Consider the following 288,358-nt stretch of genomic DNA (forward strand, 5'->3'; position numbering starts at 1 on the left):
AACTCCTGTGGGAATGACATTTGTAACAGTGAAATAAAACAAACTGACAAGCCACATTGAGTTTGTATGTGGTAAAAACAGGAAGGCCAGCATTGTGGGGCCATGACATGATTGGCTGAGACAACTACAGTACTTGATTGGAGATTCATCCACCATTTGCATGCCTCATCCCCTGTAACAGAGTCAACTTAAGGTGAATTAAGAAAGGACTATGATGTCATAGCAGTGTTCAAGAAAGGTATTGTAAAACTCAAATATATAGATACATAGAAACATAGAAAACCTACAGCACAATACAAGCACTTCAGCCTTCAAAGCTGTGCAAAACATGTCCTTACCTTAGAACTGCCTAGGCTTACCCATAGCCCTATATTTTTTGAATTTTTCTATTTTTTATGGGTAAAATTCTGTTAAATGAGAATGTCACACTCAAGTTTTACAGATCCTGTCCACCATGATAAAGTGATCAGTGAGCTAGGTAGCATGGAGGCTGAAGGAATTTTTTCCAAGGTTGAGTGGAGCACATGGGCAATGCCAGTGATCCCAGTAGCCAAGAAAATGTGTCTGTCAGGATCTGTGATAATTTTAAGGTCACCATCAAACCTGTACTGAAAGTAGATCATTATCTCTGCCCAGGACAGAGGATATCTTTGCAAACCTTTCTGGAGGGAAACACTTCAACAAAGTGAACATAGCTGAAGCCTACCTACAGAATGAGATGGAAGAAGAGTCCAAAGTGTTTTTCACCATAAACACTCACAAAGGGCTTTAACACTAAAATAGACTTATTTTTGGATTAGCATCTGCTCTCTGGCATAAAGTTATGGACTAGGTGCTTCAAGGTTGCCCAGGCATTTGATGTTGCCTCGATGACATCATTGTTATCCGTGAGGATGACAAGAAACATCTGCAAATTGCCAAGACAGTGTTAAAAGGATTAGAAGATTATGGGTGCAAAGCAGAACACGATAAGTCTGAATTCTATAAACCAAGTTTCACTGACTGTGGTCACAACATTGTTGCACAAGCATTACAGAAGTGTGCTGAGAAAATTCAAGCAGTGGTAGGTTCCCCAAGACCAAAGGACGAGTCACAGCTGTGGTCCTTTTTAAGATTTTCATTTACTACAACAGGTTCCTGCCAAACCTGGCTACTGTACCCCATGCCTTGAACTCACTACAGCAGATCAGGAAGAAATGGCAATGGATAAAAGCAGTGTGAGATACTTTCCGAAAGACATCGACACTGTGCTCACGCATTATGATCCATATCATCCAGTGAACTGTGTTGCCTGTGACGCCTCACCTTGGTACAGGGGCAGTTATGTCACATGTTATGAATGGTGGGAGTGAATGCCCCATAGATTTGCATCACATTCCCTTACCACTGCGGAGAAATATTATGCACAGGTTGACAGAGAGGCCTTGAATCTGGTTTGGGGTATAAACCATTTCAACCAGTACTTCTCTGAAAGAGCGTTTACCCTTATTACTGATCATCAACCACTGGTGTCCATTTTCGATCCACGGAAGGGTGTTCCACCAACAGCAGTAGCACAAATGCAGAGATGGGCTCTGTTTCTTGGAGAACACAATCACAAGGATGACGAATGATGATGGATTGTCCTGTTTACCCTTGGAAAAAGAAATACCTCAAAAATTTACAAAAGAGGACACTCCTTTGAGGTTTTCTCCCTAATGCAAATTGGAAGTCCCCCTATTATGGCAGAGATGATCCAAAGGGAAATCAGTAAAGACCCCACACTGCCTTAGGTCCTCATGGCAAACTAAAGAGCCGAAATGTGCAGCAGGAATTCCAGTTCCTCTATTTTTACCAGCACTGGGATGAAGTAACACTTAACAGAGGATGCCTTTTGTGAGGATTGAGGGTTTTTGTACCATCCAAGCTGAGAGCTTCTGGTTTAAGTAGGTGCTGGTGAAACACAGCGACAACTTGCTGCCAACAAACAAAACTATTAAATTCTCAATTAATCACACTTTTTATGGAAAATGATCACTGAAATCAATAACCTGAAACTTCCTTTTCAGAGTTGAGCTTTTGAACTGCCTGTACCAGGTTTTTGGCCTGGTATTTTTGTAGTGTGAACTGAAATCTCAAAGGAGCAGGACAGTTGCGGTGTGGCATATACTGGCGAAATCGAGTTTGTGGGGCCTGGGCCCAAGAGTGAGGAACAAGATGATATTTGAACAACTTAAGCACTGGGCCAGATTAGAAAGCCTCGGGTAGAGGCTTGGGAGTGTTTTGAAGTGACAGAGCCTGGATCTAAGTGCAAGGAATGAGCTGAGACTTGGTCAATTTAAGCACCAGGATAGATTCAAAAAGTCATGGGGTTCGTGCCAGAGGCAAGGGATGGACAGGCCAGTGTTCAGCTTGCTGCTTGGTAACATTTACTCATCTCTGTACTAAACTGAGGCTGCGGCCTGCCACGAACAGGCTCCTGGACTGGCAGCAGCAATGAATTGACCTCATGGCTGTGAACTCATTTTTGTGAACTTTAATTCTGAATGTTATTTACTTACTGTCTATTGTTTGCACTGTTTGTTCTTTTTTTTTGCCCTTTGGGTGTTTGACAGTCTTTTTTAATGGGTTCTATTGGGTTTCTTTGTTTTGTGGCTGCCTGTATATAGGATACATACTTTGATAATAAATGAACTTGGAACAATGAACATTTGGAACATTGAGAGCTAATGTGTTGGGGAAGCTACATGTTGGTCATCTCAGCATGATCAAAATAAATGAGATGGCTTAAAGCTTTGTCTGGTGGCTTGCGTAGATCAGCAGATCAGTATCCTCTGGGGGATGTGGCTTATTCTGATTGTCAAAAGCCACTTTGTCGTGATTGGTTAGTTTAGAAACTGCTTGTCCCATTGGTTAGCCAGATGATGTCCAGTTACAAATATTCTAAGCATATGGAGAGCACATGTAGGAGGTACTTCCTCTCTTTCTTTGTTTAAAGCTGGCGGTGCACATAGCCTCATAGGTATATGCTCAGCATACGCTTTTAACTAAGTATGGTTATTGAATGTACATATATTTGTTGAATATTCAGCTTTGTAGTGTTTGTTACTTGGGGAACATGGATGTTTGGTTGAATTTTTGCTCTTTGTAGATAAATGATTAATATATCTATTTGCAGTAGGTGTTTTCTGTCTCACTTGCCAGACCCGCCAACCTGATTCAACATTACAATTGGGCAGCTTCTCTCTGTTTGGGATGCCAGCATGTCCAGAAGAGGCAATGAGCAGTGCCTCTCCATCCCTGGGTATGACCTGCACTGCCATGGCAAAGGACTCATGTGGATTTTCCCAGACCGTTCATGGACACAAATTTCTTGGAGGTACAAGATGCAGCTATAAAGTGGCCGGAAGTGTTCCCAATAGCCTCCACTTCAGTCTCACACACTGTAGACGTGTTGCAAAGTCTCTTCCCAAGGCTTGGTATTTCAGAACTTCTCATCAGTGATATTGGACCACAGTTGGTTGGGGAAAAGTTTCAGTCATTCCTGAAAAAGAATGCACTGTCCTACCCAGCTACAAATAGCTTGGTGGTAAGGCTTGTCCAGAGTCTAAAGAATGCATCGCAAGCAATGTCAGCAAAATACAGTACACTGATACTGAACCAGAAGCTCACCAAATTCCTCCTTGCAGCACAGTGCAAGCCAACAACTCACCAGCTATACTGTTCCAGGGTTAGCCCTTGTGCTCACACTTGGATCTCCTCAAACCCAGTCTCTGAAGGAGTGTGCAGGACAAACAGCTGAGGCAAATTCAGGGCTCTTCAAAGGAAGAGATTCAATCTTTCACTCCTGCACAAGCAGTCCTGGTGAGGGACTACAGAGGTGAGCAAAAGTGGGTACTCAGAAAGATTAAGGGCGGAACTGGACCACTCGTCTACACAGTGGAGATTGCATCTGATGTCATCTGGAGATGACACATCAATCATTTGAGAAGGGCAGAGTCAATTGTTGGAGAAGGAAGGTGTCAGAACCACTTCCTGCAGTCCTACAGCCAATCCCTACTGTACGACTACTGCAGAGGAGGCCTCAGAATCTGAGATTGTTCCTCAGCCACAGGTCTCTCCATCCAAGCAGAATGACCTACCTTGACAGGAAAGGCATTTTCCCACAAGGGTAGGAAACCCTTCACAGCAGGTAAATCTTCAGACCTGATTGGGACAATTTAGAACTTACTATGCTGTGATGTCTGTATAGTTGTCGTATTATATATACTGCAGATACAGTGCACACACACTTTACACTATATAACAGAACTATATAGACATACACAGCATAGTAAATTTTAAATTGTCCCATTCAAGCCTTAAGATTTAACCACTGTGGAAAATGTCTTACTCTGTTAGTGATTAGAGAGCAAAAAATTACATATTTGAGTTAAGATGCATTCTATACTGATTTGAGTTTACGTCTAAGCAGGGAGGAGTGTAGTTCAATATTTAAGTAATATTATAAACATGATAATGTTTAAGTAATATTGACTGCTCGGTTCCACGGATGCTGCCCGACCTTGCTGAGTTCCTCCACCTTGTGGTACCTGTTGCTTTGACCACAGCATCTGCAGTGTACTTTGTCATTATAAACATACTGTTGGATTAAGCATTCTTTGTTTACATAATTTTAATGGGTTATATGTAAGGACTAGGTGAAGGGCATACCTCATTACACCAAGTCATGTGTGAGCGCTTCACTAAATCGACGAGTTTCCCGGTTTGTGGCGATTCTGCAATGAAATAAAGTAGGAGTGATTCTGCCGCACTGGCAGGGGGCGGGGCAGTGAGTCGCCGCGCGGTGGGAGGGGCAGGGGGCGGGGCAGTGAGTCGCCGCCCGGAAGGAGGGGCAGGGGGCGGGGCAGTGTGTCGCCGCCCGGTGGGGTGGGTTCAGGGGGCGGGGCAGTGAGTCGCCGCCCGGTGGGGTGGGTTCAGGGGGCGGGGCAGTGAGTCGCCGCCCGGTGGGGTGGGTTCAGGGGGCGGGGCAGTGAGTCGCCGCCCGGTGGGAGGGGCAGGGGGGGTAGTGAGTCGCCGCCCGGTGGGGTGGGTTCAGGGGGCGGGGCAGTGAGTCACCGCCTGGTGGGGTGGGTTCAGGGGGCGGGGCAGTGAGTCGCCGCCCGGTGGGGTGGGTTCAGGGGGCGGGGCAGTGAGTCACCGCCTGGTGGGGTGGGTTCAGGGGGCGGGGCAGTGAGTCGCCGCCCGGTGGGTAAACACGGGGTTGGATGCAATGAGCGGTGGCGCAGTTCTTTCAGCTGATTGCAATGACTTTTAATGACAATGCCGCTGTTCCGCTCCTCGCACCCTTCCTAGTGTGTCTGAAGCGGTGAGAGTATCCATGCGTTCGACGGTGTCCAAACAGGGCCTTCACTTTGTGAACTATGGCTTCAGGCATGAGTTATAATGCAGCCAGCGTTGTCTTATTTTCCCGTGGTGGAAATCGCTGACTCTTCAGGTCGAGCTCTAACATGTCCTTGTAGTGGAGAATTAATACACTGGGCCGAGTCAAAATGAAATGCCAGTTGATATTAGGCAACTATGAAATTTTAATATTTAATGTTATGACCCAACATAATATTATTATTTGCGCAGCCGTTAGTCTGTCCACTCACACATTTTCCCACAGGTAATTCTAAAAAGATCTTTTCGGAGAAGCATTTGTGTTTCACTTGGCACTTTTTGCAAACCAGAACTTAGAAATATCTGATCGTTATGTGTGTGTATGTATTTGAAACAAAGACGATGATGTACTAAAGGCTGTACTCAAATTGAGACAAGGCTGCTTACATTTGTTTGAACGTTGCAGTCACGGTGGGAAAATTAAGAAAATTAATTTTTATGTCTTATTCTACAAAAACTATGTATAACATAACTCTAGAAACCTGTAACAAAAGTAAGTTTGAGTACTTATGTCAGGTACCATCTGGTAAGAACGCTGCTTTGCTTTGACTTCATGTTTTGCTTATTATTGGCTTCTTATTTTAAATATCATTGGACTCTGCCATGGTGCCAGAGGACTGGAAGATTGCAAACGTTGTTCCATTCTTTAAAAAAGGAGGAAGGCAGCAGAAAGGAAATTACAGACCAGTTAGCCTGACCTCAGTGGTTGGGAAGATGTTAGAGTCAATTGTTAAGGATGAGGTGATGGAGTACTTGGTGACACAGAACAAGGTAAATACAAAGTCAGCATGGTTTTCTTCAGGAAAGATCCTGCCTGACGAACCTACTGGAATTCTTTGAGGAGATTACAAGTAGTATAAATAAAGGGGATGTAGTGGGTGTTGTACATTGGGACTATCAGAAGGTCTTTGACCAGGTGTCACTACATGAGGCTGTTTACCAAGTTGAGAGCCATGGATGATTGGTAGGAGGCAGTGAGTGGGAATAAAAGGATCCTTGTCTGGTTGGATGCCAGAGACTAGTGGTGTTTGGCAGGGATCGGTGTTGGGACCACTTCTTATGCTGTATATAAATGATTTAGGTGATGGAATAGATGGCTTTGTTGTCAAGTTTGCAGAAGATACGAAGATTGGTGGAGGGGCAGGTAGTGTTGAGGAAACAGGTAGGATGCAGAAGGACTTGGATTAGGAGAATGGGCAAGAAAGTGGCAAATAAAGTACAATGTTGGAAAATGCATGGTCATGCACTTTGGCAGTAGAAATAAATGCGCAGAACATTTTCTAAATGGGGAGAAAATCCAGGAATCTGAAATGCAGTGGGACTTGAGAGTCCTTGTGCAGAACACCCTAAAGGTGAGCTTCCAGGTTAAGTCGGTGATGAGGAAGGCAAATGCCATGTTAGCATTCATTTCAAGAGGTGTGGAATACAAGAGCAAGGGTATGAGCCTCACCTTGAGTATTATGAACAGTTTTGGGCCTCTTGTCTTAGAAAAGATGTGCTGGCATTGGAGAGGGTCCAGAGGAGGTTCACAAGAATGATTCCAGGAATGAAAGGGTTATCATACGAGGAATGTTTGATAGCTCTAGGTCTGTGCTCGCTGGAATTCAGAAGGATGGGGGGTGGGGAGAAACTCATTGAAACCTTTCGAATGTTGAAAGGCCTAGACCGGGGGTCGGCAACCTGCGGCTCCCGAGCCATTTGTGGCTCTTTCACCTCTGTGCTGCGGCTCCCTGTGGCTTTGGGAAATAATTGGTCAGTATTTAATTAAAATGTATTTTATGTTAGTTTGTTAGCTTTTGAAATGTAATTATGGTGATCTTGTACAACCTAAGTGTAGCGACACATTTCCTGCCACATCCGAAACGGCTCACAATTAGCCAGCATTCCGGCTAAGGGAGATAGCCTACGGGGGTTTGTGAGTACGCGTCTTTTGCAGCATCTGCGTCCATGGGGGCTGGGTTGAGGGAAGCTGAAAAGCAAGGCTGTTTAGTTCGAATAAAGCTATCTTTGACTGCAGTTTACTGACACCGCTACAACGTGTTTTTATCGCTGGCTGTCCAGACGGAAGGTGCTGAAACGCTTTGTCGCGTGTCTGGAAGAAGTGAAAACTTTCCTGGGCAGCAAAGGGCTCACCTTTCCTGAGCTGGAACAGCCAGAGTGGCTGGAAAAGCTACACTTCATGGTAGACATGACAGCGCACCTGAACACGCTGAACACAGCTCTTCAGGGGAAAGGACGTACAGCCCTGCACATGTTGGAGGATGTTTTGGCATTCGAGCGCAAGTTGACAGTGCTTGCCAGAGATTTACAGAAAGGCACTTTGTCTCACTTCCCCAATTTGAGAGAGTTCAAACAAGGTCACGACATGATAATTTCGGAGTATTTACATTCTGCAATCATCGCAATGCAAACATCGTTTGGGAAACGCTTCTGTGAGTTCAGAGAGGAAAAAAACACATTATCCTTCCCGGTCACTCCCTTAAGCATCGATCCTTCCCTACTGAATACGACTGCATTGGCAGGTGTGAGTCAACCTGATCTTGAGATGGAACTGGCCGACATAGCCGACAAAGACATATGGGTGTCCAAGTTTAGACGCTTGACAGCAGACCTTGAAGATGTTGCCCGTCAGAAGGCCGTTCTTGCTCAGAAACACAAATGGAGTGATATTGAAAACCTCACAGATGACAGCTTGCGATCCTGTGTAAAGATGAAGGTGACATCATACAGCCCTGATGTGCAGACGCTGTGCGCTGAGGTCCAGGAGCAGAAATCCCATTAACCAAGTATGATAAATATTTTAATTGCCTATTATTTTACTTATATTCATATTTTTTCATAGTTCAGTGAAATAGTCCTTTCATTTTTCAGGATGACAGCTGGCTGACGTTATTTTTGGTTTGCTGCTGGCGGAAAATTTAAGTTCGGCGTTTTTCATAAATACAAGAAGGACTCAAATAGACATTGAATATTTTACTTAAAAGTAACTTTCAACCCAACGTCTTTTTTTCGGAGTTCAAAATGTTTTTGTTGCATGCAGAAATGTAATTTCGTTTTCTCTGCAGGAGTTCATCAATTTCATAAATGCAACACATTATAGTTTGTTTATACATAGCATAAAGGCAAAAAAAACGTTGTATGCAGTGTTATTTCATTTTAAATGTCAAACGGGTTTTGCGGCTCCCAGTGTTTTCTTTTCTGTGGGAAACGGGTCCAAGTGGCTCTTTCAGTGGTAAAGGTTGCTGACCCCTGGCCTAGACAATGTGGAAAGGATGTTTCCCATGGTAGGGGAGTCGAAGACAAAAGGGGACAGCTTCAGGATAGAGGGGCACCCTTTCAAAACAGTAATATGGAGAAATTTCTTTAGCCAAAGGGTGAATTTGTGGAATTTGTTGCCACATGCAGCTGTGGAGGCCAGGTCGTTAGGTGTATTTAAAGAAGAGATTGATAGGTTCTTGACTGGACATGGCATCAAAGGTTACGGAGAGAAGGCTGGAAACTGGGGTTGAGGAGGAGATAGAAAAAAGGATCAGCCATGATTGAATGGCAGAGCAGACTTGATGGGCCAGATAATCTAATTCTGCTCTTATATCTTACGGTCTTGTGGCATACAAGAAGCTTATTTGTTTTTGGGGGGAAAGACAAAAAACATGCAATTAAGTTGTCTGTGGACTGTTTTGCTGATAAATTTGTGTTGGATTTTCTCTCTCTTCTCACCCCTCACCCCAAAAAGACACATCCCTCTAACTATTGGAATTAATTGTTCCAGGCTTGGATAGTAGTTGCTGTCTTCGGTTGTCCATCGGAATCCGATAATGACGTCCACTTCTTAACGGTGAGATCTTTGACTATACAGTCCTATCCTGGACCCACAAGTTCTTCTGCGGGTGGGACATGTATATGTGGTGGTAGTGATGGCAACCATGGCTGCATTTCTCTTGGCTCTCCTGCTGTCTTCTGGATGTAGGTTGTAGTTGCTGTAGGATTGGGTTGACAGAGAGCAAGCCCCAGGAACTTCCTAGAAGAAGCAACTGAGTGAGTGTGAAGCTCTATTGTAGCCTGTACTATTTATTTTATTTTTGCTTCAGGTTGAACCTAAATACATTTGTCGTTCTTTAGTTATCACTGGGATCTTTCTTGGCTAGTTGGCAAACAAGTAGCTGTTCAATTTTTTTTTAGAAGATGTTACCTTTTGCTTTGCATCTTTCTGGTGTTTGTTTACAATATCTCATTGCACAACCGAATGCAGGATCTAGCTGGAAATTGTTTGTCAATGTGTAACATTGCTGTATCCCTAAAACTGTAAACACAAGAGATTCTGCAGTTGCTGGAAATCCAGAGCAAAACATAAAAAAGAGCTCTGCCTAACCTGAGTTCCTCCAGCATTTTGTGTTCCTTTTATATAGAACTGATGGAAGTAGTGCAATTATTAACTGTGCCTGTGGCATTCAGGTTGACTGACATCCAGTGATTCTGCTGGATATCTGTGTTTGTAGCTCATTGTTTATTGAGCTGCTGTGTCTGTGCAGTCAAAGTGAAAATGGAGGTGAGCTGAAGGTAAAATGCTTGTCCATCCGATCTCCTAAGCTAGTCTTCAACTTGCTGTTGAATAGCAAAATCTCTCATTGCAGAGAGAGCCCAGATCCATTTGCCACATGTATTATTTGAGGATAGGTGACTTGCATGGAAGTAAATTTAGAGCCACTTTATTGATGTTTTAATCATTTGTTCAAATAATAAGATTTTTGTATATCTACTTTTTGTATTTTATTTTTCTATATTATGATCATTTTAAAAAAACTTCAGTTGTAAAAATTTTTTTTACCGAGGCATTTAAATTGTGCCCCAAAGCCTTTGATTATAACAAACTGTCCAAGATCATTGAGTGATCTGGTGTTGAAGATCAAGAAGTGGGGCTTCATGTTATATTTGGATACTATTTAAAGCCTGTTGTGTCTCATAGGAAACAACTGGGATGGAGAGAGTCAACCTGTTTGATTGTCTACATCCAGAAAAACAAGTTGGCTTTGTGGATGAGATGTCCAGGTGACGGAATCGGTTGAGCATAATGTGCTTGTAACAGAATGTTGCTTTGGTTATTTTGCACCCATTTCCAAATTTCTACGAATAGTTGAACTATACAGGAAATTCTAATGTGCACAGTTCATTTATTATAATTTCTGTGAAGTGCTGATAGCTATTATTTTGACTTTGTGTAAAACAAAACAATTTAGAAATTGGGGTCAAATAACTTGGATTTCATTGAAAACCAAAGCTCTAACATCTGTTTGCAAATAGGATTAATGCAAATTGAGAAATACATAAAATTTAATTAGTCGGTAATTGACCTTTTCTGCTGATCAGTGTATAATTAGTATTAAATTAACTCCAAAGTAAACATTTTGAAAATTAATTGAATTAAATGAGATAATTGAATTAAACAAGAACACTTTTTTTCCTTATAGGAAACATGAAGCTGCCAAACAATTGATTGAAAATTACTGCTTTTAGTTAACAAATGGCTGTGGAAATGAGTTCTGTGCAAATGAAAACTCTGCTTCCTGCCCTGGTTTCAAGTAGTTGGATAATAATCAAGCTGCATTCAGAGTTCTGGAGTTGTAACGGACCAGGGCATAGTTACCTACTGGCTGGCTCACCAAGAAAGCAAAAACATTGGTTTGCCAAAATATTTCACCTGACAAGCTTAAACATAAAGATCTCCAGATGTTTCTGAAAATGACACATGTGATGAGTGGTGACAAACAGAAGTGGAACAACTTTCAAAGTATGGCTTAGTTTTTCATTGTAGAATAAATACTGAGTGTAAACTTGTCTTTTTTAAAGTAAGTTATTGTTCTGTTTATCTTAAAATATTGGTTCCAAAATGATATAAAGTTTGAAATCAATTTCAACTGTATTCTAATTCATTGAGCAATCATGAAAATCATTGCTGCTTCTTTGAGAAACATAACCTTTTGTACATTATCCTCTCTTACTGACTTTATCAAGCACCGTGGTTTGTATAGCCTCGTTCTCTATTTTGCCTTGCCTGCTATTGTTGCTTTGAATTCCAGCAAGCTGCGAATTTGATATTTAAAAACACAAAATTCAGAAAAACTTGTTTTAAAAGCTGAAATAATCGGAAATAGGAATGGCTGACCATAGTCCTTCAGAGCCATTTGCAAATGTATGGTAAAACACCCACTGTGTTATGTCCAATCATTACCTACCATTATTGGAGAAAATTTGGAAATGGAAATTTGTATCTGCATTGGGATTAACAATTTATTTGAGGTCATATTTGAAAGCTTTCATATTTTCTTAGGATTAGTAATATGAAGTAAGGTAATAAGGTACCCCCCATTTGTGCTTACTGGCAATGGCTTATTCTGATAACAGCTTGTGTGTGCAAACATTCAATTAGCTTGATTGATCCAAAATTGTATTTATTTGATGAGTGGGTAAACAAAGATGAATCCTCTAATGTGTGAATAATTTATTTCAATCGCCAGACATCAGCTATCTTACTGAAGAAAAAGTGGATGAAATTCTAAGTGTTTCCAATGAAATGCAGGATTTCTCACTACTGGTGGAAATCAATGGCCAGATATTCTCCAGTGCCGAAAAACTGGTTAAGAGCTTTAGGAAACCTGAAATGAAGGAAAAATGGGCTAATTTGGAAAAAGATCACAAAGCTGGAGCAGTCATTAGATGTGAATATTCATTACCTTGCTATTCTCAACAGAAATCATGTGATTATCTTTGGCAATCATTTAAGGCAGAAGAATTAACTATAGGTGTGAAATCTGTTCGGCAGGTATACAGAAAACACATAACCAGATTGAAACTGCACTAATTAATGCTTTGATGTATCTGTCACCAGATGTGGAATGTGATTTAAGCTCTCATGATGCATATAACAGAGATGCTACCTACCTAAACTTGTTCATAATTGTGATGGAAAATCATAACCTTCATAGTCCTGAGTATCTGGAAGGAGCCTTGCCTATGTTTTGCAAAGCAATGTGTACACTTCCTCTGTCAGCACAACCTGATCTGGTTCGACTGTAGTCAACGTACAGCGCTATTGATATCCGTAGAATGGTTGAGGTCTTTTAACAGCTTATTAAATACAAAGTTATCAGCAATAATTACAGTTGTCGAAATTTGGTGAATGACGATGTTGTAGTTGCTGCAACCAAGTATCTAAAATTGGTGTACTATGCAAATTTAATGGGTGGTGTTTTGACTTTTGAGAATGATGATGATGATGAATCTTCACAAGAAACCAGAGAGAAGAATTTGCAACAGAATTTTTTAATTGAGATGACCAATTACAAGAAAGACCACTGGGTAGACCCTTTAGAAAAAATACTCAATTTCAAGGCTATTGACTGTTGTGGACCAGCCATGCCTTATGAAGAACTTGTTAATGAATCATCAAACCATGTTCTTGCAGTGGATAAGGACTACATTTTTTTAAGTAGGTAGTGAGAAGAAATTTCTTTCTTGACATGTCCTTACCTCCTTGCTCCCTATACAAAGAGTCAGGGTCTCTATTATGACAACAGACTTTGAATGTTCAGTGAACGCCGTATAACTGTGTTGTACAATTTGGTACAAGGACAGCAAGTTCAGCTTTAACTTTAACTGAAATTTAAGGCATGATCGTATGATTGATGATCTTGTGCAGGTATGTACCATTATTTTTCTTGCAAAGCTACATTTTATACACATGTGTCAGAAGGTTTTTGTTAATAGGTTTAAGATTCAAGATTGTTTAATATAATTAGTACACAAGTATAAAGAAGGAAATACTTCTTGCTGTGGATCCAGAGCAGCACCAAGATATTAGATGAACACAATAACAAAAACACATGAAGTATAAGATAACTTGTAATCATTGTATGTACATAGTGCTGCTAGATACAGAAGGGCTTGTACATGAGGTGACTGGCATGAATTGACAAAAGTGGTGCTGCTTGGATACTAAAATGATTTTTCAACAGTCTCTAATATGTTTAAAATGAATGTTTTATTTCCAATGAAACACATCTTTGTTTTGGGTAGCATCTTGAACAATGATTGTAAAACCAAGTTGAAATATTACCCAACTTTAAATTACAAGAGAATTTGTATTTTGAATTGCACACAGTATTTAGTTCAGTTTGGTATTAGAAATGTAAATGGGGAAAGAGATTCCATTCTGCTCCTGTATAATAAAAAAAATTGCAAGATAAGAAATGCATTCACACAGTTACTTTTGGTAATCGTAAACATCACAAGCTAAATATTTCATAGACAATAGACGGTAGGTGCAGGAGGAGGCCATTCAGCCCTTCTAGCCAGCACCGCCATTCACTGATCATGGCTGATCATACACAATCAGTACCCTGTTCCTGCCCTCTCCCCATATCCCTTGACCCCGCTATCTATAAGAGCTCTATCTAACTCTCTCTTGAATGCATCCAGAGACTTGGCCTCCACTGCCTTCTGGGGCAGAGCATTCCACATATCCACCACTCTCTGGGTGAAAAATTTTTTCCGCATCTCTGTTCTAAATGGCCTACCCCTTATTGTTAAACTGTGGCCTCTAGTTCTGGACTCACCCATCAGCGGGAACATGATTCCTGCCTCCAGTGTGTCCAATCCCTTAATAATCTTATATGTTTCAATCAGATCCCCTCTCATCCTTCTAAATTCCAGTGTATACAAGCCCAGTCGCTCCAATCTTTCAACATATGACAGTCCGCCATTCCGGGAATTAACCTTGTGAACCTACGTTGCACTCCCTCAATAGCAAGAATGTCCTTCTTCAAATTTGGAGACCAAAACTGCACACAATACTCCAGGTGGGGTCTCACCAGGGCCCTGTACAGCTGCAGAAGGACCTCTTTACTCCTATACTCAATTCCTCTTGTTATAAAGGCCAGCATGCCATTAGCTTTCTTCACTGCCTGCTGTACCTGCATGCTTGCTTTCATTGACTGATGTACAAGAACACCTAGATCTCATTGTAATAGCACTGTAATTGTGAGGGATTCCATTGACCTGTTGTGCCTATAATTATAAAACTCTGTTAGATTATGATAGGTTGTATCAGTATGTGGACCACTGACTAATTTGCATTGTTGCTGTCTTCCTCCCACAATTTTTTTTCTTTTGTTCTGGATTTCAGCATCAGCAATCTGTCTCCTTTTGTTCTAAAATAGTTAATCATTTGAGTGATGCAGGTTCGGCCTGAATTTTCTGCAGTGTGTCCACTGATCATGATTCGCTGTACATTAAAATGAGTAAAGGGGAAAATCTCAAACTGGCAAGTGGGATAAATGTGACCTTCAGTCTTTAGTATTCATATTGGAATGGGCACCAGATTAGAGAGGCCAAAGAATGTTTAAAAATTTGAAATCATTTGGCAGGTGTGATGTATTCCTTTGTACCAGGAGGCCCCAAACTCTAATTTGTTTTTAATATTTTGATCCCACACGTGCAAGTCAGAGGCTGAGCATCCTACTGAGAGTGACGACTCTTCGTTCACCCCAAAGCCTTTACATCATGCATGAAACAGATTATGTACGTTACCACGAGGAAATCTGTAGGTGCTGGAAATTCAAACAACAACACACACAAAATGCTGGTGGAACACAGCAGGCCAGGCAGCATCTATAGGGAGAAACGCTGTTGACATTTCGGGCCCAGACCCTTCGTCAGGACTAACCAAAAGGAAAGATAGTAAGAGATTTGAAAGTAGTGGGGGGGAGGGGGAAATGCGAAATGATAGGAGAAGACCGGAGGGGGTGGGATGAAGCTAAGAGCTGGAAAGGTGATTATGTTTCTCTTAATCACTCTGTACTTTGTCCACTGGAAGAGTGCTTTTTATTATTCTTTTGAAATGATAATTCTACAGAATGGAACAATTTTGGGACACAGTCAAGCCTGTTGTTGCTTGGATTTGTAAGGTCCCATCATTATATTTGACCCCTCATGAGCCCATTAGGTTAGCATTATGAAGTGTATTGTGGTTTCTTATTCAATTTGCTTTGTTTACAGTTGGAAATAATTGCTACTGAGAACCCATCAGATTTGAAAAAGCAACTGTATAAAAATTTGAAGGTGAACAAGGAGTGGATGAAGGCGGTTTTTCCAAGGAATTCTTTCAGCTAGTTGTTGAAGAGATTTTTAATCCTGATACAGGTATTTTTCCAAACTTGGTACATTGAGTACTTCAGTAATCTGTTATCAAACCTTTTATTGAGTGAAATATCCAGAGATTTCTTGCCATGTAGTGGTCTTGGTGTGTGGAAAAAAATAACAATTTAAGATGGATTGCTATATTGATAGCCCTAAGCTGTTTTCACATAAAACAAAACAGTTTTTGGTCCTGATTTTGGAAGTAAAAATTTGATAATATTTGCAAAGTGTTCTGAAAATCTCCATTCAAGCATTTGCCATTCACATAGCTCAGTGTTTTGGATACAACTACTAATCTGTTGATGTATCTGTAAATTTAAATGAATGGATCACATGAAGGAAAAATCTTTATCATATTTGAGTGGATTGCTGGATGGGTATTAAATGAATATGGGTAAACTCAAAATCCATGGATATAATTAAGGTTTTATAAAACTGTAGTACAAGGATTATGTGTTTAAAAATCCCAGTGTTTAGCTTATGTGGTTGGGTAATTCAAATTTTTCTGTTCCAGTGGAAACTTGTTTGATTATTTTTCTTTCTGTAGGAATGTTTACTTATGACAGTTTTACAAAACAATTTTGGTTCAACTCTTCCTCTTTTGAGAATGATGGGCAATTCACACTCATTGGAATAGTGCTGGGTTTGGAGATTTACAATCACTGCATCCTTGATGTCCGCTTCCCTACCCTCAATACCTTGCATCACCTTGTCCAAAAAAAGATCCAATCTAGTTGGCAAGGCATGATCTGCCACCCTCAAAACCATGCTAGCTCTCCTTAGCTATGGGTTTCCAAATGCTAATGGATGTTGTCTACATGGCTTTTAGTAAGGTGTTTGACAAAGACCCTTTTGGTGTTTAATCCAGAAGATATGGTGCATGGGATCTAAGGTGAATTTGCCGTTTGGACCCAGAACTGGTTTGTGTATAGAAGTCTGGGGAGTAGTTGAAGGGACTTGTTTGAACTGGAGGTCTGTAATTAGTGATGTTCTGCAAGGAACTGCGCTGGTACCTCTGTATATAAATGCCCTGGATAAAAATGTAGATGGTTGGGCTAGTAAGTTTGTGGATGGTATTAAGGTTGGTGGAGTTGTGAATAGTGTAGAAGACTGGCAAAGAATACAGTGCAACTATAGATCAGTTGCAGATATCGGCAGTAAAATGGCAGATGGAGCTTAACCCAGTTTAACAATAGGTGTTGCATCTTACTGGGACAAATGTAAGGATGGCGTTGCTGAGCAGAGAGATCTTGGGATCCAAGTTCATAGCTTCTTGAGAGTGTGTTCAAATCGATAAGGTGTTTAAGAAGGTTTATGGAATGTTTGCTTTTATTATACAAGGCACTGAATAAGTCAGGAGATTATGTTGCAACTTTATAAAACTGATTAGGCCACATCTAGAGCATTACATACAGTTCTAGTTGCCCCACTATAGGAAAGATGTTGAGGCTTTGGAGAGGGTACAGAAGAAGTTTACCAGGATGCTGCCTGGTTTAGACGGCATGTGCTTTCATGAGGAGCTGAATAAACTTGGGTTGTTTTTTTTTTCTGGCATGCTGGAAGCTGAGGGGAGATCAGATGAAGTTTACAAGATTGAGAGGCACAGATAATGTACAGAGATCAGCTGTTTCCCCGGGGTTGAAATGTCTAATACCGGATGGCATGCATTCAAGTTGTAGTGGTTGCGTCTCTGGCACTGAGACTGGGCCTTCAGCTTAGAAAGGTAGGAGGGAAAAGAGGAGAGCGGTAGTGGTAGGGGATTTGATAGGAGGCTCTTTGGGAGAGATCAAGAATCTCGGATGGTTTATTGTCTCCCTGGTGCCAGGGTCCATGATATCTCTGATTGAGTTCTTGGTATTCTCAGGAGGGAGAATGAGCAGCCAGATGTAGTCCATGTAGGCACCAGTGATGTGGATAGGAAGGAGGAGGAGGTCCTGCAAAGAGAGTTTAGAGAGCTAGGTGCAAAGTTGAAGGACAGGACCTCCAGGGTTGCAGTCTCAGGATTGCTACCTGTGCCACATGCTAGTAAGGCTAGAAATGGGAAGAATATGCAGCTAAATACGTGGCTAACAAGGTGATGCAGGAGGGAGAGCTTCATGTTTCCAGACAATTAGGTTTGTTCCAGGGAAGGTGGGACCTGTTCTGACAGGATGGTTTGCACCTGAACTGGAGGGAGACTAACATCCTTGCATGTAGGTTTTCTAGTTCTGCTCCGGGGGTGGGGGGGGGGGGGGTTAAACTAGATTTGCAGGGGAAGGGGAACCAAAGTGTTAGAGCAGATAGTGAGGTGGTGGAGGAGGATAAAGATCATGGGAGGACTGCACGTATAGACAGAAGTCAAAGGCTTGTACATGATAGACGTGTTCTCAGGCTCACTTATTTCAATGTAAAGAGTATTATATGTAAGGCAGATGAGCTTAGGGTGTGGATTGGCACGTGGAATTATTGCTATTAGTGAGACTTGGTTGCAGGAGGGGCAGGACTGGCAGCTTAATGTCCCGGGGTTCCTTGTTGCAGACATGATAGAGGGGGAGTGATGAAAGGGGGAGAAGTGGCACTACTAGTCAGGGAAAATATCACAGTTGTGCGTAGATAGGACAGGCCGGAGGGCTCATCTACAGAGGCCATATGGGTGGAGCTGAGGAACGGGAAGTGTGTGACCACACTAATGGGGTTGTATTATAGACCGCCCAATAGTCAGAGAATTGGAGGAGCAAATAGAAAGTTGAAATAGTTGAGGATTTTAACTTTCCACATATTGACTGAGACTCCCACGCTGAAAGGACTAGATTGCTTGGAGTTTGTCAAATGTGTTCAGGAAAGTTTTCCCAATCGAAATAGAGGTACCAACGAGAGAGGATGCAATACTTGATCTCCTATTAGGAAATCAGACAGGTCAGGTGACAAAAGTGTGTGTAGGTGAACATTTTGGGTCCAGTGACTGTAATGTCATTAGTTTCAAGTTAATTATGGTTAAGGATAGGTCTGGTCTTCAAGTTGAGGTTCTAAATTGGAGAAGGGCCAATTTTGTGGAAATGAGAAAGGATCTAGAAAGTGGATTGGGATAAGTTGTTTTCTGGCAAGGATGTGTTTAGTAAGTGTAAGTCCTTCAAAGGCGAAATTTTGAGAGTGCAGCATTTGCATGTTCCTGCCAGGATTAAAGACAAAGTTAACAGTCATAGGGAACCTTGGTTTTCAAGGGATATTAGCGATCTGGTTAAGAAAAAGAAAGATGTATAGCATGTATAGGCAACAAGGAAAAAAATGAGGTACAAGGTACTTGAAAAGTATAGGAAATGTAAGAAAATACTAAAGAAGAAAATCGAAGGCGAAAAGAAGACATGAGGTTGCTTTGGCAGATAATGTGAAGGTAAACCCGAGGGTTTTTACAAGTATATTAAGAGTAAAAGGATAGTAGTGTCATACGGGGGTGTTGTATCAGGACCCAAATGCAGGACGCAGACACTGCACTGCTAGGAACAGGGCAGTACGAGGGACTGGGAACAAGGAGCCTGGGGTGGACTCTGAGCCTGAGACTGGACAAGGACCCAGAGCCTGGGTCTTGCCTCAGGCTCAGACCCCCAAAGCCAGGTGGAGATGTGAGTAGGCCTGGCTGGAGGCTTGGGGTCTCGAGGCCTGGCTAGGAACTGTACATAAACATAGAGCTAGGACTTCTCCTTCAACAAGCTGGGACTCATCTTTCACTCCACACCAAGGTGGGGCAGGACCGTCCATCGGGTTACAGCAGAACAGCCGGACTTACCCAACGGAGGCCAAGACAAGACAGATTCCCCCCACAGGGCAATGGCAGAATGTCCTGACTTACCCCACGGAGGCAAGGACCAGACAAGACAGAATCCCCCCCCCCAGGCCACGGCAGAGCGGCCTGACTTACCCCACGGGGCGAGGACAGGAAGAGACAAACACCGAAGAACAACAGACAGTTCCATCTCCACATCGGGGTAGCTCCGAGTAGCCGTTACAGCCAGCAACCTTGGCTGGCTACAGAAACAACCGGATCCCTACCTAGCTCGGAGTGGCTGACGGCCACCCAGCTGGCCCGGGAAACAGCCGAATCCATACCACAATGACAACTCTGACTACTGACAGCAAGGCTCCAAGAAGCAATGGTTCTCCAACGCAGCCTAAAGATGGCAGTTGGCCATACCAGCCATTTGCTCCCATGAAAATCTTGCCAGGGATCTTGACAAGATGACCTCCCCAACCACACTCAATCCCAGGGCCACTTATATTCCCAGCCAACAAGAGGAGCATCAGGTGTTTATGGTTTAGTCCAACCGAAACAAGGGACAGCCGGAGGACCTGGAGTCCGGAGCCCCCAGACCATGAACCGGAACGCGGACCCTGGACCGGACCATGACAAGTAGGGGACAAAATTGGTCCCCTAGAAGATTAGAGTGGTTGTCTGTGTGGAGCATCAGGAGATAGGGGAGATCTTAAACAGTTTTTTTGAATCAGTATTTACTCAGGAAACTGGCATAGTATATATGGAAGTAAGGGAAACGAGGAAGTGTCATGGAATATATAGAAGTTAAAGAGCAGAAGGTGCTTGCTGACTTACAATGAATAAAAGTAGATAAATCCCCCAGGCCTGACATGATATTTTCTCGGGCCTTGAGAGAGACTAGTGTAGAAATTGCAGGGCCCTGGCAGAAATATTTAAAATGTCCTTAGCCATGGGTGCGGTGGCAGAGGACTGGAGGGTAGCTTGTGTTGTTCTGTTGTTTATAAAAGGATCCAAAAGTAAACCAGATAACTACAGGCCGGTGAGCCTGATGTCAGTAGTACGTCAATTATTGGAAGGTGTTCTGAGAGATCAGATAGACAAGTACCTGGACAGCCAAGGGCTGATTAAGGATAGTCAGCATGGCTTTGTGTGTGGTAGATCGTGTTTAACGGATCTTGTAGAGTTTTTCAAGGAGATTACCAAGAAAGTAGATGAAGGAAAGGCTGTGGATGTTGTCTACATGGACTTTATGAGGCCTTTGACAAGGTCCCACATGGGAGGTTAATTCAGAAGGTTCAGACATGAGGTATCCATGGAGAGGTTGTAAACTGGATTTGAAAATGGCTGTGTGGGAGAAGACAGTGATAGTGGATGATTGCTTCTCAGGCTGGAGGCCTGTGACTAGTGGTGTGCCTCAGGGACTTGTGCTGGGACTATTGTTTGTTGTCTGTGTCAATGATCTAGATAATGTAGCAAATTGGATCAGCGAGTTTGCTGATGAAACTAAGATTGGAGGTGTTGTGCACAGCGAGGAAGGCTTTCAAAGCTTGCAGAGGGATTTGGACCAACTGGAAAAATGGGCCAGAAAATGGCAGATGGAATTTAATGCAGACAAATGTGACGTGATGCATTGTGGAAGGACAAGTCAAGGTAGGACATGCACAGTAAATGGTAGGGCACTGAGGAGTGCGGAGGAACAAAGGGATCTGGGAGTTCAGATACATAATTCCCTGAAAGTGGCGTCACAGGTAGACAGGGTTGTAAAGAAGGCTTTTGGCACCCTGGCATTCATCTCAAAGTGTTAAATATAGGAGTTGGGATGTTATGGTGAGATTAAGACATTGGTGAGGCCAAATTTGGAGTATCGTATACAGTTCTGGTCACCTAAATATAGGAAGGATATCAGTAAGATTGAAAGAGCGCAGAGAAGATTTTACTAGGATATTGCTGGGTCTTCAGGAGTTGAGTTACAGGGAAAGATTGAACAGGCTAGGACTTTATTCCTTGGAGCGTAGAAGAATGAGGGGTGATCTGATAGAGGTTTACAAAATTATGAGGGGTATAGACAGAGTAAATGCAAGTAGGCTCTTTCCACTTAGACTAGGAGAGATAATACGAGAGGATATGGCTTTAGGGTGAAAGGGGAAAGGTTTGGGGGAACTTTTTCACTCAGAGAGATGGGACTGTGGAATGAGCTGCCATCTGACGTGGTAAATGCGGACTCACCAGTTTTAAGAATAAATTGGATAGATACATGGATGAGAGGTCTGGAGCGTTATGGATTGGGTGCAGGTCAATGGGACTAGTGGAATAAAGTTTCGGCACAGACTAGAAGGGCTAAATGGCCTGTTCTGTGTTGTAGTGTTCTATGGAAGGTGAGGGGGGTAGGTTCAAAAGGGATGTGAACAGTACTTACTATTTTTAACTCTGTGGTGGATGCCTGTAACGGTGGTAGAAGCAATACATTGGAGGCTGTTAAGAGGCATTGGGATAGGCACAAGGATGTAAGGAAGATGGAGGGATATGGACAAGGTATAGGTAGGATGGGTTAATGTTTGGGTGTTTTTGATTAGCTTTTTAGCTGGTTTGACAGAACATTGTGGGTCAAATGGCCTGTTCCTCTGCTGTACTTTTCTATGTTCTATGAAATTATTTACCATCAATGATCTCACTGGACAACAGAGATTTTGCTTCCTGAATACCTTTAGGTGTATTTTAAGAATTTTGGGCTACTGATCATGAAATTTCCCTATCATGCACCATTTTTAATAAATTTATGTTTATTATTTCAATTCATAATTCAAGTCAATTAAAATGTTGCCTACAATCTAAGCTGGAAGGTTTCCTGTCTTGTCCAGGCATGCTTAGGCGGTGCGGCTGCTGAATGGCAGGACAGGTTTTAGTAATAATTATTGGGTTCAGGACTGTAAGGATGAAATCAGGCACAAAGATTTCTATGAAGGATTTTGATACTTGAGACAGATGCTTCCCAGAATAACTGATGCCAAGATTAAGGAAAGCATTTTTGTTGGTCTACAAATCAAACAGGTCATCAATGACAGGTAACTTGAAGAATTTCTAGTGGGACTGGAGAAAATCACAAAGAAGGCATTCAAGGAAGTTGTTGAAATTTTTTTCGGCATCTACAGCGCACCAAATTACATGCGGCTGGGAGAAAACATGCTTCAAGCATATAAAACCATGAAATTCAGCATGTCACTGAAGATTCATTTTCTGCTTTCCCATTTAGACTTCTTCCCTGCAAATCTTGGTGCTGTTAGTGACAAGCATGGTGAAAGGTTTCACCAGGACATTGTGGTCATGGAGAAAAAATACCAGGGCAACTGGAATCCATCAGTGCTGGCGAATTGTTGTTGGAGACTTAAGCGAGTATTCTCAGAAACTGAGTACAGATGAAAATCATTAACAAAATATTTTTAACTTAGTTGAACTATTGCAAAGCATTAGCACCATTATGCAATTAAACACCTTATATTCAATAAAAGTTAATTTGTTGTTTCTCCAAATTCTTACATGATACAAGTAGTCTGAAATTATATTTGTGTTCATCTTCAAGCAGTCTATCATAAACAAAAAAAAATTCTGAGGAAGCAACACTTTCGGGGGAAAAAAATTGTTGCCCAGTGTTATGTAAGTGGTAGAATTAGTCTAACTTACTTAAAGACTGTATCTGAAGGATAATCTTTGAAATATTATGCATATTGATTATTTGATATCAATTCTTTGCAGATACTATATCGAAACTTCAAAGTAATTCTGGAATATGGAGGAAATGTAGAAGAAAATATGATGATCAGGTTTAAAGTATCATATAATGACCTATTTGGAGTGCCAGTAACTCATGACCTAAAAGAAAGCAGTGATGTGATCACAGTCACAAACGAGAATAAAAAAGTTATTACAGTGATCTTAATTAGTAAGTTTGTATAATTATGTAAAATTGACACAATGCAGCAATTAAATATTGTTTCAGAAGCATGCATTAAGATACTGAGAAAATATTCAGTTTCTCTTGGTTGTTGTTAAATTTCTCTGTGGTCAGGGAGTGGAGAGATAATGTGTTGATGTGTCGGGCACATTACTTCACAATCTGTTTGAAAGGTATTTGCTGAATGAAAGTAAAATGCTGGAAGACGTAGGGGAATAAGAAACACATTTTCACTGCCTCAGCTTGAATCCATCAGATGTTTTCATTTGAATAATTTGATTTCTGCTCTGTGCATCATGAAGCATAACTCCAAAATAGTGCTTCTAGAGTAAAATGAATGGTTTCTGGAATAAAGTTAAACATGAATAGATGTAGTCTAAAGGTTCATGTTTGCTCTATACTATCTGTTGCAATGTATCTGAAATAAAACGAAGGCAAAAGTAGCTCCAAAGCCACACAGGATGCTGCAGTTTCTGTTTTGCAGTGTATTTGCGGCTTTTATGAGCAGATTGGTACATGCAATGCGGAAGCAATTGAATATTTTTTGTTTCATTTGAGGAATGAATTTTGGGCAGAGAACTGACAGTTCTTTTGCCTGATGTTCTCCTGAATGGAGTTTAATCAAAAAGATGGTATCCAAAAATATTCATGCTGTCAGATTACTGCGAAGGAAAGGTTTACAGGGATGTGGGCCAAATGCAGACAAATGGGAGTAGCTCAGGGAGCCACCTTGGTCACACACAAATTGAGGCTAAGGGCTTATTGCTGTATAACATTGAGATGCTATTTAAGTAAGATAATTATTCTTGCCATATTTTATATGCTAGGTTATCCTACTTTAAATGTTAGCTGTCTGATAAAAGCTTTTAAATTTTCTTATTCAGGAATTTGTTCAATTATATACAGATTATATTTTGAACCAGTCAGTGGAAAAACAGTTCAGAGCATTCAGTCGAGATTTCCATATGGTTACAAATGAGTCTCCCTTAAAATATCTTTTCAGACCAGAAGAAATTGAACAATTGATCTGTGGCAGCAAGGTAAGTATTGTTTAATTTATTCTCAATCTGGATTAATGAATTGTTATGAACTAATAATTGTATGTTTTCCAGTGTTTATATTTGAAAGTAGTGATATAGTCTGTTGGCTTCAAGACCCTAGAAAAGTTGGCCACTTTGAGAACTAACCTCTTGGAACTGACAGACATTATTAATTATTTGCATCACAGCTTTCAAATAATCCAGCACAACCTTTAGTCAATCAAGGAAAATGAGTCATGGTGCATATCTCCTAGTTTATTGGGCAGCACTGACACACCCTTCCATGTACTTCTGAGACCTGGACTATCTATAGCAGTTATCTTAAGGCACTGGGAAAATACCATCAATGCTGCTTTCACAAAGTCCTCCAAATTCTTTGCAAGGATAAATGAGCCAACATCCTTGTCCGTGTCCAGAACAACATCTCCAGCATTAAAGCTCCAGTTACTCTTAGTGTCATACATTGAGTGAGACAGGATATTAGCTTGCCTGGCACCAGATCTCTGAATAAACCCTTCATTCTGAATTGCGCTCAAAAACTATTCCAGAATATGCTCAAAGCATCCCTGTGCAACAATTCCCACTGACAGCTTCTCGACTGACTGCTCAAAGTTGAGATGGACTATTTGGGATAGTATTAAGAACCTCAAGGTCATGTCTTGAGCACACACAAGCCCTGTATGAGTGCCAGAGGAACACATCACTTAAACCTTGGCTACTTGCCCCATCTGCAGAAGAATGTGTTGCTATTTTCAAATTGTTAGCCGCTTCAGAACCTAAGTCAGACTGGATGCAAGTTGCCCTTGATCTTAGTGATTGGCTGAGGTGGATTTTCTGGATATCTGTGCCTTATCCTCTTAAGAACCTCAGCAGAAAAGATTAATCGGCTTTCTAACTAAATCATAATTATTGCATTTTTTTTTAGTTGGAGACCCAATTCACACTTAAAGGTTAAATGGTAATTTGAAGTTAAGTTGATATGAAATCTAAGCCATTCCAGAATCTATGACATTTTGGAACATTTCAACCAATGCTAGTATCACTTATGATGCAGGTAATCGGGTTCAGAAGATTTGTCTGCTTTCAATTACAATATTTACTAATGCTAATTTAATTCAAATCCTCTTTCTCTCCAGATTTGTTGATTCCCATAATTTCTTGGATATTTTCTTCCTTCAGTGAGGATGGTCATATTTGTTTTAATTCCCCAATATGATTTTTCTTCTTTTAAGAGACCTGTGATAACTTCAGCTAATCTCCTCATTTCTTTTGCTTATTAACTGAATCGTTTACCATCCACTTGTATTTCTCACTATTCTATCTTCATATTATGCTTTCCCTTTTCTTATCACTTCCTTGGTCCTCTTTTGCTCATTTCTAATATTTCTCCAGTCTTTTGGCTTGCCATTCTTGAACAACGTTGTAAGCCTTTGTTTGTATTTAATAAAACAATTAAAGATAAATTTGTCAATAAATGAACCACTTTACCAGCTATGAGTCTGTACCTTAAAGGTGTAAAAAAAAAGTTACTTGAAATTGTATATTAATTTTTAAACATTAACCCTTAAGATTACTTCTACAAACTTGTAATTTTTTACTTTTGCAATTTTGTTTCCTTGTTTGTGCTTGTGCTTCATATTTGTGTATTTATCGCTTTGGTTTCAGATTGGCTTTAAATTAGTTTATAAAGTAATCACTTATTACTTTCCCTTAAGACTCTTCAACTACATTACTGTAATTTTTTTTTAAATCATTGTACAGTTGTTCAGCTTTTAAGATATTAATCTGGAAATGTTTTTCTTTCACTTCCTATGTATTCTGATTTTGTTATTAACACTGAATTACTCAGTTGATTTACGCAGTCAGCATACAAAATCCTTCCATAATTGTGACATTATCCTTGTTACCTTTGCCTCCAATTTCCTTGTTTTTTATGCCATGTCTTGTATTATCACTGAACTTTCGGCTCCAAGGAACAATAATCAGCATTATTTTCTGCTCTTGTTACTTAGCACTACCAAAAGTGAATCTACCTAATTAGTTAAAGTTAAATCATTTTTCTTTGTTACCTTTTCCTTTCCTTTGTTATCAGGGCTGCTACTATTTTCCTATTTTGTTGTTTCTCTTAGACATTCATTGTCCAGGACTGTTTAATTCCCAGCATTGGTCATTTTGCCATTCCTTCATAGCTGTTGAATGGTATCCATTCATTTCTATTTGTTTTATTAATTCACTTGTTACAAATGTTGAATGCATTTAGAGAAATAGCCTTCAATTTCATCTTTGGCCTTGTTGAAAATTGGAGGTACATTTGCGTTTATATATCTCCTGCCTCTTCCCTTCAAGCTCTGGTTGTCATTCTCCATTTAGCTACCTTGTACAGTCTACTTGTCCTTTCTTTAACTTTCTAATTTGCCCCTACTTAGAGGTCTGACCCCTCTCCCTTCCTTTCCCAAATACTTCATATTAAAGCCTTTAGTATTACTTGTTAGTCAATTTGCTTCCAACTCTAGTGTCAGCCAGATTTGACTGAAGTATGTCCTCTTTGGAGCATTTTTGGGTGCTTGGCTTCTGTTTCCTGTAATAGGTTCAAATAGTAGATTTGATGCTACCTATTATTTCCAATTTAATTGCATTCCAGAATCTGGATTTCCATGCGCTTGAAGAGGCAGCTGAATATGATGGAGAATTCACAAGAAAATCTAGGATAGTAAGGTATCTACTTCTATTTTGCCCTCCCCACATAAAATGCCTAAATTGCCATCTACATTGCCCATTAAGAAATGTATCAGGTTAGTATGTTGCAGAAGTGAATTCTTGTTAATGATATGATTACAATCTCTTTCAATTGTTATGAATGTACCACAGCTCTGAGGGGCCGAAGGGGCGGGAGCAGCCCCCTCCTTCCGGAGAATCGCAAGATCACTATTAATTCGGGTCTCGGACTCAGGAAATGAGAGACAATGCAATGGTTTTGGCCATTGTTCTTAGAGACACCTGTGTGAAGTGCATGTCCCTGCTACATGACAGCCACCATGGATATGGACACCCTCGGGCAATGTGGAGGTGGGGATTGCATCACCCTACGTTGATGGACATCTACAACTCTGCAAGTCAAGATAAAAGGGGACTGCAGGAGGCGGTACCCCAGCGACGCACCAGAAGGACACCATCACTCAGTGCTTCCATGCTAGCGGGAAGCCCTACAAAGCCACGTGCGTTCCGCCTCTCCTTGGCCTGGGGAGCAGGTGGCTGATAACACCGAAAAGGACTTCGAACTCACAACGGGGAACCAACGCTCCCCTGATTCAACGGATGCTTCATAAAGACCCAGCAAGTCTTTACTTTTCTCACCAATCTCTCTCTCTCTGTCGCACCACGTGAAACCCAGCAATTCCCAAAAGTCTGAAGCCTGCAGACTTCTGAGTGACTTTTATATTTCCAATGGGCAATATATTATCCCCTAGACAACAGTGGAGCTCATTTCTTAATGATGATTATTACTATACCCGCGCTTTAGATTGAGTATTGACGACGTGCGTTATCTGAATGTTTGTATTAACCTTACTTTTGTGCCCCTTTATAAATAAAAACGTTTGAAAATAGTGACATCAGACTTCAACGGACCTCTCTATCTTTGCTGGTAAGTTATCCAGTTACGGGATACGTAACAACTTGGGTTTCTCGTCTCGGGATTTGACACCAAATTGGGAGGCCAGTGAATCGGGCTTGTAAGTCAAAAACTTGAATCTGGTTACGCGGGTAGCCAGACGGGAAACCAGCAAAGATGGACGTGGGTGAATTTATGAAAAACCCGACTGTGGGGGCGCTAGAGGCGGCCACCAAATCAGACTTGTTAAATTTGGTGAAGGGGTTGAACCTCGCAGAAGTGAGGTCGTCCATGAAAAAGCGGGAGGTGCGAAGGGCCATAACTCAGTATTACATTGGGAAGAATGTGTTTGAAGCTGAGGTATTGGAAGATATCCCTGAAAAGGTACCATCAAGTGGGAAGGTTCAGTTAGAGGTGGAGAAATTCAGGTTGGAACATGAAATTAAGTTAAAAGAGCTGGAAGCAGCTGAGAGAGAGAAAGAAAGGGAGCAGGCGTTCCAGCTAAAGGGGTTAGAGACGAAAAAGGAACAGGACCAAGCTGAGAGGCAAAGACAGCATGAAATTCAGCTAAAGGAGCTAGAAGCTGTCGAGAAAGAGAAACAGAGGAAACATGACTGGGAGATGGAGAAGAAGAGGAATGAGCGAAGAGATCAAGGGTTAGACCGAGCGGAGCGGTTTAATGTTAGTAGGGAGTTGAGATTGGTACCCCCGTTCGAGGAGACCGATGTTGATAGTTATTTCTTGCTTTTTGAAAAGGTGGCAGTAAATCAGAAGTGGCCAAAAGAGCAGTGGGTGGTGTTGTTACAAAGTGTGTTAAAGGGGAAGGCCCAATGAGAATATGCGGCGTTGTCCCTGGAGGAGGGAGAAGCGGAGAATTATGCTGAAGTAAAGGAGGCCATTCTCCGGACTTACGAATTGGTACCTGAGGCCTATAGACAAAAGTTTAGAAATTTAAGGAAAGGGTGGAATCAAACGTATACCGAGCTAGCCCATGAGAAGGGGGTGCTCTTGGACCGTTGGTGCACCGCGGAAAGGGTGGACAAGGATTATGGGCGTCTCAGGGAGTTACTTTTGATTGAGGAATTTAAACGTTGTGTTCCGGAGGAGATCCAGATGTATTTGAATGAGAAGCCGGATAAGTCCATTTCAGAATTTGCTAGGTTTGCGGACGAATATGTCCTAACTCACAAGACAAAGTCTTCCTCGAATAAAAGTTTCCAGAGAGACCGTGGGAACGATTGAGAAAGTCCGACGAGTGAGGCAGAGGTCCCACCGGGAGCTAGCAGTAAGGTTGAGGGGGAAAGGCAAGACAGCCAGAGGTTTCCGGGTTTGACCTGTTTTAATTGCGGAAAGGAGGGGCATATTGCATCTCGTTGCTTTGCTCCGAGGAAATAGATAGGAAGAGGGAAAGCCACAGTCCCTATTGGGTGTGCCATGGTAATCAGTAAATTGACCAGAGAGCCGAGGGTAGACAGAGTACGAGAGGGCTCTGGGAGTTGTCTGTCACACGGAACCGTGTCTGTGACGGAGGGAGACACACCAGTTCCCGTACGAATTTGGAGAGACACGGGGGCTGAGCTGTCGTTGATCAGCAGTAAGGTACTAGAATTTGGTCGGAAAATGGGCATGGTAAAGGTAGAAGGAATAAATAAAAGGATAGAAATGGTGTCCTTATATAAGGTCATTCTGGATTGTGAGCTGGTGTATGGATCAGTTGAAATAGGGGTGCCCTCAGAATTCCCGAGATATGACGTGGACATCCTGCTGGGAAATGACTTAGCAGGGGGTAAGGTTTGGTCAACCATGCTGCCGACCTGGCGACTGGCGAGTACGGTGGCCCCGTCCCTAGCGCCCAAGGACCATCTCGCCGGCGCGGTCACTCGCAGCCTGTTGAGAGAGGCAGCTGAGAACGAGAGCAGTTTAAATCTGGCCAGTGTTGATTTGGCCAAGACGTCTTTGCTGACCCTGTGCCATGAGGGTTTAGAGGGTGGTAAGACGAAGAGTAGTAAAGTGAGAGGGGGTAAGGGAGAGGAGGTAGATCTGCCCTTAGCAAAGAGAATGGTCCTAGAGGTAGGAAATAAAGATGAAAAGCAGATAAAGCTGTTAAAAGGTCCAGAGTTGGACATGGATGATCTGTCTGGTTTGGCAGAATTGTTTGAAGAAGTTGAGAATTTAAAAGGTGTTCCCGATAATGAGAGGAGGGCAGTCCCAGATGGAAAGGGTACCCTTGCCTCGAAGAAGTCTGCTGAAAAGGCCGAGGAGGTGAGGAGGTTGTTTCAGCTCACAGGGTTGCGCCTTCCCCGGTGGGGGGGGGGGGGGCTGCACAGAGAGTACCTGGGAGGATCGGGGGGAGTTAGAATTTGAAAAAGATATGGGTGTTGAAAGCCTGGAAGAGGCCAATGTCCCGTTTGAGTGTGTCCGAGATGGGGATGCACGTGATGCTGAACCTGGTAACGGAGCTCAGAAGAAGTCTGAGGTATCTGACCCAGTGGGACGGGGCGGCCGTCCTTGTGGGTCAGATAGACTTGGTTCAGTGGGAAAAGGGGTAACCGTGGGAAGTGTGAGTTCCCCAGTGTTTGTATTCGAAGGTGGGTTCAAAGTTAATGTAGAATTTAAGAATGGGGGGATGAGGATTATTATTGAAGGAAACGGAAAGTCTGTAGTTCCAAAATCGAAGGAAGAAATCTTAAATCTGGCAGATCGCTCACAGAGTGAGCTGGGAGATGGCGGGGCCGCCCACTCTATTGTTATGCCAGGATGAGGTGTGAAGAAATACTACTTGAACGAAGAGTTCGAATTAAAAACCCATATGCTGAAGGGTACTGACAAAAGGGCTAGCCACCTGGGTAAAATTAAAGAATTGGGTGGAAATGGTCTAAGCTTGGGTCATGGTGTTGATAAAATAACCCCGATGAACGAGGCGGGTGGGAGTTCACCACGCCAAAGTACTCAAGTTCCCCACGGGGGGACTCGCCGGAAAAGGGGCGACGGTTAATGGGGATGCCATTTTTAAACAGCAAAGCAGGTCGAACGGGGTTGTGCCAAAGCCTGTGAATAATAAAGACAGCCCCTTTGGAGACCTGCCGGTTAAGTAAAACGACCGAAATGATTAGTATTTGCATAAACTTTTGTAGATGCACCTAAGCTAAGATCACACCTCCTTAGTTATGTTACTGAAGAAGAAGAAAAAAATATAGGTGGTTATTGAATTGAAGTCTGATGCTACAAGACCTTAATACAGTACGTGATGTTAAGATATTAAAGAAAGGGACACTGTAATCGTTAACTGCTTAGATACTGACTTGAATGTATAACGGTAGTACTCTGTAGTTAAAAGAAAAAGCTTGGGTATTGTGTTAGATTAAAAATCCTGTAAGACTCTGTACAACTCCGTTTTTAACCGCTGGTAAAAAAACATTTTTAAGAGGGGAGGTGTTATGAATGTACCACAGCTCTGAGGGGCCGAAGGGGCGGGAGCAGCCCCCTCCTTCCGGAGAATCGCAAGATCACTATTAATTCGGGTCTCGGACTCAGGAAATGAGAGACAATGCAGCTGTTTTGGCCATTGTTCTTAGAGACACCTGTGTGAAGTGCATGTCCCTGCTACGTGACAGCTACCATGGATATGGTCACCCTCGGGCAATGTGGAGGTGGGGATTGCATCACCCTACGTTGATGGACATCTACAACTCTGCAAGTCACGATAAAAGGGGACTGCAGGAGGCGGTACCCCAGCGACGCACCAGAAGGACACCATCACTCAGTGCTCCCATGCTAGCGGGAAGCCCTACAAAGCCACGTGCGTTCCGCCTCTCCTTGGCCTGGGGAGCGGGTGGCTGATAACACCGAAAAGGACTTCGAACTCACAACAGGGAACCAACGCTCCCCTGATTCAACGGATGCTTCATAAAGACCTAGCAAGTCTTTACTTTTCTCACCAATCCCTCTCTCTCTTTCGCACCACGTGAAACCCAGCGACTCCCAAAAGGCTGAAGCCTGCAGACTTCTGAGTGACTTTTATATTTCCAATGGGCAATATATTAACCCCTAGACAACAGTAGAGCTCATTTCTTAATGATGGTTATTACTATACCCGCGCTTTAGATTGAGTATTGACGACGTGCATTATCTGAATGTTTGTATTAACCTTACTTTTGTGCCCCTTTATAAATAAAAACATTTGAAAATAGTGACATCAGACTTCAACAGACCTCTCTATCTTTGCTAGTAAGTTATCCAGTTATGGGATACGTAACACAATACATTCCATAACGTATGTAGGCATATATGGGCAATAATATATTTTTTACTTCTATGATTTGTGCATTGATATTTTTCTGTACTACTGGAAAGACAAGGATTTCATAGGTAGTATATCTGGAGAATTCATTATCTTCTGAAATTAACACTTCTGATATGAATCAAAATGAGCAAAGATTTGTTTTTCTATTAAATTGTTAAGTAAAACATAATCGTAATTTTATAGTGTAGACTTGATTAAAAAATATATTGATTTAAATTTTATCCCTCAATCAAGTTCACAATGAGCTCCTAATGTGATCTAAAGTGAGGGATAAGTCACAACAAATGCTGTAAATTGGCATGAAGTATTGGTTATCACTGAAAATTAATCAATTTCAACCCAATTTCGCTTTTTTTTTCTTTATTCTCCTTTCATCATGAACGTTATTCAAGAGATTTTTGGGGAATAACCCACAGTCTTCCAGAGGAACAAAAACGTCAATTCTTGCATTTTACTCCAGGTTCTGATTGGGCTCCTGTAGGTGGCCTTGGCTAATCATAACCAAGAATGGATCAGATTCAGATAGGTCTGTTGTATGAACTTTTTTGCGACCAGTTTGTTTACCTTGTTGAACTGCTCATTGGACAAGCTACACAAATCAGCGAGGAAAGCAAGTTTAATAATCTTCAGGTTGAATGCTGGCATTTGATGGAACATTGGGAGCTTCCCATCTTTCTTCATTTAACCCTGTCAACATTTCTTTATTCCTTCCTTCCTCTTGCTGAAAATGCTTTGTGTGGTAATGAATTCCATTTTTTCTTTAACAATCTTTAAGTAAAGTTTTCTCCCAATATGCAAGTACGTAAAGTATCTGAGATCCAAAATACAAATTGTATCCATTTTTAAAATCTGTGATTTATAGAGGTGCACTGTTCCTTTTCTCAATGTTGTTATGGACAGATACATCTACACCAGACTGGTTAAGAAGAAGTTGTGTAAATCTATTCTTGATGTCATTTGTTCGTTACTTGTTAGAACCCAAAATAGAGCTACTTCTCTAACCATTCCAACTGGGTCATTGGTGATCAATATTGAAATTCTTCAGCCAAACTACATTCTGTGCCCTTGATGTTTTCGGTCCTTCCCACAAATATTTAATGTTCAGGAAATTTCCTTGGCCATGTTTGACCCAATATCAAGAATTCGTAGTCTGGAGAAGACTTGGGCTCGCAGGAACTGCTCTGTCAAGCCTTGTGGGGTCAAGATGTACATATATAATATACAGGATGAGTCTGACATGTATTGTATGTTACCTGTATTGTATGTTTCTGTCAATCCGCCATCCCATGCTAGACCACTCCATGGTACAGCTTTCCCAGTTTAAACACCAGTTCATTGTTTATGATGAGTACAGTGCTGGTAATGAATTTTGCTGTGTTTGAATTCAGTGCCTTCATTAATGCCAGGTTTATTCCTGGTTTTATTCCTCCTTTGCTTTAATGTAGTAGATATGATACAAGTGAGCCATGTTGTTGTGATTTGGATATCATTTTCAGGCCAGAACATTTTAGAATGACGGATTTCCAGAGAGCTTAAGTGAACCAGAAGGGTTCTTGTAATATTTCTGGGAGTTTTGTGATCGTGAATACTGAGACTATTTGTAAGTTTTAGTTCCAGATTGCTAACTGAATATAACTTCCACAGCATGCATTTTGGAATTGAACTCTTGTCTCTGGGATCCGAGTTGTCCTATCACTGTACAAAATAGAAGTAAGCCTCTCATCATGATAAACCTACTTTACTATTCTTGCAGATCTATTGTGTGAGATGCATCTGCCATGATGACATTGGTGGAAGTGTTCACAGTAAAGATCTTGTAGAGATGAAATCCCATATTAACACCAGATGTATCCTCATGATGTTGTAGTACTTAATTAGTGGGGAAAAATGCGGTAGGCTCAAATTTGTAAGCACAAACTTGGTATACATTAAACTCCATAGACCATCAACAGAAGTATACCCTATCATAATCTTTCAACTCAAGGGTGACATTTGTCACAAATGCTATCTAACTGCCATTCAATCAGTTTCAACCATCAGCAAAGTGTTGAAAGCTGCTGTCAACAATTGCATTAATCAACAATTGCTTACTGACACCTAACATGGCTTTTGTCGAGCCTTTTGCCTCTGCTCTTCATCACATATGGTCCAAGCAGATGAATTTCAGGGCTGAGTTGTGCGTGATTGCACTTAATGTTAAGTTGGCTTTAGCATCTACTGATTAAGCTGAAATCCATATGCATCAAGCATTTAGGGTCGTAGTTTTCAGACGTCAGTGATCCCATCCCCATGAGGTCAGTTTTTCGGGGCTGTATCCTAGGTTTAGCCAGGACACTGCTTCATTGATGATTTTCCTTCCTTAGTGTTCTTTTCCTGCTTTTCTGCCGGGGCAAATAATAATTTTCCACTACTTTGTTATACCTTAGATTCTCGTTAACTTCTGTTCAATACTGTAGTGTAACAATTGAAATATATTTGCTTGGTTTATATCTTTGCTTTTGATATGCTTTAAAACATTTTTGGAAATTATGCACAATAAAATTGTTAATTTTAAGATCTTAAATTGGCAACTCCCCCATCTGCAGTCTCTTGGCATACAAAGTAGGATAAGGCAATAAAGTGAAGCATAAGTCTGATACAGAGATGCATTGCAGCAAAGCCTAGAGGAATATTGAAGTCCAGGTGGTAAATTTAAAGGGGAAATTTTGAAGGCAAAGGGAGTGTATAGTAAAATATTGTCAGGGAAAAACTCAAGTGTTTCATAAATGCATAAGGAATGAGAGGTTAACAAATGAAAGTGTTAGGGTCTTTTGGAGACCTGAAAGGAAATCATATGAACATAAGAGGCAATTGGAGTACTCCATGTAGCTGCAAATGGTCTCTCCAATATTGAAGAAGATCATTGTTGATTTGACCTTGGTTGTGGAAATAGAAGCATAAGTATGGTTCTAAATGCTTGACTTGAACAAAAGGGGCTATTAGTGCCATTGTGATTAAGGAGGAAATGTGTGGTGGATGAATCTCTTAAGCATAGGAAGTAAAATAAAAGGGGCTTAGTATCTTGCAAAGGAGTTGCATTATTAGACCCAGGAAAAAATAGTATTGCCAGGTGGTTGTGAGAGTAAGAAAGAGTGGAGAAGTGGAAGTTCTGATGACCTTTGTTCCCAGTGCTCTTTGCCCCAAGGGATAGTGTTGCTGGACTCTGTTGCAACTGGAGAGCAAACTTGGATTTGCTAAGAGGTCATAAGAGGCTAATATGTATTTAGAGGCGACCAAGAAAACTGATTCTATCAAATGTTATATTGTCAAGTAACTGACAATCTGCATTATCTGGTAATGGTAAAATCTGGTAGATTGGTCAGAAAGTTGAGTTGTATGTATCTAGTCCTGTTTAGAAATTAGTCATATTAATCAATGGGATTTTAAAACCTGAAGTGGGTTTGCACAGGGCCAGTTGCTGGGGCCATGGTTTTCATGAGATTTATCATGATTTAGTCTTGATTGTAGGGACTGCAATTAAGCAATGTTCTGGTGAAACAAAAATGGACCATTTGTTTGATAGTGATGGAAGAAAGATATGCAGGCTGGAGGAGATATCAACAGACTCTGCTACTTGATACCAAAGTGGCATTTGAAAACTGCAGTGAAGTGTAAGGTAATGTTTTTGCAATAGCGCAGAAGGAAAACAGTGTGCTGGGAAAAGCAGTGAAACAGTTTGGAGTGCATGTATGGAGTTTTCTGGCAACAGCAGGAAAATAGATGAGGTGGGGTTTTTTTAAAGAAAAGCAGTTGTGTATAATGACAGACAAATTATAAGATTAGGGAGACTAATATGAGCCATTCTTTAGAGTACTGTGTAGAGAACTGGGTGCATTGTGTTTACACCAGAGTGAAGAGGAAATCTCTGTGGATACTGCTGGAACTGGAAAATACTAATTTTGAGGATGTGTATCATTGTTAATTTCAATATTTAAGAGGAATATGAGAGAACTTCACTCGGTGGCAAGAGTGTGGAATGAGCTATCGGCAGAAGTGGTGGATACAGATTTGATAACATTTAAGAGAAATTGCTATAAATAAATGGGAGGGGTATTGTCTGGGTACGGGTCAATAGGACTAGGCCAATTAATGGTTCATCAAGGGCTAGATGGGCCAAAGGGCTTGTTTGTATGTTCTGTGACTCTATTTTACAACTAAGAGAAAGTGGCTAGACTGGGTTTACTTTTAGAATAGAGAAGCCTGGGTTGAGATTTGATCATAGTTTATGGAAATATGAAACACTAAGATAGGTTAAGCTTCACTTCTCCAGCAATGTAACCCATCTCCATATCACTCTGCATCACTGTATATTGTTCCCAACATTGCCTATTGTTGCTTTCTCAGAAATTTAAGGTAATGGTAGGAATATTATTGGAGGGTATTTCAGATTACTGTGAGCTTGGAGTAAAGGGAGTTGATGCCAGGGATGGCAGTCAATTATAAGCACTTAATAATTCAAAGGGAACTTGGATTGATGTGGATGTATCATAGACTACAGGGCCTCAGATGAAAACTACTGCTATTCTAAATAGCTTCTTTTAAGAGTATGGACAAGGTAGGTGAATAATCTCCTTTGCTAGAAATGTCAATAGTCCATGATTTTTCAGTTTTTATTTCTTGTCAGGTTACCAACAACACATACATGCTTCAATGTACTGCTGCTTCCAGACTATTCTACCAAGGACAAGCTGAAAGAAAGGCTTCTTAAGGCAATCACCTAATCAAAAGGTTTTGGCATGCTGTAACTAACTTTCACTAGGCAAGTATGTCAACTCAAACAGAAAAAACAATCACTTGTATAGGCCAACCACTTGTATAGTTCCATTTGATTTCAACTCGTCACGTTCACATTGAAATTTCCATAACAGCCTTCATCCGGTTGCAAGTTGTGCAGTTGCATAAACACTAACAATTTTGCAGCAACAAACTAGGGGAGAACCACAGCTGCTCGAGCTGCATCTGTGACGGGTGATATTGTTTTGTCTCCAAGAAGATTACTTGATTTGGCAATGAACTACTGAACTTAAGTATTTGTCTAATGTCCAATTTAAAAATCACTTGGTTTTCAAGAAGCTAGGGTATCTATTTTACCATTGCACATATAAAAATTTGTTTAATGGAAAGAGGCAGTGGTGCAAGTGTACTGAAGAAAACATTTTCTGAGTCTTTGTATCTTTGCTTTCGCCTCTTTTGCATCCAAAAAAAGTAAATAATATGAAGAACTTTTGCCCATTTGATGTGACTTAACAGATTGGGGTGCCAGAAGCGATGTGAAGAAGTTGATTAGACTAGAAGCATTACTGAAAATGCTTTCTATAAGCCAAGCACATGAAATCTTTGTTTCTTGGTTTCTCTTAGTTTCCTCTGATACACTGAGGAAAAGCGACCACCTTTTTGTACTTGGTTGTTTTTTACTATCAGCTGAATAAGAAGGGTGCCAAGACACTTTACGAGGAAATGCTCGTAATGCACGTTAATGACTCTTGTTTCAGTGACTACTATAATGTATGCACAATACAATATTAGAATATTGTAACTTGGGTTGTTAATTTTTATTTTCAAATCAAATAAAGGTATCTCAAACACAAGGTATTTAAATTCAATGTACAAATAAAATTAACAACCAGATGTAGAATTGTTATGCAGACATATTCTGTAGTGTACTTAAGACTGAGTATTAATCTGTATTGTTGGAATTAAATTGATTAAAATCTGTTCAAGTTCACGTCTTTCCTGTAACATTTCTTCCTTTTCTGGCTCATGTTGTTACATTGTTATGTTTATAGTAATCTTTTCCATGGTAAAAATAAATCTGTAGCTAAAATATTCTTTGTCTTGATTGCAACCTGTTCTGTCCATACAAGCAAAGGTTTGGTCTCCAATAGTACTGTAGACTTTGGTAACTTTAGTGAGTTTGAGTGCTTGTTTCATGATCCAGCTGACATCACCATTCCAGTGAAAAGTAAAACTTTTATTCCATTAATGGCAAATCTATAATATAGCATTGGATAGGAATTAACAATGAATATGTTTAAGTAGCTTTTCACACATAGTCCCAATCTTGAACCTGGCAGAAGACTCTAATTATCAAGAACTTTGCAATCCTAATGAAGTTAATTCTGAAGTGCCTGATATCTACCTTTATCTTGACATCTGACTCTATCTTTGCATCTTCATCTTGCTTGGTTATCTTTGCTAATATTTGAGAATTGGGGAAATCTTACAAAAATTGTATCTATCTTGGTTGCTCAATTACAGGGACTGTTCTCCATAATACTGCTTAGGGGTCTTCCCTTTGAAATAATTTTCCTTATTATGCCCATTATTGTTTTCCCAAAATGAGCATGATGCACAGTTAGGGTTGTTTTCTCTTCTAACTTGAGATGGTGGTTGGCAATCCATGAAATGGGACCTTGCCCAAGTTATTGTTTTCCTAGAGTGCAAATCACAGAGCAGACCTGACCTCCTGTGCCTACCACTTTAAAGCAAACAGGAGCCTAACTCTTAACAGTAAGACTGAGTGTTTATTTTATTATTGCGTTTAGAACAATCAATCAATATGAAACTCAGTGTGCATGATTTGAACAAAATAAGACCATAAGATATAGGAGCAGAATTAGGCCATTTGGCTCATTGAGTCTGGTTTGCCATTTTATCATGCCTGACCCAATTTTCCTCTCAGCCCCACTCTTTGCCTTGTCTCCCCCCCCCCCCCCACCATATCCCTTCATGCCCTAACCAAGCAAGACTCTATCAACCTCTGCCTTAAATATACATAAAGACTTGACCTTCACAGCCATCTGTGGCAAATAATTCCACAGATTCACCACTCTGGCTAAAGAAATTCCTCCTGATCTGTGTTCTAAAAGGACACCCCTTTATTCTGAGGCTGTGTCCTCTGGTCTTAGATTCTCCCATCATAGGAAACATCCTCTCCACATCCACTCTGTCAAGGCCTTTCACCATTCAATAGGTTTCAATGAGGTCACCCCCATACTTAATTCCAGTGAATACAGGTCCAGAACCATCAAATGCTCTTCATATGACCAGCCATTCAATCCTGGAATCATTTGTATGAACCTTCTTTGAACCTTCTCCAGTTTTAGATGAGGGGCCCAAAACTGCTCTTAATTTCCTGTGAGGCCTCGGTGCTTTGAAGTTTCAACATTGCATCTTTGCTTTTATATTCTAGTCTTCTTGAATGCTAACATTGCATTTGCCTTCCTCACTACAAACTTAACCTGCAAATTAACCTTTAGGAAATCCTGCACAAGGACTCCCAAGTCCCTTTGCACCTCAGGCTTTTGTATTTTCTCCCCATTTAGGAAACAGTTATGCCTCTTATTTCTTTTACCAAAATGCAAGACTGTACACTTCCTAACACTGTGTTCCATCTGCAATGTCTTTGCCCATTCTAATCTAAGTACTTCTGTAGCCCTTCTACTTCCTCAATGCTACCTGACCCCCCTATCTGTATATTGACTGCAAACTTTGCAACAAAACTATCAATTCCATCATCCACATCATTGACATATAACGTAAAAAGAATTGGTCCACTGGCAGCTGGCCAGAAAAGGCCCCCTTTACTTCCTACTAATCGGCTTCTGTTTTATCCATTCCTGTAATACCAAGGGCTCATGGCTTGTTAAGCAGCCTTGTGTGAGGCACCTTGTCAAAGGTCTTCTGAAAATCCATGTACACAACATCAATGGATTATATTCTTCTGGAATCATTCCAGAATCTAGTGATTCTTGAAATATATTACAAATGCCTCCACAAGCTCTTCAGCCGCCTCTTTCAGAACTCTGGGGTGTAAGCCATCTGGTTCATGTGACGTAGCCACCTTCAGATCTTTCAGTTTCTCTCTAGTTATGGTAACTTCATGCCCCCTGACACCTGGAACTTCCACCATACTGCTAGTGTCTTCACAATGAAGACTGATGGAAAATATTTATTCAGTTCATCTGCTATTTCATTCTCTCCCATTACTACTTCTCTGGCATCGTTTTCCAGTGGTCCGATATCCACTCTTGCCTCTTTTACACTTGTATCTGAAGACACTTTTAGTATCCTCTAACATGACTGGCTAATGACTTTTTAGTTACCTTCTGTTGGTTTTTATATGCTCTATTATATACCCTCTGGTTTTTATGTTGGCTTTGACTTGTTAGCTGCAGTAGTGTCATCTTTCCTTCAGAATACTTCTTCCTCTTTTGGATGTGTGCCTTCCTGTTCTTACTCCCAAAGTGGATAACCTCACACTTATTCACATTAAATGTCATCTGCCCACTCACCCAGCCTGTCCAAGTCACCCTGAATTCTCTTAACATCCTCATCACATGTCATACTGCCACCCAGCTTAGTATCATCAGCAAATTTGCTGATGTTATTTTCAATGCCTTCATCCAAATCATTGATGTAAATCATAAACAGCTGTGGTCCCAATACCGAGCCCTGTGGCACCCCACTAGTCACCACCTGCCATTCCGAGAAACACCCATTCACTGCTACCCTTTGCTTTCTATCTGCCAACTAGTTTTCTATCCATGTCAATGTCTTCCCCCCCCCCCCATGCCCTGAGCTTTGATTTTACCCACCAATCTCCTATGTGGGACCTTATCAAATGTCTTCTGAAAATCGAGGTACACTACATCCACTGGATCTCCCCCGTCTAACTTCCTGGTTACATCCTCAAAAAACTCCAACAGATTAGTCAAGCATGATTTACCCTTGGTAAATCCATGCTGGCTCGGCCCAATCCTATCACTGCTATCTAGATATGCCACTATTTCATCCTTAATAATGGACTCTAGCATCTTCCCCACCACCAATGTCAGGCTGACAGGTCGATAGTTCTCTGTTTTCTCCCTCCCTCCTTTCTTAAAAAGTGGGATAACATTAGCCATTCTCCAAGCCTCAGGAACTGATCCTGAATCTAAGGAACATTGGAAAATGATTACCAATGCATCCACAATTTCCAGGGCCACCTCCTTTAGTACCCTGGGATGCAGACCATCTGGACCTGGGGATTTGTCAGCCTTCAGTCCCATCAGTCTTCTCATCACCGTTTCCTTCCGAATGTCAATCTGTTTCATTTCCTCTGTTACCCTATGTCCTTGGCCCATCCATACATCTGGGAGATTGCTTGGGTCTTCCTTAGTGAAAACAGATCTAAAGTACTCATTAAATTCTCCTGCTATTTCTCTGTTTCCCATAACAATCAAGATACAGTCAAGATGATCATGGAAATCAGCAGGTTTATAAAAGACATTGGTTGACAGTTTTTCTCTGGAGACGGAGGTATCAGAGATGGACCAAGTGAATTTAAGGGAAGGATGGAAGTTAGAGGGAAAGTTGATGAAATAGACAAACTCAGCATTAGTGCATGAAACATCATCAATGTAGTGGAGGAAGAGTTGGTAAGTGTTACAGGGGAAAGCTTGGAACATGGTTCTACATAGCCAACAAAGAGGCCCATTGCTACTCTTGAGTCTGGAGAAAGTGGGAGGAGCCAAAGGAAAAATTGAGGGTGAGGACTAGTTCTGCTGGACAGAGGAGGGTGGTGGTGGAGGGGAACTAGCTGGTTCTTTTATTGAAAATAAGCTGAGATCTGGGACTGGATATCCATGGGGGAAAATAGTTAGGGTATTGAAAGTTACTGAGGAGATTGTGAGCATGAGAAGTGCTGTGGATGTAGGTGGGAAGGGACTGAACCAAGGGGGATAGAATGGAATTGGGGTATAAGGACACAAGTTCAGTTCGGTAGGAATAGGCAGAGACAATGGGCCTACCCAAACAGTACAGTGTAGACTAGGAATTCTCTTTCAATTTGACTCAGTGTTCAGCTAGAATCAAAACTTGTTCAATAATTGAAATGTGTGTGTTTATATTGGCTAATAAGACTAGTAATCGTTCTTGATCATTGGGTCTTGAACTACAGTATATAAATTTGAATTTTATGGTTTTCTTGTTCAAGTGATTTAATTCTCATGCTTGGTGCTTATAGCATGTCCAACTGTAAGTGTGAGAGTGAAGCCCATGCTGTAAGAAATCTGTATAAAAGTACTTCCACTTTAATAATTATCCTGGTTTCAGTTTTAGTTTGCATCTGTATCGCCTTGGTTTGTATAACCTTTGCCATTCTGCTTCACCATTTTAAAGATTCACTATTCTTAATTTAAATTATTTGCAATTCTCTACTTCTGCCTTGCTGTAAATAGGATAGGCAATTTTAACTCTGGATTCTAATCACAACTTAGCACTTAAAGTTACCTAACTTGTCAATGAGCCCAAATATTAAGTTTATATTGTTTTATTATTCTGAGGTGACTATTAGCTGGGAAGGCAAAAGTGGAAATTTTGATCTGCTGCACTATTGGATATATTAGTTTTTGCAGTCTTTGTAAGGCATCCCATCTCCATTCTGGAGCTGTGGCTATGCTTTCACCTGTAAGCTAGGCCTTCCTCATTTTCATTAAAAGAATGCTAGCCACAAAAATACAGCTATCTCTTGAGGTTTAGATTTCAACCCTTTAGTTGTTTGTTTTCCTTGATCCCAATGTTAGGACAATATTAGAGGTCACAAACTAATTTTAGAAATCAAGCTGTACAGAATTTGAAGTAAAAGCCTGATCATTTTAAACTATTTTAAAATTAATTTACAGAATATGAAATAAAGACTGAAATGTACTGTTGAGATTTAAGGTAATTTGAAATTTCACATTTAGAAATAATTTTGAAAAATTACTTTGAAAGAATGACAATCCATGTGATTTTGGAGCAGAATAAGTTAACCAGTAGTACTGACATAGGAAACCATTTAAAAAAACTTACAGAACCTGTTAGTGCGACACTATTACAGTTCTGGAGTTTAATTCTGGTGCCGTTTTGTAACAAGTTGTGGGGTTGCAGGGATGAAAGATCTGGAAGGGCCAATTCTGCACTGTATCAAAAATAAAATGTATATTGGGTAGTCTAGCAGTTCACAAAATGCTTTTACAGCTCAGGGCATCAGAGACCAGTATTCAATTCCGACACTCTCTGTAAGGAGCTTGTATGTTCTTGCAATGACCCTGGGGTTCCAGTTTCCTCTCATAGACCAAAGACATACCAGTTAGTAGGTTCATTGGTCATTGTAAATTGTCCTGCGATTGATGGTTGTCCAATCCAAGACGGGAAATCTGTGCAGGAGAGTTTTTAAAGTGGGAGAAGCCTTTGCACTGGGGCATTTCCACTCTCTTGACCTCAGAGATCCAGGCCTAGAGTTACAAATGAAATGTCACAAACTTCCTTGGTCATGGTAATCATTGATAACATTGTCTTCCTTGATTGCAGTGGATGACCATGTCAACTGTGAACAGCTGCTTGGAGCCACAGATGAGAACTTAGTACCTCGTGGGGACCAAAGTTGAGTGAGCTGCTCCAGAATGGACACAAGCCACTTCACCAGAAGTGCTACCCCTCCCTGGACATCCCATGTACCCGTCCTGTGATTAGGCTAGGGTTAAATAGATGAGTTGCTGGGTGTCATCGTTCATTAGGCCAGGAAGGCCTGCTCCATGCTGCATCTCAAATAAAGTGTTACATAATCGGGCTTCTTTACAGAGCAAAATATAACTAAAGCAAAGAATTTACAAGTTTCCATTATCAGGCTGAGACTAGGAATGTTTATTATTTTTTAATGTTCTGTCTTTTAGACAACTTTTTAGAAATACCATACTGCTTTAAAATGTATCACAATTGGGTAATTTATTACAAATTTATAGGCCACTAAATCCTATAATAGCTTAACTAGTTTCCTGTTGTGTCTCCAGCTTGATACCAGTACTTCCCAGGATACAACAGTGTTCTGTTCCTATGAACTGTTCATAACTCAGGCTGAAGTGAATTCCCAGATGGTGGAAGATGCTCGTAGTCTCGCAACAGTTGGTAAAACCATCCATCTCAACAGCTTCCCAAATGTTCAGCAATACATAAATTAAATACACACAATGATCTGTTGAGGTGGAGGTTGATGGGTTTGATTAGTAGGGGAAGGAAAGGTTATGGGGAAGAGGCAGGAGAACTGGTGCTGAGAGAGAAATGGATAAGCCGTGATGAAATGGTGCAGCAGATGCAATGGGCCAAATAACGTAGTTCTGCTTCTGTGTTTTCTATGGTCTTTTGGTCTAAATTGGGTGTATGTAGCCAGGGGAGGACCTGTACTAGGAAGTATCTATGGAGGTAAGAGTGAACCGTTCTCTTGATAATCAAGGCTGCTGGAAGTCTTTTGCTGACTTAACATAGACAGAAATCCCATGCACCACTTATGAAGTGTGAAAAGTAGCTCCCGGCAGCACTCTTATCTTTATTACTGTTCTGGTGCAAACATTTGAATGGTAACATAACCAAATGGTAATGTATGTGTGTGGGGGGGGGGGGTTATGGGGAGGCTTGCGCAAGCCACTCTGTCAAAAATTCACTAGGATTTTCTATTGCCATTCAGCTGATGAGAACTAAAGTGGAAAATGGGACTCAGCAGTTTGAATGGTTTGGCATAGACTAGATGGGCCAAAGGGCCTGTTTCTGACCTATAATTTTCTATGATTCTACCTTGCCTTGTAAGTGAGTTTCCCACATATCTTCAATGACCATGTACACTCCATGTATGGTGGCTCTGAAATATTCTATAATGCTAAGGTCTCAACTCAATAAGTTGCACAACCTCCTCCTTTACCTCCATTCAAGACCCCAAACAGTTTTTCCAGATGAGCTAATACTTCACCTGAGGATCTGCTGGAGTTGCCTATTGTGTCCAGTGCTCCTAATGTGGCCTCTTCTACGTTAGTGAGAACCATATTGTGGGTCAGCTTCATCAAGCACCTCTGCTCCATCCACCCTTCCTGGTGGCCAAACATTTTAATTCCAATTCTTATCCTCATTCCGACATGTGCAATGATAAGGCCATCCTCATGGTGGAGGAGAAACACCTTGTATTCCATCTGAGTAGCCTCCAATCTGAATATCGATTTCACCTTCTGGTTTATAAAAAAATTCCCTCGTCTTCCCCTATTCCTCTATTCCCCACTCTGGCCTCTTACCTCTTCTCACCTGCCTGTCACCTCCTCCTTCCCTTTCACCTATGGTCCACTCTCCTATCAGATGCCTTCCTCTTCTGCCCTTTTCCCACGCATCTGACTTCACCTATCACCTTCTAGCTATCCTTTTCCCCTCCTTCCACCTTTTTATTCTGGTGTCTTCCTCCTTCCTTTCATTTCCTTTTCTGAAGAAGGGTCTCAGCCTGAAATGTTGACTGTTCATTCATTTCCATAGATGTTGCCTGACCTGCTGAGTTCCTCCAGCATTTGTGTGTGTCGCTACAGTACATAAATACTGTGATTGCTCTTTGAAAGTAACCCTTGGGATATTCAGAAGACAGAATTAATTTCTATGTAAGTACAAGAATGTTGTGTGTTCATACAGATGCTGAATGGGTTACAGCAAAAATGTGTTGTTAGCATAGATACTCAACACAGCCTTGTTAATTTTGGGAGTGAAAAAGACATTCTACCATGACAGCAAAAGCTCACTATTAATATTATGTAATTAAATTCAAATTAACGTCCCAATACTGAGTTGTCATCTATATTGCATCAATACTTCTAGCATCATAGAATTCTTACAGCACAAAGGAAGCCATTCAGCCTCAGACAACCAGGTATTTACCCAGACCCTGCAAATTATTTTCATTTAAGTGCCTATCCAATCCATATTGGTGCTTATTAACGCTTTTCTTCCCCCAACATCCTTATCGGTAATGAGTTCCATTTCACAGCTTCACTCTGTGCATAAATGTTCTTCCTCACATTCTCCCTTCTATCATTTGGCCAACACTTTAAATATGTGCTGTTGCTCTTTGAAACCATCTGCTATTGTGAATAGCTTCTGTTGTAGAACTCTGTATAAAATTTATCATAAACACTTTGAAATGTTTTTCTTCATAAAGTTATTCAATCTTTATGTGGACTTTCTTCCTGAGATGTATTTCAGTTATGTAAAACTTATCCAAATTGTAATATTAATTTGCATGATAACGCTATTCTTCTTTTAACTCTCTTCAGTTTTATCCTTTGCTTCAACTTCTATCAGTCCTGAATAATCAAACTGCATTCCTGATTGTTTAATTTTGTTCTCAATCTTTGTCACTCTTTCTTTCAGCTTCTGTTGTGTAGCATTGTATTCTGCCAGAAGTCTAGCAAATTTAGTCTGTAGGTTATCAATTGCAATGTCCAGTCTAGTTATTTTCTCCTCCATATCCTTTGGGTCAGCTCCAAGCTGAGCAACATCCAGATCCAAAAGACCATCCTTCATTAGAATTTGTCTCCCCTTTTCCTCCAGCATTGCTTTTGCATCTGGATATTCTGTCAGGGCTTCCATGAGATCATCTTTTGAGAGACAGAACAAATCTGAGTAGCCTATACTCTTAATGTTTGCTGTTCTTCTATTTCCAGCTTTGCTGCCTTTGATATTTAGGATACTAATTTCACCAAAGTAGCTGCCATCGCTCAGAACCACAAATTGAGTAATTCCATCATCAGCAACGACTGCCAGCTTCCCTTCTTTGATGATGTACATCTCCCTACCGATGTCTCCTTTGCGACATATATAATCTTCAGGACTATACACTTGTGGCCTGAGCTTCAATACCAATTCAATCAGCAGACCAGCTTCACAATCTGCAAAGATGCGAACTTTCTTCAGTGTATCCAAATGGACATTGATGGCAATCTCTGCTCTTAGCTTATCAGGAAGGTATTTTAAGACCTCTCTTTCATCTACAGCTTTTTTGTTTGTCCACAAGTAGTCAAACCATTTGATAACTCTCTTCTCCAAATCCTTGCTCACTTTTCGGAAGTGCATGTACTGTTTGATGGCATCAATCCTTGACTGAAACTCTGCACGAGCTGCATTCATGTTGGAAATCATGGAACCAACGTTACCGACGATGGTAGCAAAAATCAACACTCCAACCAAGAAATCGGCCACCACGAAGAAGTATTCTGAATCCTGAACAGGAGGAGGGGTTTCACCAATGGTTGTTAGTGTCAGTGTTGACCAATAGAGACTGTATACATACTTCCTAGCAAGCCGAGAAAATTCAGGAATAGATATATTTGGATATACCCATGTATCCGCTCCAAATCCTATAACTTTTGAAATTGAATAGTATACACAAGCATTCCAATGGATGATAATTACAATGTACATGACAAGATTGGATATCCTAAAAATGTTTGGGTAGTTTGTCCTCGTTTCAGTTCTTGACACAAACTCAAACATTCGACTAATCCTGCTCAAACGATTTAATCTGATTTCGGGATATTCTAGCCCCAAGATGAAATACAGTAAGTCAGTTGGAATAAGTGAGAAAACATCTAGTTTGAACTGTAGTGTAGCAAAATATTTTTCTCTGAGTTTCTTTTCATCTCGGACTAATAGTCCTTGTTCCAAATAACCTGTTAGGAGAATAGAAAGTATTAAAGTAATTAGAAAATATTTTCTGCAAGTATCTTCAGAACAGGTGTAACAATGCTACATCTAAAATTTAACATCTATAAATAAGGGAAAGAAACCTGAAGCAAAGTATATTAAAATTATAATAATTCTCTGTTGTAATCTAAAATATCCAGTTATTAGAGGGTTGTTACTAGGCCATGCATTCATTCACATGGATCTCAGGATAGTTTCAAAACTTTTAACATATCAAACACACTTGCTTTCATTGGCCACACAAAAATGTTAAATAAAATAATGTTGTCCATTTCACTACATAATTACTTTAAGTACTATTATTTACCCAAGCAACTAGGTAGGGCCATTTAGGCCAGTTATCATCTTGAAATGAGACTTACGGTTGAAACAAGATGATAACGGGGTCTTACATGTTCTGGTACTAAGGAAGGGACAGGTTTGAGACTGGTGCAGTAACAGTGATTTTCAGACTAAGGCTTTTTGTTTTGCAGCCCAATAGAACAACTAAAATTTGTCGTCGTGCAGATAAAAAAATAACCCCACAAAATAATAAAAGATATACCCACCTGTTTTTGTCCTGAAATACATGTCAACTATGTAAAGGATATCTGACACGTAATCAAGGATGAACCATGTGAGCAAGTAATCTGCTTGAAGTTCTTCAAAACATGCTCTGAGTAGGGAATGTGGAAACACGCCTTATTTAAACTGAGAATACTGCATTCAGTAAATTAAACTGGGTCACACTTTTTCTGGTAAACTTTTAAACAAATTAACATATTCATAAGAATCAGCAGTGAATATTTTGGAATTAAATATATTCATTATTATATTTCAATAACAGATCTTTCTCCTTCAAATCTTAGCACAGACAATGGATGACTTGTCAAACTTTAAATTCTCAGATTACACCATTATCTTTCTATCATGCAGGTTAAAGTAGCTCAGCAACACAGTTATTTATTTACCCAGTAGGATATCTAAAGCAATTTGTGTGAAAAATTTTTGCTAACCATTCAACTGCCTGTGTTTATCAATCATGGCAGTCCTGTTCCATATCAACAGCAAGCTATTTATACCCATTCCAAAGATTGACCAGATGCACTAACTACAAAAGCATTCTAAGATATTCACCCTCCTTTTCAAGTATCACTGTCAAATTTAATCTCTCCTTCTCTCCCTCCCCTGAATCCAAGAGTTTGAAACACATCTTGAACCTATGACCTTTTTCTTCAAAGGTAAAAGTTTAATAAAATTTAATGCTATAAATTTCAATGATTCCCTTCAGTACCAAATTGATTAATTGAATGTATTATCTTCCCTGCTTTGTTTTCTGTTTTCTTTCTAATGTGTAATGTTATAGACAAGGAGCACAAGAAAATAGAGCTTCCAGTTGCTTTCTTCCTGCATGTTTATTGATTATTTTCTTTTATTCATAGAAACATGGAAAACCTACAGCACAATACAGTTTAGTATGTCTTTCTATCCTGAGGTGAGAGAATGATATGTGAGTTTATTTCCAGACCATGCATAGGTATGCTGTATGCTACCCTTATCCTGTTCTATAAATATTCTCATTGAGATGAGAAACAAGTAATAGATACCAATTTGCATCCAACATTTTGTTACACTCATTAAGGATTATGTATTCCATTTATCTTGGCTGTACCAAATGAAACAGCATTATTACACATACCACTATCGCCACCACTTTGCCACAACAAGTTGTTTGACAAATTTCTATGCCTCAACCTACCTTGCTATGAGCATGGTCCAGTTGTACATTACTGGCATTGTAATTATCAGGAGCCAGTAGTAATACATGTTTCCTGCCGGGTCCAGAATGGGTATCAGTTTTGCCAATCTAAACACAATTGTACATAAGTCTTTATTATGATAACATCATTATAAAAAGCTATGTTTGAAATGGGAGAATATTTGCTAAAAATGTATTTTAATTTACAGGTTTCTAGGTGAAAACTGTGCCATTGAGTCTAAAATTAATAAGTATTGACTAGAAAACATCCAAATTGATAGATGGTTTGCAGTAGCTAATCATGACATTTCCGCGGGCTTGCGGTTACTATTATTGATACCAGTTTGCATCAAAAAGATCATTCCATTACTTGAACTTATGTTTACTAATTGCCATAGATAGATTTAAACTTTTGTGACTGGATCCATGATCCAGAGCTTCAGTTTTTGAAGAGTGGGTTGCCATGGTAGCGTAGCAGTTACTGCAGCACTATTACAGCTCGGGGGGGGGGGGGGGGCGGGGGGTCAGAGTTTAAAGTTCAATTCTCATGTCATAGACTGTCATGAGTTCAAAGACATACCAGTTTGCAGTTAATTGGTCATTGTAAATTGTCCCATGATTAGGCTAAGGTTAAATTAGTGGGTTGCTGGGCAGTGCATCTTGGAGGGCCAGAAGGGCCTCTACCAGGCTGTATCATTAAATAAATAAAAATAAATAAGTTACTAATCTATTAATTTAACCACTATACAGCCATACCACTAAGCAGGGATTACAGACTTGAAGTTCTTTAGGTATTAAATGTTATCGTTTCTGTTGTGTATGTGGCCAGGTTACACAACAGAACTGTAAATAAAAACATTAGAGACTGGAGCTAAGTTAACAAGGCCTTTTACTTACGGAACCCGAACTGAACATGTATATTCAGATCAATATGTGCCTAATAGCGCATGCTCAATAACGTGTTACTATGCCATAAACTAGTCCATATTATACAGTAGGCTATATGGTACAGTTTCCCTTTAATCTCTTCATTCATAATCATAAATAAAAGCATGTTCATGAATTATAAACCCACAGATTGAGCAAGATACAACCTTAAAATTCAAGGACACTTACTCAATCTTGCCTTTCTTGTCATCTTTTTTGTCATCATTCTTGTCATCTTTTTTGACATCTTTCTTCTCTTCCTTCCCCTTTTCTTCCTCTTTTGTTTTGTTCTTCTCTTTGTCCTTTTTCTTTTCTTTGTCCCTTTTCTTTTCTTTTTTGCCATCAGATTTACTGTAAAATGAAGTGATATTAAGCACATACAATGAAAGAAATGGTTTCAACAGAAACTGTGCTAAATATTATGAGCTATTGTTCACTCACCCTTTATTTTCTTTCTTATTCTTTTTGGATTCTTTCTTCTTTCCTTTTTCTCTAAAAATAAAAAAATATTATTCTGTATGCATAATTGACATTTATAATCCAATCGCTCACCATTATTGAGTTTGTTCACAAAGTGTTACTTTTTTCCATTTTGAAGGACATTGGAAGAAACAGTAAAACAGGATTTATATAGTCCTTTTCACAAGTTCAGCATAACTCAATATGGTTAAAAAGTACTCCTGAAATGTAGTCACTGTTGTGAAGTGATAACCAATCTATATTCTCTCTGAAACACGTAAAGTTTAAATAAATAACATTATATGTAGCATGTGTTGGTTGAAGAATTAGCTGATAAACAAGAAGAAATTATCTCTATCTGAAAGGGCAGACAGTCATGACATTGCATATGAATGAGCGCTGAGGCAGCATTCCTTCAGTACTTATATGAAGCGCTAGTCCAGATTATGTTCACAAATGGGGTTTGAATCCATAATCTTCTGATACAGAGGAGAATGCCACTATTGTGTCATAAATAAAATTTGTGTAGCTTTTTAAGAATCAGATAAAACAAATGATGATGAAATGATTATTCTCTGCTATGTTCAACATTTCAGAAATCCAACCAAATACTTACTCATCATTGTTGTTACAGTTGTTTATGTTGGACATCTCCAAATCAGAAGCAATGGCTTGGTTCCTAAGGGAAAGCAAACAGGTTAGAAATTTAATTGACTTAAACAAAAAATATTAATTTATAAATGGATAATTGTGAGGATTTTTGAGTAGATGCTTTTCCAAAATAATTTTGCATGAGATGAATATTACACAGCCCACACTAACTTACTAAAATGCAAAAAAAAGGGCAAGTTAAGGATATCAATTAAATCTTATGGAACAGAGATTATACACTTTGATAAATCAGTCTGTCACTTCATCTTTCTGTTATGTTCGGGACATAGCAAATTTTCCATTGGATGCAATTGGCCTGGAATTTCTGAACATCTATTGGGTAGTGGAGTGCACAGTTGAACGATGGTGCCCATGGCTATGAATCACAAATTTAGTTAATCATATAATCATTTAGTTAATCAGCTGTTTTATTGGTCTGAGAAACAGTATTGTAAATATTAATCTATTCCCTAAGTTGATTCATATATAGATAATTGCTCTGTTGCATAATATGTGAAATAGCCTTTGTCAAAGAGTCTGATAAATTCATGATTAGGTAGATAAGGAACTCAATTTCAGATTGCTGGGGTGTGGCATTTTGAACACTGCCTGACACCTTTCAAAGTTTTTCCAACACTTGGCCCTTAAGCTCATGGCAAGTCAGTGGCTTCCAAAAACTAAGAGGTTCCACTGCACAAAGGACAGAAAATCTACAGATACAGTAGTCTGCTGATCCTGGAATCTGGAGCATAAAACAAACTCCTGTGAATCACAGAGAATGCCTGGGATGCCAGTCATGTTTTCTCATTGCTTCTGTAGACAGAAATTAGTTCAGAACCAAAATAATTAAATAATTAGGCAGATTTAATTGTAAGTCAAACAATGTATTTAATCCAAAATTTACAGGGCCTGAATTTAAATGGTTGAATCCCTAAGTGAGGGGATTGAGTCTGGGAAAGCAGCAGAACTGAAGATTTGCCTTGTGCAATATATGGGACTACATACACTTGCACCAATGATTAGGTAGTCAGGTGCATTCTAACAGCACATGGCTTTCCCACCTCTAGAGAAGCCAGTTCCGACCTGGACCTTGTCTGGGGTCCCAATAGTGAGTTCTAGTGTGCTTGATTGAAGGATGGTACTCTTGATTTTAACTCTGTACAACAACATTTAGGTGTTTACTGGATATTATTATGCTAAAGTAAAAGTAGGTTTTAGCATATAGAGTCTATGTTTTCCACAATAACAACTCCTACTGACATGCAGGCTTCACTGGTTTTCACCCCCCCCCCACCCGCCGCCAGTGAGCTTGTGGGGGTGGGGAGTGATGTTGGGTGTCACTAGGAGGTCCCCTTCTACACACCAGGCATATTCTGGTCCTGGCCATTTTATACCCTCCCTTGCTGGATTATCACTGATAGACCAGAATATCAATTAATTCTAAATACACAATACTTCAAAACAAAATAAAATTAGAAACTTAAAAAAAAAACAAGAATCAGCACCAAGAAAAGTCCAGAAGTGGCAGGGGAATTCTGAAAGAAAATGCCAATGTTTTCCCCAGGTCTGTTGAAACCATGTTTCAACCCTTCCAACAGATTTCTCACCTGATAGCCAACCAAACAGCTGGAATGAAAGTCCGACAGATTGGAGAGTGGCCAATGAGCTGATATCAGGTGAATTCAACTTTGGGTGGAGATCAAAAGTGTTGTCACCAATAATTAAATAAAATAATTGGGCCAGAACACAGGCATTCTTACAACTTAAACATATTTTATTTACATGGACCTTAGTAGAACACTAAGGCCCCTGTCACCACACTGTTCTGAAGCCAGGACTGAAAACAAATCAAAATTTTTAAATGGAATTGACATCTCAGTTCTGGATGTTGACCGCTGGTAAATTGTATATGTTTTAATTCCTTACTTGCAAGATCAATCACCATTCATAATAGAGGTGTTAAAAATCAATATAAACTGCAAGCTGATAACCAATGACACTTTGAAGTTTGTAAAGTCATTGTTCCTCAGTTATTGGGTGCGTTTCACATCCTTCTCTTATTTCCATCCCTCCTGTCTCCAGCACCCCCCTACAGTGTAAACAGAAGTTACTTTCTTGATTACACACTGCCTTCAGCTCTGCCTTGCCATGGTGTCAGAGACAGTTTTCAAATTGTCCAGAATGGGGTCCTCTTCAAGGGGTAGGTATGAGGGGGTGTCTGAGAATTGCCACTTCACCTCTGCAAGGCAGAGGTCAATCCACCACACTGCAAGAGCACCCACTTAGTCTGCTGGCTTGATGATAATGTTATCCGTGAATTGTCACCTTGTCGTGGTGGAGAAGCTTGTGTGGTCCTGAGATCCTGAGAGTGATGCCATCTGGAGCTATGCTCCTGGTAGGGTCGTCGATGGTGCTAAGGTTGAGGGTGAGGTCCCTGACAAAGAACAATCCAACCTAGACCTCAACGGTGGAACAGGCGGACAAAGTTTACTTCGAACTCAATGGCTGTGAAGGCAGATGAAGGTTGCAAGAAATCCATCAGCTCCAATCATCGTGGTTTCCATGCCACTGGAACCAGTTGGTTGATTTGTGAAGTACCGTGTGCTGCTTGGAGTGCAACATCAAATACGTGTTAAACAAATACAGATACAGGCGTCTTCACTCTGTGGATCAACAGAGTGAAGCCCATCATCCTCAACCTCGAGGGATAGCCACGACGATGAGGGGTAAGGTTGGGATTGGTGTAGAGAGAGTGGAGGGCAGTGCACTCAGGTGGAGTAAGGTTTGAGGAGGAGAAAGGAGTGCTGTCTCCTGCTTGGCATAACTCTTTCTTTTCAGGCAGGCAAACAAATCAATTGAGAATTTAACAAGAGCTACTTTTGCTGTGGTCTGTCAATCTGTGTAAGTTAACCCAATTTGTCACCAGGCTTTTGAAGGCAGCTATAGTTTTAACTTCACTGGACTCTGATCCAGGAATGCAGGTGGAACTTTCACAGGACCTTGCCATTCTAGGTGCCTTTGTTTAGGGAACTTGCAAATGCACATTAATTTCCCAAGAATGTATTTAACATTTTAATGTCGGAAAGAAAAAGAAGTAAACCTGTACTCTCAAAACATCTCCTTCATTTATGGATCTAACGCCATAATAGGCAAAATAAGAATACAAATTAGATTTTAGGCGTCCACATTCAGAATTATTCAAACAAAGTGACTTTTGGTCAATGCTGTACCTAATACTAATTTATTATCCATGAAGACATCTTAAATAAAGTTGTTCTTTCATACCTGTTTTGTCCATTCTCCATCTTTTCAACCTCATCATCAGCAGGGTGAACTGACACCCTGGGAACGTATAGGTACGTCCGATGTGTATTAACCTCAGCTGTCATTTTGATCACAAAATTAATTCCTAAACAAATCAAGGCAACAAATAATGTGAGACAGTATTTTAGTTTTATTTCCCCATGTGTCACTCAGGGTATTCAAGCTCCCTTAAATGAGATGCATTAATGAGAGTTCCTCATTATTTTCCCTTGCACTTATCTGAATCTCGGCATAAGTAGATGAATACATAGAAACCTAACAAAGCTATAATATTGGTATTTACATGTGCAGGCAGGAAAAGCAGTATGATGCTGTCAGCCATCAATTCATGCAGCCAATAGATTAGATCAGAACTCTGTAGTTTTGCCAAATCTCACAGTGTAGGGTGGTGCGTAATTAAATACGTATGGTTGGAGGAGGAAGCATGAATATTTCCGGCTTTAAAGATGTTGGAGCTCAGCACATGGATCTGAAAGGCAGGGTTAAAGAGATGACAACCATTATCTACCAGATTTATTACCCAGGAAGATACCGTAACTTGAAATAATTCTTTCCTATCATCGGTTTGATTTCATCTGCAGCATGCAATGACACTTGGAGAATCTGTAGGTTCCTCCAGTAAGAAGATTTATTCACCCTGAGCTTCCCTCTGAGCCTTTTGCTACTGTATAATTTTATTTGGGTATTCACTTCAGTCAACATCACATCAATGAGCAGATCATTTTATGATTTCAACTAATGGTAAGGGCTCCAGCAATATCCCAGCTTTCATGTCAAAGATGCAAGATCTGTTGTAACTCCAGTCACAATGTTCCTTGATAGCTACAATAATAACATTTTCCTAACAATGAAAAATGCTCAGGTATACAGTGTTCAAGACAAATCCAATCCAGTTATTTACTCAATCAGCCTACAATCAAATATCAACAGAATGTTGAAAGGTGTAATTGATAATGATGAAACTTAATTATCAATAACCTACTAATACATATTAAGTTTGGGTTCAAACAGGGATGTTCGACTGTTGCGTTCATTAACCCTTGGGTCTAAATATTGGTTTTAAAAAAGCTGAATTCCAGAGGTGAAGTGAAGGAGACTGTCCTTGACATTTTTGCAGTGTTTAACCCCAGTAAAATTAACTGGACTTAATTAAAGTTACCATATTGTAATCTGAACTCATTGTGAATTAATTGCAGTTCTCAACAATCTCTCCACTCTCTGTAACAGCTGCCGTAATACTTGACACAAAACATATCTATAATATATTTAATAAGAGAATTCTCTTATTAAAGAACAGAAGGGCCTCAGTGTACAAGTTCTAGGATTCCTGAAGATTGTGAAGTAGGCTTATAAGATACCTACCTTCACAAAAAACTAATGTATAATCAGTGAGATCCTAGATCATTATGGAAGCTCAGTTGTGATGTAGGGAGGGGATCTTGTTGCTGATTGGTTGTGTGGTGAACGCTATACGTTGTGGTGTGGAATTTTGCCTGCATTGGCTCATAAATAGTATCGAGGTTACGTGTCTGTTTACAGAATGTTGCCTGAGAAGGAACTTTTTGGTTATGAGAAGAGACTAGATAGGTAGTGTTCATTTTCTTTGGAGCAGAGGAGGCTGAGGGGAGACCTGATAAAGATATGCAAAATTATGAGGTGCATAGATAGGGTATAAAGGAGGATTTTTTCCCCATAGCAAAGGTATCTAAAATTAGAGGGCATAGATTTAGGGTAAGCGGTAGGAGATTTGGGGGGTATCTGAAGAAGAATTTCTTCAGTCAGAAATGGTTGTAATCTAGAACATAGTGCTTAGTGGGTGTTCGAGTCAGATACTCTCACATAAGGGTATTTAGACAAGCAAATGAAGTACTGATGCATAGATGTCAATGGACCAACAGTAAATGGGATTGAAATAGGTTAGCATGGACTGAAGTCTGTCTTTTATGTATCTAACAATGATGTGTTAATGTACTTTTTTTTTAAGACAGACTAGTTTTCTTGGAGGATTATTCATAAGTGGTGGTGATTCCAAGCACCTTCTGTCCTCTAGGATGGTAGTGGTCATGAGAATGGGAGGTTCTGTTGATGACAATGGGTTTTCTCATTGGAATCTGTCATTTGATGCAAGGATTGCCTTTCCAATGGCTATCAAGTCAGCAAATTATGCAGCTTGATCTCTGGGAAATAGTCATGATGCCTTCAGTCTAGGGCCATCAGCTATGTAATCGGCATTTAAACATCTGCATGAAATCATACAGTAGCTACTAGATGACATATGATTACTGCATGCTGACAATGTATTTAACAGCCCTGTTGCAAGCCCCTGTATTATGTATAAAGAAAGAAAGCCATTTTATTTTGGACCAGGACAGTGACAAGGGAGGAAGTTGAATGTGGTAGGTCTGTGAGAAAGAATGGTTGATAGGACTATTATGTGGGATTTTAATACAGATAGGAATGCTCTAAGAATTGGCATGAATTTGATGGGCTGAATTGACTACTCCTATCAAAAGAAAACTATCAAAATATTAAAATGGTCAAATCCAAGCATAATACAGCAAATGAAGGCCAACATTGCAATTTTCATTGTGGCATAAGTGGATGCTGTCCAATGTCTGAGTGAAAGTTTTTTTAAAAAGCTTCTGATTTTGGAATTCTGAAACAAAAGCAGAAAATGATAGAAGAGCAGGTCAGGGTGCTGCCAAACCTGTCGAGTGTTTCCAGCATTTATGTTTTTCTCACTCTAGTGGCAACTGCTTCTTTCATTCTGTTGTATCCTTTAAGATCTTTTTTATTCTGTGAGGGAGAGGAATGTATCAACGAGTGTTGTGCCATTATTTTCAGTGACGTAGCTGGCCTGGCTAAATTTTGTGTGTGTGTGTGTGGAGTTGTGGTTGTGAGATTTGCAGTAGTACTAAGACATATTGGCACACTGGATTGCTAGGTGTGAATTCCGATTGACTGAATTCTGATTGACAGGATGTTTAATGTCTTGAACAAAATGTGAGACCATTGTTTTTGATGGTATGAAATCTGGGAGTAAAGTACCATGTATGCTTTTAATGCACGTTAAGGATGATAAATTTCTATCCCACATTTTAGCACCATCATTTTCTCAATTGCTTAAAGATTTATGGATCCTAAATTTTATTTGACATTTTCTTGGCAATTGCTGAAATGGATTCTAGGAGAAGGGGGGGGGGGGATGGTGCACAGAAGCAGCATCATTGACACTGGTTGTGTTAATCTGCTTTTAAAATTGACTGACATAAAATCTTGCCAAAAGAACAAAAGTTTAATGCAGAGAGGACATTATAGATTGAAGCCATTCTTAACTGGATAAACAAGTAGTTCCAACTAAGGTTAAACAATGCAGGAGGATATCTTACAATTTAGCAGGAAGGTAACCACCATGGCACATGTATATAATGAGAATTGTTTTAATTCCATTTTTTTAAATTATGGAAAATTGGATGCTGGAAACACCAGAGTTTTGTAGCAGAATTTCCTGGGTACTCTGCACAGAGCATGAAGCCAGAAAACTACTTTGGAAAATTACAATAATTATGCATCATGCAAATATATTAAGAATATTTATAATGGGTTAATCAGTTTTGATGTGCAGCATTCTCTTAAGTGGCTAGGTTCATTTCCTGCAATTTTACTGTGACTTTATGCTATATTCACTTCAGGAAATACCCCTTGCAGAGAAATATTTTGTAGTCCCTATAGATCTACAGGCTTTGGAAGTTCTATCTTCAAGAGTAGAGTACATCTTTTACTTACAAAAGTCAAAAGTTAAAAATGCTGGAAATGAGTGACTGAGAGAGAGAGAGAATTAGAGGGGGGAGAGAGAGGCAGGGAGGAAAGGAGGGAGGGAGAAGGAGAAAGAGAGAGAGAGAGATACTTAACCTAATGGTTACATTCTTTAGAATAGATTATAAAATGATGATCAGTAAACTCAAATTACACAACAGAATACCTAAATATATTGTTTTGTGATCCTGTCTAGAATAGGTTTATAGGTTTTAATTGTGTCTGGCACTATATTACTGAAGTTCAGGATGCCTTTGAGTGAAATTGGCTCTTCACATCAAAGTAAATATGTCAGTGGGTTACTAAGCAATCGTGGTAGTGACTTTGTTTAGAAGGATCTGTACCATTATCTCCTTGCCAATTGTTCTTTCACATTCCTTTCTGTGAAGTGAATTGTCAGATCCTACTATGTTATGATACATTTAATAAATGCAAATAGTTAAGTCACCACCCTTACGGAAGCATATAAATTGAAAATAAATAAATAAAAGTATCTGAAATGTTTACAACCTAACTACAATCTTTTTGATCAACAGACATTACTTTTATTATATTTCTTATCTCTAGCTCTTTCCTGGAAGAATAATAAAAAAATGTGTACATCTCAAGCTTCAGTATATACAATAAAGAAGGTTTTTGAGCAATATTTGTTTGAAATATTTCAAACCAGCCAGTACAGGGCAGTTAATGAATATCATCACATCTGCCAGTATACTATCTTTATCCTGGATTGATGATTTAAGGGCAGTTTGGCAAAATAGAAATTTGCACAGCTTTACCCATCAATTAGTCATGCTTGCAAGAATGGAAGAATATACATTATTGGTTTATGTAATATCAATTTTAATGATAGACTCTCAATTGTATCAATTTTCAAATTAATTTTAGTGGGACCATTAAAGATTTTATTGTAATATGATCAATAATCACCCATCCTTTCATTAGCTTATCTGAAGCGTAGGTGAGTGATTAAATAGACCATTGTTTAAATCTATAAAGTAGTGCTTTGATATAATACCAAAATTAAAATGCTGCATTTGTTCCGAATATTGATTAAAAGAAAGGATAATATGGATTTTACAAATAGACTGTCCTTATTAAATGGCAGTTGAATAAATTGATATTCAGGGCATTGTCTGTGGGGCCAGGCAATCTATAAAAATAAGCAATGTCAGATTAGGTTATTTGGACCACTGTTTGGAACTATCACAGCTGAACAAGTGATATTTCCATCTAGTGCACTTATAAATCTAAATCCATGGATTAAAATATTTCAAAAATTCATGTTTATCTGAGGAAATAAATTCCTTCTCTTAAATAGCCAATCCTTTAATTGACTATAAAATTTCATACTAAAGTCTCTAAGTAAGGAAACAGTCTTGCAGTATTTAACTTTTCAAGCTCTCAAGAGGATATTATAAATTTCAAGACACTTTACATTCTCAAAATTCTAGAGAATTTAAGTCAATATCTCCTACAAAGGAACCTTTCAAGGGATTGTGTAATGAGCCTTATTTGCACCCCTAAGGCAACAATAAATGTCTTTACTTACAGAGAGCAAAACTGAGCACAATCTCCGAGTATGTACTCATTAAGACTCATTATAATAGCAGCAAGTTTTCCCCAATCACCAGTCCCCTTGCAGGAATGACTAGAATAGCACTTGTCTTTAAAATTGTCCTATCTGTTAATATTTTGAGAGTCGTGTATAAAGCCTGCTAACATTTGCTAGACGCTTGCCTTTAAAAATCTATTCTTTTTTATAAATTACAACAAATAATATTTTTCCATTCTTCTACATTACATACAATCTGCCACAGTTTTTTTTCCAATTGCTTACCAGTTTATGAACAGAATGAAGCCTCTCTTGGAATATGCCCACAGAATATAAGATGTTACTCCAATTTGCGATTTACCTCTCCGTGACTTTGGAGGATGCTGAGAATAGACGTCAGTATGGGAATGGGAAAGCGAGTTAAAATATCACGTAGTTGGAAATTCAAACTCACCATTGTGCACAGAGCACAAATGCTCCAATAGACAATGGCCTCATCTATGCTTTGTTTCACCATGTTGTGAGCCCTAAATGTAGTAGACCAAGTTGGCAGAGGTACAGGCAGATCTCTGCCTCACATGGAAGATCTGTTTAGATCCCAATATAGTGGTGAAGGAGAAGGTGGAGGGACATCTCCTTCAATTAAATGGGAAAGTGCCTGAGTATTGGGAGTAATGCATGGGGAGGGATGAGCAGATCATGGAGTTCCAAAGAAAGCAGAAAGGGGGTGAAGGAGATGTGCTTGGGATGTGTTGGAGTTAGTGAAAATAGCAAGAATGGTGCTGGATGCAGAGATTGGTGGGATGAAAAGTGAGGACTAATTCCTGGTCTGCCTGAGGTGAAGTGTTAGGAATTCCGAGCACCGTACAGGAAATGAAGTAAACGCATGTGAGAGTTTCAACAATGGCAGAGTAGAAACCACACTCTGGAAGGGAGTTAGTTTAGAAGCCATAGATCACAAGACTTTGTTTTGAGAACAGATGTGGCTGAGACAGAGAAATTGAGAAAAATGGATGGTATCATTAGAAGAACCAGGTTAGGAGGAGGAGTAGTTGAATGTGGGAAGCAGAGGAAGATGTCAGAGGCAAGTCTGTCTCTGGAAATGAATAGGCTTGAAATAAGGCCATTGCTATAGAGTAGCCATGTGTAACTTGGAAGAACAAATCCTCATACTTTGCTTGGGTGCCTTACAACTCAATGGTATAAATACTGAATTTTCTAATTTCAGGTAACCTGCACCTCTAGTGCTCCCCTCCCAAACCTCAACCTGTCCACCTAGTCTTCCTCTGTCTTGATCAACTTTCCCATCCCCTCTCCACACCTGAGTTCCATCTATTTAAAATTCCTTCCCCATCTGGATCCAGCTATCATCAGACAGCCTCCAAACTTACATCCCCTCCTCCCACCAACCCCTTCATTTTTCTCTGTACTACAATTTTTCTTGATCTCTCTCAATGATACAAGTCTCAACCTGAATCAGCTTCCACAGATGCTGCTTGACCTACTGATTTTTAAAAAAAAACTTTTTCCAGCATTCTTTTTTTCTTTCCTAGATTTCAATGTCTGCAGTCTTTTTTTATCTACAATGTTCAGTGTCTTTCTGAACATTGTTTACAGTACATGCCAGCTTTTAATAACTGTATCATTATGAGATGGCATTGTGTTTAGTAGGCAGTTTAAACTATTCAAAAATGTTAAGTATATTTCAAACTGCTCCATATTGTTCATTTTTTGCTTACAATGCAACATCAAATGTCAATTCTTGTAATATTTTTATCTCCATAACTTTCCAATGAACATTTCTTGATGTTGAAATTTGAAAGTAAATTAACCAGTGCAAGGCTTCCATGAGAGATGCCTTGAATGAACCATCACTATCGCCATGTCAATGCTTGCAGAACAAGATGAGCTTTATCTTTCATCAAAAGATGATTGGTGTGGCTTCTGGCTCCTGATCAAGGAAGGCTGAGCTAGCAGACCCAAGACATGTTTATCTCGGCATACCCATAATCGTTTTTATTCAAAGTGATATTCTAAGCATAATGCATCATACATTCAGTGACATTGCCGCATGGGAGTATACATGTTTATCAATGGGTGGCATTGACTAAATGGTCACATCCAACAAGTTGCCATCAGCTGTATAAGGTCAGGTCATCTTCTTGGTGATAAGGGTTTCAGATTGGCTTCATCTGATTTCATCACATGACTGCATGTGTAAGCAAAGTGATGTGTTGGACAGCAGCAGTCAGCTATGGCTTGAAACCTGATTTCATATAGTTGCATGTACTGTATATGAACCACCCCCATTTCAATTCTCAGGACTCTTTATATTTATATTGCTTTCACACAAGCCTATGGTTAGATCTTGGGGTTCCTTCCTTGTCATTTCTTTCCCTGTTGATGCTGTCCAATACTACAATGGATCCTTTATGAATTTGCCCAGATTTACTTCTTCTCTTTCTGATATCATGATTAGTTGTTTTTCATCCTTTTAAATATCACTGACTCACCAATTTTACTAGCACTATCCATTGAAAGCTTTTCTTTTAGTCCTACAACTCAATATTTGAGTTGAGGCAGAACCAGTAGTTCTGCTATCCTCCAGTTGGTAATCGTACAGACATAGGCAGGCAAGAGTTACAAGTTTAAGCAACTACATCGATACACTTTGTAGGTGGTATCATCTGTCTAATCTTCACATTGAGAAGTGGGTCACTCTATTGATGAATTAATTTGGTAACTGCCTCTGAATGTCATGTATAGCTACTAATGCAATGTGACAATAGGACCTCATTCTCATGCTCTGCTCTTAGGTATTAAAATCACAGGTTGCCCAGTGTATTAATTGGTTTGGCAGCCACATAGTTTTATCTAATCTAAATATAAACTAAGAAAATCTGGGAATGAATTAGCTGTGAACATTCTTCTAAAACATTGTAGAATGTGCATGAACATTTCAAATTAATGAAAGATTTATTAATCTATTTAGATGCTTGTTACTTCACAATATTGACTGTAACTGAATGAAGAGAAAGAGTGCTTTATAACTAAATTCTATCTTTTATAACAAAAACATTAAATAATCAGATGAACAATTAAATCACCTCCACAACTCACCAACTTCAGGATTAATAATGTGTAATGTACAAATAATTATACACGTAAAAAACTGTAAACTGTAGATGCTTTCAAAAGTAATGAAACGTTGCTAAAATCAACTAGTTTACTATAAATAGCAGTAAATAGTAAAAAAAATCAAATCAATATATGGTGTGACCACACTTTGCCTTTAAAACCATCAATTCGTTTATGCAGACTCTCATGCAGTTCTATAAGAAAATTGGCTTGTAGATTGTTCCAAGCATCTTGGAGAACTTGCCACAATTCTTCTGCAGACAATGGCTGTCTTGGTTGCTTCTGTCTCTCCAGGTCATCCCAGAGAGCATCAATGATGCTGAGATCAGGACTCTGTGGAGGCTATACCATCTAAAACCATACAAAAATCTGGGAGCCCTAAGTCTTTTACTCAGTACTATACACACAAGTTTATATGATAGAGTGAAATTATCAGTGACATTAACTCAATGTATTCAAATATTATGTTATTGCACTTGAATTGCTTTCACAATGTATACCTGATTAGTTAGTATGAAAAGGTTTTCTGAAAAATATTAGCACAGAAGAATAACTAAGAACAGAATAATATTTTGTTCTTATATTACTCAGGTTGGCGAAGCCTGATACCTTTCTAATTGTGTTTTTCTGCTTCCAACTGCTTTCTGAGATTCCTAAGAAGGTATTTGAAGAATTTCATTATCTTCAAAGTAAGTAGTAGCAGTGCTAAAACAAGCAGTATTCTTTGACAGTTTTGAATTCATATATTCCACAATTTTATGAGGGTTAGATCCAGAGTAAATTCCCCTATTCTACTCTAAAATATGTCTTCACTCTGGATTGTAAAGAACATTACACTTAATACAAAAAAATCTGCGGATGCTGGAAATCCAAAGCAGCATGCACAGAATGCTGGAGGAGCTCAGCAGACCAGGCAGCATCTATGGAAAAGAGTAAACATTTGACATTTCGACCCAAGAACCTTCATCAGGACAAGTCAACTGTTTACTCTTTTCCATAGATGCTACCTGGCCTGCTGAGTTCCTCCAGCATTCTACATGTGTTCCATCACATTTAATGTTGTGTATCAAGTTATTCTTCTGTTTCATTAATTTAAAGTTTAAATTTTATTACCTCCTCCAAGGACATACTCAGTTCTGATCTGGTATTTTTTTATTCATGGCTTGTGGACCTACGGTGATCTTTGTGTTTCACTGTTCCATTGTACCCACTTTGTTACAGTTACCTACTTTCCCTTTGTACTAATCCTTAGATGTCATTTTAGTCCTTTTTTTGCAGATTTTTAAATCAGTTTGACTGAAAATCAAAGATACAGAGTCATTCTTTTTCCTTTCTTGTTACCTAGTCTTTGTTAATTTATTGGTTAATTACATGCCTTTATTATTCATCTTCTTTATAACTACTTCCCAGATGATTTTCACTGTGTGATTGTTTTTATTGTGTCTCTTTCTTTTCTCTTCTCCACTTCTTTGTATAACCTCAAGCCAAATTCCATACAACCAAATAACCACAGTTGATAAATATTCCAAGCCTTCTTCTGGGCTGCCAATGGATATTCAATTCTCCAGATATATGTATCTCTAAGAAACCCTAGTATTCCCCCTATACATTGTGCATGGCTTGCAATATTTCATTTGTTATCTGATTATTGCTAATGCAGCCTAATCGTGGACTGTTGTCTTAACAGAAGAAGAACTAAAGCTGTCATAAAATCTAAAGCAAGTTTGAGGATACACTAACATATACTTTAACAAGCATAGTGTCCTTTCTCTAACCAACAGCCAAGCTTACAGGTATATAAATTTTATTTGCCATCTTCAGAGAACAGTGTTAGAAAATGCAGAGCTATGTTGTATGTACTAAATAGAGGAGAGATCCAAAAGTAATTGACACTGTAGTAAAATAATCTATGTAAAATTAACATTAAGTCTGTTTGGTTTTAATTTAGTTTTCTAATTATATAAGTTTGCAGTAATTATACAGCACTGTCACCCTTATTATTATAGTGTAATTATGTACTTAAATCTTGACAACAGCACTGAGCACTGAAGCAGAAAAAAGTATCATAGCTCTCCCAGCAGCACTATAACCATATTTTGCTCAGAGATGCTAGAATATATAAACCAACCAAGTAGAATTTCACATTAAAACCCAGTAACAATGATTTAACAAAAGCCAAAGAATTTTTGCAAGCTGCAATATGCTGAATTAAAAACTGGGTTACAGAAAATCTCCAATCTCATCATATACTGTAAGCTTCCAGTATACTTACAAAAAAAAAATCTAAATGTGCCTATTTATGCCATGAAGCAAAGAAAAACCTACCACAATGAGATGGACTTCTGGGCGCACACAAGGTGTCTACATTTATGTTAGATCCAAGTAAGCAGGCAAGGCTGTCAGTAGTAAACCTGAGAAACTGCCTTCATTCAACTGCAGCAACAATCCTCAAGCATGTTGAAAACAGCACAAAAATGAAGCTATCATCAGTATTTACAACAAAAGATCAATAAATCTTCTGAGCCGCATCTTCACCAACATGTTCTTCAATATACAGCCTGAGCAAGTACAACCACTTCAGCTGATTATCAGACTCTGCCCACTAACTAATACAGAACGTTATGACTTAATCTCCTGTTCTTATATTAGCATCACCAATCCATTTACATTTTGATTTTGATTTTCCACTGCAAGGATGTAAACATAGACATCAAATGCATGTTATGAGCCCAGGTAGTAGGTAAAATATGAATAGGAAAACCAATATCAAATTATTACACATCATAAAATAATGTACAAAATAGCTCTGTGAAGATTGAACTGAAGTTTGGTCATTATTACAATATAGTATAACATTGAATCTAATTTATCTACAATGTCCCGCAGTGTGAATAGGGTAGCTTATATCATATTCAATTTTTGTGACATTATTTTAGTGATAAATATTAGCCAGCAAACTTGAATTGTTGTCAGTTAATCATTGTCTAACTCACTTTTAGTTAATTGTCTAATTTATTGAGCACAACAGTGAAAGAAATTTTAGACAGAGCCTTCTACAGAGGTTTCTACAGTTTTCCTTGAAACCAACATTAAGCTGTTAACCATTGTTGAATATGTTTCCAAAGAAGATAGATTCCCATCAGTGTCAATTTGTTTACAATATATGCATGTCAATTGGTTTAAAAGATGTGAACTAGATATCAGCTTCCCTTCTTTCCAAAATGCAACATGTTAAATCTCACAGTGTTAAATTTTAGCTGATGGGTGTCTGCCCATTTAACTAGATCTTTAGCTGGAATTACTTTTTATTATTTTATTCTGTATTTTATACTGTCAATAAAAATATACATAAATTATATTTAACTTCATATATATATATAAAACAAAGTTAAATTTCACCTAGGGATTTGGAAGCTGAATTTTTATATTGAAAGTAATGACAAAATGCTGCATCCACATTTCATAAAAAGAATATCATTGAATGTACTGGTGAGAAATTAACCATCAGTAGAGTGCTAATACTGGCAAAATTTAAGAGGATAATATAAAAGGAACAATGAATGCAGGGATACAAAATTAGCTAAATAATTTTTTTAATATATTACCTTAGTTAATTCAACTAGTAACAATGAAAACTTGTAGCTGTATCTCCCAAGGAGTGATATCAACATCAGAATCAGATTTACTACCTGACTCTTGTGTTGTTTTGCTGCAGCATTACAGTACAAACTACAAAATTACTAATAATAAGTAATGCAAAACTGATTAACAAGGCAATGTTCATGGGTTCTTAGACCATTCGGAAATCTGATGTTAAACATAATTTCATACAATGCTAATGGCACAAAATACAGAGAAAAATGTCAGAAAGTAAAATGAGCATACAGCCATCAGGTAAGATTTAATGATGAGAGCTTTGTGACATGATGCATTTTGGCAAGAAGACTCAATATACACTAACTTGAACAAATCCAAAGAGAGCTCAAGAACGGACATCTCAGATCAAGTTGAAAGGATTGATAAAATAAGTCAAGTCAAGTAACTTTTTATTGTCATTTTGACCATAACTCCTGGTACAGTACACTGTAAAAACAAGACAACGTTTTTCAGGACCATGGTACTACATGAAGCAGTACAAAAACTACACTGAACTATGTAAAAACAACACAGAAAAAATTACACTAGAATACAGACCTACCCAGGACTGCATAAAGTGCACAAAACATTGCAGGCATTACAATAAATAATACAATAGGCACAGTAGAGGGCAGTAAGTTGGTGTCAGTCCAGACTCTGGGTATTGAGGAGTCTGATGGCTTGGGGGAAGAAACTGTTACACAGTTTGGTCGTGAGAGCCCGAATGGTTCAGTGCCTTTTCCCAGATGGCAGGAGGGAGAAGAGTTTATATGAGGGGTGCGTGGGGTCCTTCATAATGCTGTTTGCTTTGCGGATGCAGCGTGTAGTGTAATTGTCTGTAATGGCGGGAAGAGAGACCCTGATGATCTTCTCAGCTGACCTCACTATCTGCTGCAGGGCCTTGCGATCCAAGACAGTACAATTCCTGATCCAGGCAGTGATGCAGCTGCTCAGGATGCTCTCAGTACGACCTTTGTAGAATGTGATGTGGATGGGGGGTGGGAGATGGACTTTTCTCAGCCTTCGCAGAAAGTAGAGACGCTGCTGGGCTTTCTTTGCTATGGAGCTGGTGTTGAGGGACCAGGTGAGATTCTCTGCCAGGTGAACACCAAGAAATTTGGTGCTCTTAGCGATCTCTACCAAGGAGCCGTCAATGTTCAGCAGCGAGTGTTTGCTCCATGTCCTCCTGAAGTCCACAACCATCTCTTTTGTTTTTTTCCCATTCAGAGACAAGTTGCTGGCTCTGCACCAGTCTGTTAGCTGTTGCACCTCCTCTCATTGACTCGTCGTTCTTGCTGATGAGACCCACCACGGTTGTGTCATCGGCGAACTTGATAATGTGGTTTGAGCTGTGTGTTGCAGCATAGTCGTGGGTCAACAGAGTGAACAGCAGTGGACTGAGCACACAGCCCTGGTGGGTCCCCGTGCTCGGTGTGATGGTGTTGGAGATGCTGCTCCCGATCTGGACTGACTGAGGTCTCCCAGTCAGGAAGTCTAGGATCCAGTTGCAGAGGGAGGTGTTCAGGCCCAGTAGGCTCAGCTTTCCAATCAGTTTCTAAAGGATGATTGTGTTGAATGCTGAACTGAAGTCTATGAACAGCATTCGAAATAAGAATGGGATATCACTGTTTTTTCAAAAAGAGGCACTGAGCATAAAAATCAAGAAGAATTATGCTTCTGTTAAATAACTTAGAAGATGAGAAATTCTTCTACAATTCTTTTGATATTAAAACATTGCTGTATGTCACTCTTGTAGTATTTGTGAAAGTTGCATAAAGATCGTTAAATTTAATTGGATGGTGCACAGCATGAAGGCTTCCATAGAAATGGTGTGCCTGATGGCATTTTTCTATGCTAAGCAATGTTATGTGCAATAATTGACATTGGTGCATTGACTTTTTTTGCATTTGTTCCAATGTAATGGAGGACACCTGTGATCCTTGAAGTGTGTTCTTACGGAAAAATATGATAAAACCAGCAAGCATCTTCTCAGTGCTGCAAATTATGAGGGTATTGTGAGAGTACAGAGTGCTAAACACACTGGTGAACAACTATGTCCACATGAGGCATGATCTTTGGAGACCATTTTGCCCTCCCAGGGCTAGGACTGGGCTCTCCCAAAAAGAATTCCTCTAAAAGATCTTAAATGAAATTTCTGAATGCCCATGGAAGCCTATAATACAGGCAATTGCATTTACCAATTCTGTTCTCCAAGAAAGTCTATTCTTAAGCCAAATGCTCTTGCTAGCCCTGCCTGATTTGATGGTTTGAAGAAAAAGGCAAAGATTTTCTTCTTCTAGTGTATGAAGTTTGAATGACTTCCCCAACAGAACAGTGAACAGCAGACAGTGAGAAGTGGCAGAGATTTGCCACACAAGCAGTAAACAGGAATAATCCTGAGGCCAAGGCGTTAGAGAGTCCATAACCTGACCTCTTGGAATAACTGTTAAGACACGTGTGAAGTTATATTTGAAAGTTGTAGGAAGTCCCAGATCTTATCGAGGGCAAATAATGCAGTTGGGACGTCAACCCTTTAATTGGTAGAATCTCAGGGGAAATGAGTTTCAGTGAAGCAGAAAACCTTAATGCAGATTAATTTTGCATGTTACACCACAGCTAATGTCATTTAAGGAGGATCTATGGCAGAAAATGCAAGGAAGCACTGAAATATCATCATTGCATACATACTAGAGGAACAACACCTCATCTTGTTCTGATGAAGGGTCTTGGCCCGAAACGTCAACGGGTTACTAGTTTACATAGATGCTTCCTGGCCTGCTGAGTTCCTCCAACATTTTGTGTGTGGTCCTTGGATTTCTAGCTTCCTCAGAGTTTCTAGTGTTTGTACCTCATCTTGTGTTGGGTAGTTTACAATCCAATCAACACTGTATTTTCCACTTTCAAGTAATCCTCATTTCCATTTCCCCACCCCCTCAACTCTCCTTCAGCTTCCCATTCCCATTTTTGACCTTGTCGTCCTCTTCATGACCACTTACCATAATCTACTCATTTCACCCGGCGACTCACCAACCTCACTCCCGCATTTCTTATAGATTCTATTTCTCTTTCAGATCTTGACTAATAGTTACAATTATCACCTTCATTACTTCTCAGAAAATGTAAAAAGATAAACAATACTGTGGAATTAGAAACCTATAATGACAATTAGTGAAGGTTTTCTTTCCCTGAAAAGTTTTTACAAGATTGTGATCATTTTATGCTTATTTTTCCTGATGTCAGCCCACTAGTAGTCAACTCTATTGAATTCAGTTTTTATTTTAATTCACCATTCTTGAATTTCCAATGCAGTACAACCAGATAATCACCAATATATCTGCAACCTTTGTGCAAAGAATAGTATTAAAGAGACTAACTTCCCTGAAGGTCCTAATGCTGCCTTAAGTTCTTTGAGGCTTGCTATTGACTTATTGCAGCAACAATTAGTAAGCATAAGATTTATATGTATTTAGTCTATAATCAAAACAAAGTTTTTATAATTAACAAAAGAATTGAAGTGCTGTGATATTTCTTATTGTACTATGTGTAAACAAATAAGATTACTTGTTGTTATGGTTCACTGCATTTATATAATCTCCCAATACAAGGGACCTGCTATTAAAACTAGTCTTACAGTTGTTTATTATACCTGAAATATTTACTTATATTTCAAATGTCTGGGCTCAATTAGGTAAGCCTTGAACTTGTTACTTTTAGTTTGTTTCTTTATCAACTTCCTGACCCATGCCTGGGCACATTAAGTTCACTTGGGTAACCTTGAGCAATGGGCAATGTTGTACTGAGATTTTCCTTTTACTAGGCTAGTTTTAATCTTGTAACAAATGCTGCTTCGTCAGCTTTGTGTAATTCTTCAAAAGCCTATTAGAACCAGCCCCATCCATAAGCCCTAATCAGTGTAAAAAATAGATTGCTTGTGATCAGTGAAAGCATGTGGAATATCAGCAGATAATATAGAGGTGCTAACCTAATATTCTGAAACACATTGGGTATTATTGCATGAATGCATTAAGTGCACAATATGTTGTTGCTCAGCTAAAATCAGCTGGAAACTGGTAAATGTCAAATGACCCGGAACAGGAGGATTCTGATTTTGACACAGAAAAGCAGCCAGCCTGTAAATGCAGGAGGTGTATCCAGTGTTACAGCTGATATTGCTGAATATGTGCTGAAGAGGGAGCTGAAGTAACGTTTCAGATTGTGAAAATGGGTCAAGCTAGGTAAAGTGGTAGAACAGCTGTCTCCAGTGACCTGGGTTCAATCCTAATGACTTGTGCTACCTTGTGGAGTTTTCTTCCTACGACTGTGTGGTTTTCCCCCACATCTTAAAGACATGTGGGCTGTTAAGGTAAATGGCCAGCATAAAGTGCCCCAAGTGTGTAGGTTAGTGGCAGAATCTGGGAAAATCTAATGGGAATGTGAGAAGAATAATGTGAAATAAGTCTCTGTTGGGCAGGGTGGACCATGGAAGTTGTGTCCTAGCTGTCTAGATACTCAGAACTGGTCAGTACAATATGGAGAGCAAGCTGTTGCCCATGTAGCAAGCTCCCCAACCCCACACATCTGATGAACTCAAAGGAATGGCAGAGACTGACACAGTTTGGCACCAGCAGTGTCGCAGCAGATGCCAGTTAGTGTTGAACTCAGTGTAGGACTGCCTTAGGGACTCCAGCTCTGGATATTACCCTTGGGGTTTATTCCCAAAACCTTCCCCATGAGTGTGAGGATAAGTTTTCCTTCTCCTAAATGAGTTGCCAATCATGGCTGAGAGCCCCACTTCCCCGAAGTGACGGTGATTTTAAGGTGCAGGTAACGCACATTTGTCCCTTCTCCTGTCAGTAGAAACGTTCCGTCAGGCTTATTAGCTAAGCCTCACTTGGAAGACCAGGAGCTGGACTTGGTTGTCAGAGGCTATTTGAGGCCACATCATTGGGAACATTTAATAGGTAATGCGAGCTCATATAATGTAAGATTCATATAAATGAGTTTCGATGGTCAGCAGTTTGAAAGACCTGTTTCTGTGCTGTGTGACTCTATGATTCTACAAGTCTAATGTTTAAATATTACCAAAACATCCATCCCAGAATATTATGACAGCCAGGAGATATGGTAATAGGTTGATTTTACATTATGTAGCAAAGCTAACATTTCTGAGGATAGAAACCAGAAACATCACTAAATCATAGGACTCCTATCCTACGGATGTTGTGCTCCTTACAGTGATCTAACTTTCAGAGAGAAGTGGATGGACTACAGGAGATAGTGTGTTACCACTGGATGCTTTTTCAATACAGCCCAGTTTTTCTTCAAATCCAAAGCAAGACCATTGGGTCAAATTACTCCTATCATAAAAATAGTGATTAAAGCAAATTAAACTTATGACCCTTTTTTATCTATCATGATTGCTAATTTGATATTTTATGGTAAATCTGAAAAGCATTCTGTTCTTCAAACTGTATTGATTAATCCCTGTTTCTTTCATATGATATGCACTTGTACAACTTTGAAGCTGAGATGTGTACTCAGAATTAAATACAAAAGAATGGCCAGTGATATTGCTTAAGTTGCTAAGTAGAGCAACAGTTAATAGTGCACATTTGGGCCACTACTATTAGATCTGTTCCTTTTTTCTGTAAACCAGAGAAAGAGCTGAAGAATTAAGCAAAATCTGTTCATTTGAAGTGGGCTCTCAATCTAATGAAAAGATACTTTAAGCCACTGAGATTGAGAAGCTGAAGCATGCATGATTCAACACCATAAAACTGATCACAGAAAGAATCTGGACAAAAGATTCAAATTTGCAAAGAGATTCTACAGTGGCAAAACAATAGTGAAAAAATGGTGAGTGGCACATTTGAGGCTGATGAACATGTTGTTATTCAGTGATATCAGTCTCAGTAAATTACTAGTGTTAAAAATTTGCTCAAGTTCCACAGTCTTTAGTTGAATCTGATTCATAGTGACCAGCAGTTGCAGACTGAGGGTAAGTAGTTACTATCAACTGAGAAGCTTAACATTGTCCAAGAAAACCTTGAAAGGAGCAGCTGAAACAAAATTTCTTTTGGCCCATTGAGCCTTCTCTGCCATTCCATCGTGGACGATTTATTATCCATCTCAACCAAATTCTCCTGCTGACTTGGGTATTTTATCGTGTGTCTCCAAGTACCATAAACCCTCAATTTTAATAATGGACTCCAACATCTTCCCATCCACTGAAGTCAGGTTAACGGGCCTATAATTTCCTTGAATTTTTCTCCCTCCCTTCTTAAAGAGTGGAGTGACATTTGCAATTTTCCAGACCTCCAGAACGATTTCAGAATCTAGGGATTCTTGAAAAATCATTCCCAATGTCTCCACTTTCAGAACTTTCAGAAAGCTACCTCTTTCAGTACTCTGCAGTGTAGTCCAACTAGCTCAAGTGATTTATCTACCTTCAGACCTTTCAGCTTTCTAAGTGTCTTCTCCTTAGTAGCAGCAACATCATTCACTTCTGACCCCAGACACTCTTGAATTTCTGGCATATTGCTAGTGTCTTCCACAGTGAAAACTAATGCAAAATAGTCATTAAGTTCATCCCCCATTTCATTGTCCCCCATTACTACCTTTCCAGCGTCATTTTCCAGCATCCAATACCACCCTCACCCCTCTTTTACTCTTTATATATCTGTAAAAACTTCTAATATCTGCTTTTATATTATTCATTAGCTTACCGTCATTTTTCATCTGTTCTCTCCTTATTGCTTTTTAGTTTCTTGACAGTGGTTTTCAGAAGATTCCCAATCCTCTAACCTCCCAGTATTTTTTGCTGTATTATATGATCTCTTTTTTGCTTTTATGCTTTGACTGAAAGGGACTGTTACTCTGTGCTGTATCTCTAAATAAACAAACAAAAATAAAACTGATGGAAAACACAAGTCATTGGCGAGATCAATCTAAAACCACCATGGACTCCACAGGTGCAGGGAATTCTGGAAAAGGTATCATGAAGTCAGGAACAGGAGCAGTAAGGACTGTTCCTGAGTTCATGGTACCTTTTCCAGGAACCCTTATTCTTGAGTGAGAGTACAGTAGGAAATTAGTGGGAAAATAAGCTGAAAGCAGGAGCACCATGAATGATCAAAGGAAATGTAAACAGTGGGCTCAAATTCTATCAGAAGAATTATTCATCATTTAAGTCTTATCAGTGTTGCTTTGAAAACTTGACTGAGGAAACACAGGACCTCAGGACGTACAGTTTAGGAGTTTTATTTGTAACTAGGTCAAAAAGAGGCCTGGTTCCATACTAGGTGTGAGTCTTTGTTGCTGTCATTTGTTGCAAAGAGACAATTTTGAACAAGGTTGGAGGCAACATTGGATGCACGGCAACTCTGGCAGGATTTGCAGGACATTACTTCCTACAAAGCAAAACCCAATAGCATGAATGGCAACAATGCTTCATTATCAGATGAACTCAATGTCTTCTATGCCCACTTTGAAAGGGAGAATATAACTACAGCTGTGAAGATCCCTACTGCACATGGTGACCCTGTAATCTCTGTTTCGGAGGCTGATGTTAAGCTGTCTTTAAAGAGGATGAACCATCGAAAGGTGGAAAGTCCCCATGGAGTACCTGGTAAGGCTCTGAAACTTGTGCCCACCAATTGACAGGAGTATTCAAGGACATTTTCAACCTCACACAGCTACAGGCAGAAGTTCCCACTTGCTTCAAAAAGACAATTATACCAGTGCCTAAGAAGAATCGTGCGAGTTGCCTTAATGACTATTGTCCAGTAGCTCTCACATCAACAGTGATGAAATGCTTTGAGAGGTTAGTCATGACCAACTCCTGCCTCAGCAAAGACCTGGACCCATTGCAATTTGCCTATTGTTACAATAGGTCAATGATAGACACAATCTGAATGGTTCTTCACGCGGCCTTAGACCACCTGGACAACACAAACACCTATGTCAGGATGCTATTCATTGGCTATAGCTTGACATTTAACACCATCATTCCCACAATCCTAATTGAGAAGCTACAGAACCTGGGCCTCTGTACCTCCCTCTGCAACTGAATCCTCGGCTTCCTATCTGGAAGACCACAATTTGTGCGTATTGGTGATAACATATCCACCTCGCTGACAATCAAAACTGGCGCACCTCAGGGTTGTGTGCTTAGCCCACCACTCTACCCTCTGTATACACATGACTGTGTGGCTAGGAATAATTCAAATACCTTCTATAAATTTGCTGATGATACAACCATTGTTGGTACAATCTTAGATGGAGACGAGAGGGGGTACAGGAGCGAGATATGCCAACTAATGGAGTGATGTCGCAGCAACAACTTTGAGCTCAACGTCAGTAAGACGAAAGAGCTGATGGTGGACTTCAGGAAGGGTAATACGAAGGAACACATACCGATCCTCATAGAGGCATCAGAAGTGGAGAGAGTGAACAGTTTTAAGTTCCTAGTTGTCAAGATCTTAGAGGACCTAACCTGATCCCAACATGTTGATGCAGTTATAAAGAAGGCAAGACAGTGGCTATACTTCATTAGGGGTTTGAAGAGATTTGGTATGTCAACAAAAAACACTCAGAAACTTCTATAGATGTAGTGTGGAGTGCATTCTGACAGGCCGCATCACTATCTGGTATGGAGGGGCTACAGCACAGGACCGTAAGAAGATGCAGAGGTTGTAAATTTAGTTGGCTTAATCTTGGGTACTAGCCTACAAAGAACCCAGGATATCTTCAAGGAGTGCTGTCTCAGAAAGGCAGTGTCCATTATTAAGGACCCCCAGCACTCAGGGCATGCCCTTTTCTCACTATTACCATCAGGTAGGAGGTACAGAAGCCTGAAGGCACACACTCAGCGATTCAGGAATAGCTTCTTCCCCTCTGCCATCCAATTCCTAAATGGATATTGAACCAATGAACACGACCTCACTTTTTAAATGTATGTTATTTCTATTCTTGCACAATTTTTAATCTATTCAAAATACATATTTTGTAATTGATTTACTTGTTTACTTTTACTTTTTTTTCTTCTGTATTATGCATTGCAGTGAACTGCTGCTGCTAAGTTAATAAATTTCACGACACATGCCGTTGATAATAAACCCGATGCTGATTCTGATAACACTCAGGCAGACCTTTAAGATGTTGGTTTACAAGTAAATGCAGTATGTAGTGAGACTGTGAGGAAGGGTAGACAATTGTAATCAGTGAGATGAGTTGAAGTTTAATATTGGGGAAAAATTGAAGAGTGATGAATACAGTACTGAAGATGTTATATTTTAATGCATGCAGTATATGGAATAAGGTAGGTGATCTTGTAGCACAGTTGGAGATTGGCAGGTATGATATTGTTGGCATCTCTGAGTTGTGGCTGAAAGAAGATAATAGTTGGAAGCTTAACATCCAAGGATACATATTCCATTGAAAGGTAAGCTCTGTTGGTAAAAAATGAAATCAAATGCTTAGAAAGAGGTGACATAGGATCAGAAGATGTAGATCCTGTGCTGCCCAGTTACACCCAAGTGACTAATAAATCTACTAACTCATTTGTGTTTGGAATGTGGGAAGAAACTGGAGCACCAAACCACTCTCTCATGGGCCTTTTGTTCTTTCCTCTCAAGTAGTTCATGTTTTGGCTCACCCCCTCCCTCGGCCCTGGTGCTTTCAGTGTCCAGTGTCATATCTGCACTAATAATCCATAGCATCCTTGACCCTTACCCATTACAGATGTATGGTGTACTTCAGTGACTGGGGTGAAGATTTTGATATGACTTTGCTGCTCATGTTTGACTTGGGTGTTCCAGTATCTTACTGCTTTTTATCCATGGATTATATCTCTGCAGTCCGCCAAGTGGACAATCATCAAATGCCAAGTGGTCCATACCTATACTACTTCCACAGGTATCTCATTCTCCTGAGCTAACTCTAGGGGCAGGAATTTTATAGAAACCTTGAAGATTTGGCTAAGATTAATCAACATAACTGTTTTTATAAGATTCTTAATGAATCCTTGCTGCATTATTTTCTAGAATGTGTGCCATCAAACAGTTCCTTCCTGTTGGTAGTCCAGCTTGAATTTTCATTAAGTTTCAGGGCTCTCTTTTCATTGCAAGCCCCAAATGCAACAACTTCCTTTTAAGTTCCTGCTTTGAAGCCTTGATTTTCCTTTGGACCAAACAATGTCATTGGAAGCTTGCATAAAACAATTTTTTTTTTCCTTTTCATTCAGCTGGTGGATGCTCCTACAGTTCCAAGAGCTCAGCTTTTTAGTATTTCTAAAACCTACAGCTCCAAATGATGGAAGATTTTAATTTACTCTTTACTTGCTCTTTCTCAGCAACGTTCTTCACTATATCTCTACAGTTGCTCTTCATTCCTGTAGTTACATCTTTTTCGGGTGCTGACTCATGGTTTTGCCTCACAGTCATTTTTGCTCATATCATTGGTTCTCATGACCGTCTCTTCTTTTGTACTGAAACAAAGGCAAAGCAAATGATTTGGGTAGTAAAGATAGGCCTGCCTGTTCCGGAACCAAATCTACTTTTCCGAGTGCTTGTCTGAAAGTGGATGTGTCCTCCCAAGTGCTCTAATGTCAGCATCTTAATTTCCCTGCTATAATAGGCACCTGCATATAACATTTCCCCAGTGTCATTAATATTTGGAAAATGCAGGACTTAACTTTTGATATTTGGGAATTGTCCAAATATAAGCTTGTTGCATCTTGCCTCACTATTGAGCTATCTATTGCATCATCCACATTTACTACAATGCCTTCACTTATCTTAATGGGAGTTGTAAACTTACTGCATTTTTTTGCAATGTCACCTTCTGTGATATAGTTACCATTTGACATGCTTGCTCAATTCTCGTTGTTAACTTCTGAGGTATTCATCGTACTGCTGTCAGTGCATTCAGAGGGTGACTCAATCATACTGCAGATTGCAATCCCGAGTCAGCTTTCTGTCTTTGGCGCCAGACGTTCAGTTTGACAATTGTAACCATGAGATGACATCAATAGACAGGCAGTAACTGGGAGTTTCTCTGTTATTAGAAACAGAACGTTTTGTCCCCCCAGTCATGTGATCCATTGTTTCTCACATTTCAAATTCCTGTGGTGATCTGGTTTCTCACTGAAACCACCTTCAATTTCAGTGTGACCAGATCCTGATGGAGAAGACGTAGCTGATGCTGTGATTGCTGCTCCTGTAGTTTTGAGCAATAAACTCACATCTGATTGAAAGTCCTTCATGCTTCTGAGTGCTATTTCCAATCATAATGCATTTCTTGTCTTCTTCTCAAATATAAGATCTTAGGTGTAGTTGAAGCTGTATATGACATTGGAAGTTGTGTAGGACGACAGTAAAGCCCAATTTAGAATACTGTGTGCAGTTCTGGTCACCTATCTACAGGAAAAATATCAATAAGATTGAAAGAATACAGAGAAACTTTACAAGGATGTTGCTGGAACTTGAGGATATGAGTTATAGGGAAAGGCTGAATAGATTAGGACTTTATTCCCTGGCGTGCAGGAGAATGTGGTGGAAGGTGAAGCCTTCTGGTTTGGAGTGCTGGGGGTCAGCAATTTCTCTGTGAAGCAAAGTGTGGAATAGTCCCTGATGTCTCTCTGGTATGGCAGTCTTGCTCAGAGATCTTCAGTGTTACTTTCCAGAGACTACATTAGCCAGGAGGATGATGATGGTGGGAAGGTTAACCTTGAGGCCGCTGCTCCACCATTCAATAAGATCATGTCTGATCTGGCCACGGACTCATCTCCACCCACTTGCCTTTTCCTCATAACCATTAATTCCCCTACAATGCAAAAATCTATCCAACCTTGTCTTAAATATACTTACTGAGGTAGCCACCACTGCTTCATTGAGTAGAGAATTCCACAGATTCACCACCCTCTGGAAAGAGCATTTCCTCCTCATCTCCATCCCAAATTTTGAGGCTATGTCCCTAGTTCTAATCTCACCTACCAGTGGAAACAACTTTTCTTCCTCTATTCTTAACTATCCCATTCATAATTTTATGTTTCTATAAGATCTCCTCTCATTCTTCTGAATTCCAGCAAGTACAGTCCCAAGTAACTCAACCTCTCCTCACAGACTAACTCCCTCATCTCTGGAATCAGCCTGGTAAACCTCCTCTGCACCACCTCCAAAGCCAGTATATCCTTCCTCAAATATGGAGTCTAGAACTACATGTAGTACTCCAGGTATGACCTCATCAGTACCCTGTACAGTTGCAGTGTAACCTCTATACTCTTAAATTCACTCTAACAATGAAGGCCAACATTCCATTTGCCTTCTCAATAGCCTGCTGCACCTGCGAACCAACCTTTTGTGATTCGTGCACAAACACTCCCAAGTCGCTCTGCACAGCAGCATGTTGCAATTTTTACCATTTAAATAATAACATGCTCTTTCATTTTTCCTTCTGAAGTGGATGACCTCTCATTTAGCAACATTGTACTCCATCTTCTAGACCCTTGCCCACTCACTTAACCTGTCTATATCTCTCTGCAGACTCTCTATCTTCTGCACAATTTGCTTTTCTACTCAATTTAGCATCATCAGCAAACTTAGATACACTGCACTTGGTCGCCTCTTCCAGATAGTTAATATATATCATGAACATTGACTGAGAAGGTGCTCAGGAAGCTTAATGGTCTGAGGGTGGATAAATCTCCTGGACCTGATGGAATGCACCCTCAGGTTCTGAAGGAAGTAGATGGAGAGATAGCAGAGGCATTAACGATGATCTTTCAAGAATCGATGGAGTCTGGCATTGTACTGGATGACTGGAAATTGCAAATGTTACTCTGCTATTTAAGAAGGGTGGGAGGCAGCAGAAAGGAAACTATAGACCCATTAGCCTGACATCAGTGGTTGGGAATTTGTTGGAGTCGATTGTTAGGGATGAGATTTTGGAGTACCTGGAGGCACATGACAAGATAGGCCAAAACCAGCATGGTCTCCTGAAAGGAAAATCCTGCCTGACAAACCTATTGTAATTCTTTGAGGGAATTACAAGCAGGGTAAACAAAGAAGACGCAGTAGGCGTGATGTACTTGGATTTTCAGAAGGCCTTTGACAAGGTGCTGCACATGAGGCTGTTTAGCAAGATAAGAGCCCATGGAATTACAGGGATGTTAATAGCATGGGTGGAGCATTGGCTGGTCAGCAGAATACAGAGAGTGGGAATAAAGGGATCCTACTCTGGCTGGCTGCCGGTTACCAGTGGAATTCCACAGGGGCCAGTGTTGGGATCACTGCTTTTTATGATGTATGTCAATGATTTGGATTAATGGATTTGTGGCTAAATTTGTCGATGATACAAAGATAGGTGGAGGAGTGAGTAGTGTTGAGGAAACAGAGAGCCTGCAGAGAGGCTGAGATAGTTTGGGGAATGGGCAAAGAAGTGGCAAATGAAATACAATGTTGGAAAGTGTATGATCGTGCAATTTGGTGGAAGAAATAAACGGGCAGACTATTATTTAGATGGGGAGAGACCTCCAGGTTGAGTCAGTTGTGAAGAACGTAAATGCAATGTTGGCATTCGTTTCTAGAGGTATAGAATATAAAAGTAGGGATGTGATGTTGAGGCTCTATAAGACACTTGTGAGACCACACTTGGGAGTATTGTGTGCAGTTTTGGGCTCCTTATTTTAGAAAGGATATACTGACATTGGAGAGGGTTCAGAGACGATTCACGGAATCCAGGAATGAAAGCATTACCGTTGTTTGAGGAACATCTGGCAGCTCTTGGGCTGTACTCCCTGGAGTTCAGGAGAATGGGGGGGGGGGGGATCTCATAGAAACATTCAGAATGTTAAAAGGCCTGAACAGATTAGATATGGCAAAGTTATTTCCCATGGTAGGGGATTCTAGGACAAGAGAGCATGACTTCAGGATTGAAGGACGTCCATTTAGAACTGAGATACAGAGAAATTACTTTAGTCAGAGGGTGGCAAATCTGTGGAATTTGTTGCCATGAGCAGTTGTGAAGGCCAAGTCATTGGGTGTATTTAAGCAGAGATAGATAGATTCTTGATTAGCCGGGGCATCAAAGTGTATGGGATGAAAGCAAGGGTGTGGGGATGACTGGAAGAATTGGATCAGCCTATGATTGAATGGCAGAGCAGACTCAATGGGCTGAGTGGCCTACTTCTGCTCCTATATCTTATGGTCCTATGGTCTAATAGTTGTGGGCCCAGCACTGTCCCTGCAGCACACCATTCACCACTGATTGCCAACCAGAGTAACACCCATGTATCCCAACTCTCTGCTTTCTATTAGTTAACCAATCCTCTATCCATGCTAATACATCACCCCCAACTCTTTGCATCCTTATCTTATGGATAAGTCTTTTATGTGGCACCTTATCAAATGTCTTCTGGAAATCCAAGTAAATAACATCCATCTATTCCCCTCTATCCACTGTACTCAGTATATGCTCAAAGAACTCCAGTAAGTTTTTCAAATAGGACCTACCGTGGCTGAATCCATGCTGCGTCTGCCTGATAAATATATTTCTTTCCAGGTGCCTTGCTATTTTTTCTTTAATGATAGCTTCAAGTGTAATGAATGTACCACAGCTTTGAGGGGCCGAAGGGTGCAGGGTAGCCCCCTCCTTTGTGAGAATCGTAAGAACATTATTGGGTTGGGTCAGAGGACCCAGGAAATGAGAGAGAGACAACGTTTGTGGATTGGGGACTATGCTACGTGCAAGCCCTCGGGCAAAGTGGGCTGGTTGAGAGAGAGATTGCATCACCCCAACCTGATTGACATCTACTACCCTGCGAGTTAAGATAAAAGAAGGGCTGTAGGGACAGACCCTCAGATGCACCAGAAGAAACGCTAATGATCACGTAATAGCGGGAAGCCATTTGGAGGAAGCCACGTGCGTTCGGTTCCCTTGCCTGGGAGCTGGTGGCTGGTACCACGGAAGACGACTTGGAACTAACAACAGGGAACCAACTCCCCCGACTCAACGGATTGGCCTCATAAAAGACCCGGGCAAGTTTAATACAGTCTCTCTTAAACCCAAAGAGCTGCAGCTTGAAAGGACAGTGACTTTTATCTTTCCATCGGACAATACAATATCCCCTAGACAAACGATAGAGCTATTGCTTATTGATGATGATTATTATACCCGCATTTTTAGATTGAGTATTGACGACGTATATTATCTGTATGTTTGCATTAATCTTCTTTTTGTGCCCTTTATCAATAAATACTTTTAAAAATAGTACCATCAGACTTCAACGGACCGCTCTATCTTTGCTGGTAAGTGATCCAGTAATGGGAATTTCGTAACAAAATTGGGGTTCTCGTCTTGAGATTTGAAACCAAATTGGGGAGCCAGTGAATCGGGCTTGTAAGTCCAAACTTGGATCTGGTACGCGGGTAGCCAGACGGGAAACCAGCAAAGATGGACGTGGATGAATTTATAGAAAACCCAACTCTGGAGGTGCTAGAGGCAGCCACCAAATCAGACTTGGTAAATTTGGTGAACGGGTTAAACCTCGCAGAGGTGAGGTCGTCAATGAAAAAGCGGGAGGTGCGAAGGGCCATAACTCAGTATTACATCAAGAAGAATGTATTTGCAGCTGAGGTATTGGAAAATATCCCTGAAAAGGTACCAGCTAGTGGGACGGCTCAGTTAGAGTTGGAGAAATTAAGGTTGGAACATGAAATTAAGTTAAAGCAGCTGGAAGCAGCCGAGAAAGAGAGAGAGAGAGAAAGGGCCGACAAACAAAGGGAGCATGCGCTCCAGCTAAAGGAGTTAGAGGTGAAACAGGATCAGGAGCTCCAGCTAAGGGCGTTAGAGGTGAAAAGGGAGCAGGAAAGAGCTGAGAAGCAAAGAGAGCATGAACTTCAGTTAAAAAAGCTGGAAGCAGCTGAGAAGGAGAAGGAAAGGGCCGAGAAGGAGAGGGAGGCAGAGAGACAGAGGAAACATGACTTGGAGATGGAGAAGTTAAAGCAAGAGCAACGCGGTCAGGGGTCAGACCTAGAGGAGCACTTCAATGTTAGTCGAGAATTGAGGCTAGTACCTCCGTTGGAGGAAACAGACGTCGATAGTTACTTCTTGCTTTTTGAAAAGGTGGCAGTGAATCAGAAGTGGCCAAAAGGTCAGTGGGTGGCGCTGTTACAAAGTGTGTTAAAGGGGAAGGCACAGCGGGCATATACGGCGTTGGCCATGGAGGAGGGAGAGGAGGAGAGTTATGACAAAGTAAAGGCGGCCATTCTCTGGGGTTAGGAGCTAGTACCTGAGGATTATAGACAAAAGTTTAGAAGTTTAAAGAAAGGGTGGAATCAGACGCATACCGAGTTTGCCTATGAGAAGGGTGTGCTCTTGGACCAGTGGTGCACCACAGAGAGAGTGTGAGAAGATTATGGGCACCTCAGGGAGTTAATTCTGATTGAGGAATTTAAAGGGTGTGTTTCGGAGGATATCTGGATGCATCCGAATAAGAAGCCGGATAAGTCCATCTCAGAATTTGCTAGGTTCACAGATGAATATGCCCTAACACACGACAAAGTTTTCCTCAAATAAAAGTACCCAGAGAGACCGTGGGAACGATCGAGAAAGTCCTCCGGCTGAGGCAGAGGTCCCGCCGGGAGCTAGTGGTAAGGTCCCGGGGGAAAGGCCAGACAGCTAGAGATTTCCGGGCTTGACCTGTTTTAATTGTGGAGAAGTGGGACATATTGCATCGCGGTGCTTTGCTCCGAGGAAAGAAACAGGAAAGGGGAAAGCAGCAGTCTCTATCGGATGTACCGTGGAAATCAGTAGATCGACGAGAGAGCCTCGGGTAGACAGAGTACAAGAAGGGTTGGAGGCTTGTCTGTCACACAGAACCATGTCTGTGAAGGAGGGAGACATACCAGTTCCCATACAGATCTGGAGAGACACGGGGGCTGAGCTGTCGTTGATCAGCAGTAAGGTACTAGAGTTTGGTCGAAAGACGAGAATGGTAGCTGTAAAGGGGATAAGTAAAGGAACCGAAATGGTGTCCTTACATAAGGTCATTATGGATTGTGAGCTGGTATCTGGACCAGTTGAAATAGGGGTGCGATCAGAATTCCCGAGGAAGGACGTGGACGTCCTTCTCGGTAACGATTTAGCAGGTGGTAAGGTTTGGCCAGCCATGCCAATGGCCAGCCGACCGGTGTGTGCGGTGGCCCCGCCCCTAGATTCCAAGATCTACCCCGCATGCGCGGTCACTCGCAGCCTGTCGAGAAAGGCAGCTGAGAATGAGAGCAGTTTAAATCTGGCCAGTTTTGATTTGGCGGAGACGTTCCTACCGACCTTGTACCACGAGGGTTTAGAGGGTGGTAAAACGAAGAGTAGTAAAGTCAAAGAGGGTAAGGAAGCGGAGGTAGATCTGCCCTTAGCGAGGGGAAAGGTCCTAGACGCCAGAAATAAAGATGAGGAACCACTAGAGTGGTTAAGAGGTCCAGAGTTGGACAAGGATGATCTGTCTGGTTTGGCAGAACTGTTTGAAGAAGTTGAAAATTCTCAAGGTGTTCCCGATAATGAAATGAGGGCAGTCCTAAAGGAAAAGGATGCCATTACCTCGAAGAAGTCTGCTGGGTTAGCAGATGAGGTTGCTTCAGCCCGTGGGGTTCAGTTTACTCTGGAAGGGAGTTGCCCAAAGAGTAACTGGGAGGATCAGGGGAACTTAGAATTTGAAAAGGGTACGGGTATTGAAAGCCTGGAAGAGGCCAATGTCCCGTTTGAGTGTGTCCAAGATGAGGATGCACGTGGTACTGAACCTAGTAACGGAGCTCAGAAAAAGTCTGAGGTATTTGATTCAGTGGAACGGGACGGCCATCCTTGTGGGTCGGATAGACTTGGTTCAGTGGGAAAAGGGTTAACGTTGCTAACCGTGGGAATTGAGAGTTCCCAGGTGTTTGTGCTCGAAGGTGTGTTCAAAGTTAATGCAGAGTTTAAGAATGGGGGAGATAAGAATTATCATTGAAGGAAACGGGAAATCTGTAGTTCCCAAATCAAATGAAGAAATCTTAAGCCCTGCAGATCGCTTACAGATTAAGCCGGAATATGACAGGGCCCCCAACGCTATTGTTATTCCAGCGTGTGGTGTAAAAGGGCAGAATTTGAAATGCTGCTTGAGCAAGGAAGTCGAACTGAAACCATATAGTCTGAAGGGGCCTGGCGAGAGGGTTAGCCACCTGTGTAAAATTACAGAGGTGGGTGGAAATTCAGAAGATGGGCTAAGTTTGGGACACGGTGTTGATAAAATAATTCCTATGGAACAGGCGGGCAAGGGTTTATCTCGCCACCTTACTCAAATTCCCCAGAGCAGAGGCGACGGTTAAGGGGGACGCCATTTTTAAATAGCAAAGCCGGTTGTACGGGATTTCGACAAAGCCTGTGAATAATATAGACAACCCCTTTGGAAGCCTGTCTGTTCAGTTTGAAAACGACCGAACGACTGGTATTTACATAAACTTTTGTAGATGCACGCATGCTAAGAGCACACCTCCTTAGTTTTGTTGCTGAAAAAAAAATAGGTGGTTATTAAATTGAAGTCTGATGCTACAAGACGTTCGTACGGTACAAGATGTTAAGATATTAAAGAAAGTGACACTGAAATCGTTAACTGTTTAGATACTGAATTGAATGTATCACTATATTACTCTGTAAAAAAAAACTTCTGTATTGTGTTAGATTCTAAAACCCTGTAAGACTCTGTACTACTTCGTTTTCACTGCTGGTGAAAACGCTTTGAAGAAAGGGGGTGTTATGAATGTACCACAGCTCTGAGGGGCCAAAGGGTACGAGGTAGCCCCCTGCTTTGTGAGAATCGCAAGAACATTATTGGGTTGGGTCAGAGGACCCAGGAAATGAGAGAGAGACATGGCCATTGTCTCCTGGAGACAACGTTTGTGGATTGGGGACTATGCTACGTGCAAGCCCTCGGGCAAAGTGGGCTGGTTGAGAGAGAGATTGCATCACCCCAACCTGATTGACATCTACTACCCTGCGAGTTAAGATAAAAGAGGGGCTGTAGAGACAGCCCCTCAGATGCACCAGAAGAAACGCCAACGATCCCGTAATAGCGGGAAGCCATTTGGAGGAAGCCACATGCGTTCGGTTCCCTTGCCTGGGGACTGGTGGCTGGTACCACGGAAAATGACTTGGAACTAACAATGGGGAACCAACTCCCCCAACTCAACGGATTGGCCTCATTAAAGACCCGGGCAAGTTTCAAACCGTCTCTCTTAAACCCAAAGAGCTGCAGCTTGAAAGGCCGGTGACTTTTATCTTTCCATCGGACAATACAATATCCCCTAGACAAACGATAGAGCTATTGCTTATTGATGATTATTATTATACCTGCATTTTTAGATTGAGTATTGATGACATATATTATCTGTATGTTTGCATTAATCGTCTTTTTGTGCCCTTTATCAATAAATACTTTTAAAAATAGTACCATCAGACTTCAACAGACCTCTCTACCTTTGCTGGTAAGTGATCCAGTTACAGGAATTTCGTAACGCAAGCAATTTCCCAACTACAGATGATTGAACCTATCAAGCTATTGAACCTATCCACCATAATGTTCTTCACAAGACCCAAACCCACTTCTTGCTTGATATCAATATGCCCTAGAATATCAGCATACCATTCTCGAATCTTACTATCCTTTGTTTCCTTCTCCTTGATGAATACAGATACAAAATGCTTGTGTAAATCATTGCCCACTTCCTCTGGCTCCAATCATAAATTCCCTCCTTTTTCTTCCACTTTCCCTATCCAACCTCTTGTTTTTAATGTATGTATAAATTGTAAAGGATTTGCCTTAATAGTTCACATGAAGGACATTTTTAGCCCTTCTGATTTCTGTTTAAATTCTTTTCTGCTTCCTTTATATTCTTCAGTTACCTTGTCCAATAGCATATACTTTCTTTCTCATTGTCTGTGCAAAGCAGACATCTTAATCAAATACCCCACTCAACCTGGACATTCTCTGTTCTCATCGGCAGAAGATATGAAAGCCTGAAAGCACGCACTACCAGGCTCAAGGGAAGCTTCTACCCTGCTGTTATAGAACTACTGAATATCCCCTGATACAATAAAAGGACTCTCGATCTCATTATCTACCTCGTCATGACCTGCACTGCACTCTTTCTGTAACAGTTACACTTTACTCTGCATTCTGTCAGTGGTTTACTGTGTACTACCGCAAAGCATTGTGTTATGTCTGAATGCCGTGCTAGAAAAGCTTTTCACCGTAATTATAATTACAAATACATTTTTCTTTTTTGACTAAAATTGCAACATCTCTGATCCTCCAAGGTTTTTGAACTTTGCTATCCTTCTCTTTGTTTCTCATAAGAACATATTGGTCTTGAATTATGACAAGGTGACCTATATGTCCAATTTAGACTTACCTAATAACAATAACACCCAATCTACACTCCACAATGCCTCCCTAATACAATTGTAATCAGCCTGTTGATTACTGTTCATTGCTGTTGTAATTACTTCCTGGACCTTATTTGACACTTAATACATCCTTCTTCTCCATCTTTATGTTTTTTTTCTCTCAGTCCTTAAATCTTATTCTTTATGCAATGTAGTTGGTCTCATTGTTCACCAGGGTTTGCAGTTCCAATCTTTCGGACAAAGCTTAAGTACCTGAAAATATAACTATAGGTTTAATTAGTGAAGTATGATGCAAGGTACCCTGTACTATAAAAATCAGGCCCATTGTTAAACTTCCAAGTATTTTAACAGGGTTGTAATCAGATGTTAAAAATGTATTGAGCTGTACATTCATCATTCACGTATAAACTCTGCTTAATAAAGGCTTCATAATAACATTCTTGCAACATGTACACATGCTTTGGCATTCAGCAGGTTAATATTCTCCAACCTATTCCTTTTTGAAAGGCCAACCTAGTATTTGTGTAACTAAACAAACCAGTTTATCTTTAAAAGGCTCACTATGAGTAAGACTACACCAAATTAATTCTCTTACCCTCCCATACATACATTACTTAAAATGAAGCCACACCCAATTGTTATTGAGGTTAGATTAGATCTTTGATTAGCATTTTAACCATGATATTAATTGACAGAAATCCACAGGACTACCTGTCCAAGTTCGACTGAGGGTGAAACGAAAGCTGATTCTGACTTGGCAACATAATATTTCAAAAATGCCTGATAAATGCTGGTTGTTTATTGTTCTATGTTTCCATGGGGACTAGGTCACCCTTGGATTCATTGTTCATATGTATGAAATCAAGCATTAAGGCCTGGAGCTGCTTGAAGCTCTTGCATCAAATTAGCAATATGCTGAATGCAAAACTTCAATTTAGCCCAGAAAATGGATTTCAGCCAGTGAAGATTTGCTCATATGTGACAAGGAGATTCCCTGTATGCCTTGAGTCAATGGAGATCAGAATTAAACTGTCCTGTGTTATACCTGACATGAAGGAAGATTGTGGTTATAAAAAGCTATATTTAACAATATAGTTCTTGAAGGCAGTTTAGGCTCAACAACCTTTTAGCTGGTTTACCAGTAGCCTTATCTCATACAGATATTTAATGGGAAAAACACTCGAGTACATTTTGCAAATCTTCTAAAAATGAAACACTAGATGGAATATCACTTTCCAGTTCCCTTTTAACTGACAGGCCTCTTTGACTTGTCCTTATATCACCATTCATTTACAGGCTTGGTCATGGAACTTTCTATCTCACAAAAAGGCATTAGGACCAAATCTCTTCATGTGAAAGGCCGCACATGAATTTCCCAAGAGCAAATCTATCTTGAATATCCATACCAAAAAAAGAGCAATCAATTAAAAAAAGACTAGTCTTTTTTTGTTAATTAAAACAACTGGCTGAAGGCCAAGTAAATTGGGTCTAAAAAATCGAGGTGTTGGGGCTACTTTGAAATTGATGGATTGGTGTGTTTGGCCCGCATTAAACCACCTGAGTGGAATACTAGAGCACCAAAGTACCAGAGCCGTGTCAGCTTCCTTTCCACTACTCTAAGCGCCATTGCTCCCCATGGGACTGGTTATATTTCTATTCTATGAACAAGATTCGTCTGGTAATGTTACATTTTCCTTTTGTGAATTACTTTCCTCAGGGGTTGCGACAAAATGTCAGGTGCCAGAGAAAGCATCACTTTTGTAATGATATTATTTAAATTGCTTATATTATTCTATACTCTCTAAGTAATATTGGAACGACGGAGATGAAGTTTACAATGCCGTAAGAAAGCATAACAGCGTCAAAATTTCAGAACTAAAATCAAAGGGTATTAGGCAAATCCTCCTGGCCAACCTGTCAAGTGCTCGCCCTGTCAGACAGGTGGGGCGGTGTGTGAGTGACAGCTCGACACACCTGAGAACGGAGAGCACCTTGCGGGGCGGGGCGGGGGCGTGCCTTTTAGCGGGAGTGTAAGAGGACGTGCTGGTTAGTAGAGTCGCATGATGAGTGTTCAGCGGAAGGATGGGGGAGATCACCAGTTAAAGAACTGGTTTTTAAAGTTGTGAGCTTGAAAAGGTTTTCGGAGAGAAACTTTCAGCGCGTTCGGCATTTTGGCCAAGAGGACTTGCAGAGTTTGTTCCGAGGAAACAACACTTCCCGTTGTTTGGGGAAAGATTACGATGGATCCAGGATACAAGCATTGTGTAGAAGGTAAAGTCTTTCGGCTCCTCTAGCCTGCCATCCGTGTATTGTCTGTATTATGTTTTTATTTCAACTTCCGTTACAAAAATAATACACGGGGTGTTTACGGAAATATTTCGTGATTTGAACCAAAATACAGATGCCACATTTTGCAAGAGAATATGTTTCTCTAGTCAAACCGCAATGACGCGATATATAGACGCAGCTTCAGAACCCCAATTACCCATAGTAGTCCAACTTTGAGCTTATTCATTTTACATTGGCATAAATGTAAGGCATTCATTAAGTTTTATTACCCACTTAAAACGTTGGTAGAATTAGAAACTTAATAATGAGACTGCACTGTTTAAATCGTTATCTGATTCGAGCCAGTTGTGTGTGGTTTATAACACGTATTCATTGAGTCCAAAATGTAACCCCCACTAGCTATAAAATGTAACTAGACCCTCCAAAATAATGCGGAAATATGTTGTAAGGCAACACTCCCTTCATCAAACCAAGTTATCTTTAATTTGTGCTATTGATCTTTACAAGGAACACGAAATGCTTCTGCTGTTGTGGCGTTTCAGTCCTGTTACAATTTTTCATAGTTTTTTTTTATTTTCCTTTATTTGCATTTTAAACTTTGAATAAAAAAGTGGAAACATTTATTTCTGATGCCTTGACTGAAAATGGATAGCGTGGCGGAGGCAATGAGATAGGTGCTGTAAGATGCAGGTAATGGTAGTGGATTGGGAAAGTTATTTGCGGAACGTTTTCGACACACTTTCCAACAGTGAGGCGTTTACTCGATGTCAATACTGCACCCACAAACTGAATGCTGAGTTCTAGTTATACTAAAGGTAAATGTTTTTATTCCTAAACGAGAGTAAATCTACAGGTGTTGGAAATCAAAGTAATGCACGCAGGTGTCGTCCCAAAGGTTTTCCATATACGCTGCCAGGCCTGCTGAATTCCTCCAGCATTTTGTGTGTATTACATTTGTTTTATTCCTAAACCATTTTATACCAGTTTTTATATATGTTATGGAAGAGTTGTCAAAGGCTGAATGCAGAACATGCTGCTAGCTGTGTTTACAGCTTTTGTGTGATTCCTTTCAAGCTTTCTATTCTGACAGATAGATCTTTCAGGTGAGAATGTATTTGTATAAACCAAAGGCAAACAGGAATTGCATTCCCTTTACAAGCAAAATCTGTGTACGTTTTCAGTAGTAGTAAGACAAAATCCAGGTTCTTGGCAGAATTCTATTCACACTCGTCTAACCTCCCTCTTTATGAATCCTTGTTTAGGAATCTCAGCTGCAAATCTGATACTCTTCTAATTCATGGTATACCTATATGCATCATCTTTGACCACAAAATCTTTCTGATTTCATTTCCAGTCCAAAGTCCACTGAGATACTAAATAATGTTTTTTAGTTGTTTGTCCTTACCAATCTTAAACGTTTCATCACTTATTATGAGAGCATTCCTTTTGTTCTGGCCTTCTGACCCCACACCACTTCCCTGCTTTCCCTAATCCCTTCTCACAATATCTACTTCATCAAGGCATCTTAGAATTATCCATATAATTCTTTTAAATGGCACAGATAACTGGCCTATGCTGCCCAGTCTTTTCCCAGGAATTAATCTAATGAATCTTCACTGTAGTTCAAAGTTCACCTTTCAGCTCACTGCTTGCAAGGTTTGTTCGTCTCTGTGGTGAATTTAGGCTGTGGCCTGCAGCTGATGTTCCCTGGGTCGGCTGTGACTGGATTCGTGGCTGTGGACTCACTTTCATCAACTTCAGTTCAGTTGCTTGCTTTTATCGTTTGCATGACTTGCTTTTTTTTCTGCATGTCAGGCATTTGACAGCCTTTTTAAAGATGGGTTCTATGGGGTTTCTTTGTTTTGTGACTGCCCAGGAGGAGATGAATCTCAAGGCTGTACGGAGTATAAATAATAAATGTAATTTGAACTTTGAAACTTAAACTGACATGATTATCTGTTATTCTTGTACAAGGCTACCTGGTGGTTCATTTTGGTGGGTCAAATATGATGGCAGAATCTAGTATTAATGGTAAGACTCTTGGCAGTGTGGAGGATCAAAGGGATCTAGGGGTCTGAGTCCATTGGACACTCAGCTGCTGTGCAGGTTGACTCTGTGGTTAAGAAGGCATACGGTGCATTGACCTTTATCAACTGTGGGATTGAGTTTAGGAGCTGAGAGGTAATGTTCCAGCTATATAGGATCCTGGTCAGACCCCACCTGGAGTACTGTGCTCAGTTCTGGTCACCTCACTGCAGGAAGGATGTGGAAGCCATAGAGGAGATTTACAAGGATGTTGCCTGGATTGGGGAGCATGCCTTATGAGAATAGGTTGAGTGAACTCGGCCTTTTCTCCTTGGAGTGTCAGAAAATGAGAGGTGACCTGATAGAGGTGTATAAGATGATGAGAGGCATTGATTGTGTGGATAGTCAGAGGCTTTTTCCCAGGGCTGAAATGCCTAGCATGAGAGGGCAGAGTTTTAAGATGCTTGGAAGTAGGTACAGAGGAGATGTCAGGGGCAAGTTTTATACACAGAGAATGGTGAGTGCGTGGAATGGACTGCCGGCGGTGGTGATGGAGGCAGAAACAATAGGGTCTTTTGTTATGAGTGCTGAACAGACCTGATGGAAATGGGGTGAAGAGTTAACCATTCCCCCCCCCCCCCCGTTTGAGAACTATGCACTATTGCTATTGCTATGCTGCTAATGAGAGAGAGAGATGAAGCACAGAGACAGGAACATCTGCTACAGATAAGAGAGAGAGAGACAACTGATTTATGTATTATGGCTTCTTCACTGATGGAAAGGTAAACAATCTTTCGCTACGTTACTTTGCTCGTTAACATTCCTAAGGAGACAGCAGGAGTGGCCTGATTTGATGGACATGGTCATGTTGAGTTGATGGATGGCTGATACCCTGTCAGTGGGGATAAAAGACAGATGTGGGGAGACACCCATCAGGCACACCAGTGGACACTGACCGAGTGTTGTGCACCCACAGGAAGGTGGGGGCTTCGAGGACCGAATCAGGAGATCGGTCACAAAGCTCACAGTGTGAGGGCAGGGCCGGTGGGGGCTTGTGTGTGTGTCCACTCATGCCAGAGTGACGAGTCCACCACAGAAGAAAGGTCTGGCTGAGAACAGAGGGTCATAACCCAAGTGACCACAACAGTACAACAGGATCAGAAAACAACAGAAGGTTTGCTGGCTGCAGTCAGTCTCTCCCTCTCCCTCTCCCTCTCCCTCTCCCTCTCCCTCTCCCTCTCCCTCTCCCTCTCCCTCTCCCTCTCCCTCTCCCTCTCCCTCTCCCTCTCCCTCTCCCTCTCCCTCTCCCTCTCCCTCTCCCTCTCCCTCTCCCTCTCCCCCTCCCTCTCTCCAATACAGCAACCACAACTACCTCAGCACACATGGACTGAACTGTACATTCTCTTATGACAATTCATTTACCCCTAGACATTGATAGAGCTTGTTTATTATTGTTGATTATTATTCCTACACCTATCTTTATTATTGCTAACTTGTTTTATATGTATATTTGCATTTTTGATACTATATTGTATAGTTTACTAATAAACACTTCTAGTTTTCGATACCACCACACTCCAATGGATTCTTCTATTTCTGCTGGCCTGTAAACCCAGTAACGGGGTACGTAACACTTTTAAGAGATTCCTGGATAGGTACATGGAGCTTAGTAAAACAGAGGGCTATGGGTAAAGCCTAGGTAGTTCTAAGGTAAGGACATGTTCGGCACAACTTTGTGGGCTGAAGGGCCTGTATTGTGCTGTAGATTTTCTATGTTTCCAATACCAGTACATCCATGTGGAATAGATTAAACATCATTTAAATATTTGTCTGTTTTACTCTTGTTACGAAATCCTGTAACTGGATCACTTACCAGCAAAGATAGAGAGGTCCGTTGAAGTCTGATGGTACTATTTTTAAAAATATTTATTGATAAAGGGCACAAAAATAAGATTAATGCAAACATACAGATAATATACGTCGTCAATACTAAATCTAAAGCGCAGGTATAAGAATAACCAATAAGAAATAGCTCTATCGTTGTCTAGGGGATAATGTATTGTCTGATGGAAAGATAACAGTCACTATCAGTTCGTTCAAGCTGCAGCGTTGTTGGGTTTAAGAGTGATGCGGTTTAAACTTGCCCAGGTCTTTTATGATGCCAATCCGTTGAGTCAGGGGAGCGGATTCCCCCGTTGTTAGCTACAAGCTGTTTTCCGTGGTTCCAGCCACCAATTCCAGCCACAGAATTGAACGCACGTGACCTCATTCAGATGACTTCCTGCTGTTACGTGGTCGCTTAACGTTTCTTCTGGTGCATCTGAGGGACTGTTCCTACAGACCCTCTTTTATCCTGACTTGCAAGGTCATCGATGTCAATCAGGTTGGGGGTGTGCACTCTCTCCCTCAACCAGCCCACTTTGCCTGAGGCTGTTCACGTAGTATAGTAGCTCAATCCACAAATTGGTCTCCAAGAGACAATGGCCATGTCCCGTAGCTTTACATCACTGGGGAAACGAGCCAGCCTGCACATCTCTTTTCCCATTTCCTGGGCCCCTTGACCCAGCCCAACAGAGATCTTGCGATTCTCACAAAGGAGGGGGCTATGGACGTAACACTCTTATGATGATCTAATTTAGGCTTGTATTGCTTGATGTTTTTGTCTAGTTCTCACACAGAAGGCACTAAAGATGTCCCAATAGTAATAGAAAGTCTAAGGGCAAAAAGGAGAGGACTTGATAAACAAAAGTACTTGATAAACTAATGGAGCTAAAGGCTGATAAGCCCACTGAATCTAGGATTCCCAACAGTCCAGCGGAGATGATTACAAACCTGCATTAGTGTCTCTCAGCCAGCACTACCACCATTTGTGTCATTCGTTCCCTGCCTTGTCTTTAATATTCCTGTTTTTCTTCTTCCATCATGACCATCTTTTCTGCTACTTAAGACATGCCTGATTTCCAACATTTCTGGCTCTGATGAAAAGATCTTCACATGCAATGAAACTGCTTTTTCTCTCTGTCCAGATGCTTCCTGATCTTGTGAACATTGCTAACATTTTCTGATTTTTAGTTTAGTTTTACTAGCATTTGCAGGTTTTTGCTTTTCAATGCAACTTCTAGCAATACCTTGACATTGAGGAACTCCAGTGTATTTTGCATGTCGTTTGTCTGCAGTGTTCCTCTTGAGAACACTTGCATCCATTACTCAATGCTCCCTTGATAAATGTTTCTGGCCAATTGATAATTCAAGCATGCAATAAAAAAAAAAGCTGTAAAGTTTCATTTGGACTTTTGTCTGGGCTACTTCATTTTATTTCGGTGTGAGAGGTAGAAGCATCATTGCCCGTTACTGGAAGGTCTTTACTACAAGTTGCAGTGTGAAAAATCACTGCATCTGAAGGTTTGTGTAACAATCTGGGTAGTACATCATCTTGAACTGTAAAACCTGCTCAATTGACATCTGATTCTGTGAATCAGACCTTTCTTGTTTTTTCTTGTCAACCTAGTGTAATCACTGCAGTTGTGGGGTTAACTCAAAACACTGTCATCTGTGACAACACTTTCAAAATTTATCTTGATTAATTTTGATCATTTATCTTGATTAAATTTTTCAAAACTTAATGTTGATCTTGTTCCTTAATAAAGGTGACTAACCAAACTGTATGGTTTGTGTCCATATGAATCAATCTGCAGTTGAGTAATCTGCATTTCTACTGACCTTTCATTAAGCTACAGTGTCTCTGCCATTCATGCTGTGTTAAGTAAATCGCTGATCATCTGCAGTGATCATGTATGATCTGCCTCAGATCTCATCTCACTTGTGCCAGTTCCTCTTTGTCCATAATTCCTTCACATTATATGAAGAATGTAAGACCCCTGGAAAGAGGTAGACAGCTTAATTGATTGGACATTATTGGCAGATGAAGAATAATGTGGGGCTATTTCCTTTAGTAAAATAGATGAACTTTTTTGTTTAAAGAAGTGAGGTTATCTTGAAGAACATAGAATTCAGAGGGGAGTTTATAACACAGATGCCGAGTGGAAGTTATCCCTGTGGAATTGGGGTGCATCTAAGGCTGAAGTAAAGGGGAATTTATTCTCCAGAGGGTCATGAATCAGTTGATGCAGCCAATGAGTTACTGAATTCATTGATGATATTTAAGGCCAAAATAATAGATTGTTGGTCTATAGGGGATCCAAGGGATATGGAGAACAAGCAAGAAAGTGGAATGGAAGTTGAGTCAGATCATCCATAATTTATGAATACGAGTCCCTCTTGACAAGTGGGGGTTGGGTTGATGTATTCCTAGAAAATGGTATATATTGTGAGTTCTGTAAGATGCCTCATCTGGTTAGCATCAAAAAATAGAGTGATGGTAAAATGTGGTTTATTTATTTACTTTGAAACCATGGATTTCTTATACCCAATTGGTTATAATATGGGAGCCACCAGTTGTGGAACAGATTGAAAAGACTATGTGCCTTCTGCCATTTCTTATACTCGCTTTTTATATTGCTTTTGGTAGTTCAATTATGGAAAAAATACTTCTTCAAAATTGAATATTTTGAATAAAGTATCATTTTAAAAATAAATCTGATTTGGCTCAAATCCATTATTAAATTTCCCCATCTTTATAACCTTTAATGACATTAATTAAATATCTCACTTTTGATTAAGTACAATGTAGGACGTAATTTATCTTAAAATATATTTTAGAAAATATATATTTTTAAATTGATTATAAACAGATACTATAAATAAACTGAAAATGTTTTTCTTACACAGGTTCCTTCATTTCTTTTGCTTGCCCATCTATGTCTCAGTGGGCTTTATGTTGGATCATCAATGTGACCAAAGTGAAAGACATTCATCACAATATACTGCATGAAGAATTCAACAGGACAGACCTTGAAACAGTAACTTGGCCTGAAACGCAATCCAACCTGTACATTGGGCTGGCACTAGCGATCGCATCCAGTCTCTTCATTGGAAGCAGCTTTATACTCAAGAAGAAGGGTCTCTTGCGATTGGCTAATAAAGGAAATATCAGAGCTGGTATATTTTGTTTTTTAAGATTTTGAAATCAACGCTGTTTAAGTTTCAAGGATGAATTAGCTTTACAGTTATTTGAACCATTGACCTTGGGCAAATTGTTCAGCCAAATTCCAAGTTACAGTAAATGCTGAGGAATAATTTGCATGAGTTTAATATGAACAGTAATTTAGGAAAATGAGGATTACATTCAATCTTTATTTTTGTGTCATAAGTCTTGAGATAACTTGGTAATAAAGACCAGATGATTATTCCTTTAATAACTAAAAGAATAAGGAAGTGCTTGGCTAAAATCCTTACCTGTGAGAGGTGAGTATGCAGTTCTTTGTTCAGCTCAAATGAAGTTCCCTGCAATCTTTATTTATCAGCCTGACTATCCATTTTGTAAAGTGTATGGTGAGCAAAGCAGAACATTTTCCATCCATCTGTATCAGTGAACCTGTTTTATAATGATTTTATTGCAATGAATTCCAGGTTTCTAGATCTCTAGTTCATCAAAATGCTGTTCCCTAAAGTAATCTCAAACTTTGATTTAATCTAATTAGAACTGGTTTATTGTTGAGGTATATACTAAAATACAGTGAGATCCTTTCTTGCATACCATTCATACAGTTAAATTTATTATCCAACTACATTCTTGTCATCCCATACAAGCCTGAGATTCTTTTTCTTTAGTATCTTAGTATCTCTTAGTATCTTTCCTTTCAGTTAGTCCTGACGAAGGGTCTCAGCCCAAAAAGTCAACAGTATTTCTCCTTATAGATGCTGCCTGGCCTGCTGTGTTCCACCAGCATTTTGTGTGTGTTGTTTGAATTCCCAGCATCTGCGGATTCTTTTTCTGCAAGCATACTTAGCAAATCTATAAAGCAGTAGCAGTAAACGGGATCAATGAACAACAAACTGTGCAAATGCAGATATAAATAGCAATAAATAATGAACATGAAATAACAAGATAAAATAGTCCTTAAAAGAGTGTAGTTAATCCCTTTTGTTCAAGAGCCTGATGGTTGAGGGGTAATAAATATTCTTGAACCTGGTAGTGTGAGTCCTGAGGTACTTATACCTTCTATCTGATGGCAGCAGTGAGAAAAGGAGCATGGCCTGGGTGGTGAGGATCTTTGATGATGGATTTTTTACAGCAACATTTCATGTATTTGTGAGAGTTTTACCTGTTATATACTGCACTGAATCCAGCACACTTCTGTAGGATTTTCAGCTCAAAGGCATTGGTGTTCCCATACCAGGCCATAATGCAGCCAGTCAGCGCATTTTCTACCTCTGTGTCATTATAAAAGGATCCTATTCTGGCTGGCTGCCGGTTACCAGTGGAGCTCCACAGAGGTCGGTGTTGTGACCGCTGCTTTTTACAATGTATGTCAATGGATTTGTGGCTAAATTTGCCGAAGATTCAAAGATAGGTGGAGGAGCGGGTAGTGTTGAGGAAACAGGGAGACTTAGATAGTTTAGGGGTAAAGAAGTGCCAAATGAAATACGATGTTGGAAAGTGTATGGTCATGCACTTCGGTGGAAGAAATAAACTGGCAGACTATTATCTAGGTGGGGAGAGAATTCAAAATGCAGAGATGCAAAGGGATTTGGGAGTCCTTGTGCAAGATACCCAAAAGGTTAACCTCCAGGTTGAGTTGGTTGTGAAGAAGGCGAATGCAATGTTGGCATTCATTTCTAGAAGTATAGAATATAAGAGCAGGGATGTGCTGTTGAGGCTCTATAAGGCACTCGTGAGACCACTCTTGGAGTATGTGTATAGTTTTGGGCTCCTTATTTTAGAAAGGATATACTGACATTGGAGAAGGTTCAGTGAAGATTCACAAGAACGATTCCAGGAATGAAAGGGTTACCGTATGAGGAATATCTGGCAGTTCTTGGGCTGTACTCCCTGGAGTTCAGGAGAATGAGGGGAGATCTCATAGAAACATTTTGAATGTTAAAAGGCCTGAACAGATTAGATATGGCAAAGTTATTTCCCATGGTAGGGGAGTCTAGGACAAGAGGGCACAACTTCAGGATTGAAGGATGTCCTTTTAGAACTGAGATGTGGAGAAATTACATTAGTCAGAGGGTGGTAAATCTATGGAATTTGTTGCTACAAGTGGCTGTTGTTGGGTGAAGTTGTTGGGTGAATTTAAGGTAGAGATAGATAGGTTCTTGATTAGCCAGGGCATCAAACGTTATGGGGTGAAGGCAGGGGAGTGGAGATGACTGGAAGAATTGGATCAGCTCATGATTGAATGGCGGAACAGACTCGATGAGCCGAATGACCGACTTCTGTTCCTTTATCTTTTGGTTTTATATAGTACATTGAAGCAGAAAATGTCATTATATAGCACATTAAAGCAGAACGAGGTAAAACAATAAGAATGCAGTATAGTGTAACAGTTACAGAGAAAGTGCAATGTAGGTAAGCACTAAGGTGGCAGACCATAACAAGGTAGGTTGTGAGGTCAAGAGTCCATCTTATTGAACTAGAGAACTCTTTAATAGTCATTACTAAGCTGCCCTTGAGCTTGGTGGGATGTGCTTTCTGGCTTTTGTATCTTCTGCCTAGTGGAAGGGAAGAAGTGAGACTGTGCAAGGTGGGTGTGGCCTTTGATATTGCAGGCTGCAGCAGCAAGAGGAATAGACAGAGTCTGTGGTGGGGAAGCTGGTTTCCGTGATATGCTGAGCAGTGCCTACAACTCTTGTGGTTGTGTATGGAGCATTGATAAAAATGGGTAGAGGGTTGAGGAAGCAAAAGTGCAGAGCACCAATGTTTAGAATACTTGTGGCAGACACTGTCTAACTACTGTTTGTGGTCTATTGATCAGGAAGTCGAGGATCAGAGTGAAGCGTTTACTCCCAGGGACTGGAGTTTAGATATAACCATAGGTTTTTACTTTTAATTTCGTACGATGAAATCTTGTTCTTTAAACTTCCTCTGAATGTTAGATACAGTTCAGAGAAGATTTACTAGACATATACTTATATGGAAAAGTAGGACATTTGCTGGAGGTTAAAATAAATGAGAAGGGGGTTACTGACCCCCTTCTTAGGATCTTAGGATATTAATAGGATATAACAGATTGGATGAGAAAACATTTTTAAATTGATCATGTAGGAACTAGAAATTACTTCTAATATTGCAATTATCAAATTGTTTTGTTTGATAATGTCTGGGATGAAATTTAGTCCTTCTTTTACCCAAGTAATTGCTGATTTATTATTATTTTTTTTTAATTTTGTCCCATCTTCCTTGGAGCATATCTATCTTACAGCAACCTGTACCTCTAATTTTACCTAAACATTCCCAACCCCTCTGTATTTCTACTCACTTTTGAATGTAGCCCTTGTTCATGGTATCAATGACAGAGCAAGTTTGAGGAGGTTGATGCACTGCCTGGGGCCTCATTAGAAGAAGTTAGCCACCTAGTCATCCTGGGACAGTGGAAGATCAGCACCAACATTCTCAAGATCAGTGCTCTGGAAGTGGGGCCTTATCTTGACCAGCCTTCATTTACGCATTCAGGGGCTGGAGGAATATTGTGGGTGAATGGTTTGAAATGGAAGCTCATATTTCATTTGTCTCTTAATTAATGCGTGTAAGTTCCTCCTTAATTCTCAAAGTGAGAGTTCACAGGAAATTCACAGACACCTTTGTGACACCAGGGACATGCAGCAAGGTATACAAACCAGAACCCATTACAATTCCACCCTATGCATCAACGGCAGCAACTTCTCCCTTCCTGACAGGTGGAATTCCTTCAATGCATGACTTGACAAAATGAATGATGCGACATCAAGGAGAGTAACCCCCCCCCCCCCCCCACCAACTGAGGAACAGGCATCCTGACTGGCCACAGCTCAGGTGAGGGAGATCCAGGCCAGGGTAAACTCACTCAAAGCTGCCTGGCCAAGTGCAGAGTGATTGCATGGCTCAGCTAACAGATGTCATCCTTTGCAACAGTCCACTGTCTTTGCAGGGTTCAAGGCAGCCACCATCTTTCCAGTGCCCAGGAATGAAAGTAACTAGTCTAAACGTTAACCACATAGAGCACTGACCTCAACAATTGTGAAGTGCTTGGAGTGGCTGGTAATGGACAGTATAAAATCCCATCTTCCAGCTACATTGGACCCTTTACTGTTCATCCACCACTCGAGCTGGTCCATTAGTGATGGCATAGCCTCGGTTCTCCCCTCCATCTTGTCCCACCTAGAAAATGATGCCAGGATGTTGTCATTGACTTCAGCTCGACACTTAACACGATCATTCCTCAGAGGCTGGTGGGTAAACTGTCCTGGTTGGGACTTAACACCCCCTCTGCAACTGGATCTTGGACTTCTTGATGGAAGGACACAGTCAGTTCGAGTTGGCAGCAACATCTCAAACTCCACGCTGAGCACTGGTACCCCACAGGGCTGTGTGCTCAGTCGGTACCTGTCTGTGCTACACCTGCCCATTCACAGTTCTTCCAGGTGAGTCAATACTTCACTTGGAAATCTGCTTGGGTTGCCTACTGCACCCAGTGCTCCTGGTGCTGCCACTTCTACATTGGTGAGGCTGTGTAAATAGGGAGACCAGTTTGTAGAGCACCTCCGCTCTGCCTGCAAACATTAGATTTTCCTGATGGCCAACCATTTTAATTCTTATCCCTGTTCCCATTCTAACGTGCCACTCCACGGCTGCCTCTTCTGCCCCGATGAGGCCACTCACAGGGTGAAGGAGCATTGCCTTGTATTCCGACTAGGTAGCCTCCAAAGTGATGGCATGAATATTGATTTCTCCTTCTGGTTATTTCCCCACCTCCTTCCCTCTTCTATTCCCCATTCTGGCCTCTTACCTTTTCCCTCCCCTTCTTCCTATCCTCCCATAGTCCAGTCTCCCCTCCTGTCAGATACGTTCTTCTCTTGGCCTTTCCCCAGTTTCTTTCTTACTTCCCCCTCCCCCATCCACCTGGCTTTGCTCATCCCCCTACCTCTCCCCCCCCCCCACCCACCTTTATATTCTGGCATCTTCCCCCTTCCCTTCCAGACATGATGAAGGGTTTTGACCCAAGATAGACTGTTTTTTCTCGTTTCCATAGATGCCGCCTGACCCATTGAGTTCTGCCAGCATTTTGTGACTACTGCTCTAGGTTTCCAGCATCTGCAGAATCTCCTGCGTTTGTGACCCCTGCTAACTTGCGACTGCACTGCCAGAGCCAGCTCAAACCACATCATCAAGTTCAGCGCATCAGCGACAATGATGAGCTGGCATACAGAAAGGAGGGAGAGAGGCTTATCAAATGGTGTGAGAACACTAAACTGAGTCTCAACATGCGCAATACAAAAGAGATGATTGTGGACTTCAGGAAGGCACAGGTCGGCCAGTCTCTATTACATATCAGTCAACACACAGTACACTGCAGATGCTGTGGTCAAATCAACACGTACAAACAAGCTGGAGGAACTCAGCAGGTTGGGCAGCATCCGTTGAAATGAGCAGTCAACGTTTCGGGCCGAAACCCTTCGTCGGGACTTTGTCTATTACACATCAATGGGTCTGTCATGCAGAGAGTGACAGCACAAATTTCCTTGGTGTGCATGTAACAGACAATTGAACCGGCACCCACAACATCTCCTCATTAGTCAAGAGGGCACCGCAGCATCTACACTTTCTGAGGAGATAAAGGCATGCAAGGCTTCTGGTCCTCCTCCTAACAACCTTCTACAGGAGCACCATCGAGAGTCTTGTCTGGCCACATCATTGTACAGAAGCTGCAAAGCATCAGACCATGAGACCTTACAGAGGATAGTAAAACCTGCTGAGAGGATCAGCAGGGCTCCCACCCCCACTTTGTAACATTTTCTGTGAGTGTTGTACACAAAGCATTGTTGAGGATCCCTACCACCTATCCCATAATCTCTTTGACCCACTACTGTCAGGAAGGAGGTACAGGACCATCTGGATGAATGAATACTTTACCACCATTGAGATTTTGTTACTAGGATAGCAAGCTGGTAATTGTTTACCTGTGATGTGCACATCAATGCAGTTTGACTTTTATTTTATTAATTTATTTGTGGTAATATTTTGTTCTGTGTGATGTGTGTGATATATGCATTGTGAGTGCACCGTGGTTTGGAGTAACATCGTATAATTTGGTTGTATACGAGAATGCACACAGATGACAATATACTGCAACTTGAACTTGTTTTTTGGCTATGGTCCCATTTTATTCTTACTTAGATTCAAAATATGTCCTTTTTATATATGCAACCTCTATGCAGATGGATAATACATGCCTGTGCGTTTTTCAGGTGCTCAAGGTTTGGGTTTACTGTACCCTTGCATTAAGAAGAGATCACATATTTAGAAAAAAGTCCTTATCACTATTTTCTAAAACAACGGTCCCCAACCTCCAGGCCACAGACCGATCATTGATCTGCACTGACATTTACGTGCTGGGCAGCACCTAATTGATTAGCTTGTTTATTTCAGCTTTTTTCTTAAAGATGTGCTGGCTGTGTTCTGCCTACTGCTGCACCCCTGCATCCTTTGCGGCCCGGTATCGGTCCATGGCCTGGAGGTTGGGGACCACTGCTCGAAAACAGAAGCCTTTTTAAACCCCACTGACTCCCATATTGTAACTGGGAATGCATTCCCATGGAAGTTTTTTTTCCTCAACAATATTGCTGAACTGATCTGGATGAGATATTTAACCAAAGCATTGTTTTCTTATCACAAACAAGAGAAACTCTGCTGATGCTGGAAATCCAAGCAACACACAAAATGCTGGAAGAACTCAAAGGGCCAGGCAGCATCTATGGAAAAGAGGAAATGTTGACTAGCCTGCTGAGTTCCTCCAGCATTTTGTATGTGTTACACTGTCTTCTTGTACTATTAGTTCAAGTGTAAATTTAATGATCTTGTGACATTATCCACATGCAAAAGTCTCTACTGGTGCACCACCTAATGTTTTCTATTCCATCACACCCCAGCATCACCATAAGGCATAGGAGTAGAATTAGACCATTTGGTCCATTGAGTCTGCTCTGATTTATGGCTGATTTATTATCCCTCTCAACCCCATTCTTCTGCCTTATCCTTGTAACCTTTGATGTCTCTACTAATCAAGAAACTAACAATCTCTGCTTTAAATATACCCAATTACTTGGCCTCCACAGCCATCTGTGGCAATGAATTGCACAGATTCACCTTGGCCAATGCTGTAATTCACATTAGTTTTCCTTTCATATGACTCGTCATTTATTTCCTTTGAGGAGAAAAAAATGTTCAGCTTGTTGTGAGATACAGTGACTCTCTATGGAAATACACTGTTTTCTAATGGCAAAAGTAAGCTTGTTAAAGTGTTGGTTTGCTCCTGTTACTTCGCAAATATCTTCAATGTTTGTATCTAGGGCAAGGTGTGATGAAAATGATTCATTTTTTTGATTTGGGTTACTGCATTCACCGTCAGAAAAAAGTTAGTACCACAACTGCATTAAATGGCCGTGCTGCCATGCCTCATTCCCATCTGACTTGGGCCCTCTCATATTTTCCAGTACTGGTGAAATCCAAGGAGCCTTGCTAATGAGTCTTAAATGAGGTCTGTACTTTGGAAAGCATTTTCAGTCAAGGCTCAAAGATCATGTGCATTCTGTTGAGATTAAGCATTACTGTTACTGAATAAATTGGTAAGATTCTTGAATCCAAATTTCACTCTGTCTAACTTTGGCAGATAAGCTGGCTCTCCTATCGTCACTGAAATTGTAATTCAATTTCCTGACATATTAGTTTTAGTTTGTTGAAATTGTATTCATGTAAATTGTATGATGTTTCAAAACATTGAGACATTTTGAATTGACAATTAAATGCCTTAAATAATGCAAAGCTGTTATGAAATTTGTTCCCTGAAGCCACTAGAAATACTCCCTGAAAATGTTCATTCTTTAGTAGGATGTTTCAAAGTCTGAAATTATGATTATGTGGGGGTGTGGAGAGGAGAGAAAAGTGTTTTTATTAGCTATATCCTTTCTTGGGTGGTTGGAAAGTTAAGTAATTTTATGTCTAAGAAAATAAAGTTCTAGATAATGATTTTTAACCATTATTGCCAATGAATAGGGTGTAAAATGTTGACAGTTTTTTAACCTGCACTTGAACCATCTGGAAGTACAATCCATTATATTAACTCTTCTGTGATAACCTTGCAGGTCAAGGAGGATATGCCTATTTGAAGGAATGGCTATGGTGGGGAGGACTTCTCTCTAGTAAGTTGCTTTGTGCGTGTGTGTGTATTTGTTTAACTGGTGCTACTACTTAATGTCGGGTATAAATAAACTAGTCAAGCTGAGTTTGTATGTATTCAGGATTTCAGGTTGCTATAGATAGCTATCTCACTTTTGTAAAGTTAATTATGATCTCAGAATAGGTTTGTTAGGGTCCAGGCAAAAAGGATGCTTCACAAACAAATGGAAATCATCTGTCTTGGTATCAGCACAAGCGTAAACATGGAAAATGCTCAAAACACTCTGGGGTAGATTGTTATTTGCAGTAGTTTCAATTCTGGATTTTCAACATTGTTTATTTTGCTTTGGTTTCCATTTTTCAATTAGGACACAAGGTGACTGTTAAGCCTATCAGATCAATGCTAACTCCCAACAGAACAATTCTATTCCTGCTTTTTCTCATTTCCTTGTAGCTTAGCACCACCTTCTAATGTTGGCTGATTAATGCTGATTTTATAATGACATGTGTATTCAAATAATTAATTGAAAACTAAAATAAAGATCTTTTTCACTGAAGGTATAACTAAGCCACTATCTTAGTCATAGCTAGAGTCTGGATTGTTACATTGCTGTGGATTAGCACTGCTATGATGGGATAGCAAAGGGATCAGTTGGTGCCCCAAGTTCTTCCCTCGATGTATCTGAATGTGCCAAAGCAACCAAAGGCTCCATGTATACATCAGTTTTAATGGGTCTGGAATCTGATTTTTAAGACCTGATTACATCAGCAGCATTATATGTTGGAAGCATTAGTACTAATGTCTAGTTCAGTTCAAAATATTTACCTGGTGGATGAGCAGGTATCTTGTTCTAGCTGTTCCCTTATTCCTAATTACTGCCCAAGCTCCCTCCATTCCTTTCTCTATGCCTCTTTGGTGCTTATAGCAGCAATTTTCTTAACAGAGGAGTGTCAAGTTACATTGAAATATGCATCCTTGTGGAGTTACAGAAAAACAAATTACGTTGATTGTAGCATTTGTTACATGGCAGTAAACTGACCACCGCTGTAATCCTGAAAGTTATTGTACGGAGGTGAGGTACATGGAATTCACCAAATCTAAGGCAAGAATTGGATCTTCAAAGAATACTATTATTATTCAAAAGCTGCTTCAGTGATAAATTAGGTTAAAATTTAATATGAGAGCAAGTCAAAAGAATAGATTTTATTTTGGCATTACCCAGTGAGTTTTAACTTGCTTGTTATTTCTCTATTCACCCCTTTTTTTCCTGTCTCAAAAAATTAACCTTGAATCTGCTTCCACCACTTTAGCATGCAGGCATTCTTGATCATCATTTTAATGCCCAAGGGAACTGTTGTTGTCTTCTGGCTTTTTAAAACTACATTTCAAACTATGGTGTCTGGTTCCTGAGCTTCTGCTATTAAAAACTGCATCTCCTCATTTACTCTTATCAAAATTCATCAGGCTTTTGAACATTCATAGCAGTGAGAATGTTAAAAAATCTTCTTTGCATTGGTCTTTTCCTCATGTTGTTTAACACTGGCCAAATAATTATGTGCAGCATATAGTACACTATTTTCTAGTATTAAAGTAACTTCAGGGAATCGCTTATCTTACCAATGTTATTGTCTGTATTTTATGAACATTCTATAAAGCGGAGAGTAATTCAGACATGATAGAAAAGTGTATTCTGAAACTCTTTGAAAACGGTGATAGATGATTCCTTTTGTAAAGCTCACTCTTACTATTTTAATTTATAGTGGGTGCTGGAGAAGCTGCAAACTTTGCTGCCTATATGTTTGCACCTGCCACCATGGTTACACCATTAGGTGCACTAAGTGTGCTGATAAGGTATGATATATTAATCCAGAGATTAAAATGGATGGTCACCTTTTAAAATAAACCATTACTCTATAGGTGTATATTTGGCCAGAATTGGATTTGTTTATTTTCAAAAGCATGCCAGCACTTGAGAGTTGGAGGACTTGGAGGAAAGAGGCTATTTTGGTAAGGTGCCAGTGGTAAATAAATGGCTGAGCAACCATGCCCTGACACAAAGTAGCACCTTCAGAAGCAGGCTTATAGTTTTAAAAAGCTGCAAGTTAAACAAAATAATCAACATATTCTGATTATTAAAGATGATTTGATGCAGAACACAGTTAATTTCTACAGTGAGTTTTCAAGAGAAAATGGACCCACTCTGATCATTGCCTTAGCTCTGCCAGCATCTGATGTGTAGTTATGTTTTGGGTAGTGAAATAAGCTGCCAGTGTCAAGATGCTCATGGAAAAGGAAGATTAAGAAAAGGAGTAAGTCACTCAATTCCTTAAATTATTTCCATTCCATTAAATCATGACTGATCTGTTTCTTGCCCTGCTCAACGTATTTTTCCCCAGTATGCTTAATCCCTTGCCATTAAAGAACTTAAATAATGTAATATCTTACAAGTCCTAATCAGTAGAAAACTACATCCTGTAAATTGACTGGTGATTCATAGAAAATCCATCAGATGCTGCTTCAGAAATTATTGGGTTTCTTCGGAGATGCAAAGCTCTTCCTCCATGACAGCTTTCCATAAGCACCCATCAATTGGTTGCCTCTCCCTTCACGAAGGAGCTGAAATAAATCCCATATCATCCACCCTGCCAAGTGGAGCTCCAGACATAACTTTTCCTCTTGGGCCAGAAGTGGTTGGAAGGGCAGAGTTACCAAGGTAGTGATAATAGACCACCCCTCCACTGGTTCCTCACAAAGCTGCTGAGAATGAACAATTTCATTACCTTTATATCGGCTGGAGACCACGCACTCCCAGAAAATTTTTGGGCAGCTCAACTCTTGAGTGGCAGGGATATGCAGACTGAGTGAGACCTAGGGAAGCAACAATGTCTCTAGGTCATTCTGTAACTTGGATGTGTGGTGTTACCTCCAAAGCAGCCACTGATCTAGAACATTTCAGTTATTTGCAAGGCAGAGGCAGATAAATTTGAAAGACGTTCTTAAAACATGCGTACAAAATCTGCTTCCCTGTTCATCTTAAAAGCAGATGCAAGTTGTGTAAGGTTTTCTAACATTTTATAATGTCTTAATTCATGGAATGCTATTCTACAGCATTGTACATAATTTGTTGTTTTTTAATGTTATTTGATTTCAGATTTGCTTTAAAGTTTTCAATAGCTGCAGATATTAATAATCTATTCAATATTTTATAGAAGTTATCAACACTTTTTTATCTAGATCATTTTGTGTGCACTCTTAGTTGATCTATGGGTTTAAAATATCTAAAAATAGATAGCTAAACATTTTAAGCCCATACATCAAGTAAAGGGCATTGAGGCACAAGTGATCATACAGGCAAAAATAAAGTCAACTGCTGAAAGGAGAGAAAAACACATCTCGGCCAACAAGTGTGGTTTTCCGGGTGAGAACATGTGTTTTCTTTCTGCTTAGCATTGCCACTTAGTTGGCCCTGTTTTTGTTTGTAGGATTAATTTTGCTGTAATGCCATGTAGAGATTTAAACCCATAGATCTAAATAGCAAAATGCACAGAAACATTTTTTTTATTTTGCCTGTTTTGGGCAAAACATAGGTCTAACAACTCTCATAAAATTAGGAACAGATTAACTTTATCAATAGGAGCAACTATTATAGACTTTGAAACAAATCTGAAATCAAGCATTAAAATGTAGCAAAATAATATTTTGGGGATTAATACTGGAGAATGGTATACAGTAGAAAATTATAAAATATTAAACCATATGCAAAGTATTTAAAATATGTAGTAGTAGGCTACAATGAGGACATTTTAATTCTCTTTTTCCTTAATGATAAAAAGTATTTGGATGTCAGGATTGCCTGTTAAACTGCAGAATGCATTTTTTGACAGTGTTGTGCCTTTTACCATTGGTGTCATCAGCAGACATGAGGACAGTCACAGGAACTCGTATGTGAAACCAACGTGGTGCAAGATTTCCTGGAAGAACTGACAGTTCAACAATGTTGTTGAGGCTTTACCAAGGGGCACAAACGTGGTTCAGATTACAACTGTCACTGCCAAAGTAGAAGTCAGTGGAAAAACAGTGTGGTGTTCTAGACGCAGGTGGTTCTTTCAGAGAGGACAAGAGGAAAGCGATTGAGTTTCTTAACAGAATGTGTATAAGTAGGCGCATTATCTCTCCTATGTCTAGTTAAGATTTGTGACCGAAACTATCAGACACTTCCTTTGTTAGTGTAGTGCTGGTATCTCATAACCTTACATGTTGTCCTCTAAAGAATCTGTGGTTTGGATTGTCATTATCAGCTAGGGGTGCAACATATTGAAGAAGAAAGAACTTCTAAGGAGGGTAAATCATCGACTTATTATCGATGGGGAAAATCTGAAGTTTAAATAAACTTCCCAAAATGAAGCATTGGTGGGAAACTAGCGAGAATTTTGTATGAAGTGCATGGGAATATTATACTTAAACAGCTGAAGCACATTAGTGGATCACATTTAAGAATCAATACCCTTAGGAGCTGTATGTTAAGGTCAAAATGGAAAACTTCAGTTACCTTGGCACATATTGATTTAAAAACGCATACATTATATAAAACATATCTTCCTATGTTTGCATACTTGTCACTGCAGCATTCTGCTATGTTTTCTTTCCCAAACAGTGCTGTGCTTTCATCTTACGTCTTACACGAGGGATTGAATATTCACGGCAAGTTAGGATGCCTCCTCTGCATTGTAGGATCAACTGTAATAGTGATCCATGCTCCAATAGAGGAAGGAATCCACTCCTTGGATGAATTGCAAGGAAAGCTAAAAGACACAGGTATATTTGGGTTAATTTTATCTAAATATTTTTGCAGACTAACTTTTTTGGAAAATCCAGAATATTGAATGATTTCTAGGCATTTCAAGCTTTTTCTCTTCATTGTGAGTGGATGCTGCAAAGATCTGGTTCAGTCTAATAGGTTATTTTGCTGTGATTTTATTTAATTTTACACCCGATTATAATAGAAGCAAGTGAACTTTTGGTTATAAAAGAGCTTTTCAATTCGCAATAAAAAATCCGATAAATGTGGGAAATACTTAGCATGTCAGGTCAAACCTGTGGACAGATCAATGAAATTTATGTTTCAAGTCAGTGACAATTCGTCAGAATGAGAAAACATTAGAATTCAAATGTATTTTAACTTAGAGAAAGAGTAGTGGTGAATAGAACAAAGGAAATAGCTCAGATTGGATGAATTAAGAAAAAGTGAATAACACAAGAAACACACTCAAAATTCTGGAGGAACTCTGCAGGCCAGGCAGGATCAATGTAAAAGAATAAACATTGAATGTTTTCGACTGAGACACCTTAAAATACTAGAATTGGTGATGGCACTGGCTGAGAGAAACAGAACTAGAATCAGGTATCAGATTTATTGTCACCTATATATGTTGTGAAATTAGTTCTATGGCAGTAGTATAGTGCAAGATGTAAAAATTGCTATCATTTAAAAAATAAATAGTGCAAATGCAAACGATGAATAAAAAGGTGATATTCATGGATAACTCAGAATCTGATGGCAGGCAGGAAGCTGTTCTTAAAATATTTGAAGTGTGTCTTCAGGCTCCTGTACCACAACCCTGATGGCAGTAATGAGAATGACCCAGATGGTGAGGGTCATCGATGGCAGTAATGAGAAATGAGAATGGCCCGGACGGTGAGGGTCGTCGAGGGCAGTAATGAGAAATGAGAATGACCCAGACGGTGAGGCTCGTCGAGGGCAGTAATGAGAAATGAGAATGACCCAAACGGTGAGGCTCATCGACGGCAGTAATGAGAAATGAGAATGACCCAGACGGTGAGGCTCGTCGAGGGCAGTAATGAGAAATGAGAATGACCCAGACGGTGAGGCTCGTCGAGGGCAGTAATGAGAAATGAGAATGACCCGGACGGTGAAGGTCATCGACGGCAGTAATGAGAAATGAGAATGACACGGACGGTGAGGCTCGTCGAGGGCAGTAATGAGAAATGAGAATGACCCGGACGGTGAGGGTCGTCAACAGCAGTAATGAGAAATGAGAATGACCCGGACGGTGAAGGTCATCGACGGCAGTAATGAGAAATGAGAATGACACGGACGGTGAGGCTCGTCGAGGGCAGTAATGAGAAATGAGAATGACCCGGACGGTGAGGGTCGTCAACAGCAGTAATGAGAAATGAGAATGACCCGGACGGTGAGGGTCGTCAACAGCAGTAATGAGAAATGAGAATGACCCGGACGGTGAGGCTCGTCGAGGGCAGTAATGAGAAATGAGAATGACCCGGACGGTGAGGGTCATCGATGGCAGTAATGAGAAATGAGAATGACCCAGACGGTGAGGGTCATCGATGGCAGTAATGAGAAATGAGAATGACCCGGACGGTGAGGGTCATCGATGGCAGTAATGAGAAATGAGAATGACCCAGACGGTGAGGGTCATCGAGGGCAGTAATGAGAAATGAGAATGACCCAGATGGTGAGGGTCATCGAGGGCAGTAATGAGAAATGAGAATGACCCGGATGGTGAGGGTCATCGATGGCAGTAATGAGAAATGAGAATGACCCGGACGGTGAGGCTCGTCGACGGCAATAATGAGAAATGAGAATGACCCGGACGGTGAGGGTCATCGACGGCAGTAATGAGAAATGAGAATGACCCGGACGGTGAGGGTCATCGACGGCAGTAATGAGAAATGAGAATGGCCCGGACGGTGAGGGTCGTCGACAGCGGTAATGAGAAATGAGAATGACCCGGACGGTGAGGCTCGTCGAGGGCAGTAATGAGAAATGAGAATGACCCGGACGGTGAGGGTCATCGATGGCAGTAATGAGAAATGAGAATGACCCGGACGGTGAGGGTCATTGATGGCAGTAATGAGAAATGAGAATGACCCGGACGGTGAGGCTCGTCGATGGCAGTAATGAGAAATGAGAATGAACCGGACGGTGAGGCTCGTCAAGGGCAGTAATGAGAAATGAGAATGACCCGGACGGTGAGGCTCGTCGAGGGCAGTAATGAGAAATGAGAATGACCCGGACGGTGAGGCTCGTCGAGGGCAGTAATGAGAAATGAGAATGACCCGGACGGTGAGGGTCGTCGACAGCGGTAATGAGAAATGAGAATGACCCGGACGGTGAGGCTCGTCGAGGGCAGTAATGAGAAATGAGAATGACCCGGACGGTGAGGGTCATCGATGGCAGTAATGAGAAATGAGAATGACCCGGACGGTGAGGGTCATTGATGGCAGTAATGAGAAATGAGAATGACCCGGACGGTGAGGCTCGTCGATGGCAGTAATGAGAAATGAGAATGACCCAGACGGTGAGGCTCGTCGAGGGCAGTAATGAGAAATGAGAATGACCCGGACGGTGAGGGTCATCGAGGGCAGTAATGAGAAATGAGAATGAACCGGACGGTGAGGCTCGTCAAGGGCAGTAATGAGAAATGAGAATGACCCGGACGGTGAGGGTCATCGACGGCAGTAATGAGAAATGAGAATGACCCAGACGGTGAAGGTCATCGACGGCAGTAATGAGAAATGAGAATGACCCGGACGGTGAGGCTCGTCAACAGCAGTAATGAGAAATGAGAATGACCCGGACGGTGAGGCTCGTCAACAGCAGTAATGAGAAATGAGAATGACCCGGACGGTGAGGGTCATCGATGGCAGTAATGAGAAATGAGAATGACCCGGACGGTGAGGCTCGTCGAGGGCAGTAATGAGAAATGAGAATGACCCAGACGGTGAGGCTCGTCGAGGGCAGTAATGAGAAATGAGAATGACCCGCACGGTGAGGGTCGTCAACAGCAGTAATGAGAAATGAGAATGACCCAGACGGTGAAGGTCATCGACGGCAGTAATGAGAAATGAGAATGACCCGGACGGTGAGGGTCATCGAGGGCAGTAATGAGAAATGAGAATGACCCGGACGGTGAGGCTCGTCGAGGGCAGTAATGAGAAATGAGAATGACCCAGACGGTGAGGCTCGTCGAGGGCAGTAATGAGAAATGAGAATGACCCGGACGGTGAGGCTCGTCGAGGGCAGTAATGAGAAATGAGAATGACCCAGACGGTGAGGGTCATCGAGGGCAGTAATGAGAAATGAGAATGACCCGGACGGTGAGGGTCATCGACGGCGGTAATGAGAAATGAGAATGACCCGGACGGTGAGGCTCGTCGAGGGCAGTAATGAGAAATGAGAATGACCCGGACGGTGAGGCTCGTCGAGGGCAGTAATGAGAAATGAGAATGACCCGGACGGTGAGGGTCATCGATGGCAGTAATGAGAAATGAGAATGACCCGGACGGTGAGGGTCATCGATGGCAGTAATGAGAAATGAGAATGACCCAGACGGTGAGGGTCATCGAGGGCAGTAATGAGAAATGAGAATGACCCAGATGGTGAGGCTCGTCGAGGGCAGTAATGAGAAATCAGAATGACCCAGACGGTGAGGGTCGTCGACGGCAGTAATGAGAAATGAGAATGACCCGGACGGTGAGGCTCGTCGAGGGCAGTAATGAGAAATGAGAATGACCCGGACGGTGAGGGTCATCGATGGCAGTAATGAGAAATGAGAATGACCCGGACGGTGAGGGTCGTCGACAGCGGTAATGAGAAATGAGAATGACCCGGACGGTGAGGGTCATCGAGGGCAGTAATGAGAAATGAGAATGACCCGAACGGTGAGCGTTGTTAATGATGGTTGCTGCTTTACTTGGGCCATCGGCTTTTGCAGATATCCTCCATTGTGCAGAGGATTGTGCCCTTGATGAAAATGGCCCTTGCGATCCTGTGTATTGGAGCTCCACACCTGGTGGCGATACAAATAACATTCTCCAGCACACATTGGTAGAAATTTGTATGATCTTTGTTGACATGCCAAATCTCCTCAAACTCTTAATGAAGTAAAGGCTTCTTTGTGACTGCTGCAAGACGATGGGCCCAGGAACCTGCAGCTGCTCACCTTTTCCACTGCAAGCCTCTCAATGAGGATGGCTGTGTTTTCCTAATTTCTCCTTTATGAAGTCCACAGTCAGTTCCTTGGTCTTGCTGATGTGGAGTGCAGGTTCCTTGTTGTGACACCACTCAGCCAGCTGATGTCTCTCACTCCTATCTGTCCCCATGTGGACACCTAAGAGTCTGCCAACAACAGTGTTTCATAAGTGTAGAGAGAGGAGCAGTCAGCTAAGCACACATCCTTGAAGTGCGCCTGTGTTAACGTTACTGCCACTGTAAATTTGAAGTGGATTACTGAAAATAGGCAGCAGCTCAGGTAGCCTCTGTGGGATCTGAAGCTTGCAAGATAACCTTTCTTTTCAGGCTTTTCAGTTCTAAGGCAAAAAAAGATTGTGGGTCTGAAAGTAATAAGTCGGAGGCTTGAGAGTTGTAATGTGCTTAATTGGAAGGTGAGATGTTCATGTTTGTTTTGGTCCTTGTTAGAACAATGTAAAAGGCTAAGTACAGTGAAGTTACTGTGAAAGTGAAGTGGAGCAAAGCAGTCAAAGCAGATAGTTTTGGGCCGAGATGCTTCAACAGGACTGATGAAGGGACTCATCTGGAAACATCAGCTCTTTATTCCTCTCCACAGATACTGCCTGATCTGCTGATTTCACCCCCACCCCCAGGCATTTTGTGAGTGTTAAACTGGATTTCCAGCATTCACAGAATCCCTTGTGTTTATGGAGTACGGTGATTGGCAGGTGGAAACTCAGGGTTACCGTTGTGGAATGAATGGAAGTGTCCTACAAGGCAGTAGCCCAATCTGCATTTGTTTTCTTCACTGAAGAAGGGATCACATAGTTAGCACCAAATGCAATGCACTAAATTGGGAGAAGCACAAACCAATTAATTCACCTGAATAATTTGCTTGGATCTGTTGATGGGTGGGAAGGAAAGAGTGAAAGAAGATCTCCTGCAGTTGTTTGGAAAGGTAACACAGAAAGGGCAGTATGTATCAGTGGAGATGAAAGAGTGAGCCAGGCATTGTGGAGGGACAGTTCCCTTCAGAATGTTGGAAGTGTTGGCAAGGGTTTATCTGTCTATTGGTGGAATTACAGTGGAAGCCAAGATCAAGCTGTAATGTCGAGAATCTTACTAGTGGTAATAGTGTGTGTTTTAATCATTCTTAAGTTCTCATTCTCAAATTGAGAGCCAATTCAAACTGACATTTAATTTCAGCTGTTATTTTGCAGTTTTTACAAGTTTCCTGCAAAATAAAGCTACTCTATGTTGGCCTTTTACAAAGAGTTGGTAGTGGCAGCAGTGCGCTTAAGATAAAATATAAAACACACAATCTTATGGGACTCCTGCTACTGCATACCTGAAAATGGATATTGGCCAGTATGGGATACATTACTGAAAATAAAATACTTTGAGTTAAATATGCGGGTAACCACAGGCACTCAGGCCAAGGCACACAGAAACCTCCTGACTGAGACAAATTAGTGCAAATTTATTTGTTCATTAAATTTTTACCATTTGTACTTTGCTTTTTCTTTCAGGTTTCATCGTATTTGCCATCATGATAATCCTGGTGTCTGTGGTGCTGATTTTCTTTATTGCCCCCAAAGTGGGACCAACAAATATTCTTGTCTATATCTTCATTTGCTCACTGATCGGTGCATTTTCAGTATCTTCAGTGAAGGGACTGGGCATTGTTATAAAGGAGCTGTTTGAAAACAAGGCGGTAATCAGCAAACCATTAAGCTGGGCTCTGCTTCTGACTTTGATCATTTCCATCAGCGTTCAGATCAAGTACTTAAATAAAGCTCTCGATACCTTCAACACCTCTATCGTGACCCCAATTTATTATGTACTCTTCACTACCATTGTCATAATGTGCTCTGTTACCCTTTTCAAAGAATGGAACAATGTGCATATCAAGGATGTCATTGGAATTATCAGTGGATTCTGTACCATTATTTTGGGCATCTTTTTACTTCATGCTTTTAAAGACATTCATTTCACTTGGGAACAGTTAGCATCTCTCACCAAGAAAACTGCAAAAGGGGAAGCAAATACACTTGAACATGCTGCCTATCAAAAATTACTGCAGAATATGGAAAGCCCAACTGTCAGCTATGAAGATGAAGTAAATATATTTAATAGAAGTAATGTTCATTTACAAGAATACAAGTAAAATGGAGCATTAGAAGGAATTATCTTCCTTATTTTAAGATCTGTGCAATCAGTGAATTGCAAGATCTTAGGACTGCTGGACATATGAACAGGATTTGCATTGTGTTTACATAATTTATACTTTTTCCTAGATTTACGTTTACACTTGTTGGTTCAGACAGTGTTACGCAAGTAAGAAAAAAGGTGTTAACTGATCACTTAGCAATTTCCTTTTTAGTCAGTGATATTATGTATGCTATATGATTACCTCGGTACGGTTTGCTCCACTTCAGTTCATTCCACTGAGGATTGAATTTCACCTTGTAAACATCGCTGAAGTTATTAACTAGCACATATATTGCCACAGCTAATTTTAACAGACAGGCTTTAACATGTATGAAGTACACTGCAATTTAAATGAGAATCATTTGTTTTACAGAAGTGGATTTTAGCAACCGATTCATTTTACAAATAATATGATTTCTGGCAATTGATGCTGTGCACAATTGAAATGAGCCACTTCATAGCAACAGAGAAAAAATAAGATCTGGAATATAATTCTTAAATATTTTAAATATTCAGAAACGTGTAATTTGGTGAGGTTTGAAAACAATAGAAATTTGCAGTTAGTCCTGGCTGAATATTTACTATTGGGAGTAAAAGTACTTGAATATCACTGCACAAATTTGCTTTATTTTTACAAATAAAGGTTGACCTATAATTGAGAGATAACTAGCTGATTTACAGTTTTCCTAATTTTTGATCAGTTCTATTAAAATATTTTTCAATTTTAAATGTTAGTTGATTTCAACATTCTGTTGACTTTATCAGTTGGTGGAAACAACCTTTCACTCATATTTTATAGATGAGCAATGGGATAAACATTTGCTGTGTTATAAACAAAGTAGTCTGAAGAAAATAATGGTTATAAGTGTAGTTTTATTTGGAAGTGCATCTAAGTATTACATTGGTACAATGCAAGAATGTAGAACACTTTCAGAATGTAAACAAGTCTTTAATTATACCAGTGCTTAAGAAGAGTAGTGTGAGCTGCCTTAATGACTATTGCCCAGTAACAAACATCTACAGCGATGAAATGCTTTGAGAGGTTGGTCATGGCTAGAATGAACATTGGATAAGTCCTCAGCAAGGACCTGGACCCATTGCAATTTGCCTATCACCACAATAGGTCAACGGCAGACGCAATCTCAATGGCTCTTCACATGGCCTTGGATCACCTGAACAAAACAAACACCTGTCAGGATGTTGTTCATCGACCATAACATGATCATTCCCACAGCCCTGATCGATAAGCTGCAAAACCTAGGCATCTGTACCTCCCTCTCCAAATGGATCTGTGACTTCCTAACTGAAAGACCAGAGTCTGTGCAGATTGATAATAATCTTTCCTCATTGCTGACTGTCAACACTGGTGCACCTCAGGGGAGTGTACCGAACCCATTGCTGTACTCTCTCTATACCCATGACTGTGTGACTAGGCATAACTCAAATACCATCTATAAATTTGCTGATAATACAACCATTGTTGGTAGAATCTCAGGTGGTGATGAGAGGGTGTATAGGAGTGAGATATGCCAGCTAGTTGAGGAGCATCGCAGCAACAAACTTGCATTCAATATCAGTAAAATGAAAAAGCTGATTGTGGACTTCATGAAGGGCAAGTCAAGGGACCAGAAGCTAATCCTCAGAGGGATCAGAAGTGGAGAGAGGGAGCAATTTCAAGTTACCGGGTGTCAAGATCTGGGGATCTAACCTGGTCCCAACATAATGATGCAGCTACAAAGAAGGCAAGACAGCAGCTAGATTTCATTAGGAGTTTGAAAAGATTTTGTTTGTCAATTAAAACATTCAAAAAATTTCTATAGACGTACCATGGAGAGCATTCTGACAGGCTGCATCACTGTCTGGTATGGAGGGTGGGGGTGGTTACTGCACAGGACTGAAAGAAGCCACAAAAAGTTGTGAAGTTAAACAACTCCATCTTGGGTACCAGCCTCCATAGTATCCAAGACCTCTTCAAGGAGCGTAAATCAGAAAGGTGACGTATATTATTAAGGACCTCCAGCACCCCCATTCTTCAGGAAGGAGATAGTGAAGCCTGAAGGCATACGCTTAGCGATTCAGGAACGGCTTCATCCCCTCTCCCATACAAATCCTAAATGAGCATTGAACCCCTGAATACACCCTAACTTTTTTAAAGTATGTATTCTGTTTTTGTACCATTTTAATGTATTTTGTATATATGAATTGTACTTTAATTGATTTACTGTTTTTTCTGTATTATCATGTATTGCATTGTACTGCTACTGCTAAATTATTAAATTTCACGACACATGCTGGTGATAATAAATCTGATTCTGGATGTTCTAAGCCAGGTAGTCACCTGGTTGCTGATATTTTAACATCAAAGTTGAACAGTTGGCAGGTGAAACACTGTACTTACTCAGGACATGTAGGAACTATTTGAGTGAATATTATAAAACAATGTGGAATAACATTTCTCGTCCTGTTTATTTATGTCTAGTCATTCTGAATAGAGATGACACTCGCAATGGTTATGCCAATTGATGCAGTTCGTTTCTCAATACATGTTCACACCATCTTCTGAATGTGGAATATGCTGGAGCATCTACCTGCTGTCCCAAGAAATACACACTTGTCTTTCATATCTTGGTATCAGCCTTAAAGATGGTTCTCAAGCTGTTGTGATGATGCAACTGACTGTAAATGTTTAGTACTTTAAATATTTTCCATTTCTCTCAACAAAAATGAACAAAAATAACTTCAAGTTTTAAAAATAAGAAAAAAATAACTTACTATTTTCTTCAAACATACTTTTCTTAAAATATGCATGTGGTGTTTCAAAGTTGGGCTGCAATACATTCATGGTTTGGCTACAGTAAACCTTTGAAGGAATAGTTGCCGTTATTTTGAAATAGCAAAGCAGAGCATCAGTTAGACAATAAATGTACGGTATAACTGAGAATCAAGATTATATCATTTTTATCAACCATTCCTAATTTACTCACCTGAAATAAAACAACAATGGAAATTATCTTTATTTTGCATAATCTATATATGCCCTGTTATCTAAATTGTGAATGCCTTAATATAAATATTCAGGTTTTTTTGGATTATCCCTGAGCCATAACAGGGCTCTAAACCAGGGGTTCATGGTTTATATTGATTGAAAGCAAAATTGTTATGCATTTCATTTAAAAATTAATTTGAAGACTTCTCTAATTAGATGCAGATAAATTTATTGATGTTAGCTGCAATCTGTTAATATAAATAATAGGCTATGTGAGAAACATAACAAATATGGAGTTTTGCTCTATGAAATGTTGAAATTTTTGATTTATATTATTGGTGTATGTTTTTATCACTAACAATTCATAGGACATTGGAGGAGTTGTAAATGGTCAGGAAGGTTACAATAGGATATATCATGATATACTGAAAATCAGTTAGAAATTCAGGGAAATTAAATGAAATTTGCATACAATTGGGAGCTCAATTGCTATTGCAGACTGAAATTCAGTGATAAAATTGATGAGTTCCACATGGGTGAATGAAACAGCATGAATGCAGTAATAGATGTAACAGGAAGGGTTGAGGAGTGGTACTGAAGGTTTGGATCAAGGACTGTACACATCACCAATAAAAAGGCAGGCATATCTGGGACCCACAAGGGTGTCCATGGCTACACCTTTGATTTGTAAGACTGAGAGATGTCAAAAATCGAAGTTGTTCGAGGTTAGAACAAATTCAGTCAGATTGGTGGAAAAGAATTGGTTGGATCTTTGCAGAAAGGAGTGGAAGGTCTTAAGACCTTACTGATGGGAGATGGAGGAGTATAACTTGAACTTGTATAAAGACTAGACATTATTATTGAAGTTGCCAGTGGGGGGCGGGAATTGGATGTTGTCAAAATGGTGGAGGGCATGTCAGATGCTGCAGATGTGGGTGGGAAGAGACTGAAAAAGGGAAGACAGGGTAGATTTAGGTATGATGAGCTAAGTTCAGTGGGGCAGCAGGCAGTGATTTTGCATTCAGTTTTCCATGACATTTTTGTATTTCTAGAAAATTACAAATATCAAAACTCAATAGTAGGGAAAAGCCCAGTTTTTTAAGCTGCCCTTGACCACAATATGCATGAAGCAGAACAGAAAAACTATCAACAGAACAAAATAATAAAGGAGATAAAAATAACAAGCAATATCTTCTGAAGTACCTTTCTGGTTTATTTTTGTCTATTTATAGATTTGACTGACTATTTACAATGTCTGCCATTGATCCTTACTATTTACTGTCATTCAGAATATATTTTGGACATTACTATTAGCACTAATCATAAGTTCTCAGGCCAGTTTGGATTAGTGCACATTCAGCAGATTTAAATTTTACTAACTAGGCACAGCAGATCTCTGGAAAGGCAGAGAGGTGTTAATGTTGACCATTCACCATGGGACAGTCAGATGCTTGCTGGCATAAAAAATTCATCTTGATATTTTTAAAGTTGATGATCCAGAGTCTCTGCTTCTGATATGAAGCTAAGCAAGTGAGTGCCCAATTGTTTGTGATAGAGGTATAAGCAAAGTTGGTGGCTGTCATTCATTGGATTGATATGGTTAAGGTTTCATTCATCGAGAACATTTGGAGGGCCATTGGGTCCACCATTCCTTACCCCACATCACCACACTGTGCTCATACAGTTCTTCCCATTCTCCTGCATGTTGAGTGTTGTGAAAATTTAATGAGTTGACGAGCCTCAGGATACGAGTTGAGTCTGAATTCTTGCCACTAGGAGGCTTAATGTGATTCCAAACGGATCCTGTTAAGTGTGAAATGGTGCATTTTGGTGCAAGGGTGGAGCTGTCAAATGGGGAAGGACATATACCGTGAATCATCCTGGAAATCATTGTGGGAGGGGTAAAAAAAGGGAACTTGCTGTTCAAGCCTAAAGGTTCCTGAAGGTGGCAGCACAGGTAGAAAGAGTGGTGAAGAAAGCATAAAGAAGGCTTGCCTTCATGACCCGGGTTTCTGAGTACAGAAACAGTAATGAGGGCATGGCTGGAATACTGTGTCTAGCTGATTCACTATAGGAATGATTTGGTTGCACTGGAGAGCATGTAGAGGAATTCACTGGAATGGTAACGCACACAAAATACTGGAGGAACTCTGCAGGCCAGGATAGGAACAAACGGTAGATGTTTCAAGCCAAGTCCCTTCATCAGGACTCCTTTATTAATTTCCATGGATTCTGCCTGGCCTGCTGAGTCCCTCCAGCTTTTTGTGTGTGTCGCCTTTCATTTCCAGTATCTGCAGATGTTCTCGTTGTTGGAATTCACTGGGATGGAGTGTTCCAGTTATGAGGCGAGACTGGATAGGCAGGGTTTCATTTCCTTGGAGGAACCTAATAGAGGTGTACAATATTATGAGAGGCATAGATAGAGTAAGCTAGTAAGGCACTGTTCTCCATGGCAGAGGTGTTTAAGACAAAGTAAGGACTTCGAAGACATAGTAGGCTGTATATTAAGTGCTGAGAAATAGGATTAATTTAAATCAGGTTATCCCCAGGTTATGAACTGCTTCCATTTTTATAGATATCTGCAAGTTTATTTTGTTCATTAATCAAAAAGTACATAAAATCACTCAACTAGGAACCTTACCTCCACAGTATTGCAATGAAAGGCAGCAAAAATGTATTAGACAGATAATATAGTACAATTACCAAAAGTGGATCAAGAGAGGAGATGAGTTCTGCTGTTTGTAGGAATGTGCTGTATGTGTGAATGTTGGAATTTTGAACTAAGTAATATTATGGGAGCATTTGTGTGTGTGGTTATCTATAGGTTGGGTGTTCATGAGCCTGTGGGTACTTGTTGGTTGGCAGCTACATGTGGCTGAAAGTCCTCATTCTGAGCTGTATAGCTCCATGACTCATTTCTTATCTCTTCCTCAAATTATGCTGTTAATTAATTCTATTAATTTTTTTGTTGGACAAAACTATGCAGGTGGGTGCAGTACAAATTTCACAGTAATTTTCTAACAATTTCAATTGGTTGATGGAAATGCAGATACGTTCCACTCTGTCCCTCTGACCCTCCTGGCCTAGTCAGAATCAGAATTAGGTTTAATATCGCTGGCATGAAATTTGTTCTTTTGCAGCAGTAATATGTGATAATAAAAATCTATAAATTACAATAAGATATATATTTTTTAAATTAAATTAAATAAGGAGTTCAAAAAGAGAGCAAAAGACCTGTAGTGTGCATCGATTTATTGTCCATTCTGAAATCTGATGGCAGAGAGGGAGATGCTGTTCCTAAAGCATTGAGTGTGTGTCTTCAGACTCCTGTACCTCCTCCTTGATAGTAGCAATGAGAAGAGGGCATATCTTAGGTGATGGGGGTCCTTATTGATGGATGCTGTCTTTTTGAGGCATTGCCTTATGAAGGTGTCATTGATGCTGGGGGAGCTAGTGCCCGTGATGGAGCCGGCTGAGTTCGCAGTTGTCCCACCATAGCAGATGGTGATGCAGCCAGTCTTTTTGTGCTTCACCCAGTCTATTACGTGCTGGATAACAGAAAGATTAAACCCTGAAGAAAAAAAAATCCTGGATGCCATTAATTTCACAGAAAACCCCATTATAATCAATTAATAACTGATTGATTATAAAGTAGTAAAATATCCATTTCACTTTTAAGGTTATAATCCATTTGTTGCTATTATCCTTGTTCACCTTCACTCTGCTTCCTCTATTGCCTCTCTCCCTTCCCCCTCGGTTTACACAGATCAACAGGCAGGAAGTATACTTTCTGACCTGAATTGTCGGTGGAAACACGATGTACGTCTACGCAGGAAACCAGAAGCTTACACCCACATGTTTCTCACAGAAGCATAAAGCTGTCTAATACATACATTACATACTTTTCAGTTGCACCACCAAACTTTGCCAATTAACAAATATTGTGGGTTAATTGAAATATTTTATTTCCCTAGATCCAATAACACAGATTATTATATGAACAATGATCTTAATTTATGAAGGCCAATGCTGCTGTGGATGTATTTGGAGTTTCTTCAGATAATCCTTCTGTCAGCTCAATTAGACTATAAAATTTGATCACTTAAACTAGAAATGTAAATCGACCCGATTAATAGAGGTGTCTCCACTCTTTGGTAATTATTTTATTTTCTCTTTCTCTGGAATCACTGTCAAAATATACTAGAACCAGATAAGGAAAAGTGAAATACAGAATATTTTAAATGTACTGTGTGTTCCCACTCACTGACCCGATGAACTTCCTATCAGATGCCTATTTAAAGATGTCCAATTTTATTTTGCGGCACTACCTTATTCCTTCCAAAAGAATTGTGGTCACCAGACTGTCGAATGCAATCTTACTTCAGGTCAGCCTGTCCTTGTAGCAGAAAGGAACCATGCAAGGATCATTGACATGAATGGAGATTTACTTCTGATAATGAATAGACTGCCCACTTTTCCTCAAAAACACTGAATATTCTCAATGATGCTGATTTTCCAATTCCTAGGTTGCACAAAAACTTCATTTTAAATAATCTTGTTGAACTTTTGAATGTTGAAACTATATGTTGTCAATTTAATGCTAAATGTTTAATGTGTACTTGTCTAAAGGCTGAAAAAGAATCCATTCAGTGTAGAATTGCTGTTTCTGTGATTTGAAAGGAATGTAAATTGTCAGATGAAGGTCTGAACTTCATTGTTGCAACTCCATACCTTTTGCCCAATTACCCAACGTATCACCTGCACACCTGCGACCAAATAGCATATACAGAAAGTTGCCAGGAAAAGGCCTATAATATCATGAAGGATTCTAGCCACCTTGCTTATGGACTCTCATCAAGGAGATAGGGGTACATATTGATACTAATGGCATCGGTAGAAAAAGGGAGGAGGTCCTGAGAAAAGAATACAGTGATTTAGGAAGGAAGCTGAGAAACAGGATCTCAAGGATAGTAATCTTGGGATTGCTAACTGTGCCATGCGACAGTGAGGATAGGAATACAATGAAGTGACGGATAAATATGTGGCTGTAAAGCCAGTAGCTTTATACTGTTTACTTCTTCACTTGTTACGTAAATGCACCTTATTATTTGCTAATTTATTTGAGGTAATATTACTTCATGTGTTTTGTGTGAATTACATGTACAGTGTTGTGCTCTTTAATCCGAAGAAACATTATTTTGTTTGGCAGAGTACATGTATACAGTTGAAGTGACAATGAACTTGAATGCACACTTGAACTTCTAATGCCTTTGGTGGAACAGCATTCCAAAAATCCAGAAAACCAGAGAGAAAAACATCCATTTTATTCCTGTCTTATATAGGATACCCTTTGCTATTCAAAATTTCTATATTTCAGTCATAATCCCACTCACTCTTTTACAATTAAGTCTATGAAGTTGCCCAAATTTTCTTCACAAGACAACCCATCCATTCCAGATATCAACCTAATAAACTTTCTTTAAATTATTCCCAACATATTATCATCCTTAAATGATACCACTCATGGGCAATGTAGTCCAAAATTGGTCTCACTAAGATCAAAACAACTGAATCATAGCTCTCATTATTTTGTGTTCTGTTCCCCTAACATTGAATAATAATATCTTGTTAATTTTTCTAGTTAGTTGCAGCACCTGTATACTTGCTTTTTGTGAGCCTTGCACTGGGACATCCACATCCTTCTGCAACTCAGCACTCTTCAGCTTCCCAACATTTAGAACCATGTTCCTCTAAATCAGGGCTTCCCAGTCTGGGCACCATGTGCCCCTTCATTAATGGTTTTGATCCATTGCAAAAAAATGTTGGGAACCCCTGCTCTAAATACTTGTTATTTATAACTTATCATCTTGAAGATGGTTGTTAGACAATCTCCTAACCCCCCCCCCCCCCCCCGAATTTGGTGCTAATGATCATCCTTTCTCTTGCAGAGGACCTTTTCTCTTGGCAACATGCAGGTCAACATTCTCTCTCTCTTTTTGAAGGCCCAGTATTAAACTTCCAGTTATATAAAGAGTAAAAGGGAGGTGAGACTTAATATTGAACAACTGGAAAATGCTGGTGAAGTAGTTTTGGGGGACAAAGAAATGGCTGATGGACTTAATGGGTACTTTGAACTGTCTTCACTGTGGAAGACACTAGCAGTGTGCTTAGAGGTCAGTGAGCGTCAGCGAGCAGGAGTGAGTGCAATTGCTATTACAAAGGAAAAAGTGCTAGGCAAACTCAAAGATCTTAAGGTAGATAAGACACCTGAGCCAGATGGACTACATCCCAGAGTACTGAGAGAGGTTGCTGAAGAGATAATGAATGCATTGGTCATGATCTTTCAAAAATCACTTGATTCTGGCATGGTCCCAGAGCAATGGAAGATTGCAAATGTCACTCCACTCTTTAAGAAGGGAAGAAGGCAAAAGAAAGGAAATTATAGGCCAGTTAGCCTAACCCCAGTCCTTGGGAAAGTACTGGAGTTTACTATTAAGGATGAGGTATTGGTGTACTTGGAGACTAATGATAAAATAAGTCAAAGTCAACATAGTTTCTGTAAAGCTAAATCTTGCCTGACAGATCTGTTATGAGTTCTTTGAGGAAGTAACAAGCAGGGTGGACAAAGGAGAGACAATGGATGCCATTTACTTGGATTTTCAGAAGGTGTTTGATAAACAGCCACACATAAGGCTGCTTAACAAGATAAAATCCTTTGATGTTACAGGAAAGATACTGTCAAGGATAGAGGAATGGCTGACAGGCAGGAGGCAGCGAGTGGGAATGAAAAGGGCCTTTTCTGGTTGGATGCCAGTGACTGATGGTGTTCCTCAGGGGTCAGTATTGGGATCGTTGTTTTTCACATTGTTTGTCAATGATTTAGATAATAGAATTGATGGCTTTGTGATGATATGAAGATAGGTGGTAGTGCTTGCTGAGGAAGCAATGCAATTGCAGCAGAGCTTGAGAATGGGCAAAAAGGTGGTAAATGGAATACAGTATTGGGAAATGTATGATAACACGGTTTTGGTAAAAGGAACAATCGTGCAGACCATTATCTAAATGGGGAGAAGGTTCAAATGTCAGAGGTGCAAGCGGACTTGGGTGTCTTCATGCAAGACTCCCAGAAGGCAAGTTCACAGGCTGAGTCCATGGTAAAGGCGGCAAACGAAATGTTGGCATTTATTTCAAGGGGAATAGAATATAAAGGCAAGGAGATAATGCTGAGCTTTACAAGACATGAGTCAGGTCACACTTGGAGAATTGTCAACAGTTTTGGGCCCCCTATCTCAGCAAGGATGTGTTGTCATTGGAGAGAGTCCCGAGGAGGTTCACAAGGATGATTCCAGGATTAAAGGAGGTAGCATATCATGAGTGTTTAGCAGCTTTGGACCTGTACTGACTGGAATTTAGAAGAATACATGGGGATTACATTGGAACCTAGTGAATGTCGAAAGGACTAAATAGGGTGGATGTGGAGAGGAGTTTCCTTTGGTGGAGTTATCCAGAACTAGAGGGTGCAGCCTCACAGTTGAGGTGCTACCCTTTGGAACAGAGATAAGGAGGAACTTTTTTTAGCCAGAAAGTAGTAAATCAGTGGAACGTTCTGCCACAGATCACGGTGGAGGCCAAACCCGTGTGTATATTTAAGACAGAAGTTGATAGTTTCCTGATCAGTTGGGCATCACAGGATATGGCCAGAAGTTAGGTGTATGGGATTCAGTGGGACCTGGGATCAGCCATAATGGAATGGCGGAGCAGACTCGATGGGCTGAATGGCCTAAATCTGCTCCTATGCCTTATGGTCTTGCACTTGACTGCAAATGAGGCTTATCCAGTGATTTACAAAGTCCTGGGATTGTCAAAATTTTCAGACAATATACTTTTATACCTATAATATCAATATTATTAAAGAATTAGACTAACAAATTTCATTTATACCATATTATTTGACCAATATTTGCATTGATTTGGCAGGTAAATACATGCAAGTATGTAACTCATTTTACAACAAAGGATTACTGTACTCTTACATTGATTAAGTGAATGACAGCTCTGTTGCACACTAATATTAATTGGAATGGTATTTTATATTCCACATTTTCCTAATCTCCAAAAATACAGAGAAAATATTTGCTTCATCAGCAAATTTATTTAAACAAATAGGAACTTTAGGACCAGCCTTCATTACCTATGCAACTGATTGAACAGAATAAACAACTCCATAGAATTTTTGCAGTTTTGCTGTTTTCAACACTACAAAAAAAACTTAGAAATATTTCATGGAAAGCATGCTTCAGGCAACATGTTTTATATACAGAAGCGCTAAATCTTTATAACATTATAAAATGACCATGATCGAACATTGTTAACAGTATTTCACTGTTTTAGGATACAAAATTTAAATTGCATAGCCTTCAGAGTATGCAATAAAACAGATGGACACAATACCACCTCAGATCTGTGGTCAGCAGCTAGTGCCTGTAATCACCCTGATTTACAGGAAAAGGTTGCATTTACCTAGCAGAATTTATGACAAAATGCTGCATCCAAAGTCAGAGCAAGGCCTTGTGTTGCCTCAGGGTTTCCATTCATAAACACTGTCACATGAGGAAGATCGCAATCAGCCTTGCTGGCTAAACTTAGTCACTAACCAACTCACACTCTGGTTTTAGCTTCTTGTCAAAGTTATCAAGTCTAGAAATTCTAGAGCATTGGGGTGACTGTAATTTCGAGTGGAGAAGTATACACTAGAGCCAGGCGTTTGGGAGTAAACAAAGGGATCTGGACTTACTGCATTGTCTAGAAGACACTTCACCAGTCATCCAAGAGTCTTCTTCAGTTCTAATCCACAGTGCGCATATTTCAGTTTATAAACTCAGAGTTGTTTAAAACTATAGCAATCACATGATGATTGTTAAGAGTCATAGAGGGTCATTAGTCTTACCTTTGCATGAATGGAGGTGTGAACTGTTGTGGAGATGCTGGGGTAGAGATGTTAGGACTGCAATGTAAGTAGCTGATAGGTGGTGTCATACCCCACCCCCTCTGTTCAGCATTGGGTTTTCCAGTTTGACAATGATGGCTTGTTTAACACCACTTTCAAACCACCTGTCGTCGTTGTCCAAAGTGTGCTCATTGGTAACATCAATGTCCTTTAGGTGTAGATATACTGCCGAGTCTTGACCTGAGGCGTTAGGCCTCTTATGTTGATCATCGCTGATAAGACTAGTAACCCTCTCATTACCTCTATGACTCTTAATGACTATCATATGATTGCTGTACCTTGAAACATCTCACAGAGTTTATAAACAGGAGAAACACCCACCATGGATCAGAACTGAAGAAACGGTGAAATGTCTTCTAGACAACACAGCAAGTCCAGTTGCCTTGATTTACTACAACTTGATATGCAATGACCTGGATGACTGAGAACCTTCATAGACATACAAGCATTTGGTAGCATGTGTCTAGAGATGGGGCTGGCTCGCATTGTTTAAGGAAGTAGAATCTTACTCTGAATGATTGATATTCAAAGTGATCTGGATGCCCTTTTGCAAGGTTTAGTAAGCAATTAAGAGGGCAAAAATTGTCCTGATCAGTCCTGATGAAGGGTTTTAGCCCATAGATGCTGTATGGCCTGCTGGGATCCCCAGCATTTTGTGTGTATGGCCGGGGCAAATTTTGTGTTAGTTTTCATTGCAAGACAAAGTGAACACAAACAGCCTTACAGCAATTAAATTGGGTCCAAATGAGATCACACTGTGTATAGTTTGGTTTTCTAACGCAAAAGACAATAGATTTGCCATAATAGCAATTATGGTGAAACCTCACAAGCCTGGTTCCAGTGACAGTGGGTCACCATACAAAGAGAGATTGAGTAGACCAGGCCTGTATTCCGTAGAATTTTTCCAGAATAAACTCACAGAACACTACAGAAGGGCTCAACAGGCTCAGAAGCAAGAAGGATGGTTAGCACCATAAATCACAGTCTCAGTATAAGTGATGGTCAATTAGGACCAATATGGAATTTCTTCACTTAGAAAGTGGTGAATTGTTTTGCAGAAGGACTGTGGAGTCTCAGTTATGGAATTTGTTCAAACCAGGAATCAATAGAATTCTGGATATTAAGGGGATCGAGGGAATTGGGGAAAGTAGTATTAGATTGACAAATGGTAGACTGGGCTTAAAGGGCTGAATGTCCCATGTCTGCTGCTGTTTCTAATGCTGCTATAATGAACCTTTATCAGGAATGGCACCAGAAAGGAAATGAAGACTAGGAAAGCTCACATTTTGGTTTGCATTTTGTAAGGCAGGTTTGAGATCGGGATAGGTGTGGGATTAAGTGTGGCCCCCAGTATAAGGGAGGGGACAATAGGAGAGGCAACAAGATTTGGGTGTCAAAAAGCATTCAGGAAATCAGGGAATTCGAGGATGCCCTTCAGATGAGAAGGCATGATGCTATACGAAAGGAGTAGGTCACCTGTCTCACCATTCAGTATGATCATTGCTGGTCTATACTGGCCTCAACTCCTCTTTTGTGCCAGTTCCTCATTGCCCTCCATCCTCTGAACTGTATTTACTCTCTTTAAATACTCTGAATGATCTAATTTCCCCAGCTCAATGGGTGGTGAATTCTAGAGATTCAGCACCCTCTGTAAGAGTGATATGCTTATGCCCTGTGATGGACACCTTAGGATAACATGGTCGACAGTAAACTCTGTCATATGAGTGTCCCTGACATTGGAGACCCTTATACTACCACCCTTCCCCCCATCTTAGTCTGGTTTCTTCCTCCTTCCTTTCTAGTCCTGTTGAAGGGTCTTGACCCAAAATATCGATTGTTAATTCCCCTCTGTAGATGCTGCCCGACTTGCTGAGTTCCTCCAGAACCTCGTATGTATTGCACAAGATTTCCAGCATCTGCAAAATCTCCTGTGCCTAACAAGTGCTTGGATGCATTTTACAGCTGATGCCATCTGGCCCAGAAATGGTTACAACTACCATACTGGTGATTTCAATCATACTGCCCAGTAGCTAACAATGCTATGTGCATTGGATTTAAAAGCATATAAATGTTTCTGAATAATTCTAAAAATGAGAAAATATTCATCGTTATTAAACGTAACTGTCATAAACATTCTAAAAGAACTGAATGCTTGGAAGTGTCTTTAAAAATATGATTGAAAATGATCACTTCAACCCCTCTGGCCTCTGTTTCTTCAAGTGGATTTCTTAGTAATAGTGCTGGGGAATTGCTGCAAGTAAGTTCAAGCTGCCCTGCTGGATATCGCTGCAGGCTAGTGTCAGATCACTGTTGGGGAAGTGATAGCATTCGTCTTGCAGCAAACTTCAGTCATCTGCATTTATGAACACATGTGGAAAACCTAAGCTCACTGGCATTTACACAGATAAATGCCACCATTTCCTTGTAAGGTCCGGACCATAACTTTATGACTTGAAAGCCATTAGATGCTGGAATCAGGAGCAACAAGAAACTACTGGAGAAACTCAGTGGGTCATGCAGCAAGCATGTATGGGAAGGCCAGAAATGTCAATGCTTTGGGTTGAAGGACTACATCATGTGGTGAACTACATATACCTGTCTGGACACGCCCCCCCCCCCCCCCCCCCTGCTGACTGCTCCTGTGGCTCCTCCCACAGAACCCGGATAAAGGCGATTGAGGCCTGAGCCCTGCCCTCAGTCTCCAGGATGTTGTGTGGTGGTCAGTTACTGCTTGTTCTTTCTTCCAGCTAATAAAAGCCAATATCTCGCCTCACGCCTTGGAGAGTTATTGATGGTGAGTCGCATCAGAATCCGAAATGTCAACAATTCCTTTTCCCTCGCAGATGCAGCTCGACCCATTGCGTTCCTTCAGCAGATGGTTTGCTGCTCCATAAACTTACACTACAGTTATGACCCCATCAGTGAAACAAGTTCATTTCAGTCCTAAAATGCTCATTAATTTCCAAAAGGATATCAAAATCATTGTGCACCAACTCTAATTAATTTATCTTAATATAACCATGGGTTTCTTTTTTTGTTTTATCTGAAAGTTTCTCTTTTAACTAATGTATGTTTTAAAGCTTTTCTTTGATTGGATATGGTGAACATATTTCTGTTGTTCCTCATTAATATTAATGATTATGCCACTTTACTGGTGTTAGCTGGAAGGAACAGAGCAAACTCAAACTTTTCCAAATGAGGCATCCTGCACTACTAATTTTCATACCGTCCTTCCTAATATCTGTTTCTTCATGATTTTAAGTTATCACAGTAATTACATCTAAAAATATTTTTATTAAATTCAGTAAAGTCCAGCTTTATCTACATAAACTGTTTGGCAACTATGTGACCCCAATAGTCAATGAGATAGTTTTAAAAAGTCACTCTGGTGTACATTCCAAAACTTAGTTAAGTAACCATCACAGCACAACATAATATAACCATGCAAATGTGAATATAAATATAACTTACAAAGAGCATTTGTACCATATGCTTGATGCATCCCTTAGGCATACTGTATGTTTCTAAAAAAATATAGTATTTTAAACAAAAATAACACACTTAATACATTTCAACTTGGGATTCTCTTGTAACTTACTCTGAAACTTTTTTTTAATATTGCACTTGAATGCTAGTTGATCTGACAGGAAAATCAAAAATAATCTTCCGAGATTCAAAGCACTTGATTTTTGTTGCAGAATGGTGCTGATAGAACATCAACAGATGCAGCACTTGCTTGGACAATTTGCTGAGGATTTTCAGTATTTTATCATTCAAATCCAGCATTTTGAGCATGTGTGAAGGCTATTTACTTATGATCATTCAATGCAACTTCTTTGATTAAGTCCAATAATTCAAGAAAGCTTGGTCGCCCATCTGGTTTCTGAAAAACAGTTTGAAAATATTTTAGAGCTATCATCTGTGCAGAAACCTCTCACCACTTTTTAAAATTGATATACTACAAAACAGAGTCTGTCACAATAGTCACCTCTATCTATGTCCTTGGTAGGTCATATTAATGTTGTTAAAATGTATGTTCTCCCTACATTTTTATAATTATTTCAATCAATCCCAATTTTTATTCCTAAAACCTTTTTTGAGTCCTTAGACTCTATTATTTTGTCATATCTGTGGAAGAATGGGTGTTCTAGAATTAATAAAGTTTATTTTCAAAAATCTAAAAAGGAGGGTGGCATGGCCTTACCTAACTTGCGTTTATATTATTGGGCAGCTAATATACGTTGCACTACCTTTTGGTCTTTTTTCCATGGCCAACCTGAGTGCCCTAATTGGGTGGCAATGGAGTTGAGTTCCACTAAAGATTTATCTATTTCTGCACTACTTGGCTCTGTACTCCCTACTAGTTTGTCTAGACTAATTGTTAATCCTCTTGTTAGACACACTTTGCGAATATGGGCTGAGTTTAGGAAATTTTATGGTTTTTATGGTTTTTCCCTTTCTAGTCCTATCTTACATAATCACCTCTTTTTACCTACTATGTATGATTCAACATTCTATGATTGGTATAGGAAGGGCATTAGACATTTTGAAGATCTTTTTATCGATAATCGCTTCACATCTTTTCAACAGCTCTCTGCTAAGTTCAATCTGCCTAATGCCCATTTTTTTAGATACCTTCAAATTAGACACTTTATTAATTCTTTAATTCCTAACTTCCCTGAAATGCCTGAGAAAAATGTTATGGATTTCTTTCTTTCTATTAATCCACTGGGTAAAGGTTTAATATCATTTATTCATCATAAATTAGCATCCTTACGGTGTGCCCCTGTGGATAAAATTAGAATGGCTTGGGAGCATGATTTAAATATTTCTTTATCTGATGAGATTTGGGACTCGATTCTCAAATCGGTTAATTCAACCTCTCTTTGTGCTCGCCATTGCCTTTTACAGTTTAAGATTGTTCATAGAGTCCATATGTCTAAACCTAAATTATCTCGATTTTACCCTAATATTAGTCCTCTTTGTGATAAATGCAAAAGGGGCGAGGCTTCTCTTATTCATATGTATTGGTCCTGTCCTGGATTAGAGAAATTTCGGAAAGACGTTTTTATAACTTTATCCTGTATTCTGAATCACCACTTAGAACCTAACCCTTTAACTGCTCTGTTTGGTTTTTTGGGTGAAACAGATATTTGAGGTTTTTTGAGTTCGACTAAGTGTCGAATATTATCCTTTGCCTCTCTCCTGGCTAGATGTTTAATCCTCCTTAGATGGAGAGATGTTGCCCCGCCCACACATGCTCAATGGCCTAATGATATTATGTCCCGTTTAGACCTTGAAAAAATTAATTATTCAATTCTTAATTTGGATATAAAGTTTCATAAGGTCTGGGGACTTTTTATTGAGTACTTTCATAACCTTCCTCTTAACTAAGGTTTTTTTTACTCCCTTACTTTCAGCTTTTTTTTTGGTAGTAGGCATTATTCTCTTCTGTTTCTAAGTGTATTTACAGTCTGGGAGTTTGATTGTCCTGATTTATATTCTCTATATTGTGTTGTGGGTGGGCTGGAGTTTTTTTTGTTGCGGGGCTTGGGGAGGATACTAATTTTACATGTCTTCAATTTGGGTGCTTTCTCAATTATCTTTTTTGTATTATATTATTATTGTATGTTTATTTTTGCACTGTATTAATTTTTTTATTTTGGTTTGGGTTTTTTTCTTATCTGTAGTGTTGTAGGAAATGCATTAAGAAAAAAATTGATGCGGACTCCATTTAAAACCCAATTTCCATTTTTAGTTCTTGAATGACTCTACCATTTTTTACCACAAATGTACTGGAGAAGAAGAACACTGGGGAAGAATCTACTTTCTGAGAAATGCACATCCTAATCTTTGCCAAACCTGTGCTGGTTGTGTTGTTAATACTCACATGAAGTTAAAGGAGACTTGAATATAGAAAGAATTCTTCTTAAGTAACTGCTACAGATACTGTTTCAAATATAGTAAAATCTAATATTAAGAATCCTACACTTGTACAAAATTCATAAGAAATATGGCTTAAGAATGGGCAAAAACTAAAATCATTATTCCCTAATAATTTTTCAATACACTTGTCTATTGTATCAAAACACTTTTCTTAAGTAGACTGAACACTTTCATTGTGTATCGTAATTTAAGTTAAGCAAATAGATAAGACTAGCATTGGACTCTCAGTAAATTTCTGATTGTTTGAAGTATAAGCATGCTTTATATTCCAAATTCATGAAATCATTTAATATAGCAAATACTTAAACCCCAAATTCTAAGGCCCCAAAATCTGTCAGCATAAATTTAGAACTTCTAAAAATTCCCCCACCTTCAAGCTGTGAAGAAAAGGCTGGGGTAGTGGAATTATTGTGCAAGGATACTTCTTCAGTGCCATTTCATTAACCTCACACCTAACTGTGGTAAACCATGTATATGTCTGGACACGCCCCCTGCTGACTGCTCCTGTGGCTCCTCCCACAGACCCCTGTATAAAGGTGATTGTGTCACTGCTCCTCCCACAGTCCAGGGCGATCATCCGGCATGGACATGGTCTGTTTTACTGCTAATAAAAGCCTTTCAGTATTTACTCTACTTCCAGTCTTTTGGAGTTATTGATAGTGCATCACTAACCCCACTCTTTAACAAATGGTCTTCCAGAGCAGCACCATGCATTACCAGAAGGAAACTTTAGAAGGCCTGACATTTTGGTTTGCTTTTCAGTCTTAGTGGAAAACTTTAGTCTTCCTCTAGAAAATAGTAGGTGATCTTTTGTATTCATAAGCTTTTTTTTGTTAATGTTTTGGTTTTACATACCAACACTGGGGAACTCATGAGCTCATAATTGATCTCCCTAGGGCACTTAAATATAAAATGAAAGGTTAATGTCCCATTAACAGTGACAACTGTTACCAGTTAGCTACCTGTATTACCTTCAAGGGGATTTTGGTTTGAGTGAAATTCAAGAGAAACTGAATGGTCCCTTCAACTTCAAGATCATTTTTTTTGTGGAAATTCCTTATTCGCCTCATCTAAACTCAGAAAGTTACTGAGCTTTAATATATAGAATTATTTACAATGTCACTACCTAAAAGGAAAACGGGGAAACTATGCTGATTCAAATGAAGACAGCTTGATGTTGCCAAGGTGAAAGCAGTACAGGGAGGGATGCAGATGGAACAGACCTCATGCCAGCAGCTGTACATAATCTGATACACGACAGTTGATGCTAGGGATGGCCGGTAAAGCCGTTCTCCTCGTGAAATCTCATTAACGACCTCAGTGTTTGACTTATTCTCAAAGGGTATTCTACCTTCAGTATAAACTTCCCACATAAAAACACCTGAAGAGAAAAGGAACAAAAGCAACACAGGGTTAACAGGGAATTATCCAAGAAGTCTCTTAAACTCATCCCAATAGAGGCAAGATAATGGCGAAGTGCACTTATCTTGTCCTTTTGCCACATCCTAAGCAACAAGGCTGAGGCCAATTCTGGAACAGACCTGGCAAAGAACATTTCTCTCACATCAATAGCAAATCAATCCTTGATTAGTGTGACTAAATCCTACTTCTCATTATTGGTTTTAATTAACTTGGAACATTACTTTAGATCCACATTTTTCTGTGTCATTCAACATAATCTAGATTTAACATATCCACCAAAATCCATCCTTAACATTTAGTCTAGTGATATTGACAAAGGCAATGCACGGTGAAGACCTATGCAACATTTTCAGATACTATCAACCTAAATACAAATAGAAAATGCTGGAAACAATCTCTGGGCAGGTAATACAATAACTCTCTAGAGAAAGAGAGTTGGCAGTCTAGTCTGCACAGTTGATTCCAGTCCTACTGAGTATTTCTAGCATCATAAGAATAAATAAGCAGGCTCCAAGGATTAAATACTTGTTTTATCTTAATAATCAGAACCGCTCAGTGTGAAGACTTGCTACCTTAGAATGTTATAATGGATGTATAACATTGATCTGCAAATTTGGCCACTTAGATTAGAATTGTACTCTTTTTCTAATTGCCACGGTACCCCTGATATATTGAGTGCCACGTGCTATCACTACCAGCTTTCCTTCAACCTCACCCTCAGCTTTTTTGACGTCACATGGGGAGAACATAAAAAGTCACCCATTCTTCAGAGGTGTGATTTTTTTCCCTTCGTACATTTCAGTTTCCTTCAGCAGCCAGTTCATTGAATGAGAAGAAAACATCTTACCAAATGACCAGACGTCTGATTTACTGCTGAATTTAGAAAAGTGGAAGACTTCAGGTGGTGACCATTTCACAGGAAACTTGCAGCCCGTGGAGCTGGTGTATTCATCATCAAGGACATACCTAGAAAATAATCATTATGGATTTTAAACACTATTAGCAGAAAGCTAATCACTAACAGTTCAGGTAATGAACTTGGAGTTTTTTTTTTCAAATTGTCCATTTATTTAATTGCAGCACCTTTAAGTTCGCCGTACACAAATCAGCCAACATTTAACAGTGGTAAATGCTAAAAAAAAATGTCATTAATCTCCTTTTTTGAAACTCTGTTTTTTTATGCAATTGCTAAGGTTACAGCAGACATGAAAGAGAATTGGCAGGTAATTTTCTTTCCCCAAAGTGGCCTGTTACATTAATACTCAGAACAAGTATCAAACCAAGGGGATTAAATAGATCTAAGGGACAATTCTGTGCCTTTTTAAGGAGAGAAGGTTAAAAGTACAGGCAGTTTCTGGATTATGTAAGGGTTTCATTTCAGAGAACCATCCATACATTGATTCCTCCGTAAGTTAGAAATAATTGTTTGTTATAATGATCCATAATGTCCCATCTACGTACATTTCCTATGGTTCTTTCACATCATTGAATAATAACACATAATTAAACTAATAGAAGATACACTACATCTCGTTATTAATGAATACCATGAATCAATATATTGTCATTTTGATGTGTTTGAAAAATGCTTCAAAAATGTATGGAAGAATTTGCATAAAATCGATTTCCATCATAAATTGGGGAATTCACGTATGTAAGTGAAAACTGTGGGGGCATTTCTGTATACTGGTGGTTATCTTGCTTACCAAAATGTATCTATTTCTGGCTTAACATATTCAAAGATTTCTCTTACCACCATTTTAGGAAGAAAGCCCAAAAGATCTTATGAAAGCAAAAAAAAAATAGCCTCATCTCTGTATTAGTTTGCTCATCCTTTATTTTTAAACATTTACTGGGTTCTCCACATCCACCCTCTCAAAACCATCAACATCTTCTGTTTCATTCAAGTTCCATCTCATTTTTCCAAATATCAGAAAGTAAAATACCATCTGTCCAATCTGTCCTCCCAAGATAACCCATCCATTCCAGGCATTCATCCAATAAATCCTCCCCGAACTGCTTCTAACAGATTAACACTTTTCCTTAGATCAATGCAATGGAGCAGTCCAGATGTGGTCACCAATATGCTATGTCACCAAAGAATAATTTCACTAATTTGGAATGCAATTTCCCTTGTGAAAAATTATAGTATTCTGTTTGTTTTCCAATTTACATACTGCGGTTGGATATCAGCCTCATGTGCTATTGAATCTCAGTGATCTCTGAACTTTTAGATAATATATTTCTTAATTGTAACTTTCCTTTGCAAAATGGACTATTTCGCATTTTTCCACAACACACTGCACATGTTAAATCTTTGCTCACTTACTTAACCCATCTACAGGATCTCCCTTCTCAGTCCTGTAACCTCTTTTGATATCTGGTACTTATCTAGTCCTTATTTTGCCAAAATTAGCAGTTACACATTCTTTACTTTCTACTAATCTCTTGGGTATCTTTATTGATCTGTTTTTTGTCCCTTAAAAGTGACATTATCTCCAAACTTAATAACTTTACTGTGTAGCAGTATATTGAATAGCAGTTTGCAATTGACAGTGGTATTTAAAGTTCATAATATCTAACATTTACACAAAAATGAATAACTATTTCCTTTCGGTGTTGAAGTGCTTCTTAGGAAATGATTTTTTTAAAATAACATCCGGCCTTTACTTTTCTGCATCTACATCTACATTTACAAACAGACACCACATCAGAGACATTATCAAATTGTAAACTGGTGTTAAACTCCCGGCATTGAGGAAATGTGCGTTACTGTGGATAAAGAACCACTCCTGAGTCTGTTTATACAGCATCTGAAGAGTAGTGAATTATCCTAAAGTACTTCACAGAAACACTTTTGAATAAAATAGCCAAGCACCTAATGAACATCATACTTGTGTCACTCTAATAAGCTCCCAGCACCATGTCACCATGTAATTAAGCACATTCACATGTGCTCTGACCTCAAGACCACACATTTTTGGTGTACTTAAACTTCTGGGTAAATATTTTACCAAGTGCTTTCAACCAAAGTTGATTTAGAGACATCAATAGCTGCAAAGCATTTGAGTCACCTAAAAGGTTACAAACTCACATGAAAGGCAAAGTACTTGATTTGTTTTCACTGGTGTACTTTTAATGTGTTGGTAATTTCCTAAATCAAGAATTATTTCCAACCTTATTGCTAGATGAATATCTCATGGTTCTATCCAATTTGCCACATTTTTAAAGGATAAAATGGCCCATGGAAATTGTTACCCAGGGACACTGGCAAGAAGGTGAAAATTATTCTGCATCACATTTGTTACTGGTGTACTAAACACTATTCATTAAATGACACATGAAAGATAACAATGACCACATCTTATATTTTTGATTACTTTAATGTTTGTAATTTGTGGTAACCTTGTTACATTATTCCCTTTCAAAGATTTCAGCATTTAATAAAAAGTCTGCAAATAATTTGATAAAAGTACAGACTTAAGTTGACATTCCAGGTGTGATAAATAAATTACCTGGCCATTCCAAAATCAGATACCTTGACCACATTCTTGGCACTGACCAAGCAGTTTCTGGCAGCCTAGTTAAAAGAAGAAATTGGAAGATGAATTTCATAGTTATTAACAGGTTTACTCTTGGTTATGAATTTCATTAATCTAATTTAGTGGGCTCACAAAGAGCATCCTGAAGGATGGCTTGAAGCTGAAACCTCCAGCAGTTTTAAAGGGTGTGGAAAAGGAAGATTAATGTGTCAGAAAGGAGGGGGCTGATGATAAGAGATGTTATGAGGAGTTGTGTAGTGATTGAAGAGAGTGAATTCTGACTAAATGCAAACTAATTTCAGAGTTAGGAAGGGAAGATTATAAGACCATAAAACATCTGAGCAGAATTAGGCCACTTAGTCCACTGACTCCATTATCCATCACAGCTGATTTATTTTCACACTCAACCCCATTCTCCTGCCTTCTTCCCGTAACCTATGACACCCTTACTAATTAAGAATCTATCAGCCATTTTAAATATGCCCAACAACTGGGCCTCCACAGCAGTCTGTGGCAATGAATGACACAGATTAACCACCTTCTGGCTAAAGAAATTCCTCCTTATCTCTGTTGTAAAGGGACATCCATCTATTCTAAAACTGTTCTCTGGTTCTAGACTCTTCTACTATTGGAACCATCCTCTCCACATTCAATCTATCTAGGCCTTTTAATATTCAGTGGGTTTCAATGAGCTATCCCCTCATTCTTCTGATCACCAGTGAGCACAGGTCCAGAGCCATCAAGTGCTCCTCATGTGTTAACCTTTCCATTACTGGAATCATTCTTGTCAACCTCTTCTGGACTCTGTCCATGCCATGCATCTTTTCGTAGATAAATGCCCAAAACTGTTCACAATACTCCAGGTGCGGTCTGACCAGTGCCTATAAAGCCTCAGAATTACATCCTTGCTCTTATATTCTAGTCGTTTTGAAATGAATGCTAACGTTGCATTTGCCTTCCTTACCACAAAAGTTAACCTTTAGGGAATTCTGCATGAGGACAACCAAGTCCTTCATACCTTTGATTTTTGAATTTTCTCCCTGTTTAGAAAATAGTCTGCCTTTATTCCTTCTACCAAACTATATGATCATACACTTCCCAACACTATATTCCATCTGCCACCCTTTGCCTATTCTCTCAATCTGTCTAAGCTCTCCCTCATTCCTTAGTCCTATTTGCTCCGCTGCCTATCTTTGTACCATCCACAAACTTGGCCAGAAAGCCAACTATTTCATCATCTAAATCATTCACATTTAACGTGAACAGAAGCGGTCCCCGCACCAACCCCTGCAGAGCACTACAAGTCACTGGCAGGCAAACAGAATATTCCCACCCTTTGCTTCCTGCTGGTCAGCCAATCTTCTACCTTCAGACCTTTCATCTTCCCAAGCACTTACTCCTTAGTAATAGCAACAACACTCACTTTTGCCCCCTGACACTGTCAAATTTCTTGCATACTGCCAATGCCTTCCATAATGAAAACTAAAGTAAAATACTCAAGTTCCTTTGCCATTTCTTTATCCTACATTATTGCCTCCTCAGCAGTCCAATATCTACTCTTTTCCTCTTCATATATTTGAAAAACATTTAGTATCTTCTTATATTATTGGATAGCTTCTTGGATAGCTTAATGGATATTTAATCTCTTATTTCCTTATGGCCTTCTGTTGTCTTCTGTTGGTTTTTAAAAACTTTAAAACCTTCCCAATCTTCTAACTTCCCAATAATTTTGCTATATTGTATCCTCTCCTCTTTGCTTTTAAGTCACTCTTTTCTTTCTCATAGGTAGACAGCTTTGTTGGTTCCTGTCGAGAACTTATTGCTACAAAATCTTAACAGAAAGCTGAGGTTTGTCTTTAGCATAAAAGTGATGTCATTGCTGTATCCCTACATATTCACTGGTAGCAGGTTGTTAAGGTGTTAATACCAGAAGAAATATTCCAGGTAACTTCAATCTGTTGTTGAATTATGTTGTAGCTCACTGCAGGGTGATAATGGTTGTCTCAACTGGAATGTGTATTCTCTGAACAGAACTGGTTTTCTTCACATTCTTGCTTCCATCACATTAAGGTAAGGAATATTATATATACAAACATAAACTTGTAAAATGTAGATTTTTAAATAGTGAAGGAAATACATAAGCATTAACTTCACGTGATCTTGATCATTTGTACTGACATTTGTGATCCTGAATATATGTGACAATAGTTACATAGGTCAAACCTGGTCAAAACTAGAAATGGTAGAATTAATGAATGTCCTCAGATTCTCCAACAAACATTTATATTTCTTCATATTATCCTAGACAACTACTCGTCTAAAGTTTTGAAAGTTCTGGGGTAACATACCAGGTCTCGGTGAATGAAACGGTTCATCTCAAGATATGCCATCCCTTCACACACATCCTCACAAATACCTAGTAAGGTATCTTTGTTCATTCGGCCTTGTCTCTGTCGCATATAATTGAGCAGGCAGCCATTTTCCATGAACTCAGTAACTATACAAATTGGCTTCTGTTGTGTGCAGACCCCATAAAGTTGAACCAGATTTGGGTGAGATAATCTCCTGAGGAAAGAAAAGAGTACGTGAGCAGCATGATGACATTACTGGATTCGGACAACAAAATGTGGAATTCACATAATCCTTCTGACGTGCGGAATTTACTTTAATCCAAATATCCAAGAATTTTAACAAAGATTTCAGCAAACATTTAGCGAGTTTGACAGCATCAGTAGAGACAGAAACAAACTTAATGTCCTGTTTATATGCTACTGCTATTTAATTGCATAAAATACATCATTTTGACTTACAGGAATTAAATATCATCTGCTAATGCTGTGCTCAGCTTTCTATCTGACCTATATGCTGCAGTCTTGGCCAGCTGTCCTTGTCATTCACAACAGTGCCAAATTCGGTGTATTTTACAAACCTGCTCATCATAGCTTCTGCATTCACACTGAAGTCTTTAACATATATTCTAAAAGCAAAGATCCCATCATTGAAGGGACTAGTCACATACACGTATGTAATGCGTATACTTCAAAAATACTTGAGTATTGGATCATACTGGATGGAAACCAGAGATCTGCTCAAGGAAGTGGAGAGGGATCAAGCAGGGCTCAAGCCCCCTAGAAGTCAACCAAACAAAATAAGTTATCGGTGCACATATGCACAATTACTCCAAAATATTAAAGGCACACATATATGCCTACATTCCCCCAGAAACAGCCAAACACATCCTAAGGGAAACCAAGTATAATCTCTACTGCTCACTATTAGCTTCATTCTTGTGTGCAGATTCTGCAACTCCTTCACAGTTCCCATAATTTCTCTTTTACCATTCTGCTTTAATTTGTACAGTACCATTGCATTAATGGACAAGTATGATTCTGGATGTTCGACAGGACTGCCTTCCCAACAATCACCTCAGCTTCCAGAGTTTCCCTTGGAAGTGACAACACGTACTGGGATTGCCAGTCACCATAGACGGGTGGTGATGTAGACTGTATATGAGTGTATTTAAGATTAGAGGCAATGATGGACTATCAGCTTATTGTTATAATCATTCCTCGAAAAGTAGCGCACATCGGCATACTCCTTGAAGGGCAGAATCTCTGTGTCCTCCACTCTCCTATTTTCGTACATGGAAGTTTTCCTCCTTCTCTAGAGACATGAAGCAGCTAAACAATTTAAATGCAGCCTGTCGCAACAGGAAATTCCATTGTAAAGGGATGCCCGTAAATTAGGCAGATCTCAGTATGTTTCTCGGGGTCAGTTTCATTATGTAGGTCGGTCTCTGTGACCATATGAGCAGTGGTACTTACATCATGACCTTAGCTTCCTCAATGAAATCCTCTTCTGACATGGCACCTTCAAAAATGGTTTTGATTGCTACTTTATGTGTAGCTCTCCATTTTCCTAGACGTACCATCCCAAATTGTCCACTGCCCAGCTCTTTCATAAAAGTCAGATCTGATGTGTTGATCTCCCATTTTTCTGTGAAAAAAGTCATCCTTAAGTCATTAATTTCTTTACATCAACCTGTTCATTATATAGTTATCAGCATGAAAATATTATGCATCTTTCTCAGTCTTCTATTTAAAAATTCAGATTTTAAAGATTTATGTATTTGTCACATATACGTACATCAAATCATACTGTGAAATGGGTTGTTTATGTCAAATCAAATCAGCAAGGATTGTGTTGACAAGTGTTGCCTGCTTCCGGTGCCAACACAGCATGCCCACAACTCACTAACCCTAACTGTACGTCTTCGGAAAGTGGGAGGAAACCGGAGCATCCAGAGGAAATCCACGCGGTCACAGGGAGAACGTACAAATTCCTCAAAGATAGTGCTGGGAATCAAACCATGATCTGTGATCACTGGTGCTAAAATAGCATTATGCTAGCTGCTAGACGTCCATGCTACCCTCACCATCCTCCGCTAAAGCTACAGCAGATGTGCCAAAGCATCCAAGTGGATTTTCATCCTGCAACATTTATTAGTTTATTTTCATTTGGAGATATGGTACAGAAACAAGCCCTACTGGCCTAATGAGCCCGTGCTGACCAATTACCACCCACTTGAACAATTAACCTACCAACTGGTTCGTCTTTGGAATCTGGGAGGAAACCAGAGCAGCTGGAGTAAACCCAAGTGGTCACAGCGAGAATGTACAAACTCCTTACAGACAGTGGCAGAAATTGAACCCAGGTCGCTGGCACCTTAGAGCATTATGCGAACCATTACACTACCTTGCCACCAAAATTCTTTAAGAAAAGACGTTTCTTTTCTTTCGCCAGGTGAACTGCGGTGAAGATACGTCTTCAAGAAAAGCATTGAATGGTCTTCATGAGTGTTAAAGGGGGAGATTGCATGGTAGGTCATCTCTAACCAGTCTTATCAAGTTTTTTGAGAAGGTTACCAGGAAAGTTGATTGAAGAAAGGCAGTTGACATTATCTACATAGACTTTGGCAAGCCCTTGACAAAGTCCTCCATGGGAGGCTGGTCCAGAAGTTTGAGTTCCTTGGCATTTGGGATGAAGTAGTAAATTGGATTCGCTGGCTTTGAAGGAGAAGCCAAAGAGTGGTAGCAAATGGTTGCTGCTCTGAATGGAGGACTGCAACTAATGGTATGCTGCTGGGATCGGTTCTGGGTCTGTTGTTGTTTGTTAATGTTAATGACTTGGATGATTATATGGTGAACTGGATCAGCAAATTTGAGGATGGCACCAAAACTGGGGCATAGTAGACAGCAAGCCAGGCTATCAAAGTTTGCATCTAGACTACCTGGAAAAATGGGCTTAAAAATGGAAGATGGAACTTAAGTAAGTGAGATGTTGCACTTCAGGAGGACAAATCTAGGATAGGACATACACAGTGAAAGGCAGGGCACTGATGAGTGCAGTGGAACAAAGGGATCTGGAAATACATAATTGTTTGAAAGTGGCATCACAGGTCGATAGAGCTTTTGAAAAATTGGTCTTCGTAAATCAAAGTATTACACAGGAGTGGGATGTTATGTTGAAGTTGTACAAGACTTTGGTGAGGCCAAATTTTGAATATGTGTGCGTTTCTAATCACCTACCTACAGGAATGCTATTGATGAGATTGAAGAATACAGAGAAAATTTGCAAGCATGTTGCTGAGTCTTGAGGATATGAGTTGTAGGGAAAGGTTAAATAGCAAGGACTTTATTCCTTGGAGCGATGAAGAATGAGGGGGAGATTTGATAGAGGCATACAGTGCTAAATTATGAGCTGTATAGATGGGGTAAATGCAAGCAGCTTTTTCTGATCCTATGCGGTGACACGTCCATATTAATATGTTGGGCCCAGGATAGATCTTCAGCACATTATCATCCACATAGAATCTGATGAAGCCAGTGGCATATTCATTTAGACTTGAAAATGAATCCCTGAATTTTGTTCGGTTCACTGACTCAAATCCATCCTAGAAGCACTACCCCACTTCTCTTGGCATACCTTCGTGGTCCTCACTATCAGTGCCACGGTCCTTCATCTCTGCCTATACACTGGGAGTAGAAGTACAGCCAGGTGATCGGACTTTCCAAAGTGCAGGAGTGGGTTGACCCGGTAAATGTTCTTGGTGGCGCTGTAACAGTGGCCAAGTGTGTTGGCACCTCTGGTTCCACAGGTGATATATGGTGATAGTTCAGAAACTTCTTCAAGCTGGCCTGACTGAAATCCCCCGCAATAATAGGGAAGTCAACAGGGTGTGCTGTTTCATGAGTGCTAATCACGGTGCTCAGCTCCTCCAGCGCCTACTTAACGTTGGCCAAGGATGTCAGCAGAAAACTCAGAGATAAAATGGACAACACTTGGACTGCTAGATATTTCAGTTCGGGTGAGCAGAACTGTGATAGACATCTCCTATCCCCATTCAAGCACAGTCCAGACAATCTGAAAGTAGCATCACTGTAAGTGGTACATAGCTAACTCGTAATTACTCAAGTTTCACTTTTGCATTTAGTGTTTTATTATCAAGAGGAATGAGCTGTTGGGTATTAGCATATAGACTAGGATACAGTGGTATATAGAATAGAATACAGTACCATAGCTGAAGCCAGCTGTAGCAGGAGTGCACCTTCCCATTAATCCAACAGGATATCGGAATCTTGTGATGAGGCCTAAGCAAAGATATAAAGTGGAATATTATTGCCTTAAGAACATTTATTTCTGTTCATTATGATACTGACACTCAATAAATGAAGATCAGGCATTTGTAAAAAGCAATTGAAAATAGTAAGTCTGTTTGTCCTAGTCAAAATATAACAGCAGGTTCTTATTTTGATTTCAAATCCTTGGATATCACTGAATGGATTCTGCACATTCTCTTCAATAAAAATGTGGCACCTGGTATGGGCAGACGAGAGGGCCAGTGATCTTGTGTAAGCAGCCACAGAGCAGAAAGGTTGAATCAGGTGAGCAGATGAAGTGCAGGGAAGTGGTGAAAGATGTCAATTGGAGGCTGGGTTGAAATCTTCGAGGAATTAGGTTGGTTGATAAATCTGTAAGTGGGGGTAAGGAGCTGGAGCCTTGACTTATTTGGGGATCTCAGGAAGAGATCACACATACGGAGATGGCACACATAGAAATGGTTCTATGCCAGGGGTGAGGACAGTAGGAGTAAAGGCAAGAAAGGGACTTTGATTAGGGATCCAGTCCAGTGCTGTTGCAAGATGAACCCATTGTTGTCCTGGGAGTCACCAAAATTTCCCCTAAGTGCCAAAAGGAATGGCGTATGCTGATGCACAATTTGTTCCAGGAATTGTCCAGTTTACGTCCACAGTGACATGAAACAAAGGTGAAGTGGTGGATATCATGTTTTACCTGTTGCAGCCTTCTATTGCATAACACATTTTCAATTGTGCATCAATGTAACATCTGAACCGTTTTTAAGGGGATCCTCTGTTAGTTAGTTCACTATGGAAAATCATGCAAAACCAGTGACATCCAATCCTTCAAGGGCCAAATGTCTTAGGATAGAAGTAGGAGAAAATTTTGTGCCAACACTCTGCCAGTTGTGTCTCAAAATGTTTCACACATTAGTTACTTTGAGTAACTAATACTTTGTACTTGAGTACTAGTACTTGAGTACTTTGATAGTTGGAAAATAGAAAGATCAAACGATCATTTTGAATGTGTAAATCAGAGCAGACAATAATGAGGTAAACTGGCAAGAATGAGGTATCACTGGGTGAAAGAGGAATGTTGCCTCTTAACTTCTTGTTCTTTATTGAACAGCCAAATTGTTTATAATATCCAGTGGACAAGTAAACCAGGTAAACAAAGTCTAAATTTAGTGCTTCATGCAAAAAAGCACATCCAGCATTGTTACAGCCTGCTCACATTCCTAGTATGGAGTTTCCAGCATGAGCTCAACCAGAACTAAATATGCTATCTAGATCATGGATGAGAAAGTACATAGTGATCGCATTAACTAAATGTTTAAGTGGAATTATGTTTACACTTCACCATACCTGCTGCATTGTGTTCATGATATTCAATAAGCTCAGGAATTGTATCAAACAGGTGTTTCTCTGCCACATAGTACTGTCTATGTGATGTCTGTGTCTGCTTAATGTGGTAATGTCTGACTGATCCATTTTGATCTCTGTTGGAACATACAAAAATGATAAGTAAATTTTAGTCATTCGAGTACTCTTGTTTCCATATTAGATCACATAGTATATTCTCAACGGAAGTATTGGATACAAAGTGAAAAGTCCAATTTAACTTACAATAAGATCAGCACTAACCACTGATCTCACCATATCAACAATACTTTAATACCCAATAGAAAAAGTCAATAAGATACGGTAATCTATTAGAAAGAAATGCCCTGTGCTTTCAAAAGAAATAATGATTTTTGAAATACAGCATCAATACCAAGAGTCAAATCATCATTAAGATTTACAATGTTACTCAACTTTTGATAAGAATATGAAGCTGCCTTGGGCACCTAGCCTCACAATGTCTGAGCCTTACACAAATGACAATACAAATAACATGCCTAAAGTTGGAAAGTCTTCAGTACTTGAAGGGAAACTGAGCATAAACTGATATGTAACTGGCATATTAACATTACAGAAATAAAAGAGGAGTCAAATGTCATTGCAAATGGAAATATTAATATAGACCATAAGATATAGGAGCAGAATTAGGCCATTCAGTCCATCGAGTCTGCTCCACCATCATCATGGTTTATCTATCATTCTCTGATATTAGGCTCCCACTTAATGTAGAGTATATGGTTTTGCCATCATACAAAACCACAAAGGAAACCGCATCAGGTCAAACAGTAATGGAAATAGTCAACTTGAGAGGGTGCAAATGTGAGGCCTTCAAGTTAAAAAACTAGGGCTCTGATATTTCTGCATTGTCTTTGATCAGTAAACTCCAAGTGGAGATAGAACTTCAAACATAGAGAAATAGAGAATTTTTTTTTAAACTCAAGAGGGTAGCCATTGATATGGGTCAGTGAGGGGATGTCCAATTAAACTATAAGCGCTGATGTGCACGAATTAAACATTTGTTGGGCTGAGCTCTAACTACCATGTGTGATTCCCACATATACAGGACATTTTTGCAGCTTGAGGCCTCAGAACAGAGTGATCTGTGATTGAAAACTAGGCCATAAGCTATGTTCTGTGACCCCACCCAGAGCACCTCAGTGCCTCAGTGAAGTCCCAAGGGTCTTCACAACTGATTCTAAATGTCTCTGATTATTTTATGTAAAAGCATATTTATCTGGTATAAATTAATGAGGAATATCAATATTAGTTATGATAAATATAATAAAAGCAAATCTGTTATATTTACCGAACTCTTCTCTGCACATCAGCGGGAGCTTTGAAATGAGTGGAAGCACTCACTATGCCAGCTCTGGCTTCATCTTCTAGCCCAATGTATCTGGCCCATCAGCTCAGTACAATGGAGCTCAGCCCCTAGACTTAATGCTAAATTCAGCAATGGACCATGATATCAAATGTGAATCATCTAAATGTACACATGTTCTGTGTTTCCAGGCCTCAACACGTACTATAGGTATGGGATTTCAGTGTTTTCAGGAACTTCAACAGTGACCCACTCCCTGTGGTTGACAGCAGTTCTCTATTGGACTGCCAGCTTTACAATGAATTCTGTGCTTTGCTTTTGAATGTATTTTGAAACCTAAGCAAGAACAGTGGCACTCCAGAAAATACTTCTTACTTTTATACTTCCATAACTGAAGTGATAGAGTAGACCGTTTTGTTAAATCATTGCTTACCCTCCAGCTCTGGTAAAAACAGACACAGTGTAAATTCCAGGCTGGCTGGAGTCTCTGACAATAAAGGCCCCTTCTTTACCCTAAAGAAAATATACATGAAAAGATAGTAAATTGCTTTAAAAACCTGTGAACAGAAGATCTGGGTGGTAAAATTGGATAAAGCAAACATAGTGAAAAGAAACATGAAAAAAGTGGACCATTCAGCCCTTTGAGACTTCACCTATCAATACATTCATGGCTGATACTCTATCCCAATATCACGTTCCTTTGCACTCTCTCCTCAATAACACTTCATGTCTTTGGTGTTTAGAAATCCATCTGTCTCCTTCTTAAATATATTCCGAAACTTGACCTCTGTAATTTCTGTGGTAATGAGTGCTTCGGGCTAATTGCCCTTTGAGTGAAGAAATACTAAATGACTTAACTTACTTCCTGAGACTATGATCCTCATTCTAGGCCAAGGAGAACGTTTCTCTTACCAAAGCCTCCAGCTTGTCAAGACTTATCAGGGTCTTGTAAGTTCACATGGGACTTCGTCTAATTTTTTGGAAGCCTGGGAATGCAGACCCTGAAGAACTCAATCCCTCCTCACCAACACCAACATTCTGGTTAATTTCAATGGCCCTCCCTCCATTACAAGTGTTTGCTTTTCTAAATTAGCAGAGCAAAACTGCAGTTAATATTCCATGGCTGGTCTCACCTAGACTTCGTATAATTGTAGTAAGATTCCTTGTTCATGCTCTCAAAATGTCTTCCAATGAACGTCAATGTATTGTTTGTCTACTTAACTGCTTGTTGTACCTGACTGTAACAGAACATCCGGATCCCCTTGTACATAATATTTCCTAATAGTTCACCATTTACCCAACATTTCACTTTGCCTTACCAAGGCGGATAACTTCCACCTTGAGGGATGGACTAGGTTCTGCTTTGATTCCGCCATTTAAGTTATATTCTGTCTTCTCCAAGGTGAATAACTTCCACACTACCAAGGTGGATAGCTTCACATGCTTGTCCATGTTATTCTGTTTAACATTTGCCTGCTCACTCAACTTTACTAAACTGTTTTGACTCCTTTTTGCTTTCCCCTCAGAACTTACAATCCTGACCAAATTCATGTCATCAACAAATTTAGAACATCTGAAATTTGGCTCTCTCATCCAATTATGGAATAGCAGGGCTGCAAACGTTACTCCAGTGGTAGCCCACCTATTCCTACTCTCACATTCCCATTGAACAAGTTCAATCCATGCCAAGTCATTGTCCCAAATCCCATGAATTTTCATTGATCAAAGGTCCCTGAAACTTCAAAATGCACCATATTCTTCCTTATCTAATCTCCCAGTTACATCCTGAAAATTACTTCATCATATTTGTCAAGCATGAGTTCCTCACATAATGTGTCTAATCTCATCAATGTTTCCCAAGTACCCTGTTATTGATAACCTTTGTAAGAGGTTCTAGCATTTTTCCTGCTACTGTTGGTAGGCTAATCAGCCGATAGGTCAGTCTCTTGTCTCATTTTTAAAAGATAGGTTTGAATTTGTCATTCACCAGTCTACACAAATCATGTCATAGTCTATGCAGTTTGGCAAACAATTCACCGACTATTTCGTCTTTTAGTAGTCTAGAATGCAAATTACCATGTGATGGGAATATATTAAATTTCTGTCCAAGTAATTTCTCCAGCATATTTTTTATTTACTGTTACTAATTTTCTAATCACACAATGTGATCATCTCTGCATTGGAGACATAAAATGCAGATTGTGTGACCATGTTGCAGAACACCTACGTTCCGTTACAGGGGAGACTCTGAGCTTCCCGTTACCTGCCTCTTTAATTCCACATCCCAGTCCTACTCTGAACTATCATCCGTGGTCTCTTCTACTGTTATAACAAGTCCAACATAAGCCTGAGGAGCAACACTTTAACTTCCATCTGGGCCAGTTGCTGCATTTGAGACTCCGTTTTGAATTCTACAGCTTCCAATGACTTCACCTCTGTGTAACAGTCACCTATTTATGATATTGACTCAGCTATTTATTTTTTTCCACTTTTGTCTTTAGCCTCTGGCACTGGAGAAGATGCTCAGCCTGAGCTACCTGGATGGCCCTCCATGGTGCAACCTCTACTTTATTTTAGTTGTGGTCTCTCTCTCTCTCTCTAACTACTCCCATTCACTCACTGGCCGGATAACTTTACTCACAGCTTAACCGCATAATCAACCTGGTTTCACCCATTCAGGGAATCCACCTTTGCTATCCTCACTGCAGCTTGACAAGCTTCATTTCTCTCCTTCCCTGTTCTACTGAACAGTCATTACCTCTACCTCTCTTCCTACAGATATGATCTGCTGAGTAGTTCAAGCATTTTCAGTTTTTGTTTTAGTTCTCCAGCATCTGCAGTTTTTTCAATTTTCACCAATATTTTAATTAATTGTATTTCCTGTAATAGTTTGATTGATTTATTCCTTTACTTCCCAATGCAAATAGAGGGGCTACATCTATATTCACTAATCCTTTTTCTCTTTACAGACTTGTAGAGGTTTTCACAGTCCATCTTACATTCCTTGCCAGTTTCACTTCAAATTCCATTTTTATTTGCTTATAATCAATCGCGTGGTCCCTTTGTTCTGAATTCTAAATGTTTTTTCAGAGTAGCCATATAAAGGTAATATTTCTAGTAACTTTACATGGCTATTCTTTCAACCGAATTTTGATCTTAATCTCACACACAAAATGCAGGCCAGGTAGCACCAATGGAGAAAAGTACAGTCAACATTTTGGGCCGAGACCCTTCGGCAGGACACTTTTCCATAGATGCTGCCTGGCCTGCTGAGTTCCTCCAGCATTTTGTGTCTGTTGCTTGGATTTCCAGCATCTGCAGATTCTCTCTTATTCCTGACCTTAATCTCTTTTATTAGGCGCATTTGAGTCACTTTTCATCAACTGCTTTCATTAAACAAAAAGAAAAAAATATGAATGGCTGCTGATTCACTAAGAACACATTTTACGCCATTGATGGAGATCAATTTCTTTCACTTCCTCTTGAAATTATTAACAATGCTTAAGATATATAATTACTCATAAGTGACGAACCACAAATACTTTTGCTTTAGAACTGTAGTTCGATGTAATATACTACACAACAGTCATGCCCCTTGCTTAACTATTTAAATACCAAATTGAAAAATAGTGGTTAAAACAATACTTCAAAAAAATGTAACATGTAATTTCAATTTAAATATGCATCCAACATATAATAGTTGGAAGTTTTATATAATTTACCTCTTGCCGAAGAAGCTGCTCTGCTTTGTTTCTTGTGATATTTTTACAATACCACCTAGGAGGAAGAGAGAATGCTATCATCATTATATATACGTGTGATGTTTGTCATAGCAATGTTGCATTTATATTAAAAATGACCAATACTTCTTTATTCAGCAGTCCTTCAAGTTATAAAAGGATGAATCAAAAAAGCTGAGCAAAAAGTATCATCAGCATTTCAGTACAGTGTATTCCTATGCACGTAGAATGGCATACTATTCCTTATGGTATTCCTTATAGTGGATGTCTGTTGCTTAAAACTGACAAAATATGGAAATATTTATGGAAACAATGCTTAAGAGCCATTTTCAGTCAAAGCTATATGAATAAAATTGGGGTGATGTACTGAAGATATACCTAATGATTGGTATGGACTGGGTGTCCAAAATATGTGTTTCCATGATGGGTGCTCCATACTAAGACATTATGCCACTCACTAATCCTTTAAGGGCCAAGACGTCAGCCTTCTTAGCATCCTAAAATGCAGTTACAATATCCCAGGCCCTATTTTAACTATCTCAGGCGAGGATCTTCACACAGTGGTGAAGATAACTACGCCATAGAAAATCTTGAGTGCTTCATGAGTAACTGAGATTGGGTTCCTTGTTTTATGAAACATTGCCTTCATTTGTCGTGTGTACGGTGAAATGCATCACTTAGCATTTCTAATGAGGAATGTACTAGGCAGCCCACAAATGTTGCCATGCCTCTGGTATCATATTAGTATGCCTACAATCCTAACCGTACACCTTTGGAATATGAGAGGAAGGCAGAACACACAGAGGAAATCTATGGGGTAATGGGGAGCACGTACTGACTCCTCACAGGCAGCAACGGGAATTGAACCCCGATTAAACTACGCTACCATACATACTGCCCGTTCAATTCTTTGCACCACTATACAATTGCAGTTGCGAGCCCATTTCAGAAGAATTTCAGATGTCTTTGCCATTTCTGCTTGACTGGACAACTTCCACACAGTTTTCCAATGTTGACTGATGACCTGCTCAGTATTTGGTTCAGCATCATAAAATGCAGTTAATTAAAGTTCACATTATTCCCTTATTGCAAATCACCACAGGAACTTCTGCACCACTAGGCAGTTTTGTACCACATAAATGTATCATCGGATTGACTACCACAACAGTTTATACCACACATGACAGCACAAGGATATTGTTGAATTAAAGGCACATACTGATTTTTAAAGTACTACATCTTAATAACACAACAAAATTCTTCTTATTATTGAAATGGCACTTGGTTACAGGGTGAACTTACTCAAATGCTTCTATATTATTAGCTTTCTTCTCAGTCACATAGTTGCTTGGAATGAATCCTTCGTTTCTGAAATAACACATTAATTGTTCACTGTTCAGATTCATGAAGCATTGTAAACATATTTGACAATCTGCAGCTTGAGTTCAAAGTTTGGAAAATGTACTTATTCTTCTCAAAGATAAATACAGCATTAAGCAAGCAAATTCAACTTAATTTGTCCAATCTCAAGGTAGTGTATGTTGATGTTTACACACTGATAATAAATTGACAGTAGCTTTGAAAGGCAGAGATGAGATGGGGGAGAAGGTAATAAGACCCCTTCACAAATGAGGGCAGTTTGAGAAGACAATGCCATATCAGTGCCATGTTACCTGGATGGCAAAGCCGAGGAGCCAGTTTATTTAAACTGAAAGCAATATGAAGTGATAGGAATGATTAAATATTTAAATCATAGATTGTTTTAAATATTTATTTCTCTCAGAGTATAAAAAGTTCCTTCTTAAAATGTTGAAGTAAACATTTTAGAATTTTTTTTGAATTAGCTTTATTTGCTCTGTGTACATTGAAACATACCATTGTTTGTGTCCCTTTTCCCTTTCCTCCATTTTGGCCTGCAGCCATTAGACCTGGATCATTTTAAGAGCATCTCAAGAAGTCTAGCAGAATACACCTTCAGGTAAGAATTTAACCTAAAATACACTGTACCAATTGTGGTGAACTACGTATACCTGTCTGGACACGCACCCCCCCCCCCCCCCCGCTGACTGCTCCTGTGGCTCCTCCCACTGACCGTGGCTCCTCCCACAGACCCCAGTATAAAGGCGATTGGGGACTCCGCCCCGGCCTCAGTCTCCAGGATGCAGTGTGGTGGTCAATTGCTGCTTGTTCTTTCTTCCAGCCAATAAAAGCCTATATCTCACCTCATGTCTCGGAGAGTTATTGATGGTGCATCACCAATTCACCTGGATGTTAATGATATCTTAGTGATGTTTGAGGAAGCATAGAAGATGCCTCTGCTTCTCACTCTTACATAATAATCCCATAAAAATAAATCATATGACTACTTAAACTGTTACTGTTCATGAAACAATGTTGATAAAACTTGTCTGCCACATAATTCAAAGCAGCAAGATTATGATAATAATGATGATGATGTTTCAATCATAGATGCCTCTATGTGGTTGTAATAGTTCTGGTGTTCTGTAATGTAATTTAGAGATGAATGGATTCTCTCTGGACAAGGTGGAAATGATTGTAACAGTAAATGTCAGTTTGTCCCAAGTTCTCTGCTACTCATATATTCATGGGAGGACAGGGGAAGTGAATAGGGGAACAGTCGGTGATGGATGAGTGAGCAGATTAACATTTTACCTCTAAGAATAGACCAGGGAAACACCAAAGGACCTCAGGGCAAATTAAATAATCATAGAAACATAGAAAACCCACAGCACAATACAGGCCCTTCGGCCCACAAAGCTGTGCCAAACATGTCCTTACCTTAGAAATTACCTAGGGAATTATTATCATTCTTGAATGAAGCATAGGTGATAAGATCTTTCAGGGTGAATAGTTTACACCCTTATTTAAGATTTTAACCAGAGCAAAGTTTTAATGGCAAAGTCACTCAGTTTCACATACACATGAACAATGTATCTCACTGGACTGCAGCCTCACATGCTGTTCTACAGCTGTGATTTATGTTCACTTGAGAAGCAACCTTGGCAAATCCAGTTGAGGTCTCCAATGTAACTCAAAATATATATTTTTATATGTTATCAAATGTGCAAAAACATTTAATTCTTACCCATTCTTGTCTCTCGCTTTCCACCAATGAGGGTCACGTTTCTGAAGTATAATGTATTCTTCGTACCTCCTGACACTCAGATCAGTAGGCTCCTGGGCACAGAAGTCATAGAGAGCAATCACACTGATCTCCCCACCATCCTCATCATCATCAGGGGGAGGTGGCGGTGGCTTCCTTCTTGATGGGACCCCCACTGGCCTGTTCACCTGAGCAGTGACCAGATCATAAAATTATAAGTAAAATGCACCCCACTAAAATACTGCTAATCAGTGCAAAATATAGACCATCAAAATAATGACAGGTACACAGATAGGAAACATTTAGAAGGTTATGGGCCAAGCACTGGCAAATGGGACCAGATTAGATGGGCACCTTCATTGGCATGGATCATTTGGCCTGAAAGACCTTTCCATGCTGTATGACTTTACCTTCAAGAAGCTGGGAACTACGGTTATAGAACAAAGGGAACCTCAGATGACCAAAAACTTCTGACAAAGTTATTGTGGAGGAGGGACATGATCCTGAAAAATTCCCCACGATTTTTAGGTAAATAGCATCCAATATTTTGCCAGCACTACACAGTGTGTGTAAAAAAAAATCATAGCCAACTAATTTAACAGAGGCTTTCGTAAACACTACTTCATTAAAATATTCCCATAAAATCATTGTATTTCCCAGGTGCTATCTGAACATAGAATTAGCATGAGAATGTTATTCTGCCTTCTAATTTATTTATTAAAAAACCGATATCATAATGATGACTGCACCTGTGTCAGAAGACAATTCTCATAATGTTTTTGATCTCAATACCCGCTGAGATTCTGTGCAAAATACATTCTGATCAGCACCAGTGCTGCAATTAGCTAAGAGGAACCTCTAGAAGTAAATTAAGTGTTTCACCAAGAAACCCATAACATTCAAAGAAATCCTTTTTCTTTGTTAGCTGTGCAAGTGAAGCTATTTCCCCCACCAGATATGTGGTGTCAACCATATCTGATGAAAACCGTGTTTTTGACAAACTAGTTAGCTCAAATATTATATGAAGCTTGTGCTTATCTTTAAATTCTAAGTTATATTTAATGTAAATAAATAAATGATAGATGGATGTAGCTAAGTATTTAAAATAAATATACAGCACCCCATGATACATTTTATTGTTAATATTAGTAATGTCATTATCGGTAATGCTGCAACATCCTTTCACAGTGTAGATTCTCCCAGTGATCAGGAGCCTCCTGCACCATTTATGATTGCCACTTTCCTAAAAACATTTTCTGAACTGTCACCCCAAGTAAAGTTGATCCTTGTTCCTTATCAGTGCAAAAACAATCTTTTATTAGATGATCAACATGAATTGAAAATTTCCTCTCCGTGACTTTTGACATGGAGGACACACATGGTAAATGGTAGGGCATTGAAGAATGCAGTAGAACAGAGTGATCTAGGAATAATGGTGCATAGTTCCCTGAGGGTGGAATCTCTTGTGGATAGGGTGGTGAAGAAAGCTTTTGGTATGCTGGCCTTTATAAATCAGAGCATTGAGTATAAGAGTTGGGATGTAATGTTAAAATTGTACAAGGCATTGGTAAGGCTGAATTTGGAGTATTGTGTACAGTTTTGGTCACCGAATTATAGGAAAGATATCAACATAATAGAGAGAGTACAGAGAAGATTTACTAGAATGTTACCTGGGTTTCAGCACCTAAGTTACAGGGAAAGGCTGAACAAATTAGGTCTTTATTCTTTGGAGTGTAGAAGGTTGAGGGGGGACTTGATAGAGGTATTTAAAATTATGAGGGGGATAGATAGAGTTGACGTGGACAGGCTTTTTCCATTGAGAGTAGGGGAGATTCAAACAAGAGGACATGAGTTGAGAGTTGAAAGCTTAAGGGTAACATGAGGGGAAACTTATCTACTCAGAGAGTGGTAGCTGTGTGGAACGAGCTTCCAGTATAAGTGGTAGAGGCAGGTTTGATATTGCCATTTAAAGCAAAATTGGATAGGTATATGGACAGGAAAGGAATGGAGGGTTATGGGCTGAGTGCGGGCCAGTGGGACAAGGTGAGAGTAAGCGTTCGGCATGGACTAGAAGGGCCGAGATGGCCTGTTTCCGGGCTAATTGTTATATGGTTATATGATTTCTTTCAATGTACATATAGACTCACATAACATGAGGCATATGTCATGAAAACATGCTTCACCTACTCGGTAAACATTTGAAGGATACGATGACTGGCGCTCACTCAGGGGATATTCATCCATGAGATCATTGTCTTCCAAGCTCATCTGAGTTGTGACTGCACTAAAGTTCAATAGAAATAAACGGTGACATTAATTATATCACTGTAGGCCACAGATGATCAATAAAAAGCAGAGAAGCATGCCTTCAGCTGAAAGGTATAAAAAGCACAGCTTACCGCTTTTGAACAGAACAGCAGCAGCAGCAAAACACGGATTGGATGGTATGGTCTGTGAAAACAGGAAATTTCAGCAACAACTCTACACTAACTGGAAAGACAAAAGCAAAACTGCAGTAGTAAAAGAAATCTAAAATTAAAGTTATTTTAAAATGGAGTGGAGGACATATTAAGCATACACAAATGCAATTATTTGGGGTGTTCTATTTTGGAATTTAACCATGAACTTCGTTAATAGGTACTTCACACCCCTCAGCCCAAGAATTGAGCTGCTTTCATTAAATTCATGTTTTAAAGTAATGAAATTGTGACCTCTGGCTATGTTATGAAAATGAATAGAATAAAAGATTGAAGCATTAAATAAATTATTCCCACAATTATTTTGCACCGAATTATCTGAGATCATGTTGATTTTAAACTCTATTCACCAAATCAACATACCCAAAAAAAAAATACCCACCCACAACATCATCCATGTCCCAGATTGGAATGGATCCGTTTGTCACATTGTGCCTTGTAATCTTGGGTGAATGGGCACTTGTGATCACATTAATCCAAATTGTCAATGATGTGCGGGTGCAGTGACCGACAGTCTGCTGAAGCCTCACTCGGGTCTGTTTCACAATGAATGTTACAATTACTTTAAATACAGCTTTATTCAGTTAAAATTATATTAGTTGATCTGCCTTTGATTGTTAAAAGCCATAGCTAGCACTAGTACGCTCCTATTTGCCTCCGCGTTCAGCTGCTGGAATTATGTGAGTAAATTTTCGACTTAAATTCTGGCTTTGTGGGACCCATATAGTTACACAATAGCCATTAGTTGAATAAATTATGATCAGTTAATGCTGATCAATTAGAGATTTTCAGTTTGAACGTATGCTAATGAACTTGCCGGGAAATTTGAGAAATATTGCACTCTGGCAAATCCACTTCAAATTCCAGAGCATCATTGGTGCAGTTTCCTGGGTATGGAAACTTTTTACAGTAATTTCCATCCACCTCTAGCAAGTGCCATTAGATCTCCCATTCATATCATCCCAGCAGATCAGAGCTGAAGAAATTTTATGGGAAAGAGCACCCTGCTCAAGTCCTAGTTTCAAACATCCACACTCTCCGCTGACATATATGGTAGGCATAGACTTTCAGTACCTCTTAGGGATCCATTACTGTGGCCAGAACCCACCCTGATTTTCATCGGTGAGTCTCCAAGCAATGCCAAAGCTTAACACAAGAAATGCCAACACATCAGGTGAGGCAAGAATAGAGGTAGTTGTGGTGGCCAGCTGAAGCAAGCCCACAGTATAATTGTGAAATATTTTGACAGCTTGTAAAACTACACCCTCAAAAGCCAAACTATTAAACTATCTTAAAGATTAAAAATTAAAAATAAATGTCAAAACATTGTTAAATATTTCAAAACATACAGTATTCAAAAATTGATTCAAACAAATAAATATGATATTCTTCCTCTGGAGCCTGGCAGCCATTCCAGTGAATAGACTCACTCTCCCTGCACCACTTGTGTTCAGAAACAGATCGGAGAGCAGCTTCTCCGAATGCAACTTTGGGGATTTGCAACAGGGTCACAGATAGGAAATTCTTCCCTGAGCTCATCTAATAACTTTATTAAACATGCTTGTGTGGGAATCCTGAACTCCTCAGCATTTTCATGCTGAAGGCGAGACGATAACATTGCTGAGTTTTACTCTCGTACTGATCAACAGGAGCATCAGCATTTCAGCCACAAGAAATTTATATCATTTAGCATACACAAGAAATTTTGGTTTTCAGATTTACTTATAAGTCAGTATGTTTCCTTTGAATGAAATAATGCAATTAATTTACAGAGGAATTGAGTACTGACTCCCTTTGAACAATGTGAATAGCATACAAACAAATGATATGAACACTATTCCTTATTCCATTTACTTGTACTATTTATTTTTCTAATTTATTATAATTTTATTGTATTGCTGCTGCGTAACAACAGAATTCACATCATCTGTCTATGATAATAAATCGGAGTCTGATTCTGATATTAAATTGGCCTATAATTTTAGCTCTATTCCTAGTCAACTAACTAAGGAGCGTGTGTTCCTGGATTGTAAACCTTCAAACTGCTTTTGTCCCAGGTAAATTTTCAGTGATGTACTGAACAAGTTAACAACCAATCCTATCATGTAACTGAGTTTAAGCTACAAGAATTATGATATTTCACCATCATTCTGTATCCAAGTCTTCTCTGTGTTAGGCTTTATTGTAACACAGATACCATTTTATTTCTTTATTTGTTTATCTATTTATTTATTGAGATACACCATGGAGTAGGCTCTTTGACCTGTACCACCCAGCAACCCCCGACTTAATACTGGCCTAATCACTGTACAGTTTACAATGGCCAATTAACCTACCAACCAGTAGGTTTTTGGAAGGAAACCAGAGCACTCAGAGGAAACGCACGCAGTCACAGAGAGAATGTATAAGCTCCTTACGGGCAGCGGCAGGAAATCAACCCGGTTTGCTGGTACTGTAAACCGTCATGCTAACCACTACGCTGCTGTGCCACCTCATGAGTATCAGTCAAATTTTAGTCTTGCTACAGTTTTATATGTTCATATCAGCTTTCTAACTGACATTTCAAATGAAGATTTGGGGTAGAACCTTTAACCTCTACAGAGATGCAAACAGACCACATGCCAATACACATGAACCATCCATCTAACAGGAAATGCTGAAAATACTCAACAAATGAGATAACCTGTTTGGGAAGAGAAACAGTTAATATTTGTTGAAATTAACATTGGCCTGAAATGTTAACTCTTTTCCTTCCAAAGGATGCAACCTGATCTGTGTCTAATCTTCACACATAAAATGTAACTGATCAACAAATATTACATTCACACCCTAACAAAGTACACACACTTTTAACCACAGCTAGATTTATTTTATTTCAGGCATTCTCAATTACGGCATAGGTTAAGTATCTTCTATCATCCCCTACTTTCAACATTTCAACGTTTGTCAAAATCATTTCCTTTTCCTGGCTCACAATTCAGCGATGGATGGAACAGTTCAATATTCATTTCAAACTCAGAAGACGAAAATGCTTTCCTACAATTCCTTTCCTGCAGTTATTCTTTTCATTGTTTATCTTATTAATGATGGAGTGAAATTTACTTAAGAAGTTCTAAAGAAAACTTACAAAATATTTTATTTTTTTTTAGAAATCTCCATTTTTCTGTTCACTTCTTTTGTTCAGCAATCCTCAGACTGGGACTATCAATTCAGAAACAGCCTTTGTTATATCATTTCTTATCCTATATATTATTACCCTATATTATAAATACCTGCAGTATATATAAATAACTGCAACTTCATCAAAATTCTATTTTGCAGTTTCCCCAAAGTGCATTCAAAAGCTGCCGTGTAGCTTATCCTGAATCCTTGAGATACATGCATTACAGTATATATATATATATATATACACACACACACACACAGTATAACAGTTCTGGTCACTGAATTATAGGAAAGATGTCAACAAAATAGAGAGAGTACAGAGAAGATTTACTAGAATGTTACCTGGGTTTCAGCACCTAAGTTACAGGGAAAGGTTGAACAAGTTAGGTCTTTATTCTTTGGAGTGTAGAAGGTTGAGGGGGGACTTTATAGAGCTATTTAAAATTATGAGGGGGATAGATAGAGTTGACGTGGATAGGCTTTTTCCATTGAGAATAGGGGAGATTCAAACAAGAGGACATGAGTTGAGAGTTGAAAGCTTAAGGGTAACATGAGGGGAAACTTATCTACTCAGAGAGTGGTAGCTGTGTGGAACGAGCTTCCAGTAGAAGTGGTAGAGGCAGGTTCGATTTCATCATTAAAAAAAATTGGATAGGTATATGGACAGGAAAGGAATGGATGGTTATGGGCTGAGTGCAGGTCGGTGGGACTAGGTGAGAGTAAGCATTCAGAACGGACTAGAAGAGCCAAGATGGCCTGTTTCCATGCTGTAATTGCTAAATGGTTTTATATATATAAGGAACGAACATGAGCTTTTTAAAAAAATAAACCAAAATATTATCATGAAGTTGACCCAATAAACAATACAACCAAGCTCACTGTACATTTCCAACAGATGGTTACAGTTTCAGAGTGCAGAGACAGTAGTTAAGTAACCCTCAGCGACAGATTCTGATGAACTAATATAACAATCTGACAGCATGTTTAAATAATCAGTCACTCTTGATTATAACATCTTTAATTAACCAGATACTACTGGTGAGATGTCACAGAGTAGTGTGAGTGGTTTTGGGCTCCTTGTTTAAGAAAGGATGTACTGACGTTGGAGAGGGTTCAAAAGGAGGTTCGCAAAAATTATTTCAGATTGAAAACCTTGTCTTATAAGCAATGTTTGAGGGCTTTGGGCCTGTACTCACTGGAATTCAGAAGAATGAGTGACCTCATAGAAAACCACAGAATGTTGAAAGCCCTCTATATGGAGGGTATATTTTCCTATTGTGAGAGAGTCTAAGACCAGAGGGCACAGCCTCAGAATTGAGAGGCTTCATTCTAGAACAGAGGTGAGGAGGAATTTCTTTAGCCAGAGAGTGGTGAATCTGTGGAATCATTGCCACACGTGGTTGTGGAGACAGGTCATTGGGTATATTTAAGGCAGAGGTAGATAGTTTGTTGATCAGTCAGGGCATGAAAGAATATGGCAGTGAAGGCAGGAGATTGGAGCTGAGAGGGAAAATAGATCAGTCATGATGAAATAGCAGAGCAGACTTAATGGGCCAAATGGCCTGAGTCTGTTCCCATGTCTTATGACCTAGTAGTGATGATCGCAATAATAAAGCAAACTGAATAGAGTCATAGAGCTGTGAGTAATAGAAAAAGGATTTCTGGCCCATCATGTCTATCCATTCTAATCCTATTTACCTCAATTAATACCATACCCCTCTATGTCTTGTTCATTCAAATATCTGTCTAGATGCCTCTTAAATATTGTTGATGTTCCTGCCTCCGCCACAAGCTTCTGGCACTTCATTCCAGACATCAACTACAGGCTACAAAAGTCTAACTGACACACACACACACCGAGAATTGACTGAGCTCCCAACATAATATTAAATATAAATGTCTGTCATGTGTACTGTACATACATTCCTTCCTATGAGTTGCAGGACAAGTTTTATCCCCCTCTCTCCACTTGTAATCGTGGTTCTTTTTGCCGGGCTTTGATGCCACTCATTACAATACTGTGCAAGTATGGTTACCATGAGTGAAATTTCTGCATTTTCCAACTTGCTGAGAAAATGTGACTGAAGGACATCTATAAAAACAGAATCAATTTCCTATTACCTGGAGTTGATCTTTTACTCATTGCGTGAAAATCTTTCCCTGAGCAGGTAGCGTTGGAAAAACAGAAAAGAGCCGGAGAGAGATGATGGGAACAAAATTAATATTTTGAGTATTTCTGAAAGCAATGAAGTGAACAGAAGTGGTAGGGGGAGAGACAGAAGTAGAATAAAACTTCTCCTGTTTCACAGTAAAATCAGTTAAAATTTCTTAGTTTAGAAAATGGTAAGTTTTAGAATATCTGCTATTTTAAGCAAAGAGTGAATATTCACCGTAAACAAGGCTTGCAAATAGTTTCAGAATGTCTATGCTGTGAGAACATACACAGGACGTGATAAATTTCACACTGTTAGAAAATACTTTTAAGTGTACGATGCTTTTGATGGAATAGGCAGTGATTTTGGAGAAACTTTGCAAATAAAGGAAGTATCAGCAGCACCGAGAAGACTCCTTATCTCAACTTCCTGTCAATAACTAGGCAGATGGCACTGATCTGTCATTTCACTTGTTGGCCCATTCACCTGCAGCAGATGCCAGATGTTACTAATGTTTGTAGCAGGAGATGTGTTTGTCCCTCCTGCACACCAATGGGAAATGGAGTCAGTGCACACCTCAAAAAAATTATGTCTACGGATAATAGACAATATTACAGGCTGATCATAAGCATTCTAATGAGGATTCGTTATTAGTTATGTCAGTCTTTATTGTTCATTCATAATTGTCATGCAAACTGAGGTGATACTCAACAGTTAGTCACATGAATCATATATCAACTAGATCAAACGTGGATGATACATTTCCTTTTGCATAAACAAATCAGTGGATCAAAGGGTTTATGAAGCAGCCAGCAGCACAGAAATTAATCTCTCCCTTCACACTCCCACGTAACTGAACTCTCCAGCTCTCCTGGTGTGACTCAGTGAGCCACCACTGTAAGATGAAGGGCACTTTCCAAAATAAACATTTACTTGCACTTTAATGAAGATAAAATTGTTCATGTTATTTGATTTACAAATATAAAGCAAAAATAAAAATGCTAATCTATAAAACTTTGTTGAATCCCGAACTGGCCTTCATATTAACACCACAAACTCTTCAGTTTCTAACTTTAAAATGTTTCCTTGCTTTAACTTTGCATATAAAAATAATATAGAAATAATAAAAGATGAAAATAAAAATAAAACTTTTAATCATAAGATTACTTGAAAATGTGATATTTATTACTGAATGAGATGCCAGCTTTTAACACTTACGAGAAGAGTGGAATGAATGTCCTAAGCTTTGTTAATAACATTGCCATTTCGATCATGTACAGTAATTCACAAAACTAAAAACAACATTATTCCATTATGTGAAGGAATATCATTAAGGACATGAAAGGAACTCTGATTATCTCACCTACAGGCTGAACTTTAAATTTATATTGAATTAGCATCACATTTTGAAGTTACCTTTAGAAAGAGTCATAAGATTTTTTTTAACCTATTTTAGATTTAAGCTAACTGCCTGGATGGTTCTCAATCTCTCAGGTTTTATTAAATTTGATTTTATATATATATATATATATATATAGATATATAAAATACACACACAGTATATCATATAATACACAGCTATATGAATTCTACCACACAGTAAATTTTAAAATGTCCTTTTCAGGCCTAAAGATTGAATCTTATGGATAATGTGTTTCCTGATTGGGGGTGGGGGTTGTGGTCACTCTGCTTTGCAATAGACTCGTGGCTATGAAATAATCTCAGGCTTTGGGACCTCCTCTGTGGAGGTTGTACAACAGGAGTTGACTCTGGGACTGCAGGAAGTGGCTCTGACAACTCTGGACACATTTCTTCTCCAGCGATTGACTCTGCCCTCCTCAACTGATCAATGTGTCATCTCCAGATGACATCAGACGCAGTCTCCACTGTGTAGGAGAGTGGTCCAGTTCTGTCCTTAAACTTTTCGAGTATCTACTTTTGATTATCTCTGTAGTCCCTCACCAGGAGTGAGTGAAACATGAACCATCTTGTTTGAGGAGTGCTCGATTTCTCTCAGCTGTTTGTCCTGCGTACACCTTCAGAGACTGGGTTTGAGCAGATCCAAGTGTGAGCACAAGGGCTGACCCTGGAACAATATAGCTGGCGAGTTGTTGGCTGTGCACTGTGCTGCATTATAATATACAAGGAGGAAATCGGCAAGCTTCTGATTCAATATCAGTAATTTGCTGACATTGCTCGCAGTGCGTTCTTTAGACTCTGAACAAACCTTCCCACCAAGCCATTTGTAGCTGAGTGCTTCCGTGCAAATCTAATGTCATGTTCCATACATGACTGAAACTGTTCCACAGCAAACTGCAGTCCATTGTCACTGAACAAGGAACACCAGTCCTTGAGAAAAGGCTTCTCAACACATGAACAGTCTGTGAGGCTGTAGTAGAGGCTATCGGGAACTCTTCTGGCCGGTTTGTAGCGGCATCCACTACCACCGGAAAATTTGTGCCCATGAATGGTTCAGTTAAATTCACATGAATCCTCTGCCAGGGTAATGCAGGCCATTCTCAGAGATGGAGAGGTGTTGCTCTTGGAAGCTTCTGGATGTATTGGCATCCTGAACAGAGCCTGGCAAGCTGTTTTGCTCTGCTGGTCTATCCCAGGCCTTGGACAATGTTTCGAGCCAACATTTTAATTTTGACCATACCTAGATAACCAGCCTGTAGTATTATGTCTTGTAACTCCAAAACAAAAAAACTAAATGAAAGAAAAGCACAGAGCAGGGAGAAACTCGTGAACATTCCTAGTTTTACTATTAGCAAGGCACACACGTATGATGTCGTGGTGTGGTGATGCATGTCATGCACATACGTTTATATATACATTATCTAAACAACAAAGAATGCTGAATCAAACCATATATTTACAATAATACTCAAACATTACTGAAATATTAAAATGTAGCTCCTCCAACACTTTGGATGGTGTAATGCTCATAAGGCAACCTCTGTCAAGAGCAAGTTTATCCTGGCACTGGTAAAAATGGGGGAACCAGGATTTCTGCAGCACGTTCCAGCCATTTTGTGTGGCCATGTTGACCTGAATCGTGTGTAGGGTCATTACTGGTTTCTCCTTGAATTACATCTACTGCAATGGTGAGACATTCAATTTGCATCAGGGAGAGTGTGCCAAGAGCTGTGTCCTCTTTTGTAAATGTTTTAGTTATTTCTTTTCTCAAGGGCAAACAGGACAATTCATCAGCATTTCCATGATTTGTTGTCCCCTTGAATTCGACCATGTCCTCCAAGGAACAGAGCCCATCCCTGCATTTGTGCTACTGCTGTTAGTGGGACACCCTTCTGTAGATTGAAAATGAACACCAAGGGTTGATGATCAGTAATGAAGGTAAACCCTCTCGCACACAAGTTTACATTTTACACCCCAAACCAGACTCAAGGCCTGTGTGTCAATCTCTGTGTAGTTTTTCTGGGCAGCGGTAAGGGAGCACGATATTCCCTTCCATCACTCATAGCATGTGATGTGATTGCACCTATACAGTAAGGCAAAGTGCCGCAGACACAGGCAAGCTTCACTGGATGATCTAGATCACAATGTACGAATGCAGTGCCTGACATCATGAATTCCTTTACCTTTTTGAAAGCACTTATTTGTCCATTGCCATTTCTTCCTGATCTGTGGTATTGAGTTCAAGGGGTGGATCACAGCGGCAGATTTGGCAGGAAACTGTTATTGTAACCGATAAATCCTAAAAAAGTACAGCAAATGTTCTTTGGCCCTATGGCATCCAGCCCTGCTGGAATTTTCTCAGCACAGTGCACAATTCTTGTATATCAATGACGTGACCACAGTAAGTGATACTTGGTTTAAGAATTCACATTTGACATGTCATGCTCTTGGACTACAGTCTTTTAATCTTTTTAACACAGTCTTGAGATTTTAAAAATGATGTCTCCTGTGTGCCTGGGCAGTCCTGTAGCACCTGGTCCATCGCTTTCTGCCAGAGTGCAGGTGCAGTTGTTGCTCCTAAAATAAGCCTGTTATAGTGATAAAGCCTTTTGTAAGTGCTTACGGGGTGAGAAAAACATTGGACTCGTCTTCTGTCTGTTTCCATCTGTAAGTACGTCTCAGCTAAGTCCCCTTGACTGAAGTGTCTCCTTCAGAAAAGTTTACAAAAATATCCTCTATTCTGGACTGAGGATATTGATCAGCTTTCAGTACTGAGTTGATGGTAACCTTAAAGTCACCACAGGTGCTGGCAAACTCATCCTTCTTGGTTACTGGGATGATTGGCGTTGTCTATGAGCTCCACTCAGCTTTGGAAAGAATTCCTTTAGCTTCCATGCAATCTCACTCACTGGTTCCTTTATCCCAATGGTATAAGAAACTGGATGGACTTTGTAAAGCTTGGGTGTGGAGTTTTCATTTACATACCATTATTATACTCTTTATATATTTGATTTTTCCAACATCATCCTTGAACACTGCTGTGGCATCATTCAGTACCATTCTTAATTTGTGTTTAGTTGATTCTATTGCAGGGATTTTGGCGTTCAGTATGTTTGAAATGCCGTTCAACTTTTTTTTTTGTGGAACGACTGAAACAGCCAAGCCAGTGTCCAATTCCATTTGAATGAATTTGCTAATCACTTCTGGTGTAAGCCATATTGCTTGTCTTGTGTTAGTTTTCACAATGTAAATCTCAAGGCTTCTCAGTCCTGTGTCACTCTTGTCATTATCAGATTTTTCATCAACAGCATGCAGGTTAATGCTCCTTTTGAAACTGCAACTTGACTTTTTATCCTTTTCTCTTCCCTGTGCAGTCCATTTATTTTTGTCTGCCCGACATGCTCTTAGTATGTGTCCTACCTTATTACAAGTCTCACATCTAAACCTGCTTTGGTTTGTAAATGTGAGCCCCTGCCACACCAGTAACACAATTTGTTTGGCCAGGCAGATTTCTCTTTAGACATTGCAATTTTATTCATGCTCACTTTCATCTCTGGCTGCTGTTTCCATTGATACAGTGATTTCAACTGCTCTTTTAAATATAAGTTGTGCTTCAGTTAGGAGCCATTCTTGAATCCTTTCTTGTAAGATTCAACAAACTGAACGATATCTCAGTGCATCATTACTGAACTGACAGTTCTCAGACAGCTTCTTGAATTCCCTGATTTTGGTACCGCTTATGAAGCCTAAAGTATTCTGCAACAACAATGGTTTTGGTTCTAAATGTTCCTACATTGCTTTCACTGTATGAGCAAAGCTCATTTCAGCTGGTTTGGTTGGAGCATTTAAACATTGAATCAAATCGTGTGCTCTTCCACCTATTACACCCAACAAAACTGGCACTCATTTCTCATTGGCTATTCCATTTGCTTTAAAATGCTGCTTAACTCACTCAGTGTACATCAGCCAGTTATCTTTTGTGCAACTGAACATGTTTGTCTTTTTGATGTAGCCAGACATGTCTGCTAGGCAATGCTAAGAAATAAATGTTTTTATTTATGATTATTACCACCTGGTACTCTCTGTTTATGAACCTGTGAATTTCATCCATTTTCTGCCTTTTTTAAAAACTGGATCATCTCTGTCTCCTCCCAAAGAAGCATGTGCTGCACTATATTTTTTCTTACAGTGCTTTTTTAAAAACTCGAACAACAGGTAGGTAGTTATCTCAGGTTCATTTAATACTTCCATGTTGACACTGCTATCTAACTCCAAAACTAATTGAAAGGAAAACATGGGAATAGGGATAAACACGTTTTAACTTTTTTTGAGGCATGCACTCATGATGTGGTGGCATAATGACGTATGCTATTCACATACCTTGTACGTATAACCTGTAATGATTTATGTAAACAATGAACAATGCTTAATTTTACAATTTAATCAAATGCTATTGAAATATTAAATACACAGCACTAGAGTGTGAGTAAGTCATCCTTGATCCCAAGGGAACTGCTTATATGGAAATGTTACAAGATGACTTTTTTTTACCAGAATTTGCTGATGAATGCCCACCTCTCTTTTAGAATGCACACATTTCTACTACATCATACTCCAACAAAAGTTCCTGAGAATGATCGAGTTACTGAGTTAGTCACAATCATACAGCACAAAAATTCTGTCCCATTGGCAGAAGATACAAAAGCCTGAAGGACAGCTTCTGCTCTGCTCTTATTTCACTACTAAGTAGTTCCCTGGTGCAATAAGACGGACTCTTGACATCTGAATTTACCTCATTATGATCCTGCACCTTATTATCTGCCTGGAGTTTTCTTTCTCGAGAGATGTTGCATTTTATTCTGCATTCTGTTATTGTCTTACCTTGCACTAAATTGATCTGTATAAACAGAATGCAAGACAAGCTTTTCACTCTACCTCAGTAAATGTGGTATGAATAAATCAATTCCACTTCCAATTCTAAATAGGCGTTTGGCCTACCGAGTCCATGCTAAACATCAGTACACACCATCCTACGCTAATCCCAATTTTCATTCCATCAGCTCTCCCCACATTTTACCACTTACTAACACACACATGAGGCTATTTACTGTGGCCAATTATTCCAGTAGACTGGACAATTTTGCGATGTGGTCAGACCTAGAATGCCTGGAGAAATCTACATTGTCATGGGGAGAAGGTGCAGGCTTCACATGGTCAGTACCCAAGGTCAGAGTTCAACCCAGGTCTCTGGAACTGTGAAGCAACATCACAGCTGGTTTTGCCACTGTGTCATTACAAATTTCAGGTTTTTTTGCTCTTATTCTCCAGTCTAATCTGAAAAATCATATTGTCCCTAAGAGGTATATGACTCTGGACTTCAGTTTTTTAAAACTATGTTTTACATATTATCAAACATCAACACACCACTTTAGCCTTCTTATCCATTCTTGAATTTGTTATATTGTAGCTAGTAAACTTAGTTTTAATAGCTTTATGAATGGTTATGCTAGTTTTTAACAAGGTATTCTGTAAAATGAATGTTATGTTTTAAGAGACAAAACTGTAAAGATGTTATTCAAATTAAAATACAATACGTCAGCAATACCAGTCAGAATATGGATTGCTAAATTTAGCAAAACTAGTCGGAGCTGTAGTTTTGTGCTCTTAATGTTCCACTGATTCATAAAGTGAGCAGAAAGAATCAGAGAAACTTTCAAAGGATTGGCAGTTACATAATTTTGATAGATCCTTTGATGGAAAACTCTGTTAATGTAGTTAAAGTTAACTTCTATAATGAAAACATTACTTATGATTATTTCTCCTTGATCAAATGTAATATTGTCTCAAAGAGACTTCAAGAATTCCTTCCAATATATGTTTCTTTGGAAAAGGTCCCAGTAAGCTTATTATGAAACTAATCTACAATTAACTGTCAGTTTGACCAGTTTTATTTATTCACTTATTAAAATCAGAATATAGCAAGCAAGGCTCAGTGTCAGATTTATTCTCACTGACATATGTCCATGAAATTTGTTGTTCTGGGCCAGCAGAGCAGTGTAAGACATAAAAAATTACTATAAATTATAATAAAACATAAAATAAGTAAATGATACAGAAGAGTAATAGTAAGGTAACGCTCATGGATTCATGGACAGTTCAGAAGTCTGGTGGCAGAGGCGATAAAACATTGAGTATGCATCTTCAGTTTCCTGTACCTCCTCAAAGATGGTAATAATGAAAAGAGGGCTCTTCCCAGGCGGTGAGGGTCCTTAATGTTGGATGCAGCCTTCCTGACTCACTGCCTTTTCAAGGTGTCCTTTATGGCAGAGAGGGTTGTGACTGCCAAGGAGCTGCCCGAGTCTACAACCTCAATGTGCAGCCTCCTTTGATCCTATGCAGTGGAGTCTCCATACCAAGAGACGATGCAACCAGTTAGAATGCTCTCCACTGTAAATCTGCAGAAATCTGTAAGAGTCTTTGGTGCCACACCAAATTCCTTCAAACTCCTAATGAAGTACAGGCAGTGGTGCACCTTTTTCCAGATTCTATCAATACGTTGGGCCAAGGAACCTCAGTCTGCTCCCCTTATCCACTGTTGAGCCCTTTAGAAGGTCTGGTGTGTGTTCTCTAGACTCAATTTCTTGGTCTTACTAATAGAATACAGAACTTAGAATGAAGAAGACCACAGCAAATACATGCCCTTTGGCCCACAAAGTTGTGCTGACTTTCTAACCTACTCTGAGATCTAGCGAACCCTTCTGTCCTACATAGACCGTTTTTTTATAATCCATGCGATTATCTGAGAGTTTTTTATATTCCCTTAATGCATCTATCTCTATCACCTCCCCTGGTAGAGCGTTCCGCGCACTCACCGCTCTGAATAAAAAATTTACCTCGGGCATCTGATACACCTCCATCAAGTAACCTTACATCTTCCTTCGCTCCAGATCGAAAAGCCCCAGCTCAATCAATCTATCCTGAAAAATCATGCTTCCCTTGACTAATGAAGGCCAACACACCATTTACCTTCTTAACCACCCTATCAGCTTTTGTGGCTTGTATGGATGGGGACCCCAGGATTCCTCTGTTCCTCTGCACCCCTATGAAGCCTGGCTTTAACCCTGTGTACTGCCTGCAAGTTTGACCTTCCAAAGTGAATCAGTTTGCACTTCTCCATGTTGAATTCCAGCTGCCACTCCTCTGCCTAGTTCTGTTTCCTGCAAGTGTTTTGTTGTAACCTATGATAGCCTTCTACACTATCCACAACTCCACCAACCTTCATGTCATCAGCAAACTTACTAACCCATCCTTCCACTTCCTCACCCAAAGCATTTATAAAAATCTCAAAGGGCAGGGGGTCCCAGAACAAATCCCCACAGAACAACAGAGATGTACTCTGACATCCAGTCAGAGTACTCTCCATTACTACCACACTCTGCCTTCTATGGGCAAGCCAATTTTGATTCTCTGGATCCCTGCCTCCTGACTTTCTGAATGAGCCTACCATGGGAAACCTTACCAATGCATATCCACTGCTCTGCCTTTATCAATGTACTTTGTCACATCCTCAAACAATTCAGTCAGATTCATGAGGCATGACCCGCCCCTCACAAAACCATGCTGACTATCCCTAATTAGACCATGCTTCTCCAAATGTTTGTAAATCCTGTCTCTAAGAATCTTCTCCAATAATTGGTATTGAACGCAAGGCTGCTGTTGTAAAGTCATTCTACCAGTGAATCTATCTCAATCCAATAAACCGATTGCCATCTGAGATTCTGCCAACAACAGCGATATCTTCAGCAAATTTATAGATGCCGTTTGAGCTGTCCCTAGTCGCGTAGTCATGAGTGTAGAGAGAATAGAGTAATTGGATAAGCATACATCCTTGTAATCGGTCTGTGTTAACTGTCAGCGAGGAGGGCAGTTATTAACCATTCGCACTGACTATGGTCCCCCAATGAGGAAGTCAAGGATCCAGTTGCAGAGACCAAGCTTGTAGGTTAGTACTGAGGGGATGATGATGTTCAATGTTGAACTGTAATCAATAAACACTAGCATCCGTGGTCAGAACTCAATTGCTCATGAAAGGCTCTTGGGAAGACACTGTAACCCTATTGAAGAAAGAATTTCTACAGTGCCACAGGGCCGAGAGGCTGAGGATTTCAATTCAGAGACAAGTGGCCTTCTTGATGCAGGAGTTGCTGTAGAGTTATATAAACAGTAACTCTAGCACCAGGGAAGTTTGCGACAGCAAATACGTGCTCCCCTGAGAGAGAATTTAGTCAGCAATCTGAATTATAATGAAGAGAGTGGCTTTTATGTAATCCCAGACACAAAGTGTTGTGGTTGATTCTTTAGCCTTTCTGAAGTTCTGGGGTGGGGGGAAGGTGGTGGCTGAAGAGGGAATAGACAAGCGAATAGCAATAGATAATAGCAAGCAGATATAAGGTGGAAAAATGTGAGGGGAACCATTTTGGTGGACAAAATAGAAATAACTGGTCCAAGATTGAAATATGCTGGTGTTTAGTACAAACCAAGTGTGCTTATAAATGGGAATCACTGAAAATTTGTTGCTGGCACATGAAGACAAGCAGTGTGCTGGTCTTCGTTGCAATGGGTATTTGAGCAGAAGAGGTTTTTAAAGTACCATATGTACAGCACGTCAGCACACAGGAAGCCCAATGTTATGGGCAGTGAAGCAGTTCAACTTGATGTTATGGAAATATGAAACACCTCATACATTTTGGGTTTAAGGATGAAGTCAACATGTTAGAGCACCTTGCAGTAGGGTGTGAAATAGTGTAAAAAATCCTCTATTGCATCAATTGTGGTTCAACAAACTATTCACAGAGTAATCAAGCCAGTAATTTCCAAAGATTAGAAGAATAAGAGGCAATTTTACTTTTAAAAGTACAAAACTTTCATGGATTATGGCAGGTAAAGTTATAAAGATTAGGTTTATTTTATTGAAGTACAATGCAGAATAGGCCCTTTTGGCCCTTCTAGCTATGCTGCCCAGCAGTCCCACAATTTAATCTTAACCTAATCATGGGGTAGGTTAATTAAAATGACCAATTAACCTACCAACCAGCACACCTTTGGACTGTGGGAGGAAACCCACATGGTCACAGGGAGAACATACAAACCGAGTCACCTGTACAGTAAAGTGTTGTGCTAACCATTATGCTACCGTAGCCCATGTACATTGAAGACTACAGTCAAGTGTGCCGTTGGAGTCAATGATCGACAGACTCCAGGGACGTGCTTGGGACATCCCACAAGTTCACCACGCTTCCAGCGTCAAGACAGCATGCCCACAACTAACCATCCCTAACCCGTGCATCATTAGGATGTGAGTAGAAATTGAAGGACCCAGAGGAAACCAATGTAGTCACAGGGAGAACGTACTGTAAAGCATGACACTAACCACTACTCCACCAGCAGCCTTTCCAACAGAAGTTTTCCCTTGGCTTGACTGTCCAGAACCATCATTCGCAATCTCAGAATGAAGGCCTGGCCATTGAAGATGGAGATGAGAAGAAGTTACGTCATTCGGATGTAACTTCACCACAAGGACGGTGGTTGCTCGGTTACTGAGTATCGTAAATAGATATCAGTAGATTTTCAGATATATGCATGGGGTTAAAGCAGGAATGTGGCACTGATGTACAGGCAAATGATCAGTATGATCTTGTTGAAAGAAATAGATACTATCAATTAGCTTTTGCTTGTTACATTCTTATATCAACAGACAGTGTGCCAGACTCCTTCATCATGATCTCTGATGACAGAGTCATAAGACGTACAGTGGCCCTGGAGAACATCAACATTATTGCAAGGTACTTGGTATCAGATCAGACCTGGACAAGGAGACCTGCTACATTAGCTATTTCATTACTGACTCTCTGCTCGCTCGATGACCTGCAATTATGCTTTCTTCTTGATTAAATTCCCCTTTTCATATTGCTGAAGTAGTTTAATCAGGGCCATTAGCATCAGAAACATTCAGAAGCTGATTTTTTAATTAATCCGGTAAACTTGAGAAGAGTCATTCTCAAATGGCGTACAACAATCCAAGTCAGACTGGAAATGAGATCTTTTGGACCCAATACTGTGTTGCCATTATAAGCAGAAACATAAGCAATGACAGCAATAGTTGGGAATTCTCAATGTTTTCTAAAGCTTGAGTAGAATATTATCTTAAAAATTCTTCATCCTTCAGAAGGACTTCCAGTGCTTTATTAAATTAGCCTTTACCCTTTTCAAATAGTCTATTCTCGATCTTTCATTCTATTCATTTCCTGCTCTCAGCTGCTATAAACGTGACTATTAATGTTACTAATATGCCATTAGTAGCTTGAGTTTTAAGTAAAGAAACACGCAATTGCCCCTCTGTGAGGTGCAGAGAACGTGGCCGTGCAGAGAGGAAAGGCAATGCACAGGTGCAGGATAAAGAACACTGAAGTTTCTGCCTCTCCCAGGGCCCCACCACCAAATTTCAAGTGTGTTCATTATCTGCATAGCAGCAGGTGCACAGAGAAATTCATCTTATCACGCTGTCTGAATGTTATTTCCTGTGGAAGTGGTTTATCATCATTTGACAACTCCTCCCACTGGCCAACATTGAGATCAGAAACTCCCTGCTTAAGAGTATGGCTCTAGGCCTTAACCTATAATTTACCAGACGATTGTGCAAATGTATGTTTCACTCTGTTCTCCTTGTATGGCTTTTCTATGATTCTTTTTTATATTTTGGAATCAAAATTTTTCCTATTTCAGTTTAATTTAAATATGGGAGCCTGTTTGTAGGTTAACTATCGAAAAGAAAGTAATTTCAGAATATGTATAATTTCTTCTTCTATAGACACAGAGAAATCTATTTTATTCTGAAAATATTCCATCTTTTATTTGCAGCTTCGGTTTAAACTTTCAGCTGTTTCTTTCTCTGTCAGTTTTCCTCTACTTCCTTCTTTCCAGTTCCAAAAAAGCAAGTTCAAAGAAAGCATTCTGCCCTTGGGTATATTACTAACGTAACCATTACATGTGTGTGAGCCATGTCAGTCTGGATAATGTAAGCTTTGATTCTCTAGAGATATTGTATTGAGTCTAATTCAGTCTGTACCTGATAGTCACACCGGCACATTGTTGGCAGTATGAGCTGAAGTACAGTTGACTTTCAGCAACCTCTTGTACTTATCTAAACCTTTTGCATTTCAATGAATTTTCCAGGAGCAATTTGGTGCTGAGCTGAACTATAGATCTTAGGAGGGATGAATAAATGTTAGCTAAAGGGATAGATTTTAAAAAGGAACTTACAGAAGAGAAAGGATCATATACAGATGGAGGAATTAGTAACAGAAGTCTTCTTTTTCCAGAGTGTGGAACATTAAGAGCAGTCAGCAAGAAAACCACACAAGGACTTTAACAGCAGCTGAACTAACACAAGGCAGAGACATGTGAAGCTGTTCAGGGTTTCATGTGCAACACCTTATCCATATCCTTCAACCCACAGAATGCATCGGGGACAGGAAACCCAGTAACATTGCAGCCAATTAGGAATGCATGGAAAATTTCTCCACAGTTGTACCAGACAATCAAAATTAGTCCAATCTACTTCATGTTGTTTTGGGTTGTTTTGGGAAAAGTGCAAAAGAAAGAAAAGTAAAATTGTAAAGTACTAATGGCAGATTTATAAACTTTATATTAAACAGTAGTTCAGAAACAGCAGAGATCAAACCAGAGGGAAACGTAAGGCAAACAGAGAGGTTTGGATGACTTCTGGATAAATGCACAAACTGTGGTAAAGAAAGTTGATGAGTTGCAGATACAACTAAATTGATAGTCAATAGAAATATCTGATTCTAACAAGGAGAGGAATGGACACAAAATATAATGGTTACAACATATTCAGGAAATATAGCATAGGGAAAAAAAGGTGAAATGGCATTATTGTTTGATAATGTTCCAGCACCAGAAAGAAATGGTGTTCTTAGGATTATAAAGACAGAATCTACATGGAGAGAGTTAAGAATCATTGGAGCTTTTTTAATATATTAATTTGCCTTTGAGAAAGTCAAAAAACAAAGCGACAGCTGAAAATCCTTAACAAAAACTGAAAATATCCAGAATGTGAGAAGACAGAAAGAGTTGATGTATCAGAGACCCTGCATTGGAACTAAAACTGAGACAAAAGAAGCTTGTAAAACTGCAGGTAAAGTGTAAGAGGAGATGTCTGTCATAAGCATCCATGGAAATGAGCTGTAAACAAGATTGTATGGTCTGTAAAATGACAATAAAGTGCTTCAGCCCTGAGTTCTTCTCCCTTCGCGTAGGATTCCTCTGTACTTCCAATGAATGGATCTTTGACCACCCATTCCATTATCCACACTTCTGCTCTTAGCCCGTATCTTTTCTCCCTCAGACCAGGATAGTATTCCCTTGTCCTCATCTGTGGCCACTAGCCACAACATTCAACAAACCATCCTCCGCAATTTCTAAAATTTATGAACCAAGCCATCACTGTGATGTCTTAATCTTTCTTTTTCAGCATCCCCCTGGGAGATTATGATCCCCTCACCCATCTTGAAATCTACTCAATCCCCATCCCACTTCAGCTTGCTGTGAAACAGCAGGGAATCCATAAGCTATCATTTTCCTTCCTCCTGTGCACTCCATACTAAAATACAATCTCCAGCTTTAACCCTACCTTTTTCTGCTTCTGTTGAGAGATCATATATTTGAACAGTAATTTCCTACCCGCTTTCACTGATGCTATCTGTCATCCTACATATTTCCAATATATTCTGTTTTCTGGCTGTTGGTAGATTAGGGATAATTTCAATGTTTCTGTATTTCACAAATATGAAGACAATTTCAGGAGAACAAAAATATGCCAGTGAAATGGTAGGTACATAGTGGGTGATATTTGATGGAAAGTTACTTATTGTTTTAGGAAGTGTGAAGAGGTGATGTGTAAAGTAAGTCATATAATGTTTGAGCAACACACACAAAATGCTGAAGGAACTCAACAGGCCAGGCAGCATCTATAGAAAAAAGTACAGTTGACGTTTTGAGCCAAAGCTCTTCGGCAGGACAAAGGGTTTTTGTCCCAAAACGTCAACTGTACTCTTTTCCATAGCTGCTGCCTGGCCTGCTGAGATCCTCCAGCATTTTGTGTGTGTTGCTCGGATTTCCCGCATTTGCAGATTTTGTCTTGTTTGTTTTTCATACAATGTTTGAGATGACACAGGTTCAATGAGAGAGGGATAGGATGTGCATGCATCCTATTTTGTACAGCAGTTAACTAGTATTAACTTAGATTTATACATGGTGCTATAAAGTACAAAAGCAAGGAAATTAGATTAATCATAAAGCAATAGTGGGCCTGTTACAGTATATGGGACTCAATTAGATGAAGCATTAGTGAAGGTTTTAAATCTTTGTGTATTTATTTATGGAATCTGGGCTTCTTTGAACTAATGTTTATTATCCATCCATATAATCGCTTTGTACAGGTAAAAGAATGCCAGCTTCCTTAACAACTGCAATCTACATGGTAATCAAGTCTGACACAACTTCTCATTAATGTTAGTAAAAGAACATGTAAGATGTATAATTTTGAATGAATTTCAGAGAAAAGATGTACCACAGTTGAAATAAGACTGTAAGTTCATAAGACATAGGAGCAGAATTAGGCCACTCGGCCCATTGAGTCTGCTCTGTCCTTCCTTCATGGCTGATTTATTATCCCTCTTAACCCCTATGCTTCTGCCTTCTCCCTGTAACCTTTGGTGCCTGATGAGCCAAGAACCACTTTGAATACACTCAATGACTTGGCCTCCACGGCCATCCATGGCAATAAATACCACAGATTCACCACCCTCTGGGTCAAGGCATTCCTTCTTATTTCTGTTCTAAAGGGATATCTCTCTATTCTGAGGCTGTGTGTTCTGCTCCTAGATTCACCCACTATATGAAACAACTTCGCCACATCTACTCTGCTTGGGCCTTTCAATATTTAATAGATTTCAATGAGCTCCCCCTCCCACCACCATTCCTCTAAGCTCCTGTGAGTCGAAGCCCAGAGCTATCAAATACTCCTCATACATTAACCCTTTCGTTCCCAGAATCATTCTCGTGAACCTGCTTTGGACTCTGTCCTATGCCAGCTCATCTTCTCTTCGATAAATGACCCAAAACTGCTCAGAATACTCCAAATGCAGTCTAGCCAATGCTTTATAATGCCTAGCATCACATCCTTGCTTTTATATTCTAGTACCCTCCAACTGAATACTACCTTGCAGTGCCCTCTTTACCAGTGACTTAACCTGCAAGTTAAACTTTATGGAATCCTGCACAAGGACTCTCAGTCCCTTTGTGCCCCTGGTTTATGAACGTTTTACCTGTTTAGGACAAAGTTTATGCCTTTATTCCTCCTACCAATGTGCATGACCAGACACTTCCCTACACTATATTCCATCCGCTACTTCTTTACCGCTTCTCCCAATCTGTCCATATCCTGCTGCAGACTCCATTTCCTCAGCACTACCTGCTCTTCCACCTATCTTTGTATAGTCTGAAAATTTGGCCACAAGGCCATCACTTTCATCATCCAAATTGTTGACGTATAAAGTGAAAAGAAGCGGTCCCAATATTGGACCACTAGTCACCCGCAGCCAACCAACCAACCTTTATTCCCACTCTTTGCATCTTGTCAGTCAACTAATCTTCTATCCATGCTAGAATATTTCTTGTAATACCATAGGCTCTTACCTTATTAAACAACTTCATGTGTGGCACCTTATGAAGGGCCTTCTGAAAATCCAAGTATACAACATCCACTCCTCTCTCCTTTCTCTATCCTGTCTGTTATTTCCAACAGATTTGACAGGCAATATTTCCCTTTAATGAAACCATGCTGTCTTTGGCCTACTTTATTATGAGCCTCCAAGTAACTCGAAACCTCATCCTTAATAATGTACTCCAACATCTTCCCAGCCACTGAAGTCAAGATTGCTGGTCTATAATTTCCTTTCTTCTGCCTCCCACCCTTCTTAAAGAGTGGAGTGACATTTGCAATTTTCCAGTCCTTTGTAACCATTTTGCTAACTTTAAATTTGGTATTTACATTCATTTGCTAACATAAATAAATTTTATTATTCCAGCTTTGCTTTAATAAAAAAATATAAGTGTGAATCCAAAGCATTAGGGATAAGGTATGCAAAATAATGATTGGACTTTTGTAGCCAAAATTCTCTGTTTATCTTCTCAAAATAATTAAAGTAAAAGGCAAACTATTTTCCCTTGATGAAATGTCACTTTTTTTTTCACTGGTTTGGAATTTAAACTGTGGAACTAACCACAGTACATACATTCAATTGTAATATAAATTCCTTTTTGTAATAATGCACATATTTTAATTTTTTTTGCTGAAATGTTATCTATAACAGCTTTTTCAAAATATGCTCTGACAATAACCATTATCGAACAAATAACATAGCGTGTATTATAGCTATGTTTAAAAGCATTTTGCTGAATAAAATATATCATTTATAGAAATAGTAGAACTACCTCCAAAAGTTGACCGATTCAAAACTGTTTAGTTATTCCCTTCCCAGACTTTTCTACTTTATTCTGTGCATTCATAAAATGTCTGCAATATATAGGTTACTCACATGTGGAAAGAATCATTTTGCTCCCTTTACTGCAATTTAAACATCCCCTTGAACGGTGACTGTTTAAGCTTTTGAATTCTTGTCATCCTCAAAGTACTGCTTGAATCACGCATGGCCTTTGAGTTTCTAGCTGATAAAGCTTTCAATGTGGTACACCCAGGATGTGACATAAAAATTGATTTAACAGGTTTCATATAATGCATTATGATTCATATTACATAAGATAGAAGCAAGTTAAATTAAACTACATTAAGCTACAATTAAATAAGAACAGTTTCAGCACACTTTGATGTACTTTAATTCAAGTGAAAAATATATTCAGTGTTGTGAAAACTGTTATAAGTACTCCCTTTTTGAAGCATCTTGCAAACCCCTGACTTCAACCAGCGAAGAGCAGGAAGTGCTTGGGAACATCTCCACCTGCAGGTTCTCCACCAAGTCACGCACCATTCTACTTGGAAATAAACCACTCTCTCTTCAGTGCTGCTGATCAGAATACTGGAACTCTGAGCACTGCAACATTGGCAGAGCACTTCCGCCAAGGGGCTGCCACAGTTCACCACTATTCTCTTAAGGGAGACAGGGATGGAAATAAATATTTGCTTCACAAACAACATCAAGGAATACAGATAGCATTTTTTAATGATTATGAATTGAGCATTTGGATTTAAAATGCAACATTTTAAGAACTGGGGGTGAACTGGCAAGTAGTTATGTTGATGCTAGGTGAATATTAGGATCAAGCCAGGATATCAACAGACGCATGATGAGTCAACAGAGCCTGTTTCCATACTCTACAACATCGTGATTCCCAAAAACCCTGTGGCAGGTAAAGACCATCAAAAAAAGTTTAAGTCAAATGCCATTAATGGAAGGCTTTCAGTTGCATCATGTTATGCAGTATTGAGTCATACGGTATGGAAACAAGTACCTTTGGCCCAACTGGTCCATTTCAACCAAGATGTCATCTAAATTCATTCTGTTTGTCTGCATTTGACCAATATCCCTCTAAACCATAAGACCATAGGAAATAGGAGCCATTTGGCCCATCGAGTCTGCTCGGCCATTCAATCGTGGCTGATCCTTTTTCCCCCTCCTCAGCCCCTTTCCAAGTGTCTTTTGAACGTTGGTAATGTATCAGCCTCAACCGCTTCTTCTGGCAGCTTGTCCCATTTAGAAACAACTCACTGGGTGAAAAAATCTGGCCCTTAGATCCTATTAAATCTTTCCACACTCACCATAAACTTATGACTTCTAATTCTTAATTGTCCAACCCTGGGAAAGAGACTGTCAGCCCCTCAGTGCATCTCATCATTTTTACACACCTCCCGTCATCCCTCATTCTCCTATGCTCCAATGAACAACGTCCTAGCCTGGTCTTTCCTATAGCAGGATAATTAAAACGGCAACATACCAGTCCTTCTGTCTGTCCGTCATCAATGTCCTGATGATGAAACCCAGCATGCCAAAAGCCTTCAACAATTTTCCTGTACTCCTAGTCCTTCTATAACACTCCTGAAGGCCAGTGATCATCATCATCATCAAGGACCCATTATTCACTGAGAAAGTTCTATCCCGATTCCTCTTCCTAAAAAGCAAAACATGCACTTCGACTCAATTGAAATGAATGCCATTCACCATTCCTCAGTCCACTTACCCAAATGATCAAGGTACCTCTAAAATTCTTGAAAACCATCTTCATTGCCCATGACACTATCAATTTTAGTGTCATTTTGCAGACTTACTAACCAGGCCTTGCATATCTTCCTCTTCGGCTGTCTATCAATTTTTGTTGTTGACTGAGGCCGGGGCAAGGTTGTATGGAAGACCACCAGTTGCCCATGCTGTAAATCTCCCCTCTCCATGCCACTAACGTGGTCCAAGGGAAGGGCATTAGGACCCATACAACTTGGCACTGGTGTTGTCACAGAACAATGTGTGGTTAAGTGCCTTGCTCAAGGACAGAACACATTGCCTCAGCCAAGGCTCGAACTAGCGACCTTCAGATCACTAGACTGACGCCTTAACCACTTGGCCATGTGTCACACTATTATATATATAGGCCTTGCATATATTCTCTTCCAAATTGTTGATATACGGCAGATAACTAATGACAATGGACGTAGCAGTAATCCCTGAGGTATGCCACTAGTCATGGGCTTCTAGTCTGAAAAATAACTTTCCACCATAACCCTCTGCTTCCTACTATCAAGCCGATTATGTCTCTAATTAGTTAGCTCTTCCTATGTGATCTAACTCTGCAAAACAGCCTATCATGTGGAACCTTATTAGAAGCCTTACTGAAAATAATTTAGACTACATCTACTGCCCTCCGCTCATTGACTTTCTTAGTTATATCTTCAACAAACTCAAACTTGTGAGACAAGATCTTTCTTGCAATCCTTATTCAACTTCTCTCTTTCCAAATACCACTGATAGATCATAATGGACAGCAATTTTTTTTAGGAAGTGTTGCTTCCTCAGGAATTATTTGTGGTGATGATAGATTGCTTGAAGTTGAACATATAATTTCAGACTACTTATGTCACATAGGAACTTGGAGAAACAAGAAACTAACTTTTATTGAATATAATTCAATAAAATGGAAAAAAATTAGGAAGGTACAGGACACACATATTCCAAAAATGAAGAAATACTCAAATGGTAAAATAATTCAATCATGGCTGACAAGGGAAGTCAAAGCTATTGTAAATGCAAATGAAAGGGTGTACAAGAAAGCAAAAATTAGTGGGAAGACAGAGGATTGGGAAGTTTTTAAAAACTTACAGAGAGCAACTGAAAAAATCATTAGAAGGGAAAAGATGAAATATAAAAGCAAGTTAGCAAATAACAGCAAAGTGGATAGTAAAAGTTTTTTCAAGTACGTTAAAAGTAAAAGAGAAATAAGAGTGGATATAGGACCACTAGAAAATGAGGAAGGATAAATAATAATGGGGGACAAGGAGATGGCCGATGAACTAAATGAGTATTCTGTATCAGTCTTCACTATGGAGGACATTAGCAGTATGCCTGATGCTGTAGTGTGTGAAGGAAGAGAACTAGGTGCTATTACTATTACAAGAGAGAAGGTGCTCAAAAAGCTGAAAGACCTAAAGGTACATAAGTCATCCTGACCAGATGAACTGCATCCTAGGGTTCTGAAAGAGGCAGCATTAGAGATTGTAGTGGTATTAGAAATGATCTTTCAGAACTCATTGGACTCTGGCACGGTGCCAGACAACTGGAAAATTGCAAATGTCACTCCACTCTTTAAGAAAGGAGGAAGGCAGCAGAAAGGAAATTATAGAGCAGTTAGCCTGACCTCAGTGGTTGGGAAGATGTTAGAGTCAATTGTTAAGGATGAGGAGTACTTGGTGACACAGGACAAGATAGTACAAAGTCAGTATGGTTTCCTTCAGGGAAAATGCTGCCTGATGAACCTGTTGGAATCCTTTGAGGAGATTACAAGTAGGATAGATAAAAGGGATGCACTGGATGTTGTATATTTGGACTTTCAGAAGGCCTTTGACAAGGTGTCACACATGGACTACCTACCAAGATAAGAGCCCATGGTATTACAGGGAAGTTACTAACATGGTTAGAGCATTGGCTGATTGCTAGGAGGCAGCGAGTGGGAATAAAAGGATCCTTTTCTGGTTGGTTGCTAGTGACTAGTGCTGTTCCACAGGGGTTGGTGTTGGGACCACTTCTTTTTATGCTGTATATAAATGATTTGAATGTTGGACTAGATGACTTTGTCGAAGCAGATTAGGAGAATGGGCAGGAAAGTGGCAAGTGAAATACAACTTTGGAAAATGCATGGTCATGCACTTTTGTAGTAGAAATAAATGTGCAGACTATTTTCTAAACAGGGATAAAATCTAGGAATCTGAGATGCAGAAGGACTTGGGAGTCCTTGTGCAAAACACCCTGAAGCTTAATTCGCAGGTTGAGTCGGTGGTGAGAAAGACAAATGCCATGTTAGCATTCATTTCAAGAGGTCTAGAATACGAGAGCAATGATTTGATGCTGTGGCTTTATAAAGCAGTGGTATGGCCTCACCTTGAGTATTGTGAACAGATTTGGGACGCTCATCTTCGGAAAGATGTGCTGGCATTGGAGAGGGTCCAGAGGAGGTTCACAAGGATGATTCCAGGAATGAAAGGGTTATCATACAAGGAACACTTGATGGCTCTGGGTCTGTACTTGCTGGAATTCAGAAGGATGAGGGGGGATCTCATTGAAACTTTTCGAATGTTGAAAGACCTATACAGAGTAGATGTGGAAAGGATGTTTCCCATGGTGGGAGAGTCTAGGACAAGAAGGCACAGCACCCTTTCAAAACAAAGATGAAGAGAAATTCCTTTAGCCAAAGGGTGGTGAACTTGTGAAATTTGTTGCCACATGCAGCTGTGGAGGCCAGGTCATTGGGTGTATTTAAGGCCGAGATTGATAAGTTCTTGTTTGGACATGGCATCCAAGGTTATGGGGAGAAGGCCCAGAACTGGGGTTGAGGAAGAGAGAGAAAAGGATCAGCCATGATTGAATAACAGAGCAAATGGGTCAGATGGCCTCATTCTGCTCCTATGTCTTAGGGTCTTATTGGCTAATGCATTTAATTGCATAACAGTGCTGATACTTTGCAGTAGTTTAGCTAAGCTAAAAATGTTTTTTTAATGATTTTCATTTGTATTCAGTGTCTGAGACTTAAGTTTCCAACAATAATCAGCCAGCATTGATGGATTACAGTTGACTGATACTGTTCCTCTGTGACCACAATATTCTGGTGAAACATTTCATTATGCTCATCACTGACAGCACCCAGATGAAGTCTAAATAAGAATGCAAGAGTAACTTCAAGAAAATAGTAGGCCAGATATTTTTCAGGGCTTTGAAGATGAAGAATGGCTGCAGAAATTAGCCTGCTTAGCAGACATTTTTCATCATATGAACCAGTGGAACAAGTCTCTGCAAGGCCCTGTGAAAATGCTTTGACTTCAAGTGACAAGATTCTTGGATTTAAAAGGAAACTGAATCTTTGGAAAAATTATCTTGCCAAAGGAAATCTTGAAACGCTTCCACTGCTGCTTGGGCTTGAGAGTGAGAAAGGATATCAGAAAGTCTTGAGCCTTCATTGAAAATCACCTGGAAGAACTGCAGAACAAAATTGAGCAGTATTTTTCCTCCTTTTCAACACATGTGTATGATTGGGGGAGGGACCCTTTTTCTGAATCTGCTGTTCAGCCTAAGAACTTGACTTTGAGAGAAGAGGAAGAACTTTGTGAGCTGCACTCTGATCATGCACCCAAGATGAGTTTTACTGACCTGCCCCTGGACAAATTGTGGATTTCTGTGAAAGAAGGACATGCTGCCATTCATAGGAAGTCAGTGAACATTTTCCTGCAGTTTTCAACTTCTGACATGTGTGAGCAAGCTTTTTCTTGTTTAACAGGCATCAAGGGCAAAGATAGAAATCATCTTTTACAGTTGAAGATGAAATCAGTGTGTGCTTATCTCAAGTTCAACCAGAATCGATAAAGTTATTACGTTTGCCTTATGAGTTTACAAAATTATGTAAGGGAAAAAAGACATTAATTTCCAGAAAGGTAAGCTAAAAATTCATTCTCTATTCCACAATTATTGTTAGATTATTATATCTGCAACTTATTGATCACGCTAATGTATGTAGGGATTCCCTGAGACCTGAAAATTATATCAAGGCTTCCTCCAGGGCAAAATGGTTTAAAAAGGCTGCACTAGAAGTTCTTCAAATTGCCAGTCATTTGTGGACCTGTTTGATTTGTGGACCCACAAAAATGCCTTTTTTAATCTTGGCATCAATTATTCTGACAAACATTTGTCTCAAATACCAAAATCCTTCACCTTCCTTGTTCATCACTTCCACAAAATTTTTCATAAGCCCAGTTTTATATGAAGCGGTGGCAAAAAATATCTTTGTTGGGACTACAAGAGGCTTATGTGCCACACTGTTCTGCCCTGGAGCCAAATGCTAACGAAGTGGCCAATCCTTCTTAATGTAATAGGGTTCTTTTAGTATGGCTGTCCCATTCCCAAATGAAACAACAGTACTCAGTGTATCCGAGCTGCAATCCTAGTAACAGCACTACTACTTTCAGATCACCACAGGAGTTCTGGTTGTAGTTGCTGTACTGTGTGTGTTTCAACAAGACTTCCAAATTTCGGTAGTTGTTTTTCATGTGTACTGCATAGCTGGTTGGTATTGAAGGGTGGACATTGTAATTGTGTAGAAGCACAACTTTCAAGCTTTAACACTGAAGAATCAATAAAAAAAAGACCCTATGCTGGCAACCCAAAGCATGCTTAGGCATGCCTGGACAAGATAGAAAATTTTCAATCTTACATTGTGTGCAACATTTTAACTGACTTGAATTATGAATAGAAATAACAAATACATATGATTCTAAAAAATGGTGCATAATAGGGAAATATCATGGTGATTTTCATGATCAGCAGCCCAAAAAGGCATAAAATACACCCAAAAGCACTTAGGACGCAAGATCTTTGATGTTCAATGTAATCCCTTAGAATTTCCGTCGTAATTTACCTACCATAGATGTTAGGCTTACTGGTCTATAAATCCCATGTTTTTTCTTTGCACCCTTTCTTCATTAAAAGCACATTAGCCTCCTGCAGCTTCTTATTTGTGATAACCAATAATATGATAAGGCATATATCTCAGCCAGGGCTCCTGTTAATTCTTCTCTAGCTTCCTACAGTATACCTGATCAGGCCCTAGAGATTTATGGGACATAGAACAGAGAACAGTACTGCACAGGAGGAGACCCTTCAACCCGCAATGCTGGGCAAAACTAATTAAGCCAATGATACAATTAAACAATCACTTCTGCCTGAATGCAGTCTATATCCCTCTATTCTCAGCATATTCATATACCTATCTAAACTTCTCTTAAACGTTGAAATTGAGCTCGCATGCACAAATTATACTGGCAGCTCGTTCTAGAGAAAACAACATAAGTTCGTCCAGCTTCCCCTTGTAGTATGTGTCCCCTAATCCAGGCAAATTTCATCTGCACCCACTCCAAAGTCTCCACATCCTTCCTACAATATGGTAACCAGAAATGAATGCAGTTCTCCAGTTGCAGCCATGCCAGAGTTTTATACAGCTGTGACATAACCTTATGACTCATGAATTCAATGCCTCAACTACTATAACCATATAAACCATATAACAACTACAGCATGGAAACAGGCCATCTCGGCCCTTCTAGTCCATGCCGACACTTACACTCACCTAGTCCCACTGGCCCGCACTCAGCCCATAACGCTCCATTCCTTTCCTGTCCATATACATATCCAATTTTACTTTAAATGACAATACCAAACCTGCCTCTACCACTTCTACTGGAAGCTCATTCCACACAGCTACCACTCTCTGAGTAAAGAAATTCCCCCTCATGTTACCCTTAAACTTTTGCCCCTTAACTCTCAACTCATGTTCTCTCATTTGAATCTCCCCTACTCTCAATGGAAAAAGCCTATCCACGTCAAGTTGATCTATCCCCTCATTATTTTAAATACCTCTATCAAGTCCCCCCTCAACCTTCTATATCCAAAGAATAAAGACCTAATTTGTTCAGCTTTTCCCTATAACTTAGGTGCTGAAACCCAGGTAACATTCTAATACAATCTTCTCTGTACTCTCTCTATTTTGTTGATATCTTTCCTATAATTCAGTGACTAGAACTGTACACAATACTCCAAATTCGGCCTTACCAATGCCTTGAACAATTTTAACATTACATCCCAACTCCTATACTCAATGATCTGATTTATAAAGGCCAGCTTACCAAAAGCTCTCTTCACCACCCTATCCACATGAGATTCCACCCTCAGGGAACTATGCACCATTATTCCTAGAACACTCTGTTCTACTGCATTCTTAAATGCCCTACCATTTACTATATATGTCCTATTTGGATTATTCCTACCAAAATGTAGCACCTCACACTTATCAGCATTAAACTCCATTTGCCATCATTCAGCCCACTCTTCTAACTGGCCTAAATCTCTCTGCAAGCTTTGAAAACCTACTTCATTATCCACAACGCCACCTACCTTAGTATCATCTGCATACTTACTAATCCAATTTACCACCCCATCATCCAGATCATTAATGTATATGACAAACAACACTGGACCCAATACAGATCCCTGAGGCACACCACTAGTCACCGGCCTCCAACCTGACAAACAGTTATCCACCACTACTCTCTGGCATCCCCCATCTAGCCACTGTTGAATCCATTTTACTACTTCAATATTAATACCTAACACTTGAACCTTCCTAACTAACCTTCCGTGCGGAACCTTGTCAAAGGCCTTACTGAAGTCCATATAGACAACATCCATTGCTTTACCCTCATCAACTTTCCTCGTAACCTCTTCAAAATATTCAATAAGATTTGTCAAACATGACCTTCCACGCACAAATCCATGCTGACTGTTCCTAATCAGACCCTGTCTATCCAGATAATTATATATACCATCTCTAAGGATACTCTACAGTGATTTACTCACCACTGACGTCAAACTGACAGGCCTATAATTGCTAGGTTTACTCTTAGAACCCTTTTTAAACAATGGAACCATATGAGCAATACGCCAATCCTCTGGCACCATCCCTGTTTCTAATGACATTTGAAATATTTCTGTCAATGCCCCTGCTATTTCTACACCAACTTCCCTCAAGGTCCTAGGGAATATTTTGTCAGGACCCGGAGAGTTATCCACTTTTATATTCCTTAAAAGTGCCAGTACTTCCTCCTCTTTAATTGTCATATTTCCATAACTTCCCTACTTGTTTCCCTTACTTTACACAGTTCAATATCCTTCTCCTTAGTGAATACCGAAGAAAAGAAATTGTTCAAAATCTCCCCCATCTCTTTCGGCTCCACACATAGCTGTCCACTCTGATTCTCTAAGGAACGAATTTTATCCCTCACTATCCTTTTGCTATTAATATAACTGTAGAAACCCTTTGGATTTATTTTATATATATATATATATTATAGATCTCCCTCTTTTTCCAAACCAAGTTTCCAATATCCCTTGAAAATCATGGCTCTCTCAAACTTTTAACCTTTCCTTTCAACCTAACAGGAACATAAAGATTCTGTACCCTCAAAATTTCACCTTTAAATGACCTCCATTTCTCTATTACATCCTTCCCATAAAACAAATTGTCCCAATCCACTCCTTCTAAGTCCTTGCTGAAGACAAGCATCCCAACTATCTTCTTTACTACCTATCAATTTTCTCATAATTTATCTGTTATTGAGAGTAGTCAGCCAATATAATAGACCCACTGTCCTAAGTTTGACAGAATGCCTCACACTCATGTCAGTTTATAAAAAATATCTTTTGAGCAGTCTCCTGCTGTAGGCCACACTCTGCTGCCAGAACTGTTTAGATGAAAAGCTGTCATTTTAATTTCAAAACTGATTACTGCTTGTAGTTTACATTTGAACCATTTTTAACTGTTGCCTGTTTGTATTCATGCTTGCTATTCACATGACACCAGAGGAATGCCCAAAGTCTAATAATCCTTAATGCAGCTGCAATGCTTTTTTGAGTACCTGTGCTGAGGTGCTTCCAGTGTACAATTGTTCTGTCATCTTGAACAGCCTACAAAAAGGAGTGGATATGGAGCAGTGCATCATAGGTAAAGTCCTCCCCACAAATGAGCACATCTATAAGGTGTGTTGTCACAGGAAGGCAGCATTCCATGTACAATGTGTCTTCCCGCTCTTCCCCGGCTTTTCCCTACATTCCAAAGGGATCATTCTCTTCATCCTTCTACCTTCACCAACCACTCTCTTCTCCGGGAGCTTTCCCATACAACAGAGGAGATGCAACACCAACACATTTTGCCTCTGTACAAATAGTCATTTTGAAGTGATGTAGAGATTGGCTTCAGCTTTCTCAGTTTGGGTTACTGCATTGAAAAACACCTCCATTCTGTCCAACTTAAGGTTCCAGTCAAAGTTCAAAGTAAATTTATTATCAAATTGTGTGTGTGTATATATATATATGTCATTATTCAATCCTGAGATTCATGTTCTTGCAGGTTTACTCAATAAATCAATAAATGCAATAACTCCAATAGATGAAAGACCACACTAACAGGGCAGGTGACCAGCGTGCAAAGGACAACAAAATGTGCAAATACAAAAAGAAAATAATGATGATAAATAAGCAATAAATAGAGAAAATGAGATGAAGAGTCCTTGAAAGTGAGTCTTTAGGTTTTTTGTTTAGTCCAGTGATTGTGCAAGTGAAGTTATCTGCTCTGGTTCATGAGCCTGATGGTTGAGGGGTAATAACTGTTCCTGAACCTGGTGATGAGTCCTGAGGCTCCTGTACTTTCTTCCTGATGGTAGCCGTGAAAAGAGATCATGACCTGCGTGGTGGGTTCCCTGATATGATGGACACTACTTTCCTGTGACAATGCATCGCATTGATGTGCACATTTGTGTGTGTGTGGGGGGGGGGGGGGGGTATTTGTATCCACTTCTTTTTGTAGGATTTTCCATTCAAAAACATTGGTGTTCACATACCAGGCAGTGATGCAGCCAGTCAATATACTCTCATCTATAGAATTTGTCAAACCAAAGTTTCAGATATCATGCTGAATCTTTACAAACTTCTAAGGAAATAGAGGTGCTGCTGTGCTTTCTTCGTAATTGCACTTACGTGCAGGGCCCAGAACAGGTCTACTGAAATGATAGAACTTAGGAATTTAAAACTGCTGCCCCTCTCCACCTCTGATCCCCTGATGATGACTCTCTTTTCCTTCTCCTAAAGTCAATAATCAGCTCCTTGGTCTTCCTGACATTGAGTAAGAGGTTGCAGTTGTGGCACCACTCAGCCAGATTTTCAGTCTCTCTCCTATATGCTGACTTGTCACCACCTTTGATTCAGCTTACAACAGTGGTGTCATCAGCAAACTTAAATATAGAATTGGAGCTGTGTTTGACCACATAGACATAAGTGTAAACTGAGAGGAGAAGGGGGCTAAGTACACAACCTTGTGGTGCATCTGTGCTGATGGAGATTGTGGAGGAGATGTTGTTGCCAATTCAAAGTGACTGAGGTCTGCAAGTGAGGAAATCGAGGATCCAATGGATTATTCCACCTTAATTATTACTCCCATTCCCACTCTGACCTCTCCTGGATCTACATTGCTGGAACAATGCCCAATGGAATCTGAAGAAACAAATCGGACTTAATCTTCCACCGGAGCATGGTACAGCCAGTTGGACTTGGTTGTGAATGTAACAGTTTCAGGTTACTGTCCTTTCTTCTCTTTCTGTAGATAAGCCTGTAAAGCCCTTCTTACTTTCGTAAGGACCCTATTGCAGACATTTACTCTGTTCTATTTCTTCTCCTGTCTGAAATATAAACTTCTTTTTCCACTTCAGCATGTTTGATGAAGAGGCCTTGATCTCAGCTTCTGACCTCCCCTTTCTCTCTATCAAATCTCTTTCAACTCTACAGTCCTCAGAGCACTTTTGAGTTCTTCATTCTCTGGCCTTTTGTAAATCCATACTCTTTCATCAGCTATTAAGGCCTGAATATTTGTAATTCCCTGAGTAACCTTGTTTGCACACTTTCTCCATGGTCCTTTTTTAAAACCCACACGTGAATGGACTGTTAGTTATCCTCTTGATTTTCCTTTGAAAATATTTTTGAGAAGCATTTTATCCTGTTCTATGTTTTAAGTACATGTTGTTATTTCTATTTATGCAAACACACTGTGTTCTTACATTCCTCATTGGAAGTTGCAATGCTCATAAGTAGTAAGAATGAAGATCAAGGAGAGACAAAAGAAGTTAGGTTATTTTTGTATATTCATATATAACTTACAACATAAAGACTGAGAATTACAATTGCCGTCAATAATTGTTGATGAAATTCCAGCTATTTGCTGACAATAGCTTCTGACACTTGATGTGAAGATGACTGATACTTGCTCAAATGTATTATAGGTAATTCTAACTGGAGTTCTGTTTGGAAATACATTTATTGATGCAATAAGTCTAAAATTGATTCACATGCTTCATGCTTTGTTCAAGGATAGTCTGTAGCCTTATGGATAGGGGAATCAAGGGATATGGGGACGAGGCAGGAACCGGGTATTGATAGTAGATGATCAGCCATGATCTCAGAATGGCGGTGCAGGCTCGAAGGGCCGAATGGTCTACTTCTGCACCTATTGTCTATTGTAATAGATATTCAACACAACAGTTAGAGGATTTATATTTTAAAAATTGACTGTACCTTTTAAGCATTAGGGAAAATAGTAAACAAATGTTTATATAACATTTAAATTTATATTATTAATGCTGTGAAATATCTTGATGGAGTAAATACGCTGCTCAATGTCAGAAACTTGTTGTGCTAGATGGTGATTTCAAAATCATGGTTTCATATTTATAAGCATTTATTTGTCAACATACAAGAGCAAAGATGAAAAATCTTAGCAAGTTTTCTGTTTACAATTTGTTAAATATTTGAGTGTCATTAGCAGCATTAACAGCAGAAAATTAAAGTCTTTCAATTATTATAAAATTTAAATCACTAATTAGGAAAGTAAAAAATATATGATTGTTCATGACGCAGTAATTTTCTTAGCATGTAGACTTTCAATTACTGAAAAAGAAAGTTGAACTACATAAAAACAATTGTGTCACAAAATCACATCTCTGTAAGTGTTTAACTTCTTAAAAGGTTAAATCTTTATTACATTACAAAAAATTATGATGTTTAATACAGTATTAACATGATTCTGAACTGAAAAATCTAAACTGAAATCATTCTCCTGCAATAAGATATTTCTAGTGTTGGAAATGTGCACATTTACTCTTTATTAATCAACAAATGACTATTTAGTAAATTTTATGGTAACAGTGCAATATACGTATGTATATTGAAATATTCTAACTTTACATTGTTATTTCCCAAAACTGAAAGTTTGCAGCCTTCAGCCGATACAAATGATAGTTCTCAACTATGATGTCCAAGACAGTTTTGTAAGAACATATCAGATGATCCACTTCCAATGTTTCCCTTTTCAGGAGGAAATAGTTATTTGCTTGCCTTGGCTGAATATGTACTTTTTACAGAAAGACCAAGCACACAAATGGAACTCTTTTTATTCCAATATCAACTTGCTCCAGCTACCTAACTGCCATTTTATGTTTTACAAATTGTTTTCTGAATCAGTGGAGCTATTTTATTGCAGATGCACAAATTCTGCTGTAAAATGGCATAAGTTCATGAAACTCATTTTACTGACCTAGAAAAAAATCTACTTGACTGCAACACATTCAACCTTGATATTCTTCTAACACAAAATGCTGGTGGAACACAGCAGGCCAGGCAGCGTCTATAGGGAGAAGCGCTGTCGACGTTTCGGACTGAGACCCTTTGTCAGGACAAAGTCCTGAGTCCTGACGAAGGGTCTCGGCCCGAAACGTCGACAGTGCTTCTCCCTATAGATGCTGCCTGGCCTGCTGTGTTCTACCAGCATTTTGTGTGTGTTGTTTGAATTTCCAGCATCTGCAGATTTCCTCGTGTTTACTCAATATTCTTCTGCTTGCTTTGTACCAAAGAACTGGAATCCCAAACTGCCCCTAATCTGAATTCCAGGTGTTGCTGGTATTTGTGACATCTAGGATGAACTTGCCTTGCTTAAATAAATGTGAAAGATAGTTCAATCAGTAAAGATGATTAGATTACAATGTGCTGATTCACGTCATGAATTAAAATATTCTCAAACACCACTGAATGTTTGACTGATGTACTTAGGTCAGATAGTCAATACTTTCAGTCAACTAAATTTTCCATCAAAAAGTCCATCACAACCAGTTATGTAAAAAAATTCCCAAGGTGTTGAGGAATGTTGACATATCTGAAACTAGATTAATTTTTCCATGCATATAGATCAAAATTACTCTTTTCCATTGATGCTGCCCGGCCTGCTGAGTTCCTCCAGCATTTTGTGAGTGTTGCTTGGATTTCCAGCATCTGCAGATTTTCTCTTGTTTGCAATATTATTTCCTACTGTTATTTACAGTTATATTGCCACTTCTATGGAAAGATAATATGGACTCAATTTTTCAATAGTTACTTTCACATCGGTAATTGCATGAGTACTACTTACATAGTACAAAAACACAAAACTTCAACATGATTGGGAAAGATTATGTAAGTTTTCAGTAATTCAGCAGGATTGTGTGGCATAATGCTGCAGATTTATGCTATTGCACTCATAGAATATTCAACTCAGGCAGAGGAAGTAAAGAATTAAAGTTCATAAAATTTGTTCAACGATTATTTTTGATGTTTTAATTATATGTATAGTGTCAAGAACAGTAGGATGTGGATTAAAAGTTGCTCTTATGATTTGGAATTGTCAATAAAAAAAAGTACTCAAAAAATCAGAATTCAGGATCAGGTTCAACAAAAGGTATCGGTATTGCACTCTAGGTGGAATCCGCTGAGATTTTATCACAGAAAATGGATCTATTACTCAATAAGTATGTACCCTTATGGCTAATATTGCATATGCCTCATAATCATGCTTTAACAGATGGTTTCTTGTTTCTAATCACCATAAAAAGTCTTAAATCTACACAAAGCATTCAACTGATTGTTTGAACTTTTGACAAACATCAAAAATAACTTGTCATAATCCAATAATGAATTTGCAGATTTTTGACTTAATTCCAAAAGAGCAATCTGAAAGTCTATTTAATAGTCAGGTTCCATCACTTCATTAATCATCAATAGCAAATCTGAGAAACATGGTCTTCCTTCAGCTTTCTAGAAAGAAAAATAAAGGGACATTAGCATTTTTATTGAAAATTAGTTAATTAAAATTAGATTTATTCAGAAACTGCTCTAACAAAATTTATTTCCTCCATTGTTCTGGAACTCCATTTTAATAGAGCTTTTGCAAAATAGGATGTACAATAAGACAAATTTTGCAGTATAAATAAAATCAACCTTAGTTTTTATGTTGACTTAATTACTAAATAAAGCCTTAGCCTTGATCTACTTTTTCAGTCTAAATCTTTGAGAATTTCAAAACCATACTCGTTTTACTCCAAACCTCATGACACTTTCTCTGCAATTGCTATGTTCTTACCACATAAGTTAAGAATTACACTGAGTTTTTTAAAGTATATATTTGCTTGTAGAAGTAGATGCCATTAGTAAAAGCAAAATTTATTGTCCTTCACAAATAATCCCTAGGAAGTAACAGTCAACTACGTTGATGAGTTTAAATTTGCACAAGAGACCAGCATGGCCAAATATGTCATATTTTCTTCCCTGAGGATCATTTGTGCAGATGAGTTTTAATGACAGCTCAGCAGCTTCAATACAGATGCCAGCTTTCTACTACAGGATAACATTTAAATCTGCAAACTACCTCATACTCCTGGCTCTCAACCAAACAATTTTAATGCCAGCTTCATTGTGATCAGATTCATTATCCTCCTCCAAAACTTCTTCCCAGCTCTATCCCAATCATAGCTAGAGAGAATTCAATAGTGGCTTATCTTTCCAACCTATTGCCTTCAATAATGGCTCTAAACAGGAAGAAGTGCAAGAGACTAGACTTTTAAAAATGGATCTAATTTTGGCATTCCCTCACCTACATGCTTCTCCTTGGTGACTATCATTGTTCTTGGAGTCAGTTTCTAAAGAGGTTAGTGATGTGGCCAGTGATGAACTGCCCCGACTTCACTGTTCTGGCACCATACTCCTAAATTCTCCCACAAGCCACTCCAATATTTTGTTCTGCACGTATTCTTTTACATTAAACCTAAAACCTTTCAGCATCCAAGCTGTTAAGTCACCCTTCCTTATCCTCCCATTTGTGAATGAGTGTCCAGATTAGTCTCATTAGACCTGTATGAAGCATCTTGGAACATTTTTTTCCACATTAAATTTTATATAAATACAGCCATACTTATTCAAAAGCAAAGGGCAATTCAAGTGAATCAGCAAAATCAGATAAATCCAACATGACAGAACATGGACAGTTCTTCACAAAACTTGAAGTCACTAGCATTTATATATTTTGAATGAAACTAACACAAATTCACTTTACAGACATAAAGTATACACAATATATATAGGCTATCATATGTATTTATATTTATTGTGTTTTTTTATTATTCTGTTCTTTATTTGTGTTTTTTGGGCTGCATCGGATCCAGAATAATAATTATTTTGTTCTTTACACCTGTGTACTGGAAATGATATTAAACAATCTTGAATCATGAATTAATTTCCTTTTAAGTGCTGTGCTATATTTGATGTAATGTGGATTCCAGTAATTTGGGACAATACATCAGTACATTTTGGCCCAATTAAACAGCTGTCCCAATTAGCCAAATTTCATGGAAATAGTTTAAAAGTTATAAAAAAGACAAATCACAGTTTAACCGAGGAACAAATTATGTATTTAAATGAACTACAGAACAAATTAGAACACTACCACTACTACTACAGTACTATAAAACTGCGTTTTAATTATTAATAGTTGCTGGTGGATGAATTTATCCAGTGGATACTGCGATGTTCTTTCAATTGACTGTAAATGAACAAAATCAGCATAGACACCTAGTGCAAATAATGGACAGCCTTCATACAATGCTTTTGACAACTGAATCCACCAAATCTTCATTGGCATTGTAACATTCAGGATGATTGTTGATATCTTTAAGTTCTTTGTAGTCCCTAACTTGCTGAAGTGATGAAATTGTTTCATTTTTCACTCCTGGCTGTTTATGGCATCTGTAAGTCTGGATGCTTGAAACCACAGTGAGCGAAGCAGTTCTGAATTGTCTTACTGCTTATTTCTCATCAACTATCAGTAATAAAAGTCACTGCTTTTTGAACACAAACGCATACAACTGACTATTTAAAAACTCTAAGCACAATGTAGTGTCCAACAGCCATACAAATACATGCAACTGACACTAGTTAGAAACTGTTTGGCAAGTCTCCTGTCCAATTAAGCAGCATAGTGTCCCAAATAAATGGAGCGTACTCTGGCTATCTTATTGATTAGTTATCCCAAATAAATGGCTGCTCTGATTAACCTGTTAATCTGAATCCACTGTTTCCTTGGAAGATAATAAGTTCTTCTCTGAGCGACAGGAGAACACACATCATAATACAATAGTCTCAGTTTTATTATTTCAAACATTATTATTGTATATTATTGCACGTTGGTAAATTATTGGTATACTATTATTCTGTATTTTAATTAATATTATTATTAAATTTATTATTATTGCTAAGTGTGTTTTTAAATGTGCTGCTGTAATGAAATAATTTCCCACTCAGGACCAATAAAGTACTTATTATTATTAATAAGAGTTAGCAATTTCAGATCAATCATGGAATTGACATATTTGTCTCATTTTCATAGTAGATTTTGGACATAGTGTGATCATCATTCTTTACACTGATCACTACATTCAGTGACCTCTTTCCTGTACACCTGTAGGCCTGTTTATTAATGCAAATATCTAATCAGTCAATTATGTACATCAGTCACTTATTGCATAAAAGTACACAGACATGGTTAAGAGGTTCAACTGTTGTTCAGACCAAACATCAGAAATGGGAAGAAATGTGATCTAATGACTTGGACACGAAACGATTATTGGTGGTTTGTGTAATCTCAGGAACTGCTGATCTGCTGGGATTTTCACGCACAGCAGTCTCTAGAGCTTACAGAGAATGGTGTGACAAACAAAAAAACAATTATCCACTGAGTGGCAGTTCTGTTGGTGAAAATGCCTTGTTAGAGGTCAGAGGAGTACGGTCAGAATGGTTCAAGCTGACAGAAAGGCAACAGTAACTCAAATAACCATGTGTTACAACAGTGGAGGGCTGAAGGTCATCTCTGAATGCACAATATGTTGAACCTTTAAGTAAATGGGCTGCAACAGCATGACCATACACTCAGAGGTCACTTTATTAGGTCAGGAGAAACTTATAAAGTGCGCACTGAATGTCATTTGCAGGAGAAATTTCACATCAAGTTATTCTCAGAGCAGAATTAACACTAGATTCAAAAATTTCAAAATGCTCCTGAGAGATTTTCTTCTTCTATTCTTCTAAAAGCATCATTGAAAACTCCACAGAACTTTTGTTACATGAATGGAGAATTTTTTGGGTTAGTGGAGTATTTTTGCTCTCACTTGAAGTGGTGCTCAGTATGCACTGCATCAGGGCCTGAATAAATCAATGCTTCAGAAATCCACCACTGCTATGGAAGATATTCCTGGTATGCTGTCTTGATCTGAGTCGTAATTAAGAAAGCCAGATTCAGGATGCAGGCCAAACACACAAATCTCTTGAACACTAAACAAAACTAGAAACTTTGTCAAAGATTATATCCCCTAATAACCCCTTCTTGAATAATTCGCCTGTGAAGCACCTTAAGATGTGTTGGTATATTAATTTTGCGACATTAAGTTTAATGCAATCTTCTAATAAGGACAAGAATTATTCACCACTGAATTTAAAAAAACAACATGGGTAATTTGGTGAGTAATTTCAAAATATTGTAAACATATTCAATTGAAGAAGCAAAGAAAATGGAACATCACCAACCTCATGCCAACATTGATTCATGATCTCGTAAACAGGTTTCGATGCTTGTTTTGGTCGATATAATCGAAAGCCAGATGAAATGAATTCAACTACCTCTGCATTTGTTTTAGTTTCGAATGGCATTTTTCCATCATTATAAACTTCCCACATCAGAACACCTGCAAATTAAAATTTAAAAAATGTATTTTTAATTTCCCAAGGCCGACTTAACTTCATATCAAATTATCTATGATATGTCATTACAAAGAAATCAGAATGAATTATTCTGTCAATGTCTACCCTTTTGACAGTGTTATCAAATTGGCTAGATAGATATGTTCTGATTCATATTGCATGTAAGATTATCCAATATTACATATATCTGTTGGAAGAAGTATGTGAACCTCTGGGGCAATGCCTTCTACAAAAGCTATTGGAGTCATGTGTTCCAATCAATGAGATGAGATTGGACATACGAGTTGTAGAAGTGCCCCACCCTAGAAAAAGAGAGACAAAGTCAAGTTCCTGACAGAGCCTGCTCTTCTCAAGAAAGATCTGTTTATGTGCACCGTACCTCAATCAAAACAACTTTTAGAAGACCTTAGAAGAAGAATTGTAGGGATGCCTGAAGCTGGAAAAGGCGACAAGCATTTCTAAAGATCTGACTGTTCATCTGTCCACAGTAAGAGAGATCGTCTACAAATGGAGGAAACTTAGTACTGTTACTACTCTCACTAGGAGTGAGCATCCTGCAAAGATCACACCAAGAACACAACGTGCAATGCTGAAGAAGGTGAAAAAGAACCCAAGGGTAACATCAAAAGGCCTGCAGAGGTCTCTAGAACTTGCTAAAGTCTCTGTTCATGTGTTCACTATAAGAAAGGACACAATGAAGGAACCCACTGCTCTCCAAAAGAAACATTGTTGCACAACTCAAGTGTGCAAAAGACCACCTAGATATTTTACAACTTCTCTGCGACAATATTCTGTGGACAGATGAGATAAAAATAGAATTTATTGGCAGGAATGCATATTGCTATGTTTGGAGGGAAAAGGGCAGTGCACGCCAACACCAAAACCTCATTCCAATTGTGACGCATGACGGAAGTTGCATCATGGTTTGGGGATGCTTTGCTGCCTCAGGGCCTGGACTGCTTGCAACTACTGAGGGAACAATGAATTCAAACTGATATCAAAACATTTTACAGGAGAATGTCAGGATAGCAGTCCATTACCTGAAGCTTAATAGAAGTTGCATAATGCAACAAGGCAATGAACCAACAACAGAAAGGTTTAAAAACAAGAAAATCTGTGTTTTGGAATGGCCAAGTCAAAGTCCTGACCTTAATCCTATAGAAATGTTGTGGAATGACCTGAAGCACCACCAACATCTCAGCAGTTTTGTAAGGAGGAATGGCCTAAAATTCTTCCAAGCCAATGTGCAGGACTGATCAATAGTTACCGGAAACATCTGATTGAAGTTATTGCTGCAGATGGGGATCACAACAGTTACCAAAAGCAAAGGCTGACAAATGACATTTCAGGTCATATTTATGCAGAAAAAGTGAAAATTCTACAAGGTTCATAAACTTATTAGCACCACTGTAGGTAACCAGAACTGTGTACAATATCCAAATATGGCTCCACTTATGTCGTATACAACTTCAACATAACATTCCAACTCCTGTACTCAATAGTCTCATTTATAAAGACCAATGTGTCAAAATATCTGTTTAGGACCCTATCTACCTGCAATGTTATTTTCAAGGAATTATGGATCTATATTCCTAGATTCCTCTTTTCTACTGCACTCCTCAGTGCCTTACTATTCACTGTGCAAGTCCTACTCTGATTTGTCCTCCCAGAGTGTAACACATCAGACTTGTCTGCATTAAATGCCATCGGCCTTTTTTCAGCCCATTTTTCCAGCTGAGAAAATTTTATTCACATTATCATCCAGATCATTAACATAGATGACAAACAACAACAACTGACCCAGCCTCGTCCCTGCAACACACTCGTAGTCACAGGCTCCAATCAGAGAGGCAACCATCTGCTACCACTCTCTAGCTTCTCCTGCCAAGCCAACGTCTAATCCAATTTACTACTTCATACTGAATGCCAAGTGATTAAACCTACTTGACCAGCCTCCCAAACATGACTTTGTCAAAGGCCTTACTAAACTCTATGTAGTCAATTTCAACTGCCATTCCTTTATCAATTTTCCTGGTAACCTCGTTCAGAAAATTTATAAGATTGGTTAGACACAACCTACCATGCTCTAAGCCATTTTGACTATCTCTAATCAGACACTATCAAAATTTTTATATATCTTGACACTCAGAATACCTTTCCAATCGACCTCATCCTGAATGCCAGTTAAATGAACTTTCTTAACCAGCCTTGAAAATTCTTGAACAAAAGAAGATTAGCTCTGCTCCAGCCCTCCAGCACTGTGGTTAAGGACAGAGCACTTGCAATTTCTGCACTAGCTTCCTACAAGGTCCTAGTGCCACCTTGTCAGACCTTAGGGTCTCAGCCATCCTAATTTGCATCAAGACAGCAAGCAGCCTCTCTTCTGTAATCAGTCCACGATCTCACTACTCTTTTGCCTTAGTTCTTTACACGGTGTCCATCTCCCGAGTAAACACAGATGAAAAAAAATCCATTTACCATCTCTCCTATCTTATTCAGCTAATACCTAGATGACATCGCTAATCTTCATGTGGACAAATTCTATTTATCTTTTTGCTTTCAATATATTCTTCATCACCTTGTCTGCCAGAGCATCTTTCATTTAGTTGTCCGGATTTCCCTCTTAAGTGTTCTCTTGCATTTCTTATACTCCTCTGGAGCTTCATTTATTCTTTGCTGCTTATAACTGTACCTCCTCCTTCTTCCTAAGCACGGCCTCAATATTCCCCCAAAAACCAAGGTTCCTTAATTTATGCTCTCAATATTTCACTTTTGAAGACCTCCACTTACCAAGCATCTCTTTGCCAGAAACAACCTATCACAAATCACACCTGCCAAATCCTTTCTGATGCCATCAAAATTGTCTTTCTCCAATTTAGAATATCAACCCAAGGACCAATCCTATCCTTCTTCATAAATATCTTGAAATTAAAGGTATAATATTCTCTAGATCTAAAGTGTTCCCCTACGTACACTTTTGTTAACTGCCCTGTCTCATTCCCCAATAGGAGATCCAGTATTGTGCTCTTTCTAACTGGACCTCTATACACTGATTACAGAAGTTTTCCTGAACACATTTGACAAACACGTCCACTCCTTTTATAGTCCTAGTCAATACGTGGCAAGTTAAAAATCATTTACTATCACAACCTTATTTTTCTTGCAACTATTTCCTATTTCTCTACAAATGTGCTCCTCCAAATTCCTCTGACTATTGGGTGGTCTAAAATATAATTTCATTAATGTGGTCATCCTTTTCTTATTCTTCAGTTCTACCCATATAGCAGTAGACAAGGCTATCTGAGTATATTTTCTCTGACACGTAATACCACCATTTCCCTTTTAATACTTCCCCTCTATCATGTATAAAACAATACATAAACCCAGAATCAAACAACACACACAAAATGCAGATGGAACACAGCAGGCCAGGCAGCATCTATAAGGAGAAACACTGCCGAGACCCTTCGTCAGGACTAACCCATATACCCAGAATACTGAGCTGCTAGTCCTGTCTCTCCAACCAAGTCTCATTAATGACTACAATATCATAATTCCATGTTCTGATCCATGCTCTAAGCTTATTTCCCTTACTGACAATACACCTGGCATTGAAGTAGACTCACTTCAAAACCTTAGTCCCATCATGATCAACCTTTCTTTTCCTGTCTTTGTATGTAGGATTAACATCTACTTTCCTGCAACCACTCCACCTGCTGCTCTGACACTCCGGTTCCCATCCCCTTGCAAGTCTGTATAGTATGCATGGACCCTTAACTATGAGTTCATAGGTAGGATTAGTCGCTATGGAAATAGGCCTTTTGGCCCAACTGGTCCATGTCAATGAAGATGCCCCGCCCCATCCAAGCTTGTCCTATTTGCTATCGCTTGGCCTAAAATCTTCCAATCTGTGTACCTATTAAAGAGTTTTTAGGAGTTATTATTGCTTCAAGCACTTCCTCTGGCAGCTCATTCCAATACATATCACCTTTGTGATATGCCTCTCAAGTTCCTTTTATATCTTTCCCCTCTCATCTTAAAACTATGCTCTCTTCTTATTTCCACAACCCTGGGAAAAAGACATGAGTGCTTTCACCCTATCTATACCACAAATGATTTTATATACCTGCTTAAAATCACCTTTCAGCCTCCGCACTCCAAGGAATAAAATTTTAGTCTATCTAACTCGTCTCTATAATTCAGTCCCTCCGGTCCTGCAGCATTGTTGAAAATACTTTCTGGATTCTTTCTAGTTTATTAACATCTTTCCTACCGCAGTGTGACAAAACTGAACACAATACTCCAAGTGGGGCCTCCCAACATTCTGTAGATCTGCACCATGACCTCTTAACTTTTAGACTCAATGCCCTGATTGGCTAAGGCCAGCATGCCAAAATCCTTCTTCACCACTATATCTACCTGTAATATGACTTTCAGGGAACTATGTACAGGTTACATGTATCTTATGGTCCTATTGTTTTACAACACTTCTCAGGGCCCTGCTGTTGACTGTGAAAACCCTACCTGAATTTGACTTTCCAAAGTGCCAAACCTCATACACCTCATCCAAATTAAAATCTATTTGTCATTCCTCTGTACACTTACTCAGCTGATCAAAAGCTCTCTGTAATTTTTGATAGCTTTCTTCATTTTCCTTTTAACCACCTATCTTATTGTTACCTGCAAACTTAATGACCATATCTTATTCATATAGATGACATAAAACGATGTGCCTAACATTGACCCCGAGGCACAGGAACAAGATCCAGACACAACTCTCCATCAACAACACATTCAGCTTATGGCAAGGTCTGCACACCATTGCAGACTTTAAGGCGAAATGCAGTGGTGTTTCCAGCATCGCTGCCTCTCTCCCAGATGAGCTAAAACCTTTGTTACTCTCAGTCTGATGTCGCCAACACTGAGCCCCTGAGGAGAGCTGCCGAAGTGACCTGCGCCTTAGTCATCTCTGAGGCTGAAGTATGCAGGTGTTTCCAACAAGCGGACAGTCACAAGACTGCGGGACCAGACGGCATCCCAGGGCAGGTACTCAGAGTGTGCACATCACGACTGGCAGGTGTGTGTACAGACATTTTTAATCTCTCCCTCTCCCAGTGTAGAGTGCCCTCCTGCTTCAAACCATTCACCATTGTCCCTGTACCTAAATAGACCAAGGTAACATGTCCAAACGACTGGCGTCCTGCCGCACTCACTCACCTCAATAATAAGCAAATGCTGGTCAAGGACTGTGTCTGCAGCTTGCTACCACCCACACTGGACCCCCTACAATTCGCTTACCAACACAACCAATCGGCAGATGAGGCAATAGTCACAGCTCTAGATACTGTCCTTACACATCTGGAGAAGGATACTTACGTGAGAATGCTGTTTTTGGACTACATTTCAGAATTCAACACCATAGCTCTCTCCAGGCTCGACAAAAGGCTCAGAGACTTTGGCTTTCACCCTGCCTTATGTAGCTGGATCCTCGAAATCCTGTCAGATCGCCATCAGGTTGTAAGAGTGAACTCTCTCACCTCCGCCCCTCTATACAGGTGCCCCTCACGGTGTCCCAAGCCCCCTCCTTTACTCTCTGTATACTCATGAGTGTGTCACCACCCACAGCTTCAATCTGCTAATTAAATTTCTGATGATACTACATTGATTGGCCTAATCTCAAATAATAACAAGGCAGCCTACTGAGAAGAAGTCACCTTGACATAGTGGTGTCAAGAAAACAACCTCTCCCTCAATGTCACAAAAACAAAGCTGGTTGTGGACTACCAGGACTACTTGAGGAATGGACAGGCTAACCCCTATTGATGTCAATGGATCTGGGGTTGAGAGGGTAAACACATACATATCACTGAGTATCTAAAATGGTCTGTACACACCAGCTGTGCAGTGAAAAAGAGACAACAGCACCTCTTTCACCTCAGACGGTTGAAGAAGTTTGGTATGGGCCCCCAAATCCTAAGAACTTTCTATAGGGGCACAATTGAGAGCATCCTGACTGGCTGCATCTCTGCCTGGTTTGGGAACTGTACTTCCCTCAATCATATGCCTCTGCAGAGAGTGGAGTGGACAGCCCAGTGCATCTGTGGATGTGAACTTCCTACTATTCAGGATATTCACAAAGATGGATGTGTAAAAAGGGCCCGAAGGATCATTGGGGACCCGAGTCATCCCAACCACAAACTGTTCCAACTGCCACCATCTAGGAAACAGTACCGACTGCAGCATAAAAGCCTGAACCCACAGGCTCTGGGACAGCTTCTTCCACCAGACCATCAGATTGATTAATTCCTGCTGATACAATTGTATTTCTATGTTATATTGACTGTCCTGTTGTACATGCTATTCATTACAAATTACTATAAATTGCATATTGCACATTTAGATGGAGATGTAACAAAGATTTTTACTCCTCATGTATGTGAAGGATGTAAGTAATAAAGTCAATTCAGTACAATAGTCAAGGGCTTCCAGTCCAAGAAATAGCCTTCCACTACCACCCTCAGCTTTCTACCATCAAGTCAAGTGTCAGGTCTCTTTGGATTCCATGCTATCTAACCTTTGTGAGCAGCCTACCATATGGAACCTTATCAAAGGCCTCTCACCCTTTATAAACCATGCCTCTATCGGCTCTCTTGACCACATCATCAAAAACTCCAGTCAAGTTCTTAAAATATGATCTCTCACACACAAAGACATGCTAACTATCTTTAATCAACCCATCCTCTCCAGATGCACGTGTAACTTAATCACAGTATCCTTTCCATTTACTTACCCACCACAGATGCTAATATCTACAAATCCCACATATTTCTTTGCTGCCTTTCTTAAATAAAGGCTAAAGACCCACTACCCTCCAGTCTTCTGACTCTTCACCAGTGGCTGACGATGATGCAAATATCTCAGTCAGAGCTCCGATTTCTTCTCTAGCCTCCAACAGTGTTCTCAGACATACCTGATTAGGCCCTGGGGAATTATCTTCCTTCAGACTTTAAGAAATCCAACACTTTCTGCACTGTAATGCAAACTATCCCCAAATTTCCCCATTTACTTTTCCTAGTACTGAAATCTTCTGTCTTTCTCCAGGTTCCAAAATCTTTACATCTTTCTTCATCTCCAAATGTAAGGCAGAATATTCAAAATTTGTCAACGTGTGCCTCGTGAGAAACTCAAGGCAGATAACACTCCTCCAAAATGTAAAAAAAAAATGGGAAACTACCATTAAGTAGTAAGTATTCAGCACAGACTAGAAGGGCCGAAGTGGCCTGTTTCTATGCTGTAAATTGTTAAATGGTTATAAGTGCAAAAACATACAGTAGCCATAATAGATGGACAATGTATTTACCACAATTGTGAAACATAATGACATTTTTTAAAATAATATTGATAACAAGTACCATAAATAACTTGTGTCTACTTGCAAAACAACAGCATTTTTCACACATTGATAGAACACTGTGACAGTATGTTGCATGGTGTGTTTAAAAAGTGAGAAAGAACAGAGTTGGGTTGAGAAGCTGCCAATCCTGCTACAAATTGTGGTCAGATTGAAATTGATTTTTTTTTTATGTTTTCTTATTTTAACCCCTAGAATGCTGCATAAATATTTTGAAGTTATTTTTGTTTTTGATTCAGTTTTGAGATCTGAGCATTGATGAGTTTGCTGTGTACCCCTCAATGCCTTGCAGAAAGAAGTAATGGGCAGTCTTGTTGAACAGCTGCAGCTCTTCTGCTAAAGAAGCTCCCACAGTGTTGCGTGGAGTTTCAAGATTTAGGTACAGCAACATGAAAGGACCGGTATTAATTTTCTAAATCAGGATAGTATGCAACTTGGAGGTGAACCTGCAGGTGGTAGTGTTCAATGCACCTGCTGATCTTATGCTTCTTTGTGGTAAAAGTTACAAGGTTGGGACAAGGCTCTCAGAGTAAATTTGCACTGTTAGAGATATGACAAATGGAACACATACTTAAGTAGTATCCGTTTAGATTAAATTTTCTTACCAAATGACCAAACATCCGATTTACTGCTGAACTTAGAGTAATGTAGCACCTCAGGGGGAGACCATTTCACTGGAAACTTAGCACCTGAAGAACTAGTGTACTGATCATCCAAGACGTATCTGAAGATGATGCAAACGAATAAAATTATATTGATTTCATAACAAAGTAGGTTATTTGATTCATCATATGTAAATTGGAGCTATTGATTTCAATCCATTCTCTCCTTTGCAGCTCCATACTCAATGTTTAGCATATATCCAATTATTAATGAAAAGTCATTATCAGCATACCAACAGTGGCTCATATGAATGCACTGTATATTGTATGAATGCACAGAAAATACACTAATTTTCCTTTTAATATATTCATTCTAGTTCTAACATTTCTTGTGGCATATTGGTTAACCTACGGAAATAAGCTTTCAAGCACAACTGCAAAACTTTTTAATCCCAGGTTGATTGCCAACAGATTATGGTCTGAAGCCACCCTCCAGATTTTAAGCCCTAAATGTTCAAGGGCTTAATTTTAAAATTACTCTGACAAAATGAGTAGAAAGCATTACATTCTAAAGAAAAAGATACCTTCAATCCTGTACATTGTAGAATTTTGATGTTATGTGGTCAAAACTCAAATTTAGTTCAGTGTTTAAGAGATCTTTTTTTGATTCGGAACGAGAAGGCAGCGGGAGAGCACCTAAGGATTTCCAGCCGGAAGACATTTTGAGTTCTCAGGGGAAGAGAGAGGCCAGACTGCGCAGGCGCGTGATGTCAGCCAGTTGAGCGCGAACAGTTTAAAAAGAAGGCAGCCATATCCAGCGGGCAGCGGAGTGAGAGGCAGCAGGGTGAAAGGGCTTTGGCTTCACGGGCTTCGGCAGTAACGGGACGAGGTGAGGCGGTTGTTGATTGCAAAAGGAGGTAGTATGTGTGTGAGGCCAGTTTTCTGTGGTCGGTGTCAGATGTGGGAGGTCCTGGAGTCTCCCGGCATCCCGGACGGCCACATCTGCACCCGGTGCATCGAGATGCAACTCCTAAGGGACCGTGTTAGGGAACTGGAGCTGCAGCTCGATGACCTTCGTCTGGTCAGGGAGAGTGAGGAGGTGATAGAGAGGAGTTACAGGCAGGTGGTCACTCCGGGGCCACGGGGGACAGAGAAATGGGTCACAGTCAGGAGAGGGAAGGGGTGAGAGTCAGGTACTAGAGAGTACCCCTGTGGCTGTACCCCTTGACAATAAGTATTCCTGTTTGAGTACTGTTGGGGGGGGACAGCCTACCTGGGGGAAGCGACAGTGGCCGTGCCTCTGGCTCAGAGTCTGGCCCTGTGGCTCAGAAGGGTAGCAAAAGGAAGAGGAAGGCAGTAGTGATAGGGACTCTATAGTCAGGGGGTCAGACAGGCAATTCTGCGGTCGCAGGAAAGAAATTCGGATGGTAGTTTGCCTCCCAGGTGCCAGGGTCCAGGATGTTTCTGATCGAGTCCAAGATATCCTGCGGTGGGAGGGAGAACAGCCAGAGGTCGTGGTACATATTGGTACCAATGACATAGGTAGGAAAAGGGAAGAGGTCCTGAGAGAAGACTACAGGGAGTTAGGAAGGAAGTTGAAAAGCAGGACCTCAAAGATAGTAATCTCGGGATTACTGCCTGTGGCACGCAACAGTGAGAATAGGAATAGAATGAGGTGGAGCATAAATGTGTGGCTGAGGGATTGGAGCGGGGGGCAGGGATTCAGATTTCTAGATCATTGGGACCTCTTTTGGGTCGGGTGTGACCTGTACAAAAAGGACGGGTTGCTCTTTAATCCCAGGAGGACCAATATCCTGGCAGGCAAGTTTGATAGAGCTGTTGTGGAGGGTTTAAACTAGTTTGGCAGGGGGGGTAGGAATCAGAATTTGAGTGCAGGGATTAAGGTAGAAGGACAAGGGCATGATGCTAAGAGTTCAGAGTTGATGAGGAAGGACAGGCAGGGGACGGAACATAATTGTAGTCAGTTAAAGGGGTTGAAATGTGTCTATTTCAATGCTAGGAGTATTAGGAACAAGGAGGATGAACTTAGAGCATGGATTAGTACGTGGAACTACGATGTTGCGGCCGTTACTGAAACTTGGTTGGAGGAAGGGCAGGATTGGATGATGCAGGTCCTGAGGTTCAGGTGTTTTAAAAGGAATAGGATGGGAGGTAGAAAAGGGGGAGGAGTGGCATTGCTGTTCAGGGATAGTATCACAGCTATAGAAAGGACGCTGCAGAAGGAGTGTCCACAGAGTCAGTCTGGGTGGAAGTCAGAAATAGGAAGGGATCAATCACTGTGCTGGGAGTAGTCTATAGGACCCCAAATAGCCCTCGGGACACTGAGGAGCAGATAAGCAGGCAGATTTTAGAATGGTGCAGGAAATACAGGGTAGTAGTTATGGGTGATTTCAACTTCCCTCATATTGACTGGCACCTCCTGAGTGCAAGGGGGATAGATTGGGCTGAATTTGTCAGGTGTGTTCAAGAAGGATTCCTGACACAGTATGTGGACCGGCCCACGAGAGGAGAGGCTATACCAGATCTAGTTCTGGGTAATGAACCTAGTCAGGTGACAGACCTCTTGGTAGGGCAGCATTTTGGTGAGAGTGACTACAATTCCCTTAGTTTCAGCATAGCTATGGAAAGGGATAAAATCAGATGAAATGGTAAAGTGCTTAACTGGGGAAGGGCTAACTTTGAAGGGATGAGGCAGGAACTAGCGAGAGTAAATTGGAAACAGATGTTCAAAGGGGAAAGCACAGAAGTAATGTGAGAGAAGTTTAGGGACCACTTGAGCTGGGTTCAGGATAGGTTTGTCCCACTGAGGCAAGGAAAAAATGGTAGGAAAAGGGAACTGTGGCTGACGAAACATGTGAGGCAACTCATCAAGAGGAAAAAGGAAGCATATGTTAGATATAAGAAGCAGGAAGTAGGAGGGGCTTATGAGAAAGATAGGGTAGCCAGGAAGGAGCTAAAGAAAGGACTTAGGAGAGCTCGAAGGGGGTATGAGAAGACCTCGGCATGTAGGATTAAGGAGAACCCCAAGGCATTCTATGCGTATGTGAAGAATAGGAGGATGACGAGAATGAAGGTGGGACCACTAAAGGATAAACAGGGCAACATGTGCCTAGAAGCGGAGGAGGTTGGGAAGGTCCTAAATGAATACTTTGCTTCAGTATTCACAAGTGAGTGATAATGGTCAGCCTTGTCTAGTTGACCTCGTTAAGCAAAATGGTGTTGAAATCTGACCATTTGTAACTACTTTAGCTTGAGGATTAGTATTTAATTTTGTATTTAAGCTTTATTTGTATTGGCAATAGAACCATTAGCAGAATTAATTAGAACAGATTCAGATATTGGGGGCTTTAGAATTAATCAAGAAGAATATAAGATTAAATTATTTGCTGATGATGTTTTGATTTATTTAACAAACCCATTGCAATCATTGCAAAGATTATCTTTTAGATTGGAAGAATATCAGGCTATAAAGTAAATTGGGATAAAAGTGAAATTTTACCCCTCACCAAAGGAAATTATAATCAATGTTGATTAGCAACTCAATTTAGATGGTCAATGAATGGGATAAAATATTTAGGTATTAGAGTTGATAATGATGTAAAAAATTTATATATTTGCCATTATTAAAAAAAAGAGGATCTTGATAAATGGATGATGTTGCCAATAACATTAAAAGGTAGAGTTAACGCTGTAAAAATGAATATATTTCCTAGATTGCAATATTTATTTCAAAATTTACCAATACAGTTACCTCAGAAGTTTTTTCAAGAACTGAATAAATATGTAAGGAAATTTCTTTGGAAAGGAAAGATGTCAAGAATATCACTGGAAAAATTGACATGTAAATTTGATCTAGGAGGGTTACAACTTCCAAATTTTAAGAATTATTATAAAGCAAATCAACTTAGATTTATTGCGTCTTTTTTTGATGAAGAAAAATCGGCATGGATTAAAATAGAATTGGATAAGATAGGAGAAAATATACCAGAAGATTTTATATATAAATAGGAATCCAAATGGATACGGGGAAAAAAAGCATCTCCTATATTAAGACACCTGATTGATTTATGGAATAAAGTAAATAAGGACGATGAGATAAAGAAATCTTAATTAGCAAAAAGAACTTTAATTCAAAATAGGCTTATTCCTTTTACAATGGACAATAAACTTTTACATAATTGGTTCCAAAAGGGGATTAAATATATAGGTGATTGTTTTGAAGGAGGTATATTGATGTCGTTTGATCAATTAAAAAATAAATATAAAATATCAAATAACACTCTTCTCTGTTATTTTCAATTAAGAGCCTATTTACGAGAAAAGCTGGGACAAACAATGTTGATGCCAAAACCTAGTGAAGTAGAAATATTGATTCAGAAAGGAAGAATTTAAAAATTTACATCTTGTATGTATAATTTGATTCAAAAGCAAATAATTAAATTAGGAATTCATAAATCAAGACAAAAATGGGAATCTGATTTGAATGTTAAAATTTATGGGAAAAACTGGTCAAGATTATGTTTAGATAGTATGAGAAATACAATAAATGTTCAACTTAGATTAATACAATATAATTTTTACATCAATTATATATGTCACCACAGAAAATAAATAGATTAAATTCAAATATGTCTGACCAATGTTTTCGATGTAATCAAGAAATTGGTACCTTTTTACATTCTACTTGGTCTTGTTTTAAAATTCAACCATTTTGGATAAATTTAAGACTTTTATTGGAACAAATTATTGGAGTACAACTCCCACATAGTCCACTATTATTTTTATTAGGAGACATTGAAGGGACAATACCGAAACTTAAATTGAACAAGTATCAGAAAAAATTTATAAAAATTGCATTGGCAGTAGCCAAAAAAGTTATCGCAGTTAGTTGGAAATCTGATTTATATTTAACTATGGATTGTTGGAATAATGAAATACATAGTTGTATTCCACTTGAAAAAATTACGTATAATTTAAGAAATGAATATGATATATTTTTGAAAATTTGGCTCCCATACTTATAAAAGATAGGATTAAATACATAGGTCCTTTGAAGATAAAATTATAGTAATTGGGGAAAGTAAAAAATAAATATCAAAATTATTTTGAACTCCATGGAGCATGTGGGGATCCTCTGATATCCAGGCAATCTTTCTCTTCTTTCTTTTTTTTTCTTTAGATAAGGTTAAGGGGGGGAGGGTTAATATTATCTTTCTTACTATTTTACTATTACATTTATTCTTTGTCATTTCTAAAATTTAATAAATAAATAAATAAATAGATATTCACAAGTGAAAAGGATCTTGATCAGGATGAGGTCGAAGTAGAGCAGGACTGTGTGCTGGACAATATGGGGATTAAGGAAGAAGTAGTGCTAGATCTTCTTAAAAACGTTAAGATTGATAAATCCCCAGGGCCGGATATGATACACCCCAGGTTGTTGTGGGAATTGAGAGAAGAGATTGCAGGAGCGTTAGCTATGATCTTTGAATCCTCTTTGGCTACAGGGTAAGTGCTGGAGGACTGGAGAATGGCAAATGTAGTTCCCTTGTTTAGAATAGGGAGAAACCTGGGAACTATAGACCAGTGAGTCTTACGTCGGTGGTATGCAAACTACTGGAAAGGATTCTTAAGGATAGGATCTACGTGCATTTGGAGAAGTACAGTCTACTCATGGATAGTCAACATGGCTTTGTGAAGGGAAGATCGTGCCTCACGAGCACAATTGAGTTTTTGAGGGATTGAGTTTTTTGAAGAGGTAACAAAAGAAATTGATGAGGGTAGGGCAGTAGATGTGGTCCACATGGACTTTAGCAAAGCATTTGACAAGGTCCCTCATGAGAGACTCATCCAGAAAGTCATGAGGCATGGGATAAGTGGAACCTTGGCTGTTTGGATAAAAAATTGGCTTAAAGGAAGAAAGCAGAGGGTAGTTGTGGAAGGAAAGTATTCTGCCTGGAGGTTGGTGACTAGTGGAGTGCTGCAGTGATCTGTCCTGAGACCCCTGCCCTTTGTGATTTTTATAAATGACCTGGACATAGAGGCGGAAGGATGGGTGATTAAGTTTGTGGATGACACGAAGATTGGAGGAGTTGTGGATGGAGCTGTAGGTTGTCGAAGGTTGCAAGAGGATATAGACAGGCTGCAGAGTTGGGCAGAGAAATGGCAGATGGAGTTCAATCTGGACAAGTGTGAGGTGATGCATTTTGAAAGGACAAAGCAGAAGTACAGGATTAATGGTCAGTTACTTAAGAGTGTGGATGAACAAAGGGACCTTGGGGTTCAAATCCACACATCCCTCAAGGTCGTTGCACAGGTTGATAGGGTAGTTAAGAAGGCCTATGCTATGGGATGCTAGGCTTCATGAACAGGGAGATTGAGTTCAAGAGTAGAGATGTCATGTTGCAACTCCTCAAATCTCTGGTGAGACCACACGGAGTATTGTGTTCAGTTCTGGTCACCTCATTATAGGAAGGATGTGGAAGCTATGGAGAGGGTGCAGAGGAGATTTACCAGGATGTTGCCTGGCTTGGAGAACAGGTCATATGAAGCAAGATTAGCAGAGCTGGGACTTTTCTCTTTGGAGCGTAGAAGAATAAGAGGGGACTTGATAGAGGTCTACAAGATTATGAGAGGCACAGATAGGGTGGATAGACAGTACCTGTTTCCCAGGGCACCAATAGCAAACACCAGAGGGCATATGTACAAAATTAAGGGAGGGAAGTTTAGGGGAGACATCAGGGGTAAGTTCTTTTACACAGAGGGTTGTGAGTGCCTGGAATGACTTGCCAGGGATGGTGGTGGAGGCTAAAACATTAGGGGTATTTAAGAGCCTCTTGGACAGGCACATGGATGAAAGAAAAATGGAGGGTTATGGGTTAGTGTGGGTTTAGTACTTTTTTTTCCAAAAGGAGTATATGGGTTGGCACAACATGGAGGGCTGAAGGGCCTGTACTGTGCTGTAGTGTTCTATGGTTCTATGGTTCTATCTGGGCTAAAAACAATCAAGATTGTTCTCAGAATCTTAAGTAAAATTTTACTGATTGGATTAAAAGCTACCATGGAAAATAAATAGCATGATGATATATAAGGTCTTGATATGAGTAATATTGTATTTTATTACTTGTTATTTCTACTTATAATTGACATTTTAAAATTGCTGAGGGAAAAGAAGCTTTAAGTAATTTCATTTTGAGCAGAAGTCCATAGATTAAGGAGTAAGACTTTTCATCCGTGGTTTCGAGTTTAATGAAATAATGAATAATGATTTCTGGCACTGACATCTCCCCCTCCCCCACCAAAAAAAATGGCCTTACAGTTCATTGACAGTAAATATTTGCCATTAGAGATTAAACTTGATGAAAGAGAGTAAGCCAATAATTAATTTAAAAAGCAGACCTAAATCAAGAGATTTTGACTCTTTGGGCACTACTTAACAGTTACTCAGAGAACTTACTCAATCAGCTTCTTGTGGCATGATACTGTCACCGCCTGCTGCTTCTCTACTTTAATTTTCAGAAGTCAGGGAAAAGCATACCTAAATTAGGTAGCTAATATAGAGAAATGGGGGCAAATCCATATGGTAGCAGATCAGAAGCACTGGGAGTGAGGCAGAAATAAAACTCGGCTCTTCATCTTGCACACAAACAAGAAGAAACAGGTGGGTTTCTTTTGGGTAGCGGCAAACTGTACACGCTCAAATACGTTTGTAACTGAAATCAGAGAATTAAGTTAAAAGAGTCTACTTGAAGCCTACAAACTGAAGGTGGTTTTAATCTGAAGTCTCAAACTCCAGGTTACAGCAGGGTTCTGTTCTTTTGAACCTGAATAGTTTGCAAGTCAGAAATGTGGCTGCAAACTGAGTTCCCACACAGCAGAAAATCTCTGCAGCACCACAGCAAGGCAAATCTATCCCTCCATTCTTCAAAATACTTGTTTATATCTAAATTTAGTGCACAAGTGAGGCGTAAGATGAGTAGTGCCTGGAATGAGTTAATTTAATTTTTGAGAGAATTTTTTTGAGTGAAGTATTTCTTTAGGCATTACGTCACTAAATAAAAGTGTATTTAAGTTTTAAAAGGTACTGATTTTCAATTCCTGCCATGGCCTGCAAAGAGATTGTATGTTCTCCCCGTGCTCCGGGCACTGCAGCTTCCTCCCACAGTCCAAAGACATACCAGTTGGTAGGTTAATTGGACCTTGTAAATTGTTCCGAGATTAGGCTAGGATTAAATCAGGGGAATGCTGGACGGTGTAGCTTGAAAGGCCAGAAGGGTCTATTCCATTCTGTATCTCAATAAATGAAAATTTTAAAAAATGTCAAGAAGTGAAGTCTTGGTATTCATATAGTTTGCTAATAATTATGTACATTTTCTTTTCCCATTTCCCATTAAGATGTAAATGTATTGATTTTTCTATTACACAGACAAAATACTGGAAGGAAAATTAAAAGTGTCTGCCATATTAAAGATCTTTGTTATAAATATATATGGATATATACATTTATTTTGCATTAACTTTTAAGATATTGGATGACTTTAGTTATAGGAAGCATTCTTTTGTTGATTTTGATTTCTCACAACAATAAACTAAAAATAATTTTGATACAAAAAGCTTTATCCTACCTGGTCATTCCAAAATCAGACACCTTCACCACATGTGATTCACTCACCAAACAGTTCCTTGCAGCCTAATTAAAAACAGCCATATTTCTTAAGATAAATTTTGAAGTTTCCATTGACACCCACAACTTCAATAATATTCATAATCACAACCAATATGCTTTACTTTAGGCTTCCACATAGTTACTTTAAGGGCAAAGTTCAATGTACTTGTCATTATAATCATATCCATGATTAATCAGTTTCTTTGCCACTGATACATCTGAACATTGCAGTTGAATTTACTTGGGTTTTGTTTGACTGTCCACTCTTGGAAAAGATAAATTAAACTAAACTTTTACCATATAAATTCAGAATTGTGCATAGAATTATAAAATATAAAATTTAGATTAATTATGTAATTCATAAAGTTAATAACATATGGTTTTAAATCCAAACATTCATTTTCAATGTTCCCATGAATAAATTCCTGTAACTGATCATGGAAACTACCCACATAAAACTGTCACTTATTATTACAGTCTTCCATCACTAGAAGAATATACTTGGTCTTATTTACTCTCCTTCTATTAATTCCATGGCCAATATCATAACAGAAATATACATATTAGTTAATACAGTTTAATTACCAACAATCCTATAATTGTTGATCTTCAGTCAAAACTTAGTAGTGAATCTAAAGTTCAGTTATGTATTTTAACTGATAGGAGATACAACATGAGATGTCAACCGCCAGCTGGGGAAAGAAATTACCAAATATGAACTCTAATCTTTGAGTAGTACCAGTTGCTTTGAACTAAAGAGACTAAGGGGTGTAGTTCCTCAAAAGAATTAATTTTAATAGAGAGAGTGACTCCTTGCTGAGCTACACTTGATTTGGACTGGAACATTTGATCTGCAGTATTTTCACTTCTTTTCTTTTACCTTGATGGTGCAAGTTTCCTCTCCTTTTAAGAAGAAAAGCTGTCATTTCCATCTGCATTGTTTTATTGGTGCAAGTTTGCATTATTTTTCTGAATTAATTAAAAGAATTACCAGATCTCTGTGAATGAACTTCTTTGTTTCCAAATATGCCATGCCTTCGCACACATCCTGACAGATGCTCAGTAACATTTCATTGTTCAGCTGCCCTCTTCTTTGTCTGAGATAGTTCAGTAGACAGCCAAGTTCCATAAATTCAGTCACAATATAAATGGGCTTTTGTTGCGTGCAAACTCCATACAGTTGAACTAATTTAGGATGCGATAACTTCCTGTAGATCAATTCAACATGTTAGTAACTATCTGAATTCAAAGGTGAATTAAACTTTACATTAATATGTTTACAGATTATAAACACCAAAATTTATATTAAGAATTCTAAAATTTTACATAAGCAGTAACACAAGATTGTGTTCACCTTTAGCCAGTAGAACCATGGTCCTGCCTACTCTTTAGCTCTCCTGTGAAATCTGGAGATCAATGCCAGTGTGTCATCCCTCGCAGTGGATGCCTGTGCTACCCTTTTCTTCCATGCAGATAGGAAAGAGGTACCACACAATTACATAGCTGCAAAGTGAAAACTCCTAGTCGTGATTTGCGGTGACAAATTTGAAGCTGAAGAGAGAAAGCGAGGGAAACCCAACTCCCACACATACAGGAGTTTGCTGCATGATCTGCTCATCCTCAATGAAAGCTTTTCCTACCCCAAAATCCCCCTTTATCTTTTGCCCCATTGTAGAATATGAAACATACAGTATAAGAACAGGTTCTTTGGCCAACTATATTTGCCCCAAACATGATGTTAACTAATCAACTAATCACATCTGCCTGCACATGTCCATATCCCATAATTCCCTGCTCATTTCATGTCAATCTAAGAGAGGATGTGCTGGCATTGGGGAGGGTCACAAGGATAATTGATGGACTAAATGGTCTAATTTGCTCCTATGTCTTGTGGTTTCAGGCTGAGTCAGATCACTCTGGAGATGACCTCGTCAGCCACTGCATCTGCCTCGGCACAAATCAGGAGATGAATAAAAGAAAATTTCCAAGTCACTGAATATCCTCTGGAGTACAGTTAAGTTAATCCTCAAGAAATGGAGAGAATATAGCACAGCTGTAAATCTGCCGAGAGCAGGCTATCCTCAAAACCTGAATGACTGTGCAAGAAGGGGGAGGCCACCAAGAGACCTGTGACAACACTTGGAGGTAAAGAGGATTTTTTTTAACCCAGAGGGTGGTGAATCTGTGGAATGTGGAATGCTCTGTGGTGGAGGCCAAGTCCATGGGTATATTTAAGGTGAAAGTTGATAAGTTTCCTGATTGGTCAGGGCATCAAAGAATATGGTGAGAAGGCAGGTGTATGCACTTGAGTGGGATCTGGGATCAGACATGATGGAATGGTGGAGCAGACTCAATGGGCTGAATGGGCTAATTCAGCTCCTATATCTTACGATCTAACTCTGGAGGTGTTACAGTGGCTAAGATGGGAGTGACTGCACAGACAACAACTGTTCCCCGGGTGCTTCACTAGTCACAGCTTTATGGGTCAGTGGCAAAGAGAAAGCCACTGCTGGAAAAAAAACTCAAACAAGATCTTGGCTAGAGTTTGCCATAAGGCATGTAAGAGATTCTGAAGTCAGCTGGAAGAAGGTGCTATGGTCTGATGAAACCAAAATTGAGCTTTTTGACCATCAGACTAAATGTTATGCTTGGCACAAGACAAACACCACATATCATCAAAAACAAGTCATCCCTACCGTGAAGCACGGTGGTGGCTGCGTCATGCTGTGGGGATGCTTCACTGCAGCAGGCCCTGGAAGGCTTGTGAAGGTGGCAGGTAAAATGAATGTAGCAAAATACATGGAAATCCGGGAGGAAACCTGACACAGAATGCAATAGAACTGCGACTTGGGAGGGGATCTGTTTCCCAGCAAGACAACAACCCCTAAGCATAACACAGGAATGACTTAAAAACAGCAAAGTTGATGTCCTGGGGTGGCCAAGTCAGAGTCCAGACCTCAACCCCATTGAGAATTTGTGGCTGGACTTAAAAGGACTGTTCACTCACAATCTTCATGCAATCTGACAGAGTTTGAGCAGTTTTCTAAAGAAGAATGGGAAAATTGCAGTGTCCAGATGTGCAAAGCTGATAGAGACCTATCCACACAGATTCGATGCTGCAATTGCTGACAAAGGTGCATCTACTAAGTACTGACTTGAAGAGGGTGAGTAATTTTGCAACAATTATATTAAGTTTAATAACTGTAATAAACTTAGACCAATTTGTAGAGATTTGTTTTCACTTTGATACGAAAGAGTTGATCAGTGTCAAAAAAGCCAAGTCAAACCCACCGATTCAATGTTGTAAAATGATAAAACATGAAATCTTCTGGGGCGGGGGGGGGGGGGGGTAGGGTGAATACATTAACTTTTAGAAAGCTTTTGTTAACATGTGTATTAACTGACTTACTAACAAAAATGAAGGAATTTGGTGACATTAAGTTGGCTAAGTAACAGCAGAAGTTTATGATGAATAATGGTGTTTTCCAGAGAGCACTGAGGCCATTTACATACTTGTATTAAGCATGAGCCACCCAGTTCTGCAGACGAGCCCATTATTCCCAGCATTTATGTTGGTCTGGATATTGCCTCATGTTTGCAAATGGCAATGGATATCACTAGCATTCAATCATGAATGAGACATGTAAATGTGATCTTATGCTAACAGTTGCACTGTTAACATGATGAGGAAAACTGTTATCTGGATCACCTCAATGAGGAAAACTGTTACACACTGGGATAATCCAAACGAGGAAATCCTGGCCAGGGATTTTGGGCAGCTGCCTCCAGGAATAAACCACCATAACTTGCTCTTGTTTTATTTAAAACCAGTAAAAGCAGGGCCTTAATGGTCAGCTCTATCTTCCAGCAGTACACCAACTACTTCTAAAAGTAAAGTAATATTTTCATTGTTATAAAGTATATTTGACACTAATAAGGTCATTGTTATACAACAAAGTAAATGGACCCTTTGGCCTACCTCATTCAGGTCAACTAGGCTGTCTACTTGAGTTAGTCTCTTTTCTTTGCTTATGGCCCATATCTCTCCAAATCTGAATACCTGCCTAGACATCTTTTAAATTATATCATTGTACCCATCTTTACCACTGCTTTTGTTAAGGTATTCTGTGCATGTGCACATGCTTGCTCCCTGTTAAATTTGTTCCCACCTTGTCTTAAAATGATATCCTTTATGACACTCCTTCTTGAGGACAAGGGAAAGACTGAAAAATCTCCTTGTCTATGTTGCTCATGATTTTATAAACCTACTCTGTCAACCTTCAGACTCGTACTTTCTGGGGTAAATGTCCTGATCATCTTATAACTCAATCCCTCCAGGCTCTGACAACATATTTGTAAATCTTTTCTCAACTCATCCAGTAGAATGAGGACCATCCCATAGCCAATATGAACAGAAGATTGGCTGAGTGGCAGGAAACAAGGAGTGGGATTAAAGAGCTTTTTTTCAGGTTGGCGGCTGGTGAATAGTGGGGCTCTACAGGAGCCAGTGTTGGGACAGTTTCTTTACATGTTATATGTCAATGATTCGGATGACAGAATTGATGGCTTTGAAGCCAACTTTGCAGGTGATACCAAGATAGGGGCAGACAGTGTTGAGGAAACAGGGATGTGCAGATGGACAAAAAGTTAGATTAGAAGAATGGGCAAAGAAGTGGCAGATGGAACATAGTGTAGGTAAATGTATGGTCATGTACTTGGCATAGACTATTTTCTAAAGAGGGAGGAAGTTCAAAAATTAGAGGTGTAAAGTTACTTGGGAGTCCCTGTGCAGGGTTCCCTAAAGGTTAACTTGCAGATTGAGTCAGCGGTAAGGAAGGCAAATGCAAAGGTAGCATTCATTTGAAGGAATTTCTTTAGCCAGAGTGTGGTGAATCTGTGGAGTTCATTAACACAGTTGTGGAGGTCAAGTCACCTGTTTATATTTAAAGTGGAGGTTAGTTGGTTCTTGATTAGTCAAGGTGCCAAAGACTTGGGGAGAAAAACAGGGTTGAGAGGCATAATTAATCAGCAATGACAGAGTGGCAGAGCAGATTCAGAGGACCAATTGGCCTAATTCTGCTCCGACATTTTAGGAACTTAAAAGGGTACAAAATGTTCTCACAATACTCCAAGTGCGGTCTGGCCAATGCCTTATAAAGCCTCGGCGTTATATCCTTGTTTTTGTATTCATTTTTTTGAAATGAACTCTAACGTTGCATATGCTGCCTCTGTTGTTCATAGAGTTCTTCAACATAAAACATGACTCTTTAGCCCACCATGTCTTTGCCAACCGGTATGTCTATCCACACTAATCTCACATGCCTGCATTAATTCTGTATCCCTCTCTGCCTTATCATTCAGATACCTATCCAGATATTGATACTGTTTCTGTTTCCACCATACTCTCGGGCAGCTCTTTCTTGATAGCAACGACCCTTCACTTATTTGCTTGAAATATTTTACCCCTCAGATCCCCTTTAAACCCCCTCCATCTGACCTTAATCCTGTGCCCTCTAATTTTAGACAGCTCTTCCATGGGAGCCAGACTCTAGCTATCTATTCAATTTTGCTTACCTCTATCATGTTTCCTCTCATCCTCCTCTGCTCCAGGGAAAAGCGTCCTAGCCTATCCATCCTCGCCCTCCGATTCAGTTAACATCCTGGTGATTCTTTTCTGGCCCCTCTCTAGCTTAATCACAACTTTATCATAGCATGAAGACAAGAACATACAAAATATTCCAAGTGTGGCTTAACCAACTATTTATACAACTGTAGAATGACAACCCAATCAGTGTCTCAGCTGATGAAGGCAAGTATTCCCCATACCTCCTTCCCTGCCACTTTCAGGGAACTATGTATTTGCACCCCAAAGTCCATCTGTTCAACAACCATTCAACAAGGTTCTACCATTCACTGTCTATATCCTCCCCTAGTTTAACTTCCAAAAATCCAGTGCTTCTCATTTGTCCAAGTTAAGTTCCATCAGCCATTCCTTTATTCATTTTCTCAATTAATCTATATCCTTTTGTACCCTTACACAATGTTCTTCACAGTTAACTATGCCACCAATTTTGATGTCACGTGCAAACATGCCACCTAATTCTTTTACAAATCATTAATATATATGACAAATCACTTTCTTTTCCGGCTAATAAACTCCCTTCTTAAACACAAGAGATTCTGCAGATACTGGAAATACAGAGTAGCACACGCAAAATGCTGGAAGAGCTTTGCAGGTCAGGCGGCATCAATGGAGAGAAATAAACAGTCAATGGTTTGAGAAATGCCTCTCCATAGATGCTGCCTGACCTACTAGGTTCCTCCAGCATTTTGAGCGTGTCCCCTCATTTCTGGACATCTTTAAAACCCGTTGAGTTCAGCTCAAAGAAAAACCTATAACAATCTCAAAGTATTATATGCTAGAAATATAATATAGGATTTTAATCACACTGAATATTTTTGCCAAACCAGATTAATCAGAAGTATCTGAAACCTGCAGTGAATCCGTCATAACTTACATCATGACCTTAGCTTCTTCTATGAAATCCTCTTCCCTCATTGCATCCTCACGGATTGCTTTAATTGCTACTTTGTGTTGAGCTCGCCATTTCCCTAAGCGTACCACTCCAAACTGTCCGCTTCCCAACTCTTTCATAAATGTTAGTTCAGATGGATTTATTTCCCACTTATCTGTGTAAACAATAAGCAAATATGTTAATTGTATTACTGAATGGTAAAGGTCAATATTACATGAGAGAAATGTATCAACATGATTTTAATTCTATTAGTTTTCTTGATCATAGTAAGTGCTGACACAAAAGTCAAAAGCCTTCTTACCACAGCACACAATTGATAGGAACTCATAGCTGAAGAAATAAAAGCTACCTCAATTACAATGGCACATGGGTTTCAGGGAGAGGTATATAACTGACTTGGACAAAAATGGGGCAGGACTGATTAGAAAGATTTCAGATTTCAAAATGCTCAGAGTATGCACAGCAAAGTTGTTAGTCAGAGGATTCATTGAGATATAGATTAGTTGGAAATGTGCACAGATCTGCTCAATCTATTCAGGTGGGGGGGTTATGCTTTATAAAGTCAAATGCATGGGAGAAGTACACAGTAAATAGCAGGACCTTAGCAGGGGGGCAAATCACAACTCACTGAAAGTGGCAACACAAATAAATGCTTTTACTGGTTTGTGTGTTGACTATAAAAGTCAGGAGTCATGTTACCATTGTAGAAAACTTTGATTAGGCCACATTTAATCATTGGATTTGGAGTTTTTGGTGAGGGTAGAGAAGAGATCATCAGGATTTTGCCTGCATTGGAGAATATTAGCTACAAGGAGAGGTTGGACAAACTGAGATTGTTTTCACAGGAATGCAGAGTCTGAGGGGCAACCTGATGTTAAGTAGATAAAATTGAGAGACATAGGTAGGATAGATGCTCAGAGTATTTTTCCCCAGAGCGGAAATGTCAAATACTATAGGGTACAGCATAGAGGTGAGAGGGGGTAAGGTTTAAAGGAGATTTATGTGGTAAGTTTTTATATTTATACAGAGAGTAGCAGGTACCTTGGGGCAAGTTAATGTAACAGCAACATTTAAGAGGCAGTTAGGCATGCACACAAACAGGCAGGAAATGAAGGATTACAGTTCAGGTGACTGAAACCTAGTTTAAATTGGCACCATGGTTGGAATGGACATCATGGGCCAAGGACCCGTTCCTGTGCTGCACTGTTCTGTTTTCTATGTCTAAACAAAAGCTGCCTTGTAGATACAAAAAAAACCCTGGAAAGATCTATATCCAAGTATCATTTTATAAAGCAAAGGCATTTTGCTTTACGAAATGATACTTGAATACAAAGCATTTTCTACATCTAGATTTCCATGCAATCTCAAACACAGTTTGGAAAAAAATAATTTTATACCCAGATTAAATACTTTATAATAATTGCTCAAATGTTTATCAGATCACAAGTAATTAAAATCATTAGAAAAATATATGAAAAATTATGAATGTGTTGACAAAACATCTGCTTACTAAGAAGGCAAATCAAAAGGGTTGCTGCATCTGTCTCAATTTTTTTTAAAAACTGGATTTGTCTCCAGAAAATAAATTGGTTCTACTAACAATCCTATTGATTGAACTGGGTTGGATGTTCTACAAATAAGCAACTAAATGTTTAAGCAACAGAAAACAAAATATGGCATTAAATGTAAAATCGGATGGTGTGGAGAGCTAAGAACAAGACACAAATCTAAAACAGAAATCTCAAAGCAAAAGACTACTGAGGAATTAGGTAATTATATGGACAAATTACCATAGCTAAAGCCGGCAGTTTTAGGTGCCGATCGTCCTTTGCGGCCCACTGGATATCGTAATCTCGTGACAAGACCTAGGACGAAAGCTCATGACATTAATCAAGGCATTACTTTTTACAGAGTGCATTTATTTTTATTCAGTGAGTTACAGTCAGCCTTGGGATCCCAAATCACAATCACCGTACCAGGAGATAGGAGACATACTAGAAAACAGCACAATAATCCCCTATGCTCAATCGTCATTCACACGAATATGTGCAAAAAGATCATTCTCGGTCCCTTCCAGCAGAGGCTTTAACCTATTTTCTATAATAGGATCCCTGAAGTGATCATAGTAATTTAATATGATTTGAACAAATTTATTACAATGATCAAGCTCCAAATTAAAATCTCAAAACATCACATTACCTTTTAAACCTTATCGCAGTATATTTTTATCATTAAAGAGCTTTGTACTTGTTCTCATAAAGCTTAGTGTCTCCCTAAACAATTCAATATCTTTCCACTGACAATATCCTCCCAGCAACTCACCACAGACTGAGCTTCTTGTTTCTTTTTATTTCAAGATGTGTTACCTTGCAATAATCTGTGTTAATATTTTATTTTACTTTCCTATCTTTAGCTTGCTTTGGTATCATGTTCTTTATATTCAAATTAACATGTGGCATGAACAAAAAATGACCTAGCACAGATCCAATTTGGTAAATTACTTCCAATTTCACACTGACAAAAAAGAACATATCTGCAGACTTTTTCATGTTACCCATTAACTGTTTTCTCCTCAATTATTTTTCTAGATATACTGCCACATTTTCACACAAGCTAAAACTCAACTGTTTCTGATGAGTTTCCTTTCAGATACCTTTGAAAAATCTGACTGCTCATTAATTTGATATGATATAATGGATTTGGATTATTCACACAAAATTTGTATTAACTGCCTTTATTCTAGTTGCATCTCTACTGAACAAAAACATTGTTTACCCAGTCAATTTGCTTTATTTTCAAATCTAAGGATGAAATAAAACATTTAATAGCTTTTCTCGTGCTCCCAAACCTTCACACCTAAATTTATTCTGTAGTACCTTCATAAACCAATCTCAAGAATGGCCAATCTAACTTTTCCACACAATTATTTTGGACTTGATTCTATGTTACTGTACCAGAATTTCTTATTTCCAGTCCAGCCTTTTTATTTCTGTAGCTTCTATCTCTGAATCACACTGAGTAGTACTTATTTAATGTTTTATTTTTCAGAATTAAATCAAGTAACACTTCTCTACTCACTGATAATATTTTCCAAAATTCAAGCTCTGCATGTTTTTTTAAACAGGACAGATATTGAGATCATGTATTATCACTAGTCCAAGTGATTCTTGCCTAACTTAACCAAAAATTTTACGGAATAGCCATAAAGTATCACTATTATTTCTCCTCACTCTCTCTGCTTTTGGCCAGTCATACACAAAGAATATTGTACAGTTTGCTTCCTGAACTTTATCCAAGTGGATTCTAATTCCACTTCATAAACATCATTGTGTTCTGGTGCTGTGATAAGATATTTTGTTAATACTTTATTTAGAAACACCGCATGGTAACTGGCTCTTCCAATCCAATGAGCCCACGCTGCCTGTTTACACCCATGCAAACAACTAACCTACTAACCCCCACATCTTTGGAACGTGGGTGAAACTGGAGCAGGTCTACTCCATTACTTTTCTCACTCTTTGCTCAGGTCTTGAAAGTATAGTATGCAAGATCATTTGGTCATCAGATCTGACTGTTCATCATGCATTTTCATTTAGCTAATGAAACTTCCAATTCTAAATTTTGTTATATACATAGTCTGACTCCAATCTTGGATCAATTGACACTGAGATTTTTTTTCTCCTTTTGACCAGGTTTTTATTTATTATTTGCTTCTTTCTCTTTCCTACACCTCCCCTGCCACTACTGCTTTTCTTTCCAGTTTCTCAATTCTGTCTTCCTTATGTCATGATAATTCAAACAATATCACACAGAACCAATTACTGTACCAGGTACTAATTCAATGAAGTTAAGAATGTTACATCATTGCCAACAAGATTTGATAGCCACATTACCTGCTGCATTGTATTGATGATATTCAATTAAATCAGGAATATTATCAAACAAATGCTTTTCTGCCAGATAGTACAGTCTGTGAGGTGTCTCAGATACCTTTATATGGTAATGTCGAATAGATCCCTCTCTGGGGAAAAAACATAATGTGAAGTCAACAATTATTCTTTACATTTATTCAAAGAAACACTGGTGATTATGATTTCTCATTAACTTTGATTTTTGCCAATTATTTTAAATACATACAACATAGAAAATGATCAATTATTTCATTAAATCTTCCATAATTTTGAATTTTCCATCAAATCTCCGAACACCAGAGTAAACTGAAGCCAATTTTAAAAATATTTAATTCCAGTTAATCCTTTTTCCCCAACATAAAGTATTAAAAATGTTTCAGAAAATTTTAGTATAGCTTCCTTCCAAACCTATTCTCCTGTGAACAAGGCGCATCCCACATGCATTTTTTAAGAAGTCTTCTTGATTACTTTCAAGGATTTGTATAGATTCACTGAAAGTCTTGGTGTTCTGCTAGCACCTAGTTCACTTTTCTTGTCTACTTCCCTCTTCTGTACCCTTAGCAAATGCTTACATAATTCAGAAAGGAATTCAATCACCACTAGTCTGAACTGATTCTATAACCAGACTCACTTTCAATTCATTTTCTCAGTGTTAGTTTTTTCGTTTGCATAGCTTGTATTCTTTTGCAGATTGATTGCTTATAAAGTTTTGTCTCTTTACATAATTTTTCATGAATTCTGTTGTATTTTTTTTTCCCTGTAAATGGTTGGCATACTTTTGGGATTGCACACCTTCCTTCATGTTCAGTGTAAAAAAAATTAAAAATAAAAAAGTCTGCTTCAGAGGTCAAAATCCTGTAGTTTTCTCTAACCAACTTCACCTCAGTGCCCCCCACCCCCACCCCACAGCTCTTTTTGCAGTAAAATAAGCCAGCAACAACTAAGTCAACCAAAATTCAACTGCCAACAGTTCGTCTTTCAAAAACCAAACTGTAGTTGAAATACCCAAATAAAAGGCATGCTTAGTTATTGAAACAAGCATTCAAAAATATTAACAGTTCTGTACAGGTGAAAAATGAGTAATCATCCAAATTATAATTTGCTTAAATAATCCAAGATGTGAGAATCAAATCTGTGTGTCATAATGCCAGATGCAAGCAGTTCAAAGCCTTCCCAATCACACCAAGTGGGAAAAAGAATATTTCTATTATTAAACCAAATAACCCATAAGTAAATAAACTGAAAGCTTACCCTCCAAATTTGGTGTAAAGAGACACTGTGTACATCCCAGGCTGGCTGGAATCTCTCACAAGAAACCCTCCCTCTTTATCCTGTAAAATAAATAAAAATTAACATCTCCACAAAGTAATATTAAACAAAGTAAATGAACAAGTGCAAAGTTAGTAGTTGATTTTGCCTCAAAATCCCCTTGAATTAATGTAAATGTAATGAATAAACTGAAGGCATTTTACTTTTATAATCCTGATTTGGATGGCATACACATAAACAGAAGGCTATGAATTTTATTCTTCTCTCCAGGAGTTAAAACATGTCATTTCAGCAGGCATTTCAATAAAGTATTTCATGGGTATGAGACAGTCAGAGCTGCCATATTTGAATTGAGATACCGATTGACACTCTGCAGGTTAGGCAGCATCTCTGGAAAGGAAACAAAGTTAGTTTTTCATCCAAAGGCTACCATACGTAGCCCAAATCGTTCCTGAGTGTTTGCTGAGGAGTCAGCAGTGTAAAGGATGAGCAGCTTTAAGTTCTTGTTTGTCAACACCACAGAGGATCTGTCCTGAGCACAACACATAGATGCAATCACAAGGAAAGTGCACCAATGGCTCTACTTCATTAGGACTTTGAGAAGATTTTGTAGATCGGAGACTCAGAAGTACGGTGGAGAGCTCCTGATATGGAGACTCCAGTGTACAATATCATAAGAGGCTGCAAACAGTTGTGGAATCAGCCAGCTCCATCATGGAGCAATCCTCCCCACCACTGGGGACATCTTTAAGAGATGATGCCTCAAGAAAGTGCCATCCATCATTAAGGACTCTCACCATGTGGGACACCCTCTTCACATCACTACTGTCAGGGACCCACACTCAAATGATTCAGGAACAGCTTCTTCCACCTCAACCAGCCCACCATCAGATTTATGAACAGTCCACAAACTCATGAACACTACCTATCTTTCTTTTTGCACTGTTTACTTATTTGGTAATTTATAGAAATTTTCTGCCTTTGCATTGTACTGCCTCTACAAAATAACAAATTTCATGCCATATAAAACAGTGATAATAAATCTCAATCTGACCAACACTTAGCTGTCAATGACCGCCTGAAAACAGATAATCTTATTATGCCCTAACTCTCATTGTATCCCCTATGTTATAATGATAATTATGCTTCAAAGGTTCTTCATCAACTGATGAGCCCAAGATCTTGAGATTGCAAGTTTTCTATTCAAATACGTTAGAGAGACAACCAATGTGACAAAAGCAATACTGCAGAATATTTTAAAAGTCATCTAGCTCCAATTTCACGAAAGTTGCAGTTAGGTTTTGAGCTTGTATTTTCTTTGGTTGTTGCAAGAGGACAACATACTTCTTGGATAAGAACATAAACAACATTGGATCAGGAATGGCCATTTGGTAAATTGGCAAAAAAAAATCTTGATCAACATTACTCTTGAATAAACTGAACTTATTGAGCACTTGGAACCTACTGACTAAGGAAGTTTACAGACTCACTTCACTACGTGGAGAAATTTAGCCACATCACAGCTTTAAATAGTTGATCACTTAACCTGATAATGATCCTTTTCTTGTATTCTCCAAGGGAAGCTAGACTTCAACATGCCTTCACAGAATTTTCTGGATTTCAATTAGATTACCTTTTATTCTTCTAAATGCCAGATGATATAGACCTTACTAACTCAATCTCTTGTCATTGGAAAATCCATCCTTTCCAGTAATCAATCTCATGAAACTTTGTGGTACCCTCTCAGTTAAGTATACTCAATCACACAAGGAGATGCATATGTTTGCCATACTCCATCTGGGACCTTGATCAGAATAATTGACAGTACTTACAATACACAGCTGGCAATAAAGCCTAACATATCACTGACCTTCCTAACACTTTGTTGTCATCCTCAGATAAATAAAAGAACAATTTAAACGCTAGGTAGGGCAAAGAGAATCAGGGTTTTGGACTGAGTTGCAAAGTAAAGGGTCTCAGAGGCAGATAACTCACTGAGATCACAAAATTTAATCAGGAGAGGGCTAAAAAGGAGAATGGAAAAGTTAAATAGCAATTGAAATCTGCAATCTACCCTTTTTCCTAGCCTTCTTTTGAATGTCAGCCTACAAGTGACTGAGCCCTAGACAATGTGACAGTTGTTAAATGGTGCTGGAAAATAGAATTCTTATCAGACAAGCCCCAAGATAAAAAAAAAGAGGAAGTTACTCGTTAACCAGCTTAATTTTGCTTTATTTGGAACAGCTAGGCAAAATATGAAAACAAGACTCCCACGTCTATGCTTACCCACTACAACCTAATGGAAGGTACCACAACCGTCAAGCAAGCTCAAACTAATATAAACAAAACAGTTGTTCACATTCAAGAACACTTCTGTAGTATGATTTTAAAAGCAAATTGAAATTTAAGTTGGTAAAATTTTCTGATGCTCTTTACAACTGGAAAAAAAACATCTTGTATTTCTCTAAATTGTACTGCTGTCAGGGACAATCTAATTTTGGGAAACAGTAAGACAAAGCAAAAAGAAGCTACCTGCTCCTGCACTAATCTTTCTATTGGATATGTGTGTGCAACACTTGCAGGGAAGAACAGTATTTGTGTATAGACTGACACGAGAGCTAGGATGGAAAGAATATTGGCTCATGGTACATGAAATGGTAGGCTTGTATCCACTGGAATTCAGAGAAGTTACAGGGGACTTGGATTGAAATATAAAAGATCCCATGGAGTGCTGAGAGAGTGGATGTGGAAAGGAGGTTTCTTTTCATGGGAGAATAAAAACCAAGGAATAACTGTTTAAAAGTAATTTTTTTAAAACCTTTTAAAACTGAGATGAACTTCCCATTTCTTTTCCAATAAAGAATGCTATAATTTTGAAACTCTTCTTCAAAAAGGTAAGGGGAATAAGTTTTTGAATATTTTGAAGGCAGAGGTAGATAGATTCTTGAAAGAGAATGACAAGTCACTAGAGGTAGACCAAAATCGGCCATGGCTATCGTGAAGCTATGGGGCTGTGTTCTAATGTAATAGCACTACATCAACAAGTGACTTTAAAGGGGTTTATTTTCTGTAATGTAGTAACTTTGGGAAGATGCTTAGCTCTTGATCAAGCGAGATGACTTAATCAAGCAAGAAATGGAACAGGGGACAGAAGAAACATGGATGTGTTAAGAATTGATGTTGTTTCTTAAAACTGAAGGAAAATATGTCTTAACTGCATATGCAGTGATTATGAAATGAATCAATACAAATAATTCAAGGTGGCATTGATGAAATTTCGCTGAAATGTCTTCAAACTAGAACAGGGCAATTTTTAATTTAATTTGAGCTGAGGATAGCTTTATGACTTAAGAAATTTTATTTGAATATAGTATATAACATTTTATAAGTGTTATATACATTTTATAAATTTTTATAAATGTTTTAACATTTTGTAATAATACTGAAATATGTAACATATTAACCATGTATATCTGACATATCAACTACTACATTTGACATTTTGCAAAAAAAGGCAATGTTAAGAAATACTGTAAAAGTAGCCCCAGACTTTGTGCTATTTCTTTTGGCTTTATCGATAATTTCACCCAACCTGTTTTTTTTTTATGTGTAATTTCTTTGTAACTAAAAAGAAACTTATTTGAGCATTACCTCAGATCTTAGTAAATATTCTGCTTTACTTCTATTAGCATTTTTGCAATACCACCTAGACAAAAAAGGAAAACAAATCAGTGCATTAGGAACATTCCAGCAAACTGCATCCCCAGCATTATAGTTTGTTTGACAGACAGACATACTTTATTGATCCCGAGGGAAATTGGGTTTCATTACAGCAGCACCAAGAATAGTGTAGAAATATAGCAATATAAAACCATAAATAATTAAATAATAATAAGTTAATCATGCCGTGGAAGTAAGTCCAGGACCAGCCTATTGGCTCAGGGTGTCTGACACTCTGACGGAGGAGTTGTAAAGTTTGATGGCTTCCTATGCCAGGTAAGAATGACTTCCTATGCCGCTCAGTGTTACATCTTGGTGGAATGAGTCTCTGACTGAATGTACTCCTGCGCCTAACCAGTACATTATGGAGTGGATAGGAGTCATTGTCCAAGATGGCATGCAATTTGGACAGCATCCTCTTTTCAGACACCACTGTTAGAGGGTCCATTTCCACTCCCACAACATCACTGGCCTTATGAATGAGTTTGTTGATTCTGTTGGTGTCTGCTACCTTCAGCCTGCTGCCCCAGCACACAACAGTAAACATGATAGCACTGGCCACCACAGACTCGTAGAACATCCTCAGCATCGTCCGGCAGATGTTAAAGGACCTCAGTCTCCTCAGGAAATAGAGATGGCTCTGCCCCTTCTTGTAGACAGCCTCAGTGTTCTTTGACCAGTCCAGTTTATTGTCAATTCCTATCCCCAGGTATTTGTAATCCTCCACTATGTCCACACTGACCCCTTGGATGGAAACAGGGGTCACCGGTGTCTTAGCCCTCCTCAGGTCCACCACAAGCTCCTTAGTCTTTTTCACATTAAGCTGCAGATGATTCTGCTCGCACCATGTGACAAAGTTTCCCACCATAGCCCTGTACTCAGCCTCATCTCCCTTGCTGATGCATCCAACTATGACAGAGTCATCAGAAAACTTCTGAAGTTGGCAAGACTCTGTGCAGTAGTTGAAGTCCGAGGTGTAGATGGTGAAGAGAAAGGGAGACAGGACAGTCCCCTGTGGAGCCCCAGTGATGCTGACCACTCTGTCTGACACACAGTGTTGCAAGCTTTCAATGTTTTATAACCAGTTATTTACACTTTTGCCTATGGAAATTGTATGATATTTGCCTGCTGTAGTTTGGAGATATTCCATTGATAAAAGGACTACATATTAGTAAATTATCTATTATATTTTAAAAAGTCATGCTGGTGTGCCAAAATCTTTTTTGATGTCATCTGCATACTTGCTAGTCATGCCACCTGCATCCTCATCCAATGATTAACCTATTTTAAGACTGTTGCATGGATTGGAATGACTCTGATTATGATCTTTGAAAATTACTTGGATTCATGATGATTTCTGGAGTGAATGGGAAAATGTGCAGCATTGTAATTTGAGAAAAGAAGAAGAAAATATGGAACTGCTGGCCATTTAGAATTATATCAGAAAAATGTCACAAACACAGTCTTTAGAAAATGGTTGGTGAGAGTCAACATGCTCTATGAAAAGAAAGCCTCATCTAACAAAGTAGTGTGAATGAGAGGGCTACTATTAATGGAGAAGACCTGTATTTTCAAAAGCTATTATTATTCACATCATTGGCAGCTGTGCCTCAGTTTTGATTACACTTTCACCTTCCAATCAGGTTACATAAATCTGACGAAGGGTCTCGGCCCAAAACGTCGACAGTGCTTCTCCTTATAAATGCTGCCTGGCCTGCTGTGTTCCACCAGCATTTTGTGTGTGAGGTTACATAAACCTTAGATTGACACTTGGTGCAGTAATGAGAGCATTTGGCACTATAAGAAGTGCTGCCTTTGGGATTAACAATAATTAAACCAAAGCCCTATTAGATGGCTCGGGTCACTGAAGAAGAGTTAACCTATGTGCTGCTCAATGTTTATCTCTGGTCTCTGGCAGAACAAGTTTATTTTAACATCTATTCTAACAAAAACTACTGATGGCCTCAAAAATATTATAATGGATGGAAGAGAAGGCCCCTCTAGATCCTACTTGGCCAGAAAGTTCACTGCCAATGTCACCTTAACAGGTCACTGACAATATAAGGGGGGGGAGGGGGACAGTGGCACAGCCAGCACAGCTGCTTCTTCACTGCACCAGTGACCTGAATTCAATCTTGACTTGGGTGTTGTCTGTGTAGATTTTGCATGTTCTCCTTGTGACTGCATGGGCTTTCTCCAGGTGCTCAGGTTTCCCCCCACAACCCAAACAAATGCAGGCTGATGGGTTAGTTGGGCCACTCTAAATTGCCTCTAGTGTGTAGATGAATAATTGTTGAAATGAGAATAAAACAAAAATAGGATTAGTGTAAATGGTTGATTGACAGCCATCATGGACCCTACAGGTTATCAATCAAGCATTAACTGTGAAGTTGTAGCTATGGCTGTAGCACTGATACAGATATCAGTGATAATGCTCTTATTGAAGCAGAGACATTGTGAACTTTTGTTGCCAAGGTTCCATTTGGAAAACTGTTGAACCCTCCTTCCGAAAGGGCTTTTCAACCCACTAGCACAGTGTTCTGCTCTACATGCAGTCTCCGCTGCTTCCATGGCATTATGTATTGTGCTTACAATATCTTCTGAAGAAGGAGAGATGGGAGGAAGTAGAGAGAAAAATAGGAGGGAGGAGATGCAGGGGTTCCCAACATGGTTAATTGTAGAGGTCCGTGGCATAAAAAGTGGGTTGGGAATCCCTGACTAGGAAGGAGAAAATAATTGTTGTGGGGGAGGGTGGGAATCAGCCAGAGACCGAGGTGGAAAAAGAGACCCTTTGATATCAAGACAAAGATAAAATTAGAGGGAAAGGAGCAAAAGGGCAAAGGACAAATATAGAGGTTATTCAGGAAAGGAGAGAGGATGAATAGAGATGGGACGGAGTGGAACAAGAACGTAGGGGGAAGGACAGACTTGCAGCTATATGGCAACTTTCACAACTTTATGGTATTTCGAAGCATTTCAAAACCAGTACTGTAAGTGTTTTCAGAGCATAGTCAATATTGCAAGGTATAGAGATTTAAGTATAGAGATGTAACAACCAATATGGTTACGTAAGTAGCAAAATAAGATCCTGGGTGAAAAATACCTTCAGGAAAAATCATATCTGTCTCTGAAAAATGTCATGGGAGCAGTTTAGTATCACATCTGACAACAAAGCAGTCCTACAGTATGACATCAAAACATCAGCCTAGATTTTGAACATCTGTCTGGAGTGGGAATTAAACTCGTGCTATCCTAAGTTAAAACTTAGGTTAATTTAACATACAACAAAATCTATAACATGATAGAAATAGAAAACTGTTTGACTTACTCATATTTCTCTAAATTACTGGATTTCTTCTCAGTAACATAATTACTTGGTATGTAACCCTCATTTCTGTAAAGAAAAAAATCAAAAAATCTGTTGATATAAGTACCTTTAACATTTACTTGTATTTTAGGTCTTGGTTTTCTATTAACTGTCTGAAACTGTGCAACAGATCAATTCTAAAGTTATTCATTCGTTCAATGGCTTCATGTTTCTAATGTCAGTTGTCCACTTTCATATATGGGTAGAGAGATTTAATGCAAAACTTTAGACCATCTAAAAGTAGTATCTCATTCCGGCGGTCAGTCCATGGCCTCCTCTACTGCTGTGATGAGGCCACACTCAGGTTGGAAGAGCAACAACTTATATTCTGTCTGGGTAGCATCCAACCTGTGGCATGGGCATCGATTAAGACCATAAGACATTGAAGCAGAAATAGGCCATTCAGCCCACTGTCTGTTCCTTTATTTCATCATGGCTGATCCCGGATCCCACTCAACAGCATACACCTAATCTCTCGCCATATCCTTTGATGCTCAGACCCATCAGGGAACTATCAAATTCCACTTTTAATATACCTTTACCTCCACCATAGTCTGTGGCACAGCATTCCACAGATTCACTACTCTCTGGCTAAAAAAATTCCTTCTTGCCTCTGTTCTAAAAGATTGCCCCTCAATTTTGAGGCTGTGCCCTCTAGTTCTGGATAACCCCACCAGGGAAAACATTCTCTCCACAACCACCCTATCTAATCCTTTCAACATTCAGTAGGTATCAATCAGATTCTCCAGCATTCATCTAACTTCCAGTGAGTACAGGCCCAAAGCTGCCAAACACTCCTCATGTGCTAACCCCTTCATTCCAGACTCATCCTTGTGAACCTCCTCTGGACTCTCTCCAATGACAACACATCCTTTCTGAGGCATGGGGGCCAAAGCTTGATTGACTCCAAGTGCAACCTGACTAGTGTCTTATAAAGCCTCAGCATTATCTCCTTGCTTTTATATTCTATTCCCCTTGAAACAAATGCCAACATTGCATTTGCCTTCTTTACCACAGACTCAACCTTTACTTTACTTTATTATCACCAAACAATTGATACTAGAGCATACAATCATCACAACGATATTTGATTCTGTGCTTCGCGCTCCCTGAAGTACAAATCGAAGTAAATATAATAACATTTTAAATTATAAATCTTAATTAGAAAATAGAAAAGGGAAAGTAAGGTAGTGCAAGTCAGGTCCGGATATTTGGAAGGTATGGCCCAGATCCGGGTCAGGATCCGTTCAGCAGTATTATCACAGTTGGAAAGAAGCTGTTCCCAAATCTGGGAATACGAATCTTCAAGCTCCTGAACCTTCTCCCAGAGGAAAGAGGGACAAAAAGTATGTTGGCTGGGTGGGTCTTGTCCTTGATTATCCTGGCAGCACTGTTCCGACAGTGTGCGGTGTAAAGTGAGTCCAAGGATGGAAGTGTGGTTTGTGTGATGTGCTGGGCTATTTTCACGATCTTCTGCAGCTTCTTCCGGTCTTGGACAGGACAACTTCCATACCAGGTTGTGATGCACCATAGAAGAATGCTTTCTATGGTGCATCTATAAAAATTAGTGAGGGTTTTAGGGGACAGGCCAAATTTCTTCAGCTTTCTCAGGAAGTAAAGGTGCTGGTGGGCCTTCTTGGCAGTGGACTCTGCTTGGTTAGACCAAGTCAGGTCATATGTGATATTCACCCTGAGAAACTTAAAGCTGTTGACCTGTTCCACCTGCGCACCACCAATGTAGATGGGGTTGTGTAGTCCGTTCCTCCTTCTGAAGTCAACAACCAATTCCTTCATCTTGCTGACGTTGAGGGATAGGTTATTGTCTTCGCACCATGCCACCAGGTTCTTACTTTCCTCTCTGTACTCAGACTCGTCATTACCTAAGATACGGCCTACAATTGTGATGTCATCAGCAAACTTATATTTTGAGTTTGATGGAAACTTGGCTACACAATCATGGGTGCACAGTGAGTACAGCAGGGGGCTGAGTACACAGCCTTGTGGGGCACTGGTGCTCAGAGTTATTGCAGTCCTGATATTGGCCTGAAATGTTAACCTGTGAATTAACCTTCTGGGAGTCTTGCACGAGGACTCTGAAGTCTCTCTTGCACCTCTGATGTTTGAATTTTATCTCCATTCAGGTAATAATCTGCACTATTTTTCCTTTTACCAAAATACATCATCATACATTTCCCAACACCATATTCCATCTGACACTTTTTCCCATTCTTCCAATTTGTCAAAGTCCTGCTGCAATTGCATTGCTTCCTCAGCACTACCTACCCCTTCACTGATCTTCATATCATCTGCAAACATTGCCACAAAGCCATCAATTTGATTATCTACATCACTGACAAACAACGTGAAAAGTAGTGGTCCCAATACTGACCCCTAAGGAAAACTGCCAGCCAACCAGAAAAGGCCCCCTTTATTCCCATTCGCTGCCTCCTGCCTGTCAGCTATTCCTCTAACCATGCCAGTATCTTTCCTGTAATGCCGTAAGATTTTATCTTGTTAATTAGCCTCATGTGTGGCACCTGATCAAACGCCTTCTGAAAATCCAAGTAAATAGCATTCACTGGCTCTCCGTTGTCCACCCTGCTTGTTACTTCCTTAAAGAACTCTTAACAGATTTGTCAGGCAAGATTTCCCTTTACAGAAACCATGCTGACTTTGACTTATTTTATCATTAGTCTCCAAGTATCCTGGAACCTCGTCCTTAATAATGGACTCCAACACTTTCCCAACCACTGATATTAGGCTAATTGGTCTATAATTTCTTTTCTTTTGCCTTCCTCCCTTCTTAAAGAGTGGAGTGATATTTCTCAAACTTTTTCAATTGCCCCCCACCTCTCCCCCACAGTTCTCCTCTCCTGTTTCCCCCTCACCTTATCTTACCTGCCCATGACCTCCCTCTGCTATTCCTCCTCCTTCCCTTTCTTCCATGCTTTCCCATCAGATTCTGCCTCCTCCAGCCCCCAGCCCTTTATCTCTTACACCAATCAACTTCCCAACTCTTTATTTCAACACCAACCCCCCCCCCCCCCCCCGGTTCCCGTTCACCTATTACCTACCATCTTGTACTTCTTCCACCACTCCGCCCCCACCGCCTCCCCCACACACACACCTTCTTACTCTGACTTCTCATCTTTTATTGCAGTCCTGATGAAGGATATCAGCCTGAAATGTTAACTGTTTTTTCCTTTCAATGGATGCTGCCTGGCTTGCTGAGTTCCTCCCACATTTTGTGTGTGTTGCTAAAGAAATTAACTGTCTGAGTGAATAAATCCTCCTCCATTGACCCTATCTGCACTTCCTGCTGCCTCTGGAGAACAGCCAACATAATTGAAAACCTTTCCCCTTGTATCAGGTAGAAGATGCAAAAGCTTCAGAAAATGTGTCACCTTTCGTTCTTCTAAGATCCTTCAAAGGCCTTTGCCCTTGCATTTTATTTGCCTACCTACTCTGCACTTCTCCTCTAACACTATATTCTACAGTATTTTTATTCCTTTTGTACCATATTGACATAAATCAAGGGTGGCTCTAAGAGTAGTTGTAGACAGGTCATATTCTGCATGGAGGTCGGTGACCAGTGGTTCTGCAGGGATCTGTTCTCGGACCCCTCCTCTTTGTGATTTTTATAAATGATGTGGATGAAGAAGTAGAAGGGTGGGTCAGTAAGTTTGCTGATGACACAAAGGATGGGGGTGTTGTGGATAATCTGGAGGGTTGTCAGAGGTTACAGCGGGACATCAACAGGATGCAGAACTGGGCTCAGGAGTGGCAGATGGACTTCAACTCAGATAAGAGTGAAGTAGTTCAGTTTGGTAGGTCCAATTTGAAGACAGAATATAATATAAATGGTAAGACTCGTGGCAGTGTTGAAGATCTGAGAGATCTTGGGGTCCGTGTCGATAGGAGACTCAAAGCTGCTGCGCAGGTTGACAGAGTTGTTAAGGTGTTCGGTGTGTTGGCATTCATCAACCATGGGATTGAGTTCAAGAACCATGAGGTAATGTTACAGCTATATAAGGCCTTGGTCAGATCCCACTTGGAGTACTGTGTTCAGTTCTGAACACCTCACTACAGGAAGGATGTGGATACTGTAGAGAGAGTGTAGAGGAGATTTACAAGGACGTTGCCTGGATTGGAGGGCATATCTTATGAGAATAGGTTGAATGTACTTGGCCTTTTCTCCTTGGAGAGGTGGAGGATGAGAAGCAATCTGATAGAGGTGTATAAGATGATGAGGGGCATTGATCATGTAGATAGCCAGAGGCTTTTTCCCAGGGCTGAAATGGCTAGCACAAGAGGGCACAGTTTTAGAGTGCTTGGAAATAGGTAGCAAGGGGATGTCAGGGGTAAGATTTTCCACACTGAGAATGGTGGGTGTGTGGAATGCACTGCCGGCAGCGGTGGTGTTAGTGGATACAATAGGGTCTTTTAAGAGCCTCTTAGATAGGTACATGGAGCTTAGAAAAATAGAGGGCTATGTGCTAGGGAAATTCCAGGCAGTCTCTAGAGTAGGTTACATTTTTGGCACAACATTGTGGGCCGAAAGGTCTGTAGTGTGCTGTAAATTTCTATGTTGACATACTTGTGTATATAATGTTCTGTCCAGATAGTATGCAAATAAAGCTTCTTATTGTATTGCAGTGCTTCTAACAATAATACACCAATAACTAATTAAGCACTATTTTTGGCCCAATGTGTCTTCATTCTTCTACTTTATCTCCCTAACCCAAGGTTAAAAGTTATCATTTCATGTAAATTCAGGCCCTGAAGTAGTACAGATCAGCAAATCGTTGGGAAGCTTATAAAAAAAATTATTAATTATAGCAGATGCACAAAATGAAGAGTCCACTTCTGTCAGAAGTGCTATTCTATTCTAACATTTGTTACAGACATTAGCATTTGTCTAACCAGCAACGTGTGGTAATACAGTAATGATTTGCAGGATCAGATTGGTTGTGGTTGCAATCTGCTGTTTAAAACCTTAAATCAGCAGTAAACTTTAATTTTAAAATTGAATGTCTAAATCCTCTTATCTGTCAGGAATTCAATTAGTTATTTCAAATGTAAAAAAAAACCACTTCCAATATACTTCCAAAGTGAGGTTAATGGGAATATTTCACCATACTTTGGTAAAACAGTAACCTTCTCACTTCAACACTTAACCGTTCATGTGTCATCACCAAAAGTCGTTACCCAATTTCCAGATAAACAACAATCAGCACTATTACTCTGACAGTTATTTCTGTTGAAAAATTTGGCCCAAAAGTTGAATCCATTATCTTGCAGTACCATCCTATTATGCATTTTGCTAAGTATTAATTTAAAACATCAACAGCATTTGCTATTTCATTGGCCCTTCACTCAGCTCTGGAAAAACCTGGACAATGAGGATGCATACTGTATGTCTTCACTGACTTCCCTTGGCCGGGGTAGACAATGGATGGTTGTCCCAGCTGCCTGTGTGAAATGCAGGGCAGTATGATATAAAGAGCAAGCTGTTGCCCATGTAGCAGGCTTCCACTCTCCATGGAGCTGATGAATCCAAACCAAAGGCAGACACTGATACAGCTTGCCACCAGTGGTGTCGAAGGAGTTGGAATCTTAGGGACTCCAGCTCCAGAGTTTTCCTTGGGGTTTACTCCCAAAGCCTCCCCCCTGAGGCCACAAGGCAGTAGATGTTTGAGATCCCTTTTCCTCCTTTCTGGCAACCACAGCTGACAAGCCAGGTCTGCCTGAAGCAACTGGTTTTAAGGCTCCAGTAACCTGCCTTTTCCCTTCTCCTGTCAATAGAAATAGCTCCGCCACACTTGGAAGGCCAGGAGCTGGACTTGGTTGTTGGTAGCTAGTTGAGATGTACACCATTGGGAGCATTTAACTGTAACTGGAAGCTTATTCCAATTAGCACACCTGGCTATAACAACCTTAAGGAACCATCTGACTGTGGCTCAGCACTCAACACCATCATCCCTTTGATCCTAAATGATCCCCTCATCCCTGGGATTTGGTACCTCCCAGTGTAACTGGATTCTTGATTTCCTCTCTGGCATACCCCAGTCAGTATGGATTAACAACATCTTCTCCACAATTATCATCAGCGTAGGTGCAACATCAAGCTGTGTGCTTAGCCCCTGCTCTGTTTACCTATTTTTGTGACTGTGTGGCTAAGTACAGCCACAATGTTGTATCTATGTTTCCTCATGAGACACCATTGTTGTTGGCCAAATCAAAAGTGGTGATAAATCGGAGGGAGATTAGGAATCTGCCAGCACAACAACAATATCTTCGCACTCAGTATCAGCAGAACCAAAGAGATGATTACTGACTACAGGAAGAAGAGGCCAGAGGCCCATGAACCAGTCCTCATTAGGAAAGTACAGAGGGTCAGCAGCTTTAAATTTCTTGGTGTACACATATCAGAGGATCTGTCCTGGGACTAGCACATACAGAAAGTGCATGACAGCTTGTGTAGATCTGTTATGTCACTAAAAGCAACAGACGCACAATGGAGAGGATTCTAACTGGTTGATCACAGCCTGGTATGGAAATACCAATGCCCAGGAGTTGAAAGGGCTACAGAAAGTGGTCAATTCAGCCCACTACATTGTTTGCAAAGCCCTCCCCACCATTGAGCACATTTACAAGGAGTGCTGCCACAAGAAAGCAGCATCCATTAAAGACAACCCCCCCACACACACACACTCCAGTCCATGCCTTCTTCTTGCCATTACCGAATGAGTAGAGGTACAGAAGCCTTGGGTCACACAAAACCAGGTTCAGGAACAACTGTTACCCAGGCTCCTGAACCAACATGGAACACTTCATTCACTCCTAGTCTGAACTGATTCTACAACCCACAGACTCACTTTGAAGCACTCTTTGCAACTCTTCCTTTCAGTATTAACATTTATTTGCACAGTTTGCCTTCTTTTGCACGTAGATTGTTTGTCAGCTTTTGTCTGTTTAAGTCATTTTTTAATAAAATTCTGTTGCATTTCTTTTTTTTCCTTTAAATGACTGGAAGAAAATGAGTCTCAAGGTGGTACATGGAAACATGTGCTGCCACTTTATTAGGTACACCTGTTTGTTAATGTAAATATCTAATCAGCCAATCATGTGGCAACAAGTCAGTGCATTAAAATATGCAGACATGGTCATGAGATTCAGTTGTTGTTCAGACCAAGCATCAGAATGGGGGAAGAAATGTGATCTCAATGACTTTGACCATAGAATGATTATTGATGCCAGGGTGATTTGAGTATCCACTGGGACTGTCACACACAACAGTCTCCAGAGTTTAGAGAAAATGGTGGAAAGATCAAGAAAATCCAGTTACTAGCAGCTCTTTGAGCAAAAATACATTGTTAATGAGAGGTCTGAGAAGAATGGCTAGACTGGTTAAAGTTAACAGGAAAGTGACAGTAACTCAAATAACTACACTTTACAAAAATGGCGTGCATAAGAGCATCTCTGAACATACGTTTGTACATCATGTCAAACCTTGAACTGGATGGGCAACCTTCAAGATGGCGGCATGATGCAGTTTGCAGCGGCCTCTCTGGAGTTGATATCCGTTATTTGTCAAGCGGGGTGCCGTGCACAATCCTAATCTGATGAAAAACAGACGTGGGAGCACAGAGGAGCGTCTGGAAATCTCCAGGAAGGCCTTCTTTATTGCTGCTGCTGTTGTGAGGTCCGGGTCTCTGCTGGGAAGAACAGGCCCCCAGTCCTCGGGGTCGTGTTGTCAGTGGCGGGGGCGTCGTAGTGCGCTCGGCAAAGGATGGTGCTCAGAGAGGCTGTGCCAGAGGGGATGGTCAGAGGCTTGGAGGTTCGACGGACTCGGAGTCCGCTGCAGTCGGGGCACTTTCACTGTGTGCTGCGTCTGCGAGGCTGAGTCCGGCGGTGCCGTGGAAGACCGTAGCAGGGGTATTCCCTTCTGCCGCCTGCATGGGATGACGAATCTATCAGGACCCTGAGGACTTGTGGATATTGTGTGGTGGTTTCTTTCAAACTTATAGTCTTTTAACATCTTTGGACTATTTTTACTGTGCCCATGGTCTGTTTTTTTTTATTAATTATGGTATTGTTTGCACTGTTGTAACTATGTGGTTTTGTGTAGGTCTTGTAGCTTTAGTTTTTGGTTTGTTGGATAGAGTTGGTCTCCTGACTTAGTGTGTCTGGGTAGTCTTGTTTTGTCTGGTGGATTTGGAGCTTCTTTCCGGGGAATGCACTAAGATGGTAGCACGATATTAATACGCAGCAGCCTCTCCGGACTCTGGATTGGGGATTGCCAACCGTTATGTGGATTTTCTGGTGTAGTCTGTTTTGTCGTGTGCCTTTGTGATATCATTCTGGAGGAACGTTGTTTCATTTTTTAACTGCATTGCAGTTGTGGTTTCTAAATGACAATAAACTGAAATTCAATTCAATTCAACAGCAGTAGCAGACCGTGAACCTATACTCATTAGTCACTGAAATGTACTATAATAATAAATTTAATTTGAACTTTTGTACTCAAGTACACTGTAGCCTAGAAATTGTTTTGCACATTAATTACAGTAAAAATAGATTGGGATAAAAGTGCAAATAGAGTGGAAATTTCAGATCCAAGATTCATGGAACAGAGCTGGCCAGTTTTTACATGTAACATCGCATTGTAACTAACATTCTTAATTCAATGTACACCAATCTCCATTGATGCCGTGCAAGTCCTCACAATGTCATACAGCAAGGGTGATCTGCCCAGGATACACCATTATATAACTGTAATTTCCAATTAAATGAAGTGTTTCCAATGAATGGATGCTACAATGAAGGAAGGTGCTAGGAGAGTGGTCTCAAGAAATCAAGACAATCAGATACAGGAATCAGAGCCAGGTTTATTATCACCAGCATGTGACGTGAAATTTGTTACTTTAGCAGCAGCAGTTCAATGCAATACATAATCTAGCAGAGAAAAAATAATAACAACAACAAATAAAATAATACTAATAAATAAGTAAATCAATTATGGTATACATATATTGAATAGATTAAAAAACATGCAAAAAAACAAAAATACTGTATATTCATAAAAAAGTGAGGTAGTGTCCAAAGGTTCAATGTCCATTTGGGAATCAGATGGCAGAGGGGAAGAAGCTGCTCCTGAATCACTATGTTTGTGCCTTCAGGCTTCTGTACCTCCTAACTGATGGTAACAGTGAGAAAAGGGCATGCCCTGGGTGCTGGAGGCCGTTAATAATGGACACTGCCTTTTGAGACACTGCTCCCTGAAGATGTCTTGGGTACTTTGTAGGCTAGTACCCAAGATGGAGCTGACTAGATTAACAACCCTCTGAAGCTTCTTTCGGTCCTGTGCAGTAGCCCCTCCATACCAGAGATGCAGCCTGTCAAAATGCTCTCCACAGTACAACTATAGAAGTTTTTGAGTATATTTGTTGACATGCCAAATCTCTTCAATCTCCTAATAAAGTATAATTGCTGTCTTGCCTTTTTTATAACTACATCGATATGTTGGGACCAGGTTAGATCCTTAGAGATCTTGACATCCACGAACTTGAAACTGCTCACTCTCTCCACTTCTGATCCCTCTGTGAGGATTGGTGTGTTCCTTCATCTTACCCCTCCTCAAGTCCACAATCAGCTCTTCCATCTTACTGACATTGAGTGCCAGGTTGTTGCTGTGACACCACTCCACTAGTTGGCTTAACTCACTCCTGTATGCCCTCTTGTTACCACCTGAGATTCTACCCACAATGGTTGTATTGTCAGAAAATTTATAGATGGTATTTGAGCTATGTCTAGCCACACAGTCACGTGTATAGAGAGAGTAGACACACCACTGAGGAGATGTTATCACCAATCCACACAGATTGTGGTCTTCCGGTTAGGAAGTCGAGGATCCAATTGCAGAGGGAGGTACAGAGACCCAGGTTCTGCAACTTCTCAATCAGGATTGTAGGAATGATGGTATTAAATGCTGAGCTACAGTCAATGAACAGCATCCTGACATAATTGTTTGTGTTGACCAGGTGGTCTAAAGCCACGTGGAGAGCCATTGAGATTGCATCTGCCGTTGACCTATTGTGGTGATAGGCAAATTGCAATGGGTCTAGCAACTTGCTGAGGCAGGAGTTGGTCATGATCAGCCTCTCTTAGCATTTCATCACTGTTGATGTGAGTGCTACCTGGCGAAAGTCATTAAGGCAGCCCATGTTGTTCTTCTTAGGTACTGGTGTAATTGCTGCCTTTTTGAAGCAAGTGGGAACTTCCGCCCATAGCAGTGAGAGGTTGAAAATGTCTGTGGGAACTCCTGCTAGTTGGTTGGCACAGGTTTTCAGAGCCTCACCAGATTTTCCATCAGGACCTTCCGCCTTGCAAGGATTCACTCTCTTTAAAGACAGCCTAACATCGGCCTCTTAGATGGAGATGACAGGATCATCAAGTGCAGCAGAGATCTTCACAGCCGTAGTTGTGTTATCTCTTTCAAAGTGAGCATAGAAGGGATTGAGTTCATCTGGTAGTGAATCATCGCTGCCATTCATGCTATTGGATTTTGCTGTGTAGGAAGTAATATCTTGCAGACCCTGCCAGAGTTGCCGTGCATCTGAAATCACCTCCAACCTTGTTTGAAATTGTCTCATTGCCTTGAAATAGACCTCTGCAAATCATACCTGGTTTTCTGGTACAGGCCTGGGTTGCCGAACTTGAATGCCACAGATCTAGCCTTTAGCAGACAATGTACCTCCTGGTTCATCCACGGCTTTTGGTTTGGAAATGTACAGTAAGTCTTTGTGGGCACACACTCATTCATGAAGTCAGAAACAACTGCAGCATACTCATCCAGGTTCAAAGATGAATCCCCAAATACAGTCCAGTCCACCGATTCAAAGCAGTCCTGTAGGCAGTCCTGTGCTTCCCTTGTCCTCCTTGGTCCTCACTGCTGATGCTGTAGTCTTCAGTCTCTGCCTATACTCAGAGAGTATAAGCACAGCCAGGTGATCAGCTTCCCGAAGTGAGGACATGGAATAGCACGGTAGGCATTCTTGATGGTGGTGTAGCAATGGTCCAGTGTGTTGTTTCCTCTGGTATTGCAAGTGATTTTTTCAGACTGACCTGGTTAAAATCTCCCAAAACAATGGTGAAGGGATTAGGGTGCGCTATTTCATGCATGTAGATCCCATTGCTCAGATCAGCTAAAGCCTGATTGACATTGGCCTGAGGTGGAATGTAAACTGCTACCAAAATGATCCCAGAGAATTCCCGTGGTAGGTAAAGAAGATGGTGCTTTACTGCTAGATATTTCAGGTCTGGTGAGCAGAATTGGGACCACACTGATATATTTATGCACCAAGAAGAGTTGATCATGAAGCATACTCCTCCACCTCTGCTTTTGAGAGACTCTATAGATCTATCCTGATGGTGTATAGCATACCCGTCAGGTATGTACTTTGACATAGAAGATATAAAGGATCTCCAGGATTTAGCCAGATTCTCCTAGCAAGAGATTGTCACCAAGATCTTTAAAAGGCCATGAATGTATTTAATGAATATGCCTCACTTTAAGAAATCCTGCAAATCCCCTGGCTACTCCAGTGGACTGAAAGCACAGTAAATGAAGCCTCCTGTACTGGAACCTGAGTCACCTCCCCAATGTAGTTGTGAATAGCAAACTGTGAGGCATGGCACAGATTAAAAGCAGCAGCCTATAGTGATCTTGATACTAAGAAGCTGAAAGTGCTGAGATGGGAATAGCATTCAGATAAATTACAGTAAGAGGTAGTATTTACAGTAAACGGTCACAGATCTAAGAGGACATAGAACGTAGTCAGAACATTCGTCTTTCAAATAGCACCAATTCAGACAAAATGGAGTTTGTTCAACCTGATTGTTCCACAAGTAAACATGATCGGACTACAGATTTGTTTTGTGTGGTGTATCACCATTGATATATGTGATTAAAAAAAGATGGATTTTGTGTCAAATAAAGACAAATGATGAGCAGGGAGCCATCCAGAATTGCATGCAAAATTATTCTACCCATTGTTATCCCAACTTTCAACAGCATAGTGGAGTACTTATGAGGAGCTGTATAAACAAACTTCTATCCTAGTTCTCCTTATGAACAGTTGTTCAAGGAATTTTTTTATTTCAGATGCTGTGTACATAGTTTACTGCTATAATACTCCGTCAATATATAGCAATTTTGAAAGTGCATAATCATGACTAACAGTCCCACATCCTCAAAATCTGTTCAGTACATGAAGAGGAACTAACCTTATATGTAGAACACATTTCTATTGCCTGCAACTTTTGTATCCTCTCCAGCCACGGGCAAAGTAGCTAATGTTGTTTTGTTATTCAAGAAAGGAAATTGGGGTACTCCTGGAAACTACGGACCAGTAAGTTTCACATCAGTGGGAGGGAAGTTATTTGGAGAGGATTCTTGGGGATAAGCCTAATTAGGGACAGTCAGCAAGGACAAGTTATCACTGACTTGATAAAGAGTTTTCCAGAATGTGACAAACGAGCTGTGGATGTTGTGTACATGGATTTTGGCAAGGCATTTGGGGTGCATAGTAACTTGGCCAGTTGTATTCTTAATTGGTTTTGTTTATAGAAGACAGAGGGTAACAGTCGATTAAACTTATTCTGGCTGGAGGTCCATGACTTGTAGCAAACCTTTCTTAAAGAGAAAGGAGAAATATTTTTTACACACACAGAGTGGTGCACGCTTGAAATGCACTGCCAGGGCTGGTAGTGGAAACATGGAGACAAATATTAAAAAGGCATTTAAGTTGTGTTTAGATGGGCACATGGCTGTGCAGAGAATAGAGAGAAATGGAGAATGAAGTGATGAAGTGTTTTAAGAGGTAGGTGATGAAACATCAACTCCTGCCTGAAAGGTAAGTTGATTGACTCCAATTTGTCTATGGACACAACAGGTCTGCGGAACACAACCCTGGAACATCTGGACAGCAAAGGTGCATACATCAGGATGCACATTATTGTCTACAGCTCTGCATTCAACAATATCATCCCCTCCAAACTAATCTATAAGATTCAAGACCTTGGCCTCAAAAACTCTATGTACTACTGGATTCTCGTTTCCTCAATTGCAAACCCTAGTCAGTTCAGATCAGCAACAACATCTCCTCCACAATCTCCATCCGCACAGGTACTCCACAAGGCTGTGTGCTTAGCCCCCTTCTCTACTTACTTTACACTTATGACTGTGTAGCTAAGCACAGCTCCAATACCATATTCAAGTTTGCTGATGACGCTACTGTTGTGGGCTGAATCAAAGGTGGTGACAAATCAGCATATAAAAGGAAGGTTGAAAATCTGGCTGAGTGGTGCACTAACAGCCTCTTATTCAATGTCAGTAAGACCAAGGAGCTGATTATTGACTTCAGGAGGAGAAAACCAGATGACCATGAGCCAGTCCTCATCAGAGGATCAGAGATGGAGAGGATTAGCAACTTTAAATTCCTTGGTGTTATTATTTCTGAGGAACTATCCTGAGCCCAGCATGCAAGTTCCATTGTGAAGAAAACACTGCAGTGCTTCCAGCTCCTTTGGAGATTGCAAAGATTCAGCATGACATCTAAAACTTTGACAAACTTCTGTAGATGTATAGTGGAGAGCATATTAACTAGCTGTATCACAGCCTGGTATGGAAATGCCAAAGCCCTTGAACAGAAAATCCTACAAAGAGTAGTGGATATGGCCAGGTCCATCACAGGAAAAAGCCCTCCCAACCATTCAGCACATATAAATGGAGCGCTGGCAAAAGAAAGCAGTATCTAACATCAGGGGACCCCTACCACCCAGGTCATGCTCTCTTCTTTCTGCTGCCATCGGAAAGAAGGTATAGGAGCCTCAGGACTGTAACCACCAAGTTCAGGAACAGTTATTATTCCTCAACCAACAGGCTCTTGAACTAGAAGGGATAACTTCACTTGCCCCATCATTGAAATGTTGCCACAACCTATGGATTCACTTTCGAGGACTCTTTGTTTCAGGTTCTTGACATTGTATTGTTTATTTATTGTTATTATTTCTTTCTTTTTGTATCTGCACCTGCATCTGTATCTGTATCTGTACCTAACAGCGACTCCTTTGCTTGCATCTTTGGAAACTGCTCTATTTCTATCTTTAATATCTCTATTTTTTTTCCTTTCAGGGTTGTTTTGAATTGAATTGAATTGAATTTCCGTTTATTGTCATTTAGAAACCACAACTACAATGCAGTTAAAAAATGAAACAATGTTCTTCCAGAATGATATCACAAAAGCACACAACAAAACAGACTACACCAGAAAATCCACATAACAGTTGGCAATCCCCAAATCCAGAGTCCGGAGAGGCTGCTGCATATTAATATTGCACTACCGTCTTAGCGCGTTTCCCGGAAAGGTGCTCCAAAACCACCAGACAAAACAAGACTACCCAGACACACCAATTCAGGAGACCAACTCTACCATCCAACAAACCAAAAACTAAAGCTACAAGACATACACAAAACCACATAGTTACAACATATAGTTACAACAGTGCAAACAATACCATAATTAATAAAAAACAGACCATGGACACAGTAAAAAAGTCCAAAGATGTTAAAAGACTATAAGTTCGAAAGAAACCAACACACAGTTTCCACAAGTGGTCAGGGTCCCGATAGTCTCATCATCCCACCCAGGCGACAGAAGGGAATACCCCTGCTGTGGACTTCCACGGTGCCACTGAACTCAGCCTCGCAGACACAGCACACAGTGAAAGCTCCCCAACCACAGCAGACTCCGAGTCCGTCAAACATCCAAGCCTCCGACCATCCCCTCCGGCACAGCCTCTCTGAGCACCATCCTCTGCCGAGCGCACTACAACGCCCCCACCAACGGCCATCGGCAATGCGACCCTGAGGACTGGGGGCCTGTTCTTCCCAGTAGAGACCCGGACCTCACAACAGCAGCAGCAATAAAGAAGGTCTTCCTGGAGATTTCCAGATGTTCCTCTGTGCTCCCACGTCCGTTTTTCATCAGATTAGGATTGTTCACGGCACCCCACTTGACAAAAAACAGATATCAGCTCCAGAGAGGCCGCTGCAAACTGTGTCGCGCCACCACCTTGAAGACTGAAGACACTGCGTGCTGACGTTAGTTCTTTGCGGGAATGGCACCCTTTCTCGGGGTTTCAGGACTGGCCGCTATTCAATATACCACGGACGCACTCTGGAAGACTAGCGTGCTTTCAGGGCTCCAGGATTTCGTGGCTCTGGAGGTGACCGGACTCAAGGTCAGTGCCGCTGCAGGAAACTGGTGCGTCGTGGGAGAGGGAATATCAAAAGCAGCAGGCTGGCTGCTGGCTGTGTGCCTAGAGACACAGGTTCTTTGGGCACAGAGCTCAGAAGAAGCGACACAACAGACTTTTAACATTGTAAATCAGTGTGTTGTTTTGTTATGTCTCCCTTCTCGCTGTAAAACTGGGACACCTCTTTTCTCCTTGTTAGGGAGAGATAGAGCCTGTGGTATGTCAAATTACTGGGTGAACAAGTAGTCTTTGGGGTACTGCAAGTCTGTGTTTTTAGCGATGCTTTGCTGCACGCTTTTTTTTGCTGGTGGGGGGGTGGGTTGCTTTACTGCTGCTTATGCGTGGGGGGCACTTTGGGGTTCTAACATTTAACTGTCATTCTTTGGGGCACTCCCCTGTTTTCGTGGATGTTTGTGAAGAAAAGATACTTCAGGATTTATATTGTATACATTTCCCTGATATTAAATGTACCTTTGAAACTTTGCACTGTTTGTTGTCTTTTGCACACTGGTTGAACACTCCAAGTTGGTCTTTGTTAGTTTTATTAGTTATTATACCTGCAAGAAAACAACTCAGGGTTGTATATGATGGCATATATGTACGTACATCGATAATAAACTTACTTTGAACTTGGATATGGACATTGTAGAGGCAGAAGGGATCATTTTGGTTCATCATTTAACTAGTGTAGTGCAACATCGCGAGTCAAAGGGCCTCTACTCCTGTGCTGTCCTCTTCTATATCCCACGCTCTCAGAATACAGAGCTCCAATAATCTTCTGTCCAACTATTTGGAATCCTGATGATTTGGCATTGGCTTAGCAAGTCCTGATTTTCATGTTGTCTTTAAGCTAGCCAAGGTCTTGGTTTCTGTGTTCCATTTAAAGTCACTGCAGCCCTGTTTCACACACGTAATTAAACATATCTTTCTCCCATGCTCTTAATAAACTCATTAGGGCCCCATTTCCTGTGCTGTCTTTAAGAAGATCTATTACTCTGACACTGAAGTCCCAAAGATACTCAATAACTGGAGGTTTACTATACTTTGTATTTTAAGTATTGCATGATGGCAATTTTATTAAAAATAATACAGGTGATGAAACCTGAACAAACATCCTTGAATAATTCAAGCAGTATTTTTGAGGGAGAAGCAGAGTAAGTGTATGTATTGCTAAATAATTTTATTATTGCAAAGGAAATGTATAAATTGACTTATATTGCATTCAAGTCACATCCAGCGCTCAAACATATTGGTTTCAAGTTATGAGAATCAGTAGAACCACTTACCCATCCTTATCTTTTGCTCTCCACCAATGCATATCAGACTTTGTTAACAGTACATATTCTTCACCCTTAACCAGACTTAGATCATGGGGCTCTAGTGCTTCAAAGTCATACATCGCAAGAATGAGCTCAGCTTCTTCCTCTTCTTCTGCCACCTCCTCTTCATTATCTTCTGTTAAATAATCTGAAGGTTTACAACCACTTCCTGGGAGATTGTTAAACTGTTGGTGAATACGAGAGTGTGAAAACTTTTCAATAAAAAGTAACTTGCATAAATCAGATGCCATGAAAATCTTGCTAAAGTTAAGCTGCATTTTGTATGCAATTGCAAATTCTCTACATTCTGTTCGCACTTGAATGCAAAAACAAATTTTAACATACACCAAAACACTGCTGGTCTAGAAAACCTTTTCCTTACCAAGATTTTAAAAGCAGAAAAATAATTAGTAGTTTTCATTAAATACATGTATACCATTTGAATTTCAACTGAGTTTTGTGTTCTCTTAAGCAGTTCTCTCAAGTTATAACAAAAGAAACTTTTTTTTAGGCTGTTACTGAGAATGTAATCATCTGAAGATAACAACCAGAGATTCAAAAGGTCAGATTAAGAAATTCCAGCATTTTTGACATATTACTAAGATATCCCTATATTAATGTCAAGATATAATAAGCCATTTTGCAAAAATTGTAGAAACAATAAAGTGGCAAAAAGATAAGAATACAACTCAGAATAAACTAGAAAAGAAAAGGCTACCGTGGAGCACTCACAGAAGGCATCCGAGAGTATATAGATAAGTTAAATCAAGGCAAGCCATCTTGAAATGAATCAATATTGATTCATATATAACAAATATGTATAACAAATGTGAACAATTCTGTCAAAAGCTCTTTCACTGATACCATGTCAGTAGTGCCTTAATATGCCAATATCAAATAGACTGAATGTAATCTGACAATGTAATTCTGAAAATGGACTCTACCTTGCCTAATCAATCAAGCCAATGCTAAATACAGTAAGACTCTGATAATCCCCTATGTGATCTGATCATTGGGCAGCATTCACACCAGGTAATGTCTGCTATGCTCTCTTTTGACTTGCCCGTACTCTGTTTCCTGTACTCCTTTTCAATTCACCGGGTGATTCCCATCCTCCATGTCACTCAGGCCCCAGTTACTCTGCTTCCAGACCCGCAGTTCCAACCCTTTCATTAAGGTAACCAAGATCCTGTTTCTCACCCTCCTTTTGAACCTGTCATGTTCACTGGAAAATTAATTATAATAATGCATTACATGTAAAAATATGTTCTAATATATTAATGGAACAACGTCCAACAGTGTGGAAAATCTGCAAAACTGGAACTACCGATTTCCCAAATATGCCAGATTGTCTAAATTTTCCTGTTATCACTGACTATTGCCTCACCTGAACCAAACTATGGTTGTGTAATGATTTAAAAATTACAGGAAAAATACAATGGAATCCAGTTAATCGAGCCTTTGATTAATCAGCACAGTCATTTACTTGGAACAACTCTTAAAGAATAAAAATTCATCGAAAAAATTACTGGGATGCTCTGCATTTATTTGGGACACTCTGCTGCTTAATTGGGCAGGAGACTTTTGCCGAACAATTTCTAACTAGCATCAGTCACGTGTACTTGTGTGGCCATGAAACACTGCCCCATGCTGACAGCAAGCAGATTTTAAACAGCATCAGTTGCATCTCTTTGTGTTCAAAAAGCTGTGATTTTTGTCTCTGATAGGTGACTCGAAATAAGCATTAAGATCATTCTGAACTGTTTTGCTCACTGCAATTTCACACATTCATGCTTGGAGATGAAAATGAAATAATTTCACTACTTTATCAAGTTGTGAACTACAAAGAATTTGAAGGTATCGACAATCATCTTGAATGTTAATGAAAATATATGAAGGCAATCCGTTATGGAACTGCGTGTCCATGCTGCTTTCGTTCATTTACAGTCAATCAAAAGAACATGGCAGCATACATTGGATGAATTCCTCTGTCAATAACTATTAAGATCTAAAACATAATTTTATAGGACTGCATAAGTATTGGTAGTGTTCTAATTTGTTCAGTATTTCATCTAAATACATAATTTGTCAGTCAGTTTGCCTTTTTATTCCCTTTTAACTATTATCAAGCTAGATGAAAATTCTCATATAATGGAAACTTGCAAACAATTAAAATATTAAATAAAAAAATAAAAGTAGCAAAAACTGAAACATAAATAAGTTTTTGGTAGCAAGCTAAATTCGCTCTTATGAAGAGGATTTGTACTGATCATTTTGAATAGCTGAACAGGCACAATAGGATTACTTTTATCCTTGTTTTTCTATACCACTTTTGTGATGCAATACTATAATATGTAAAATATTAGCTGGCCTGCAAAAGATGCTCAAACCACTTTGTTCAACAACAGCAAAAGATTCAACATGCTAGAATTCCTTTAATTACTATCAGTTACATATAGCTTGGAATACTCTTTTAATATTACATTGCAATAAGGGAACAGTCAAAAATAAGACATGCAAAATATAAATGTAAAATATAGACTTGTATTTCTTTGTAATTTCTTACCATATCATCTGGTGTTGGTGGAAGTGGTTTACGACTAACTAAAATGAAAAGATATTGTTTTCAGAAGTATTAAAGCAGTTTCCACAGTCAACAAAGAACGTACTTATCAATAGTCAGAATAATTCTGTTCATAAATTGATCAAATTGTCTAATGTTGCTGCACCTATTATCAATGAAATTCCCATTCAAATTAACCAATTTAAACATTCATGCAAAGGGTTTATAACCTGATCAAGTTTGGCACACAATTAGAATTTTAAAGAGACTAGAAACATCACAGGAAGAACATTTGATTGATTGCATGGTATTGTGCAATATTTACTTGGGTATGCAATGATCAACACCAACAAATAAATTTATATACAAATGGTAGTGATTAAATTTCAAAAGCATTCAGAAATATCCTTATATTAAAAGTAAAAAGCATACAATAGTAAAGAAATAGAAAATTAATGTAACAAAGTTCCCAAAGAGTCACAATAACAATCTGTCTTGAATCTATCCTGGACCCAATACATTAACACAATCACAAATAAGACACACTAGTGACTTTAGTCATTAGACACTTGAGCCGATTTGTTATGTCTCCAAAGACTCTTGCAATTTTCTACAGAGGTAATGTTGCAGCTATATAGGACCCTGGTCAAACCCCACTTGGAGTACTTAACTCAATTCTGGTGCAGAGGAGATTTACAAAGATGTTGCCTGGATTGGGGAGCATGTCTTATGAGAATAGGTTGAGTGAACTTGGCCCTTTTTCCTTGGAGTGACAGAGGATGAGAGGTGACCTGATAGACGTGTATAAAATGATGAGAGGCATTGATTGTGTGGATAGTCAGAGGCTTTTTCCCAAGGCTGAAATGGCTAGCACACGAGCGCACAGGTTTAAGGTGCTGGGGAGTAGGTACAGAGGAGATGTCAGGGGTAAGATTTTTTTAAAGCAGAGAGTGGTGAGTGCGTGGAATGGACTGCCAGTGACAGTGGTGGAGGTGGATACAATAGGGTCTTTTAACAGACTCCTGGACAGATACATGAAGCTCAGAAAAATAGAGGGCTATGGGTAACCCTGAGTAATTTCTAAGGTAAAAGGATCTGTATTGTGCTGTAGGTTTTTTATGTTTCTATGTACAGCAAAGTGTTCTGACTGGTTGCATTACAGCCTGGTATGGAGACTCCCATGCATAGGATCCCAAAAGGCTGGAAAGGGATGTATATTCAGCCAGCTTTATCTCAAGTACAATCCTTTCTACAAAGACCTGATGAGACAGTGCCTCGTTGAACACCCTCATTAACCAAGACACTCCCTCTTATCATTACTACCATCAGGAAAGAGTTACAGAGGCCTGAAGACCAAACTCAATCATTTAGAAAGAGCTTCTTCTCCTCCTTCATCAGATTTTCTTGTTATTCCTTTCTTTTGCACCCCTTCAATGGACAATTAAATCATTTCAATTTTCCAGCAATATTACAAAAATACATATCAATTTTCCAAGATTGATATTATTGAATGTAACCCCAAAACATAACTCTCGCTCCCTATGCACTTAGACCTATAGTATTAGATGTACACAGATGGTAATAAACATAATTAATACCTGAATAAGAAGATTCAGCATCAACAATGACAGTTTCTCAATTTTAAATATACCAATATTCAAACAGCCTTATTGTCAGACATGAGGAACACAATACTTACTATCACTAAACAGGTTATATTCCTCACAGCCTGGAGCAAGTTTGTCTGCTTGCCTGCAGCACTGCCACGATCCTTCCGTCCAGAACTTTGGGTGATATTTTGGCATTATTAATTCATTATTTCTTATTTCTATTTAAAGAAAATCAAAGTAGGTATAAATTCATGTCAAAGAATGACAGATGTTCAATTGAGCATATCCCTCATTACTGAAAATACAGCAGCTCATAATGTGACCACAATCCACGCTAATTTTCTAACTTTGGTTTAATGCAATAGTTCCTGATATAGACGGATTATGTTCTTGTATGTCAGTTTTTAGCATTTGGAACTGAACCTTGAGGTTTTAAGTTAAACTACAAAGCCATACCAAAATTTAAAACACGCACAAAATGCTGGTGGAACACAGAAGGCCAGGCAGCATTAACAGGAAGAAGCACTGTCGACGTTTCTGGCCGAGACCCTTCGTCAGGACTAACTGAAAGAAAATGTAGTAAGAGATTTGAAAGTAGGAGGGGGAGGGGGAGGGGGAGGGAGAAATCCGAAATGATAGAAGACAGGAGGGGGTGTGGTGAAGTCAGCTTCACCCCACCCCCTCCTGTCTTCTCCTATCATTTCGGATTTCCCCTTCCCCCTCTCAAATCTCTTATTATCTTTTCTTTCAGTTAGTCCTGACGAAGGGTCTCGGCCCGAAACGTTGACAGTGCTTCTTCCTATAGATGCTGCCTGGCCTGTTGCGTTCCACCAGCATTTTGTGTGTGTTGCTGGAATTTCCGGCATCTGCAGATTTCCTCATGTTTGTGCCAAAATTTAACATCATTGCATATCCAATTAAAATGTATTTAATGTATACCTTTTTTTATTGATTTCTTCAAATATACACTACTTTATTAATGTGAAGCACAAGTTCAGGTTTTAGCTAAATCAGCTACTTAGGTTCCATCACAGTATGCAATTTTTAAACTCATCAGGTTTTGTTCTATGAAATTAATAACAGTTCCTAAAGTACAGTTCGTACACAGATTAAGGCAAATCAAAACTAAACATGCTAGAATTTCTTTAGGTTTGTGACATAACGGCAAAAAGATTGGATTTTACAAAGCTCCTGACTTATAAAACTCAAATAAATCTATTCTTAGATTCCAACTGGCCACCTCAGAGCTATTCATTAAGAATCAAAGCAACTGCTGAAACATTGCGATGATATAAATTTTCACTAATGAAAACATTGTAAGGTTATTGCCTGGGGGAAAAATAATGCGACTCATCGTCCACTCTCCATCCTGTGTTTCAACATCAAAATAGAGTGCATTTAACCACTGAGTAACTTGAAGAGCTTTTATTCACCTTTAACCATAAGAGGACTCCACTTAACCATGCAACCTCTGAAAAAGTTTGACAACATTTTCACAAGCCAATTTTTGAAATTAATTCAAAAAATGAAAATGTCTTCCCCAAATCACTCTGTGGTTAACTGTTCTACTTTGATGCTAAAATGCTGGGAAGAGATAGGTTATAGGTTCCTACCCTGGTTTAGGCTAGTTTTGAATTCACATACTGATGCTAGCTATTCTATGGCAATCAAGTGATAAAAGGATTGTAATCAAGATCCAAATTTTTCACCATCAGCTCTTAACAACTAAATATTCTTCTGGAAAGGTCATATGGAACAAGCACCATGCCCTCTCTCCAGTATCACAAGCTGGCCCAAGTCCAATAATACTGAATTTACTAATTCCATAGCTAATCTGCTATTAGAAAATATGAATGAACAGTGTAATATACACTTTTTTCTGTCCCTCAAAATGAATAACTAAGATACAGTTCGCTACTTTTGTCTGATTAGCACACTTTCCAAATAAACATCTGCCATATAGAATCCATTCCTCAGTAAATGGGCTGAATAATTTTACTTTCTGAATTTTGTTCATTACTGTACACTATAAAACTCTTATTAGGATGCGTACAATGACTAAGTTAATCAAAGCCGCTGACAATTTAGAAGAAATAAATAGCAATTTTTCAGTGTGTGCTGTGTCTGTGAGGCTGAGTCGGATGGCATCGTGGAAGTCCATAGTGGGGGTATTCCCTTCTGCTACCTGCTTGGGATGACAAGTCTATCGGGACCCTGAGGACTTGTGGAAACTGTGTGGTGGTTTCTTTCGAACTTACAGTTTTTTAACATCGTTGGACTATTTTTTTTACTGTGCCCATGGTCTGTTTTTATTAATTATGGTATTGTTTACACTGTTGTAACTATATGTTGTAACTATGTGGTTTTGTGTAGGTCTTGTAGCTTTAGTTTTTGTTTTGTTGGGTAGAGTCGGTCTCCTGACTTGGTGTGTCTGGGTAGTCTTGTTTTGTCTGGTGGATTTGGAGCTCCTTTCCGGGGAAAGCACTAAGACAGTAGTGTGATATTAATATGTAGCAGCCTCTCCGGACTCTGGATTTGGGTTTTTGCCAAACGTTATGTGGATTTTCTGGTGTAGTCTGTTTTGTCGTGTGCTTTTGTGACATCATTCTGGAGGAACATTGTTTCATTTTTAAACTGCATTGTAGTTGTGGTTTCTAAATGACAATAAACCGAAATTCAATTCAATTCAATTCAAAAAGCAGCTATACAGTATGCACAATGGGTACCTACAACTGCAGTTATAAATAATTATTAAATTTATTCAGATTAATTTAAGATATTGAAAATGTTTATTGTTTTCCATCAGTTTTATGCTGTTTCACACCACCAAATGAATTATTGGGAAACAATTATTACCAATGAAGATTACCTTCTTTGAGCTTTTTCACCCACATGTTTCTGCTGTCAGCACTTGGAGCAAAAATGTACAGGGTATTACAATCATAAATAATCTAAAACAAAACACAAAATTAATTAATTACCATACAGTATGAACATTTGAACCTTATAAAAGGGAAAGAAGATGATATCTAATCCTCGCTTTAACCCTAACAATGATAAAGGAATTAGTCAACTATGTTTAGTTCTCCAGATATCCTGATGAACAATTACTCACTATTAAACTGTTTAATTTTTGTGTCTTGTGCCACTTTTTTCCTACTTTGTAATAGATGTAAGTAAGTGGTGCTTCAAGACCTCTGATGTGAGTAGATGTATCTGTGACTCTGTTTTCATATCGGTTTATAGGATATCCATAATCATTCTCACCATTTATTAAAAATGTGCAACAGAATAGAAAAAACAGAAAAATTCCAAAACTTTTAAAAAGGGATAATATGGCAGAAAAACAAAACAAGGTGAAGGAGAAAAGATTTTAAGAAAGATGGCCTAATGAAGTCTTCCAGTATGGTCAAGCCTGCATAAATGTGACATGTCAAAGGAACCACATAACTGTAGGGCAAGAACAGTCTTGTGGTTAACACATACAAAAATTGAGCAAGTTTACAATTCAGAGTACTCTCCAATGAGCTTTTAACAGCAAACAGTGAGCTGAAGAAAAAATGAGAGGGTTGACATGTATTTGTGAAGATTAATTTGTAAAATCCTGTGAGTCATGAGATTCTGAAATTTATAATTAAGTAACAACATTGGCTCTCACGAATCAGGATTCAATCACACAAATCTATGGAAATATTATAACTCCAATCATTGCTGGAATGATCCCAATTCAACAGCTCATAAAAATCCTAATAAATCTAACCCTGATTAGTTGAAACAACCATGCATGAAAAAGGTCAATTGTTAAACGGAATAACATAGCCTTCTGGTTAATTTATGGAAATACTGCATATAGAATTAAAAGTAATGTATTCAAATGTGGTAGTGGAAAAGCTGTAAAATTATTTTTATGCATGGAGACATGCAGATCCATGCAGTATATTTCCACACATATAATGCAACTTTAAGATAGATCAGAGAACCATTCAACTGCAATTAGGCAAGTATTAGGCTGGTTCATGTTAAATGATAGACAAAGATGAGGAGTTTCTGATCAATGCACCATAAAACCTCAGCATTATACCCTTACTTTTGTATTTTACTCCTCTCAGAATGAATGCAAATATTGCATTTGCCTTCCTTACCATTGACTCAACCTGCAAGTTGACCTTTAGGGAATCCTGCAAGATGACTCCCAAGTCCCTTTGCACCTCAGATGTCTGAATTTTCCCCTCCATTTAGAAAATAGACTATGCCTGCATTCCAGTCAATACAGTCCCCTCGCGCCCATTCATTCCAGTCAACAGTTCCAATGTTCCCAAGTATTCCAGTCAATACAGTCCCAATATGCCCACACATTCTAGTCAATAGTCACAATACACCTGCATAATCTACTCATTACAGTTCAAATACGCCCGAACATTCCACTCAAATCAGTCCCAATACTCCCGCACATTTCAATCAATTCAGTCACAATGCACCGACATTCGAGTCAATACTGTCCCAATGTTCGCGCACATTCCGGTCAATACTGTCCCAATGTTCCCACACATTCCAGTCAGTACAGTCCCAATGTTCCTGCACATTCCAGTCACTACTGTCCCAATGTTCCCGCACATTCCAGTCAATGCTGTCCCAATGTTCCTGCACATTCCAGTCATTACAGACCCAATGTTCCTGCACATTCCAGTCAAATCAATCCCAATGTTCCTGCACATTCCTCAGTACAGTCCCAATGTTCCTGCACATTCCAGTCAGTACAGTCCCAATGTTCCAGCACATTCCAGTCAAATCAGTCCCAATATTCCTGCACATTCCAGTCACTACAGTCCCAATGTTCCTGCACATTCCAGTCACTACAGTCCCAATGTTCCTGCACATTCCAGACAAATCAGTCCCAATGTTCCTGCACATTCCAGTCACTACAGTCCCAATGTTCCTGCACATTCCAGTCATTACAGACCCAATGTTCCTGCACATTCCAGTCAGTACAGTCCCAATGTTCCAGCACATTCCAGTCAAATCAGTCCCAATATTCCTGCACATTCCAGTCACTACAGTCCCAATATTCCTGCACATTCCAGTCACTACAGTCCCAATGTTCCTGCACATTCCAGACAAATCAGTCCAATGTTCCTGCACATTCCAGTCACTACAGTCCCAATGTTCCTGCACATTCCAGTCATTACAGACCCAATGTTCCTGCACATTCCAGTCAAATCAATCCCAATGTTCCTGCACATTCCTCAGTACAGTCCCAATGTTCCTGCACATTCCAGTCAGTACAGTCCCAATGTTCCTGCACATTCCAGTCAAATCAGTCCCAATATTCCTGCACATTCCAGTCAATAGAGTCCCAATGTTCCTGCACATTCCAGTCAGTACAATCCCAATGTTCCTGCACATTCCAGTCAAATCAATCCCAATATTCCTGCACATTCCAGTCAATAGAGTCCCAATGTTCCTGCACATTCCAGTCAATAGAGTCCCAATGTTCCTGCACATTCCAATCAGTACAGTCCCAATGTTCCTGCACATTCCAGTCAGTACAGTCCCAATGTTCCAGCACATTCCAGTCAATACAGTCCCAATGTTCCTGCACATTCCAGTCAGTACAGTCCCAATGTTCCTGCATATTCCAGTCAAATCAGTCCCAATATTCCTGCACATTCCAGTCAGTACAATCCCAATGTTCCTGCACATTCCAGTCAAATCAGTCCCAATATTCCTGCACATTCCAGTCAGTACAATCCCAATGTTCCTGCACATTCCAGTCAAATCAGTCCCAATATTCCTGCACATTCCAGTCAATAGAGTCCCAATGTTCCTGCACATTCCAGTCAATAGAGTCCCAATGTTCCTGCACATTCCAGTCAAATCAGTCCCAATATTCCTGCACATTCCAGTCAATAGAGTCCCAATGTTCCTGCACATTCCAGTCAATAGAGTCCCAATGTTCCTGCACATTCCAGTCAATAGAGTCCCAATGTTCCTGCACATTCCAGTCAATAGAGTCCCAATGTTCCTGCACATTCCAGTCAAATCAGTCCCAATATTCCTGCACATCCCAGTCAGTACAATCCCAATGTTCCAGCACATTCCAGTCAAATCAGTCCCAATATTCCTGCACATTCCAGTCAATAGAGTCCCAATGTTCCTGCACATTCCAGTCAATAGAGTCCCAATGTTCCTGCACATTCCAGTCAGTACAGTCCCAATGTTCCTGCACATTCCAGTCAATACAGTCCCAATGTTCCTGCACATTCCAGTCAGTACAGTCCCAATGTTCCTGCATATTCCAGTCAATACTGTCCCAATGTTCCTGCACATTCCAGTCAAATCAGTCCCAATGTTCCTGCACATTCCAGTCAAATCAATCACAATGTTCCTGCACATTCCAGTCAATACAGACCCAATGTTCCTGCACATTCCAGTCAAATCAGTCCCAATGTTCCTGCACATTCCAGTCAAATCAATCACAATGTTCCTGCACATTCCAGTCAAATCAATCACAATGTCCCTGCACATTCCAGTCAATACAGACCCAATGTTCCTGCACATTCCAGTCAAATCAGTTCCAATGTTCCTGCACATTCCAGTCAAATCAGTCCCAATGTTCCTGCACATTCAGTCAATACAGTCCCAATGTTCCTGCACATTCCAGTCAATACTGTCCCAATGTTCCTGCACATTCCAGTCAATACAGTCCCAATGTTCCTGCATATTCCAGTCAATACTGTCCCAATGTTCCTGCACATTCCAGTCAATACAGACCCAATGTTCCTGCACATTCCAGTCAAATCAGTCCCAATGTTCCTGCACATTCCAGTCAAATCAGTCCCAATGTTCCTGCACATTCCAGTCAAATCAATCCCAATATTCCTGCATATTCCAGTCAATAATGCACCTGCATAACTTAAATAGCCAAAAAACCTAAACAAAATTTCAAAAACAAGTCAAGCAGCATCTGTGGAAAAGCAGAATTAATGTTTCAGTTTGAAGGCCCATGGTCTTCAAAATGAATCATTAACTGTCTTCTCTCTTCATAAATACATACTAACTTGCTAAGGCTTTCTCGGACATACCCTCTTCTCATTATTATCATTGAGGAGGTACAGTATCTTGAAAGCTTAGCATCAACATTTTAGGAACAGCTTCTTCCCCATCTGATGGTTAATGAACCCATGAACACTGCTCTTCTACACAATTTATTTTTCATATTCTAACTTACAGCAATTTTTTTACGTCTTGCACTGTGATGCCGCTACAAAATAACAAATTTAACAACTTACTTCAGTGATAATAAACCTGATTCTGATTCTGGCCCTTTTTGCATCTGCACAAGGATAACTGAGGTTCATTAACCATTCTAGGAAATGCATGTGTAAAATGCTGGAACATGCTCGTGTGGGTATGGGTTGTAGGAAGGTCGTGATTACAACAGAGAAATTGCAGAGGAAGTTCACCAGGATGTTGCCAAACATGAAGCACTTCCATCTCAAGAGAGATGGGTTAGGCTGAGTCAGCTTTTTTTTGGAGCAGAGGTGGTTGAGGAGGCACTTGTTATAGTTATGCAAAATGATATGGTGCGGAAGGGGGATAGATGTCGGGATAAACTTCCCCATCGCAAAGGTATTTATAAATAGAAAAGCTTACAAAATTTGTGAATACAGCCTAGTCCAGCACAGGTAAATCCCTCTCCACCATGAAACACATCTACATGGAGTGCTGTCGCAGGAAAGCAGCATCCATCATCAAGGATCACCACCACCCCCTCATCCAGGCCATGCTATCTTCTCTCTACTGCATCAGGAAGAAGGTGCAGGAGCCTCACAATGCACACCACCAGGTTCAGGAGCAGTTATCACTCCTCAACAATCACGCTCTTGAACCAGAGGGGATAATTTCGCTCAACTTGATTCACCCTGAAGGGTAACGTCATTGAGAGTAATGTATATTATTTAGAACAACCAACATTGAGTTGGAGTTGGCTTTAAGAGGCTGGTCTGACATGATGTTGTTATAATGAAAGAGGGGTTTAGCACACTTTTGTTATGTAAGTTTGAGAATTCAATGAAATGTGTTACAGGTTTCATTCAACATAAACGACCTCACTTCATTTTATTTGTGGAAACCTACAGCCCCATCACCGAGCTGCTCCCAAAACCTATGGACTCACTTTCTTCTTCTCATGTTCTCGATACTTATTTCTTATTTATTTATTATTATTTCTTCCTTTTTTTCCCTTTTGTATTTGCATAGTTTGTTGTCTTTTGCACATTGATTGTCTGTCCATCCTAACTGTTTCTTTCATTGATTCTATTGTGTTTCTTGTATTTACTGTGAATGCTCCTAATGCCCTTCCCTTGGACAACATTGGTGGCACGGAGAAGGGAGACTTGCACCTTGGGCATCTGCTGGTCTTCCATTAAAATAAACCCTGCCCAGGCTTGCGCCCTGGAATCTTTCCAAGGTGCAAATCCATGGTCTATCGAGACTAACAGAGGCCTACACACTTTGAATGCTCACAAGAAAATGAATCTCAGGGTTGTGTATGGTGGCATATATGTACCTTGATAATAAATTTGCTTTGAACCTTAGAGTACAAGGTTTAGCACAAGGAGTAAGTGGTGTAGAGGTAATTAGTGGAAGAACTTTATCACACAGTGGTTCTAACTCACTGCCTGAGTGGGTGCTGAAGGCATGTACTCTCACAACACTTCAATGTTATTTAGACAACACTTAAATCACCAACACGTAGAAGGGTATGGATCAAGTGTTGCTAAATGGAGGTAGTATAGACAGGTCCTTGAAAGTTGACATGGACTTGGGTTTCTATGCTTATGACTCAAGATTCAAGTTTATCAAATATACCTGTACATCAAAATATACAGTGAAAAGTGTCATTTGTGTTAACAACCAACAAACCTAAGGACATGCACACCTAAGGCAGCCCACAAGTGTCACCACATATTCTGCCTAACATCAGTGCCTGGTAGAAAAACATAGAATACAACATGCAACAAAACAAGAATAGCAAAACAAGCCCTATTCTTCCCTCCCACCCATGCACATATGCATTCCTCTAACACCAAGACAGTCTGTATTCTTTGACCTCCAGTGGACTTGGATTTGTATATAGGCATGCCGACATTAGGCCTTCCACTGCCCCAGTGGACTCACAGAGATTCGCAAACCCAGGGCTCCCAATGCCAATAAATCCTACCTCAGACAGCTGAAACCCACCCCCTTTTCCATAAGCTTGCCTCCCTTGGCCCTCTGTTCTCCTCTGCCATTGGCTGACTCCAGTCTCTACAAGGTAAAATTAACTTTATAAGAAACATGACTCACTTTATGACCCTAAGTTACAGTTTACATCATAGACATATCAGAGAGTAATCTTGAATGTTTCTGGAAACTTTACACCAATTCCACTTAATGACGTGAACAGTGCAAGTACTCTTTCAAGAAAGTGAAGCAAGAAATCAGGAGTAGCTGCCTTTTACTTCTCTCTTTTTAATTTGTCATTGGATATGGACATCAACTGGAAAATTGTCCATCCCAATGTGATCCATGTAGGGTTCTATACTGGATAAAAATCGAAATAAAATTTCATATCACTTAATAAGCAACCAGATCAAAGTAATTGAATAAATTCTTCACATTAAAAACTGACATCTACCATAGGTTGTTTTATACAATGAACGACAGGATATATTTTATAGGAAGTTTAAAATAAACAAGCATGCTTCAGTAAGTTGTGGAGCTACCACTTCCTCCCAAAGAAAAAGTATAGGTAACTACTCAATTTAGTCCTATGCAGAGCTTACAAAGGGGACAAAAGATGTAAACCACAAATGTTCAATTTGGAAAGATGATCTTTTACAGCGTGTCAACCATTTATTTTTATAAAATCTCAAGTCAAGTTGATGAGATACATGTACAATGAAGAGCTTGCTTGTCACAGGCACATGCATTCAGTCAACACACAAGACATAAACCATCCATAGATTATAGAAGAGAGAAAGATACTGTGCAAAACAAGACTTCAGTGCAAAAAAAAACCAAATTGGGGATGTCCATAGTAGGTGTTCCCCAGTGAGGTTTGCTGAGGTAAAGATGGCATCATACCGGTCAGTTTAACATCATAATGATTGTAGGAAAGTCTCTGTTCCTGAACCTAAAGGTTTCAGACCTCAGGCTTCTGTACTTCCTGCCTGATGTTAGCAGCAAGAAAAGTGAATGACTAAAATGATGGGGATCCTTGATGGTAGATACTGCCTTCTTGAAGCAGTGGCCTCCTGTCGATATCAATGGTGGGGAAGGCTGTACCTGTGATAGATTCTCTACAGCATTTTATATTCCTGTGCCTTGGAATTGTAACCAGTCAGAATACTTTTTCCAGTGCATCAGTGGAAGTTTGTATTTGATAACATGTGAAACGTCCTTCAGCTTCTAAGAAAGTGGAGGCACTGGTGTGCCTTTGTAATTATATCTATGTGCTAGGGCCAGGTCAGATCATCTGAGATGTCAGCACCCAGGAATTTGAAATTGTATACTCTCATCACCTCTGGCTAACCAATAAGAATTGGTCTGTGGTCTCCCAACTTCCCCTTTGTGATGTCAATGATTAGCTCCTTGGTTTTGATGACATTAAACACTAGTTGTTATTGTCGCATCACTCAACTGGATGCTCTACCTCACTCCTGCGCTCTAATTCATCACTTCCCATGATTCAGCCAAAACACTGTGTCACTGTTGAATTTATAGATGGTATTGGAACTGTACTTGACCACACAGTCATGGGAGTAAAGGAAGTACAACAGGAGGCTAGGCACACATCCTTGAGGTGTACCTTCATTGATGGTCAGCAAGGAGAAGTTGTTACTAATCCATAATGAGTGGGATCTGCTGATGAGGGTATCAATGTCATGGTCCCAAATGAACAGTGGCAGACATCTGAGTTTTGGCACTCAAATTCCCTGGAATATGGTTATCTGCCACTGTCCCTTTAAGACTCAGACTTCCAATTATTGTCTGTCACATTCGTTAATGGGAAGTCTGTACTTAAAGGCCTCATGCAGAGCACTTGCAGTTCAATCATAGGAGTTCCATTTCTAGTACTACTCTTGGTGATTTCATGGTTGGATTTCATTTGTGTTGTCTTGTTTATTTTGAGTCTGAGTCTTGAGTTAATTCTAGACCTTACTCGGCACTTTGGTTCACCATCATCTACAGCTCTCTGGTTACAGTATGACAGAGTCAACATGAGCCCAGCAGAGTATGAATGTCTGTGAGCCACATTGGCTTACCATGGAGAAACTATGTGACAACATGCTTCAGAAGATCCTCACCACTCTCCAGAAACACTCTGACTCCAGTAGGCAGGATCTGAGTTCAGCTGCAGTTGCTGCCAGTCTGGCCATGTTCAAGCTGGAGACTCTGTCAATACTTGTGAGGCATCGCCACACCTATTGGTTCCTGAGCGGTACAACAGTAACTCCGAGGCATGCGGAGGATTCCTGGAATAATGATCCTTGGCCTTTGAGTTACAGCCATCTAAGTTCCCACTGGAATGCAGGAAGGTAGCCGATATAAAATTGTACAAGGCATTGGTCAGTCCAAATTTGGAGTATTGTGTACAGTTCTGGTCACTGAATTATAGGAAAGATGTCAACAAAATAGAGAGAGTACAGAGAAGATTTACTAGAATATTAGCTGGGTTTCAGCACCCAAGTTACAGAGAAAGGTTGAACAAGTTAGGTCTTTATTCTTTGGAGCGTAGCAGGTTGAGGGGGGGACTTGATAGACATACTTAAAATTATGAGGAGGATAGATACAGTTGACGTGGATAGGCTTTTTCCATTGAGAGTTGGGGAGATTCAAACAAGAGGACATGAGTTGAGAGTTAGGGGGCAAAAGTTTATGGGTAACACAAGGGAGAATTTCTTTACTCAGAGAGTGGTAGCTGTGTGGAACGAGCTTCCAGTAGAAGTGGTAGAGGAAGGTTCGATATTGTCATTTAAAGTAAAATTGGATCAATATATGGACAGGAAAGGAATGGAGGGTTAGGGGCTGAGTGCAGGTAGGTGGGACTATGTGAGAGTAAGTGTTCGGCACGGACTAGAAGGGCCGAGATGGCCTGCTTCCGTGCTGTAATTGTTAAATGGTTATATCATCTCACTCCTTACTGGAAGAGCCCTTGCCTGGGCCACTGCACTCTGGGAGAAGGACTCACCGATCTGTGCCAGTGCAGACCTCTATTCAGAGACTTTGAGGAAGGTGTTGTATCACCCCAGAGGACAGAGGTCGGTGATAAAGCTCTTCAACTTGTGCCAGGGGAATTGGTCTGTGGCCAACTATTCCACAGAATTTTGTACCTTGCAATTGGAATATGGAAGTACTGACCACTCTGTACCATAAGGGGTTGAGTGACTAGCTAAAAGATGCCCTTGCAGCCTTAGAACCAGCGGAGGATCTAAAAAGTTTTATGCACTGGGCAATTTCACTTGATAACCGATTACCAGAAGGGAGAGGAGAGAGATGAAAGTGAATATTCCAAAGAGCCTCTCCTCCTGAGGGAGTACATTCGGATTGGAGGGTTGTGACTAGTGGTGTCCCACAAGGATCTGTTCTGGGACCTCTACTTTTTGTGATTTTTATTAATGACCTGGATGTGGGGGTAGAAGGGTGGGTTGGCAAGTTTGCAGATGACACGAAGGTTGGTGGTGTTGTGGATAGTGCAGAGGATTGTCGAAGATTGCAGATAGGATGCAGAAGTGGGCTGAGAAGTGGCAGATGGAGTTCAACCCAGAGAAGTGTGAGGTGGTACACTTTGGTAGGACAAACTCCAAGGCAGAGTACAAAGTAAATAGTAGGATACTTGGTAGTGTGGAGGAGCAGAAGGATCTGGGGGTACATATCCACAGATCCCTGCAAGTTGCCTCACAGGTAGATAGATAGAGTAGTTAAGAAAGCTTATGGGGTGTTAGCTTTCATAAGTTGAGGGATAGAGTTTAAGAGTCGCGAGGTAATGATGTAGCTCTATAAAACCCCGGTTAGGCCACACTTGGAGTACTGCATCCAGTTCTGGTTGCCTCACTATAGGAAGGATGTGGAAGCATTGGAAAGGGTACAGAGGAGATTTCCCCGGACGCTGCCTGGTTTAGAGAGTATGGATTATGATCAGAGATTAAGGGAGCTAGGGCTTTTTGGAGAGGAGGAGGATGAGAGGAGACATGATAGAGGTATACAAGATATTAAGAGGAACAGACAGAGTGGACAGCCAGCGCCTCTTCTCCAGGGCACCGCTGCTCAATACAAGAGGACATGGCCTTAAGATAAGGGATGGGAAGTTTAAGGGGTACATTAGAGGAAGGATTTTTACTCAGAGTGGTTGATGCGTGGAATGCACTGCCTGAGTCTGTGGTGGAGGCAGATAAACTAGTGAAATTTAAGATACTACTAGACAGGTATATGGAGGAATTTAAGGCGGGGAGGTTATATGGGAGGCAGGGTTTGGCACAACATTGTGGGCCGAAGGGCCTGTACTGTGCTGTACTATTCGATGTTCTGACTGTCTTCTATCCTCTCCTGTTCCCCAGGCTAGAACTTCTCTTTGACCACTACCGATTCTAGCCTCTGAGGAGTCTTTGTAAACAGGCCAGACAAGGCTCTCTCGTGCCAAAGGAGAGAAGGAGGGAGAGGTGTTGCATTTACTGTGGAGAGGCTGGACGTTACGGGACTTCCTGTCCCAAGCTGTCAGGAAACTCCCTGGACCATCCAGCAAGTGGAAGGCTGTGGCAGTTCCTATCCTCACTCCCAGTTCAGCTCCCTCTGGAGTGCTATTCTCCATGTTGCTTTCAAGGGGAAATTAGAAACATTCCTTAGATGCTTTTATTGACTCTGGTGCAGCAAGAAATTCTTTGGACCTCGGAACTCAAACTAATCCCTATTTTGTGTCTCAACCAATGGCTCATTGCAATGGCCCTGGATGGGAGACTTTTTTTGTCAGGGCAGATCAACCACCAAACATCACTGCTCAAGCTCAAGACTGGCTAGTATGTGGAATCAATCAGCTCCAGTTCATTCGCTCCCCAGAAATACCACTCATTCTGGGTCGTCCCTGGCTGTCATCCCACAACACAAAAGTCAACTGGACTGTTGCCGTCCTTCTAGATAGGTCAAATCAGTGCAAAAAGGAACTCCTCCAAAAGGGACCTGAGACTACCTCCTGAATTACCTGTTGAATCTCTAACCCCAGTGCACCTGATTTGTCTAGAATACCTTCAGAATATTCAAAGCTCCTGGAGGTCTTCAACAAAAAAAAAAGGCCATCACCCTACCACCTTACCAGGACTATGACCGCATCATTGATCTGCTACCAGGTATTTGTCCTGCTCAGGGATGGCTCTATTCTCCATCAGCCCTCGAGAGAAAAGCTATGGAGTACTACATCCAGGAAGCTCTGGTGTCTGATTTTATTCAACCGTCCACATCTCCCGGTGGGGCCAGACTTTTCTTCATCACCAAGATGGATGGTGGACCAAGGCCCTGCATAAACTGTAGGGGACTAAATAAGATTACTGTTAAAAACTGGTCCCCTCTCCCTCTCATGTACATGGCCTTTGAGATTCCCCAGGGAGCTACAATATTTTCTAGATTGGACCTCCATAATGCCTACAATCTTATCCACACTTATGAGGGAGATGAATGGAAAACAGCTTTCAATTCACCTACGGGCCACTACATATACCCGATCATGCCTTTTGGGTTGATCCAATGGTATTTCAAGCCTTCATCAATGATGTGCTCCAGAGATGCTATACCACTTTGTCTACCTAGATACACTAATTTTCTCCTAGTCCACTGAAGAACACGTCCAGCATGTCTGGCAGGTTCTACAACATTTCTCAAGATTAAACTATTTGTCAAGCTTGAAAAACAAGTTCCATGTATCCACAGACAACTCGCTTGGGCTTGTTATATCTAAAGTCAACCCATAAATGGACTCCAATAAGAACCAGGGCATGCATAAATGGTCTCAACCCAACTCAGTGAAGCACCTAATAGGGAAGAGAACCCTTCAGCCATAATTCCCAGCTCTAGAGAGGTGGTGTCTATCTGCTGGAACATAGATTTGATAGTGTGCTGAGCCCAAGAGCAACATGGGGCAGAACCAGGTTACGGTCCCCTGGATACATCTTTGTTCCTGAACCTGTTCGTTTGAAGGTGCTCAACTGGGGATGCACTCCAAACTGGTTGGACATCCAGGTGGCTCGCACTCTAGAGTTCACCAAGAGACATTGCTGGTGGCAAGGCATGACTAAAGTCATCCGGGAATACGTCTTCGCATAAAGAACCTAGAGCACAGACTCAAGGTCTGCTTCAGCCTCTTCCCATTCCTACATGCCCTTGGTCCCACATTCCTATGGTCATAGGCTTGCACCTTCCCAAACTACCATTGGCTTCAAAGACCGCCAAGCTCATGTTATTGCATATCTTCAAGATTCATGTTTTCCCTCAGGATATCGTTTCCGATTGCTACCCCTAGATTGACTGTAGGTTTTGGAAGGCATTTCTGAGCACACTGGGGCCTCTGCAAGTCTGTTGTCTGGGTTCCATCTATAGACTGATGGGTAAATGGTGTGGGTCAACCAGGACCTAGAGAGAACACTCAGACATTTAGCCTCAGAGCTTTACCACCTGGAGTGACAAACCTCCGCATTTGTCTATCAGGATGTCCCCTTTTGAGTGCGAAATTGGGTTCTGTCCTCCGTAGTTCCATCAGCGGACCAACCGGTCCACAATTATTGACAGAAATGAGTTAAGGCAAGAGAGATGTTGTTAGGCAATACATGGCAACAAAGCCAAGCCAACTGCCAGAGAACAAAGGAACCAGAACTTATTTCTGGTCAGTGGGTCTGGCTCTCAACTAGAGATCTCCCCATACAAGTTGAATCCAGAAAATTGGCGCCTTGTTACATCGATCAGTTCAAAATTCTTTGACACATCAATCCAGTTACCTATCATCTCCATCTCCTGAACACCCCACATTCCACAAACCCTGACTCAAGCCCTTGAGTGCCAGCCCCTTGGCTCCGGTTCCCAAACCACCTCACCCTCCCAGAATTGTTGAGGGGATAACACGCCTACACGGTGCAGCAACTTTTGGACAACCGCATTATTCAAGGTAAAAGGCAGTGCCTTGTGGATTGGGAGGGAGATGGCCCAGAAAAAATAACTTGGATTCCTTCACAGGACATCTTAGACCCTACATTGATAGAGGGTTTTGACCAGCACCAGTCTTGACTGAACAGCAGCAGAGATCCAAGTTTTGGTGCTTTAACTCCCTGGAGTATTGGCAGTCTATTGCCTGCCACATTTCTTCATGGAAAATTTTTACTTAAAGACCTCTTGCTGAACACTCAGTGGTCAATTGTAAGAGTCCCATTTCTAGTACTACTGATGTTGATTTTGCCTTTTGATTTCATTTGTGTCACCTTGTTTATTTCAAAACTGAGTTAATTCTAGACCTTACTCTGCACTCGGGTTCACCACTATCCATGACTCTCTAGTTACAATCAGGGATCCCATTACAAAGGGAAGTACAGAAGCCAAGGAATAGAGATTGGTAATAAGTTTGCATGACTGTGTTGAATGCCAAGCTGTAGTTGATGAACAGCAAACTCAGTTATGCATTACTTTTGACAAGATGATCTAGGACATGGAGAGCCAGAAAAATGGACCTGTTGTGGAAATAGGCAAATTGAAGGGAATCCAAATAGTTTCTGATATTGGAGTTGATTTGTTTCGTAACCAACCTCTCAAAACGCTTTAGTTCAGTGGACATAAGTGCTACGAGACGGTTGACACTGAGGCACTTCACTGCTCTTCTCGAGCAATGGTACCACAGATTTTCTTTTGGACCAGGTAGAAACCCAAGGCCCACAGAAGGAAGTGGTTGAAGCTGTCCTTTAATACACAAGCCAGTTGGTTTGTACAGTCTTCAGCACTTAGCCACATATGCAACCTGGTTCCTTTCACTGGACTCACTCTGTACTGATTTTGGGTTCAGAGACCGAAAGTCAGGGTTGTCAGCTGTGGAGGCTCCAGCAGAAGTGTCAATATTCTCCATTTCAAAGCATATACAGTGCCTATATTTTTTAAAAAGTATTCTTCCTCTCCCCCCATAAGTTTTCCCTTTTTATTGTTCTACAACATTGAATCACAGTTGATTTAATTTGGCTTTTTTGACACTGATCAACAGAAAAATACACCTGTATCTCAAAAGTCCAACTGCTGTTCAGTCAGCGTCCTGGCAAAAACCACACTATGAAAACAAAAGAACACTCCAAGCAACTCCACAAAAATGTTACTGAAAAGCATAAATCAGGAGATGGATACAAGAAATATCCAAGCCATTGAATATCCCCTGGAGTATAGTCAATCAAGAAATGGAAAGGATAAAGCACAGCTGTAAATCTGTCTGGAGCAGGGCTTCCTCAATAACTTGACTGTGCAAGAAGGGGACCAGCAGTGGGGGGGGGGGGGCACCAAGAGACCTATGACAACTCTGGAGGAGTTACAAGCTTCAGTGGCTGAGATGGAGAGACTATGCATACAACAACGTGCTGGAGGAACTCAGCAGGTCAGGCAGCATCCATTGAAACAAGCAGTCAACGTTTCGGGCCAAGATGCTGCCTAACCTGCTGAGTTCCTCCAACGTGTTGTACGTGTTGATTTGACCACAGCATCTGCAGTGTACTTTGTGCATACAACAACTGTTGCCCAAATGCTTCATCAGTCGCAGCTTTATGAGAGTGGCAAAGAGAACGCCATGGTTGAAAGAAACTCACATGAAATCTCAGCTAAAGTTTGCCAGAAGACATATGGGAGACTCAAGTCAGCTGGAAGAAGGTTGCATGGTCTGATGAAACCAAAATTGAGCTCTTTTTGGCCATCAGACTAAACACCATGTTTGCCTTAAGCCAAACACTGCACATCATCAAAAACACACCACTACTGTGAAACATGGTGGTGGCTTCATCATGCTGTGGGGATGCTTCACAGCAGCAGGCCCTGGAAGGCTTGTGAAGGTAGAGGGTAAAATGAATGCAGCAAAATACAGGGAAATCCTGATGGAAAGCCTGATGCAGTCTGCAAGAGAACTACGATTTGGGAGAAGACTTGTTTTCCAGCAAAACAATGACCCCAAGCATAAAGACAAAGCTACACAGGAAAATCTTAAAAACAATAAAGTTAATGTCCTGGAGTGGCCAAGTCAGAGTCCAGACCTCAATCTAATTGAGAATTTGTGGCAGGACTTGAAGAGGACTGTTCATTCACAATCCCCATGCTACATGACAGAGCTTAAGCAGTTTTGTAAAGAAGAATGTGGAAAAATGCAGTGTCCAGATGTGCAAAGCTGGTAAGAGACCTATCCAGACAAACTCAAGGCTGTAATTCCTGCCAAAGATGCATCTACTAAATACTGACTTGAAGGGGTTGCATACTTATGCAATCAATTATTTTGTGTTTTACATTGTGTTTTGTGTTTTAATTAATTTAGATCACTTTGTCAAGATCTGTTTTCACTTTGACACAAAGGACTTTTTCTGTTGATCAGTGTCAAAAATAGCCAAATTAAATCCACTGTGATTCAGTTATAAAACAATAAGATATGAAAACTTTCGGGGTGGGGGGGGTGAATACTTTTTAAATAGGCACTGTATGTGGCATTGAGCTCATCCAGAATGATGCATTATTGTTTCATCTTGCAAGAGATTAAGGTATATAAACCCTGCCATAGTTGTTGAGCATCTACTTAGGATTCTAGTTTCGTCCAAAATTGTCTTTTCATGCTTATGATGGCTGTCCAGAGGTCATATCTGGACTTCTTGCATGACTCTGGATTACCAAGTCCTCAACACCACACATCTGACCTTCTGCAGATTATGAATCTCCTGGTTCAGCCAGGGCTTCTGGTTGGGGAAGACTCCAATTTTTTTTTGTGTGGGTACACACTTGCAGTTCTGGTGATATCTGTGGCATATTCATTCCTGTTCAATGATGGCACAGTCTGCTGATACAAAGCAGACTTCCATTTGCTCCACTGCCTCTCTTGACCAATTCCTGATGGTCCTCTTGGCTGGTGCCATGTACCTCAGTTTCAGCCTGTATACAGGAAGGAGCACAGGTCAAATTAATGAAAGTGCAGCCAAGGGATGAAGCGGTAGACATTCCTGATGGAGGTATTGCAATGATTGACAGTTCTTGGTCCATTGGTTTTGAACATGGCATGTCGATGGCAGTTTGGAAGAGAGCTCTTCAAGCTTTCCCAAGTCCCCAGCAATGATGAGAAAGGCATTGGAGGTCCTCTATTTCATGCTTGTTGATCACAGCTCTCAATTCCCCAAGTGCTAGCTTGACAGCTAACCATGGCAAGATATAGACTGCAGTAAGGATCACAGCAGAGGTAGAACTGTTGGCACTTAACTACCAGACACTGCAAGTCAGGGGAACAGAAGTGGGACAAGACCATCATGTCTAAGTATCAAATTGAATTTATTATGAAACAGATGCTGCCTCCTCCTCCTTGTCCTGATACCACCTTCCAGTCCATGTGGTGGATGGAGAAACCCTTATGATAAAGCACTTTGTCTGGAGAGCTGGGGGTAAGCTATTTTTCTGAAATAAAGTACGCAGCAGTTCCGCATATCACTGGTACAGCAGTCTTGCCCATAGGTCTGGATAGTTGTCAAAAAAAGAGATGTGAACTAGATTCAAATGTTTCCATAGGATAAAATGTGAGAAATTAATAGTTGTTCTTAAAAATGCAACAATGACAGCAATCTGCAAGCATCAGCAAACAGCCACCAGTTAGCTGATGGTTTAATGGTTCTTCTGAAAGACTAACAGTCTAGTTTTCTAATGCTCAAGAATCTACTAGCTACACAAGCTACTCTCTAAACCAGAGGTAAATATACAAATATGATCTCTCTTCCCCCCACCCCAGTGCACCTGATAGGAAACTATGAGTTGTATTATAGAGAGTAAAGTACTAATGAATAAATTTTAAATTCAGAGTTTAGCAAACGGTACCACAGACTTGCTCAGGTGTCAAGGTTCCAAAGTGGTTAGCATAACCCTACTACAGCTCAAGGCATCGAAGTTTGGAGTTCAATTCCAGTGCCATCTCTAAGGAGTTCAATACATTATCAGTGTCACCCTGTGAGTTTCCTCCAAGTGTTCCGGTTTCCTCTCACAAACCAAAGACATACCGGTCATTGTGATTAGACTAAAATTAAACTGGTGAGTTGATGGGTGGTGTGGTTAAATGGGCCATAAGGGCCTATTCCATGCTGTATCTCTAAATAAATAAAGTATCAGGTACAAGGAAAGAAATTGAGTTGAGGCAAAGGTTTACATAGAAACATTAAGTGATAATAATTGATATGATTATTGCTAGAACATGAAGTTGGGGACAATCTCTGGTAGTCATGTATTCCTACAGGATAAACCCAATTCCTTCTATGCCTTTTTTTGGGGGAGGCAAATAATATACCACTAAGACATGCCTCCCCCTGCCCCTACTCCCCACCCCCACCAGCTCTGTCAATTACATCTCTGCCACTGAAGTCTGATCTGCTTTCACGAAGCTAAGCAGCTGACCCAAGTAGAGTCCCTAGTCAGGTTCTGAAATCATCTACCATTAAATGGCCACTGTCTTTGCCAACATCTTCAACTTCTAACTTCAACAGTCCACTCTCCCCACCTGCTTCAAGGAAACCTCCATCATTCCAGTGCCCAAGAAAAGCAAAATGCCTTCTCTCAATGGCTACTGACCAGTGGCTCTAACTTCAACCATAATAAAGTACTTTGACAGAGTGGTAATAGCCCATATTAATACCAGTATCCCAAACAATCAAAAGCTGTTCAATCCGCATTTAGGAAAAACAGGTTTACAGAGGATGCCATCTCCCTTGCACTAAATTCAACTCTGGATTACCCTGACAATAAGAATACATATGTCAAGATATTATTCATTATTCAGCCTTCATCAGCATAATACCTAATAAATGCATCACTAAACTCTTAGACCTTGACCTTGGGTCCCCAACTACTTTTCTAATTGATAACCCAGTCAGTTGAAATTGGCTATAACATTTCAACTATGCTGGTCCTCAAAACTGGAGCTTCTCAGGGTTATATGTTCATTCCCCTGGCTTGCTCCAATTATACCCAGGACTGTACAGCCAAATACAGCATCAATTCAACCTTAAAGTTTGCCAATGACACCACAGACTGGATCAACAACAATGATGAGAGGTGTATGGGAAAGAGATAGAGAACCTAAAGTCACGGTGTTAGAACAGCAACCTAGACTTGAAGGTCAGTAAGATGAACAATACTTAGGGAAGCAGGATGGTAGTGATCACAATCCTGTCCTTATTAACAGAGCTGCAGTAGAGATGGTCAACAGCTTCACGTTCCTGGACACCCATATCATCAGCAACCTCTCCTGTTTGTCCATACAGATTTTAACAGCTGGGGCAACGGGTTAACCAACTACCAAAGTTTCTTCTTAGTTGTTACATGGGTGAGGCTTCTTCTGCTTCCTGACCATTTATAAGCACAAAGTACTGATGTTTCACAGGGCCAGAACATTGACGATTGTGCCAATATCTGGCAGGGAAGTGACAGCAGACAATTTGCTCCTGACAGGAATTTCTGGGCTAATACTTTTCAAAGGCAGATTTAACGCAGACATCACAGTAACACTGGAATTTCCAAGACACATATATTACAAACACTTAAAGCAATAGCTTGCATTTATACTGCCATAAGATAAAAATCCTTCATGTTTTGTGACAGCACAGACAGTATGTCAAAAAGTACATTAGGAATTGCATATAAAATCTTATCAAATGGTTTTAATCATGAAAAGTGTTCCAAAAAGTAAGCAATGAATAAAATGAGGAGCCCAACTCATAGAAGCAGTACATGCACTAAGATGTTACGCAAATGAAATAGGAAGTATCAAGATCATGGAACAAGCTGCACATTTTAAATGTTAGGTATGCAGCAACAAGAATCTGATAATCTGGCCAGGGAAAGAGTAAGTATTGATGTTGCGTATATGATTTAATCAGCAGAGTTTTGGTTGAGCTGATGCTTAGTCAGGGGGAGTGGAAATCACAAATGGCTTGAGAGACAACCAAAGATTTCCTGGGGCAACAAAAATTTTCCAGTGAAACAAAGAAAACAATTTCCTTTCATTCTGCTAACCACGTTGATGACATAGAGATGCATCTTTGTGTCCAATAGCTAGTTTCAAACTAATTACAATCTGCTCAAAATTAATACAACTGGGAGCTTTGTTAGTAATATTTTTGAGACACTAGAGCAACAAGTACTGGAATCTGGAGCAACGTTCAAATTGCTGGAGGAACTAATGGGAATATAGAGGAAAATGGACTGTCGAACTTCTGGATTGAGACTGTTCATCTGGACTGATGAAGGATATTAATCAAAAACATTGACTGTCCATTTCCCTCCATACATGTTAATAGTATTGTTGTTGCTTTAAAAGCTGATTGCTTTATACAAAATCATGACTGAATATTGTCACCTTGAAAAACTGTTGATTGAATGTAGTGAATTTATTTGACAAATTTGCTTATCTGAACGGTTAAAGTATATCAATCTAAATCTCTTTTTGTTCATTTATATCAACTACAACGTCAATGGAAAAGTTTGCCATTAACTGACACCTTACACATCAGTACAAGTAACTGCCACTGAAAAGGCTTCATTTTTAATCAAACTGGTTTATTTTTATTTTTTTATTTAAAATAATCATATAAAAGCTTGCGTAAATCAACATTTGCCTTACCTGTCCATCTGAACATCACAGATATATATCTACTTTTTTATGCCAATAAAAATAATACATTCCATATAGTCAAGTCCAGTGGAACATAAACTGTTTTGCATCTTGTAAGCAACTCATAAGTCATAAACATTGTATTCCAAAACAAAAATGATGAGTAAATTCATTTTTATTTCAGGAATTCCTACAAATAATTTCAGATTCAAAATGGTTTCAAAAAAATCCTGAAGAATTGTATCCTAGAGGTCCTGTGCAGTTGATACGGAGTGAGTATGTGGCATATCTGTAAATAGTTGGAAGTAGGTAGAGAATTCTCATGATATATTTACATGAACAATTGTAACCTTTTCAACATCCATTCATCGCAGTTACACACTATTTAGGAATATGTGTGTCTATCCACCACTATATGTTCGGAGTCAAACAAATTAGAGTTGCATGGCTAAATAACTTGAGAAGCAAAAATAAATATTTTTTTAAATGGATTAAAGCAGAATAAATGCAGATGTTAGAAGTTTGAAAAAATTTATGGGAATAATAGTCAAAGATGCTGGAGGAACTCAGCAGGTCAGGCAGAATCTATGGAGGGAATCAGAATCAGGTTTAATATCACTGGCATTTGGCATGAAATTTGTTGTTTTGCAGTAGCAGTGCATTGCAACACAATTAAAAAATAGCCAATGTTTTGGGTCAAGACATTGGGACAGAACTCTATGAATATTCAGTATGTCAGTAATTTTAATATTAACGCTATCACCTCAACTGTAGTTGCTGCCTAATCTCCTGAGCACTTTCAGCAGCTGTCTTCTGTTTGTGTGTAAAACATCTTTTTGACTTAACAGTATTTTGGAACTACAGGGATAGAAATGTTTCAATATCCTTTAATAAGGCACCAGCTATATGATTCGTAAAGAATAGAAAATTGGCAGTAAGCATGGTAAACTGGATGGAAGACTGTATGAAGAAGAAAAAGTAAAAGTAGAGATTGAGAGTATTTTTGTATGCATTGGTGAATTGAATAGAAAGCTTGAAGAAATGGGTTTCAAATTGGTATGGTATTAAAAGGGCACAATTAATTTTGAGGAGACAAAGAAAGTCACATTAAAGTGAGAAGCATTACAGTGTCAGGAAATGTAATTTTAGTTTTAAGATTTTACACCGACAACATGGATGATATGCCAGTGTAGAAGGACTCAAAACATTAATTTTTTTCAATCTAAGAAGTGAGAACTTATAACTTCATTTAAAAACATGCTTCATTCGTCTTCTCTAGTTTTACTTGGAATGTAGATGTCAAAACAGATTATGCAATATCTTTCCATGATATCAGACTAATTCACAGAAATAATTAGACTACCAAAACTGTAACTACCAGCAATGAAATAATGAAGTAAGGATATAATAAGCCTGGAGAGAACTTCTGCTTTTTACAAAGCACACAAACAGTACAAGAGCATAAGTTACAATAAAACAAATAATGCAAACAAAAGTAGCAAGTCGCTTACAATTATATCAGCAATTACAATTTTCAAGGACAGCATTATATTCGACTTTTTTTATGGATAATGTAAGATTTTTTCATTGTTTTTAATTTTCCAGCCCATATTTACTACTGCAAAATAGTGTGCAAGTTGATTTTTATTAAGGAATGAATTGAAGAGATTGAAAGGGTGTTGGAGGTGGAGATATCTTCATAAACTATGGTCATGAGGCAGAATCAGATTTATTCTGTCACTATGTCTTAGATTGACTCTCCTACATAATGCTATACTGACCTTGCCACAATACGACAAATAAAACAAATGCTATAAATAAATCAAATATACACTTTGTTACAAGGTGTAATCATTAGCAAGTAGGCCATTAGGTGCTCCCAAGTTTGATATGGCATTTCGGAAGAATATGGTTGATTCTGCATCTCATATCTCATATCATCAGGGCTTTGTATTCAAGAGCTCTGAATAGTCATTAAAACTCCATGAAATTAACTATAAACATTCATTTTCATTCCCTTCTTCCCATTCCCTAGTTATGAAGGATCATTGACCAGCCAAAAACATTTCCTGTTCCTGCCACACCTACAGCATTCCTTTTCCTAGTTTCAAATTACAAATATTGCTGCACATTCATAATACCAATTGACATTGGTCTCAAGAATGAAAACAAAAGGAGTATAGGACAGTGAATGTTGTCTACATAGACTTTAATGAGGTATTTGTCTCATAGAATGCTAATCCAGTATTAGATGCCTGGAATCCATGCTGACTTGATAAAATGGTTTTAAAATGGATTGGACATAGAGCAGACAGGGTAGCGGACAACACAGAAATTGATGTAGTTGTGGATAGTAACGGATGCTGTAAAAGGACACAGTAGGATATGGATCAGTGCAGATATGGGCACAGGAATGGCAGATAGCAAGATCCCACAAGGAAAGCTAGTTTGGAAGAATAGATTACAGGGGATCCAGAAAAGGCTAGTTAATTGGATACGTAATGGACTCAAAGGATAATGATGGAAGGTTGATATTTGAACTGGAGTACTATGACTAATGGTGTGCCGCAGTGGTATGAACATAGAAATTTACAGCACATTACAGGCCCTATGGCCCACAATGTTGTGCCAACCATGTAACCTACAGTACTCTAGAAACTGCCTAGAATTTCCATAGTGCATAGCCCTCTATTTTTCTAAGCTCCATATACCTATCTATGAGCTCTTAAAAGGCCCTATTGTGCCCTGGCAGTGCATTCCACTGCAGTGCATCGCATCCTTGTTCTTATAGTCATAGAACGTAAAACATAGAAATCTACAGCACATTACAGGCTCTTCAGCCCACAATGTTGTGCTGACCATGTAACCTACTCTAGAAACTGACCAGAATCTCCCTAGCGTATAGCCCTCTATTTTTCTAAGCTCTGTGTACCCATCTAAGAGGTTCTGAAAAGACCCTATTGTATGCACAAAATCAATGCCCCTCATCACCTTATACGCTTCTATTAGGTCACTTATCATCCTCCATCATTCCAAGGAGAAAAGGCCAAGTACACTCAACCTATTCTCATAAGGTATGCCCTTCAATCCAGGCAACATCCTCGTAAATCTCCTTGGCACTCTCTCTATAGTATCCACATCCTTCCTGTAGTGAGGTGACCAGAACTGAACACAGTACTCCAAGTGGGGCCTGACCAATCCATTATAAAGCCTCAGCATCACATCCTTGTTCTTATATTCTAGTCACAGAACATAAAACATAGAAATCTACAGCACATTACAGGCTCTTCAGCCCACAATGTTGTGCTGACCATGTAACCTACTCTAGAAACTGACCAGAATCTCCCTAGCGTATAGCCCTCTATTTTTCTAAGCTCTGTGTACCCATCTAAGAGGTTCTGAAAAGACCCTATTGTATGCACAAAATCAATGCCCCTCATCACCTTATACGCTTCTATTAGGTCACTTATCATCCTCCATCATTCCAAGGAGAAAAGGCCAAGTACACTCAACCTATTCTCATAAGGTATGCCCTTCAATCCAGGCAACATCCTCGTAAATCTCCTTGGCACTCTCTCTATAGTATCCACATCCTTCCTGTAGTGAGGTGACCAGAACTGAACACAGTACTCCAAGTGGGGCCTGACCAATCCATTATAAAGCCTCAGCATCACATCCTTGTTCTTATATTCTAGTCACAGAACATAAAACATAGAAATCTACAGCACATTACAGGCTCTTCAGCCCACAATGTTGTGCTGACCATGTAACCTACTCTAGAAACTGACCAGAATCTCCCTAGTGTATAGCCCTCTATTTTGCTAAGCTCTGTGTACCCATCTAAGAGGCTCTGAAAAGACCCTATTGTATCCGCTTCCACCACCGCCACTGGCAGTGCATTCCACACACCCACCACTCTCTGTGTGTAAATCTTACCCCTGACATCCCTTCAGTACCTATTTCCAAGCACCTTAAAACTATGTCCCCTTGTGTTAGCCTTTCAGCCCTGGGAAAAAGCCTCTGGCTATCCACATGATCAATGCCTCTCATCGTCTTATACAGCTCTATCAGGTCACCTCTCATCCTACGTCACTCTAAGGAGAAAAGGCCAAGTTCACTCAACCTATTCTCATAAGGTATGCCCTCCAATCCAGGCAACATCCTTGTAAATCTCCTCTGCACTCTCTCTCTCTATAGTCTCCACATCCTCCCTATAGTGAGGTGACCAGAACTGAACACAATACTCCAAGTGGGGCCTGACCAAGGCTTTATATAGCTGTAACATTACTTCACGGCTCTTGAACTCAGTTCCACAGTTGATGAACGCCAACACACTATGCACCTTCTGAACAACACTGTCAACCTGCACAGCAGCTTGTACTGGGCCTATTATTGTTCATCATTTATATAAATGATTTGGAAGAGAATGTACAAGGCATGGTTAGTAAAGTTGCAGATACAACTAAAATTGGTGGTTTAATTGAAGAGGTCATCAGAATTACAGTCAAATTTTGATAACTGGGTAAATGGAACCAGGAATGGCAAAAGCCATCATTCAATTCAAGTAAGTGTGAGATGTTGATTTTGGGAAGTCAAGCCAGAACTTTCACAGTGAGCAGCAAGGCCCGGGGGAGCGTTGCAGAACAGAGTCATTAGTACATAGCTCCCTTAGGTAGCAGCACTGGTAGACTGGATAGTGAAGGTGTATCAGTCAGGGTACCCAGTATAAGGACTTCAGGACATTACGTTGTTATCATACAAGGAACTGGTGAGGCTGTACTTTGACTATTTTGTGTTACCCTATAAAAGGAAAGGTAACATTAAGCTGGAAAAAATGCAAAGAAGATTTATGAGAATATTCTTGATGAAGCGTCTTGGCCTGAAATGTTGGCAGTTTATTCATTTCCATAGATGCCGTGTGACCTGCTGAATGCCTCCAGTATTTTGTGTGCATTGCCCTGGATTCCCAGCATCCGCAGAATCTCTCGTGTTTATGAGAATATTGCCAGGTCTTGAGGCCTTGGGTTATGGTGAGAGGTTGAGGTGAATGAATCCATGAGAGACAGGGATGGGGTAAATGCACTGATTTTCCCTCCAGGGGTGGGAATAAGAAACTAGAAGGAGAAGGTGAAACCAGAATGAACAGAGAAAGATTTAAAAGGGACCAAAGTGGCAACTTGTTCAAGAAGAGGGCGGTGCATATTTGGAACAAACTTCCAGAAAAATGGTTGAAGTTGGTATTGTAACAATATTTAACACGTTTGGACAGGTACTTGAATCACAAAGATTTGTAGGGATATGGGACAAATGTGAGCAATGTGACTAGTTTAGATGGACATATTGGCCTATGTCTGAGCTGTTTGACTCTATGGAATTTAATCCAGACGACTATGAGGTGTTGTACTTTGGGATGTCAAATAGTGAAAGTATACAGTCAATGCAGACTGTTAATAGCATTGACATACAGAGAGATTTCATGATCCAAGTCCTTAGCTCCATGAAAGTGGCAACAGAAGTAGACAGAATGGTAAAGAAGGCTACTGAGCATGTTGTAGCTATATGAAACTTTGGTTAGACTGCATATCAAATACTGTGTGCTCTTCTGGTTATCCAGTTACAGAAAGGATGTGGAGACATTGAAGGTGTAGTACAGTGCCTGCATTAGAGTCATACAGTCATACAAATGTACAGCACAAAAACAGGTTCTTCAGCCTATCTAGTCCATGCTGAAACATTTAAACTACCTACTCCCATCAATCTGCATTGGTACTATAGCCCTCCTTATCCAATGTACCAATCCAAACTTTGAATTTGAGCTCGGACGAACCACTTGCACTGGCAGCTCATTCCACACTCTCCCAATCCTCTGAGTGAAGAAATTTCCCCTCATGCTCCACTTAAACCTTTCACCTTTCATCCTTAACCCGTGACCTCTAGTTGTAGTTCCACCCAACCTCAATGGAAAAAGCCTGTGTGCACTTTCCCTATCTATACCCCTCAATTTTATATACCTCTATCAAATTTCCCCTCAGTCCTCTACATTCCAAGGAATAAATTTCTAACCTATTCAGTCTTTCCTTATAACTCAGGTCCTCCAGTCCTGGCAAAATCCTTGTAAATTTTCTCTGCACTCTTTCAATCTTATTTACATTTTTTTCTGTAGGTAGGTGACCAAAACTGCACACGATACTCCAAATTAGGCCTCAACAACATCTTATACAACTTCAACATAACATCCCAACTCCTGTACTCAATGCTTTGATTGATGAAGGCTGATGTGCCAGACGCTTTCTTTATGACCCCATCTACCTGTGATGACACTTTCAATGAATTATGGACCTGTATTCCCAAATTACTTTGCCCTACAGCACTCCTCAGTGCCCTACCGTGCACTGTGTCAGACCAAAGAGCAGCACCTTGCACTTGTCTGCATTAAATTCCATCTGCCATTTTTCAGCCCATTTTTCCAGCTGGTCCAGATCTCATTGCAAGCTCTGATGTTTTTCCTCACTACCCACTACACCCCCAATCTTCATGTCATCTGTGAATCTGATGATCCAGTTAACCACATTATCCAGATCGTTGATATAGATGACAAACAGAACCAGTACTGATACCTATGGCACTTCTCTAATCACAGGCCTTCAGTCAGAGATGCAGCCATCTACTACCACTTGCTGCCTTCTCCCACAAAGCCAACGTCTGGTCCAATTCACTAGCTTGAATGCCGAGTGACTGAATCTTTTTGACCAGCCTCCCATGCGGGAGCTTGTCAAATGCCTTGCTAAAGTCATGTAGACAACATCCACTGCCTGCTTTCATCCATTTTCCTGCTAACTTCCTCAAAAATACTCTAAGATTAGTTAAACATGACCTACCACACACAAAGCCATGCTGACTATAACTAATAAGGCTATGTCTATCCAAGTGCTCATAATCCAGTCCCTTAGAATACCTTCTATTAACTTTCCCATTACTTATATCAGGCTTATTGGCCTATATTTCCTGGCTTATTTTTAGATCCTTTCTTAAACAGTGCAATAATATTAGTTATTCTCCCATCCTTCAGTACCTCACCTGTCACTAAAAATGACTTATGCATCTCTGCTAGGGCCTCAGCAATTTCTGCACTTGCCTCCTGCAGGGTCTGAGGGAACACCTTGTCAGGCCCTGGGGAATTATTCGTCAAGACAGTAAACACCCCCTCTGCATCTGTATAGGGTCCATGAAGTCGATGCTGTTTTGCCTGACTTTTGTAGATGCTATGTCTACCTCCTGAGTAAATACAGATGCAAACAATCCACTTAAGATCTCCCTCATCTCTTTTGGTTCCTCACGTGGATACCATTCAGCTCTTCCAGAGAACCAATTTAGTCCCTTGCAATTTATTTGCTCCTTAACATATCTGTGGAAACCCTTAGGATTCTCCTTCACCTTGTCTTCTAGGGCAACCTCGTGCCTTATTTTAGCCCTACTGCTTTCTTTCTTAAGTGTTCTCTTGCATTTCTTATATTCCGTAAACACCCCACATCCACCCTGTCATAACCACAGAGGATTTTGTGTTTTCCAGTTAAGGCCCCCTTCAGCCTTCGAAACTTCACCATACAGAACTTTACCCTATCTAACCTCTCATTATACTTTGTGTGTAGTATCAATTAATCTACTCACTGAACTCCTTCCAACACACCAATTTCTTACTGAATCAGGGCGACCAATTCTGTAGATAGTAGTCTAATCACTTTCTCATCAATATCATACATAATTGAAGAATTGCCTCCCCACTCTCTCCCTAGCAATGAATGATCTTCTGTCATCTTTCCTAATAATTTGCAGTACCTGCCATTTGTAAATCATTGTAAATACATGAGGATGATATTGTTCCAGAAAAATTAACTACTTCACATTTTCACTCATTATTCTCCTTACCAGACAACTCCCCACTTCCTTGACTTATCTATACCTCTTCATGGTCTGCTTATGACTTTTTAGTTAGTTTCTTGCCTATGTTTGTATCAGCAGCAATTTAGTGACTATATCTTTGATGCATTCATCCAGCATTTATAAAAGTTGTTTTGTCACCCACACTTAAACTATGCCATTTTTACTGTGAACCTCTATGCTAGAAACAGTCACAATAGCACACCACATATTACATCATGCCAAGCAAGAAATGACTCATTTTTGCCTATTCCACATCCTGCTAGCAAGTCAATCTTATATACATGCCAATATTTTACTTCCCACACTACAAGCCATCATATTCTATAATACACTTTAAAGCAGCACCTTACCAAATGCTTCTGGAAACGTAATCAAACAGTTGCCTATGATTGACAACACATTCTGTCTTCAAACAACTCCAATAATTTGGTACTTTACCATGGCTCTGTCACAAAACCTGTTGTCTTTGCTAAAGTACCTTAAATTTTCTAAGTGTTCTATTACGACATTTTAATAACCTTAACATTCTTAATATTTCCTTTTGTGCAGGTATTAAACTAACTAACCTATAGTTTCCTACTGTTCGCCTCCTTCCATTGTTAAGTTAAAAAAATTTGCACTTCTCCACTCTAATGAAAACTTTCCCAAAAACAAAATTATGCCAGAGGGGGCAAATTTTTGCATGCCGCTCCCAGAGGAAATATTCCCGAAGACAACTACTACCACAGAAATCTGCAGCTACAGACACTGCAGTAAGTACATTTGTTTCAAGCTACTTAAAAGAACTAGCAGTCTTCACAACCAGCAGACTAGGGACTCCAGATCAGCAAGGAGTGAGTGCAGGAGCTGTAAGTTCAGGGAATGCCTCTATTGTCTCAGGAAATGTGGCTAGCAGGGAGGACTACAGATAAAACTGAAGTTCAGAGTGCTAAGGCCCATCATCACCATCATCTTCCTGGCTAATATACAACCTCTGGAAAATAAAATTAAAGACCAAAGGGATTGGAGACTGGAGTAGCAAAGAGGCATTAGGAAGTGTTGTATACTCTGCCTCATGAAGAAATGGCTCACCCCCAGCACTCAAGGGAATTTTAAATGGACTAGCTTGAAGTCGTCTCTGACAAGCATGTCACCTGTAGAACCAGAAAAGAAACACACTCAATCACTGCTAAACCACCATCAAGAATGCTTACGGTACAATCCAAAGCTCAGCTCAACATTAAATACCATCATCCCCTCAGAACGAATCAGCAAATTCAATATTTGGGCCTCCCTCTGCAAATGGAACCTTAACTTCCTTATTGGGGGACCACAGTCAGGGTGTATCAGTATTAACACCTCCCCTTTGCTGACAATCAACACAAGTGCTTCACAAGGATACAAAGTTAGCTCACTCATCTACTGCATTTGACTATCTGGCTAATCTGAAACACCGTCAATAAACTCCCCAATGACACCACTGATACTGGCAGAGAGCAATGAGCAACTGTACAGGATTGCGATCAGCTAGTTTAGTTGAGGGACGTTGCAATAAAAATCTCACGTTCAACATCAGCAAGACCACGGAATTAATTGTGAATTTCAGGAAGCAAAAGTCGGGTTACACACACCAGTCCTCATTGAGGGGTCAGCAGTAGAAAGGATGTGCAGCTTTAAGTTCCTGAGTGTCAGTATTTCAGAGGACTACCTGGTATGGAGGTTCCAATTTGCAGGATTGAAAGAGGCTGCAGAGGGTTGTAGTTTTCACTGAGCTCCATCGCGGGTGTGCAACCCTCCCCACCATTGAGGACATCTTCATAAAGGGATGCCTCAAGAAGGTGGCATCTACCATTGAGGCCCTCACCATCTGGGCCATATCCTCTTCTCATCACTACCACTGAGAAGGTATAGAAGCCAGCTAGTTTCTCATAATGCAATTTAATTTTATGTTCAGTTTGAGGGAGAGAAAGATGAGTCCAAGTCTAGTATTTAAACAAATATGAGCAATTAAGCAGGCATTTTAAGCCAAAATATTTGT

General features: G+C 39.8%; 5 protein-coding genes, 1 long non-coding RNA gene and 1 pseudogene across 9 annotated transcripts in view; 3 read left to right on the forward strand and 4 right to left on the reverse strand.

The window, feature by feature from the left end:
* Nucleotides 1-7,118: 7,118 nt before the first annotated feature.
* On the forward strand, nt 7,119-8,603 carry LOC132404406 (general transcription factor II-I repeat domain-containing protein 2-like). Its single transcript, XM_059988539.1, has 2 exons — nt 7,119-8,207; nt 8,293-8,603. The coding sequence occupies exon 1, from the start codon at nt 7,601-7,603 to the stop codon at nt 8,201-8,203; it is 603 nt and encodes a 200-aa protein (XP_059844522.1). The 5' UTR covers nt 7,119-7,600; the 3' UTR covers nt 8,204-8,207; nt 8,293-8,603.
* Nucleotides 8,604-9,344: 741 nt separating this feature from the next.
* Nucleotides 9,345-37,046, forward strand: LOC132404474 (ubiquitin-protein ligase E3A-like; annotated as a pseudogene).
* Nucleotides 37,047-44,053: 7,007 nt separating this feature from the next.
* On the reverse strand, nt 44,054-51,576 carry cnga1b (cyclic nucleotide gated channel subunit alpha 1b). The gene is made up of 5 exons (XM_059988633.1): nt 51,566-51,576; nt 50,684-50,845; nt 49,568-49,675; nt 48,378-48,484; nt 44,054-47,795 (listed from the first exon to the last, which is right to left on the reverse strand). The coding sequence occupies exons 1-5, from the start codon at nt 51,574-51,576 to the stop codon at nt 46,387-46,389; spliced, it is 1,797 nt and encodes a 598-aa protein (XP_059844616.1). The 3' UTR covers nt 44,054-46,386.
* Nucleotides 51,577-51,586: 10 nt separating this feature from the next.
* Nucleotides 51,587-88,263, reverse strand: LOC132404733 (uncharacterized). Its single transcript, XR_009515654.1, has 3 exons — nt 88,221-88,263; nt 54,890-55,013; nt 51,587-51,632 (listed from the first exon to the last, which is right to left on the reverse strand). It is a non-coding gene; the product is annotated as an uncharacterized LOC132404733 (long non-coding RNA).
* A 1,289-nt stretch (nt 88,264-89,552) lies between these two features.
* Nucleotides 89,553-118,702, forward strand: LOC132404732 (magnesium transporter NIPA2-like). The gene is made up of 6 exons (XM_059989148.1): nt 89,553-89,780; nt 96,612-96,881; nt 105,066-105,122; nt 106,861-106,951; nt 109,755-109,915; nt 115,622-118,702. The coding sequence occupies exons 1-6, from the start codon at nt 89,750-89,752 to the stop codon at nt 116,257-116,259; spliced, it is 1,248 nt and encodes a 415-aa protein (XP_059845131.1). The 5' UTR covers nt 89,553-89,749; the 3' UTR covers nt 116,260-118,702.
* A 12,254-nt stretch (nt 118,703-130,956) lies between these two features.
* Nucleotides 130,957-180,409, reverse strand: txk (TXK tyrosine kinase). Its single transcript, XM_059988540.1, has 16 exons — nt 180,322-180,409; nt 158,290-158,443; nt 157,830-157,881; nt 157,618-157,714; nt 155,413-155,618; nt 153,609-153,674; nt 152,289-152,343; nt 149,000-149,079; nt 147,210-147,343; nt 145,782-145,856; nt 143,031-143,202; nt 141,555-141,771; nt 139,180-139,244; nt 136,512-136,630; nt 135,466-135,623; nt 130,957-132,179 (listed from the first exon to the last, which is right to left on the reverse strand). The coding sequence occupies exons 2-16, from the start codon at nt 158,303-158,305 to the stop codon at nt 132,105-132,107; spliced, it is 1,587 nt and encodes a 528-aa protein (XP_059844523.1). The 5' UTR covers nt 158,306-158,443; nt 180,322-180,409; the 3' UTR covers nt 130,957-132,104.
* A 13,466-nt stretch (nt 180,410-193,875) lies between these two features.
* The window catches only part of tec (tec protein tyrosine kinase), a 143,548-nt gene continuing 49,065 nt past the window's right edge, over nt 193,876-288,358 (reverse strand). For all 4 annotated transcript variants that reach the window (XM_059989152.1, XM_059989151.1, XM_059989153.1 and 1 more), the window contains 15 exons: nt 258,385-258,466; nt 255,605-255,733; nt 253,909-253,946; nt 251,310-251,527; nt 234,664-234,729; nt 231,267-231,321; nt 227,598-227,677; nt 226,329-226,456; nt 224,226-224,300; nt 222,418-222,589; nt 216,891-217,107; nt 215,859-215,923; nt 207,217-207,335; nt 199,027-199,184; nt 193,876-195,210 (listed from right to left, as the gene is read on the reverse strand). In XM_059989152.1, the coding sequence (XP_059845135.1) occupies nt 195,139-195,210; nt 199,027-199,184; nt 207,217-207,335; nt 215,859-215,923; nt 216,891-217,107; nt 222,418-222,589; nt 224,226-224,300; nt 226,329-226,456; nt 227,598-227,677; nt 231,267-231,321; nt 234,664-234,729; nt 251,310-251,527; nt 253,909-253,946; nt 255,605-255,733; nt 258,385-258,466 (1,674 nt within the window). In that variant the 3' untranslated portion in view covers nt 193,876-195,138. The remainder of the gene's footprint in view (nt 195,211-199,026; nt 199,185-207,216; nt 207,336-215,858; nt 215,924-216,890; nt 217,108-222,417; nt 222,590-224,225; nt 224,301-226,328; nt 226,457-227,597; nt 227,678-231,266; nt 231,322-234,663; nt 234,730-251,309; nt 251,528-253,908; nt 253,947-255,604; nt 255,734-258,384; nt 258,467-288,358) is intronic.

This window comes from Hypanus sabinus, chromosome 14 (genome assembly GCF_030144855.1).
Source record: "Hypanus sabinus isolate sHypSab1 chromosome 14, sHypSab1.hap1, whole genome shotgun sequence".
Classification (NCBI taxonomy): Eukaryota; Metazoa; Chordata; class Chondrichthyes; order Myliobatiformes; family Dasyatidae; genus Hypanus; species Hypanus sabinus.

Excerpts from the sequence above, each read along its gene's own strand:
- LOC132404406 (XM_059988539.1), top strand. The coding sequence starts at position 7,601 with ATGGTAGACATGACAGCGCACCTGAACACGCTGAACACAGCTCTTCAG.
- cnga1b (XM_059988633.1), bottom strand. Across the intron at positions 49,676-50,683 it reads GACAAGAAAGGCAAGATTGA|ATTGGCAAAACTGATACCCA; the intron begins GTAAGTGTCCTT and ends AATTGTGTTTAG. Across the intron at positions 48,485-49,567 it reads TGGACCATGCTCATAGCAAG|AGCATGTTTTGAAGAACTTC; the intron begins GTAGGTTGAGGC and ends TTCCCTACTCAG.
- LOC132404732 (XM_059989148.1), top strand. The coding sequence starts at position 89,750 with ATGGATCCAGGATACAAGCATTGTGTAGAAG. Across the intron at positions 96,882-105,065 it reads TAAAGGAAATATCAGAGCTG|GTCAAGGAGGATATGCCTAT; the intron begins GTATATTTTGTT and ends ATAACCTTGCAG. Across the intron at positions 105,123-106,860 it reads GTGGGGAGGACTTCTCTCTA|TGGGTGCTGGAGAAGCTGCA; the intron begins GTAAGTTGCTTT and ends TTTAATTTATAG.
- txk (XM_059988540.1), bottom strand. Across the intron at positions 152,344-153,608 it reads AATAATATAGAAGCATTTGA|GTGGTATTGTAAAAATATCA; the intron begins GTAAGTTCACCC and ends TCTTCCTCCTAG. Across the intron at positions 139,245-141,554 it reads GTTTCATTCACCGAGACCTG|GCTGCCAGAAACTGCTTGGT; the intron begins GTATGTTACCCC and ends TCTTTTAACTAG.